The following is a 287874-nucleotide window of genomic DNA, read 5'->3' on the forward strand; positions in this document are numbered from 1 at the left end:
ATGCCGGGGAACTGAAAGCAACATCAGCCCTAACTCACTGTAGAGAGATGGGCTCAGGTCTAGGCTTTCTGTCTCCATCTGTTGGTAAGGGGACATGACACGCTTGTAGGGATTGCTCTGACAGGCCTAAAGGAAAGGCAAGTTTAAAATTTCACCTTCCTTAACCCCAATATTAGACAACTAGAAAAAATCTCTTTAAAAAAAGGTCACCTGAGCTATGACAAGGTGGTTTGGGAGTTAGAAGCTGACCGAGTTTCCGTTTCAGCACCAAAATGGATCCAAAAATCCAGATTCAGGTTCCATCGGCTGAAACCAAAACTCTCTGCCCTCCACCACACATTCATAAAGATTCTCTTTCCTCCACTTCAGGTAGAAGATCTAAATGAAGGTTTTTGTATCAATTTTGATATCCACCTTTTCTGCCAGGGCTCCTTTTTTCCAACACTTTTTTATTCCATTTTATGGAATCATCTGTTGCATGACGGATGACACACAGATGCACTCAAGGTAATGAGGCTCATTTTCAAAGCACATAGACTTGCATAATAACCTATGTAACTTTTTTAAGTCTACGCCTCGGAAATGAGCACCATAGTGCGTCTTAACGGCTCCCCGGTTTTGATTTTCACAGCCAACCTTTTGGGAAGGGGGGAATCTGTTCTTCTCAGACAAAGCGGTCTGTGCTTTTACAAGTTAGCAAACGCCAGTGCCTTCAGCCTAGCTTGTCAGCACTAGAAAAAAAATCTCTCAAAACTGTGCACGTTTCAACTTTTACAGTAGTACTGACTTCGGGTCAGGGATTTTTCCCTACACTTGAACACTCTGCAAGACTTGTCTCAGAGCCCCATCTACATCTCCAGCCCTGGTATCGAGGCTTGGTTAACATACTGCATAGAAGAATCCAGTACTCTCATTTTCAAAATACTGTTTGGAATGTCTCCTAATTACATACTAGACTGGAGTGAACTATCACCAAGAAATGGTAATCCAGAAATCAGGAGGTTACTTATTACTTCACTAACCCAACTGCAGAAACATACCGTATTTTTCGGACTATAAGACGCACCGGACCATAAGACGCACCTAGGTTTTAGAGGAGGGAAATAGGAAAAAAAAAATTCGGTCTATAAGACGCACTTTTTCCCTCCTCTAAAACCTAGGTGCTCCGGTGTGTCTTGTCCGAATCCCTCCCTCCAAGTTCGGGATTGCCCTCCCTAGGGTTACCTCCCCCTACCTCTCCCCTTACTCACGCGATCTTCCCTGGTGGTCTAGTGACGTCGGGGCAGGAAAGAGCCCCCTCTTTCCTGCCCAGCGCGCTGCTCTCCATCCTCCTGTACGCTGCCTGTGACGGTCTCGGCGAGATTCAAAATGGCCGCCAAGAATTGAAGTGACCACGCTCGGCAGCCATTTTGAATCTCGCCGAGACCGTCACAGGCAGCGTACAGGAGGATGGAGAGCAGCGTGCTGGGCAGGAAAGAGGGGGCTCTTTCCTGCCCCGACATCACTAGACCACCAGGGAAGATCGCGTGAGTAAGGGGAGAGGTGGTGACAGGGCCGGGGGGAGGGGAGGTAACCCTAAGAAGGGCGATCCCGAATTCGGAGGGAGGGCGGGTGGCCTGCTAAACTCTACCTTCGGACTATAAGACGCACCCCCCATTTTCCTCCCAAATTTGGGGGGGAAAAAAAGTGCGTCTTATAGTCCGAAAAATACGGTAATTTACAAATCCATCTATATGGCTGGATTTAGATTCTGGGTTCTAAACAGTGGAATTCAATTCCCAAGGACACAAGAAGCATTATAAACTATCTTCAGTTCAGAAAAAAACCCCCACCTTTTCAAGAAATATTATGGTTAATTATACGTGTTACTGATGTTCTAGACTGTTTTGTAATCATAAAATATTATTGTAATTTCTCCCATTAACTGTAAGCCACTGAAATCAAACTTGTTTTTGGATAATTGTGGGATATAAGAATGAATAAATAAATAAAGGACAAAGCTAGCTGCTCCTTTTTGTCCTTAAAAGCATTTAGCTGCTTAGATTGTGTGGCATTGGGTCAGAGTGGTAGCTTTGTAAGCTTCTCTCCCTGGTGTACTGGTGTGGGTGGGTTTGCTCTTGACCCAAGCCCACAGGTGTAGTGATAACCATAAACACTAACGACCAGTACATCTAAACTAAAATTTCTCTGCACCAAGGGTCTTGTGCAGAAATAACAGCATATTTCTCAGAGAGTACAGCATCGCCATTGTACACGACAAGGAGGCTGGGAAGGGGTGTTACTATAATTACCATTTAACAAACTGTTAGACCAGTTTCTGGCCAGTGTCTAGATAAGTTATGAAGCGGAAGGAATCCTGTCAACTAGTCTAACTATAGACCAGTGGCATCTATTCCGTTGTCTGTCTGCAGCATTATTTGGGATCTACCTAATGTGTTGCATTCCTCCCAAGTGAGATTCAGATCTGTACACAGTACAGAAACTGATTGGTTTGTTACTGGATAAGGCTAGATTTCTGCTTAGAGAGGGGAAACATGCTTTGGTACTGCAGTCTGATCTGGTAGATCGTACTGTTTTACTTCAAGCATTAGAGAATATTGGCATTACGGGGAATGTACTTAGGTGGTTTTCTTTTTTTCTAACAGATAGATGTTACAGGATTAAAATGAACCACCATACATTTTAATCCTGTAACGATACAAGACGTACGAGGAGAGACTTGCGGACCTGAACATGTATACGCTGGAGGAAAGGAGAAACAGGGGTGATATGATACAGACGTTCAGATATTTGAAAGGTATTAATCCGCAAATGAACCTTTTCCGGAGATGCGAAGGCGGTAGAACGAGAGGGCATGAAATGAGATTGAAGGGCGGCAGCCTCAAGAAAAATGTCAGGAAGTATTTTTTCACGGAGAGAGTAGTGGATGCTTGGAATGCCCTCCCGCGGGAGGTGGTGGAGATGAAAACGGTAACGGAATTCAAACATGCTTGGGATATGCATAAAGGAATCCTGTTCAGAAGGAATGGATCCTCAGGAGCTTAGCTGAGATTGGGTGGCAGAGCTGGTAGTGGGAGGAGGGGATAGTGCTTGGCAGACTTACACGGTCTGTGCCAGAGCCAGTGGTTGGGAGGCGGGGATAGTACTGGGCGGACTTATACAGTCTGTGCCCTGAAAAAGACAGGTACAAATCAAGGTAAGGTATACACAAAAAGTGGCACATATGAGTTTATCTTGTTGGGCAGACTGGATGGACCGTGCAGGTCTTTTTCTGCCGTCATCTACTATGTTACATCTTTCAGATAAATGGACCGATCCGTGTGGTGTGCCTCAGGGCTCTCCACTTTCCCCTGATTTACTTAATGTTATGTTAGTAAAACTGGTATGTTTCTGGGAAATGAGGGTTACCTAACATACATTATGCAGATGACATCACGGTCTTATAACCGGTTGGTTCAGATTTAAATGATGAGCTGGATACAAGTTGTATAGCTTCTATTCAATCTTGGATGACTAGGTATAAAGTTAAACACTGAAAAAAACAAATCGTTTACTAAAAGACACAAAAATGACAAATATTCCATAGTCTATTTGTTCAGCAAAGTATCTTCAGTTATTAAAATTTTGGGAGTATGGACAGACAATACTTTGTCTCTATGAACACAAATTAACCATCTTATTTAGAAATAGTTTTTTTTCATGAGAAAATTGCGCTTGATACAAAAATACTTTGAGATTGAAGAATTTGAGGGGGGTCTTTTACAAAGACATGGTAGCATTTTTAGCATAGGAATATAAAGGCGTCTCTAGTGTTTAGCATGAGCTAAAAATGCCATTACATTAGTTAAGGCTCAATTGTTAACACGATTACTGTAATATTTGTTACTTAGCTTGTTCTCACCAACGCTTGAAGATAATGCAAATTATTCAAAACACTGCTGCATGGCTTATTTTCTCTCTGGGAAAATATGATAGGATAACTCCTTGCTTTCTTAAATTGCACTGGTTACCAGTTGAAGCAAGAATCCCATTTAAATCTACTTGTTTTCTTTACAAAATTTTGCTAGGTCTGGCTCCAAGTTATTTATATCAACATGTAGTTTTTGCAGACTTCATAACTCCAGTTTGATTCACTATCCGTCAGTTAAAGAAGAAAAAAAAAAAGGATGAGTTTATTAGAAATGGTTTGGACATTTCAGTTTGCAAAAATTGTGGAAAGAAATTCTACAATTCTCAGTCTTATTTGCATTTCAGAGAGGTAACTAAAACTTGGTTATAGAGGAAATTTGTATTTTAGTATTTGTTTTTTTTTTTTTAATGTTTTTCCTGGGTTATTTCCTAGCTTCTTATCTGTCAGCCACTTACAACTACAAGGTTATAGCGGCATACGAGGCCATGTGTTGTATTGTGTTATGTTATGTTTTTGATGGAAGGAGAAACTTCTTTTTGAACAGTGGTATATATATATAGTGCTCTTGAAAGTCAAGTTAAATTCATATATAAATTTACATATTTATGAAGAAAATTTACCCCTGTCCAAAGGAATCCAGCTACGTTCTGACTGTGATGCTTATAGTGTGTACTGAATGTATTCTTGTACAGGTCCCTGTTTAGAATAAATTCTTTCCAGCCTATGTTTATAATTTAAAAAAAAACAAACCCAACCCACACAGCCTGGTGGTTAAGTGACTTCTTCTGGGAAAGAACAATCCCCAGTTGCTCCTGGCCAGCCATTTGGGAATTGGAAGTAGCAGAAGCAAGAGTGACTGAAGATTGCTGTTGCTCAGTGGTACCCAAAACCTGGATGCACCTCCGTCAGTAAGGTTTTCAGGATATCCACGGGGCCAAGAGGGGGGGGGATTCCCTGGGCCTGGCGCCACCAAGCTTGCTTCCAGGTCTGTCCTCTCCTGTATGCCGCTCAGGACCCAAATGATTACATTAATGCGATATATCATTAACGCAATCATTCCTGACACACAGGAGCAGGAGAGGACAGAGCAAGGGAGCAGCGCAGCAGTGACTCAAGACACAGAAAGGTTCAGTCCTGCCCCGGAACCTCCTGCGACAGTCTCAGCAACCATTTTGGATGAGGAACCTGTAAGGGCAAGAGCAACTAGGGATTTTTCTTGCCCAGAGGTAGCCACTTGACCACCAAGCCATTTAAAGCAACGGTAGGGTGGTGGGAAGGCAGATGGGGTTGGAGTTGGGTGGCTGGCCCTCGTCGGGGGAAGGGTAAGAAGGGGGATACTGTGGCACTGGCTGGCTCAGGACCACCCATGAAGTGCCATTTTTGATTGGCTTCTATTGGGGGAGTTTCATAAGAGAGTGCTTACAAGTCACAGTTCAGAAAGCTTTCTAAAAAGACTATATAATCAAATAGGAGCAGATAAACAAGAGTATATTCCAAGCACATGAGAAGGCAACTGAAGGTTCAGTCAAAATTAGTGATCTATATCCATTGCTGATAGAGAAGAAAAAAAAAATCCCCAACATGAGAGCAAAACTACTCAAAAGAACATTTATACTATTTCTAAGTTGAGGCTATTTGGGTATAAGAATGTAATGCCAAATCCGAAGGAGAATTCGGATCTAGAACAGGTTGAGGACTAAGGAAATTCTGACACAAGGATCAAATTTACTATTTTATTAAATGCTATTTGTATAGCACATTCCAGGACAAAAAGGAGACCGTCCTTGTATCCCAAAATTATTGGGACCCTTAAAGGAGGTCTCCTTCTAGAGAGTGAGCTGCTCACTTAATTTTACAACTGTACCAAATATTTAATACTATGAAAGCCATAAAAATGCTACCGGTAGTCAGACACCATATTAAAAAAAAGTCATGCCATCAAATCAGAGAGAGTTGGCCAAGAAAAAGTGAAACATTATTATTATATGAGTCACAGAAGCTCTCAAACACCAGTATGCATAAGTAGCCAAGAGTTACCAGGAGAAAGCAAAGCAGAAAGGCAGAGAAGCTGCAAGAGAAAACTACCACCACAATCTGGAATCGAGGCTACTTCCTCCTCAAGTCCAACCTCATGACACTGAAATATAAACAGTACAAATTGAAAGGGAATGGCCAGTAAGCTACTGGAGAGAATAACCTTATTTTGCAGAGGTGATGGCACCCTAAGCATATTGCCACAATCAACAAAATGCGATCACTTTCACAGCGGTGTTGCCAAATTCAAACACACTCAAGTTTAAGTCTCACTTTTATTGTTTCATAAAATAATACAAATACCCAGTAATTGCTAAGCATATAACAGGTGGCACTGACCCAGTACTGACCAGTTCACCTTAAACTAGGCTGTGGTTTATAACCAAATAGATTCCAAGGTCTGATCGGGAAAATAAAATGAACAATGGAAGTAAAGCAACACTCCTGGAAAGGTGCAGTAGCTTTTAAGCAAGGCCCCAAGAACACAGAAAGTGGGTCATAGCAGCTAAATTGTTTTGGCCGTAGTTATACAGATAACATACTGAAATCCACCAAAAACAAACATTCATTCAGTTGTAAGATAGGAAACTTAAGAGGGATTGAAGAGTCAGGAGCTTGTTTGGAAACCATCAGGTGAACTTAGGTTCTGCCCAGCCTGGTTTCAGGGGTGTGTCTTGGAAGTATTTAACTCCTTATGAGGCGGAGGCTGCCTGCCTAGAAGAGTACAAAGTGCAGACACAATGCCCTGGATCTATTGAGCTGGCAAGAAAGTCTGGTTACTTGTCAAGGAGCGGTATGGGAAAGGCACACACGCATTCTGTGCCTGGCAACTGGGAGATCTCCTTGGCAGTGTGGACTGGATAAACCAGATAGCAACAAATGATGGGCCAAAAAAAACAAATCCAAAAAAACCCTACAAATACACCAGAACAAAGCTGAAATCAAAATATACCTAACAGTACAGTAACTATTAAAAATCTCATATGAGGAAAAAGACCTCAAAAGTCTGCTGTGACACTTTTCTTATGACTAACGGAATCAAGCTTATGCTATCATTGGTCATTTAAAAATTTTTTTATTTTTAATCAGTGCACCAAAAAATGTTTATGAAAGCTTTCAAATCAGCATTTTATTTATTGCATTTGTATCCCACATTATCCCACCTCTTTGCAGGCTCAATGTGGCTTACAATTCATCATGGATACTGGAAGGAGAATATATATTTGGTTTTACAGAGGGTTTTGGGTTACATGGTAGTGAAATACATGATAGTGTTAACGCAAAAGACGATATAAGACATTTCTGGATGTATTAAAGATTATACAGTTAAACGTGCTGATCTTTGTGATAAATCTCTCTCTTCATGGTACCATATTTCAAAATAAGAAAACAAGAAATACATGCACTTAGCTTAAATATCAAAGTCCCAAAAACTTTGTTGAACAGTACACATATTAACATATTGTACGTAGCGGCAAAGGTGGGAAGGGTGTGGGGGTGTGTAACATGTGTTTCTTCAACAAAATATATTTAAATATAAATATCAAAGTCCCAACAGAGATCTCTTTTTCACTTATAAGCTTCTTCAGAGGAATCAAGTGCAAGCCACCATATCCATAACAAAAAATCTAAATCCCAATAAGTGCTGTTAGAAATTCAAAACTTGACTCTTGGCAATTTTTTTGCAAATAAAATGGCATAGACGCCAAGCTAAGTGCTTTTCTTATTTTGAAATATGTTACAATAAAGAGAATATGATGATTTGAAAGTTTTCATTAAAATATTTTGGCGCACATTACTTATTAAAACTAAGGCTTTTTTTTTTTTTTTTTAATGACCAATGATAGTAACGGAGTCAAGCTTATGCTGACACATTGCTGACAAAAGGAAAAAAGTGTCAGCAGACTTTCGAGGTCTCTTTTTCCTCCTTATATTATTAATGAGATTTTTAATAGTTACTGTAGTGTTAGGTATATTTTGATTTCAGCTTTCTTCTGATGTTTTCATACCAGGCTTTTTTGTGAAATTTTCCCTACTTTTGTTTTGGAGTGTACTTTCAAAAAACAAAAAAAACCCAAAACTAAATACATGAAGAGACAATATGGCTCCGTGGCTTTTCAGTAAGAAGCTTAGCAATTAATATACAAGAAAAGCTGAAAGATGGCCGTAAAAGCTACAGAAGCAAGTCAGAAGAGATTTCGCACCTATCGACCCACTGTTTGCCATAAAAAGCTAAAAAGCTACTCCTCATGGGAACAGCCTTCACAAACATTTGAATTTCTTCCAAAAGGCAGGCTGAGGAAGCAGGATGTTAAAACCCAGTTAGCACCTTATGCCATTGCAAACATCTGCTCCTGAATAAGGTTAATATACAAAGCACAGCAGAGAAGATTCTCCCCTGCATTTCTAGTTGGTATTGGTTAACATCAGTACCAGTGCAAGTTTTACAGTGGAGAAAGGAAACAGTGAGTTTCCTGTTCGGGCTCCCTAGGGGTATTTAAAAATATTCCCATGCTATTTCAGAGAGAGTGAAACACACACTGCCTCCTGCTCAGACACAGTGTGACAGCATCAACCCTTAAAGTACCATACAGTCAGTTTTTCACTCACTACAATTTTTTCTCTCTACAGAATGGAGCAATACATTAAAAAAAATAAAAAAATAATAAAAGCCAAGGACAACGTAATAGCCTAAACACCAAACCAACCAAACAAAAAACCACCACCCATTATAAAACTGAGGCACCAGTCTTCATGGTTAGCTACTGCCCATATCATGCATCTTTTATTAAAAAAAAATAAACCAGTCCAAATCCAATCACCTTAAAATATATATAAAAATGTCAAAACTGCACCTTTAAGAGCTACATTAAAGACTGTTTAAAAATGGGGTTTTCATGATTGTTGCAGTCGTCTAGATCTTGCCGACTCTAAGTGGAACTGACATTTCAGCCATCGTGATGTGGCTTTCTTACTCTGAAGAAAGCCACAGCACGATGGCTGAAACATCGACTCCACTCACTCAAGACCTGGACACCTGCAATAATCACGATGCCAGCAGCAAAGCCTAAGAGAACATGGCATTTTCATATATCGACCATAACTAGGCGTGCATCGAATGTTCATATTCGATTTGGCCCTACACACATTATTTGCATTCGGCCGAATGGCGATTTAAATTCAAATACGAATAATCTGGGGCTCTAGCTTGTTGAATCCTACTGAAATAAAACACTTGGACCTCGGATTTCACACCACTTCTTTTAATAATTTATGTTAAAGCTCAATGTCCATTATTCATATTCAGCCTAATAGTAAAATATATTATTCAGTACAACTATAACCATAACATACATTGCTATGTAACATTTTTCACAAACTGAGGGCAACAACTTGGAGTTTGGCAAAAATGAGCAAAACAGAAAAAAATGGGCCTTCATTTATTTCAGAATAAAATGTGTGCAAAGCACAACACGCTAAATAAACTTCCCTAAAACCGTTAAACACAACTAAAAGCACTCCAAAGTCCCTGACAATGAGTTTAAAGAACACGAAAAGTTATGCAACAACTGTCAAGTGTTAGGAAAAAGACAAATCACCAGTCTTAAAAAAAAAAAAAAAAAACATGTCAAGTTTTGTAACTTCACCATATCAGCAGATGGCCTGCAAAACTACAATAACGCAATTCAAGGAGGCTTATGATTATACACAGAGGGTCCCTAAATTTACACAAGAGGGTGGAAACAAAGCAGCCCTTACAACTCTTTTCACCTTATTAGGAAACTGGACTGCCCATTTCACTCTTATCTCCCACCATCTACTGCTGTTATAGAAGAAGGTTGAACATACTGGAACTGTAGACAGACTCCAGTTTACCAGATCAGAGTTTCCTTAAGAAGTTGTTATAAAGCTTTGAATGGAAGAAACCATCTTGTGGAGAGCAAACAGCGGTGGGGGCCCTTGGTTTATAGTAGTTAACCAGACCCATGAATAAACAATCTAGCCTATATAAGGAGGACCAAGCTTGTGAGACTCACTGACCCTTACTTAATTGAACTGCATTCATTTGCTGAAATAGCAAGTTCAAGAGCAAAAAAGTAGTTACACTTCTAAATTTTCTGTGTCTTTGAAAAAACAGATGCTCTCTTCTGAAAAGATAAGAGGGTGAACCTGATCATGCCTGTAGCCCAGCAGCAATGAAACTGGGAAATCTAGGTTTTCTTTTACCCAGACACTCAGTGTGCGACCTTGGTTAAATTACTTAACCTCACATCCAGATTAGGTCAAGGATTTGGTAACCTTAACCCTGTACAGAGATGGGCTGCCATAAATATTTCATGCATTCACTGTAGTTTTGCATAAAAACTTGGAAAACAGCTTTCTAACTGAAGAGTGGTATCACACTTCAGCAGTTAAATTTGGACATACCAAGTTCACTGTATCATACGTTTCACTCCCCCCCCCCCCTTAAGTTAAAGGTGATTTTCTTCAGTCTCCTTCACAGATTCTGACCTAGATTTCTGCATCACTTGCCTTTTGGTTTCATGGGTCACAGTGGCACAAGAATCTCTCATTTTTAACCCTAGCTTAAGTTTGTTTATTTGGATTTTGCTCACATCTGTTCAGTAGTAGATCAAGGTGAGTTACATCCAGGTACATTTGGGTAAGTTCCCCAACTGATTTCCATCCCTCTTTTTAAGAAGTTAAACAGTGTAATATCAGGGAAGCTCAGCCTACCCCACACGATGGAAATTCGGCTGGAATCAGAATGACTGGTCAGCAGTTCCACTGATAATCAAAGAGAAGACAAAGGCTTCTAATGCTAACTTTGACTTTGAAAAGCAGCAGCAAAGTTGCATATGGCACCCAGCGCGGCAGTGGAGAGAACGAGCACAGCAGCTTCGTGAGCGCGCACAGTGGGGTCTGGCTGTTGCTCGCCTGCCTCCACTACCGAGGCTCCTTTGTCTGGCTGCAGGCCCTTTAAACGCCTCCCCTCCCCCCGCTGGCAGACTGCTGCAGAAGAGCCCGCGGCAATTGGCAAACAAGCCTGTCCAGCCGCCATCTTGCTGCAGCTCCCCAGCCTGCTCTCTCCTGTTGTAGTTCCCCAAACCGAGCACCCCAGTACAGAAACAAGACCACCCCCCCTCCAAAAAAAGAGAGAGGCAGATCACTAGCATCCCTCCCATTACGAGCTCTTGAAAAAAAACCTGCTCGATGAGAAAAGGGAAAACAAGAAAAATCTCTCCCCCCCCCCCCCTCCACACAAAAAGGAGAGGAAGAAAAGGAAGAAACTGACAACATGGCGAATGGCGCAGCAGCCAGCTTTGATCAGCTGCCCTTGGGATCAGTTTAGGGGGTGATCAGATAACAAAAGAACCACCAAAAAGTGTCAACCTTGGCAGGTTTTATGTCATATTGAAAAAAATAAAACAGCAAGGCTGCCACTATTAAGCACATAATTTAAAAGTTAGTTTCAAAAATATCCCTTTAAAAAAAAAAACCTAGGGCTGCTGACCAATTTCAACAACGCCTTTTACACATTTTTTTTGCCAAACACCATTTTTCCTTCCAATTACTAGAAATAGTTTTTTTTTTCTTCACAGAAACCCCCTTTCCAAGTGCTTATTTAGGGTGCAGGCTGGTGTCTTCCTAGCACCCTCCCCACAAAAACAGCAAAGCTGGCAAGCAAGGGTTTCAGAAAGAAATAATCAGCATCAGTTTCAAAAAGAACTGTGTGTGCAAAGAAGTACTACAGCAAGACAAACATTAAAGGATTTTTGTCTGTGCTTGGCCAGAACAGTTTGTGGTGAAGGCCTTGGCTACATGTTTTTTCCCTTCACTGCAAGGGCAAAAGGATTTACTTACCAGCACGCCATTGTTGAAGTCTGAAGGTGACGTTGGTTTGATTACTTCTTGTTTTGTACATTAAAAAAAATATAGAATTGCTTTAGTAGTATTTCCCCAGCCTTATCTAAATGAAAAAAAAAATAATGTTAGGGCTTTGGTCTTTAGCTGTAGGGCATTAGTGGTGCATTAAGCTAAACTTTCCAAAGTGTTGCACAATTATCTTGATGTTGTAGGGTTAGCAGGATCATCTTGTCGAGGTTCTTCATCTACACTGAGAATCTTCCTCCTCTCCAAGGAAGCTCAGGGCTTATTTTCACAGATATCAATTATGAAAATGGTCTATAGTCCTCGTTTTCTAAAAAGATCTGCGCCTGGAACAATTGGCTTAAAAATTATATTATGTAAACATATAAAATAACTAAATTATAAATAGTTTGATTTTAAGCAGCTAGTTTCGACACGTTGCTTTGCCTGAGCAGATCACAAAGACAAGCATGCAGGAGCAGAAAAAAAAGGACAGCTTCAGTTACATTAAAATAATAAAAAACAGAACTACATAATTGATTGGGTACTTACAATGTCAAAGAAAAGGTTTTATCATAATAAGATTTCTTTCTAGCTTTTGCAAGAATTCACCATTTTTAAAATTGGTATTTAAATCACTGACTTGAAAGAACAAAGGAGTTAAGAAATGGCCAGGCAGTTTTAAGTGTTCACAAAATGATACTTTAAAATGTATTGTTCAGTAATAATACACACACACATATATATATATATATAGAAAGGAAAAAAACCAAAATAAAAAGCTATGTATTTACTTATTTGAATTCAAAATTGTCATTGCTGACATAAGGGTGTGCCCATGACCTAGTTACACAAGACAAAGATGGATTCCAAATCATAGGGAGCAAAAATCCGAATCTTTTAATAATCTTCCTTCTTCTTAAATCCTTAAAATGTTGGCAAACATTAATACACACTTAGCAGTCCTGAAATGGATGGTGGATTCAGACACAAAGTATCCCTTTTGGAACAAAGGAAAACCCTCAGTTGGCCACTAATCCCATTGCAGAAAAATGGCTGCCTGATCTGTTGGCCTCTCCTTAGCTGTCTGATGAAGGATGTTTTTAGATCAGCGTCTAATAACGCAAGCCAAATGGAAGCTTCGCGCTGATTGGCTGCCCAGACCTGGTGTTTTTCGGCGGCCAATAACTTCACCAGGGCAGAATCCCAACCAGAAAGCACAATGCGAGACAACAACACCAGGACGAGCCCTGAGCCAGGGAGCAGGAAGACGTTTAAAAAAAATATGCATCCCAAAATAAATAAAGACTAATTAATTACTACACCAAAACGGAAACTTAAACTAGGATTGGCTGATGCAACCTCAGGAATTTTAATAAAGCACACAAACAATTGCCTCCCTGTAGACAAGCTTTTATGTGTTTTGGTATTTATCGTTTCCCCCTTTAAAAAAAAAAAATTCCAACGTGCGGTGAAAAGCTATGCTGCTTAAAAAACATATGCAAATTCCTAGGAACCAAAACCGACAGAAAGCAACGCCTGGATGGACCTCAGCCCGAGGAGCCAAACTTGCACCAGCCCCCCCTAGGTCCATCTTGTTTAGAAACAGTTTCGGCTAAGGTAAACGCAGCTCGCAGATTCCACGATCAGCCTAGCGCGCCTGCTGGCAGCCATACACCAAAACAACGAGCAATTTTACACCGCCTGCCGAGCTGGAGGGAGGAGGCTCCCGACTGGTTTCCATTCCCCCAGCTCCAGAGGTGCCTGTCCCACTCTCCCCCACGCCCCTCCTCCCCGTGAGCTGGGCTGTTATTTCCGGCGCGGCTCGGGCGGTGTGGAATGTGCGTCGGGAATCACAGGCTAGGCCCGGGCTGCGTTCTATAGTGGTGTATTGTGGGATGCCTGAGAGCGAGCAGAAGCACACAGACAGTATGTGTTGGCTCGCAAAAAGGAGGCAGTAGCCTTTCAAACCATGTAATGCAGCCGGAGAAATGTAAAGAGGAGCTTGTCTTTCCGTGGGAAGAGACGATCCGCGACGGAACACAATGTCTTTCAAACCGGGAGAAAAAACCAGGCACCCCGAAGACCATGGCAAAAAGCAGCAGAGTTCAAGTGAGATTCGGTCCCTTTTCTCTCTCCTTATGCCTGTCGTCTCACTCCTTTACCGAGGGACCTAACCGGATTCCAGATTTCCAGATCCAGACCTTATTTGTTACTGAAATGTATTTTTTCTCCCTTTCTGTCGGTTGTTTTAATGTTTTCTCTTTGCTTCCCACTCCCCCCTACCCTCCCGACTTTGCTTGCAGGTTGGATCAACGGAATGGAGAACAGCAACCAAGCTAGTATTTCAGGCGAGAAGAGAAGTCACCACTGGAGAAGTTACAAGTTGATTATTGACCCAGCTCTGAAAAAAGGACAGCACAAAGTGTATCGCTACGATGGGCAAAATTTCAGCATGCTTGTAGGTGTTCCAGAAACAACAAACACATGCTGAGAAAGATAATGGGACTAGTTGCAGATCAGTAACTGTCCCAGAGAAATTCTAAAAAAAAGTTGTGGAGAGATGCAGTGCTGCTAAACTAATCGCACTGCCTAAAGCCTTTGGAAGTTAACTTCCACTTGACATGCTGCAGCAACCTGGACTCCCGCAAGTCGCTCATTCCAGAGAGCTTGTTGTGTATGAATGGCTCTGGAAATCAGATTGCATCCATCCCCCCTGTGACTGGCATTTTCTGCAGTTTGACATGTGTCCGTGTGTCAGAGCTCCAAATGCTTTCTCCACGCTCCCCTTCTGTCCCCACCCCTTTTGGCTTGATCGGTGTGAATTTTACTTTGTTGCCGCTTTGAGCATGCAGGATTTGGTTTGATGTTTGTTTTCTTTTAAATTAATGTTTAGTTCTGTCTTTCTTTAGAACTCGGGGATTCCTCCAGTGGATTGTGTCCTAGATCCCAGGATCGGAAGGATATGGACCAAAATCAAAGAGCTAGATCTGCCTGTCCCCAAATTCAAGGTACTGTTTTACCCTCGGAACAGATTAACATGTGTATCATTATTGAACAACAACAACAACAAAACACTGGCAGGCAACCAGAGTAAAGGTATATGTTCGAAAATAACGTTATCCACATTTAAAAGACAACTTCTGCACAATTTGTTTTTCAACAAACGTTTTAAACTTTGCTTTTGTTATTGCGCAGTTGTATCCTAGCAAAGATTAATATACAGTTAGAATATTATCAGGATACTTAAATCGATTATACTCATGTTCCGAATACATGTGTTTTTTTTGTTTTTTAAAAGTGATTTGTACTGGAACTCGACGACTATGCTTTAAATAGACTTGTCAACCTTCGTTACTGCAACAGTTTTGAGTGACTTAAAAAAGGAAAATGTAATTCAAGAATTGAGCCAGAAACTAAAACACAGTTTTTGAAATAGACCCCTCCCTCCTTGAAGACTGTAATTATTTTTTTGTACAAGGAAAGGTTTTGTTTTTAAATTGTGTTTTCTTGCCATCGGGTTCTTGCCCCCCCTCTACCCCCAGATCGACGAGTTCTACGTGGGGCCAGTCCCTCCCAAGCAAGTCACTTTTGCCAAGCTAAATGACAACATCCGCGAAAACTTCCTGGCGGACATGTGCAAGAAGCACGGCGAGGTGGAGGAGGTGGAGATCCTCTATAACCCCAAAAACAAGAAACACCTGGGGATCGCCAAAGTGATTTTTGCCACGGTGAAGGGGGCCCGGGAAGCGGTGCAGCATCTTCACAACACATCGGTCATGGGCAACATCATTCACGTGGAGCTGGACACGAAAGGTGCGTGGTGAAAATAGATTTTGCAAGAGAAAACAAAAAGGCAGTGTTTCCGTTCCACGATCTAGCCGATCTGATGCCTGGCATCAAGCAATTCAAATAGAAAACCATATTGAGCTGTGTGTGTATATGTGGTGTGAGTTATGTTGGCCCTGGACTTTGGGAGTCACGTGCGCTGGAGAGTGTTGTCTGTTGCTAGGAGACAGGAGCGCGAGGGCTGTGTTTTTTTACAAAACGCTGCTGTCCTGTCAAGTGTCAGGTTTGCTTACGTTGCCCCCGAGACCAAACTGGCCTCCTTGACACCTCTTTAGATCTCAAGCGTTTAAAGCAAAGGGGCTGGTGGTGCTGGGTTAAACTAAGTGCTTAGTTAGAGGTTCATGGTAAGGAGGCAGAGATTGCCTGGGAGCATTTAAATTTCTCCTGGGTTGCAGGGGATTTACCCATAACAAACTGCTTTCCCTTCACATTAGGAAGCTGGTGGAATTCCATTTTTTTTTTTAATTAGTAGAGGAGTGTGGTAGCCGTGTTAGTCCACTCTTAAGGTTATCAATAGAAATCAAACAAAATAAAACATGGAAAAGAAAATAAGATGATACCTTTTTTTATTGGACATAACTTAATACATTTCTTGATTAGCTTTCGAAGGTTGCCCTTCGTCGTCAGATCGGAAATAAGCAAATGTGCTAGCTGACAGTGTATATAAGTGAAAACATTCAAGCATTACTATGACAGTCTGACAGGGTGGGAGGATGGGGGTGGGTAGGAGGTATGCATGGGGACATCAAAGCATATCATTTATATTCTAACAGGATGGGTGTGGATAGGTGATAGGAAAGATATTCAACATAAAGGAATCTTTCACTTGCTTATCTTCCAATGTGGTATATATCATTCAGTGTAAAAAATGTAACCAAGGATGCTATATTGGAGAAACAGGCCAGATGCTTAAGACAAGATTCAATTTACATAGACATCACATGAACAATACTGGTGTCAGTAGGGCTCCCACCCCTGTTGGTCAGCATTTTACAGGACCAGGACACTGTACCAGTGACATCACAGTGAGAATCCTGAAAGGTAACTTTAAAACCATACAAGAACGTAAGACCTTTGAAGTCAGAATGATTGAATATTTTAACACCCAACAGAAAGGACTTAACAAGGATCTGGGGTTCCTAGCCCATTATAAACCATAAAGCTGTATGTCTCTATTGATCACCCCACCCCTCACCTATCCACACCCATCCTGTTAGAATATCAATGATATGCTTTGATGTCCCCATGCATACCTCCTACCCACCCCCATCCTCCCACCCTGTCAGACTGTCATAGTAATGCTTGAATGTTTTCACTTATATACACTGTCAGCTAGCACATTTGCTTATTTCCGATCTGAGGAAGAAGGGCAACCTTCGAAAGCTAATCAAGAAATGTATTAAGTTATGTCCAATAAAAAAAGGTATCATCTTATTTTCTTTTCCATGTTTTATTTTGTTTGATTTTTAAATTAGGAAACCTGTGATGAATGCAATGTGGCTAGTGATCTCTCTGACTCAAAGAAACAGTAATACTTTCACTTTTTTAAAAATCTGGACCCACTGCTAAACTTGTTGCAGTTTTAACTACTGCTATTTCTCTACACAAGCCTAATAAAAGTTAATTAGTTTATAGTGTATAAAGAAAGTAGCCATCAACTTCTGTTTAGTTTCTAACTTTATTTAGGTGTTTTGATGAGGTAGGCATGGGATGCTTAAAAACCAAAGGAAAAAAAGTGTGCAAAGACCTTCTCTTTTCATAAGTTGCCTAATTACAGTGTGCTTGTGTGAGTTGCTGTTGTGTTCTGGAAGGCTCTTTACAGAAGCTAAATTAATGAGATTTTAAAAAGTACTATTATGAAATAATATTTATGAATTACATGCTTTTTTTTTCTGTCCTTATGGGAGAAATGTGTTATGAACAGTAGGTTTCAGGATAGTCCTTGATTCAGAGAAATCATGGTGTGCCTTTATGCTATGGTTCTTGGTTATTAGTTCCTTATTACTGGGAGCTTTAGACCTTTTTTTGTTTGATTTTTGTTTTAGTATTTGCTTTTAAATGTTCTACCTGTAAAGTGTTTGTTTTTCCTCATATGCAAGTAAAGCAGGTGCACCTGCTTTTAGTATTTCGGGCTGGGCATTTTTGTTGAAAAACATAGTACAGTATTTAGAAATCTCTCAGACCTAACGGTGGCTGAAGGAGGACAAGGTCAGCAGTGGACCCAGATTTCAAAAAGAGAAAGTGTTACTGTTTCTTATAGTATCAATGCTACATTCTTCAAAGTATTACTACTACCGTGTTTCCCCGAAAATAAGACCTACCGGGGTTTTCCTGCAAATTTAAAATATAAGACATCCCCCCAAAAGTAAGACCTACCAAACTTTTTTTTTTTTAAGCAGGGCCACCGAGAGCCACCCGAGGTCGCCCCCCCCACCCGAGGTCGCCGGGCCCCCCCCTCCGTCGCTCCCGGAACTAACCTGAAGCTCCTTTCACCTTCGCAAGTTCGGATTCGAAGCAGCAGCGCAGCAGGGCAGACCTTTCCTTCCTTCCTTGTCCCGCCCTCGCCTGATGTTACGTTACGTCAGGTGAGGGAGGGACACGGAAGGAAGGAGAGGTCTGCCCTGCTGCGCTGCTGCTTCGAATCCGAATCCGAACTTGCGAAGGTGAAAGGAGCTTCAGGTTAGTTCCGGGAGCGACGGAGGGGGGGCCCGGCGACCTCGGGTGGGTGGGGGGGCGACCGATGTTTCCCAGAAAATAAGACATCCCCCCGAAAATAAGACCTAGTGCGTTTTGAGGAGGAAAAATAAATATAAGACAGTGTCTTATTTTCGGGGAAACACGGTAATACCAGTGCCCATTTCAGCTGCTTCCTAAAGTGTTGAGAAAATGAGTCATTTGTTATCAGTAAATCCATTGCAACTGTGGAGAAATTAAAATGTTCCTAGAATAGGTTAAATACACATTACCCATATTTCAAAACCCACCAGATGTGGAACATAATATCTGCATTAAATCAATTTTGCAGACAAAAACCATAGTTTTTATCATCCTCAGTCCATACTGTGTAACATGTCAGAATATTATATACCATACTGGGAAGACATTTCAAATATATCTTAATAGAATCACCCCAAAATTATCCATCCAGCATAGAATTAAAAAAAAAAACAACAACCCCCAAACAAACATGTATAAAGCTTAACACTTAGGGCCCTGTTCACTAAGGTGTGTTAGCATTTTTAGTGTGCGCGCAAACCATGTAGGCGCCTATAGGGATATTGAAGGGCGCATACATGGTTAACGTTAACTGGTTAACAGGGCCCTTAGCTTTCATAGGAGACTTCTTCCACAAGCTATTAGAGAGCTTGGGGGCAGGACCACAGCAAGGTTTGTTAGGCTTCTGCTACCCCTGAAGATATGAAAGATTGAATAACATGTACTTTGATGTTTGTATAGCTGATCATACTTTGCTCAGAGGTGTGAACTAACATCTGACAGTGGTTTGGAAGGTGGGACATCTACTCAGGCAAAAATGGTGGAAAATTTTTTTTCTTTTAATGTTTAACTCCCCCCCCCCCCCCACCCTAGGATTCCTGGATTGTGCATCCTGCTTATTTTAATTTTAGTATTTTTGATACGGCAGCTTCTTGTTCCTTTTTAAAGCTTTCTAATCAATCAGAACTGATCTCTGCTCAGCTATGGTATCTTGAGTCTTCATTTGCAGCTGTCCAGGGTTTTCAATTCCTTTTGTTTGTTTTTTTTTTTTGTTTTCTTTTTAATCCTTGCCTCAATCCTTCCTGTTTAATTCAGCTCGTCCATAGAGTCCAGCTGTTGCTAAGAATTCCAGTCCATGTTCATCCTTAATTTGGCCACTAGGTGTCACTGTTAAGCAATGGCAGCAATTCCCTTTGTCTAGGGACTGGTGTTCTACAGTACATTTAAATAATCAGTTACAGTGCTGTATTCTAAGGAGTTGATATTTGGTGCTTAAACCATGCTGAGCTGTGTAGTGTTGGGATAGTCCAGGGACAGAGTTCAGCACTGGTGATGAATATTGGCCATACCCACATAACTTCTGAGTACTTGCTGTGACCCGAATGTTCAATGCAAGTGCCTTAATATGGCCTAGCACTGAATTACCAGGTTCAATATCGACCTCTACATTTATATCTAAATTAAGATTCTTGGCTCTCCAAATAATTACCTGCTCCCCCCCCCCAACCCCTGCTCTGGTTGTCTGTGCCTGCCTGCTTTATTCAGTCTGGTGGTCTCCCCTTTTTCCATGCTGTCAGGGTCCCTTCACATCTGTCTCGTGCATGCTTGTGTTCTGCTTCCTCCTGTATCCACTCCAGTCCCCTCCTCCAGGTGTTCACCACTCACTCAGTGAAAAAGAATTGAACATCTCTCCCTGTATGGAAAATTCTAGTGTTCTATTACTTTATTACAGCCTGCTGGATATGTGAACGCTCATGTCCTATGTCTTATTTCTCTCCTTCATACAGAGGCACAGAATAAGATGTACAGTAAGGCCCATCTGTTATTCCCAGTTTTGTTCCTGTAGAATCCAGTTGTTTGCTTGGCTTGGAATTCCTTTTACATTTTTGGGTTTAGGTTTCTTCTGCACTTATCCCAAGCTTCCTTGAATTCTGTTGCTGTTTTTGTGTCTCGCTCTTTTTGTAGAGGAATTAAGTACAAGACCTACTACACATCCAGTTTCTCCTTTTTGGGCAGCCAGCTTTGGAACTCTATACCCAGACCAATCCGATTAATAAACGACTTCTTGCCCTTTAGAAAAAGGCTGAAAGCTCATCTCTTTAAGCAAGCCTACCCAAATGTCCCAATCTAATCTCGCCAACTTCCACCCCCAATTCTGTTCTGACTTAAATACCAACATTTCCCATCCTTCTCTTTCCATCTCTCCTTAATTTTATCCCTCCTTATCCTTTCTCCCAAATTACACTATCCTGTCTACTCTCTTTTATCCTAGTCATATATTATCTAGCTCAACTTATCATACACTACTAAGCCCAACTTTACATTGTTTTACTACTGTTTTATTAAAATTCTATTAACTTTGTATTTCAAATTACTATGTAAGCCGCATTGAGCCTGCATTATGTGGGAAAGCGCGGGGTACAAATGTAATAATAATAATAATAATGTATCCACCTTCCTTTCCAAGCAGAAATATTTTCTGGTTTTACTCCTGAGTCTTCCCCTTGTTGGAGTCTCCATACTATGTCTACTTGGTCTACAGCAGGGGTTATCAATACATTTTCATGTACTACCTCCATGGTATGCAAATCTATCTGATGCCTGTTCATTGTGGATGTCCTGAAGAGTGAGTTAAGAAGCCCCCACTAAAGGGTGCTTTCCTTTGACAAAGTTACTTCTTGTGCATTACTTATCCTTTTGTTTCTGTCATATTTACTCCCCCCCCCCCCGCCCCAATTCTTTTCTCTTTTCCATGTTTCTGTTCGTCTCATCACATAAAGATTTTAGTGCAGACTCTTTCACTTTTTAGTAATCGTTCTGTAGATACGTGCTTCTCAACCCTGTCTTGGAGGCAGACCTAACCAGTTTTCAGGATTACCTCATTGTAGGGGCAGACTGACCATTGAGACAATAGGGTAATGCCCGAGGGCTCACAGCAGCAAGGGGTCCACTGTGCCCTAACTTTCTTATCTAGTTGTTATTATCTCTCTATATAAAACGCACCTCCAATGAAGCCTCACTTTCCCAACGTTCTAAAAGTGAGGTGGCAGAGACCACTTTTTTGCTCCTTGAGTGTCTGCCCCGCCCATGCGTCAAACGTGATGACGTCGGGGGCGGAGCAGTGACACTCCTCCCTCAGTCGCTGTCCTCTCACTCTCAGCACTGTCTACCTGCCTTTCTCGGCACTCCAAACTTCACTTTAACACTGCTGCGCTGAAGGCATCCTGCTTTTCTCACTCACCCAAACACACTCTCTCTCTAACATCCGACCCATGAACAGCACGTTATGTTAAAGGAGGAGAGAAACTAAACACAGATGGTTCTGCCAGGTAAAGCAGAATTCCTTCATCACAGCATGCACAGTCACAGAATTTGGCCAGCATGTCAGGCATAATATTTACATCATTTAAATTTCTTATGTACTGCCTGCAAGCTCTTGAAACACTGTACATCACTCTCGCTCTCATACACTCTCTCGGTCTCACAGAGAGTCTGTGTATCGCACACATACTCTCTCACACACACTGTATCTGTGTAAAACACACTCTCTCTCACACTCACTGTGTCTTACATCTGCACTTGCACACACTCTCATTCTCACACACACACTCTCTCACAAACACACTCGCACCCACACTCACTCTGTCACACACACGCACTCACACATTCACTCTCTCTCTCTCACACAGTCACTCTCACAAACATACACACTCTCAGGAAAACCTTGCTAGCGCCCGTTTCATTTGTTTCAGAAACGGGCCTTCTTTACTAGTTTTTTTATATATCTTTATTTATGACCATGAAAAGTGTGAACAGTCAGTAAAACAGAACAAAAGTAGACCATCAATCTGAACAAGATTCATAGCTATGTACACAAAACAGTATTCACGAGTCCTGTTGGACAAACAAGAGAAATCTCTTCAGACTATTTTAAATGAATCGGGTCAATAGGCTGTCTGTATGACACGTTTCACGCTCCCCATCAGAACATTTTTGAATTATCTCCCACCAACAGTCAATCGACCTTGCAATCTCTACAACCATTATCGGCATGCATACTCCCCATGTAACTCCATCCACACAGACAAACAAACAACCACCCCTCCCCCTTTCTGCCTCAGATTACACTGGTGTTCTGAGTCACTTTTGATAGGTGGTTAGGGGCTCATGACCCTTTTTGCCAGAGGGTCCAGATGACAGTCAGTCAGTCAGTCAGTCCACCCCTGCCACAATGAAATATGTATGAGACATATTTGCATACGGTAGAGCTCCGTTGCATGCAAGTCTGTTTCATATGTATTCGTTCTAGTAATCCTGGAAACCTGACTGCCTAGGTGTGCCTCCAAGAGAGGGTTGAGAAGCCCTCCGTCCAGCATCTTCATCAGCTGAAGTCTCTCTGTGTATGGTGTGTAGTGCAGGCTATGTGCCATTTTGGTGGCCCTCCTTTGGATTATCTCTCCCGTCAATACTCATTTGTAGATGGGGCCTGCAGAATCTATAAAGCAGGTACAAACATTTACATGCTGGTTACTTACATAAATGTTTAGAATACTAATGAGTCTGGAAGGGTGCAAAGTTACACACGTAATTTAGAGACCATCTCTGGAACAAAAGCACCCATATGCCAGCTCTATGGCTTGCATTAGTGCCCATACAGAAGTGCATATGCACTTATCTACCCAGCTACACTAGTATTCGGTAAAAGAAAATGGGCACCTCTTTTTTTTTTTTTTTTTAATAGAATGTGTGCCAATTAGACGCCCTGTTACAGAATTACCTTTAGGATGTAAGATGGTGTCTCACCAGAGACCTTCGCAGTTTAGCAGGTAATGAGCATGCAGCTGCATTAAAGACTGTAATATTAAATAATAATATTACAGTCTTTAAATATTCCCATAGATTCATGTGGATGCACACATTCCTCCCAGATTCGTTGTGGCTGCCGTGATTAGAACAGAAGCAAATCCAGGTGCACAGGGAGGGAATGTACATTGTCTGGGTCATTCCTGTTCAAGTTTGACTGTAGTTAGGAGAGGATTTCCCCAAACGTACAGTGGTGGAAATAAGTATTTGATCCCTTGCTGATTTTGTAAGTTTGCCCACTGACAAAGACATGAGCAGCCCATAATTGAAGGGTAGGTTATTGGTAACAGTGAGAGATAGCACATCACAAATTAAATCCGGAAAATCACATTGTGGAAAGTATATGAATTTATTTGCATTCTGCAGAGGGAAATAAGTATTTGATCCCCCACCAACCAGTAAGAGATCTGGCCCCTACAGACCAGGTAGATGCTCCAAATCAACTCGTTACCTGCATGACAGACAGCTGTCGGCAATGGTCACCTGTATGAAAGACACCTGTCCACAGACTCAGTGAATCAGTCAGACTCTAACCTCTACAAAATGGCCAAGAGCAAGGAGCTGTCTAAGGATGTCAGGGACAAGATCATACACCTGCACAAGGCTGGAATGGGCTACAAAACCATCAGTAAGACGCTGGGCGAGAAGGAGACAACTGTTGGTGCCATAGTAAGAAAATGGAAGAAGTACAAAATGACTGTCAATCGACAAAGATCTGGGGCTCCACGCAAAATCTCACCTCGTGGGGTATCCTTGATCATGAGGAAGGTTAGAAAGCAGCCTACAACTACAAGGGGGGAACTTGTCAATGATCTCAAGGCAGCTGGGACCACTGTCACCACGAAAACCATTGGTAACACATTACGACATAACGGATTGCAATCCTGCAGTGCCCGCAAGGTCCCCCTGCTCCGGAAGGCACATGTGACGGCCCGTCTGAAGTTTGCCAGTGAACACCTGGATGATGCCGAGAGTGATTGGGAGAAGGTGCTGTGGTCAGATGAGACAAAAATTGAGCTCTTTGGCATGAACTCAACTCGCCGTGTTTGGAGGAAGAGAAATGCTGCCTATGACCCAAAGAACACCGTCCCCACTGTCAAGCATGGAGGTGGAAATGTTATGTTTTGGGGGTGTTTCTCTGCTAAGGGCACAGGACTACTTCACCGCATCAATGGGAGAATGGATGGGGCCATGTACCGTACAATTCTGAGTGACAACCTCCTTCCCTCCGCCAGGGCCTTAAAAATGGGTCGTGGCTGGGTCTTCCAGCACGACAATGACCCAAAACATACAGCCAAGGCAACAAAGGAGTGGCTCAGGAAGAAGCACATTAGGGTCATGGAGTGGCCTAGCCAGTCACCAGACCTTAATCCCATTGAAAACTTATGGAGGGAGCTGAAGCTGCGAGTTGCCAAGCGACAGCCCAGAACTCTTAATGATTTAGAGATGATCTGCAAAGAGGAGTGGACCAAAATTCCTCCTGACGTGTGCAAACCTCATCATCAACTACAGAAGACGTCTGACCGCTGTGCTTGCCAACAAGGGTTTTGCCACCAAGTATTAGGTCTTGTTTGCCAGAGGGATTAAATACTTATTTCCCTCTGCAGAATGCAAATAAATTCATATACTTTCCACAATGTGATTTTCCGGATTTAATTTGTGATGTGCTATCTCTCACTGTTACCAATAACCTACCCTTCAATTATGGGCTGCTCATGTCTTTGTCAGTGGGCAAACTTACAAAATCAGCAAGGGATCAAATACTTATTTCCACCACTGTAGACCAAATAGTTCTGGTCTTCGTTACTTAAAACTCTAGCTCAGCATTTCTGAGATGTTGAGAGCCTTCTGTAGAAGGCTTTTGGCCAGACCAACCTGGACAAAGCTGATCTTGTGGTGAGCGGAAGACCTAGCATCTCTTTTTAGTCTAGGGATGCACTTTTCCCTTTAATAAACCCGGAACAGGTTCAGAATATCTTCAGGTCAGGCAATCACATAAGGCCAGGAAGTAGCAAGCTGGATGTTTGCCGTCCGTGAGCTCAGGCATAGAAAGGATGTGATGTAGACTGGAGGGGCGATACTGCATTGGTCAGTAGAGTCGCTCCTAGGGAAGGGTCTGCTAGACTGCAAGGGCTCTTCTGTTTCACTGTGTAACCTAGATGGTATAGAGCAAGAAAGTAGATAGAGAACCAATGGAAAATTCCACTTTGAGCCTCGGAGGGTCCACTTGAGCTTTGGGAAGGGAAGGAACTTGGATTTATCTCAGGCCTTTCAGTAGTAACTCAGGTCAAGTGATATCCGGGTACAGTAGGTATTTCCTTATCCCTGCAGGACTGACAATCTAAGTTTTGTACCTGAGGCAGTGTAGAGTTAAGTCACTTGCCCAAAGTTTGAACCCTGGCTTCCCTGGTTCTCAGCCCGCTACTCCTCCACTCCCCATTTGTCGGTGTGCTGCCACTAGAACCCATTTCATGGAATTTAAGCTCACTCATAATGGATCCCCAGGTGGCCGTGCACAAATCTAGCAGAGTCTACATTTAAACTGCCTTTGTCTACTAGTTACACAAGACTGCAGTGAGGTAATGGATGTCTGCATTTTACTGGATGGAGCTTCTGTTTTCCACTTCCTGCAGTGCTGTGTAGTAAAATGCTGGACTTGTAGTGTTATGCATCAGACCAGTGTAGTGTAGGTTTGTTCTGTGGTGGTACAAACGATGAGAAACTGTGTTGCTGGTTCCAAAACTCTCTGAGCATAAACACCTGCCCTGGCTTACATGTAGGTGAGGGATAAACCTGCGTCTTCACTTCCAGCATGAATAACTGTGTCTGTCTGTATTGGAAAAGGCTGTTGATGGTGCTTGTCAGGCAGGGCCAGAAACATTATCAATTATCTGAATAGCTGCTCAGCAGTGCCAGAATTCATCAGCGGAGTTCCTCCCGTCCCATTTGCATTAATTACTATCAACACAGTTTGGAAGGGTTGATAAGAAACAGCTACTTGCATTTGTGAAACATGTGGCACATTTTGGCAGTCTTGGGGGGGCTTCATCGAGTGGGAACCGTGCTGTAAAATAACATTGTTGGAAACCATATGCCCCTTGGCACAGGCAGATTTTATGGTAAAAGGGAAGCCTCATGTCCCTGGAAAACCCTAGTGGAAGTAAAAGGTTTAGCCCAGAGTGTTCTATGCCAAAATCTCTTTGCAGGATTGGACACTGTGAGTTAAATTATGCTAAAAGAATGGGGCTTTCACAAGGAAAGTGGCAAAGGAAAACCTTGCAGAATAACTTTTTAACTTAGTTAAAATACAGTAAAGCCTATCTAGTAAATTTGGTTTCCTTCATTGTTCTACTTGAAATGGAGTCAGTTTGAGGCGACGGAGATCTGTTTCTTCCAGGAGGGTGCAACCAAAATATTTTTGTTTTGTTTAGTTTTTCCAGTCATTTATAGGTCTTCGTTATTGATTCCCCCCCCCCCCCCTCCAGAGGGCAGTACCATAACTAATGCTCAGTAATAAGACACCCGCTGTCATGCCAGCCCCATGGCTTTTGTAACTGTGCCAGGATTGGGTTTTGTTAGTATTGTAGAATGGAATTGGGGCATCCGGATGTTACAGAATAGGCATCAACGTCGCTACATTATGGCATCCACTCACAGAATTGCCACCATAGTGCACAGGGGCACTATTTATGACACAGAACCCCCCCCCCCCTGAAATGTCAGGCTTTTTCCTGTTTCAGGCAGAAAAATGACATGAAACGACATGTCATTAACGTTTCCCCTGTCATTTCAAACAAATGCATATCCTTAGTTCCCTGCTTGCTCCTGCTGTGAATAGAAGCTCAATTAGGACCTCTTTTATTAAACCACACTATTCCCGGCACGGCAATGCTGACGTTGCCATGAGGGAATTGCTAGCGCGGTTTGGTAAAAGAGGCTCTTAGACATTCCTCTCCTAGGCCACGGGTCATTTAGATTTTTCTCTTTTAGCTTCCCTGCACTACACAAAAGTACATCAGACTTGAGTCTTTATTACTGCTGCTGTAAATTTCTCTAGTAGTTTATATAACAACATAAGCGTTGCTGCACTGGGACAGACCGACGGTCCATGATGCCCAGTATCCTTTTTCCAACAGTGGCCAGTCCAGGTTACAAGTACCTGGCGAGATCCCAGAACAGTAAAACAGATTTTATGCTGCTTATCCTAGAAATAAGCAGTAGATTTTCCCAAGCCCATCTTGATAATGGCTTATGGACTTTTCTTTTAGGAAATGTTCCAAACCATTTTAAACTCTGCTAAGCTAACTGCTTTTATCACATTTTCTGGCAATGAACTCCAGAGCATAATTACACTTTGAGTGAAGAAATATTTTCTCTGGTTTGTTTTAACTTTACTACTTAGTAGCTTCTGTGTGTGCCCCCTAGTCCGAGTATTTTTGGAACGAGTAAACCTGCAATTCCACTCCACTCTATTTTATAGACCTCTATCTTATCTCTCCTCAGCTGTCTCTTCTCTAAGCTGAAGAGTCCTAGTTGCTTTAGCTTTCCCTCATAGGGAAGTCGTCCCATCCCCTTTATCATTTTTGTCGCCCTTGTCTTTACCTTTTCTCCTTCCACTATATCTTTTTTGAGATGTGGTGACCAGAGTAACACACAGTACTTGAGATGCGGTTGCACCATGGAACAATACAAAGGCATTATCTTTCAAATCATTTTTATTAAACATCATAAACATAACAGCATTTCACGTTTCAACAATCATTGAATACTTCCATTCCCTTTCCCAACTACCCCCCAGCCCCTCTGCATCTGTGCAGACTCTGTATACATCAGCTCTTCTCCCACTATTAACAAGTAAGCTTAAATGTTCAACAAATGTCCTCTTGCAGCAGGCGTTAAGGTCTGCCAGAATGGAGTCCATCGATACTGAAATTGCCGACCCTTGACTGATGTGAGATCATCCACTCCCAGTCTTTCCAGCCTCATCATAGAGAGCATCTGGGCCCTCCATTGATATAAAGTGGGATCTTTAGCTGACAACCATTCTAACAAAATGGTTTTTTTTTGCAATGATTGTAGATTTTGTTATGAATTTCTTGTAACCTTTTGGCACTGGGGTGCCCAAATAACAGCCTGGGGTCATAATGCCAACCTATCTTCCACATAGTTGACACCTGGCGGAGTAATTGTTTCTAAAAGTGTTGAATATTGGGACAGGGCCAGAACATGTGCCCCAAAGTGGCCCCCTGTGCGCCACACTTTGGACACTCACCAGCTGGAGACAGCCCCATATGAAAGGCTCTTCTAGGAGGAATGTAAAGTCTTAAGGCGAATTTATATTGCGCTTCCCAGTGTAAAGAGAACTCGGAAGATCTGCGCAGTGCAATAACATGCGTCTTGTATATTCCAGTGGATATTTTTATTCCCAACTCTATAGACCATAAGTTCGCGATATGTGCAAAATACGAAGGCATTATAACATTCTCATTTTTGTTTTCTATTCCTTTCCTAATAATTCCCAACATTCTGTTTACTTTCTTAGATGCCGCTGCACAACGAGCAGAGGGTTTCAGTGACGACACCTGGATCCTTTTCCTGGGCGGTGATTTTTAATGTGGAACCTTTCATCATAGTTTGGGTTCCTCTTTCCTACATGCATCACTTTGCAATTACTCACATTAAACATCATTTGCCATTTAGATTCCCAGTCTCGCAAGGTCCTCTTGCAATTTTTCACAGTCCTCTTGCGACTTGACTTAACTTTGAATAACTTTGTGTCATCAGCAAATGTAATTACCTCAGTAGTTATCCCCGTCTCTAGATCATTTATACAGTGGGGGAAATAAGTATTTGATCCCTTGCTGATTTTGTAAGTTTGCCCACTGACAAAGACATGAGCAGCCCATAATTGAAGGGTAGGTTATTGGTAACAGTGAGAGATAGCACATCACAAATTAAATCCGGAAAATCACATTGTGGAAAGTATATGAATTTATTTGCATTCTGCAGAGGGAAATAAGTATTTGATCCCCCACCAACCAGTAAGAGATCTGGCCCCTACAGACCAGGTAGATGCTCCAAATCAACTCGTTACCTGCATGACAGACAGCTGTCGGCAATGGTCACCTGTATGAAAGACACCTGTCCACAGACTCAGTGAATCAGTCAGACTCTAACCTCTACAAAATGGCCAAGAGCAAGGAGCTGTCTAAGGATGTCAGGGACAAGATCATACACCTGCACAAGGCTGGAATGGGCTACAAAACCATCAGTAAGACGCTGGGCGAGAAGGAGACAACTGTTGGTGCCATAGTAAGAAAATGGAAGAAGTACAAAATGACTGTCAATCGACAAAGATCTGGGGCTCCACGCAAAATCTCACCTCGTGGGGTATCCTTGATCATGAGGAAGGTTAGAAATCAGCCTACAACTACAAGGGGGGAACTTGTCAATGATCTCAAGGCAGCTGGGACCACTGTCACCACGAAAACCATTGGTAACACATTACGACATAACGGATTGCAATCCTGCAGTGCCCGCAAGGTCCCCCTGCTCCGGAAGGCACATGTGACGGCCCGTCTGAAGTTTGCCAGTGAACACCTGGATGATGCCGAGAGTGATTGGGAGAAGGTGCTGTGGTCAGATGAGACAAAAATTGAGCTCTTTGGCATGAACTCAACTCGCCGTGTTTGGAGGAAGAGAAATGCTGCCTATGACCCAAAGAACACCGTCCCCACTGTCAAGCATGGAGGTGGAAATGTTATGTTTTGGGGGTGTTTCTCTGCTAAGGGCACAGGACTACTTCACCGCATCAATGGGAGAATGGATGGGGCCATGTACCGTACAATTCTGAGTGACAACCTCCTTCCCTCCGCCAGGGCCTTAAAAATGGGTCGTGGCTGGGTCTTCCAGCACGACAATGACCCAAAACATACAGCCAAGGCAACAAAGGAGTGGCTCAGGAAGAAGCACATTAGGGTCATGGAGTGGCCTAGCCAGTCACCAGACCTTAATCCCATTGAAAACTTATGGAGGGAGCTGAAGATGCGAGTTGCCAAGCGACAGCCCAGAACTCTTAATGATTTAGAGATGATCTGCAAAGAGGAGTGGACCAAAATTCCTCCTGACATGTGTGCAAACCTCATCATCAACTACAGAAGACGTCTGACCGCTGTGCTTGCCAACAAGGGTTTTGCCACCAAGTATTAGGTCTTGTTTGCCAGAGGGATTAAATACTTATTTCCCTCTGCAGAATGCAAATAAATTCATATACTTTCCACAATGTGATTTTCCGGATTTAATTTGTGATGTGCTATCTCTCACTGTTACCAATAACCTACCCTTCAATTATGGGCTGCTCATGTCTTTGTCAGTGGGCAAACTTACAAAATCAGCAAGGGATCAAATACTTATTTCCCCCACTGTATATATGTTAAAAAGCAGTGGTCCTAGCACAGACCCCTGGAGAACCCCACTATCTACCCTTCTCCGTTGAGAAAACTGACCATTTAACCTCTAGTCTCTGGGTTTTTTTTTTAAAATCTTTTAATCAGCTTTTAATCCACAATAGGACATTACCTACTATCCCATGACTTTCTAAATTCTTCAGGAGTCCTTCATGGGGTACTTTGTCAAATGCCTTTTGAAAATCCCGATACAAAATATCGACTGGCTCACCTTTTACCCACATGTTTATTCACCCCGTCAAAGAAATGTAGATTGGTGAGGCAAGATTTCCCTTGACTAAATCCATGTTGGCTTTGGGGCTCATTTTCAAAAGATAAAAAAGCGTCCAAAAAGTGTCATAAAACACCATTTGGACATTTTTCTTTTCAAAAACATCCAAATCTGTATTTTCAAAACCTATTTTGCAGACATTTATCTATGCAATTCATCTGCAGTGCTTCCAAATCATAAGGGGGGGTGTTGGCGTTTCGAAAGTGGGATTAGGGCAGGCCTAACACTTGGACGTTTTAAAGCCATAATAGAACAAAACAAGCACGTCTAGGACTAAAACTAAGACGTTTTGGTCTAGACCTGTTTTCAGAAGGAATAAGGCACAAAAAGGTGCCCTAAATGACCAGATGACCACTGGTGGGAATCAGGGGTGACCCCCTCCCACCCCCCCAAAATGTGAATAAAAATATGGCTTACCAGCCTTTATGACAGCCTCAGATGTTAAAGTCAGGTCTATTAGAGCGGCATGTAGGTCCCTGGAGTAGTGTAGTGGTCAGTGAAGTGCACTATGGAGTGGGGGACTCGGGTCCCTATCTCCCTCTACCTGCCACACTTGTGGTGGAAACTGTGACCCCTCCCAAAGTCAATAAAACCTACTTGTACCCACGTATACCTCAACACTCATTCATTTATGCGGACGATGTGACCATCTACATCCCTTTCCGGTCAACACTAGCCGAAATCTCTGGACAAATAGGCGCCCGTTTTTCCATCATGGATTCCTGGGCAAAGGCGTTTTTGTTTTAAGCTTAATAAAGACAAAACACAATGTCTTATCCTTTCGTCCCAGTACTGTAAAGTTGTCCACAGAACACTCGTCGTTAAGGACTACAAACTTCCAATCTCCAATAGCCTGAGAATCCTAGGAGTTGTGCAGGATAACCACTTACGCCTGGACAATCAAGTGCAAGTCATCACGAAACGTATGTTCTATGCAATGTGGAGGCTGAAGCGTATCAGGCATTTCTTAACACGGGAGCTATTCCGTACCCTTGTTCACTGGCTGGTCCTGTCCCATATAGACTACTGCAGTGGGATCTATGACGGTTGCCGGGACTATATTCTTAAACGGCTTCAAACGGCTCAAAACACAGCCGCACGACTTATCCTGGGGAAATCACGCTTTTTTCCTGCTCAGCCGCTCCATTTTCAACTACACTGGCTCCCTATCAAGGACCGTATTACATTTCAAATCTGTTCACTTGCACACAAGATAATCTATGGAGAAGCCCCTGAATACATGCTTACTCTAATCGACCTGCCCTCTAGAAATGCCCAGAGCTCTGCAAGGACTTACCTCCATCTTCATTACCCCACCTGTAGGCATGTAAAATACAAGTCTCTTTATGTTTAAACTGTTTTATTAACGATTATCACAATACAAAGTAATTTAGAATATGCATAGAGCATTACTTGATATACAAAACAGCATTCTTGCAACATATTCAACTTTGCCAAACACTTTTCATCCCCATTTTCTCCCCCCTCCCCTCTGAACGATTCCTTAGCCCATGCTAACATTAGATGTTAAATGACTCATGTTCCTAATATCATACACTTTAATACTTCATTAGGTAAGATAGTGCTTATCACACAATATCAGAAAATTAAACATTAAAGCTCTAAAGCACTGCCAGGCTTTAGCCATATGCATCACACTCAACCCCTCCAACCCCCCACCCAATACCTCCTCCCCCTTGCAGGCAGAATCCGCTCTAGACTAATTTAATTTACTACTACATGCTACCCTTACTCTCCAGTATGCCGCTATTTATCAAGCATTAACAAGCAGACTACGTCCCCTTGGACTGAGCATTTGCAGGTATGGTGTCCAAATCTGTAGAAAACGCACTCTACGTTTAGGCGATTGTTTAGAATCCCTAGCCTCCCAAGAGGCCAGGAGATGCACCTGATTGCGCCAATGCCAATAAAAATATACAAGTCTCTTTATGCTTCGTCCTTCCCCTACATCAGCACACAATCCTGGAATGTCCTGCCACGACAGCTTAAGGAGCTTGTCGACCATCGGCAGTTCAAGAAGTCCTTAAAGACCTTCTTATTCACCAAGGCTTATTCCCCTGGCTACTCCACTGTTTAACCTCTACCACTTGTTGGCTCTTCACCCCTGTCCTTTGCCCGTGTCATCCCGTGTACCTTCCCCTCCTGTCACATTCTGTTTCTGTGCCATCTCTATATTGAATTGTATACTCTTGACTTAATGTAAGCCGCATTGCGCCTGCTTATGTGGGAAAATGTGGGGTAAAAATGCACCAAATAAAATAAATAAATAAATATAGATGACCCCTTCACCCATAAGGGCTACTGTCATGGTCTACAGTGGGAGGTAGTGGGTTTTGGAGGGCTCAGGGGACAAGGTAAGGGAGCAAAGGTGAGATGTGACCTGGGAGCATTTTTATGAAGTGCATAGTAGTGCCCTGTAGGGTGCCCCATTGCTCTCCTAGGATGTCTGAAGGACTAGTCTTCTAAAAATGCTGGCTCCTCCTACATCCCAATGGCATGAATTTCTACGTTTTGCAGTTTGTTTGTTTTTTGAAAATGGATTAAAAAACAAAATGTCCAAAGCACAAAACCTTGTTCGAAACAGTATTTTCTTTTTTCAAAAGATAGACGTTTTTCTTTTTCGAAAATGATCTTCTTTCCTATTCAGATATTGGACGCTTTGTGCAAAATGTCCAAAATCAGACTTAGACCTTAAGATGCCCCTCCACGTCTTATTAATCCATACCTTTTTGTATATGCTTTGCAATTTTGTTCTGTCCTGTTTTGCTAGAATCAACGTCAGGCGCACTGTACTATAATTTCCTGGATCACCTCTGGAACCCTTTTTTAAAAATTGGCGTTACATTGGCCACCCTCCGCTCTTCTGGTACCATGCTTGATTTTAAAGATAAATTACATGTTACTAACAGCAGCTCTGTGAGATTGGGGTTCAAGTGAGTATTCATTTCAGAGAACCTAAGGAAGGTATGTGTGTAGTAATGTGAGCTGCTGCTACCTGCCCTTTCAATCACCTGTGTGTCTTGTGCCCTCTGCAGGTGAGACCCGGATGCGCTTCTATGAGCTGCTTGTCAATGGGTTATATACTCCTCAGACCCTTCCTGTGGGCAGCGAGCTGGATGCTTCACCAACTGTAAATGAACTGCTGCAGGTACCTTTTCTCTTTCTGTGCTCTCAGGCTTTGAGTCATGGCCTCAGAAAGGACTCTTCCAGGCTGAAACTAGACAGAAAGGCTGGGACTAGCTCTCTGAGCTGAGTAAACGTCAGGATGAAATCAGGCTCCGTGGGATGGAGGCCAGGGCCCTAGAGTCCCACAAGCTGTCTGGTTCTGGCCTCTGTGGAAGAAGTCATTGTGGGGCTAGATTTGTATAATATTCATGGGCACTTTGGAACCACACGTGTTGCAGCCGTGTTTTGAAAGGGAAACTCCGCACAACATTTTCCTTTGAAAATTATCAGCTGCAAGTATCTGTTAAATGTTGCCTATGTATTTATCATGCTTGATATCTTGTTTCATCAAACAGCCTGAACGGCTTACAAAAATATTAAAAAAAAGAAAAAAGGTTTAAGTCATAAAAGAGCAGAACAATAAAAATAAAATAATAATAATATAAAGCAATTATTGTGCACTCGTTTGAATGAGAAACTAAAGGGGATAAAAGAGCATGCATACATTAAAAAGATTCAGTGCACATGTTCTGATTTATATACATCATTGGGAGGTACTTTTTAACCCTGCTAAAAGAATACATATGTAATACCGGCAAAGCCCCATTTTACATACTATAGAACTTGGAGATAGGAATTGAGAGGTCCAGGCTGGGATGTGGTTGGTTTCAGCATTTTTAGGACACGTTTTACTGACTCCCTTAATCCCCAGCTGAAATGAGCATTAAAAAAAAAAAAAAAACTCTGCCTGGCTCTGAACGGCTGTAAAACCGTTTAGGGGATATTTTTCTCCATAGAAGCATATTCCTCTGTGAGATGGGGCATACACCTGTCTCTCCCCCACCCTCCTGGCCCCTTGAAATCCCTGCATGGTGTGGATCTCCACATGAAATGGCAGCTTTCTAACATCACTCCTTATATATGTATTCAATCTACATGTGGAAATGCTCCTAAAATAAGGGCCTTAGCCAGGGATATGAGAGAAGAAATCTTCCTCAAGTTTTTGAGACACAGGCCTTTAGCAAGGGTGAAGAGAGGACCTGAAATAATGCTCCATATACAAGTTCATGAGTAATTCCCTCGGAGGTTTATATCCTCTGCCTTTTTAGAGTATTTTGGGTCACCTTTCTGAACAGATTGCTATGGAATAGTATCCAGTTTGGGGGGAGAAAACTGTTTCTTTGGTATCTATGTTCCCAAAGGATTATTTTCAGAAAGTTTAGAGGATAATTTTGTAATAGGCCACTTAACCTGTACAGCAAGTGTGCACATCAGTTACTTCGGTTTTCAAAGGGAAAGCACAGGTGCGCTTGCTTTGAAAATTGTGTCATTGAAACTACATGCATACATTTTATACCTGCTTTGAAGGGTACGCAGAATTTTCAAGAACATTTATGCACATTCTTTTGAAAATCCAAAATCGGTCCAAACTTTCCCTCAACTTCACTTCCAGGAATACCTCTGCTTATCTCTGGTAAAACTATACGCAAAACAGCATTCAGCATTGAATTCTTACTTTTAAATAAACAAATAAATAAATAACTGTATTTACTCTGGGCAATTTGATAACAAGCCATTTTCCTCATAAACCTCTGATTTTCTGCACATTGATGGCTTTTACATTCCTTTCTTAGGAGGCCTTTTACGAAGCGGCAGTAAGCCCAACGGAGGCTTACCGCTCGCTAAAAGGGAAGTACCTCTGGGCTACCGCAGCAGCCTGGTGGTAATTTCCTCCCCCAGCATGCACCACTTCCGGAGTTCAAGCGTTTCATGAGGTGTTTTGAAAAGAAAATAACAAGGACTACCCTTTGTTACAAATATCGAACATACCTGCATCATTCTAGTTTCATCAGCATACATCCAGTCTAAGAGACACCTGAAGAAAGCCCTTGTGGGTCAAAACACGGCTCGTGTCGAGTCCTGGATGTTTAATAAAGGTTCAAGTTTGTACATAACAGGAGCGTATCTGCGTGGGGCCACAGGGGCCTGGGCCCCCGCAGATTTTGCCCTGGACCCCCCTACCATCGACCCTCTCCCCCTCCCTCCTGCCCGCCACCAACCCGTCGCTGATCTTTGCTGGCGGGGGACTCCAAGCCCCCGCCAGCCGAAGTCCTCTCTTCCTTGCAGGATGCAAGTTGCAACGCTTCGCTTCCTGTTCTTCTGAGTCTGACGTCCTGCACGTACAACGTGCAGGACGTCAGACTCAGAATTTGGAACTCAGTCTGACGTCCTGCGCGTTGTACGTGCAGGACGTCAGGCTCAGAAGAACAGGAAGCATTGCAACTTGCAGCCTGCATGGAAGAGAGGACCTCGGCTGGCGGGGGGTTGGGGTCCCCCGCCAGCAAAGGTAAGTGACAGCAGCGGGGGAGGGTTGGCGGCGGCGGGAGGGGGTGAAGAGTGTCATTGGTGGCGAGGGGGGGGTCTGGCAGTGGCGGGGGGGGGGGTCAGGAAATGGCGGGGGGGGGGGATTGGTGGCACCGGGGGAGGGGGGGCTAAAATGTGCCCCCTCCCTCTGGCTCTGGCCCCCCCTACCGCCAGAGTCCAGATATGCCCCTGGTACATAATCTGTTGTTCCCACCCCCCTTTTTTTTCGTCGCCCTTGTTGTGACTTTTCTTTGTGGCTACAAGGGTTCCGGTTCCAACGTTAACGCAGGGCCATAAATGAAACAAATTGAAAGAAGGCCTTCTAACGGTCACGCAATAAAAATGGGCTTAGCATGCAGGAAAGTCCCCATTTCTTAGCGTAGCTTAGTAAAAGGACCCCTAAACTTGTTAGTCACCAAGGAAAACAATTCCTGATGTGAATTAATCTTTAACATTGATTTGATTTCTTTAATTTCATAGTAATTCTAACATGAAGTCCTATTTTCCTCACAGCCTTTGAAACTCATGGTCAAAGCTTGGGTCTTTGCCAGGAGGCAGCAAATAGTTTGCCACGCATATTTTGAATTTTTAAGAAATAAAGGGTACCATTTTGAGTAAACGTTTCGGAGCATTTAACTAACTTGCCTGAGGGTGGGGGATGTGACAGTGAAAGGTAGAGAGCCAAGTCTGAAGAATCTTGATTTTGCTCTGTTTGAGGCATCACTGGGTGACAGTTTGGAGGAAGAAAGCTATTGGAAGGGTCTGGTATTTTTGTGTGATTGTGCTTGCTAGTAGTGGACATGCTCTTTCAGTGCAACTTTTTTTTTTTCTTTCTTTTTTAAGATTAATTTTATTCTGATAGAATTTTAATGGACATATCCACCCTCTCTCCCTGCACCAGTGGTTATATCTATCAACCCACATCCTTTCCTTGTCTCTTCTGAAGTAAATCCTGTTGCTTTTTTAAAGATTAAAACAGTGAACCAGGATCTTGGATGAAATGGAATTTAGAGTGATTTCTGGATGTTCCTTGGACCTCGGTATTAACACACTTGGTCAGTTTGAACAGTTGGCATAAGCTTTCTCAGACACAGAATGAAGAAAAACACCTCAGTAAGGGAAGTCCAAAAATATTTTAGCACTGGAGGGGGACCCCCCCCACCTGGTTTTCTATCTATGTAGGATGAATGTGCCCCCACTCTTAGTCTGGAAATTATTTGGACACCGGGTTGTAGCACAGGAAGAAAAGCAAATGATGTGGGTCATTTGCTCTGTTTTCTTGAGAAATAAACTGCCTCCTGCACAAATTAGCCACAGTGGGCCCAATATTCAAAAGGATCAAACCAGGCAGCAGATACTCCTGCCTAGTTAACTCGCAGTTTGCTGGCCATCTGCGGATAGTCAGTGGCAGTTAACAGGGTGGTGCTGCTGAATATCGTCTCTAACCGCCTTGGCACAATCCAGGTAGTACTACAAAAATAACCCCAAAAACCCATAAGCTCCAAATAATCTAAATAAAAAAAGTTTCAGATTTTATGGAACAGTGTCATCATTTATGGCTCAGAACTGTGAAGCTTAGCCAATAATGGATGAGCCTCCACCATCCAATCTTTGCACTGCCTGTGGCCTATTGATGTCATAAAAACTTGTTGACAAAACCTTGCTGTCTCGGGGCTCTTTTACAAAGGCGCACTAGCGTTTTTAGGGGCCTTATTACTACGTATGCCCAATGCACTTCAATTTGGACTTACTGCCTGGCTACCTCGTGGCCCTTGCAGTAATTTCATTCTTGATGCGCGTCCGCTACGTGCACCGGAAAATAATTTTTATTTTCTGGTGTGAGGCAGAAACTGGACGGTGATTGTCATTCTACACGTGTAGATGATTACCACACGGTTAACACGTGAGACCTTACCGCTAAGTCAATGGCCGGTGGTAAGGTCTCAGACTCAAAATGGACGTGCGCCAATTTTTATTTTGCTGCACGTCCATTTTTGGCCAAAAAAAAAAGGCCTTTGTTGCAGGCGTGCTGAAAAATGGACCTGCGTGCGTTCAATACACATGTCTATACCAGCGCAGGTCATTTTTCGGCACACCTTAGTAAAAGGATCACTTAGCGCGCTAAAAATTAAGCATGCGCTAAATGCTAGAGACACCCATATATTCCTATGGGTGTGTCTAGTGAACGCTAATCATTAGCGCATGCTAAAAATGCTAGCACGCCTTGGTAAAAGACCCCCTTAGTTCATAATAAACAGTCCTGGTCACTATCAAAATTGCACAGAGTTCAATAATGGTAATAATATTAATTACCTTGAATGATCAATTGAAAGTTGACTGGTCCCACAGGAGGCGTAATTTGACATCTAATAAATTTCATAAGAGGCTTCTTATTTCCACTACTGGAAAATCACTAACTTGTTGTACTCTTATATCCTTGTGAAACTCATCAATGTAAAATACCTTCTAAAGAAATTCCAATAATGTAAAATAGAAATCAATCATGTTCCTTGAATCTCAATCCAGGCAGTGCCAGGGCGTCCCGAGGTTGGAGTCCGGGTGGACCCAGAAGTTATACAGCCACTGGTGATATTCAGTGCCTGGATAACCAGTGGGGCATGTAAAACCACTTAAATAGCAGTCCTGTTTTTGGCCACTCTGCTATGCGGGTACGACACTGAAACGTTAACTGTACCTGCATAACTTCTGGATGCTGCCAATGACCCAGATATTACCAGCAGGGCTGTCCCCAGGGTTATATGAGCGGTATGTATTTGCAGGGCGCAAGGGAGATGGGGACGCAGTAGGCGGAGGGGGTGGTGGTGGTGGTGGGGGCATGCTCCAACCTGCCCGGATATGGCCCAGCACCAACTACCTGGGTTTAATCTAGCCGGCAGCGATGAGCAGTTAAAAACACGCTCCCGCTGCAAGCTGAATATTGACAGGAATAATTTTATAATGCCCTCCCTACATCCTGCAGTCATTTCCTTTCAAAAGTTTTGGGACATCGGTGTCCATAGAGATATGACCAGATGTTTGCATGGATATTGTTATGGGCCAATGGATATCTTCTGAGACCAAAGATCAAGGAACTCGGACTCCAGCCAGGTTTTGCAATATTCAGGTAAAACAGAGCCTGACCTGTCTCCGTGCTGTTATCAAGAGCAGTTTTACTGAGTTTAGTGAAATAGTAAGCTTTTTGCCGTCCTACCTTAAACTGGCTTAGCTATCTGAATAGCAGCTGACTATTGCTGATAAACCATCAAATTTAGTGGAACACCCCAGCTTTGTCCTAGTGCTGTTGAAAATTCATGAACAGAGCCCAGGCAGGGCACTTCTCCAACTAGCGGCAGCCTCCTTGGCATCCTGGGCAGTGGAAGACCTGACTGGGTAATCAGTCCCAGATACTTCGTGTGGCGATGCCAGTGGGTCAGCCCCTCTTTTGTGCAATAAAAAACCCTCCAGTTTCACAGTATAAGCAAATCATTTTCATGTATTAATATTTTGCTTTATGACACCGTTGTAATAAGTAATAACGTGAAATAAATAAGAATTCTAACCTATGTTCACTGTGGCTTGGAGGAAAAAACTTTCAAAGCTCTCTTGCTTGTCAGCTTCAAAACGCACCTGGAACAAAATCCTAATGCTGAGCCACTCCGTCATAAGTCAGAAAAATCTTATTCTACTTTTATTATTTTTAATATAATTTTTCAAACTTAAACCTTATCTTCAATTTTATGAATTTTATGTAAGTATATATTAAAAAATATATCGAGGAAGGCAGCTTAACTTTCCATCGCCGACAGCTTTAACAGGGCACTGCTGTTTCGCGACCTGCTTCTTTGGGAGCCTCCAGGCTTCCGGCCAGTTCGATCAAAGTCTTGAAGGTTTGGCAATAAACAGTGGCAGCATTAAAGGAGCTGCAAAGCTCCTGAAGAAGCAGGTCGCAAAACAGCGGCTTAGCATCGGGATTTTGTTCCAGTTGCATTTTGAAGCCAACAAGCCAGCTTTTTGAAGTCGTTTCCTCCAAAGCCACAGTGAAATATATGTGATTGGTTGGACAGTTTAGAAGATAATTCTTGTTCCTTTATTTTTGTGTCCTGTGTTAAAAAAATCAATGTGTTTCTGGTCATGAAGGGATTTCTTAACAAAAGATCCGTTCTGAAAGGGGATTAGTTATTATACGGATTGTATTTCAGTTGCAATGTTTGAATGTGTCCCAGTTCATGAGTTTTTAACATTTTATATATGATATAGGGCCTCATTTTCAAAGCGCTTAGACATACCAGGTACCAAAGGTTACTATTATGGTACTTTGTAAATACTTTGAAAATGAGTCCCATAAAACAAGAAAACAAGCCATATAATGTAATGTAATGTAATAAATACACGTTCAAAGTTGCATACGTCCTGACTTCATTTGTTCAAGTCTGACTTGGAATTTTGTTTTTCTTTTTCTGTTTTCAACCAGTTGACTGATCCCTTGAAGCGAATAAAAGAGAGTACACTTTGCTCAGGGGGAGCCTCTGTTACCCCGAACAGTAGTACGCCTTATTCTCATGATACAGCTTACTCTAGTAGTCGGCAGGACACCCCGAATTCTTACAGCCAGTATACCCCCCAGTCTCAAGGAACCCCTCATACCCCACGCCTCGGGACCCCCTTTTCCCAAGATTCAAGCTATTCCAGTCGGCAGACAACACCAGTTTACCATTATGGACAGGAGTCTGGGTACAAGCCTAGGAGGCACGAAACAAAATTCACCGATGCTTACAATCGACGGCCCAGCCATCGCTATGTCCATAATTCATTGGTGTACAGAGGCTTGGAGCACACGTTTAGCCCCTATAAATCTCAATCGGAACCAGTACCATACGCTGTGACTCCTCCCCTGACCCATTCAAGTTCAAACTATAAATCAGCCTTCTCTCCTTACCAAGCACAAATGTATTCCCACTCGGAAGAGCAGACGTATCCACAGACTTCTAGAGACCTTGAATACAGGCGGCCCGCGCCTCCGTCGGAGCCGTTAGTAGAACACAGTGCTGTCAGTATTGATTTTGTACCGCTCAAGGAAAAGCAGGACAAGCCCCCTCTGCCAGATGCTGACTGCCCCAGTGAACAAAGTGGCCGAACTCCTGAACGGAGCGAAACACCTGGAACTCCCACCATGGAGTCTGAAATGCAGCACGACAGCTTGGACTCAAGGATAGAAATGCTCTTGAAAGAGCAGAGAACAAAGCTACCGTTCTTTAATGAACATGACTCGGACAATGAGGTGCGGATGGAGGGCAGCCCGATATCGTCCTCCTCCTCCCAGCTCTCTCCCATTCCACCGTTTACTTGCAACCTCCAACCCCATTTCAGAGGCATAACCCCCTCCTCCCGCCCTTCCAGCGCAGGCTTTGAGGACATTAGTCCCACCCCCTTGCCAGACTCTGACGATGACGAGCCAATACTTGGGACGGCATCTCTTGGTCAGAGTTCACGGACAGCGTCTGAGGCTGGTCTAACGCCCATTGACCAGCCCACTCAGCTAAGCAGGGCGTGCAATCCAGAGTGTACTACACAAGAACTGCCTCTAGGTGATCAGACGCCAACCTCTGAAAAAATGGATGAGGTAAGGACAGAATTCTTGAATGTCGCTAAAGCAGTTTGTACCTCTGTGTGTGTGTATGTATGCAGGGCTGCCGAGAGGGGGGGGCAGGGGGGACAAATTCCCTGGGCCCGGGCCTCCAAGGGGGGCCTGGCGCCGCGGTCCCCTCCACCCGCCCCCCTCCATCCACCACCGGGCCGGGCCCTCCTGAATTCAAACCATAGCGCCTCACCTGGACCTTGCTCCATGTGAAAGAAGCGCAGCAGCGGCAGTCTGCAGATCGCCTTTTTTCAGGCCTTCCCTCCCTGTGTCCCGCCCTCATCTGATGTATCTAACACGAGGGCGGGACACAGAGAGGGAACGCCCGAAGGGAGGCGATCTGCAGACTTGCCGCTGCTGCGCTTCTTTCACATGGAGCGTGGTCGAGGTGAGGCGCTATGATTTTAATTCAGGGGGGCCCGGCCCGGTGGTGGACGGAGGGGGCGGGGCCCGGCCCAGTCTCTCGGCAGCCCTGTGTGTATGTAAATATACTGATGTGTGTATGTCTATCTGTGTAAAAAGCAAAAGCAGGAAGAAACCTCTACGTCACAATAACAAGTCCAAACAGAGTAGAGGTATGACTTTGGATGGTGCTTTGTGTTCCAGTATGTAGACAAGTTTGTTTTTCTGCTGTTGCCAGATGCACCAGATGCATTCATCGGTTTTTTGATTCTTGACCCCTGATGCAGGTGGCTGCATCCATCAAAGCAAGGCCTGTGTCGGGTCCTTTCAGCTGGTGCTTTCAATAAAGGATACTTGTTTACTTTTATCTCCACAGCTGGTTATCATTGGTGTCATCTTTGCTCTGTTTGGACTTGTCTATCTGTGTAACCATATATAGCTACGTAAGCACACATAAATTATATGTAATTAAAGGGTTAAACTTTTTGACAGTCTAATTGTCTATTTTACAACTTTTTGTTTGAAACGTATTTGTGACTAATATTTGATTGGGCTTTATTTTACTGGTCCTGCTGGAAGTCCATACTATTTTCCGTGTTTGATTTTCTTCCCCAAGTTTGGGTTAAAAAAGGGTGACTTGGGAGCTGGTGAATTTTGAGGGTTCTTGAGACAGTGTTTATGGAGTGGCCTAGTGGTTAGAGTGGTGGACTTTGGTCCTGGGGAACTGGGTTTGATTCCCACTGCAGGCACAGGCAGCTCCTTGTGACTCTGGGCAAGTCACTTAACCCTCCATTGCCCCATGTAAGCCGCATTGAGCCTGCCATGAGTGGGAAAGCGCAGGGTACAAATGTAACAAAAATAAAATAGATACTATTGGAGATTCTACATGGAATGTTGCTACTATTGGAGATTCTAGATGGAATGTTGCTATTCCACTAGCAACATTCCATGTAGAAGGCTGCGCAGGCTTCTGTTTCTGTGAGTCTGACGTCCTGCACATACGTGCAGGACGTCAGACTCACAGAAGCAGAAGCCTGCGCGGCCACGTTGGTGATCTGCAAGGGCCAACTTCTACATGGAATGTTGCTAGTGGAATAGGCACAGGCAGCTCCTTGTGACTCTGGGCAAGTCACTTAACCCTCCATTGCCCCATGTAAGCCGCATTGAGCCTGCCATGAGTGGGAAAGTGCGGGGTACAAATGTAATAAAAATAAATAAATAAATAGCAGCATGACCAGGCCTGGAGCTGAATCTCACACAGTGTGGCTGGAACTTTGCCACTTACATAATCGGGGACTATATTGAGTACAGCGGAACCCTGATATAATACGCCATGTGTTTTTTTTTGCAAAAAAGGTACCGGTACTCAAATGCTAGGCCACCCTTCAGGAGTGGGGTGATCACTGAGGGACCTACCCCATAATAGCCAGGCCCCCTGCAACCAGTCACAGAATCTATTACAGGACAGAATTGGCGTGTAGACCTGAGCTCTATCATTAAAACTTGGGGGCCATGGGTCAATTTTAGCAGACAAAGGTGTCGGTACTCAGTACCCCCTCAAAAAAAGCCCTGAATGCGCCCCACAATAACACAAATCCACATATAACATGATCATGTCTTGGCTCCCTTTTTTTTTTTTTTTTTAAGCATACAGTTCCTTTTGCAAGACATGAATTTTTGGTTGAATTATGTTTATGTTCTCGACTCCGCTATAACGTGACCCAACATTTTATGGATCCCAGTCATAGCATTATATCGGAGTCCCACTTATACTGATTTTACTCTACACTTCAGTTTTTTGTTCTCAAGATTTTTTTCTGTTTTAAGCGGCGGCTAAGAAAGCAAATAGAATGTTAGGTATTATTAAGAAAGGAATGGAAAACAAAAATGAGGACGTTATAATTCCTTTGTATTGTTCTATGGTGTGATTACTTCTCAAATACTGTGTGCAATTCTGGTCACCACATCTCAAACAAGATATAGTGGAATTAGAAAAGGTACAGAGAAGGGCAATGAAAATGATAAAGGGGATGAGATGACTTCCCTATGAGGAAAAGCTAAAGTGGCTAGGGCTCTTCAGCTTGGGGAAAAGACGGCTGAGGGAAGATATGATAGAGGTCTATAAAATAATGAATGGAGTGGAACGGGTAGACGTGAATCGCTTGTTTACTGTTTCCAAAAATACTAGGACTAGGGGGCACGCAATGAAGCTACAAAGTAGTACATTAAAAAAATTAGGGAAAATGTTTCTTCACTCAATGTGTAATTAAACTCTGAAGTTCATTGCCAGAGAATGTAGTAAAAGCAATTAGCTTAGCGGGGTTTGAAAAAGGTTTGGCTAGCTTCCTAAAATAAAAGTCCATAAGCCATTATTAAGACGAACTTGGGGAAAATCCACTGCTTTTTTCTAGGATAAGCAGCATAAAATGTACTGTTTTGGGATCTTGGTAGATACTTGTAACCTGGATTGGCCGCTGTTGGAAACGGGATGCTGGGCTTGATGAACCTCTGTATCCCAGTATGGCAACACTTATGATCGTATGTTTTCTATATATTTTATGCTGTTTGGGACATTTGGGCTTTTTTTTTTTTGGGGGGGGGGGGGGGGGGGGGGGGGGGGTTCTAGAAATGCCCTGGTCTGAGTTGCTGCTGCATTGATAAACCATCGGTTTCAGTGTCTTGTCATCTCATGGAACAGGAAATACATTTATTTGTGAAAGAAGGATTTTTGGGAATAAGTAACTCCCTTCACTACTCCTACCGTGTTTCCCCGAAAATAAGACACTGTCTTATATTAAATTTTGCTCCCCAAGACCTGCTAGGTCTTATTTTCAGGGGAGGCCTTATTTTTCGGGGAAACATCGGGGTCACCCCCCCCACCCGAGATCGCCGGCTCCCCCCCTCGATCGGCGGCTCCCCCTGCCCTCAGTCGCTCCCGGAACTAACCTCTTAAATGCTTCCTTTCACCATTCGTCTTCGCACTCGCCGCAAGCAGCAGGGCAGGCCACTCCTTCCTTCCATGTCCCGCCCTCGCCTGACGTAATGTAACGTCAGGCGAGGGCGGGACACGGAAGGAAGGAGTGGCCAGCCCTGCTGCTTGTGGCGAGTGCGAAGGTGAAAGGAAGCGGTTAAGAGGTTAGTTCCGGGAGCGACTGAGGGCGGGGGGAGCCGCTGATCGAGGGGGGGAGCCGGCGATCTCGGGTGGGGGGGTGACCCTGATGTTTCCCCGAAAAATAAGGCCTCCCCTGCTAGGTCTTATTTTCGGGGGAGGCCTTATATTTTCAAATTGCAGCAAGACCTCTACTAGGTCTTACTTTCGGAGGATGTCCTATTTTCGGGGAAACACGGTAATTAGCAATATTTAAATGTGTTGTTTCAATTTGTGCACTTTATTGGACTGGATTGTGGTTAGTCCATTTTCTTCAGGAAGTTGAAAGACTGTAGCTCAGATTTCTTTAGGAGCCACTCTTCCTTTTCCTGGTCCCCGTCTTTCCCTTCCATTTTGATTCATGCATAACTCAGAAAATGTGTATTTTTCTTTGCTCAGGGGTATTTCAGGTGCTGTCTCTTACTCCTTTGGCTGGTAATGAGTCCCCTGGACTTGACTGTGGTGGTTGCTCCTGTGTTCTTCTTCCTGACTCTTCGTAGGTGTGTTTGTGCCTGTGGTATGGTCGTTGTCATTGCGTGGACTGGGCATGTGATGTATGGTGATTGACCCCTATATTTGGCCTAATTTAGTATCCACTCAATTGATTCATATCAATGTTTGAATTTCCCTCTGTCTCTTTGACTCGGTTTGCCTGTTGTAAGAAGTTTAATGCAGAGGCTACCAATTTATTGAACTCTTTATCTTCAGAAAATTAGATGCGAATCTACTTGTGTGTTTTTGTAAACTTTTAAGGGCTTATTTATTTATTAAGTATTTTTGCTAATGTAAGTTGGGTTTTGTTTTTAATTTATGTTTAATGTATGTAATTACTAGCTTGTTTTTGTTATATTTGATATCATATTCTTACTATATGTCATTATGTCTTCTCTCATGTTGTAAACTGTCCTGAGACAGTTGAGATGGTATAGAAAAAGTTTGTTTATTATTCTTATTAGGGCTTTACTGAATATTTGTATTCGATTCAGCCCCGAACAGTGCCATATTCTGCCGAATAGCGATTTAAGTTAGAATACAAATAACCTGGGGCTCTACTGTGCTAAATCCTACTGAAATATATATTTGATCTCTGATTTCATGTTGCTTCTTTTATTATTTGTTATGTTAAACTCAATGCCAATTATTCGTATTCGGCCAAACAATATAATATTTTCCATTATTTATATTCAGCCGAATATTAAAATATGCTATTCAGTATAGCTCTAATTCTTATTATATAGGGTTTTTTTTCTAAATAGTTGGCCGTTAGCCTATACAAAGTTCACTATTTAAAAAAATATGCTGTCCAATTATGTGTTTTTACTGGATTGTTCTGGAAGAGTAGTTTTGGGGAGGTTATGATTGATTAGAATTATCAAAATCTCAGAGCTGGGGGGGGGGGGGTGGTAGGGTAGTGCAAAGCTGGAGATTTGTCTAGGGCATTTAGGGGGGCAATTCAGTATAAAGCTGCCAAAACTTAGGTGCCAAAAGGCTGGCAAAATATTGGTCATTAAATACTATTCTATAATGGCATCTCTGCGGCTAGATTCCATTATAGCAACTAGCATAAGTCTGCATTTATGTACCAACATTTAGGCGCATGCATTTAGATCAGGTGCAAGTGATAATACCAATGCTTATGCGCATAACTTACACGCGACGCATATAGAGTAATGTAAATGCGGAACCTGCCCATGCCCTGCTCACATGTATGCCCCTCTTGCGGTTATGTGCTTAAAGCTAGATTCAGTAAATGGCACTTTAATTGCTGGAAAAAAAAATCGACGTAGAATTGTATTCTATAACGGGCATTCCGAGATTGGCTCCCTTTAGTTCCGGGATCCACGCTGTGCTTTGGGCACGAGGAGTTAGACTGAAACCAGGTGTAAATCCAGGCCCAACTGTTACACTGCGTGCGTTTTAAGGGAACACTCCAACCCGGCCGTGCCTCCTTTGCAGATCCACACGGAAACACTTAGGCACTTTTCTATAAATGGGCGTACAGGTGTGTTTTCCCGTGGATCTGCCATTGCTGCCTCTTTTCTGTGCTGAATAGCCATATATTGAATTATCCTTTTAGCACGTAGGCGCTAACTGACATATTCTATATATTGCGCCTAGCGTTCTGAGCTGAAATCTAAGCATATTCCATAACAACGCACGTAATGTAATTGGCTTAATACCCAGTAGAATTATATACGTGCAGGGATGTACGCCTCATTTTTGTTGGTGTAAATGGAGGCGCGTAGTCAAGTAGTTTTAGGCGCTGGGATATCAACTAAGTGTATTGTGCATACTGCGCCTAAATCTTATAGAATACGCTTTGGCTGAAATGTTTTCTCTGCGGATGTTTTAAAAGCTATATATAGAATCTGGCCCTAACTGGAATTATGCATACAGCTGTACATAACTGCGTACCTGTTTGTGTGCCTGACTGAGGTTCCCAGAATTTCACATCCGACCAAAGCTGTTAAAGATAACTGAACAGGTGATTGTATTCTTCTGAAGTTTAATTATGCTGTAATCACCACTGCCTGATTTTACTAACAAGACATTTAAAAAATGGGTACATAATGAGGGCTATTTCCAAAAGCTGTTTACCTGGGTAAATGGTTTATTTTGAAAGTGGCCTGTCCTCCCTGCAGGTAAGAGAATTCACCAGTGGTTCTTTGAGCGTTTGCGACTGTCCAGACATCGTTTCTTCCATGTCGACTGCTACTTTTGCTGCCCCCAAAAGCTGCCGCCCTAGGTGTCCACGTAGGTCACCTAAAGGCTATGTCAGCTCTGACTAGACCTGTTTTTTTTGCAAAGGCAATATGAGCTTTTGGAGAGCAGAGAGAAATAATGAGGAAATAGCACTGTGCATTTGGCCATGTAGTGCACTGAGGCCCAGATGATCAAAAGCAAACACGGGTGCTAGAGGCAATTGGCGCTTGACTAGCACCTGTGTTCCAGGATTAGAGACTGCTAGCATGTGTAACAGTGTGCTTGCTGGCTTTGAACACTAATAGCATGCAAATGCATGCTAAACAGGGACAGCTGTATTCCTCCCCAATGCTCAACAAGCAGCATGCCAAACTAGGGCGCTGCTACCGCTGTAAACCCCACAGCAGTTTGGAGGTGGTGTTAGGGTTTACAGAGAATTGGGGAAGAAAGGGGAGCCCTGTCCAGCGTGCGTCTGCATGCTAGGAGGCCCCTCCATTCCCTCCCCCGCCAGAAGAGCCCAACCCCCCATGTTCTCCAACAGAATAGAGAGGGCTGGATTTCCATCCCTCCCCTGGTGGTCTAGTAGTCTACTGACCCCCTCCAATCCCTCCGTCATACCTTCAATGACGGAAGAGGGAGTAGCACTCCTTCCTCCTTCCAGCGCTGCCTCCAAAATGGCTCCCTGCCCTGCCCAGCTCAGTGCATCCTTTCTCCCTTATATGGTAGGGAAGCCCTGCCCAGTGCATCCCGGGGGGGGGGGGGGGGTCGCTAGTCCACCAGGGGAGGGCTAGAGGTCCAGCCCTCTATTCTGTCAGAGAGGCGTGGGGGGGGGGGGTTGGGTTCTGTCAGGGAGGGGTGGGTTGGGCTGTTCTGGCAGGGAGGGGGGTGGGGGGGCTCTTCTTTGGAGGTCCACCAGACTTCCAGCTCCTTGAAATGTTTGACAGGTCTAGGCTTCTTTTGGATAGGCATAATGCTCCTGCAGAAGTGCCCCTATGATCAGAACTAATATCACACATGAATTTGCTTACTATTAGTTATGATCATAGGAGAGTTATTGCCCCGCGCTATTCAGGTGCTAATTTTAGAGAGCTGTTTGGAACAGTTCAGAGCTTTTGATCATCTGCATCTAAGAGGAGAAGGGAAAGATGCTGTTCTCAGCCCAAGGTAGCCATTATTTTGTTGTTGGGCTTGTTTCAGTGAATGCACATGTTGATTCTGTCAGCCCTGTCCCAAAGGATTTCCCAGTAGAATTATATAAGTTTCCATTGTCTCCTTTGGATGTTGTCACCTCTGATGGTGTGCTATCATAACTGTATTTCATGCAACGCTTGTGCTCTTGTTGCATATGAATAAGGGATACATTTCCAAAAGCTTGGTAAGAATTTAGATGCACAAAAAAGTAGTTATGAGTGTAATTCCACTGCATGCATTCAGTGTGGATGTTGAGCTGCTAATAAATATGCATGTAATTTCATCACACAAAAAAAGAGGCATTCCTTAGGGGGATTGGGAGGGACATATTAAATATTTCCACGTGTAACTTAAATTTTCAAAAGTTATGTGCATAAACAACTTTATACCTTATTTTGCATTGAGTAATTCGTGTATGTTTAGGGGGAAAGGTAACAAATATGGGCTACCTTCAAGATGTGTTATTTTACTGTTAACCCCAGTTATTAACTATGTCCCATTGCATAAAATGAGGCCTGTGCTAAAATATGAGTTAGTAGTAACATAACATGTCTTAACTTTCCCCCTTGGTGTTTAGAGTTTCAGTATGGGCTACTCTTAAGACGTGTTATTTTACCACTAACTCATTCTATTTTAGCACAGGCCTCATTATATGCAATGAGACTTAGTTACTAATAATTGGGGTTAACAGTAAAATAGCACATCTTAAAGGCAGCCCACGTTGATAATTTATTATTATTATTATTAGCATTTGTATAGCGCTACCAGACGCACGCAGCGCTGAACACGATACAAAGAGTCCCTGCCCAGAAGAACTTACAATCTAAATAATTTCCCCATTAATTAAAGTAAAAAGAAACTGCTCTAGAATTTGAAATCACTTCTATATGTAATAAAAGTGAGCCGAGTATAGAGAAATCAAGCCAATGTAACATCACTAATAACGTTGGCTCTTAGGCATTGGTTGAATAAGGCATTATGACATCACAATATCAGCTACTGGAGACTGATAACTTTCCCCTTGCTGTTTTACAGTTTCAGTGTGGGCTACCGTTACCAGTCTCCGGTAGCTGAAATTGTGATGTCATAATACCTTATTCAACCAATGCCTAAGAACCAACATTATTAGTGATGTTACTTACATTGGCTTGATTTCTCTGTACTCGGCTCACTTTTATTACATAGAGCAGTGATTTCAGGCTTGATTTCTCTGTACTCGGCTCACTTTTATGACATAGAGCAGTGATTTCAATTTCTTGAGCTGTTTCTTTTTACATTAAGGGGAAAGTTATCAACGTGGGCTACTGTTTAAGATGGGTATTTTACTGTTAACCCAGATTATTAGTAACTAGCTCTCATTGCATAAAATGGGACCTTTGCTAAAATAGCATGAGAGAATGGTAAAATGGCACATCTTGATGATTAGTCCACACTCATAACTATGTTTCTTAGTCATTTTAACAACCCAGTATTCAGAGTTGACTTGTGCGTGCAGCGTTCTCTGGATTCTATAAAGGTTGCCCAAATTTGGGTGTGATCCTGAGTTGCATGTGCTACTAAGTTAGTTAATGGAGCAACTGACAATAATCGGCTGCTAATAATATTAATTGTCATTAATTGGCACCAATTTGGATTTGTGCACACAATTGCCTATGCATGATTCTATAAAGAATTGCGCCTAAATCTTCTTGCATGCAACCCAAAAGGAGGCATGTCCATGGGAGGGGCATGGACAGGTCAGAGGCATTCCAGAAAGTTTTGTGCAGTATTACTGAATTTGGGGGTTGCACAACAAACTTGTGTACCAAGATATACACCAGGTTTCAGTTTGTGTCCAAAGGTGGGTGTGGAAATCCACACTAAGCACTCGGCCCAGCACCTATTACTGGATCTGGCTCCATATGTTTATTTGAAAATTGGGTCAAGGTTGAATGTCTTTGAAGTTATATATGTAACTCTTTTTTTTTTTCTTTCTATACATTTGCCCAATTGAAATTGGTCAATAGTGGCCTGGTTCCTTCTTTTTTTTATCTCTGTTGCAAGTGCTTGCTTATCATCTGTGCACCAAAAATGTGTTGCTGAGCTTTTGAAGGGAAAGATCTGGTTTGGAAGGAAGATGCTCATTAAAAATGTTTTTTTTTTTGTTTGTGTTTAAATTATGAAACATACCCATGGAAGCAGAGATGAGTCTATCAAGCCTACTGGAGCTGTTTGGGGTCTACATTAGTCCATGTTTGCCCAGAGCATGCTGAGGTTAGCAAATGCACCTTAGACTTCTGTGCATGGAATGCAGTGTCTTTACTATGAGGCACCATCTGTAGCATTCCGTTTGCACAGTGGTTTGAGGCTGTCTGCAACTTAGACCAGACTGTGTGAAACAAAAGGAGTGAGGGAAATCTTAGCTGGACCAGGTGTACCACCATGCTCCATATGTTAGAAATTAAGTGCTGGACTCTCATTCATGACGCTTGTGGCGTTGTTTATTTGCTCGTATTAAACCATCATTAATTTAGTCATAGGACAGTTTTGTCTTTTGAGAGACTGGTGTATAATTATATATAATTTATTTTTTAAATGATAACAGGGCATTAGAATAGTCCAGTGGGACTTAGAGCTAGCAATATATTTTTGAGGGAGAAAAGGAGATATTTCAGGTTCTGTGATTTTGTTACGAACAGATAATTGCTAAGGGAGAGTCATGTAGAATAAAAAAAAATCCAAGCTCTTGTTTTATAATAAACGTGAGTGTCGTAGAAGAAGGAAATATCAGATTTGTATAACTACACTTGGGGCTGTTATAATGCTGCAAGTTTTGTGAATATCTTATTGCAATCAAACCATTGTGGGTGTTATTGCTTATATATATATATATATATATATATATATATATATATATATATATATATATATATATACATTTTATATGTCTGTTGATTGTTACCTCTTGATTAATCAAGTGTGTCACCTTGGGAGTGTATTGCTTCTCTGCCCTGACTGTCTAGGGGTAATGTCCCTTGACTGAACAGAACGTCCAACTTGGCTTTCATCTTTCTGTGCTACAGATCCTGTCACTGTATTTATGTGATTTTTCAACATGGCATAAGATAATAACACGTTTTAGATACTCAGATATCATGCCGAAAGGTGTTTTTGCAAAAAGAAGCAACGTTATGGTTGGATGAATAACTGTTCCTATGTTTTATGAATTGTGCTGTTTTTTTTTCACTTGATCAAATTTCAGATAAGAAGGCCCTAAATTGAAATGTAACACTGTCCTAAAAGGATTCCAAAATAAATACTGTTCAGTTAATGCTTAGATCAGTTAGTAACACTCAGTGTTCTTTCTGCATCTCTAAGTCCTCCAGTCACCAGTCTGGTTCCTTCCTCTCGCCTACAGGAAAACTACCTCTAGCTTGGGCCCTGTGACTTGTCCCCCTAGTGACAGACATGGATGAGTTACCCTGGCAACCTTTCATTGCTCTCATACATTGATCTTCCTGTTGTCCCCCCCCCCCCCCCCCCCATTTTTCCTTCCTTCATCTCCCTTCTTTCATCTCCTCTTGCTCAAAGACCAAGGCTACCAAGTGCCAAGAGCCCTCTGCCATGAATCAACCATTGTTATGTTTGAGAAATATGTCTTCATTATATTGTATATGTTTACTGTTCAACAGTTCTTCAGTTTCTGGAGTTAGAATACTCACTATTTATGAATTGTGCCAACTCTTTTTAGGAGTAAAAAATCCCTCTTTTGCTGTTTTAGAAACAGCTTCCTTTTGATCAGATTAAAATAGTAGATTATTATTATTATTATTATTATTGTTACATTTGTACCCCACATTTTCCCACCTATTTGCAGGCTCAATGTGGCTTACAGAGTGTTGTTATGACAGAGTCATGACAGGATATTGGATACAATCAAAAGTAAGCAGAAGATGGATAAGGAGTTAGAGAAGATGGTGTTAGAATAATATAGTTTATGAGGTGATTTGTGTCTTTAAGGGGTCTTTTTGTAGGCTCTATTAAAGAGATGTGTCTTCAGAGATTTGCGAAAGTTGCTTAGATTATCCATAGCTTTTAGGGCTGGGGGTAACCCATTCCATATCTGTGTACTTCTGTAGGAGAATGATTAACCAGATCTTATTTGTCCTCTCAATTATATCTTCTTATGTCTATGCATGGAGTCGGTATCTCCAGAAGAATATAGATGGAGATGTAATCCGTGTGATGCTATCAAGATAGTGTAGAGTTTGGACCATGAGTCCTATGAGGATAATCTTAAGGACCTGGACATGTCGACTCTGGCAGGGAGAAAGGATATATGATATGGACAGCCAGATGCCTCTGAGGAGTATAATGCACAAAATTCAAGCCTTTTTTTTTATGGAAAGTAAGTTGTAAAGTGGTAAATTCATGGAACATCCTTCCTAATTGACATGGTAGGGCAAAATCGTTATTTTAACGAAATTGAATGCAAGATAACATGGGATAAGCATAGAATCTGTCCCCTTTTTCGCAAAATTGGGCTTCCAGAGACACTTCCCCCAAAATGGGAGAAAGCAGTTCTAGTATCTTTCAGCACAGAAACTTTAATACACTGAAATATAGCAGTACAGTTAGGGAATTACTCCTTTCAATCCGCCTCTCCCTTCTACTCTTCAGGTTACAGACACACAGAGCAAACAGATATGCTTCATACATGCATGTGTGTGGTAAGTTCTGCATGTTTTGCCCAACATGTATTTCCCCCTCGCTGCTGCCGTACCTCACTGCTGGGCTGGCTCTTAGTAATTCAGTTAGATGTGCGTTTCATTTTCTGTGTTATACTTTCTTTTTTAATGGTTGCAAATTGTGTAGTTTATGGTTGCTATGTGGATGGCCTTCTAGTGGTAAAGATGCGCAACGATACCTGTTGTCTTGGCACAGTGGCATCCTATGATTAAACTGTAAAAATGTATTCTTTCATATATATTGATAAAGACTTCTAATGGTTATTACACGTTTTATTTTGTTAATTCTTTTCAAACCATGAGCCATGTTCTGTATGCTTTCCCTGATTGCTGCTGTTGCTTTTTTGCTTTCTGTTTTGTTCAGCTTTTTTCTTATTTTGCTCTTTTTTTTTTTGTCTACATGTTTAGTTTTTGCTTCCTTTTTTTTTTTTACAATTTTATGCACCAGGTGACCTAGCTCTGTTCAGAAGATTATCAGTAATGAGGACATGAGGCCAAACATCATGCAACCAGTCTGCAATATTGTGGCAGGTTATGAAAATGGACCAACTAAATGGGGTTGATGGTGTTTATGTGCATCCGTTTTATGAGCTGAGGCACTTTGCTTATTCATTCAGCAGTTTGCAGAGTCATTTCAGTCTCTAGTTGTGTAATTGAGGATATAACTCTCTGAAGGTGGCAGCTTGCTGTTCTAGCAGTCTCGTTCTAGTGCTTCTCTGAGTTGGATTTTCTGCATTCAGACATGCTGCAGTGGTTCTCTTAGCATTGGATTCACTTGATAAATAGCATGGTCATAGTCTGATGGACCATTTATTTCTCTTTTGTGATCTCTGCATGGGAGGAAGATACCCCTAAACCCAAAATTTTCCTGAGGAATAAAATAAAAAATGAGTGGAGAAAGGTTTGGGTTGAAACTTTTATTTCTTCTAATTGCTAAGGAAATAAGTTGGTGTGTTCTTGCCCTGTGATGGGATTGGCATGTCTTGGTGTACATAAGTTTTTATTTATTTATTTGCTGCATTTATATCCCACATTTTCCCACCTATTTGCAGGCTCAATGTGGCCTACAATATAATACAACAACAACAATCACATTAATGGGATAAGGAAATCAGAATATAGATAACAAATAAGGCGCATGAGAATGTCATGGCTATCATATTAGCGGAATAACAATTTCAGCCTTATTGCAGTTAAGGTGCACGGAAAATTATGTATAACTAGTGAAAAAAGGCCCGTTTCTGACAAAAATGAAATGGGCGCTAGCAAGGTTTTCCTCGGCTCCCCTCCAGCCACCCATGTCCAGCGAACCTCCTCTCCCCCTGCCCCCCCTCCAGCCACCCATGTCCAGCGAACCTCCTCTCCCCCTGCGCCCACTGCAGCCACCCATGTCCAGCGAACCTCCTCTCTCCCCTGCCCCCCCTGCCACCCATGTCCAGCGACCCTCCTCTCTCCCCTGCCCCCCTCCAGCCATCCTCCTCTCTCCCCTGCCCCCCTCTAGCCACCCATGTCCAGCGACCCTCCTCTCCCCCTGCGCCCACTGCAGCCACCCATGTCCAGCGAACCTCCTCTCTCCCCTGCCACCCATGTCCAGCGACCCTCCTCTCTCCCCTGCCCCCCTCCAGCCATCCTCCTCTCTCCCCTGCCCCCCTCTAGCCACCCATGTCCAGCGACCCTCCTCTCCCCCTGCGCCCACTGCAGCCACCCATGTCCAGCGAACCTCCTCTCTCCCCCGCCCCCCCCTGCCACCCATGTCCAGTGACCCTCCTCTCTCCCCTGCCCCCCCTCCAGCCACCCACGTCCAGCGACCCTCCTCTGGACATGGATCAGCTGTGAGGCATGTTTTTTTCCCCCCCGGGTTCTGAAGTTGACATCATAATGGCTACGGTGATGTCAGCCTGATCTAGGGAGCCTAGCAGACCAACTCGGAATGAGCCACGGTCCCAGGCAGCAAGTCAGAATGTTGGAGGTGAGAATTATTATATAGGATGAGAAGTGGGTAAATAGATAAAACATAACATAATGATAACAGGACAAGATATTATGTTCAATAATTTGGGTGTAAGTTAGGATAAACAAATTTGAAAAGTTCCATTGTATCTGGTGAAGTTTAGGTGCCGGTTTTTTTATGGGGGATCTTTTTTGTATGTCTTGTTGGGCAGACTGGATGGACCGTGCAGGCCTTTTTCTGCCGTCATCTACTATGTTACTATGTTTTATTGAACAAATAAGTCTTCAGTTACTACATCAAATAGGTCTGTAGCTACATTCCAACCTGTGGAATGATTTTATTGTTATAGGTTTGGGGGGGGGGGGAGGAGGAGGATCAAGGAGCATTTTAATTTTATCAATTCAACATCCGCTACCCCAAAATCTCCTGGGGGGTGTCTGGTAAGGCTCCAGATTATAGGTAGAATCTAAGATAAAGGTAATCAAAGGCTGTGGAAATTAGAGAATGATGCGGGGATGGGGACAAACTTTGGGGTCCTTTTTACTAAGGTGCACTGAAAAATGGCCTGCGGTAGTGTAGATGCGTGTTTTGGGCACGCGCAGAATTATTTTTCAGTGCACCTACAAAAAATGCCTTTTTTTTAACCGAAAACGGACGTGCGGCAAAATGAAAATTGCCGCGGGTCCATTTTGGGCGTGAGACCTTACCACCAGCCATTGACCTAGCAGTAAAGAATCCAGGCGGTAATGACCTATGTGCGTCAAATGCCACTTGGCGTGCGTCCGTTATTTGCGCCTGAAAATAAAAAATATTTTTCGGACGCGTGCCAGAAGTGAAATTACCACAAGAGGCAAGCGGTAGTTGGGCGGTAACTCCGTTTTTGCGCGCATGGTGTGCTCGTAGAAACTTAACGCGGTTTAGTAAAAGGGCCCCTTTGTCCTTGTGTCATTCTTTAAAAGCTTGAGACTAGCTTTAAACAGACTGTTCCAACTCGATGGAACAGCATCTATAAAATGCTAGTATCAATATGTAAAAACTTAATACATCTTAGACAACTGGCAACTGAATTCAATGATTAAAATTGCAGAAGCTGCTTTAGGATTTAAATGAAGCACTGTTAAATGACATCATTTGTCTTGTCTGCTGATCAGACTCCTACCGTCTGCAACGTCCTGCTATCACGTGCCAAGATGCTCAAGCATCTTACTGTTACTGCAACAGATGCCTCCATTGTTGCTGGCATCAAGGAGCATTTCCAACACTTAATTGGCACTTATTTTCCTGTTCATCCACTACACACAGTGTTCGTTCTCTCTTTTTATTTTATTTATTGAAACAGTTGTGATATACCGCCAATAGGTATCGGGTGGTTTACAAATATTACAATTAAAAAAAAAAAAAGGTGAGGGCGGGCTGACGCGGAGGGGCATAATCGAACGGGGCACCCAAGTTTTCCTGAGGACATCCAAGCAGGACGTCCCCGCGAAGGGGCGGGAAACCCATATTATCGAAATAAGATGGGCGGTCATCTTTCGTTTCGATAATACGGTTGGGGATGCCCAAATCTCAACATTTAGGTTGACCTTAGAGATAGTTGTCCCCGATTTTCGGCAATAATGGAAACCGAGGAAAGCGACCAAATCCAAGCCATTTGGTCGTGGGAGGAGTCAGCGTTCGTAGTGCACTGGTCCCTCTCACATGCCAGGACATCAGCCGGGCACCCTAGGGGGCACTGCAGTGGACTTCAGAAAAAGCTCTCAGGTGCATAGCTCCCTTACCTTCGGTGCTGAGCCCCCCAACCCCCCCCCCCCCAAAAAAAAAAAACCCAATCCCTACAACTGTACACTACTACCATAGCCTTTATGGATGAAGGAGGGCACCTACAAGTGGGTACAGTGGGTTTGTGGTGGGTTTTGGAGGGCTCACATTTACCACCACAAGTGTAACAGGTAGGGGGGGCATGGGCCAGGGTCCGCCTGCCTGAAGTGCACTGCAGTACCCACTAAAACTGCTCCAGGGACCTGCATACTGCTTTCATGGAGCTGGGTATGATATTTGAGGCTGGCATAGAGGCTGGAAAAAAAATATATTTTTTTAGGGTGGGAGGAGGTTAGTGACCACTGGGGGAGTAAGAGGAGGTCATCCCTGATTCCCTCCGGTGGTCATCTGGTCAGTTCGGGTTGAGGACCCCCGCCAGCCAAGGTATTTGCTGCAGCAGTGGATGGGGAGCAGCAGGGCGGTGGGGGGGGGGGGGGTGATAGGCGGCAGACCAAAATGTGCTCCCTTCACCTCGGGCTCTAGCCCCCTTCCACTGCGAGGTCTGGCTACACCCCCGAGCTGAAGGCGACTTACATTCAGGTACACTAGATGTTTCCTTGTCCCCAGATACTTCATAGTCTGTTTGTACCTGAGGCAACGAAGGGTTAAGTGACTTCTCCAAGATCAGAAGGAGCCACAGTGGGATTTGAACTGGGCTTCCCTGGTTCTCAGGCTGCTGCTCTAACCCTTAGGCTACTCTTCCACATCAATATTTTTTAATTAACATAGTAGATGACAGTAGAAGACCTGCATGGTCCATCCAGTCTGCCCAACAAGACATACAAAAAAGATCCCCCATAAAAAAACCGGCACCTAAACTTCACCAGATACAATGGAACTTCAAATTTGTTGATCCTAACTTACACCCAAATTATTGAACATAATATCCTGTCCCGTTATCATTATGTATAATTGTAGCAGAGTCGTTAGAGGCAGCTCAGCATACAAAGTAATTATCCTAGCAGAGAAACGGAGCGTTCTAGAGGGGTAGAGGAATGACATTAGAAGATGGAATACAGCTTTAAGGGCAGTGGCGGGAAGTTGTGGTTCAAGAGAGGAAAGGCGTAATGCCGCTTTAAGATTATTGAGAAATGTAGTCCCAGAGATATACAGGACCTGAGCAGCCAGGTGAAGCTAAGGAGTATGTGGTTTGGATAGGGAGAAAGATCTCTTGGAGAGTGCATGAGACGGGCATCAGAGAGGCAGTAGCCCAACTGGTTAAAGCCCAGAAAAACCCAAAGGCTGCCTCCTAGGTGGGAATTTTTACGTAAGCAGGCTGGGTGAGTCTGCTGCTGGACAGTACTGTAGAAGTAGCGTTACAGAGAGTGTATTCCAGCACCTGTATGATATGGAAAGTCTTGGTGTGTGAGGAATGGAACCCAGTTGCTGTCAGTGCAGGACCACTGCAAGTGCCTGTCTGTACAGCTGTTCCAGATGCCAGACCACTGGCAGTAACCCTTAAGGAAATGGAAAGGGGATGAGATTTGATATACCACCTTTCTGTGGTTACAGTCAAAGCAGTTTGCATGCTACATACAAGTACTTATTTTGTACTTGGGGTAGTGGAGGGTTAAGTGACTTGCCCAAAGTCACAAGGAGCTGCAGTAGGAATTGAACCCAGTTCCCATGGTTTCCAGCCCACTGCACTAATCATTAGGCTACTCCTTCACTCCACACTAATATATAAAATACCAGGTGTGGATGGCCCAGTACTGCAGGGGACTTCAAGATGTGTTGCATTCAGTCCTGGGAGGATGGTAGAAATGGTTAAAAAGCTGCTGCTACAGTTCCCTCTGAGGTACTGGGAGACCACCAAAGCCTTTCTCTCCATCAGCTGTGCTCCAGCTGTTCTGCATTTTGAACTTTGTGGGTTGGCAGTTGCCCTGCACAATTTAAACTGTGGATCAGCTGGATCTTTCCTTGAGGGGGCAAATGTCACGATTCCCCTGGATACCTTATTTTTACCATAATGTTTGCTAACCAAGCAGTGCCGTCGAGGGTGTTTCTTGAAGTACTTCTTCAGCCCTCATTCCAGTGAAAATTCACAGAGCTTCCCGGGTACGCTGTCTGCAGAAGGGTGGCAGACACTGGAAGAAAATAAGGGGGGAAAAATGACGACAAAAATAAATATAAAATGAAACTGTAATCTATTGTATTATAATAAATAACATCAGATTAAAGACACTTTGAGGTGTATTTTCAAAGCACTTGGACTTGCAGAGTTTCATAGGGGCTCATTTTAGAAAGAGAAAAGCGTCTAAAATGTGGCACAAAGCCGAATTTGGATGTTTTTTTCCTCACAAAAACGTCCAAATCAGTATTTTCAAGATTTTTATCTATGCAATTTGTCTTCTGATTGTTCAGGAGCGTGTCAGAGGTGTTTCGGGGATGGGATTAGGGCGTTTCTAACACTTGGACATTTTACAGCCATAATGGAACAAAACAAAAACGTCTAGGGCTGAAACTTCAATGTTTTGGTCTACATTTGTTTTTACAACAAATAAGGCACAAAAAGGTGCCCTAAATGACCAGATGACCACTAGAGGGAATCAGGGATAATCCCCCCATACTCCTCCCACTCCCCAAAAAATGTAACTAAAAATAGCACTTACCAGCCTCTATGACAGCTTCAAATGTTATTGCCAGGTCTGTTAGAGCAGCATGCAGATCCCTGGCATAGTCTAGCAGTCGTTGCAATGCACTGTAGACAGGTGGACCCAGGCCCGTACCTTCCCTTAGCTGTGGAAACTGTGAGCCCTCCCAAACTCACCAGAAACCTACTGTACCCACATATAGGTACCCCCTTCACCCATCAGGGCTATTGTAGTTGTGTACAGTTGGTGGATTTTGGATGGCTCAGCAGACAATACAAGAGAGCAACGGTGAGGGTGTACCTGGGACCTTTTATTTGAAGTCCACTGCAGTGCCTCCTAGGGTGCCCCACTGCTCTATTGGGATGTCTGTGTGGCCAATCTACTAAGAATACTGGCTCCGCCTGCATCCCTATGGCTTGATTGTGTGTGTTTTTCACTTGGACATTTCTTTTTCCAAAAATAGACCAAAAGATAAACATTTGAGCACAAAACATTTAGAAAATAGTCTTTATTTGAAAAAAAAAAAAAAAAAAGCTGTTTTTCTGTTTTGAAAAGGGCTACATTCCCCACTTGAGTTTTGGACCTATGGAACTTTGCAAGTCTAAGTGCTTTGAAAATGAGCCCCATAATCTTCCAAAGTGGCCTAAAATTGCCCTGTATCTTATAACTCAGTAATACACTGCCTCTTACTGCTGCTGCATTCAGACTAAAGTTATGCCAACTTCCCAATAGCCCAAGCCCACGTGTTGGTAATGCTTAGCCTGCCAGCTGCCACAGAGTGAAGTATGGTGCATTGAAATATAGAGATATATTTAAATTTTTGCAATTTTAAAAATCTTGGTTTGTCTTAGTCTGATAAATACAGTAAATACAAGCTGATGCTTACAAGAGCACGCAGATATGGAATGCATTACCTACAGACCTGAAAGCAATCAAAGAAACAACCATGTTTCGAAAATCTCTGAAAACATTCTTCTACAACAAGGCCTACAATGAAAACCTATAACCTCACTAAATCCATTCAATTATGAACGCACCCCCTCTATAACTACCTTAACAACTCTCTTCCTTCTTCCCTCTCCCCTTCCTTAATCGCTACACATAACTAACTGTAACTGATATCCAGCTATGACAATGTTATCAAATCTATGTACTGTATTTTTCGGACTATAAGACGCACTTTTTTCCCCCCAAATTTGGGAGGAAAATGGGGGGTGCGTCTTATAGTCCGAAGGTAGAGATTTCCCTCCCTCCCTCCCTCAGTTCGGGATCGCCCTCCCCCCGGCCCTGTCACCACTTCTCCCTACTCACGCGATCTTCCCTGGTGGTCTAGTGACGTCCTCCTGTATGCAGCCTGACGGTCTCGGCGAGATTCAAAATGGCCGCCGAGACGTCAATTCTCGGGGGCCATTTTGAATCTCGCCGAGACCGTCAGGCAGCAATGCATACAGGAGGATGGAGAGCAGCGCGCTGGGCAGAAAAGAGGGGGCTCTTTCCTGCCCCGACGTCACTAGACCACCAGGGAAGATCGCGTGAGTAGGGAGAAGTGGTGACAGGGCCGGGGGGGAGGCGATCCCGAACTCGGAGGGAGGGATTCGGACAAGACGCACCGGAGCACCTAGGTTTCAGAGGAGGGAAAAAGCAAATTTTTTTTTCCTATTTCCCTCCTCTAAAACCTAGGTGCGTCTTATGGTCCGGTGCGTCTTATAGTCCGAAAAATACGGTAAGCCACATTGAGCCTGCAAATAGGTGGGGGAATGTGGGATACAAATGCAATAAATAAATAAAAATAAATAAATCATTAACCGTACATAAAATACAATTGCAGCAAAGTAATATATAATGAAAGTAGCGTTTGTTGGATGGATCAGCAACAGCACTGATGGCAGCCTGTAGTTCTGTCTTGTAGCCTCTAGATGTCAGCGGCATTGCCAGCAGTTTTTCCTGATTTCAAGTATTCCCTTGAATTCCCTCCCCAGCTGTGCTAATTGGCTTTCTTGTTCAATCAATTTTCCACCAGCAAGAAAAAAGCACCGATTGGGCTTTATTGCTGTCTGGCTGCTGAGAAGAGGGAGCATTTTGTCTAGAAAACTAGGGCTCCAGCCCTAACATCTAGGAGCCTAGGGAAAAATATTCTTGTAACTTTTTTGTGATTGCTATTCTAGGTATTTTCATTTTTGGAGGGTCCTTTTTAATGTTGCTTATTTTTATATATGTATATATTTTTTTGTTTGTTTTTTTCTTGGGCTTGCCACAGTGATGCATCAGTTTTTAGGTGCCCAGGAAAACCTCTTGTTTCCAGTATAGTTCTATTAGACAATTTGATTCTGTGGTAGAGCGCAGCTGGCTTTTGTGTTCTGTAGTGGTTTGTTTATTTTTGCATTGAATTGCTAATTATATGGTTTCTCCCATGGATGTGAAATCACTGGAAACTGAAAGCTGTGGGTATGGGGTTTTAGTAGAACACTATCAGGATGATATTCAGAAGGTTTCTGAGCACCCAACCTAAGCATCTGAGTTTTAAATACCTAAGGGTAATGACATTTTAGCTGAAATTATGCTCCTAAGCTTTCTATAGGTAGAAAATGTACTTAACTCGGGAATCAAAAACTGAAACACTTAGGGCCCTATTTACTAAACCGCACTGTAGGTGCGCAAACTTTTTAGCACGCACTAATGTTAGCGTGCCTACAGCGTGGCTTAGTAAACAGGGCCCTTAAGTTTAGGCCTGTTCACGAGTTCCCTTAATGTAGGTGCTTAAGTTAGACAGCTAGCCCTGGACATCAGCACTGATCTAACTTACCTGTCCTGCCCTGATAGTTGCCACTGTTTTACTAAATTTTAGGTGCTCTATTCAAAGAGGAAAAATTAATTAGACACCTAGGGCCCTGTTTACTAAGGTGCGCTAGCGTTTTTAGCACGTGCTAAAAATTAGCACACACTAATGCTAGAGACACCCATATATTCCTATGGGTGTCTCTAGCATTAGCGCACGCTAAAAATGTTAGCACACCTACATCACGACTTAATAAACAGGGCCCATAAAGTCTTTGAAAATCAACCTCTATACTCCTTCAAATGCTAGCCCTTGACAAATCATCCCCTAACAAAATAGCCCATAGAAAAAATGGCACATCACAAAAAAAGATGATAACCTACAAGTGAAATATTCGCTGATAAAGGCTCCTACCAGCACTGCATTGTATAAAGCATATATAAACAAAATTGTATAGCTACCAACTGGTATTCATGATCTGTTCTGCTGTTGAAGGAAACTATTCTTCCATCAACATGCTAATTAAAAAACAACAACAATATTGTCATCATTTTCATAGTCTTAACAACCTTATCCTGTTTGGCAAGGTAAGATTATTAGGAAAAAAAAATGCAGTGCCATATTCTGGGCAGCCTCATCGGGCCCTTTTGTCGGGGGGGGGGGGGGGGGGGGGGGCTAATTTGTCAAAGGCTATATTGTGGGTAGGCCATTTTGACAGTGAATGTTATGTCAGGGGCTTTTTTGTCGGGGCTATTTTGACCGGGTACCTTATTTTTCTATTAAAACAGTTCTTTATTTTCTGAATGTGATTCCTTTTGATCCTGCTAATGTAATATTTCATTTATCCACATTTTTCCATGAATGCTGTGCTCTAAGTGCATTACCAGAGGACCAAACGTTTTATATAACATTGGTCAGAAATAACAATCAGAAACCTTATCAAATATAATACAGTTTGAGAGAACAATAATAGACCCACTTGTTTCCCAGCTTTTTCAGACTCCACCTAATGCTCTGTGAGAACCGTCATCTCTGAGGGATTCTTGGGCAGCGCCTGGGGCTTTTCTGTACGAGAATGTTGGCAACATCATTTATCCACCGCCTTCAGAAAACAGATGTGCTTGTTATTAGAGTGAGAGTGTGTGTGGAGTGTGATCCCTGCTGGCAGGCCTTCTCTCTGTCTGCCTCCTCCGCCTTGTTTCAGTGGTTGAAAAAAAGAGGAAGTGCTTTTAGCAAGCAGGGAGAATTTCGCTTCCTTTCGTTTCTCTCTCATCTTTCACTCCCAAGTTTGTAGATGAGAACGAAAAGCATTTAGAGGGTAGTTTTTGTAAGAGGACACCTATGTGAGAAGTCCAGAAATGTACCTATTTATAAAGGCTGTCTTTTATAAAATAGGTTTCCAGAATCGGCACCAGTAGCGGCTTAGTGAAACTTTTGGAATTGAAAGTGGGCCTTGGGACCCTCTGTTCTACATGGGCTCATAATGTGGTTTCTGGCTGCCAAAGCCGACACCAGGGAAAATGGCCTGAGGCTGCTGTTGAATCTGGGGTAAATATTTTCACGTCCTTATGAGCCACCAGGGGTCCATAGATCACAGACTGGGAGCCAATAATGTAGCAGAAGGTTTTTTGGAAATCTGAAATAAAAGTTTTGAACATTTATCAACTTATCTGGGCTGATAAGTGCTAATGTGAATCTGCTAACAGAAGGTCAACAGAAGGTCAGGGGGTTTTGAATGTCGCTGCATTTAGAGGTCTCCTTTTAAAATTGGGATCTGCAAAATTCCTCATTAAAGCAAATGTGTTTAAAAAAATTAAGAAACAAAAAACATGAAAATTGTGAAAAACATGAAAACTAACTGAATTCGTCACGCCTATGCACATCCCTGCTTAGAACTGGGACAGTACTACTACTACTACTACTTAGCATTTCTATAGCGCTACAAGGGTTACGCAGCGCTGTACAAGTTAAAACATGGGGAAGGACAGTCCCTGCTCAAGAGAGCTTACAATCTAAAGGTAACAAGCTATGTAGTCAGTGTAGGTATCATGAATGGGGAAGGTGGTTAGGCGCCAAAAGCAAGGGAGAAGAGATGGGCTTTGAGTAAGGACTTGAAGATGGGCAGGAAGGGCGCATGGCGTATGGGCTCGGGGAGTCTGTTCCAGGCATAAGGTGATGCGAGGCAGAAGGGGCGGAGTCTGGAGTTAGCGGTGGTGGAGAAGGACAGCCAACTTTAACTGCTATTGAGAGGCATTTGGGGAATGGGGATATGTTTTGGGGAGGAGGGGTGTATCTTTAATTCCTACTGATCTAATACTGATTTTCCTTTGTGTGTGTGGTTTTTTTTTTCTGGGCAAAGAAAGAATAGAGTTTTAGCCCACCCTTCGTGGGAGCTGTCCAAAGCTTTTAAAGTCAGATGTTTTCAGTCTAGGATAGAATTTACACTTCTAGAGAGCAGAAGTCTCTGTACTACACCAATAACCAGAATCGTTTCAGGCTCTTCTCGCTCAGCCGGCATCCTCTGCCTGGCTCCTGAGTTGTTTGCAGGCAGATTTGTGACAGAGGCCCTGTGGAAATTAAGGCTGGCCTTGCTTAAGCCGTGGACTTGCCCTTTGAATCAGGGGAGTAGCCAGACACCCAATTTTGGGTGGGCCTGGGCCCAAGATGGGTGGGCAGAAGAACGCTGCCTTGTCCCACAAGTAATTTGGTCTCTCTCTCTCTCTTGCCTGCATGCCATATGTCTCTCAAACATCCCCCTCCCCGCATACCTTTTAAATAGCAGATTTTCACTGGCAACGAGCAGCAACTAATACACAGTGCTCATGTTGGCCCCACAGCCTTCCCTCTGATGTAACTTCCTGTTTCTGCAAAAGCAGGAATACATCAGAGGGAAGGCTGCAGGGCCGGTGCGAACAGTATGTATCAGTCGCTGCTTGTAGCAGGCAAAGATCTGCTATGTAAAAGGTATGCAGGAGGGACAGTTGGGAGTTTTCGGCTGGTGGGGCTTGGGAATCCCTGCCAGCCACATTAGAGATGTGCTGCTATTGGGTGGGCCTGAATCCAAAGTGGATGGGCCTGGGCCCACCCTTGGCTACGTCACTGCTTTGAATGACCACTGAGTGTCCTGTGAAACTACTGAATTAGTGGAATGGAAATTCACATTATTGTCAGCAGCTGGCAGTGTTACAGCACCAGGGTACAATCGAATGCTTTCCTGTGCACACCTGATAACAGTGTGCAGTTAAGTTCATTCTAGTAGTGCTGCATATCCATGCCTAAATGGCACACTGATGCTAGCAAAGGAGTGAAAACAGTCTGAGCATGCAAAGTGTTTGGTCGGTACTAATCGGAGCTTTATGACAGAGGGAGAAGGCCTGCCCAAAACCTCTCCCAGTGCAGTCCTGCCTTAAAAAGAAAGGCAAAGTTTTCTTTTAACTTAATGGGACCTAACTCCTGCCGCTGGCTTCGTGTCCCATACCAAGAGGAGGAAGAGCTGAGCTTCTAGAGCCAAATACAGGTCTAGTTTTCAGTTAATAGGCAAAATAATGATGCTCTTAGGGAAAGGTGTGCAAATATATCTTTAGTGTATATACTGCGTTGTTTCTAACAAACGCCCAGGCTAATATTAGAAACAGTGGGCTTTCTGAAGTCTAGGGTGGGCTGTTAATGGAGGCAGCTTTTCTGTCCTCCGCCCCTCCCTCCTCCCCGTGATGACCACCATTTCTCTCCTCCACCCTGCTCCCCCATGGTAACCAGCATTACTCTCCTCCACTCTCCACCCCCACAATGATCAGATTTCTTTTCTTACCTCTCATGGTTTTCTTTTTGTTACATTTGTACCCCGCGCTTTCCCACTCATGGCAGGCTCAATGCGGCTTACATGGGGCAATGGAGGGTTAAGTGACTTGCCCAGAGTCACAAGGAGCTGCCTGTGCCTATTCCACTAGCAACATTCCATGTAGAAGTCGGCCCTTGCAGATCACCAATGTGGCCGCGCAGGCTTCTGCTTCTGTGAGTCTGACGTCCTGCACATAGCTGCAGGACGTCAGACTCACAGAAACAGAAGCCTGCGCAGCCTTCTACATGGAATGTTGCTAGCAACATTCCATGTAGAATCTCCAATAGTAGCAACATTCCATGTAGAATCTCCAATAGTATCTATTTTATTTTTGTTACATTTGTACCCTGCGCTTTCCCACTCATGGCAGGCTCAATGCGGCTTACATGGGGCAATGGAGGGTTAAGTGACTTGCCCAAAGTCACAAGGAGTTGCCTGTGCCAGGAATCGAACTCAGTTCCTCAGTTCCCCAGGACCAAAGTCCACCACCCTAACCACTAGGCCACTCCTCCACTGTTGCTACTATTTGAGATTCTACATGGATCACCAATGTGGCCGCGCAGGCTTCTGCTTCTGTGAGTCAGACTCACAGAAACAGAAGCCTGCGCAGCCTTCTACATGGAATGTTGCTAGTGGAATAGCAACATTCCATGTAGAATCTCCAATAGTAGCAACATTCCATGTAGAAGTCGGCCCTTGCAGATCACCAATGTGGCCGCGCAGGCTTCTGCTTCTGTGAGTCTGACGTCCTGCAAGTACGTGCAGGACGTCAGATTCACAGAAACAGAAGCCTGCGCAGCCTTCTACATGGAATGTTGCTAGCAACATTCCATGTAGAATCTCCAATAGTATCTATTTTATTTTTGTTACATTTGTACCCCGCGCTTTCCCACTCATGGCAGGCTCAATGCGGCTTACATGGGGCAATGGAGGGTTAAGTGACTTGCCCAGAGTCACAAGGAGCTGCCTGTGCCTGAAGTGGGAATCCAACTCAGTTCCTCAGTTCCCCAGGACCAAAGTCCACCACCCTAACCATTAGGCCACTCCTCCACTGTTGCTACTATTTGAGATTCTACATGGAATGTTGCTATTCCACTAGCAATATTCCATGTAGTCGGCCCTTGCAGATCACCAATGTGGCCGCGCAGGCTTTTGCTTCTGTGAGTCTGATGTCCTGCATGTACGTGCAGGACGTCAGACTCACAGAAACAGAAGCCTGCGCAGCCTTCTACATGGAATTTTGCAAGTGGAATAGCAACATTCCATGTAGAATCTCCAATAGTAGCAACATTCCATGTAGAATCTCCAATAGTATCTATTTTATTTTTGTTACATTTGTACCCTGCGCTTTTCCACTCATGGCAGGCTCAATGCGGCTTACATGGGGCAATGGAGGGTTAAGTGACTTGCCCAGAGTCACAAGGGAGCTGCCTGTGCCTGAAGTGGGAATTGAACTGAGTTCCTCAGTTCCCCAGAATCAAAGTCCACTGCACTAACCACTAGGCTACTCCTCCACTATCAACATTCCATGTAGAAGTCGGCCCTTGCAGATCACCAATGTGGCCGCGCAGGCTTCTGCTTCTGTGAGTCTGACATCCTGCACGTACGTGCAGGACGTCAGATTCACAGAAACAGAAGCCTGCGCAGCCTTCTACATGGAATGTTGCTAGCAACATTCCATGTAGAATCTCCAATAGTATCTATTTTTTTTTTTTTGTTACATTTGTACCCTGCGCTTTCCCACTCACGGCAGGCTCAATGCGGCTTACATGGGGCAATGGAGGGTTAAGTGACTTGCCCAGAGTCACAGGGAGCTGCCTGTGCCTGAAGTGGGAATCGAACTCAGTTCCTCAGGACCAAAGTCCACCACCCTAACCACTAGGCCACTGGTTATGGCACTTGGCCAGTGTGGGACCTTGAGCACTTGCGCATGCTGAAGGCCCCGCACCGACCCAGCGCCAGAGCCCTCAGAAAAGATAAGAGCGATCCGAACATCGGTGGGGGGTGTGTGTGTGAAGGAGAGCAGTGCTGGTTACTGTGAATTCTAGGGGTGGGCTATTATTGGAAGAATCTAAATTTGGCTTTTTAAGACCAGATTTACAGGTTTTTCAATGCTGAAATAGAGGGGTGAGCTATTGTTAGAAACAGTATGGTATTTCGAAAGCCAGAACAGAAGCTGACTACACATACCCAGACCACCAGTTGAGCACTTTTTGCTGTTTGTCATTGCATGGCAAGGGAGGGAAAGAGGGTGTCAAGGACCCACAAGTCAGTGTTGTGCTTTCCAGCCAAGTAGTCCACTAGCTTGTGTCAGCCACAACTTCAGAAATCCATGTGCACCACCTACATGGTACACGCTTTCTGAACCAGGTGCTATGAGTGTGTCAAAAACTGAACTTTAGAGGTGAACAATCCATTTCTTTCTGGAATGCACCTTTGCTTCCAAAAACCAGCTTCACAGGGAGGGGAACTGTCCCCCCATCTCTGCTCCTTTCATAGCAAAGAAATCACAATACTAGCTAAATTGAGCAGCACCCAGGGAGGCGTTGCATCATATTTATTTATTTCATTTGTTTGGATCGAGCTTCCACTTTTTCCCCCATAGTAGCTCAAGGTGAGTTACATATGTATCTCCCTCTTCCTGGAAGGTTCCCAATCTAAATTGTACTTGAGGCAGTAGAGGGTTAAGTGACTTTCCCAAGATAAGTACATATAAGAACATAAGTGTTGCCATACTGGGACAGGCCAAAGGTCCATCAAGCCCAGCATCCTGTTTCCAACAGTGGCCAATGCAGGTCACAAGTACCTGGCAAGATACCAAAACAGTACAATACATTTTATGCTGCTTATCCCAGAAATAAGCAGTGGATTTTTCCCAAGTCCATTTTAATCATAGCTTTTAGACTTGTAGGAAGCTATCCAAACCTTTTTTAAACCCTGCTAAGCTAACTGCTTTTACCACATTCTCTGGCAACGAATTCCAGAGTTTAATTACACATTGAGTGAGGAAACATTTTTTTTCTGATTCATTTTAAATTTACTACTTTGTAGCTTCATTGCATGCCCCCTAGTCCTAGTATTTTTGGAAAGAGTAAACAAGCAATTCATGTCTACCCGTTCCACTCCACTGAGTATCACAGGGAGCAGCAGTGGGAGTTGAACTGGGCTTTCCTGGTCATCAGCCCAGTGCTCTAACCACTAGGCGTCTCCTCCATTTTCTGCCATGGAAGAATGTTGGAGTTTCCCATCTGCCCAGTTCAGCAGAGAAGTTCACTGCAGGGCAGTGTTGGACATATATCTGTTTCCACTGAGACCATTTTCTAGTAGATAGAAAATACGGAAGCAGCCCTTGGTTTATCTGGCCTTTTCTTTATAGATTGCTCATGTATGGGGTCTCCCTACTGACTAATTTCCAGAAAGCGGAACCAGTACGTGAGAGAGGAGGGGTTGCTTATATGGCGTTTTCTAGAATTTTCGGTTTGTCCCATTCAGCATCAGCAGTACCAGTGGCCACATGCTGGGATGCACCTATTATTGAAAGAATAATAATAGGTACATCCCGGCCTTGCTGCTTGGTAAGCCACGCGCAGGGACACTGGAGCCAGTGGACTCGATCAAGTGGCCACCATCTGTCTCTGCTCTCCTGTGGGATAGCCCAATAAAGACACAACACCTGAGCCTGGCACATCAGAGACCTTACAAAAACCACCACTGTGGCATTTCATTACCAAGCAGCTAGTCCTGGGAGGGAAGCTTTTCTCCCCAGCACTCTCTGCTGTTTCAACAAACCTTGTTTTCCTGACCCCGTTCTAATGCAGTAGTGTTAAGATCTTTATATTCTGCTGTAATGGATATTCATATTTATTCTTACCTTAAAAGATCTTCACTATCCATACTTAACGCTGTATGGGCCTGAGATCTGTAGTTTGTTTTCCAGTTGCATTCAGTAGCGAGCATGGATTTGTTGGGCAGACTGGATGGTCTTTATCTGCCGTCATTTACTATGTTACTATGTCTGGTAACCAAACTGTATCGTGCAGCTGGAGAAAAGAGCGAATGGGCACATTGGGGGACAGAGAATGAAGATGAATTCTTCTCAGTGGTCAGTTCCAGAGCTGCCACCCACTTCTAAGTGGTACAGACGTCTTCTGATCCCAAATATTATGTCAGATAGCTCACCGATCCCTTGCAATCTAGTCAGGTTATTTTTAAGCTCTAGCAGAGATACCGTTTTTCTGTGGGAAACATGAGGAACTGTCTCTTCTCTGTGATTAAGGGGGGCTAGGGATCTTTATATGCTTCTGGCATTGTTTCTTGTCTAGTTTATTCTTTATTCTGTGGGCCTCATTCATTTAACCAAGTACGATCATGAAGGCGGCTGATCCGATGCAGCCAGTTCTTTTCATTATAAACCCTTGTGTCCCCTCAATCTCTGAGCCTGAAATTTTAGATGTATTTCCTTTTCCTGGAAGTGTTTCTGTGTCTGGCACCCATCCATAGGCGCCCGGTATAAGAGGCTTGGGGAGGCTAAGCCTCCCCAGACGCAGCAGGAAAAGGGTTAGGCGTCCGGGGGGGGGGGGTTTGGGCGGGTGAACGGCGCCGTGAGTGTCCCCTTACCTCCCTTTCCCTTGCTTACTATCTGCCCCACGCCATCTTTAATTTACCTCCGTCCCAGCGTCAGCCGCGTCATTTCAAAGCCCGCCCTGCTGCCCGTCTCTTTTCTTCCCTCCCTTCGCAACTTGAGTTCATTCCGCAGAGTCTCGCCCTCGAGGAAATGATGTCAGAAAGTGGGACTCTGCAGAACGAATCACGTCGCGAAGGGAGGGAAGAATAGAGACGGGCAGCAGGGCGGGCTTTGAAATGACGCGGCCGACGCTGGGACGGAGGTAAATTTAAAGATGGCGCGGGGCAGATAGTAAGCAAGGGGAGGGAAAGGGGAGACCCACGGCGCCGCTCGCCCAGATGGATGGAGGCAGGGGAGAGGAGAATCACGCTGGGTATGGATGGAGGGGGGCAGGGGACAGAAGGGAATTGCTGGATATGCATGGAGGTCAGGGGAGAGGAGATTTGCTGGACGTAAATGGATGGAGGGGAGAGTAGAGTTGCTGGACATGGGTGGGTGGCTAGAGGGGAGAGGAGGGTTGCTGGACATGGGTGGATGGAGGAGAGGGCAGGGGAGAGAGAGGAGAGTTGCTGGACATGGGTGGCTAGAGGGGAGAAGAGTGTTGCTGGACATGGTTGGATGGAGGGCAGGGGAGAGATGAGGGTTGCTGGACATGGATGGAGGGAAGGGAAGACAGGAAGGAGATGCACATGAATGAAGGGGAGAAATTCTGGACATGCATGGAGGGGAGGGAAGACAGAGGAAGGAGATGCACATGGATGGAGGGGAAGGGAGAGAGAAGAAATGCTGGACATGGATGGAGGGGAGGGAACAGAGAGGAAGGAGATGAGATGAGGGAAAAGGGAGAAAACCTGCACATCGATGAAGAAAATAGGCAGAAGCTGGATCCACTGGACAGTCTGCAGAGGACCCGGCTTTTACTTATGGATGTAAGGCAAGAAATGAAGAAGAAAGGCGGAAAGTAAAGAAATAAATGGAAAGGAAGCCCTGGAAACGGAGTTAAGAGGACAGATAGCAGCAGAATTGGATACTTGGCCAGCATGATCAGAAAAACAAAGTCACCAGACAACAAAGGTAGAAAAGATCATTTTATTTTCATTATAGTGTTTGGAATATGTCCACTTTGAGAATCAGGTGCTCAACATTAAAAGTTTATATTTATTTATGGCATTTTATCCCACATTAAACACGAATTAGGGTGTTTTGTGGCTCAACGTGAGAATTGTGATGATATGATCCCGTTTCATATTGTTGACAGTCTGCATTTTCCGTTTGGGTGGTATATTGGTGTATTAGGTTCTGCCCAGTGTAATATTTATGGTACAGTAAGGTTCTGAGTGTGTTTTTGCACAAAGTTGTGCATAGTGTTTTGCAGTTGAGCGATTGTGGTTAGTATATGCTTTGAGCAACCACTTTATTCTTTGACATATGATACATAGCTAATATCTAAATGTAATAAAAGGTATTAATTGTGACTTTTATTTTTATTTATTTTTTTCTGTGTGTTATCAGACAATTATGGATTTAAGCTCCATCCCTGGCCCCACCCCTAACCACGCCCCCTTTAGCCTCCCCAAACAGTTGGGCCACCGACCGCCTATGCACCCATCATACATGAGGGCAGCAGACCAGCGAGTCGAGAGCAGAACCCTCCTGAAGTCTAGCCTCGGAGTGGTGCTCCACATTATTGCTGCAGACTTCCAGATATGCTGGCAGTGTATGAGATGGGGACAGGGGTGAGGGAAAGTTATATAATTTTTTTTCAGGAATTGCTTTATGTAGATGAAATGGCAGGACTGCTGCTGCTCTGCCTTTTCTCTGGACAGTATGATTTTCATTGATTCCTCACATCTGTGAAAGGCAGCACCTTGTGCAATTTTATTATTGTGTGTGTTTAGTTTTTTCTATTTTAGGGATGCTTTGTCTTTTTTTTTGTCCAGTGCTTTGTGTTTTTTTTTAATCTTTTCATCCAACACACCTGTTGCGTTGTTCATCCCCTCTTGATTTTCTGTTAACAGCAATCCACTCTAAATGGTAAGATGCAGGTCAGGATATGTAGGTTTACTGTTTCACCCTTCCAGGCAGAAAGATTCCCACCCTTTCACAGGTCTGCCATCTGGAGAAGGGCTGTTGCAATTCCATTGAACTCTAGTTTTAGCCTTGCTGTTGGGTCAGGGAGAGGGAGCTGTCTGCCATCCCCCTGAATTCTGTTTGTGTACCTCAGCTGGTGGAGGGTAGAGGGAGGAAGGAGGTCATCTAGGGACAGGATCATGTTTCCTGCACACAGGATGGTAGGGAGGGGGGTACCTTTGGTGGGATGGTGGTTACCTGCAAGAGAGAGATGACATGGCATCAGTTTTGGTCACTTATAATGCCACCAGGAATGCTTGGGAGGTAGGGAGAGGATACAGAGGAGTGGAAATATTTCCTAAGTGATAGTAACTTGCTTCCTACAAACCCGTCTTGCACTCTTAAGACGTCAGTCTTGCTTAGCCTGTAAGGGTTTCCCAGCAGTCTGAGTAGCAGCATTCCCTTCACCAAAGCCTGACATTCATCACCGGTTCTTTCTGACATGTTCAGATTTGTGGCTGCAGGTGTTTCCTGGGTCCTTTGTTTTGTAGCGCTTGCTGTTTGATGTAGGCCCGGATTTAGACACAGATAATGAAAAAAGTTGGACAAAATAGTCCGGCGCAGTATAAGATTTCTTTTATTCAGATCAGCCTTATGCGGCCACATTTTGGCATTGCGCCTGCATCAGGGACATAAACAAGTGTCCAGTAACCTTTATCAGCTTATCTTCAAGGAAAAACATGGCTGACAGACGATGTCCAATTATGATCGTTTAGACATAGAATAATATCATACCACAGGATGATAAAGCTCAAATCTTGAAGGCTCCAAATATTTGGGCCAGAGAGGCGCCACCTCCTGCCTTCTTTTGGCTCATGCACACCTAACACTTAAAAAGATGTGCTATGGTCCTCTTCTGCCTTCCCAGTCTTTGAGATCTCTGACACCCTCTGCCAGTGGCATAGCCAAGCACCCACTTTGGGCTCAGGCCCACCTAGTAGCAGCACGCCTATAATGTGGCTGGCAGGGATCCCCAAGCCCCACCAGCCAAAAACTCCCAACAACTGTCCCTCCTGCATACAGTACCTTGTAAATAGCAGATCTTCACCTACAGCGAGCAGCAACTGATACATAGTGCTCGCACTAGCCCCACAGCCTTTCCTCTGATGTATTCCCTCCTGTGTGGAAACAGGAAGTTGCATCAGACGGAAGGCTCTGGGGCCAACATGAGCAGTGTGTATTCACAGCCAGATTTTTGTGAAAATCTGCTATTTAAAAAGTATGCAGGGGAGGGGATATGTTTGAGAACCATACGGCATGCAGGTGAGAGAGGGAGAGACCAAATCACTTGTGGGACAAGGTGGAGTTCTTCTGCCCACCCATCTTGGGCCCAGGCCCACCCAAAATTGGGTGTCTGGCTACGCCAGTGGCGTTCCTGGGGGGGGGGGGGGGGTCGGTGGGTGTGGTCCACCCCGGGTGCACGCCGCTGGGGGGGGTGCCGCACGCCTGTCTGCTCTGCTCGTTCCGTGCTCCCTCTGCCCCGGAACAGGTTACTGCGGGGCGGGGGGGGGGAGGTGGCCTTTGGCGGGAGGGGGGGGTTGCACTGCACCCGGGGTGGGGCGCATCGGCGATCCACCCCGGGTGTCAGCCACCCTAGGAACGCCACTGGGCTACGCCCCTGCCCTCTGCTCTCAGGATCCTCCAGAATCTTAAATCCAGCCCTGTCTATAGGACTCCTCTTTACCTCTTCAAATTTGTGTTAGCCCAACAAAAGAATTTTCCAAAGAAGATCCCTGCACATGAGTTTGGAGATGGCTTGGGTTCACTTTTTTGCTGACCTGCTATACTCAATTGTTACCATGGATCAAGCAAAGGTATGACGGCTCACGTGGAATCCAGTTTTCCCCAGAATTATTATGTCTACTGCAGCGCTGCCCTGGAGAACAGAGGACCGCATCATTGACTGTGGAGTAGATTTCATGCCTCAAATCTCATGGTCTGGCTATTCTCTTATTTCTTGTGTGAAAGTAGTTGTTGAAGTGAGACACGACACTTGCCGTCCGCAGCTGCATCCGTTTACGGCGCTACAGTGGTTTAGAGGAACGTTACACTTTGAGTGAAAGGCTCTGATTTGAAATGCAGAAAAGCCTTGCTTGGTGGAACTCGTGGTGCAAATGAAGCACAGAAGAAGTTGAACAACGTCTGACAGAGCCTGTGGTGCTTTGGCTGCTGCACGCATGGAAGGTTGTTTTCGTGTTCTGTTACATTAATTTACACGGCAGCATTCTCTGAACATCCCCGGCACAGCTCATAACAGAATGAAAGCAGATTGTTTTATTGCTGTAACTGGGGAGGGGGGATGGGTGAGCTGGTTTGGACATAATCCAAGCTGCTCAGGGAGGAAGGAGGAAAATAAAGACTATGAATTTTCTTAGCAGCAGCCTGTTCGACTTGACTTGCTGAAATCCCAGCCAACCTTAATCCTGCTTCAATTCCCAGTTTCACCCAGTTAAGGTTTGCAGTTGTAGCACATGCTGAGAACAGTACGTTTTGTTCTGGAACCAGTCCAGTCGGAACCCAGCATTGACCCAAATTTCCCCTTCTCCAGACATTTATATTAACCTCTGTTGTGCAAGCTTGGATGCTGCTTTTCTGGGTAATAGATACAGCTTAAAAAAATGTTATATATTTATTTTCAAATAAAACTAACACAGGTGATACCGAATTAAGAACTTACAGTTTTGAGACACAAGCTGGATGTTTGGAAGTTGGTACTGGTGCCCACAAGGAGTGTCTCAGAATTGCGCGCAGAGCAGTGACGAGACTCGGCTGTCACGCGGGGTCTTTAGTGCTCAATATATGGCAGGGTTGAGAAGATGAAGTTACACTGTCCTTCTGTGAGTCATGGCCCACCTCTAAAGTAGCCGCTTAGTACTGATAGAGGTTGGGGAATAGATAATTTAGAACAAATCTAGTTCTTGAGGCCATAGATCAATCTGCTTTTCATGATTTTCATGAACGCGCATGCACTAACTCCGTTGTAACCAAATAGAACTCATTCACCATGGAAAGCCAGAATGTAGACTTGTTTGTTATCCTTGAGGAGTGAACTTGGGGGCTGCTGATTTTAGGAGAATGGCGCAGGGTTACAGAATTTTTTGCCTCAAGGTCTCCAGTTCAAATTCAGTACAGGTTGAAAAGGTGCCAAAAGCTATTGACATGAAATTTTTTTTTTTGGGGGGGGGGGGCTTGGGTGGGAGGACAATTCCATAACCAGGAGCCTCTAATTATGTGCCCCGATTCAGTGTGATAGGAGCCCATTCTGTAATGATACCTGGACGCTCAGATGTTAATACAGAATACTGGCCTAACTTGGTATCGGCACACCCATACTTAAGTATGATGACCAAACTAATAAAGAAAGACGAACGTGGTTCATAGAGCTATTTTTTTTTATTAAAATGGAAACGCCATGTATCTCAAAAAAAGCAAGGACTCAACTTGGGCCATGTTTCGACGCTAATGCCAGGAGTCCATAGCCTCTCTGATAGATCTAGTTGAGTAAACCATGATATGTTTACATATGATTCCGATAAAATGATTATTAACAGAAACTTAAAATGAATTAATAATGTTTGCTGCAATTTGAAGCTAGTTTCCAGAGATTCCTGAAGTTATCAATGCAAACCGTCTGGAAAAAAACATAGACCTGATGATGTAACTGTGGCACATAACTTTTTAATGTATTTATAAATGACCTAGAGATGGGAATAACTAGTGAGGTAATTAAATTCGCCGATGACACAAAATTATTCAGGGTCGTCAAGTCGCAGGAGGAATGTGAACGATTACAGGAGGACCTTGCGAGACTGGGAGAATGGGCGTGCAAGTGGCAGATGAAGTTCAATGTTGACAAGTGCAAAGTGATGCATGTGGGTAAGAGGAACCCGAATTATAGCTACGTCTTGCAAGGTTCCGCGTTAGGAGTTACGGATCAAGAAAGGGATCTGGGTGTCGTCGTCGATGATACGCTGAAACCTTCTGCTCAGTGTGCTGCTGCGGCTAGGAAAGCGAATAGAATGTTGGGTGTTATTAGGAAGGGTATGGAGTCCAGGTGTGCGGATGTTATAATGCCGTTGTATCGCTCCATGGTGCGACCGCACCTGGAGTATTGTGTTCAGTACTGGTCTCCGTATCTCAAAAAAGATATAGTAGAATTGGAAAAGGTACAGCGAAGGGCGACGAAAATGATAGTGGGGATGGGACGACTTTCCTATGAAGAGAGGCTGAGAAGGCTAGGGCTTTCAGCTTGGAGAAGAGACGGCTGAGGGGAGATATGATAGAAGTGTATAAAATAATGAGTGGAATGGATCGGGTGGATGTGAAGCGACTGTTCACGCTATCCAAAAATACTAGGACTAGAGGGCATGAGTTGAAGCTACAGTGTGGTAAATTTAAAACGAATCGGAGAAAATTTTTCTTCACCCAACGTGTAATTAGACTCTGGAATTCGTTGCCGGAGAACGTGGTACGGGCGGTTAGCTTGACGGAGTTTAAAAAGGGGTTAGATAGATTCCTAAAGGACAAGTCCATAGACCGCTATTAAATGGACTTGGAAAAATTCCACATTTTTAGGTATAACTTGTCTGGAATGTTTTTACGTTTGGGGAGCGTGCCAGGTGCCCTTGACCTGGATTGGCCACTGTCGGTGACAGGATGCTGGGCTAGATGGACCTTTGGTCTTTCCCAGTATGGCACTACTTATGTACTTATGTACTTATGTAAGTAACTTGTATAACTGGGAGCCCTGCCCACATGTATGGCCCTCTTACATATGTGCGTGTCCTTATAGAGCAGTGCTTAATGTACTTGTACAAGGGGCACGTAACCATGGGTGCCTAGTAATAGAGTTGCCCTTTGATGGCCTACGACACTGTTTCACAGGGAATACAGTGAAGATGACACAAGGAAATGGTCTTGAGACGATGTAAAAATCCAAGTTTATTATATAACTCAATATGCACAGAAAAGTCCAAATGGATCAAAGAGACTCAACACTCTGTTTTGGCCAATCGGCCTGCCTCAGGAGTCTTTTGTATTCTTAAGGAAATTCTGTGTAAGAAAACTGTGTCTGCCAATATGTTTTCAGATAAACACTTGTGTCTGGAACTCAATGACACTACATGGTGAGGAATTAGCAATAAAGAGTCGCCTCTTCAAAATGTAAAACATTCCCTTCCAGATCAGCAGTAGCTATTTTAGAAACTGATTTACTAAGTCCCTTTTCCTATTCTGTGTCTGTGGGCAAAGAAACTTCAGTAAATCAGTCTCGGAAGTCAGCAGTCTCCCTTCCCAAAGTATGCTATTAGCACCACCTTGACAGGTGAAGCAGAGGCAATTGCCTCTTTGTTTCACATATCATCATGACCTGGGTCCCCTCCAGTCCTTCCCCCTCTCATACCTTCCCCAGTTTCACCCAGTCTCTGTTTCTCTTTGTCTCTCTCATACCCCCCCTCTCAGCCTTCACTCAATTTCTCTCTCTCTCTTTCTCTCTCTCATGCCCCCCCCCTCTAGCCTTCACCCAATCTCTGTCTGTCTGTCTCTCTCTCATGCCCCCAACCTTCATCCAATCTCTGCCTCTCTCTGTCATGCCCCCCAACCTTCATCCAATCTCTGCTTTTCTCTCTCTTTCTCATGCCCCCCAACCTTCATCCAATCTCTGCTTCTCTCTCTCTCTTTCTCATGCCCCCAACCTTCATTCAGTCTCGTTCTGTCTCTCATGCCCCCCCAACCTTCATCCAATCTCTGCTTCTCTCTCTTTCTCTCTCATGCCCCCAACCTTCATCCAGTCTGTCTCTCTCTCTCTTTCATGCCCCTCAACCTTCATCCAATTTCTGTCTCTTTCTCTCTCATGCCCCCCCCCCCCCCAGCCACCTAGTCTGTCTCTCTCTCATACTCGCTCCTGCAAGCCTTCACCCAGTTTCTCTTTTGTACACCTCCTTCCATCATGTACACAGTCACCTCTTTCTGCACTCCTCCCACATCCACAGGCAAAATGCCCCTGTCTTCCCCCCACCACCACACACATACAGTCAGCCTGGCCTCTTTACCCCTCCCCAATACACAGCCTGTCCCACCTCCTCTCTGTTTCCAAAATGCATGGTGGCACCTTCCCCCAATGAACACATCCAGTCTGTTCATTTCTCTAACCCCTCACATTCAGTTGTCACTATCACCTCTTTCTGACCCACTCCCCAACAGACACACACGCATGCACGCACGCAATGCCCTAACTATTACTGAGGACCCTCTGTGCTGTGCAAAATATAAAGATACCAGATGTCAGGGATAGTGTTGGGAGCAGGGTGCAACCAAATCAATTGTCTGTGACTCCTTGGCCAGAGGGGGCTCCAAGCCCTGCCTGAACCCAAAGAAGGCATAGTCTGGTACATAGCTTTGGGATCTCCTCCCAGATTTCTGCCGTGGACCTCAGCCATGTCCGATACCAGCTTCGGCAGTTGTACATTCCATAAACTGACATTTTCTAATCACTAAATAAGAAATAACTTTATTTATTAGGATTTATTTGCCGCCTCTTTGTTCTACCTTTGTTATGTGTTCTTTTTTAATTTTATTTTATTGGTCCCATCTCTGGTTTCTATTTTTCTCTGTCTTGCTAGGATTTTCTGTTCATGACATTACTTCTCTCTCCAAATCCTATCCTGCCCCCACGTACAGCATCTCACATTTCCTGCCCAACATCTCCATTCTGTATCCCTACCCCCACCTTGTTCAGCATCACCCCTCTGTGTCCAACATCACCCTTTCCCTGACCCTATGCTCCCCTCATGTTCAGCATTTCCCTTCTGTGTCCGTATCCTGCTCTCACATTCCACATCTCACATCCACCTACTCAACATCTCCATTCTGTATCTCTACCTCCCTTATTCAGCATCACTCCTCTGTGTTCCTATCCCATCATGTCCAACATCTCCCTTTTCCCTGACCCTATGCTCCCCCATGTCCAGCATTTCCATTCTGTGTTCCTACCCCTCCTCCAAGTTCAATATTAGTCCTCTGTGTCCCTACCATTTCTATGTCCAGCACTGACCCTCTAGGTCCCTGTCCCTATGGTCCCCCATGCCCACTAACTCCCTTTTGTGTCCCTATCCCTCTCTGTGTCCAGCTTCTTCGTAATCTCTACCCTCCCTGCCCAGCATTTTTCCTATTCTCCTAACATGGCCCAGCATCTTTTCTATTCTCCGAGGACATGCAGTCTGCTTGTTCTCACATGTGGGTCGACGTCCACGTCAGCCCAGGAATCGGACGGCATTTTGTAAGCAAAATATAAAAAAAGTTTTGCCAGAGTCTTCTGGCGCACGTGCAGGGACTGATTTCCCGCCCGTCACGTGAGCGCGTTCTCTCGGTTTTCTTTTCTCCGCGTTGAGGTGCGGTAGTTTTTTTTCTGCGCTCCTCTCAGGCCGAGGAAAGAGTCTTCAAGTTTTCGCTTTTTTTCAAATTTTTTCTTTATTTTATTATTATTGTCATTAAAAAAAAAAAAAAAAAGAAAGAAAAAAGTTCTAGTAGCGTAGTTTTAGTTTTGTCCCCTTCAAGTTTCCTTTTTTTTTTTTTGTCACGGCTGGGTTATTCCCTTATTTTTGTGCCCTTTTTCTTTTATCAGGCACAATCGCGTCTTTTGATTTCGCCGAAGCCGTTTTTCCTTCCATGTCATCAGAGACACCCAGCGGCTTCAAACATTGTACTCGGTGTGTGGAGTGGAGGAGTGGCCTAGTGGTTAGGGTGGTGGACTTTGGTCCTGAGGAACTGAGTTTGATTCCCGGCACAGGCAGCTCCTTGTGACTCTGGGCAAGTCACTTAACCCTCCATTGCCTGTCGCAGTGAGCCTGCCATGAGTGGGAAAGCGTGGGGTACAAATGTAACAAAAAAAAACAAAACAAAAAACTGGACCATCTCAGGTACCGATATCCACGCCTGGTGTATCCAGTGCCTTGGGCCCGACCATAGCCCAGCTGCTTGCAGTCTGTGTCTTCGTAAGAAGAAACAGACCCAAGTGTCTCGAGAAGCCAAACGAGAAAAGATTTTTGGGGCTCAGTCCGGTCCTTTGTTGGCAGCATCGACATTGAGGGAAGCATCAACGTCGGGAGTGGAGGTAATGGCTGCTGAAAGACCAATTCGCGCTGGGAGCAGTGAGGCATTGAGTTGGTCTCCACTTGCCTCGAGGCCTCCTGTTATGCAGGCCCCCCGGGACCGACCTTCATCAGACCCGGCCCCGAGGAGACATAAGGATTCCACGTCCTCCTCATTGGTATCGAGGAGTCTCGATGACAGGCGTCGAGCGAAGGCGAAGAAGCATCGTCTTTCTCCTTCGACACATGGTGCCGGGAGCTCCGGGGCGTCGAGGGAATCGGCACCCGAGAAGCGTCGACACCGAGAGGATTGCTCCCCCTCTATTCAGGAGGTGCCGATGCGTCGGTCTTCTGACAGCCCAGTACCTGCTCCCGAGCCTTGACAAATTCTGCCACCGGCTCCTTTACTGACCCACAGCCTTGTCTGATGGCGGCTCTCGACGAGCGCATCAGGGCCCTGTTTCCAGAGCTTCTGGAAAGATTGCTGCAACAGTCTGCTTCGGTGTGGGGGGTGCTTGCACCTTCTGTACCGTCTGCTGCAGCGGCATCTGGCCCTTCGCCTGTAGTAAGGTCCCCGACCTCGGTGCCGCCTGCCACCCAGGTTGACTCCCCTTCGACGTCGGTGAAGGAAGCTTCACCGTAGTCCATGAGGGCATCGACTTCTCGGCGTCGAGGCAGGTTCAGTTTCAGACTGCTCTGAGGGATGTCTTGTCCGATACTGAAGATGAGCATTCATGGGAGGAGGAGGAAGATCCCAGGTATTTTTCTTCTGACAAGTCCTATGGGATTCCTCTGAACCTTCCCCTCCACCAGAAAGGAGACTTTCTCCACCGGAGAGTCTATCCTTTACCTCCTTTGTCCGGGAAATGGTTGCGGCTATTCCCTTCCCTATGGAGGTTGAGGATGAGCCCAGGGCTGAAATGCTCAAGGTCCTGGATTATCCTTCTTCGCCTAGAGATGCTGCAACGGCTCCTTTGCATAATGTACTGAAGGAAGTCCTTATGTGAAACTGGTCGTTCCCTCTGTCTAATCCCGTGATCCTGAAAAAAGCTGAATCCCAATATCGGATCCACGGTGCACCTGCTTTGATGAGGTCTCAGCTACCTCACAATTCCATGGTGGTGGACTCCGCCCTCAAAAGAGCCAAGAGTACTAGGGACTATATCTTGGCACCCCCAGGCAGGGAATCTAGAACCTTGGACTCTTTTGGGAGGAAGACGTATCAGGCCACTATGCTCGCTGCCAAGATCCAGACTTACCCAGCTCTTCACGAGCGTCCACTTGCGGAACTCAGTGAGGCAACTGTCCAGCTTGGTTGATGCACTCTCTCCGGAGCAGGCCAAGCCCTTTCGCCAGGTGGTCAGACAGCAGAAGGCATATTGAAAATTCCTGGCCAGGGGTACGTTCGACACTTTTGATCGCTGCCCAAGGTATAGTGATGCGCAGACTCTCGTGGCTGCGTGTCTCTGACCTGGATCATTCAGTCCAGCAGCAGATGGCGGATGTTCCTTGCCGGGGGGGGGGGGGGGGGACAACCTTTTTGGTAAGAAAGTAGAGGATCTAGTTGACCAGATCAAGAAGCATAATGATGCTATGGATTCTCTCTCCCGCCGGGCGTCTTCTGCTAATATCTCCTCATCCAGAAAGTTTTTTGGAGGGAAGAGGAGTGCTCCCTATTCCTATGTTAGGCTTAGGTACACTCCTGCTTCTTGGCAGCCTGCCCAGGCTCAGTCCCAGCGCGCTCGTTCTCGTCAACAGCGCGCGCCTAAGGTCACTGCGGCTCCCCAGCAAAACCAAGGGATGGGCTTTTGACTGGCTCCAGTTCAGCTTAGCCTCAGTAAATGTGTCCGTACCGGACGTCGGTTGGGGGAAGGTTAATGTTTTTTCACCAAAGGTGGCCTCTTATAACCTCTGACCGGTGGGTTCTTCAAATTGTCCGGTTAGGTTACACCCTCAATTTGGAATCCAAGCCTCCAAATTGCCCACCGGGAGCTCAGTCCTACAGCTCCCAGCACAAGCAGGTACGTGCAGAGGAACTCTCTGGCCTTCTACAGGTCTAAGCGGTCAAACCCATTCCACCAGGGGAAGAAGGGCTGGGATTCTATTCCAGGTACTTCCTTGTGCAAAAGAAAACAGGGGGGATGTGTCCCATCCTAGACCTAAGGGCCCTGAACAAATTTCTTATCCGAGAAAAGTTCAGGATGTTTCCCTGGGCACCCTTCTTCCCATGATTCAGGAATACGATTGACTATGCTCTCTGGACTTAAAGGGTGCTTATACACCTATCTTGATACTTCCAGCTCACAGGAAGTATCTTCTATTTCGGCTGGGAACACAGCACTTTCAGTACCGTGTACTGCCTTTTGGCCTGGCGTCTGCGCCCAGAGTGTTTACAAAATGCCTAGCTGTAGTCGCAGCGTCTCTACGCAGACTGGGAGTGCATGTGTTTCCTTATCTTGATGATTGGCTGGTGAAGAGCACCTTGAAGGAAGGTGCTCTGGAGTTCATGCGAATGACTATTCAGGTGCTGGAGCTACTGGGGTTCATCATAAATTATCCCAAGTCCCATCTCACCCCATTCCAAAAATTGGAATTCATTGGAGCTCTGCTGAACACTCAGACAGCTCGGGCTTATCTCCCCGAGACGAGGGCGGACAAATTTCTGTCCCTGTTGTCCATGGTTCAAGCGTCTCAGAAGGTCACGGCTCGGCAGATGTTGAGACTTCTGGGGCACATGGCCTCCACAGTTCATGTAACGTCCATGGCACGTCTACATATGAGATCAGCTCAATGGACCCTAGCTTCCCAGTGGTTTCAAGCTGTGGGGGATCTAGAGGATGTAATCCAGCTGTCCACCGACTTTCGGAATTCTCTTCAGTGGTGGGCGATTCAATCCAATTTGACTTTGGGGCGACCATTCCAAGTTCCTCAGCCATGAAAAGTGCTGACAATGGATGCATCTCTCCTGGGTTGGGGAGCTCATGTAGATGGGCTCCACACTCAGGGAGCCTGGTCCTTTCAGGAAAAAGTTCTGCAGATCAACCTCCTGGAATTAAGAGCGATCTGAAACGCTCTAAAGGCTTTCAGAGTTCGGCTGTCCAACCAAATCATTTTAATTCAGACAGACAATCAGGTTGCCATGTATTACACCAACAAGCAGGGAGGCACCAGATCTCGCCCTCTGTGTCAGAAAGCCGTCCAGATGTGGTTTTGGGCTCGCCGTCACAGCATGTTTCTCCAAGCCATTTATCTGGCAGGCGTAAACAACAGTCTGGCCAACAGGTTGAGCAGTATATGCAACCTCACGAGTGGTCACTGAACATGGGGATTGTCCGCAAGATCTTCTGAGTGTGGGGCACCCCCTCGGTGGAGCTTTTTGCCACTCAGATCAATCACAAGGTCCTGTTCCAGGCTTCAGGCCCACGACAGACTAGCATCAGATGCCTTTCTCCTGCATTGGGGGACAGGCCTTCTCTATGCGTATCCTCCCATACCTCTAGTAGGGAAGACTGCTGAAACTCAAGCAAGACTGTGGAACCATGATCCTGATTGCACCCTTCTGGCTGCGTCAGATTTGGTTCCCTCTTCTTCTGGAGTTGTCTTCCGAGTAACCGTGGAGATTGAAATGTTTTCCAACCCTCATCACCTTCTCACAGCCTGGATGTTGAGAGCTTAGAATTCGCCTCCTTGGGTTTTTCAGAGGGTATCTCCCGAGTCTTGCTTGCTTCCAGAAAAGATTCCACAAAGAGGTGTTACTCTTTCAAATGGAGGAGGTTTGCCGTCTGGTGTGACAGCAAGGCCCTAGATCCTTGCTTTTGTCCTACACAGACCCTGCTTGAATACCTTCTACACTTATCAGAGTCTGGCCTGAAAACCAACGCAGTAAGGGTTCATCTTAGTGCGATTAGTACCTATCATTGCCGTGTAGAGGGTAAGCCTATCTCTGGACAGCCTTTAGTTGTTCGCTTCATGAGAGGTTTGCTTTTGTCAGAGCCCCCTGTCAAACCTCCACCAGTGTCATGGGATCTCAACGTTCTCACCCAGCTGATGAAAGCTCCTTTTGAGCCACTGAATACCTGCCATCTGCAGTACTTAACCTGGAAGGTCAGTTTCTTGGTGGCTGTTACTTCAGCTCGTAGGGTCAGTGATCTTCAGGCCTTGGTAGTACATGCACCTTATATCAAATTTCATCACAACAGAGTAGTCCTCTGCATGCACCCTAAGTTCCTGCCAAAGGTGGTGTCGGACAGGAAGTTCAATCTGAACCAGTCAATTGTCTTGCCAACATTCTTTCCCCGTCCTCATACCCGCACTGGTGAAAGCAGTTTGCATACCTTGGACTGCAAGAGAGCATTGGATTGGCCTTTTATGTGGAGCGGACAAAGCCTTTTAGACAGTCTGCCCAGTTGTTTGTTTCTTTCGATCCCAACAGGAGGGGAGTTGCCATCGGAAAATGCACTATCTCAAATTGGCTAGCAGATTGCATTTCCTTCACTTATGCCCAAGCTGGGCTGACTCTGGAGGGCCATATCACGGCTCATAATGTTAGAGCCATGGCTGCGTCAGTGGCTCACTTAAAGTCAGCCTCCATTGAAGAGATTTGCAAGGCTGCAACGTGGTCATCATTCCACACATTCACATCTCACTACCTGACACGACAGTCTGTTTAGGCAGTCAGTGCTGCAGAATCTGTTCGGGGTTTAGAATCTAACTCCACCCCCCTAGACCCATTTTTGTTCTGTTTCAGGCTGCACTCTCAGTTAGTTATTTATGATTTCAGGTCAATCTATGTTATGTCCTCGCCCTTGCGAGGCCCAGTTGACCAGTGTTCATTGTTTTGAGTGAGCCTGGTTGCTAGGGATACTCCAGATGTGAGAACAAGCAGCCTGCTTGTCCTCGGAGAAAGTGAAGATACTTACCTGTAGCAGGTATTCTCCGAGGACAGCAGGCTGATTTTTCTCACAAACCCGCCCACCTCCCCTTTGGAGTTATTTGCTTCTCTTTATGCTTTTTGATTTAACTGAGGGAATGCGCTCACGCGATGGGTGGGAAATCAGTCCGCGCACGCGTGCCAGAAGACTCTTTTAAATATTTTGCTAGCAAAATGCCGTCCGATTCCTGGGCCGATGCGGATGTCAACCCACATGTGAGAACAATCAGCCTGCTGTCCTTGGAGAATACCTGCTACAGGTAAGTATCTTCACTTTCTTCCTACATGGTACACTATCTCTGTCTCCATTCCACCGAGTCAACAGCATCTCCCCCAGGACAGCATCTCTTTCTTTCCCCTCCCTCCCTCCCCTCTCCTATTCCCTCCAGTACCCAGTACAGCATGTGCCCCTACCCCTGTGAGTCCAGCACCGCTCTCCATCTCCCACAAACCACAGTCCCACATCTCTCCCCTCTCTCTCTCTGGGTCCCCTGTGGGTAGTTTGGCATCTCTCCATCTCTGCTCAGTCACCCCTGAGTAACTTGGCATCTCCCCTCCCTAGTCCCCCTAGTACTTCATCGTCCCCTCTCCCTGCAGGTCCAGGTTTTCTTTTGCCCATCTAGCATCTCTTCTGACCCCCCCCCCCTTTGAGTCCAGCAGCTCTCTTGACCCTCCCCTCCATGAGTCCAGTAGCTCCCTTTCCCTCCTCCCACCCAGCGCCACTGTGCTTCAAACCTGTCTCCTTCCTGTAGCAGCGATCAACGTACGCTGTCTGCAGCCAACCCTGGAACCTTTCCTCTACCGCATCCAGCCTCTATTTAAATAGGAAATTGCAGCTGGGGGGAGGGGGGATGACATCCAGAGGAAAGGTTCCAGGGCCAGTTGATCACTTCCGCAGCAAGGAGACAGGTTTGAAGTCCTGTGGGGTATGTGAAGAAGCGGCAGGGGTATTTGGACCTGCGGGGGGGGGGGGGGTGTCAGGAGAGCTACTGACTCGCACTGGGGGAAGGAGGGAGAGAGAAATGCTGCACCACGATGAAAGGAAAGAAAAAAAAAGAAGTATCTGCAAATCACACAAAAAAAATTGAGACAGGGTCACAGCCTGCAAACCTTGGGCACCAGAGCTGAATATTTAGTCACCATGGCGACCTGGCGCATGGGGTTTGTCAAGCTCTGAGTTAGTCCAATAAAAAGGTATCGCCTTATTTTCATTTTTGAAAATTATTTATTAATTTATAATGTGGTGATTGGAATATGTCACTCTGAGATCCTGGATAAGGGTTATTAGGGTGGCCCTGGGAATAACTTAGCCAGACAAGGTATATAATTGTGAAAGTAAATGTATTCACCTGAGCCCTGGAACCTGTTATCTCGCAGGCCAGGAATCTCAGATGCAAGTTTCTCAGGTTTAATAGCAGTGTTGAGTAGGCCTCTGGCTAGCAGGCCAAGCAGTCTATGGCTGGTGGGGGCGGTGGCCCAGCTCATCCCAGCCCCGCCCTAAACATAGCCTGTAAGTTCTTCTGAGACGCAGGTCTCCAGCCAGGTTTGCAAATCTTAACAAAGTTGGCTTACCTCAGCCAGGTCACAGCAGCTAAACTCTCTCAGTAAAGGCATAAAACTTGGGGTTCAGTTCTTCCTTCCCTGAGCTTCCCTACCCTCAGCTTTGCTCTGTCTTTTAAACTCCCAGGTATTGGCTCCGCCCTCTCTGAGCTCACTTCCTCTGGGGCCAGGATCTGTGCTCTTAAGGTGGCCAAGGCTAGTTAGAGACAGACTTTTTTCTTAAGGGTGAGGAGCAGTGTTCTATAAACCCCGTCACAGTCACTTTTTGAAATTTGCCTCTGCTCTATTTATATTTTACATAGTACAGAGGGTTATGTGTCATGGTTTATCAGGTGGTACACTGTATGCAGAGTTTGGCTTCTTGGGGATTTAGTTTAATTGTTGACTACATACAGTGGTGGAAATAAGTATTTGATCCCTTGCTGATTTTGTAAGTTTGCCCACTGACAAAGACATGAGCAGCCCATAATTGAAGGGTAGGTTATTGGTAACAGTGAGAGATAGCACATCACAAATTAAATCCGGAAAATCACATTGTGGAAAGTATATGAATTTATTTGCATTCTGCAGAGGGAAATAAGTATTTGATCCCCCACCAACCAGTAAGAGATCTGGCCCCTACAGACCAGGTAGATGCTCCAAATCAACTCGTTACCTGCATGACAGACAGCTGTCGGCAATGGTCACCTGTATGAAAGACACCTGTCCACAGACTCAGTGAATCAGTCAGACTCTAACCTCTACAAAATGGCCAAGAGCAAGGAGCTGTCTAAGGATGTCAGGGACAAGATCATACACCTGCACAAGGCTGGAATGGGCTACAAAACCATCAGTAAGACGCTGGGCGAGAAGGAGACAACTGTTGGTGCCATAGTAAGAAAATGGAAGAAGTACAAAATGACTGTCAATCGACAAAGATCTGGGGCTCCACGCAAAATCTCACCTCGTGGGGTATCCTTGATCATGAGGAAGGTTAGAAATCAGCCTACAACTACAAGGGGGGAACTTGTCAATGATCTCAAGGCAGCTGGGACCACTGTCACCACGAAAACCATTGGTAACACATTACGACATAACGGATTGCAATCCTGCAGTGCCCGCAAGGTCCCCCTGCTCCGGAAGGCACATGTGACGGCCCGTCTGAAGTTTGCCAGTGAACACCTGGATGATGCCGAGAGTGATTGGGAGAAGGTGCTGTGGTCAGATGAGACAAAAATTGAGCTCTTTGGCATGAACTCAACTCGCCGTGTTTGGAGGAAGAGAAATGCTGCCTATGACCCAAAGAACACCGTCCCCACTGTCAAGCATGGAGGTGGAAATGTTATGTTTTGGGGGTGTTTCTCTGCTAAGGGCACAGGACTACTTCACCGCATCAATGGGAGAATGGATGGGGCCATGTACCGTACAATTCTGAGTGACAACCTCCTTCCCTCCGCCAGGGCCTTAAAAATGGGTCGTGGCTGGGTCTTCCAGCACGACAATGACCCAAAACATACAGCCAAGGCAACAAAGGAGTGGCTCAGGAAGAAGCACATTAGGGTCATGGAGTGGCCTAGCCAGTCACCAGACCTTAATCCCATTGAAAACTTATGGAGGGAGCTGAAGCTGCGAGTTGCCAAGCGACAGCCCAGGACTCTTAATGATTTAGAGATGATCTGCAAAGAGGAGTGGACCAAAATTCCTCCTGACATGTGTGCAAACCTCATCATCAACTACAGAAGACGTCTGACCGCTGTGCTTGCCAACAAGGGTTTTGCCACCAAGTATTAGGTCTTGTTTGCCAGAGGGATTAAATACTTATTTCCCTCTGCAGAATGCAAATAAATTCATATACTTTCCACAATGTGATTTTCCGGATTTAATTTGTGATGTGCTATCTCTCACTGTTACCAATAACCTACCCTTCAATTATGGGCTGCTCATGTCTTTGTCAGTGGGCAAACTTACAAAATCAGCAAGGGATCAAATACTTATTTCCACCACTGTAGTTCTACTTGTTTTATACTGGGTGAGGGTCTATTAGCATTGAAAGTCTTTGTAGGATTGATCTGTACTAATCCAGGGGTCAATGCAGAAAGGCTTGCAGTAGAGCCACGTGTGGGTTCTGAGCGCATGGCTTTTATGTGAGCATAATACCATGCAGAAAGCTAAATAAATGCAGATTTTATGCGCAGAAAACTTGCAACTAATAGGAAGGGGTGTGTGCCAGAGACATGCACACAAAGGTTTTGTGGTAAGTGTGGCTTTCGTGTGCATGAGCAAATGAAACTGAAAGTATGAACAGCAGTATCAGCATCTGTTTTCTGTATATAAATATGAGCCTCACAGAAACTTATGGGCAGGAAATTTTTGTGAGGCTCATATTTAGGCACAGAAGAACAGGCGCCATTGTGTGTTTTCACTTTTTATTTTTACTTGAACATGTACAGTGGTGGAAATAAGTATTTGATCCCTTGCTGATTTTGTAAGTTTGCCCACTGACAAAGACATGAGCAGCCCATAATTGAAGGGTAGGTTATTGGTAACAGTGAGAGATAGCACATCACAAATTAAATCCGGAAAATCACATTGTGGAAAGTATATGAATTTATTTGCATTCTGCAGAGGGAAATAAGTATTTAATCCCTCTGGCAAACAAGACCTAATACTTGGTGGCAAAACCCTTGTTGGCAAGCACAGCGGTCAGACGTCTTCTGTAGTTGATGATGAGGTTTGCACACATGTCAGGAGGAATTTTGGTCCACTCCTCTTTGCAGATCATCTCTAAATCATTAAGAGTTCTGGGCTGTCGCTTGGCAACTCGCAGCTTCAGCTCCCTCCATAAGTTTTCAATGGGATTAAGGTCTGGTGACTGGCTAGGCCACTCCATGACCCTAATGTGCTTCTTCCTGAGCCACTCCTTTGTTGCCTTGGCTGTATGTTTTGGGTCATTGTCGTGCTGGAAGACCCAGCCACGACCCATTTTTAAGGCCCTGGCGGAGGGAAGGAGGTTGTCACTCAGAATTGTACGGTACATGGCCCCATCCATTCTCCCATTGATGCGGTGAAGTAGTCCTGTGCCCTTAGCAGAGAAACACCCCCAAAACATAACATTTCCACCTCCATGCTTGACAGTGGGGACGGTGTTCTTTGGGTCATAGGCAGCATTTCTCTTCCTCCAAACACGGCGAGTTGAGTTCATGCCAAAGAGCTCAATTTTTGTCTCATCTGACCACAGCACCTTCTCCCAATCACTCTCGGCATCATCCAGGTGTTCACTGGCAAACTTCAGACGGGCCGTCACATGTGCCTTCCGGAGCAGGGGGACCTTGCGGGCACTGTAGGATTGCAATCCGTTATGTCGTAATGTGTTACCAATGGTTTTCGTGGTGACAGTGGTCCCAGCTGCCTTGAGATCATTGACAAGTTCCCCCCTTGTAGTTGTAGGCTGATTTCTAACCTTCCTCATGATCAAGGATACCCCACGAGGTGAGATTTTGCGTGGAGCCCCAGATCTTTGTCGATTGACAGTCATTTTGTACTTCTTCCATTTTCTTACTATGGCACCAACAGTTGTCTCCTTCTCGCCCAGCGTCTTACTGATGGTTTTGTAGCCCATTCCAGCCTTGTGCAGGTGTATGATCTTGTCCCTGACATCCTTAGACAGCTCCTTGCTCTTGGCCATTTTGTAGAGGTTAGAGTCTGACTGATTCACTGAGTCTGTGGACAGGTGTCTTTCATACAGGTGACCATTGCCGACAGCTGTCTGTCATGCAGGTAACGAGTTGATTTGGAGCATCTACCTGGTCTGTAGGGGCCAGATCTCTTACTGGTTGGTGGGGGATCAAATACTTATTTCCCTCTGCAGAATGCAAATAAATTCATATACTTTCCACAATGTGATTTTCCGGATTTAATTTGTGATGTGCTATCTCTCACTGTTACCATTAACCTACCCTTCAATTATGGGCTGCTCATGTCTTTGTCAGTGGGCAAACTTACAAAATCAGCAAGGGATCAAATACTTATTTCCACCACTGTACACATGTCTGTTACCTCTCATTTATCTTTGAAACTTCTAGACGCTTTCTTCTGGTTGCAAAGGAAGACATAACTGGCAGTTAAAGTTTCAAAAACTGGTATGAAATCCTCTCCACCAACCCTTCTGTGCTGCTCCATGCTTGACGAAAAGTTTCTTGTGTTATGTCAGAAGTCACTATTTCCTCTTCTGCATTGCACAAAATACTTTAAATGCACTCATTACCATTCATTTTAACGGTGTGCAGCCACGTCTTCTGCACGAGTTCCACTCGTGCACCGCAGGGGCGTAGCCAGACACCCAATTTTGGGTGGGCCTGGGCCCAAGATGGGTGAGCAGAAGAACCTCGCCCCGTCCCACAGGTGATTTGGTCTCTCCTTCTCTCGCCTGCATGCCATATGGTCTCTCAAACATCCCCCCTCTCCCGTATACCTTTTAAATAGCAGATTTTCACCAGCAGCGAGCAGCAACTAATACACACTGCTCATGTTGGCCCCACACCCTTCCCTCTGATGCAACTTCCTGTTTCCACCTAGGCAGAAATACATCAGAGGGAAGGGTGTGGGGCCGGTGCGAGCAGCATGTATGTCACTGCTCACTGCTGGCGAAGTTCTGCTACTTACAAGGTATGCAGGAGGGACACTTGTTGGGAGTTTTTGGCTGGTGGGGCTTGGGGATCCCTGCCAGCCACATCATAGGTATGCTGCTACTGGGTGGGCCTGAACCCAAAGTGGGTGGGCCTGGGCCCACCCAAGCCCACCCTTGGCTAAGCCACTGGTGCACCGAATAATGTTGGCGTATACCTCGCAGTGACCGTGTGGCTAATCTCACAGTAGCTTTCTGTATCGGCCCCCCCCCCCCCCCTAGTTTCTTTAGTTTTTTTCAATAGGTGTATTGTTGTTTTAGTACCCACTACAATGTTTATGGTGCTGCCTTTTCCTAGGTAGGCCCTCGTGTGATTCCTGGAAGTTACTGCTATTATGGTATGACAGAATTTCTGTGTAGGGAGGTTGGAGAGGAGTCTGTGACCCTTGTTGCCTGGGGTCCCAGATCACTGTCAGTCCTCCCCTTTCCCTGACCATAATGGGAGAACTACATAGGTCAGGGGGACGAAAAAGAGCAGGTACTATTCCCCTAGAGAAAAAAAAGCAGATTCCATCTTTGTAGGGTTGAACTTTAATTTGTTACTAATAATCCAATCCACCAGTACGTTAAGGTTGCGATTTGTCACTGACAGTCTGAGAGTCATATTGGTCAAAAGCAATGATCAGCACTACCTCTTGATCTAATAAAGATATTTTCAAACTGTAAGTCCAGGTGTTAGCAGTAGGGTCGCAAGTGGGGCAAGAAAAATATTAAAAAGCATAGGGGCCAGGTCAGAGTTATTCAGATAAGAGCAGTATTCAGTGCCATTAATAGCTGCACCGAGTATTGCTGGTCTCTGGATAAATCCCGGCTCTGCCTCTGGACTGCCTCTTCACTATCCTGATAGTGATTTTCAGGAACGTTATGGGGATAATGCTGCCAAAAATCCACGGATGGCCCCTGTCAACGGCATTTATCCAGGTAGTAGATGCTTCTACCAGTAACTGCTTTTAAATAACAGGGTCCATGATGGCCAGAGTACTTAATCCAACACCTTTCAAGAGCACATAATTTACTTGGATCGAGGCTTGGTGGCTTTGTGTTTCTGTGCACTGTTATAGTTCTGAGGCTGACAGCGCTAATGGTGGTGGTGGAGAAGCTTTTTAACGTAATACTGAGTTATGATCAGGGCCGGTCTTGGGGGGGGGGGGGGGGGGGAGGGTAACAGGGCACTTGCCCTGGGACCCCATTCTACAGGGGGCCCTAGACCTGACCAAATCTGGAGGAGGTAGAGCCTACTGCTGAGTTTTGGAACTCCCTTCCAAATTTCTGCCCTGGGCCCCAGCATGGTTAACACTGGCCCTGGTTATGACGGACGTATCTACAAATGCTGTGTCTTCCTGTTTTTCTGTTAATTACTATTCATAGGTCTGACTGCTGATTTAGTCACATTTTTCTTCCTTGTTGCAGGTTCATCCCTCATCAGGGGAGGACATGGAGATCTCTGATGATGAAATGCCAACTGCTCCCATCACAAGCGAAGAGTGTGCTAAGTCAATAGTGGTGAATTCCCCGGTCACCGGTTCTGCTGTGTTGGCTTCTGTAATTCCCATTCCACCCCCAGGATACCCTCCTCTTCCCCCACCACCTCCACCACAGCCAGGATTTCCGCTGCCCCCTCCTCTCCCTCCTCCACCTCCTCCAACTCACCCAGCAGTTACTGTTCCCCCTCCTCCGCTTCCTGCGCCACCCGGGGTCCCTCCTCCTCACATTTTGCATCCATTGCCACCATACCATCCAGGCATGTTTCCCGTGAGACAGGTAGACATGATGAACGCGTTGGGCCACCACTGGGGTAGCATGCCAATGTCCTTTCAGATGCAAACTCAGATGCTGAGTCGCCTGATGCAAGGTCAGAGTTCATACCACTACCCTCCTTTCATAGGAAGCGGGATGCAGTTTGTAAATCTCTCTCCTTACCGCCCTTTTTCTATGGTCGCAAATCTTCCCCATGGACAGCAGTGGCCACCATTCCCTATGTTTGACCCCTCGGTTCCACCACCAGGCTACGAACCTAAAAAAGAGGACCCACACAAGGCCACTGTAGACGGAGTACTGTTGGTGATCGTGAAAGAGCTGAAAGCAATCATGAAGAGGGATCTGAATCGGAAAATGGTGGAAGTGGTCGCTTTCCGGGCTTTTGATGACTGGTGGGCCAAGAAAGAACGTTTAGCAAAGGTAAGAAGCCCTCAAATGATTTATTTTCTGGTGACCTGTTTGATAATGGGATTCAGGTGACAGTTCATTTCTTAACCTTTTATTAATCATCATGTTAAAAAAAAAAAGGAGCAGATCTAATTGAGGGCAATATTCAGACCGCAGGAGTTAGCTGGACTGCCTCCTTCTGTCAGCGGCAAACCCGGAAAATTCAGTTCTGGCCTATATCCAGCAACCGGCATTGAATTTCCAGGGGAATTTTTTTTTTTTTTAAATTTACTGTTATACCAGTGTTCCCAAACCTAGTCCTGGAGGCACCCCAGCCAGTCAGGTTTTCAGGATATCCACAATGAATATTCATGAGAGAGATTTGCATGCACTGCCTTCACTGCATGCAAATGTCTCTCAAGACTATTCATTGTGGATATCTTGAAAACCTGACTGGCTGGGGTGCCTCCAGGACCAGGTTTGTGAACCACTGGGTTATGCCGATATTCATTGGCTGACCAGCTAAGTTATAGTGGCCAAAGATAGACCTTGTGTTCGTGTGGGTCTATCTGGCTGCTAAACTTAGCTGGCCAGCCATTGAATATTGGCGCTAACCGGCTGTGTTGTGCGACATAGCCGGTGACTGGGGTAGCCGCTAAGCGCTAATATTCAGCTGAGATAGCCAGCTATCTTGCAGTGAATATTATTTCTTTATTTATTAGTAGCATTTGCATCCCACATTTTCCCACCAATTTGCAGGCTCAATGTGGCTTACATTTGCAGTAATAGCGGTTGCCATTTCCGGTTAGCAGAATTACAAATGGTGTTACATTAAGGTGCATACATACATGGTAACATACATGGTACATAGCATATATATACCATGTGCATACGTACATAGTAAAGAAGGATACATTAAGGTGTTGCATGAAGGTTGCGTTGGTTGTAACATACGTTTGGTCATCGACTGTAGAGAGACCCTATTCGACATAGGTTTAAGGTGGTAGTGCTTGATCATTACTGGTGCTTAGCCGGCTTAAGGAGCTGTTCCTGGCCGGTTACATAGCACCAAAGATCAGGTGGGTTGTTCTGACTTAGTAAAACCATTCTAGTAGAGACCCAGTTAGAGGCATGTTTACTAAACAGCATTGAGGCCCTGTCATAACTGTTGGGTGCGTGTTTCCCCACACACGTGTTTCCTAAGGTGCCTATTGAGGTGTTATTAGTTGAACCCCCGTTAACTGCACAATTGGCATTTAAAATGTGCTATCTACAGTACAGTGACTGCAGTGTGCGGCTCCCTCTCAGTCTCCGCCCGTTCCCTTCCTAGTCCCTGCCCCAGCCCATCGTAAATAGTTTGCACTGGACTGTTACTGCACAGGCTGTTTTAATGCATGCCTGACGTTAGTGTGTTTTAAATCCATTCTGCTTACCGACCGACCGTAGTAAACCTGCCCCTAATTCAGTAAATCCAGTTAGAAACAAAGGCTTGCCATTTTCATTTTTATTGCAGTGTTCGGTAGTCCACAGACTTACATTTCTGAAGATTGGAATGCTAAAATTAGTGACCATTTATGATTCTAATTTTGTTTCTTAAAGCTTCATGTCCAGGGCTGGAAAAATCCTGGGAACCAGATTACCTGAGTACCTAAAATTTGGCAACTGGTGCCAAAAATTCAGCGAAAACAAAGTTAATCACAAGGAAACAAACAAAAAAAACCCCAACAAATTTAAACGGCTAAACTGAAAAAAAGAGTGAAAAGGAAGAAAAAAAAAACCTATCTCTGGCTCCTACCATTTTTTCCCCTAAAGATCTCCCTGTGCTTGTTGGCATGGCAGCTTTTAAGTTGGCTCTTTTGAAATGTATTGCTCTAGGTGCCATCTGGGATGTGAAAAGTAGATATTTCCACAGCGGTAGGTACATTCACATTTGCAGCTTGACAGAACCCTACAAGCACTGAAGATAGGTCTGCGTTCAGGTTGTTACTTGCTAAATGGCGAACCTCACCTAAGCCTGCCTCTTTCGGTCCATCACTGAGAACACTGACACCATGCAGCTGGAAAAGAAGCTTTTCTGTATAAACAGGAGAGGAGGAGGAGCCAGTCCGGATATGGTCAAAATTATAAAAGCCAATATTTCAGCCCTGTGGTCAGTGTTTTGTTTTTGGAGGGGGTGGGGGTTGTACACACTTGCCACAACATATAAATAATTCATGTATATTTAGGGCCCTGTTTACTAAGCCGCGTTATAGACGCGTTAACATTTTTAACGCGCATTAACCATGTACGAGCGTTAGCTGTGGATGTGCCTATAATATCCATATAGGCGCCTACACGGTTAGTGCGCATGCTAATTGTAGGCGCATTAAAAATGCTAACGCGCCTTAGTAAACAGGGCTCTTAGTGTCACCTCCGAAAAAGTTTAATTAAAAAAGTTAAATACTTATTTCTTTGAACTGACTTATGAATGTTAACTTTTATTGCTTGTCTGGAACCTGTTTACTGTGGGGGTTTTTTGACATTAAGGGGGTTGTTTACTAAAGCTTAGCTCGAGTTATCTGCAGCAGGGCCCATTTTATTCCTATGGGCTTTGCTGCAGATAACTCGAGCTAAGCTTTAGTAAACAACCTCCTAATTCTGTTTGTTTGATGTTTTATTTGTATTTATGATGTATGTTATTTTTGTATTCCACCCAGAAGAAAATATAAGACAGCCGTTTTTCTGCCCTAAATTAAACCTCGTAGTTCTACGGACAGGGCTGAATATCTTCAGCTGTCTGTATAGTTAAGTGGAAAATCCTTGCTTTACCCCAGCACTATCCCGTGTGCCAGACAGTCTGCAAGAGTTTCCAGTGGCGATATCTGTATAGTTCAGCTGAAAATTGATGGATTGGGAGATCATGTATTTTGCTTTCACTGCTAAATGTATATAACCCTTTGAATATTGGCCAATATTTTATAGATTTGATTATTCAGAAAATAAAAACACTTTCATATTGTTATAACCAACAGATAAAAACGACAAAGATAGCATTGGCCCATTAAGAATCATTTTTCTGATAAGAGTTAAAATCCTTGACTTACACCACTAGTACTTGTGGCCAAGTCTGCCCACGATGCAGGCAGGTGTGCAAATGACAAAGTAGTTTTTAATATCGGTAAAACTTCTTCCCTTCTCAGATTTCTGAGGTTTTGCTTTCACCACCAAGCCTACTAAGTCAGTAGAAGCCCTTTTCTTTCAGTCTGGTAGCTTCCAGCTCTTTGCTGATATTTTTCGCAGTTAAGATGTTGGGGTTTTTTTTGTTGTTGCCCCATTTGCATAAGCAAATCAGAGCAGTGGGCCAGCCAGAGTAGGCAAATCCTTATCCTGCCTGGAATCCCCCCTCCCCTCCATCGCCACTCCAGGTACACTGCAGATAATTTGTTCTCTCACCTCCTTTTTAAAATTTTTTTTGAAGTCTTTATTGAATGTTGAGAAACATAACAAGGGGCAAACTAACATACAACAGGAAGCTTGATCAAATACAGTAAATAATGGAGGGAACCCCCCCCCCCCCCCCCCCAATAACAGAGAAATCCTGCCTCAACTGAAAGAGGTTCTCAAGTAATGAAGCACAAAGGCAAATACACACTTCCAACAGTTGTAACAGTTTTCCAAAATAAAATTATCCCCCACCACAGGTCAGAACCCCCCCTCCCCCCTCCCCCAAAGAGTTCTCTCACCTCCTTTACTCCATCCCCTCTGATTTGCAGAAGTGCTTCAGGGAACCTTCACTCCATTTCCTCTGATTTGCAAAAGTGCTTCGGGGAACCTTCGCTGTCTCTCCCCATCCCCATGTCTGCTTCCTCTCAAGCAGTGAGGATGAATGTATTTCTAAAGAATTTGCTCATACAATACAATTATGCTAAAAGTGGATTAATATGACTGTAGGCTCTGTGCAGTTTATCTCCCTCTGCACGCCTTTGTTTAAAGTTGAAAGTGCTCCAGCCCAGCCAGTGTCAAGAGAGAGAAGGCTGGGCTCAGCGGGCGAAAAAGCGTCCAACGGGAGCAATGAGAGCAGGTGGGCCGGGGCCCATCCACTTAGAGCTCAGGCCCACCCAACAGCAGCACATATTTAGTGCTTGCTAGTGGGGATCCCAAGCTCCGTCAGCTGAAGACCTCCCCCTGATAGTGCTGAAAACATTGCTCTCCACTTCAGCAGTCTAAGCTTCCTAAGCTGCTGATACTGGCCTCATCTCATTGGGGAGGGGGGGGGGGGAGAACACTTGGTGCCCACCCACTTCTTGACTAGGCCCACCCAAATTCTGCTGTCTGGCTACGTCCCTGAGTGAGAGAAATTGGGAAGGTGTTTATATGTATCAGCCAATATCCCCTATATTCCAGGAGGGGGTAACATTCAGAGAGGATCATAAGAGATTTACACCAACTGTCAAAATACAGTCAGTGGATTGTATCTAGATGGGCCTTTTTTTTAGATGTACACGATCTTCTAAAACCCTATGAACCCCCTCTACCACTTTGATCTTCTTAGCAGGCCCTCTTGTGCTGCCAAGTACCGGTAAACAATCATTTGGGGTGTTGGGCCCTGAACTGTGGAATGGTTTTTACCCAAATGCATTGTTCTGGAACATTGAAAAACTTCTGAAAGCGTGGTTTTACAAAAGACGCTTTTCAAGATGTCTCAGAAACAATTTCGGACTGGCTTTGGAGACTGATATAAGGGCTTGTTAAAGAAATTAGGGGGGGGGGGAAGGTGGAATTTGCTCTGTTCTGTGTAGTAATTATGGGGCCCTTTTACCAAGCTGCACTAAAAAGTGGCCAACGCTGTTGTCAGCGAGTGGGTTTTTCTGTGCGCTGTGGCCATTTTTAGCGTGGCGGTAAAATGGCCGCATTTCCATATGTTTCTTTAATGACCACGCTTCAATTTCCCAATTAGCCTGTGGCCATTACCGCGGGAGCCCTTACGGACACCTATTTTGTTGGCGCCAAGGACTCCTGCACTAACCCTGTGGTATTCGTACAGCATGCAGCAACGTGCCCGCGCTACCCAATTAGCACAGGGCACGCCTACTCTCTGCCCGTAGTCACGCCTTCCGTGCTGAAAAAAAAAAAATTTCAGCACAGGATTAGTGCCCGCTGAAGGGTACACTACCGCGGGATGCCTCGGCGCGTCTCACAACAGTGCTTTTTGTTGCACGGTAGGTAGTGTCTACCGCAGCTTAGCAAAAGGGCTCCCCATATTTTTAATTGTAATTCACCTTGAGCTGCTTTGGTGAGGTGAGCATTCAAATTTGTAAAGTTGCAACTCGAACCACCATAGCAGATAGGCCATTTCAGTTTTTATCTGTTGTCATGTGCTGTGCTACCCGGAAAGGCCCAGTTTGTTTCTACCCGAAATAAGAAGTGGTAGTGCCGGGGTTAATTTTCTAACAGACACAGATATCTCTTTATAAAATTAGCTGCCCAAATCGGTCCTGGTAGCGCACAAATTGTCACACAAAAAGGTACCGCTGTTCCAAAGAAAGTGTAAGGGTGTTTGTCTGTCAACCACACTTGCACACGCCACTAAAGCTGTATCCTTCAATTTTACTTAATGTAGATAACGGACCATCAGTAATGATTCTCGATCACCATGAGATTTTCATCTGGTTGGTAAAATCGATCACTATATATCTTCATCAGTCCATATTTTTAACGTTAATCCTTCCTTCAATATAAATGTTTTTATTACTTTTTATAATTTTTTTACTTTATTAAGAGAAGGAGAGTTTGTTTCTTTCAGCACCAGGCTGGGGCTGTTCACATGAAATTGCACAGTCAAGGCCTGTTCCTAGACCATTGGGGATTTGGTTCAGAACCTGAGCCCCCTGGTGGAGGAAGAGGAGAGGCTCATTCAGACTCATTCTGGATGCCTCAATTCCACATGGAGGCCTTTCAGTCCGTGATTGCTTCCATTTTTCCTCAGTGAGTTGTTGGCATTGCTTGACCTGGCAAAGGCTTTGTTCCACATTCGCATCAGGCCAGCTTGACTCAAGCACTTCCTTCGATTCTGCATCCTGAGCAGTCATTTTCAGTTCAGAACTCCTCGCACCTTTTTCCCATGTGATGGTAGTCATAGTGGCTCAGCTGCGTAAGCAAGGGATCCAGGGCACCCCTATCTCTGATTGGCTGATGAGAGCTGACTTGGAACCTGAGTCCAGGAGGGTCATGGCCCAAATGATCCAATTCCTTGTGGGGTGGGTCATTAATTACGCCAAGAGTCATCTGGCACCAACCCAGCACCTGGAGTATTTTGGTGTCCTCTTCGATACCAGTTGGGGAGGTGGTGATCTTCACAGAGGAGTGAATGCTCAAGTTACAGGCCCAGAAGTGCAGGATGTGAGCCCTGGAACTCCTGAGGGTTTGTGGGATTATTTTCAACTCCTGGGCTCCATGCCTGCAACACGAGGTGGTTCCATGGGCAAGGACCCACAAGAGACTGTGTCAAGCAGCCCTTCTTTCCGACTGGTCTCTGCAGTTGCAGGAGTATGAGATGCGTTTCCCTCTAGGGAGTTTTCTCTGTCGAAGCCTGGCCTGGTGAGACAGCCTGGGGCATCTGCTCCAGGACTTCTCTTGGATTCCACCCCTAAGTGGCTGATAGTGACCACCAATGCCAGCCTTTGGGGCTGGGTAGAACATTGCTTGAGTCGGGTAGCGCAAGGGTGCACTTCCAAGCCACAGCCATCTTGGCCAATTAACCAACTGGAGAAGAATGGCATTCATCTGGTCCTACTATACTTCCTACCCCTAGTGAAAGGGAAGGAAGTTCGAGTGATATCAGACAGTGCCATACATCAAGCAAGGAGAAGCCAAAATGGATTTTCTCAGTCAAAATGTGTTGGATCCTGAAGAATAGGAGCTGAGTGCACATGCATTTCAACTCCTGGTAGATTGGTGGGGTCAGCTGACCTTTTCATCTAATGGCTTCATGACTAAATTCAAAGACTCTGCAGTTTTTCAGTTTCAGGAGGGAACCAAGGCTGGCAGGCATAGACACTTGGGTGCATCCATTTCCCAGGCAGGAACCCCTGTACATCTTCTCTCATTAGCTACTGATTGAACATATTCTACATAGGTTGTGCACCATCTATGCTTGGTACTTTTCCATGCAGATCTGGTGTGTCTGGTGGAGGGAACCCACTACCTCTCCCCTGAGATCAAGGCATGTTTCGGCAGGGACCAGCAGAGATGAAGGATCTCAATCTCTTTTGACTCACAGCCTGGCCCTTGAGAGAATGGGTCTGAAGGAGCCTCTCTTCTTCTTCCAACGAGAAGAGCTCAGGTTTTGAACCAAACCCAATAGTATAGACTGGTCTAGCAGGACTCAAGGAAAAATATTTAACAGGTGTGAATAAATTTCACAATTCATACCTGTAGTCCTGAGGGAATGGTCTGCAGCTCTTCCAGTCCTACATTCTGGCTTCACTGTTGTTACCTTTTTACCCATAGGTGTGCCAGGGGACTTTACAGTCTTATTTATTTATTTAGATTTTGCTCACACCTTTTTCAGTAGTAGTTCAAGGTGAGTTACATTCAGGTACTCTGGATATTTCTCTGTCCCAGGAGGGCTCACAATCTTAAGTTTGTACCTGAGGCAATGGAGGGTTAAGTGACTTGCCCAAGGAGCAGCAGTGAGATTTGAACCGGCCACCTCTGGATTGCAAGACCGGTGCTCTAACCACTAGGCCACTCCTCCACTCAGCAACATTCCATGTAGAATCTTCAATATTTATGTATTTTTTTAGATTTTGCTCACACCTTTTTCAGTAGTAGCTCAAGGTGAGTTACATTCAGGTACTCTGTGTTTACAAGAATCAAAACAACTAATGGGTAAAAAAAAAAAAAAATTACCAAAATGTCCTTTCAGTAGGAGTCACCCCAACTTCTTAATGAAAAGGACCATCAGTTAAAATGCTTTAATGGTATAGAGGCCAAATATCGCAACACTGGAAACATTCAGAAGGGGGACACCATTTAATCCTATTGAGCCGTTTGTCCCAAATGTACTTATAAAAAGCAATATTCTAGCTTTAAATAATATCACCACAACAATATCCCAAAGTTATCCAGAAATGAAAAATGATAAAACAGATGCAGATATACTGTTCCATGGCTCTGGTGTACTCAAACTATTCCACAAATTTTCAGTTCAAAATTCCTGGATGTGGTCCACGTTTTGAAGAACCTTCTGCTTCAGGGGGAATTAAGCAACTTGTTTTCTTGTTTAGTCTAGCTCTGGTTCCCAGCTCTTCTAAAACTTTAGCGTCGTTAAAGCGTGAGTAGCACAACCATTGCCTACTAACACTTGGGGAAAAAAAAACAGAGAGTCACATGACCTGCATCACCAATCAAAATATCAGAAAAACTTTATTGATGCTGTCACAACAAAGACATCCATTCTGTTTCAGAATTTCTACTGACAAGATGCATTGCTTTGAGATGGTAAATCCAATCCTGTTCACGATACAGCAAGTAGCAGTCTCTTCCTGGTCCTTGTTGCAGCCATTTTGCCTCATGCAGTGAGGAGCCGTTCTTTTTTAAATTATGGGGGTAATATTCAGTGGCAGCAATCAGTGTTTTAATTTAAGTACAAGCTGCAGCATTTCAATTAATTATGCATATTCATTGCATTCTACATGTAAAGGACAACTTGACATGTGTTTATGTTTAGAATACTAGTATTTACAGGTGCATATATGGCAGCATGCTTAAATTATTTTAGATTTAGATTTTTGCTCACACCTTTTCCAGTAGTAGCTCAAGGTGAGTTACATTCAGGTACACTGGATATTTCTCTGTCCCAGGAGGGCTCACAATCTAAGTTTGTACCTGAGGCAATGGAGGGTTAATTGACTTGCCCAAGATCACAAGGAGCAGCAGTGGGATTTGAACTGGCCACCTCTGGATTCTAGATTCTCAAATAGTAGCAACATTCCAGAATCTCAAAAAGTGGCAACATTCCATGTAGAATCTTCAATAGCAGCAACATTCCATATATTTATTTAGATTTTGCTCACGCCTTTTCCAGTAGTAGCTGAAGGTGAGTTACATTCAGGTACACTGGATATTTCTCTGTCCCAGGAGGGCTCACAATCTAAGTTTGTACCTGAGGTAATGGAGGGTTAATTGACTTGCCCAAGATCACAAGGAGCAGCAGCGGGATTTGAACCGGCCACCTATGGATTGCAAGACGGGTGCTCTAACAACTAGGCCACTCCTCCACTTTCCATAGCATGTATTTGCCAAGGGGGGTGTACAAGAGGGATGGTGCATGGCATTGTTTGCTCGTGACACCTGCTTAGCTTGTTGCCTCCCGTCCCTGGGAGAGGCCAAGGGAAAGACTATCACACACAAGAGACAACTGTTATTTAATTGGCAAAAGCTTTTGGGAAGAGGCTCACAGTATTCTCCCAATTAGAGACGTTCACCCGAGCTCTTCAGCCCTCTATTTTGCTTCTGTTCCTTTTATTTGAATATCGTGTAACGTTTTGTTCCACATAAATTTGCAGTTCAGTTATCGTTCTTGTGAGGCAAATAAGCAATAACTGGAAACATATACTGATTAGTTATATATTATTGTATTAGTTCAAGGCTAAGCAAAAATGATATTAAGATTCCAACATTGTCCCCCTGCAGGATGGGCTTATCACATACTCGGCTTCGTGTTCTTGTCCCAGACATCTGTTCAGAATATGTTCATCACATACACAAACCACAAGCTGCCTAAGCTGTTCTTTTCTATTTTCTGCTTACATTCTTAACCCTTGATACTCCTCTCTGGATAGGGAACATTCTCATAAATGTTCTCCGGGTCTTCAGTAGGACAGAGGCGGGGCTCCCATTTCTGCACGTCCCTGTCGCACTTAAGCTTGCACACTTACATCAACACTTTGACTGACCTTAGTTGAGCCCCTAAATTTTAGGCTTGTTGATAGCTGGGTTTGCTAGTATTCTGTAACGAAATTTAGGTGCCTACTTTCTGTTATAGATAAAGCTTCTACCAGGTGTCCCCCAGGCACCGGATCGAAGGCAGCTAGTTATAGAATTGCCACCTGAATACACAAATTGGCTGCTGCCACTGTAAAAGGATTAATTTAGGCCTAAACTAAACAGTCGACCACTATAGAGATAATTTGTATCACTCTCCCCTTCACTGTGCGTATAGTTCCTAGGTGGTTAGACGTATTTTCAACCCAGCACTATCCATGAATAACTGCATGTGAAAATTGAGCAAAGTCTTGGCATCAACCACTGGTAACATCTGCTGAGACCTTTGGTCTGGAGCTGGTTAATGATCTCTCCATGGTTCCATGGTTCACTGGTGTCTAGGTTGCGATGTGACCTGGATAGGATACATCCTTCACTTGAGATGAGCCGTTAGGTGAGGTTAGGATGACCCAGTTCCTGGAAGCCTAGAATCAGATTATGTGTGTGTGTGAGAGAGAGAGAGCTTAGAGTATGGGTCTATGGTACATTGACCTTTTTGCGTTTGCTGTTTTACAGGCCTCACTCACGCCAGTGAAGTCTGGAGAAAGTAAAGATGAGGACAGACCAAAGCCAAAAGACCCAATAACATCGAGTCTTTTAGAGAACTGGAACAAGGGGGAGGGGCTGGGCTATGAAGGCATCGGCTTGGGCATCGGTTTGAGAGGAGCTATCCGACTACCATCGTTCAAGGTGAGGTTCTGGAGAGGTTTTCACAGTCATAGCTTTGTAAACCTGAAATGTAGACTGCCTGACCCCATTTTCATATCTCATACTCGTACAAGAGAGAGCAGATAAAAGTGACGGGGCAGAAATAGGTACCTACTGTAGAGAGCTTACAATATTGATTTGATGTGATTTTCTGGTCTCTCTATTTCAGGTAAAAAGAAAAGAACCTCCAGAAACCACCTGTTCAGGAGACCAGAAGCGAATCCGACCCTCTGTGTCTGTCGACGATGAGGATGAAGGTTTGAGAATTGTGTTGAAGTTGTAAATGAAGTGACGTGCAGTTATCACATGGGCGGAGCTGGTGTCTCCATGAGTTTCACAAGTTTCTTACTGGGTCACTTGTTACTTTTCAGCAGAGTTGGAGAGGGACCGAGACATCTCGGATGTGACCTCCGACACGTCTAAGAATGAAGCAGATGCACCCATCATCCGGAGACGGCCGGCCAAACCCCTAGAACTGGGCAGCGAGGGTGAGGAAGAGGAGGAGACCTCTGAGAAAGAGGAAGAAGAGGATTCGTCCTCGGAAAAAGAGGAGGAAGAGGAGGAGAGCTCCGTGAAAGCATCAGACAAGGTAGGTCTGTGGTGGGCCAGCAGCTTTCTTTGGAAATGTCTCTTTGAGCCCTTGCAGGTTGTGGCAGCAGAAACGTAAGAATAAGGGCCTGGAAGTCATTTGCCTTTTTTTATACTGAGTCTCATGGAAACAGACACTGCTTATTGATTTGATTTCAGTGATAAGTGGTTTCCACTCTGGGGTCAATAATCAGGGAATGCAATGGGCCATTTTTATTTAAACTCTGGCACTGGTGTATATTCGAAGCACTGAATATGTATATAGAAGACCAGATTCTATAAATGAGGCCGAAAATTCGGCACATAGCGCTAAAGGGCACTTCAGGATGAACATTCCTTATAGAAATAGCATTGGTGCTCAGCTTTAGGCTTAAGGACTTAACGCTAGCTGAACATATAAATCCTGGCTCGCAAAGTGGGCACAGACCCTCGCTATTATTTGACACTGTGAATGCTTCTGACCCGCCCGTGTCCCTCTCGTGGCCATGCCCCGTTTTGAGTGACACGTAATCTAATTTAGGTGCCCATTGTTATAGAATAACTCGTAGCTAGGTTAGTGCCCAAATCATAATTAGTGTCAATAAAGTATGATTGGAGCCCATTTAGCTAATTATTTTTGGGTGCCCAAATTTGGATGATCTTCATAGACTCCAAGGGATAATGGGGTCACTGCTCCAACTGATCAGCAGGCCTAAACTAAACGGTTAAGTTATCCAGTTGGTGGCTGAATATCGTCACTGTCTGAGTAGTCATTGTACCTCAAACCCAGCTTATATGATTCAGATAGTACTGGTCATTCAGTGAGATTTTCAACCCCTAAAATGTACAGATAGTGGAGTTACATAAGAACATAAGCACCGCCATACTAGGAAAAGACCAATGGTCCATCAAGCCCAGCATCCTGTCTCCGACAGCGGCCAATCCAGGCTTCAAGAACCCGGCAAATCCGGCCACTGGTGAAATACGTTCACCAATGGCCAGTGAACATATAACTTGGTTTGAATATCAGTCCTTCTGTTTTTATTTGGGTTTTGCATTTATATTTATATTTTATACTAGTAAAAAAGGCCCGTTTCTGGCACGAATGAAACGGGCGCTAGCAAGGTTTTCCTGGGAGTGTGTATGTTTGAGAGACGGCTACCACACTCCTCTACTTATGTTTGAGAGAGAGAGAGCCAGAGCGAATGTGCGGGTGTGTGACAGAGTGAGACTGTCTGTGTGACAGTGTGTGTGTGAGAATGAGAGTGTGTGACAGGGCCCCCTCCCCTGTTCCTAGTGCCACTCACCCCGTTCCCTCCCCTCCTTTTCCTCCTCCTTCCCACACTTTGGGTTCCTTAAGGCTTTCAAAAGTCTATGTACCCCCGTGGCCCTAACGCCCAGTATCCGGATACCCCACCACTTTCCTCCTCACCCCTCCCCCAAGATGTAACACTTTCACGTCCTTCATTTTTTTAAAAAAGTGTCCTATCTACCCTGTGTACAAATGCCCTGCATTCAGATTGTGTTCCTTTCGTAAATTTTCATTTCTTTCATTCATTCAGAACTTGCCCCCCCCCCCCCCCCCCCCCCCCCCCGAACACTTTTGGTTCCTTCAGTCTTTTAAAACTCTCCTATGTACCTACCCTGTGTGCTAATGGCCAGCATTGAGATTGTTTTCCTGTCCCAAATTTGCATGTCTTTCAGTCATTCACAACTCCCCCCCCCCCCCCCCCCCTTCTCCAGTTTAACACTTTCGTTTCCTTCAGTCTTTTAAAACTCTCCTATCTACCCTGTGTCCTAATGGCCAGCATTGAGATTGTTTTCCTGTCCCAAATTTGCATGTCTTTCAGTCATTCACAACTCCCCCCCCCCCCCTTCTCCAGTTTAACACTTTCGTTTCCTTCAGTCTTTTAAAACTCTCCTATCTACCCTGTGTCCTAATGGCCAGCACTCAGATTGTTTTGCTTTGCCAAATTGTCTGTCACTGATTTCACTGAGGTCAGTGCGTGCCTGCCTAGCAGACCACTTCCGGCAGGCAGGGTCCCAGGCACAATCCTGTTGGAGGTGAGAATTATTATATAGGATACGCTCCCTTGGATAGAAATTTTGCCTTCTGAACAGCTAGAATTTCCCCTGCAGGCTGCAGCTGGTACTGACACATGCAGTATTGAAACTGGTGCTAGGAGGAAGCCACTCCTCTGATACAATCGACTTCCCTGTCAGAAAGGTGCCACCATTATGAAACATATTTCCATAGTAGTAAAACACATGCACAGTGCTGTACAGATGCACTTAAGAGTCAGTCCCTGTTCTGTGGAGCTTAGCGACTTGAACAGAGGAAGTTACAGAATGCTCAGACTCAGGCAGGGGATTGTGTTAACCAAGTAACGGTTTCTGCTTTCTAAAGTCTGTGCAGGGAAAGCAGGCGAGTGGGCAATTCTTGCTCTGCCTTCTTTTGTGCCTTATTACAGTAGGAATAATGCACAGGCTAAGCCACCGGTCTGTTAGCATTAAGACCTGGCAAAAGCGTTTGTCTTCCTTCTTTATGAGTATGTGTTTGGCATTAAAGGAAGAAGATGCTGATGATGAAGAGGAGGAGGAGGAGGAGGAGGAAGAGGAAGATGAGGATGCAGATGTTGAAATCAGTGAAAAGGAAGGCGAGCCAGACTCAGAAGAAGGTAAATTTTAATGAGAGGTGGATTGGTGACATTTAATTTTATATTTATATAATTTTGTATGTCTGCCAAATGACAACCAAGATGGTTTGAAGTAAAAAATCAACTGACCAGCACTGGTGATTCTCTTTCCATTTTGCAAAACCAGTTTGATATGTGCAACTGTAAATCTATACAAATAGATAGAGCTCTAGAAGAGACTTAATTAGGAAAATTCCACCCTTGCATGAGATCATGGCTTCAATTCAGTTACTTTACCGATGGAAAGCACAGTAACATTTGTTTACGAGTTCTATGAAATTAACCTTTTTTTTTTTAAAGAAATCTGATCCAGTCATATAAATAACTGGTATAATGCCTATGTCATGCAGATGACCTAGGTTTTATTCCCAGGTAAGGTCATCCATTCCTCAGATTGGCCTGGGATGCACAGGGAGATTTACTCCTTATCCAACAGAGCCACCTAGTGACCAAACCTTATCCGACAGTGCCACCTAGTGGCCAAACCTAGAGTCCACAATTGCTGGAAGACACCTTAGTTGTTATAAGCCAAAGACTGTTGTAGTAATGACTAGGCTAAGGCCCAGATGCACAAAACCTAACGAGCCCACAACTTGCGTTTTAAACTGGTTCCAGCCAGTTTAAAACTCAAGTAGTTTACCCCGGGCATGCACTAAGGGCATTTTCCCTACCACGGTAGCAGGCAACGAAAACGGAATGCAAATGTTTGAAAAGCTATTATAATGAGCTGCAGTACCGTTGCAGCCCATTATAATCAGATGCACTACCGTTTTTCCGATTCCCTTACCGTAGGAACCCTAACGAGATGTCTGACCTCTTGTTAGGGCTCCTGTGAGGGAATCGGAAAGGAAAAGGGCCCCCAAACAAGGTAAAAAAGAAAAAAAAAAAAGCAGGGAGCGCATGTGAGGGGCATCCTTTAAGGACATACTCTCCCTGCGCTTGTGAGAGAAGTCTTTTTTTTTTCTCGCAGTTTTTTGTTCTGCCGGCGCTCGTGTTTTTTTTCCCCCTTCTATTGAGAGTCTTCGCCGCACCACTTACCCCTCCACAGCGAAATTTTTATATTTTCCTGGTTGCCGGAGAATCGGGACGTCCCTTTAGATTAGGCTCCTCTTCCTGGTCTCTTCAGCCAATCAGAGCGCGTTTTGCTGACAACAGCCAGCTAAGCCCGCTTTGATTGGCTGAAGAGACCAGGAAGAGGAGCCTAATCTAAAGGGACGTCCCGATTCTCCGACTCAGGTACCGAAGGACTAGAGAATGCAAGTGAGCTACAATGAGTAGCTCATTTGCATTCCCTATCGTTGATGCATTCCCGTTCCCTACCGATTCGCTATGGAATCGGTAGGGAACGGGAATTACCAATGTCTTTAATGCATCTGGGCCTAAGTGAGAAGGAAGAGGAGATAGGAAGAAATTTCTGTGTATTTATGACATCACACTAAGGGGTCCTTTTACAAAGGCCCCCTAACAGTGGTCAGTTTCCGTAGAGATGGCATGAGACGTGGCCTGTTCTAAAGAGACTCCATTTTCAAAGCAAAACGAACTTAACTACAATGGAATTACTTAGGTGCTGAGACTAGTTCCTTCGTGTTGTCCTCTCTTAGTCTTCATATCCTGCCCTTGATCACAGGATAAAGAGGGAGAGGGGGGGGCCAAGGACCTCTGAGTCTTTGATTATTGGGAAATTCTAAACTTGAATGACAGGCACTCATTTTCACATTAATTTTTTTCACCCATAGGATTTGAATTATACAATGGTTGGAATTATCCACATTTCTGAAAACTAATTTGATTGGCAGTTGAAACAAATAATCATTTATGATCTCTTCCCCCCACCCCAATTTATTATAATTTTTTTTTTTTTTAGATAAATACGTTTTTGCGCATAGCTGAATGCAGCTCCTGGGAGAAGAAGTAAATTATGTTAGAAAACTTAGAGGAAGAGCTAGGAATGAGACCAAAAACACCAGGGCTAAGAAACAAACAAGTTTAATATTCTGCATATTCTGTGTATTATTTCTGCTTTTGTGGAGGAGTAGCCTAGTGGTTAGTGCAGTGGACTTTGATCCTGGTGAACTGGGTTCGATTCCCACTGCAGTTGCTTGTGACTCTGGGAAAATCGCTCAACCCTCCATTGCCCCAGGTACAAAATAAGTACCTGTATATAATATGTAAACTGCTTTGATTGTAACCACAGAAAGGCGGTATATCAAGTTCCATCCCCTTTTGTGTTACAGAGGATTAAATGTAATGATATGTAATGATTTGTGATGATGCTTCTCTTCTGCAGAAGATGTAGCCAGCATGGCTTCTTCAAAAGCTGAAGGGGAATCGTCTGAAGAAAGTGAGGAGTCTTCGGAGTATGAGTCGAGCTCGGAATCCGAGGAGGAAGAGGAGGAGCTGGAGGAGGAGGAAGAAGAGGAAATCAAAGATGGACCCATGCTGACCACTTACACAGAGATGGAACCCATTGTCCTGGAGAAGGCAGACGAAGACCAAGAGATAATTCTAGAAATGATCCGGGTGGGGCCAGAGGACCTGGAGGAGAGTGAGTTGAAGGCAGAGGAACTGAGCAGAGGAGAAAGAGAGCTGAATGAAGAGCAGGCAGAGATGGACCAGAAGCAGGAGGAACCTCTTTCTTCTGAAATTCTCCTTCACCCCTTAGAAGATCAAGAATCAACGACGGCTCTCTCACTTGGAGAACAGCCAGGTAGCACATGCTAATTTTTAATCAGAATTTTCTCATCCATGGGGACTAGACAAGCTTATAATATCAGAAACTTTGGCTAAACACATGTTATAGAGCTGGCCCAGTGACCAGTGCCACGTTCTTTGTACTGCTGGGTTTGATTGGAAGTTCAGGCCTTCTGTTTTCCAGTGCCAACTGAGTGAGGCTTGGGATCCTGCAGGGGTTGTACTCACAGCCCCTGGAGATAAGGGAGTCACAGCTAGTCTGGCAGTACTGACACCTCCTGGCCAGATTTAGGGCTCACGGATGCAGGGCTCAGGCAAGAACCTTGGTGCATGAACCCCCAGCCAAGGATTGTCACCTGCAGTGAATGAACAAAAGTAAGTTTGAAGGGGATAAACAAACAAAAAAAAAGAGAATGGTGAAATCCCTAGGTAGTTGTGAATGAAACCTTATGGTTCCAGATCCCAGAGGGGGTATACAATAGGGGGAGGGGAAATCCTTGGAGAGTTATGAATGAAGCCTCTTGGTTCAGATTCCAGTGTTGGTTTCAGTTGAACTGGAAGCAGCCCCCTCCACAACTCCTACAGCAGTAGAGGCCAACCGAACCTGAATGTGCTGCTGAAATTCGCCTCTCTGTTTCGGTTGAAACTGAAACAGGCCCATCTTGGCTCCCTGGACAGCACCCAGTCCCTTTCCTGGGACCAGACAGAGTACCCCTTCCCCTCCCAGGCCTATCTTAAACCCTGGTGGTCTAGTGACCTAACTGGGGCAGGAGTGATCCCCAGTCACTTCTGCCCCTGCCTTCTCCGCTATCAAAATGCCTGCCACTTTGATGGCAGAGTTGACGGGGCAGCATTGACTAGGGCTCACTCCTGCCCCAACTAAGCCATTAGACCACCATGGCTTCTAAGGTAGGCCTGGGGAGGGCCTAGGGGTGGTGGGAGGGCAGCATGTTTGGTTGGTGGGTGTGTGGGGGAGGTGGCAGAGAGTGGGCTACACTTTTGGTTAGGGGAGGGGAAGTTTGGTTTCAGCTGTAAATACACCAACATTTTTGGCCAAAACCGAAATATGGTTGAATCCGACTAGATGTTGGATTGTTGTAAGCACGCTACAACAGAAGTTTGGACATAGTTGCAGAAATGGCTGGGTTTTGTTCCTGTATATAATGAAACACATGGGCAGCCATTTCAAGAAGGAAATGCCACAGATGAACAAAAGTGCAGATATCATTCCCATTTGACCTTTGGCTGACAGTTTGACCTATGCTGGGAGGGGATTGTTTAGGAACGATAGGGGAAGAAATTGGCTCATTCACAGAGTGGTTGGTTTCCCTGGCGGTGGTATGTTATGTTATATTACACAGGACTCCTATTCCGCAAATACTATAACAGTTCTACGCGGATTACACAAATTCAAGAAGACTGGATAAAACAAACATTCCAGGAATTACAATACATCTGCCAAACACAATCTAATTTCCTAACAATACATATTTACGAAATAAATATGTTTTCAAGATTTTCCTAAACACTAAATATTCAGAAAGTAATTGAATCTGAAATGGTAGCAAGTTCCACACCAAAGCTGCTTAGTACTTAAGAGAGAAATTAAACATCTCGCATGATTCAGGCCTCTTTACCGATGGAAAGCACAGTAACATTTGTTCACGAGTTCTATGAAAATAACCTTTTTGAAGAAATGTGATTGAGCCGTAAATAATCAGGAGCATCACCGCTCATAATTAAAAAAAAAAATAATAGTACACAATCGCCTTGACAGAGAACACCTAACAATGCAAACGTGACAGTGGAATTTAACCCTTTGGTTGTCTGTATTGAAATGCTGTTTTAACAAAAGTGCCTCTTTGATCTGAATAATTACAATCAGTCACTGTTGGTCAAATTAAAAAAAATATATTTACAATGAAACTAAATACGAAAACCAGGGGTTCATCTTACTGACAAGAATAATGCTAATTTGTGGCCAAGGTCTCACTGTGTCTTCCAAAGAAGAACACTCATTTGACATTGAGCTTAGCTTAGCTGAAGGATTATATCCCTCCATCAAGTAAGCAAAATTGTAGACATAATTGTGACGAGCTCTGTCCTGTAAAACATGGGAGATGGCTTATGAGTGTGTTTTGTACCCCAGTTGTACTGATAATTAAAACAGTGCTGCAATGGATTGTGTTTTTCAGAGGAGGAGTCTGAGCCGTGTGTGGTGCTACAGTTGGAGGTGCAGGAGGTCCTAGAGCCGGAGACCCCAGATGCAGAAACTCCCCTCCCTTCAGCACCCTTTGAGGCAACTGTGCTACCCCTGGCCACTGAAAGCAGCTATTTTGGTAAATCCGATGAGAGTGACTTGGCACTTCAAAGCAAATTGTTGTCAACGGTGGCCAGTGGGGAAGAGAGTCTCCCTAGGACTCCTGGGAGGGAGATAACTGCACATTTGGATTCTCTCATTGTGGTTCCTCCGGTCCCTCCAGTGCCACCTTCTCCACCTCCTCTTCCACCATCTCCTGGGAAGGAGGAACTCTCCATCCCTCCACACAGTTTTCCAGAGCAATTGGTCACAGCCAGGACGCCGATTGAAGATGAACTCCCAAGGACACCAGGCCGGGACATCCTAGCCAAATCCTCAGGAATTCTGGCAAAGTCACAGAGTACAGAAACAGTTCCAGCCACACCAGGAAGTGATGCCCCTCTTACCGGAAACAGTCTGACCCTCAGTTCCCCTCACATTCCTGAGAGTCCCTTTTCATACCTGTCTCAGTCTCCTGGGGTTAATAACGGTGTTCCACGGACTCCAGGAAGAGATTTCAACTTCACCCCTACATTTCCAGAGCCCAGTGTTGCCCTTCCTTGCTTTACATCTGGTAAGAAACCATCGATTGATGAGCTGGATGAGAACATGTTTAAAGAACCCCCCCGTGCTTCCATTGTGATAAGTGTAAATACCGTCCCCTCTCCTTTTCCCTCTGTAAGTCCTCCAGAGGCAGATTTCCATAAAGAGTTTAGATTACCTCCAGATAACGTTGAATCCTCTGTGGCTTCAGAATATGTAGCAGAACCCAGAATGATGTCAAGTGAGGAAAGCGAGCCAGAAGTGAAACATGATTTACCCTCTCCTGAATCACTGCCTCCACCCCCACCATCCCCTCCACCATCTCCCCCACCTCCTCCACCTCCGCCTCCTGCTCCCACCCCAAAGAGGAAACCTGGGAGGCCTAGGCGGTCTCCTCCTTCAGTTCTGTCCTTGGATATCTACTCTAGCAGAAATGCCGAACCTTCTCCTGTTTCCATTGCCTTGACGGAGAATGCTGTGAGCCAAGAGTTTTATGATGACCAGCTTGACGATTTGTGCAGAGTGAAAGGTCTTGAAACAGTTCCCCTAGACTTTAGGAACGATGGCTACTCGGACAAATTGACTTATGAAGCTCTGGTAGAGAAGCTTCCACTTAAGGAACTAGAAAACCAGCGGCCTGAGGATATACGAGAAGAGTATTTTGTTAAACCTAAAAGGCAGTGGGCTAGAAGACCCAAAAAAAGACATGAGGAGATCTCAACAATTCCTTCACCCGAGCATCAACCTCACAAGCCTCACTTCAAGCCCCGCTCAGAGTTTGAGGAAATGACCATTTTGTATGACATTTGGAATGGGGGAATAGATGAAGAGGACATCAAATTTATGTGTATTACCTATGACCGACTGTTACAGCAGGACAATGGCATGGACTGGCTGAATGACACCCTTTGGGTGTACCATCCTCATATCCTTTTGGGGCATTGTGTCATGAGTGAGAGCAAGATACAGGGTTATCTTTAGGGAGGTACAACCTGTGTACTTGTCTAGGGCACCTTGAGGGGCATAACCAACCACAGTGCCCTGGGGGGGCCATCCTACCCCAGTTATGGAGGATGCTGCCAGCAGGTATTTTGATACATTCATGTCAATTTCTGGGGAAAATAATATATCTTATTGATAACTTATAGAGGAAGGTTTATGCTTTGCTCTGGCCATCCCTCAGCTAGGAAAGTTTCCCTTTAAAGTTGTAAACCCAGTGAGGAGACTGTAGTACTCAGAAGTCCACACTTACCACTCAGTTTCCCATGGTGTTTTGTTCTGCTCTTGGCATGCTTTCCTAAAAAGGGATCCATTCACATCCAACAAGTCTCGTGAAAAGAAGATTTGCATTGACCCCTAAGTACATGAGGAATGAAACAGAGTTAGGGGAGAGCAGTGGGGTGACCCAACCTCAGCTTACAGTTGTCCAGATGTTAACAGTTAATGCAATTAGTGTTGATAATTGCAGCTGTATGTGGGTCACGGGTACAGCGGTAACATAGAAACCTAAAACATGACGGCAGGTAAAGAACATACGGCCCATCCAGGCCTCCCACTCAGTTCTACAATCCCTTCCTCTCCCTCAGAGATCCTCTGTGCTTGTCCTTTGCTTTCTTGAATTCCAATATGGTCCTTGTTGCCACCGTGTTCCCCCTATAAAGGGAAGAATTGGGCAGCTGTAGGCATTAGTTTGCCACTTGGAAGGGTAGAATCTTTTGGGGTACTTGGTACTGAATATGAAGAGGGGATGACTGATTAGGTAGGTGATGTAGGCAGGGCACGTAACAGCATTGCCCCTTCCATTGTGGGCATGGTGAGAGGATGGGGCTGAGGTTTTTTTTTATAAAGGGAGTGTCATGGAGTCAGATAAGGACTGAGATGCACTAAAGACTAAATGGTGGAGGCAAGGGTAAAAACGATGTATTTATTTCTAGCTCAATAAGCACTTTCTATAAGCAGTGTTAAGTGATATACATTTAGTCATTGTACAGAGCCATGAAAACCTGTGTCTGTTTCCTTAAAAGACATTATGGCGGTACAATATTAAACCTATTCCCTCTGTCCCCTCAGTTTTCTTCTTTTATTGATGTCATCGTAGGTTCTATTTACCCGTCTATGAGCCAACAAGAGAGGTCGGTGTACCTGAGCTTTGCAAACCTCAAAGACCTTTCCTTCATTGTTCTCGCTGGTCCTTTAAAAAAAAAAAATATGTCACAACCTAGAACTAATCTGTAGCTACTGGTCTGCTACTCTCCTATTTAAAAGTAGATTTGGATAACTTCCTAAGAATTTGGTTTGTAACAGTAAAGCGTTTGACGGGTCCTGGGGCAGTGTCGCAGACAGCCAATCCAACAAAGAGAATCTGGCGTGAAAGTGAAACCCAGCTGGACCCAGCATAGTGTGGGGCGGCAGGGGAGTTATTTTCAAAAAGGAAGCTGAGATGTACAGATTTGTCTTGGCTCACAGTAGGCTACGTTGCTGTCACATTAGAACAGTCCCCATGATAATTTTTGGGTTGGTGGTTTTCACCTTTGGATCTTTACGGGCTTTGACTAAGTCTGGTTTTGCTGGTAAACAACGTACGCAAATCAGCTTGGTTCATTGACTGGATAGGTGCAGGTCGATATCATTCATTTGTTTATTTTTATTTGGCATAGTGCCTATATTGGTATATTGTGAATAGCTTGCAAACTGGATCATCTTGGCTTTTTCAAGAGCTGGATTTAAAAATGACAGCAATAGAGACATTGTCCCATCCCAACCCCGCCTTCATTGCATTCATGCTTTGCTTCCCATACAGAACTGAAACAAGTGCTTAAAAAAAAGTTTATTCTCTTTGATCGAAACCAAACTGGCCATAAGTTTCAATCTGACCCTTGGAAGACTGACGCATTCATCTGGTGGTCCAACTTTTCAGACTGTCTTCGTAGCTGGAAAGTCCACCACCGGTGCTTTGTGCCTAATGTTCAAAGGTAAAATACATGTGGGCTGTGGTGGGTATAAAATACTCGCTGGCCTTTTGCACTTTTGTTTTTTTTTGTGTGAGTAAAAATGTTCTATGGAAAATCACATCTGTAGATCTGAATCTATAAACTACATGTGTTATTTTCCATCCCCCTCCCCCCAAACATGCCACTGGGAATGCATCCTCCGAATTTGACCTAAAGTAGGCACACCGTGGCTTTTTAAAGGAAAATACGTTTCAGGCATCCAATTTTTCTGAGTAAAGTGCTTAGAAATTTGCCCTCATAATTTATCACAGTTGGAAAATGGATTACATTTTTATTGGGGCATAAAGTGGGAAAGAAAGAATGATCCAGATTAACCAATTTAGAATCTAAGGTTGGGTAAAGCCCTGACCTGTAGCCTTAATAGTCTCCACCACATCTAATGATTTAGGTGACTATAAACCAAATTTTCTGAGCTATAAAATACTTGTAATAAGAAAAATGGAAATGAGGAGGGGGGGGGGGGGGGGGTCATTCTTTCGCTGTGTCTGGTGGCTCCACAGTGGTGATCCAGTACATATTCTTTGGTTCTTCTAGTGAATTCCCCCACAGCCCTGACCTGTTGGTACTGTGTAATTGAAAGTAGTTGCTTCAACATAGTAGATGATGGCAGAAAAAGATCTGCATGGTCCATCTAGTCTGCCCAAGATAAACTCATATCTTGAATTTCTACCTGTCTTTTTCAGAGCACAGACCGTATAAGTCTGCCCAGCAGTATTTTCCGCCTCCCAACCACCAGTCCCGTCTCCCATCACCGGCTCTGGTACAGACCATATAAGTCTGCCCTCCCCTATCCTAGCCTCCCAACCACCACCCCCTCTTCCCCCCCCCCTGCTCCGCCACCCAATTTCAGCTAAGCTTCTGAGGATCCATTCCTGCTGCACAGGATTCCTTTATGCATATCCCACGCATGTTTGAATTCAGTTACCGTTTTCATCTCCACCACCTCCCGCAGGAGGGCATTCCAAGCATCCACCACCCTCTCCGTGAAAAAATACTTCCTGCCATCTTTTTTGAGTCTGCCCCCCCTTCAATCTCATTTCATGTCCTCTCGTTCTACCGCCTTCCCATCTCCGGAAAAGATTTGTTTGCGGATTAATACCTTTCAAGTATTTGAACGTCTGTATCATATCACCCCTGTTCCTCAAATCAGACATTGCATCATAAAATAGTCCTATGACTTTCTACAACCATCCTTTTCTTCTAGGCCTGCTACTCTATAGATGGTCTTAGATTAAGGGCATAGAGAGTGGCTACATTGAGGATTTTTGGTTTTGCTCAGCTCTTGACTGCAACCTTCTGCTCTTTGAAAGGAAAGCAGAGGGAGCGGCAGGTGCATAAAATCAGAGACCTACAGAGAGAACTTCCTCTATCTTTCCATTAGCTTGTGTGTCAGACAAGCAAGAGCTGGTGTGGAGGGCCAGCACAAGTTTCTAAAAAGAGAAATTGCTCTAAAATATCCCTGCTTTATTTTCCTGGGGGTTACTTCTGACAGAAAGGGGTCGAGAGAGAAGGCTACTGTGACGAGGGGCCATTTTTAAGAAGAGATTATAGTATTTTTTAAAAGATATTTGCCACTTTCTTTGCAATTAAATGATTTGTAAGAAGAATTGGATTTGAAATATTGAGTGACTTTTTTTGGGGTGAGATCATCACTGCTGCAATGTCCTTTTCTTTCACCTTTTCATTAGAGTTGTGCACTGCAAACCCTTCAGCTAATGGAAGGGTTCTGTCGCATTCTGCTTGTTCTCTCTGACACTGTACTTTTCGCTGCCTGTGGATTGTTCCTTAATCACTTCTCACCAACCAGTGTTTTATCCCCCAAGAAGAAGAAAAGAGAGGATGGCTTGCGGGAGCATATTACAGGCTGTGCCCGCAGCGAAGGATATTATAAAATCGATAAGAAAGACAAACTTGAATACCTCGTCAATACTCGTGCGTTCACGGACGAGCCTCCGATCGATACGCAGGTATGTAATATCATGCTGGAGAATGCCTTATGGCAGTGGTGATCCGTGATCATCGCACACACGCAACCTATAAAGATGCAGGCTAAAATATGTGCTGATGGTTCTTTGAGTGAGTATGTGGCTTTTGGGTCCTATAATTTTGACTTGGCTGCATCTGCTCTTTGCTGCCCCGAGAGACTCCTGCCTTAGGTGACCACCTAGGTACGCCTGATGTTTTGGGCCCATCTTTGACAGGACCACATGCACTGGAATAAAACCAGGACTAGATCAGCCAATTCTGCAAAAAATTAAGCAGAGGCGTGGCCTAATGGTTAGAACCCAGAAAGCCTGGTTCATATCCCTCTGCAGCTCCTTTTGATCATGAGCAAGTCGCTGAAGCCTCCATTGCTTCTGCTACAAATGTACTGTAAGTCCTTCAAGGATAGGAATATACCTTCTGCACCTGAATGTAAGTCACCTTGAGTACAACTGAAAAAGGTGTGACCTGAATTATTAATAACTAGTAAAAAAGCCCCGTTTCTGATGCAAATGAAACGGGGGGCTAGCAATATTTTCTTCTGTGTGCATGTGGAAGTGTGTGTGTCCCTGCCCTCTGGCCTCTCTCCCCTCCCCCCTCTGAGTCCTTCACTGTTACAGAGCCAGCGATTTGATTTCGTGCTCTGCTGTTTTCCTTCACTGACTGTGTTACAGAGAGGGCGGGGCAGACACTCATAGGGAAACCGGATATCTCGCCCCCTTCACACTTCCGGCTGGAGGCTTCATAGAACGTTGGTGTTGCTTTTTATATAGAGAGATATTAAAATAATCTATGTCTTGCCTTTCAAATATCAGCTAGATAATGTTCATAATAAAAACAAATAATTAAAAATGAAACAACAATAAAAATAATCTATATCATAACAAGGAGGCTGATATTTAACTTTTTTAGTTATTTTGAATTTATTGAATAGATGTTTTTTTCTTTTAGGTTTTCTTTTTCTTGCAAGGTTATGGGGTCCTTTTACTAAGGTGCACTAACAGATTTAGCACACGCTAAATGCCATGCAACCCGTAAGTATACAGTGGACTGTATGGCATTTAGTGTGCACTAATTGTTAGCATGCGCTAAATCTGTTAGTAAAAGGACCCCTCTACCTTTAGAAGATATTGATTTAAATTGGGTTGGATGTTGGGGTGGAACTCTCAGTCTTATGGATCTTTGCACTGGTTATCTTTCTGTTTATGATTTTGATTATTATTTTGTAAACCATTTTGAATCAATTTGTTCAGCAAGGTGGTATTAAAAGCCTAATTAATTCATAATACCCCACAAGGTTTGTTATGCTTAACGTTGACCTGGGTATATGAGGCATTGTCCTTCATATTTCCTCCGCAGGGAATGAGTATCCCAGCCCAACCTCATGCTTCCACGCGGGCCGGTTCAGAGAGAAGATCTGAGCAGCGCCGGCTTCTCTCTTCATTCACAGGGAGCTGTGACAGTGATCTGCTCAAATTCAACCAGCTGAAGGTCAGTGTTCGCCTCAGAGTGGCGGTGTATGGAAGCCTTTCTCTTCGTCCAAAGAAGAGACTTGTGGAAATGAGACTTGTATGTTTATGTGTGTGAGATGCAGATTTATTTATTTATTACATTTGTATCCCGCACAATTTCCGCTCATTGCAAGCTCTGGGCGGCTTACATAGTAATAAATCACAAAATCATGAAGTTAACAATGATTTAAAGTATTATATAACAATAAAACGTAATTAGACTAAGGTAGGTTGTAAGGAGAGGAGAGAGTGAGGCAGGGAAGAAGAGGGGAGAGAAGCATGGAAAAGGGGGAAGAAGGGAGGGGGAGTGGGAAAGGGTGTAGGGACGAAGAAAGGGAAAAGAAAAGTAGGGAAATGGTAACCTGAAATAGACTCAAGTTCAACGTGGCTTACAAACAAACAATGAAGTGATTAAAACATGATAACGTACAGAATATAACACAAATTACAATAACTTCAAGAAGCAAATTAATACATGTGCAGTGAGTAACCAGGGATTTAGACTATCTCAAGGGCAAACAAATAATTAAGGACGGATAGGTGAGAGCAGGGCCTTTTTTGAGGGGGTACTTGGGGGTACTGAGTACTGGCACGTTTTCCATTGCTAAAATTGACCTTTGGACCCCAAGTTTTAATGAATTTGCTCAGGCCCTACACACCAATTCTGCCTTGTCATAGATTCTGTGACTGGTTGCAGAGGGCTGGCTATTGTGGGGAGGGTCCCCCAGTGATCACCCCACCCCGAAGGGTGGCCTGGCATTTGAGTACTGGCACCTTTTTTGCTAGAAAAAACGCACTGGGTGAGAGCATAATTAGGCAGGACTAGATGGGGAATCAGATTAAGAAAAGTGTGTGGATAAAATTCAAATAGAGTTCTTTGTATTCAGAAAGGCCAGACTGAAGAAATGTGTTTTTAGAAGACTTCTAAAAGTTAGATTGTAACATTGTTCTAAACCTGACTGCTTCTAGGGTTTCAGGGAATTCAATTTGTAAAGATGCTAATTGCCTGTCTTTACAGAAAACTGAGCATAGCTTTTAACTATTCCTGATAATATGGCTAAGAGGTTGTTTTTAGAAGGAACTTGAGCTACAGAACAGCTTGTTATTTTCTCACATAAGCTGTTATAAAATTATCTGGGGGGGGGAGATAATAGGCACATTAAAGTAGGTGCAGATGTAAACAAATTATAGCAGCTGTTTTATGCGATCGTTCTGGGGGCAGAGAGTAAGCGGAGCAGGGTCAGGATTGCTAGTTATACACAAGTTTTATGTAATACATTCTTATGCACAGCTCCGACCTGTGCACCAGATGGAGCGGTATATCAAATACGAAGAAACATAAACACATACCTCGGAGCATGTGTAATGTTTACCTGCTTTCCCTGAGATAATATTTTTTATCTGTTTATTGGATGAACAAACAAAACCAATAAACTTTATAGCAAAATGAGGCAGTATGTGATTGCTGTTGCACACGCTGCCTCTCCAGCAGAACAATGTCAAATGTATAACAAGATCCTATTTCAGTATCTGCTATTTTCCACCACTATGTGCCCCTGCCCCTCCTTGCTACAATTTATGCTTTAACTGTGTCTTATAAAGAGGGAAGAACCACCATCAGCCCAATAATTCTAGGATGTAATACGGGAATGCGACAAAACTGGGCGGTTTAAGCCTGTAAACTGTATTATTTATTGAAGTGTATTTCTCTAGTTTGGCCAGCAGGTGGTGCATGTTTATGTTTAAAGCTGTTACAGAGAAACGATGTGGCCAGCTACTTTAAAAATTTGCTGTTCTGGGCTCTGATTGGCCCAGGAGCTCAAATTCAGCCAGGATGTACTAGCTTTTTCCCCAGTCTTAGATTGGGAGGGAAGAGAAAAGGATCTCTTCACTGAGACTCTGTGAGCAGTTATGTTCTATAACCTGTGAGCAGCTATATTTCCTGTACTCTCCAGGTACTATTCAGGTAGTGAACAAATGCTTAGATAGTTTTATAATTGATCCATATTCAGTTACCTGTTATTGTGTGCTATTTTTGTTCCGTTTTTATGGTTCACTGTTCAATATTTTTATGACAATAAACGTTTTTTTAGTTTATTGCCTCTGCTTGTCTGGACTGACTAAGAATCCTGGTGGTTTGTGTGTTGGGTCTGTGCTTTTTAGGAACTGTGGGACCACTGGGAGTGTGGCCACAGCAACCTAGAAATCGCCAGAGAACACCTTGAGAGTGGGAGACTCACCTAGAGGCAGTTGGGATCCAGTCAGTAGGAGAAGGGTGCTAGTGTAGAGCATAAGTGGCAGGTGCATGAGGACCTGAACTGTGCTGGGGTTAGCCCCTCTAAGTGGCCGCAAGGTTAGCCCCAGGTGGGTGCTAGGCGTTTCATGATAGGGAATATTGCTGGTTTAAGATTTTACTGTGAGCTGTAGGTAAAAGTGTATTCACAATAGTTCCCTGGGGCTAATTAATGAAAACGCATAGGTGAATGTGGTGCCTCTAAAATAGGTGCAGCCTTTCTGCTTTGACAGCCTAGGTGGCATCTTTTAAAAACCTGACCCTTTGGAGCATATTGGATTGCTGTTTGTTTGTCTGGTGCTTCTGCGGCCGTCCGACACTCCAGACGGATTTATTTGCCTGTGCTAGTATTTTGCACCAGGTTTTTTTAAACCTTTGCTTGGAAAGTGGTATTGTGACCCCTGAAGCAGGTGGTTTTACCACCGAAACATGGATCGTGTCTGTGCTTTGAATAAAGGACTCTTTACCTCACCCCGTTGGCTGGTTGTGTTTTGTGGCATCCTCTACTCTTGCTTTGGACTTTGGATTACACGTAGAGGTTTCTTCTTGTCTGTGTTTGTGGCTTCCCTTTAGAGTAATGTCATATGGCGCATCCATAGTAAAACAGACATGGATATCATTTGCCTCCTATTGAAACATTTAGGACTGAATTCTGTATACGGTACTGAAAAATTGGCACCGATAAAAAAATTAGCAGTAAGCGCTATTCAACGTTTGGCACCAGGATCTTTACCCAGTTTTGGGCACAAGGATTTACACCAACTAAAACCTGGTGTAAATTCTCGCACCTAAATTAGACACTGATCCCCCTTATTCAGTAAAACTGCACACAAATTCCAGGAACACCTCTGATCCACCCATGCTTCTCCTAAGCCACATCCCCTTTTGAGATCCACGCATAATTCCGGTGCCTAAAGATGTATGCACAAATTTAAATTAATGCCAATTAGCGCTGATAATGCCCAATTATCGCACTAATTGGCTCATTTCTCAAATTGCATATGCAAATAGAGTGCAGGCCCATATTTGCATGTTCAGTTTTGAGCGCCATATGTAGAATTAGGGTGTATATCCCTCTCTTACATATCTAAAGCAGATCACCATGTCCAAGAACAATTGATGTGTGTCCTGGCAGCTTGCGTCACACCTTTAGTGCTGTCGCTGCTGGCTTTCTGTTTTCATAAAAGTAAAAATGACATTGAACTGCTGCAAAACGACCATGAACAGATTTGAAATTAGAAAGGAGTTGATCTGTCATGTTTTTTCTTTTTAAATTAATGGTAAGGACGTTTAACCCTTTGGTGTATAATATTGGTCAACTGTCATTGATAGGCGATAAGCGTGTGTATAGGGTACTAGCACAGACCATCGCTTTTTTCGTGGTGCTGTCGCTTCCGCACCTGATCTTGCTCTTCGCGCGTCTTTTATTTCTATCCTATTTTATTACTTATATTTTTGTCTTTATTTGGAGTGGAATGGATCGGGTGGATGTGAAGCGACTGTTCACGCTATCCAAAAATACTAGGACTAGAGGGCATGAGTTGAAGCTACAGTGTGGTAAATTTAAAACGAATCGGAGAAAATTTTTCTTCACCCAACGTGTAATTAGACTCTGGAATTCGTTGCCGGAGAACGTGGTACGGGCGGTTAGCTTGACGGAGTTTAAAAAGGGGTTAGATAGATTCCTAAAGGACAAGTCCATAGACCGCTATTAAATGGACTTGGAAAAATTCCGCATTTTTAGGTATAACTTGTCTGGAATGTTTTTACGTTTGGGGAGCGTGCCAGGTGCCCTTGACCTGGATTGGCCACTGTCGGTGACAGGATGCTGGGCTAGATGGACCTTTGGTCTTTCCCAGTATGGCACTACTTATGTACTTATGTACTTATCTTTACTGTATAGTCATGTGACACCTGTGCCACATAGCCACACCCTTGTCATCTTAGCCCCTCCCACTGTATAAGTGGGCAGAGCATTTGAGCTTAAGAAGAGACCTTGTGGCTGAGATAGACACGGTAGACCGGTCCATCAAGCCCAGTCTGGAGTACATGGAAGAACCAGGCAGATCCTAAAGGACCGATCCATCACTCCCAGTTGCTCACTAAATAAGTAAGAGATGATGATCCTAAATTCTACTTGTCTAGGATTAATTAATGCATCTGTCTTCCCCCCCCCCCCCAAAAAAAAAATTCTCTATACTTTTATAAAAATGCAGCTGTGACCACATTCTCCAGAAACAAGTGCCACAGCTTAATTGTGCATTGACTGAGAAAATACTTTGTTTTTAATTCTGCTGCTAATATATTTAATGGAATGCACCCCCCAGCCCCAAAGTCCTAGCAGCATTTGAGAGGATAAACCAGTCCCTATTAATTTGTTTCACAGCACTCATGATTTTTCAAGACGATTATAAATGCTGAGGTCGATATTCAGTGTTTAAAGCATGCAGGAGAGGCTTCTGTTCACTTAAACCACACTGAGCGGGTCATCCGCCGATATTCATTGGCACTTAACTGGATAGTGCTGCCAAATATTAGCTCTGACCACCTGACACAATCAGGGAGTGCCAGTGCGGTCCGTGGGCAGAGTCAAAGCAGAACCACAGGATATGCGGGCACCAGCAGTATTCAGTGCCAGTGCTCTCACACCTAACTGGGGAGATAGGACCACATGAAAAGCAGTCCTGTCCCCAATTTTTTACCTGCAGGTACTGGCACTTAATATCGGCTGTCGCCTGCATATCTTGTGGGTTTCTCCGATGATCCGGATATTCAGTTCCGGTACCTGAGATTGAAATATCTGAATATCTGATTCTAATTTTGCTGGTCGTGATCAGAGTTTAATGAAACGCAAAACGTTAAGGGCATAGTTATCAATGTGGACTACTGGTAAGATTTTATTTAACCACTAACATACGCTATTTTGCAACAAGTCCCATTTAATTAGTGAGAGTTAGTTACTAATAATTGGAGTTAACAGTAAAGTAACATTTCTTAATAGTAGCCTACACTGATAACTTTCCCCTTTAATTAAAGAAATGTCTCTAAAAATTGAAATCACTTCTATATGTAATAAAAGTGAGCCAAGTATAGGAAAGTCAAGCCATTGTGACATCACTGATGAGGCCGGCTCTTAGGCATTGGTGGAATGAGGCATTATGACATCACAATACCAGAGACTGATAACTTTCCCTCTTGGTGTTTAGAGTTTCAATATGGGTTACCATTAAGACGTGTTATTTTACCACTAACTTGTGCTGTTTCAACATAGGTCCCTATTTATTCAATGAGACCTTGTTACTAATAACTGGGGTTAATAGCAAAATAACGTGTGTTAGCAGTAACCCATGTTGGTAAATATGTCCCTAATAATGGTATTTACTGGGAAGCAACACATCTGCTTGTTAGGATGGACAGTTTGTTCCCGCAAGGTTTTTTGGAAATGTTTTCTAGCAGTGCCACATCACTTAGATCCTGCACACCTACTTAAAATGTTTTTTTTTTTTTTTTTTACATCTGGTTTCAGTTCCGGAAGAAGAAGCTGAAGTTCTGTAAGAGCCAAATTCATGACTGGGGCCTGTTTGCTATGGAACCCATTGCAGCCGATGAGATGGTGATTGAATATGTGGGTCAGAATATCCGGCAGGTAATGTCTACCCTCTGATTATGCCATTGATAAGCAAAGCTCTGATACAGTTACACTCAGCTGAGCATTTCCACTGAGACGCAGCACCACACATACAGCAAAAGCAGCTCATTTCAGAGCTAGCTTGATGGCTCACTGACAGTGCTGGGTGTTGCCATGTGGAGATGGGGAAGTAGTAGAATTAGAGGATATGTTCAAACATGCGTGGGATAAACACAAAGGAATCCTGTTTTGAAGGAATGGATCCGTGGAATTTTAGCGGAGATTAGGTGGCGACGTCGGTAATTGGGAAACAAAACCGGTGCTGGGCAGACTTCTACGGTCTACGCCCTGATCGTGACTGAATAGATAGGGATGGGCTGGAGGGTAAATTTTAAGGGGCTTTGACGTTAGCTTCAGAACTTAGTACAAGAAGAGTGCTGGGCAGACTTCTATGGTCTGTGCCCTAAGAATGGCAAGGACAAATCAAACTCAGATATACATATAAAGTATCACATACCATATAAAATGAGTTTATCTTTTTGGACAGACTGGATGGACCGTACAGATCCTTATCTGCTGTCATGTACTATGTTACTCTTTGGGGTTCTACATGGAATGTTGATACTAATTGGGATTCTGGAATCTTGTAACTCTTTAGGATTCCAGAATCTTCAGAACTTAGTACAAGAAGAGTGCTGGGTAGACTTCTACAGTCCGTGCCCTGAGAAAGGCAAGGACAAATCAAACTCGGGTATACATATAAAGTATCACATACCGTGTAAAATGAGTTTATCTTGTTGGGCAGACTGGATGGACCATACAGGTCTTTATCTGCCATCATTTACTATGTATATGAACTGATGTTTCAGGATGGTCGACTTAGGAGTAAGGTCAGGAAGTACTTTTTTACAGAGAGGTTGGAGGATGCCTGAATGCCCTCCCGTGTGAGGTGTGGAGACAAAAACAGCGACAGAATTCCCTGGATGGAAAGAGGGTGGCACCAAAAGAAAACTTAGCAGTGCCTAGATGCCAACTCCAGTAATTGGAAAGGAAGACCAGTGCTGGGCTGATTTCTACTGTCTGCATCCTGATTATGGAAAGGCAGATCAGGCTAGGCTGGATTGGGCTTCATGGCAACTCCAGCATTTGGGAAGAAAGGCTAGTGCCAGGCAGACTTTTCCAGGGCACAGACTGTAGACTAGTTAGGACAGATCAAGAACAAGTATGTATATTTTTTAAGCAACGCATTTTTTATTGATGACTTTGCAATATAATAACAGCCAGACATATATGACAATAATGCACAGTTCAGAGCTTAGGATGTGGAGGCATGATATGAAAATTCATCATCAAACAGTTAACAATGTTATCCCATCCCATCCCTACATTGAAAATCGCACCCCTTGCCCTTTGTACAAGTATACATATTTTATATTATTTTTTTATTTTTGTTATATTTGTACCCCACGCTTTCCCACTCATGGCAGGCTCAATATCACATTCATATCATATGCCCCTGATGGCGAACCTATGACACGCGTGTCAGCACTGACACGCGTAGCCATTTTCGATGACATGCGGCGCCGCCGCAGTGTGGTCCGCCCTCCCTCCTTGCTCCCGGAAACTAACCTTAAAGCCTCCTTTCACGTCGCAGCAGCAGGACAGGCCACTCCTACCTTCCGTGTCCCGCCCTCGCCTGACGTAACGTCCGCGAGGGCGGAGCACAGAATGAAGGAGAAGAGGTCTGCCCTGCTGCTGCTTGCTGCGACGTGAAAGGAGGCTTTAAGGTTAGTTTCGGGCCCTGTAGCAGGTGGAGGGGGGCCCCGGCGACCTCGGGTGGGCAGCGATCTCGGGTAGGGGGGGCCCGGGGGCGGTCCTAGTAGCAGTGATTTTTCTTGAAGTGACACACCACCCGAGTTATGCTCGGTTTTTTGGCGAATTTTGACACACCAAGCTCAAAAGGTTGCCCATCACTGTCATATGCTATAAGTGTAACTCGGGGGGGGGGGGGAGGGGAGGGGAGGGGAAGACACCTTAAGGTTGATTAGTGAGTAAAATGTTGTCAGTTTGTATGTTGTGTAGCTCTGGCCACCTTGTCAGGCAGACTGGATGGACTGTGCGGGTCATTATCTGCTGTCATTTGTACTGTACACCGTCTTGGGTGGATCTCTTCATAAATGTGGTTAATTAATAAATACTATATGTTAATAACATAAGAGTAGCCATACTGGGTTAGACCAATGGTCCATCTAGCCCGGTATCTTGTTTTCCAAACAGTGGCCAAGCCAGGTCACAAGTATCTGGCAGAAACCCAATTAGCAGCAGCATTCCGTGCTACCAACCCGGGGCAAGCAGTTGCTTCCCCACGTCTGTCTTAATAGCAGACTATGGACTTTTCCTCCAGGAATTTGTCCAAACCTTTTTTTATTTTATTTAGTCATTTATTTATTACATTTGTATCCCACATTTTCCCGCATAGCAGTAGGCTCAATGTGGCTTACAGGTTCCGGAGAGGAGAGTACCAACTCCAGGAATATATACAGAGTGGAAAATAGACTTAACAGTAGGTGCAAGGAAGCTGATAAGATTCCGGAAAAGAGAATACAACTCTGGGACGAATATATAGTAGCATATAGAGAAAAGTAATCCCAATGAGGGTGATAAGTCTCCGGGGATGGGACTACAGCTTCTAGTGAGCAATACAGAGTAGGATAAGGGTAGAAGTACACTTAATTATAACTAACATAGTAAATGACAGCAGATAAAGACCTGTACGGGTCCATCCAGTCTGCCCAACAAGATAAACTCATTTTACAAGGTATGCGATACTTTATATGTATACCTGAGTTTGATTTGTCCTTGCCATTCTCAAGGCACAGACCACAGAAGTCTGCCCAGCACTGTTCTTGTACTAAAAATTCTGAAGCTAATGTCAAAGCCCCTTTAAAATTTACACTCTAACCTACCCCGTCTATGCCCTGATCATGACTGAATAGATAGGGATGGGCTAGAGTGGTAAAATTCGTACAGTTTGAAGTAATAGGATTATGTGGAAGAGGTATTGTTCATTTCTTAGATCGAAAGATGTGATGCATTGTTCATGAATTAGTTCAGGTCTGCTGGGTAGGCTTTCCGGAAGAGGTGAGTCTTGAGGTCTTTTTAAACCCAGATATGCTAACTGCGGTTACCACATCCTCCAGCAACGAGTTCCAGAGCTTAACTCTTCATTGAGTGAAAAAATATTTTCTCCTATTTGTTGTAAAAGTATTTCCATGTAACTTCCTCAAATGTACCCTAGTCTTTGTACTTTTGGAACAAGTAAAAAATCAATTTACTTCTACACCACTCAGGATTTTGTAGACCTCAATCATATCTCCCCTCATCTGTCTTTTCCAAGCCGAAGAGCCCTAACCTCTTTAGCCTTTTCTCATACGAGAGGAGTTCCATCCCCTTTATCATTTTGGTCGCTTTTCTTTGAACCTTTTCTAATTCCGCTATATCTTTTTTTGAGATACAGTGACCAGAACTGTACGCAATACTGAAGGTGCTGTTGCACCCTGGAGGGGTACAAAGGCATTTTAGTATTTTCGGCCTTATTTACCATCCCTTTCCTAATAATTCCTAGCATCCTGTTTGCTTTTTTGGCCGCCACCACACACTGAGCAGAAGATTTCAGCGTATTATCTACAACAATACCTAGATCTTTTTCTTGAATGCTGACCCCCAAGGTGTGTACCCTAGCATCAGGTAATTATAATTCGGATTATTCTTTCCAGTATGCATCACCTTGCGTTTGTCCATATTAAATTTTATGTGTCATTTGGATGCCCAATCTTCCAATTTCCTAAGGTCTTCCCTGCAATGTTTCACAGACCGCTCGTGTTTTAACAACCTTGAGTAGTTTTGTATCATCTGCAAATGTAATTATCTTACTTGTTGTTCCAATTTCCATATCATTTATAAATATGTTAAATAGCACCGGTCCCAATACAGATCCCTGCGGCACTCCACAGTTCACCCTCTTCCATTGAGAGAAATGACCATTTAACCCTACTGTCTGTTTTCTGTCCAATAACCACTTCCTAATCCACACCAGAAACTTGCCTCCTATCCCATGACTCTTTAATCTTCTCAGGAGTCTCTCATGGGGAACTTTATCAGAAGCTTTCTGAAAGTCTAGATACACTACATCAACCAGCTCACCTTTATCCATATGCTTATTCACACTTTCAAAGAAATGAAGCAGATTGGTGAGGCAAGACTTCCCTTGGCTGAACCCATGCTGACTGTCCCATTAAACCATGTTTCAGATTTGTAAGTGTATTGAAATGGAAAAATTATAAATAAACAATATAAAAAACAAAAAAAAAACCCAAGACATGTTTGTCTATGTGTTCTGTAATTTAATTTTTTTAGTAGTTTTAACTATTTTGCCCGGCACTGACGTCAGGCTTACCAGTCTGTAATTTCCCGGATCACCCCTGGAACCCTTTTGAAAAATTGGCGTCACATTGGCCACCCCTTCTACGGACGATTTTAACGACAGGTTACATATGAGTAACAGCAGCAATTTAATGCTTGAGATCTTTGAGTACCCTTGGATGTACTTCATCCGGACCAGGTGATTTACTATTCTTTAATTTGTCATGTTTTCCACTGCTCAGCCTGACCAGAGATGAGGGGAGGGAGTTTTGTCCATTGTATGGTGGCAGCACAGTGGCTGGACTTATGGCCCGTAATTGCTGGGTTTTTGAAAAAGAGATGTTGAGCAAGACATCGAGGGAATTATTTGAAATATCTAGCCTATTAGTGGTAAGGAGATAATTGTGTAACTAGGTCCATCTATTTAAGACAAACAAAACTGGAGTCACATCCACAAAAGAAGTGTGAACTAATCCATAAAATGTGAATGGAAACAAACTTTAAAGTGCAAGAAAGGCGGAAAAGACCTCAGAAACAATGTCTGCGGACTTGAGAGAATATCTGTTACTCAATGACACAACAGACAAAATATATAGTCATTGGCCAAAAACCTCCAGCAACACTGTGCAAACAATTTATGTGTAAATATCTTGAAAAACTTTACCAAACAAAACACTACTTTCAAAAAAATAGTCATGACTGAAACCAGGGGCGTAGCTACGTGGGGCCACGGGGCCTGGGCCCCTGTAGATTTGGCCCTGGACCCCCCTGCCGATGACCCTCTCGACCCCCCCTCCCGCCGCCAACCCGCCGTCGCCGTCTGCTACCTTTGCTGGCGGGGGACCCCAACCCCCGCCAGCCGAGGTCCTCTTCTTCCTTCGTTCTGTTTCCGAGTCTGATGTCAGACTCAGAAACAGAACGAAGGAAGAAGAGGACCTCGGCTGGCGGGGGTTGGGGTCCCCCGCCAGCAAAGGTAGCAGACGGTGACGGCAGGGGAGGGTTGGCGGCAGGAGGGGGGTCGGGAGGGTTGTCGCCAGGGGGGGGCAAAGTTGTTGGTGGTGGTGGCGGCAGGGGGGGAGGGTCGGCAATGGGGGAGGGTCGGTGGCGTCGGGGGGGGGGGGGCTAAAATGTGCCCCCTCACCTTGGGTTCTGGACCCCCCTCCCGCTGAAGTCTGGCTATGACCTTGACTGAAACCAAATTATGTTCAAAAATTGCACTTAGCTTTGTTTTAATCCCGGCGGGGTCTTGTTTCAGTTGATGCCTCGTCAGAGGAAATACCGTGCTGGAACATAATCTGTAAAAATATTTCAGTCATGCACTTTAAACATATGATACAAATGTCCAGAACATTGAAGAAACTGCTTACTGGCTCAGGCATTGTTTGCTACTAGCAGTGCTGTGAGCTCCAAATTCAAAATGGCGTTGCAATAAAAAAAAAATGTCGTCAGTCTGCTGGCCAGTAGAAAACACAAACACCAAATGTTGTAGAAAGGCCACCCATTCAATGTTACTGTTTAAGCCATAGGGGTCATAGGATCTCAGCCTATGAATCCAGCGTTGTTCACATTGCAGCAGTGCCCTGTCACGATCACCTCCTCAAACATTTTTTTGTACTTGATCAGTGACAGAACAATGCAATTGATCAAAAACTGATTTAAAGCGCTAAAATGTGCCACAAGAGGAGCCCCCCCCCCCCACACACACTCTTTTTATTGGCGTAGAGAAGTAGCCTAATGTTAGTGCAGCGGACTTTGATCCTGGGGTACTGGGTTCAGTTCCAATACCTGTACATAATATGTAAACTGTTTTGATTGTAACCACAGAAAGGTGGTATATCAAGTCCCATTTCCTTTCTCCTTCCCTTCCTCAAAATGCATGAACGATGTTCATTAATGTGGGTGGACAGTTTTCTGATCGTCTTACCAACGTAAATCTTATTGCAGGGACATCCGAGCGTATGAACTACTAGTAAAAAAAGGCCCGTATTGGTATGAAATGGGCGCTAGCAAGGTTATCCCTCTCCCTCCCTCGCTCTCTCCCTCTGTCCCCTCCCACGGCCCCCTTTCTTCCCTTCCGATTTCCAGGCCCTCCCTCTCTCTCTCTCTTTCCCTCTCCCTCCCTCCCTCCCTCTCCTTCCCTCTGTCCCTCCCCTGAGTTCCAGTCCCCCCTCCTCTCTGTCTCACAGACACGTCCTTGCGATGCCTCCACTCACGGCCCTCCCCTCCCTGACACTGGCCCCGCCCATCCCCCTACGTGTGATTTTTTGAAAATTAATTTATTTCCAGTCATGACTATGTAGAATGTTTTGAAAGTAGAGTTTGTTTGGTCAAGTGTTTGAATATATTTACACATAACTTGTTTGCACAGTGTTGCTGGAGGATTTTGGCTCTCACCTACATGCGCCACTTAAAGAAGACTGTAAATTATACGCGTTCCTGCTGCATTTTGGGTTCCCCACTTACACCAGCTCTAGGGTTGTTGTAACCGCAAGTGCTTAAATTTAGGTGCGCAAATACCGGATTACCTAGCATTTCATAATGGAACTTAGGAGCCTAGATTGTGTTATAGAACAGGCTTCTACCGCGTGGCCTCAAAGTGCTTAAATGGAGGGAAAAAAACTTTTAAAGTGCCAATAAGTAGGAAAAGTCCCTCAGAAACAAATGTCAGTGGACGTGAGAAAATATCTGCTACTCAACGGGATGGGAGTGATTGTGTCTGATGACCGTAAGTTGGCCATACAGGTAGAAGGCAATGGTCAAAGCTTGAAGAATGCTCGGGTGCATAAGGAGAGGGATGACCAGCAGGAAAAAAAGAGGTGATAGTGCCTTTATATAAGTCTCTGGTGAGGCCCCATTTAGAGTACTGTGTGCAATTCTGGAGACCGCACCTACGGAAAGATATAAACAGGATGGAGTCGGTCCAGAGGACGGCTACTAAATTGGTAGGCGGTCTGTGTCATTAAACATGTAGGGACAGGCTCATGAACCTCAGCATGTATACGCTGAAAGAGAGGCAGGAGAGAAGGGGATATGATAGAGACATTTAAATACCTCAGTGGCATCAATGTACAGAAGGTGAGCCTTTTCAAATGAAGGAAAACCCTGGAATGAGAGGACATAGGAAGAAGTTAAGAGGAAACACGCTTTGAAAGTACGCGAAGTCGGGTACTCCGTTCTGTGGATAAATCTCTCTTATCTGTCCCCTTCTCCGCTACTGCTAATTCCAGACTCTGTTCCTTTTATCTTGCTGCACCTCACGCCTGGAATAGACTTCCCGAGCTTGTACGTCTAGCCCCGTCTTTGGCCGTTTTCAAATCCAGGCTAAAAGCCCACCTCTTTAACTCTGCTTTTGACTCCTAACCACTACTCACTTGCCCTGTACCCTTTTATCTCCACCTCTTTAATTCTCTTACCTCTTAGTTGTTCTGTCTGTTTGCCTGTCCTATTTAGACTGTGAGCTCTTTGAGCAGGGACTGTCTTTTCATGTATGGTGTACAGCGCTGCGTATGCCTTGTAGCGCTATAGAAGTGATAAGTAGTAGTAATGTAGAAGCCTGCCCTTGCAGATCAGCAACGCGGCCGCGCAGGCTTCTGTTTCTGTGAGTCTGCAAGGGCAGGCTTCTACATGGAATGTTGCTAGTGGAGGAGTAGCCTAGTGGTTAGTGCAGTGGAACATGGGATGTTGTTACTATTTGAGATTCTGGAATGTTGCAATTCCGCTAGCAACATTCCATTTTTAGATTGTGAGCTCTTTGAGCAGGGACTGTCTTTTCATGTATGGTGTACAGCGCTGCGTATGCCTTGTAGCGCTATAGAAGTGATAAGTAGTAGTAATGTAGAAGCCTGCCCTTGCAGATCAGCAACGCGGCCGCGCAGGCTTCTGTTTCTGTGAGTCTGCAAGGGCAGGCTTCTACATGGAATGTTGCTAGTGGAGGAGTAGCCTAGTGGTTAGTGCAGTGGAACATGGGATGTTGTTACTATTTGAGATTCTGGAATGTTGCAATTCCGCTAGCAACATTCCATTTTTAGATTGTGAGCTCTTTGAGCAGGGACTGTCTTTTCATGTATGGTGTACAGCGCTGCGTATGCCTTGTAGCGCTATAGAAGTGATAAGTAGTAGTAGTTAGGAGGAATCTAAGAAAATACTCCTTCACGGAAAGGGTGGTGGATGCGTGGAATGGCCTTCCAGTGGAGGTTGTGGAAATGAAGACTGTGTCAGAGTTTAAAAAAGCGTGGAACAGGGAGGTGGGATCCCTTAGGAAAAGGAGGAGTTAGGGTTACTGAGAAAGGGCAGACTTTATCTGTGTCATATGTTTCTAACTGCTCGTGTAGATCTTGGCTGGACATTTCGTCTCACTCCCACAGCTTCTGAGAAGAGAGAGATTGAACTGATAAAGAGGGAGGAGCCTCTTGCAGGCATGAAAAATTCCAGTCTGTTTGTCTTGGTGTTTATCACATTTCTATGCAGGAGACAATATCAGCCTCAGGTGTTTTTTTTTTAATCACATTGAAAGTACTCAAATGAATGATCGCAGTCCAGTCAAAAGTATATTGTATTTAGCTTGCAGGTTCTATTTGTTTTGCTTTGTTTTGTTAGTGTGATTTAATTTGTATTGTGTTCTTTGTTTTTATTTATGTGTGTTTTAGAATTGCAGATAGTGTAGGATGATTAATCAGTTTATTTGAACTGACTGATCAGAATTGCAGATTCATACAATATGGAGCTGCTAGAAATATCCCCATTTTCCTGGCTCTTTTATGTGCATTAGGCAGAGAGGAGACTTTTAGAGTAATTTGGTAACAGGGTGTCTAGGGTAATAGGACAGGAAAGCACCTATTGTTTCCTATGCATCTTGATAAAATATTGCCAAAATCTTGCAAAGTTCGCACCTGGAATAGATTATAGGCGCTGACAATTGTCAGCTCATCAACAGGCCTAAGTGTTGCTGTGTAAAGTATATATACCTCGTTATATCACAATATCACTTTGTATTCATTCATACTATGTATTTGTTCAAACCTTAACCGGCTAACGCCGTTAACGGTTATATGTAAGCCACATTGAACCTGCAAAAGGTGGGAAAATGTGGGATACAAATATAACAAATAATAATGATATATTATACAGTACGTGTGTAAAAAAGGTGGTTCCATCCATTCTATTCCCAAACTCTTCTCCTGAGTCTGTCCTACATGCTGGCTTGGACTATACTTCCTTCTAGGCATGACTTAATTTTATAAAAAGGCCTTTTACTGGTATTAAACAACATTTTATGGGTGAAAAAGGTTTATAAAGTTACTCTCTTAGGAGCATTGGATTAGCAGAGGCATGTTTAAAAAATAGACTCATTCACTTAATTGCAGAAAAGCATCCTGGGAACCAAAACTGCCCCCAAAAAAGTGACAATTTTGTGCCTAAGCAAATTCTCCCCTTTTTCTGTAGGTCATCGCAGACATGAGAGAGAAGCGCTATGAAGAGGAAGGAATTGGCAGCAGTTACATGTTCAGGGTTGATCACGACACCATCATCGATGCCACAAAATGTGGCAATTTTGCCCGGTTTATTAACCACAGCTGCAATGTGAGTATTTTTGTTGGCTTCCACCTTTTCGCTGTTGTAGAATTTAACTATTAAGTCATGAGGTGAGCATGTAATGAATCCCGTGGGTGAGAATCCCTCTGACGGTGTTCTCAGCGTGGCCACAGACGAGTGCAGAGTTGAAGTTAACTCACATTAGACATTTGGCAGATATATCTGTATCAGGGGCGTAGCTAGGTGGGGCCACGGGGGGGCATGGGCCCCTGCAGATTTAGCCCTGGCCCCCCTGCTTGCACCCCCCTGCCACATTCAACCCCCCGCAGCCGTCAGGTACCTTTGCTGGTGGGGGTCCCCTAACCCCCGCCAGCCGAAGTCCTCTTCAGCTCCGGCGCGTTGCTGATCTGGATTCTGTTTATTTGATGGCCTTTATAGTATTCTGGGAGCCTGCTTTGAGTGAAACCACACGGAGAAAAGCCGTCACTATTCAGTCTGGTTGGTAGTTGACAGTATATATAAGTGAAACATCAAAGCATTTCAGTGGCAGTCTAATTCAATTTTACAATTCCTTCAATACATACCATCCTACAATCAGATTCAAGATTGACTACTCCCCAGAAAAAATCAATTTTTTAGACACCACGGTCTCAATCAGCGATGGCTATATACAAACATCTATATACAAGAAAGCCACAGACAGATGCAGCTACCTCCACAGCTCCAGCTTCCACCCTTCACATACAAAAAGATCCATTATTTGTAGCCAAGCCACAAGATACCACCATATCTGCTCTGACCCAGGGGACAGAGACAGACACCTTGAAATCCTGACTGAATCCTTCGAACAGAAAGGCTACAACCCCAAAATAATCTCCAAGAATATTGCCTCCTCCCTCAAAACACCCAGGGAAAATCTGCTACAGTACAAAGAAAAAAAAGCCACAGACAGAATCCCCCTTATAGTGACATACAAGCCAGAGCTGGAAAAATTAAGAAAAATTGTAAAAGATCTGCAGCCTCTACTCCAGGAGGATGAATTACTGAAAGTGATATTCCCATCCCCACCAGTGCTGGCCTTCCCGCAGCCACCCAACTTAAAACACAAGCTAATTAGAAGTAAGCTCCCAACACAGACTCTTTTTTGAGTCTGGCACACATCCTTGCAATATATCCAGCTGCAAACTATGCCAAAACATTTCACAGGACCCCACAGACATTCACAAAGGAAAAATATTCAAGATAAAGCAATCCTTTACATGCTCATCTTCCAATGTGATATACATCATTCAGTGTAAAAAATGTGACGAAGGGTGCTATATTGGAGAAACAAGCCAGATGCTAAAGACAAGATTTAATTTACATAGACATCATATGAAAAATGCCAGTGCCAGCCAGAATGTCACGCCTGTGGGGCGGCACTTTACAAAACCAGAACACTGTACCAGTGATTTCATAGTAAGAATCCTGAAAGGTAACTTTAAAACAATACAGGAACGTAAGAGCTTTGGAGTCAGAATGATTAAATATTTTGACCCCCACCAGACAGGACTTAACAAAGATCTGGGTTTTCTAGCCCATTACAAACCATAAAAATGTACTGCTTTGTTTGTCACCCTCCTGTCTCCATGCATTTCTCCCTGTCTCTCACCTATCCACCCCCTTCCTGTTAGACTGCCACTGAAATGCTTTGATGTTACACTTATATATACTGTCATCTACCAAGGTTTGCTTATTTCCGATCTGATGAAGAAGGGCAACCTTTGAAAGCTAATCAAGAAATGTATTAAGTTATGTCCAATAAAAAAGGTATCATCTTATTTTCTTTTCCATGTTTTATTTTGTTTTATTTCTATTGATTACCTTTAAAAGTGGACTAACATGGCTACTTTTATATTTTAGAAAGTTACCTCATCTCTGTATTTTTTTTGTCTTTCTTCAATAATGCCGGAAGGTAGCAGACTGACGGAATCTGTTTCCTTTTAACAGCCCAACTGCTACGCTAAAGTGGTTACTGTGGAATCACAGAAGAAGATTGTCATTTACTCCAAGCAACAGATCAATGTGAATGAGGAGATCACTTATGACTACAAGTTTCCAATCGAGGACGTAAAAATCCCGTGTCTGTGCGGTGCTGAGAACTGCAGGGGAACACTGAATTAGGCGGCTCCCCTGAGAGAGAGCACTTTTCAGCTGTGTCGCCTGGACTATGGAAATCATATGTGCTCCCACTTTGCCAAAAAAAAAAAAATTTATATATATATTTGTATATATGTCGCACTTCAGATGGGCTCACATGTACAAACGCACATACTGCATTAGGACTGTTTACAAGTTGGGTGCTTTTTCTCTTATTAATGTTATTGGAAAGAACCCTAAAATGATGACCACTCTTGTGGCACCCGTACATGCAACACTAACCCCTCTGGTCAGTCCTCAAGTGGGACATGGTACTTCACCTTCCTTCTCTGGAAATGCTGCTACCTTGTGTTTTTGTTTTGTTTTTTTGGTCCCCCTCCCTGTCCCTTTTCCACCCGTTGCCATAACTGTGAAGTGAGGACTGAAAAACTCCAGGAGCTTTCCTAGGCAGGTCCTTATTATGGTGCAAAAAAAGCTGCCTTCATGTGCAGTTTTTTTTATTTGCGTTTTCTCGGTGTGCAAAGACTATGCCTGGTCAGACCTGCTTTTCAGACACATTGCTTGTTTTTTGTGTGTGTGTGTGTGTGTGTGTTTGTTTGTTTTCTTGGGGTGGGGGCAATGGCTACTTTGTTTTTCCCACTATTATTTTTCTCCTTCCACAAAGGAAATCAATTTTAAGTAGGGCTATATATATATATTTGTCTTTTTCAGATGCCGCCGAGCATGCAGACAAGCGATTTTAAGCCTGGGTCCTCGTTTGTAAAGTGACATTTCTTTTCAGAAAGAAACATGTTTCTATAGCCACAGAAAAAGTGGTTTATAGGCCACCATAGCTGAGATAAAGCTTTATTTGCATGCATTGTTTATTATCCACGGTGTCCAACATACACTACTACACCTTCTTGTATTGGTGATACTCGACTTTGTTTAACAATATCTGGGATCCAAGGTCTGCTCTTTTTAATACAGTTATGTGTCCACTTTTCTGTCAGAATCTTCCAGATATTCCTTTAATGATTAAGACACAACAGTTGTAAAACTCCTACCCCTGCATATGACTGTTCTGTGATTTCTAGTCCTTATCTGCTCAGCTTCCCATTTAGAATCTTATATATATATATATATATATATATATATATATATATATATATATATATATATATATATACACACACATATACACACATACACTGAACATACACTGTTATGTCCAGGGCTGGTGAAAGCCAGTAACATTTGGGTAGGAAAGTCCACACCGTCTGAGCCTCTGCTGCCCTTTTTACTGCAGCGTCATGTTTGTGTAATTATCAGGTGATTGGTACCAGCAAACTGAGCAGATCTGGACCGGACTTTGGAGCTTAGCTAGAAGTGGACCACGCAAAGGTTTCACTTTTCACACAGCAGCTAAACGAGCACTTGAAATTGTAGTGGTAAAGTGCAGGTAGACTTTAGAGGGATGGCCAATGTTTTGTGTTTGCTCCTAAAAGATCTATGACCGTCTTTAGCTGTCAAGAGAACATTTTTGTCTTAGGGTTGTTGGTCTTTTGTTTGTTTGTTTTTTTAACCTACCTACCTGTAATTTAAAGCCAGTGCGTTTTCGGTTTCAGATGGGAAGGGCACATGCATTTAGTTGTGAAAGCTTCTTTCCCCATTTAGCATAAAGATTTCACATTAAGTATTTCTTTCTTGAATCGATGAATAATAGATGATGCTTCAAATGGCCAAGTCAAAGTTGTTCACTCTTTCTTCGGGACTGAACTCCAGCTTTAAACCCTCACTACAGACCTATAGAATAAAGTGAACAACTTGTGTGGTATCACCAAGGGATCTTTGCTGGTCACTACATCTGTATCACACAGCTTCTGGTAGAAACATATTTTTATACCTTTTTGTAGCAATGAGCAGGAGAGAGTGTGTTTTCTCTTCTTTCTTCAGTGCAATGTGCACCTCTTGAGAGGTGTGATGCTTAAAGTGTTACTAAGGTTGACTAGTTCTTAATTGTCTTAGAATGCATTTCCTGTCTAACTCTTTTGGCAGGTAACATTAACTCTTCAAGAGACAAGAAGTAAAGTGCTAGCAAGGATCTCCACCAGTTCTCTGAAGTATTTTGCTTAGGGTGAGATGTACTAAAGGTTTTTCCTCATCCTCTGGCTCTAGAATAAGTGATCTGGTATTGGATCTGCTCTTCAAGGATTTCTCTTTTCCTTTCGTTGCCTCTCTTTAACATCTGCAGCTTAGCTGCTCACACTTTTGAAGCTTAGTGTCTAGTGTTTGAGACTGCAAACATATCGCAAAACTAGAACTGACCTTCAAAAACAACCTGAGCTGAAGGTTTCTGTCTGGTACCGATGTGAGTCCCCTAACTGTACAGGCCAAATCTAAAAGAAAAAAAAAATACCTTTTATAAACACACTACATACACTATTGCAGTGCAGGGCCACAGAGGAAAGAGAGGCAGACAATGTATTTTGGGTCCCTACAACAGTTTAAAATCTCCCAGTTAACTAACCTTCCCCTCTCCCCCCCTGTGCACCTCTCATTGGCCTTTTTACAGAGATGTTGGAAATTTTGAATTCTCAGAGTAGATGACACTTCCCATCTTTCAACAAGTGCTGCTCAGGCAAGCTTCAGAAGTATTCATGCCCTTCATGAGCAGATCTGAACATCCACTCCAAGAGGCTTGATATCGTTACTAATCAGCTCCATGGCCCAACTGGCACTGAAAGTTTGCTTTCATAAAAATGTTTTTGTTTAACTAGCAAGAACTTATTTTGGGGTGAGTGGGGAGGGTGTAAAGGAGGCTGTAAAGATTAAAGGCTTGATGGAAATTTTTATTCCCCTTTAATCACAACATCCTTTCACGTGATGGACCAGGGAACAAGGCAGAAGAATCTGTGGAGCATCATTGTAGCAGCTGGATTGCTTTGAATTGAAGTGTTTTTCCTGAAGGCACTTTTAATATTCTGGAAGCGCAGGTTGAGATTGCTGGGTTTTTTTTTTTTTTTTTTTTGGGGGGGGGGGGGTTTCTTTGTCTCACAAGGGTACATAAGCTAATTTCTGTTATATTTTGGAATACATTAGGTAGCTGCCCATATTTTGCCCCCACATCCTTGATGTTTTCCTTCCACATCTTGCCACGTCTGTTTGCATCATTTCAAAATCCATTCTCAGATTCCAGGACTGTTAGGTCCCCGTAGCAAGTACAGGACTTTTGGAAGACGGGGCGGAGTACTCACCCAGCAAATATTTATATATTGTACAAAGCGTTTATTTCTACCAGAGCTAAAATGAAAATTCATTTTTAAAATAAACAACATTTTAAACTCTGTTAGAGTACAACAGTTTTCAGTTCTAGGGTATGATCTTTTTAAGATCATTACTGTGCATTTTGTGTATAAAAATAAAATTTAAAAAAAAAAAAAGGGTTTTGAAGTAAGAAAAAATGCATTTTCTGTAAATAGACAGGCAAATCTTTCTCAACATTGTTTCTTGTAGAAACACCTTGAATTTTTTTTTTTTGTCAATTACTTTGTACTTCAAAAAGGATGTAAATAATTTATTAAAGTGAATATTGTAATTTTGTGATTTCTTTTTAAAAAGATAACAGCTCAAACTCAATGGCTAGAAGAACAGAGCATTGGGATGGAGCTGGCTGTGGTTTTCAGCTTGTGTCAAGCTTTTGTATCATGTAAATTCTGTATAAATAACCTTTTTTGGGGATTTTTTTTTTGTCAGTTGCGTAGATGAAATTGGAAGCATTAAAGAAATAACGTTTGCGTAGGGGGAAATGCCAGACCTTTGGCTTTTTTTCCTTTTCTTTTTTTCATTTGCCAGTCTGAAACTTAATTTGTAAAATCTATTTATTACAAATGAGGAAATGTGTACAGTCTATTAATAAGAAACCTACAATCTATTTAACTGGATTTCTAATATCTTTCAGAATTTCCTCCTTGGCACTGTAGTAATTTTTGGAAAGGATTAGAAAAGGCAGGGAGTCACTCTAAAGAAAGCGATGGGGTGCTGGTGATATCGCACCCTTTCTGTTGTGTGCTGTTTCACGGTCAGTATCCAATAGTTCTCATTTACAGGGTGAGTTTGGAGGGGGTGCTCCTTTAAGAAGAAGGGGTGTGAGCTGGTTTGCAATAAAAGCGAAATGCGCTTATTTCCTTGTGTTCTTTTTTTGATATAGAACCTGCTTTTTGGAGACTTAAAAGTGTCCTGTTTTTTCGTTTTTGAGTCAGTTTATAAATTTAAGAGATGTTTTTTATGCACATAGGAGCCATCTTCACAATGTATCTTGTTTTGGAAAAAAAAAGTGTTTCCTTGTGGATGTGTCTTGCTGTACATATTTGTTCATATTTTTGTGAATTCAATACTATGTACCATTGTATTATAGTAACTTTTATAAAGCATACCATAAAGATACTGACTTTTCATACAGATGAACTGTTTATTATTATTATTATTATTATTATTATTATTTGTAGTTTATTGGGAGACACCTGTTCTGCAAAGTAAACAGTGTTATCCCATCAATAATTGTGGGATGCCTTTTTAACAAGTAATGGCTAAATATTCAGCCACCATAGTTGGCATTTAATGAAACACTAGCCTCAGTAGTTGAAGTTAGTCCTGAGCAGCGAGCACCACTGTTACCTGGATAGCAGATGTATTGAGGGAGCTGTCCAGATGAAGACACAGCAGAACACAGCTGCCCTAACTTCATCCAAGTAGCTAGAGGACAGTAGTGACCTGCACGGGAACTGAGTTCACAGGAATCCCACAGAATCTGTGGGTTTCCTGCGGGGATGGAAGCAGTTCTGTGAGGTTCCCGTGGGGATGGGAGCAGTTCCTGTAGAAGTGTAGGCTGCGCCTGCTCCAGCTTCTCACCTACCAAGTTCTTTTGAGTGCCTCCTCCTCCTCCTCCTCTTCCTCCTCCTTGCTTTAACAATGCAGATGCAGAAAGTCTTCCATTCTCTCTGCTCCTGGGTTGATGTGCAGGCCTCAGCTCTGACACAGGCATAGACATCAGAGGTCACCTGACCTACTCTCACGTGCATGTGGCGACCTCTGAGCACACGGTGCCAGCGAATCAGAGGCGAGTCTTACACGTGCACACCAGCGTGTTCCAAGTTCCATTCCTTCCTTGCCTGAAGGTGCTGCAGCTCGAACCCAGAGAGAAACAGTGAATCAGAATTATTGTTTAGGTGCCATTAAATTCTTGCAGGGCTGTCGAGGACTGCTTCGATTCCAGCAGGGATAGCTTAGATTTCTGTCCCCGTGCAACTCTCTAGTGGACAGCCAGCTGAATATCGCCATTTCAGGATAAATTCCAGTACTGCGTTGGCAGTTTCTGGCGAGTGTTACAGTGCTCTGTAAGGATATTCAGTAGCACTATACAGAGAGTGCTATGGAATATCAACGGACAGCAGCGGCTAAGGTAAATGTCTGGATAACAGCTGCTGTCATCCAGATGTTTGCCTTTTTGAATATCAGGTTCAAGGTTTTTTTTGTTTTTTGTTTTTGTTTTTTTAATAACGTACATTAAAAAGATGCTGGTTGGTGGTGGTGGGGAGAATGGGAGAAAAAGCTGGAATCCCATTTTACAGAGACAGCTGTCACAAGGTTGCTAGTGTTGCATTATGCTAAGACTCTTGGCATCTAATGCTATTTTCTCATCTGTCCACGTAGTAGCATAGTAAATGATGGTAGATCTAGGCTGCCCAGTAAGGTAGCTAGAATTGTACCTATCGCTCCATTCATAGCATAGTAACATAGTAGATGACGGCAGAAAAAGACCTGCATGGTCCATCCAGCCTGCCCAACAACATAAACTCATGTGCTACTTTTTGTGTATACCTGACCTTTATTTCTATCTGCAATTTTCAGGGCACAGACCGCAGAAGTCTGCCCAGCACTAGCCCCGCCTCCCAACACCGGCTCTGCGAATTGGCGAAAGCCTGGGACAAGCAGAGAGAATCCCTAGCTGAAAAAGCTAAAGGCAGAGAAGAAGATCAAATAGGATGTATAACAGTACAACAGATAACAAAAAAAAAAAAAATGGCCTGGTTAGATCAAGGGTCAGATTCTAGGTCTCTTGTTTGCTCTGAGCAAAGGCCTCCTTTGAAAGAGATCACCAGAAAAAAAAAGAATGAACACAAGATACACCATTCTCTGCCTTTTTTGATGCGTGAAGTCTTTTGTTTAGGTTTGATTCTTTCCTCTTGATATATAGGGAACCTCTTATGTTTATCTCGCACCTTTTTGAATTCAGTCACTGTTTTTGTCCCCACTACCTCCACTGGGGGACATTCCAGACATCCATCACCCTTTCTGTGAAGATGATTTTCCTAGTGTCACTTTTAAGTCCTGCAGCTTACTTTCGTGTTCTCTAGTGCTATAGCTTTCCTGTCTTTGAAAACGATTTGTTGGTTCATTAATATCTTTCAAGTATTTAAATATCTTTTTATCATATCTCCCCTGACCCTTCTCTCCTATAGAGTAGATATATTCAGGTCTTCAAGTACCTTCTCACAACTTTGGTGCAAACCCCGTATCATTTTGGTTGCTTTCCTCAGAAGTGCTTCAAGTGTTGGTTTATATTCTTAGGGCTTCTTTTACTAAGCCGCACTAACATTTCCCGGTGTGGCAAATGAGAGGAAGCCCATTAAATTCCTATGGGCTTTCCTCTTAGTAAAAGAAGGCCATATTGACTTCTAAAACTGAACACATTACTCACTGATGACTTTTCCAGGGGTATTATCACCTTCCCTAGCATTCTGGCTTTTGAACACCACCGTCTTGCATTGTTTTCACCATCTCATCCTTGAACACTATCACCCTGAGTGAGATCCCTCTCCCGATCTTTGCATATTTATTTTTGTTACATTTGTACCCTGCACTTTCCCACTCATGGCAGGCTCAATGCTGCTTACATGGGGCAATGGAAGGTTAAGTGACTTGCCCAGAGTCACAAGGAGCTGCCTGTGCCTGAAGTGGGAATTGAACTCAGTTCCTCAGGACCAAAGTCCACCACTCACTCTAACCACTAGGCCACTCCTCCACTGTTGCTACTATTTGAGATTCTACATGGAATGTTGCTATTCCACTAGCAACATTCCATGTAGAAGTCGGCCCTTGCAGATCACCAATGTGGCCGCGCAGGCTTCTACATGGAATGTTGCTAGTGGAATAGCAACATTCCATGTAGAATCTCCAATAGTATCTATTTTATTTTTGTTACATTTGTACCCAGCGCTTTCCCACTCATGGCAAGCTCAATGCGGCTTACATGGGGCAATGGAGGGTTAAGTGATTTGCCCAGAGTCTCAAGGAGCTGCCTGTGCCTGAAGTGGGAATCGAACTCAGTTCCCCAGGACCAAGGTCCACCACCCTAACCACTAGGCCACTCCTCAGTCTCTCTCCTCCTATCATCTGCAGCTCCTTTGGATTTCTGCATTCAGAATTCATCACTGTGCATTTCCTCACATTAAAGTTTAACTGCCAAGCATTAGCCCATGCTTCCAATTTTTGTAGATCACTTCTCATGTTGTTCACTTTTTGTGCAAATCTTGGAGTTGTCTGCAAAAAGGCAAACTTTTCCTTAACTGCTTGGCAGTTTTGCTCATACAGACATCGGTTCCAGGACCAATCCCTAAGGCACTCCACTACTCCCCTTTCTTCTGAGCAAATTTCATTCGCCACCATCCTCTGTCATCTGTCAGTCAACCAATTTCTGATCCAGTTCACCACCTTGGGACCAGAAATTAATTGACTGACAGGCAGCAGAGGATGGAGCTGAATGCAACTCACTCGGAAGAAAGAAAGGCGAGTAGTGGAGTTCCTCAGGTCTTAGGCCTTGGACTGGTTTTCTTTCAATGTCTGTGAATAATCTTGCTGAAGGGCTAGAAGGAAAAGTTTGTCTTTTGTGGATGACACAAAGATTTGCAATAGTGTGAACAACGTCGATGCGAGATACAAAAATTTGAAGCATGGGCTAATTCTTGACTTACCAGAGACTGATGACAAAAAAATGTTAAATTCCCCAGCTGCTAGGTAAAATAAGCAGAATCTTTCACGCACAGCTTGAGTTTAAGACGCCAATGCACAAAAGTCCCCATAAAAGAAAAACATTGCCTTTAGCTCCTCGGTAAAAGTTAATGAGATTGAAATAGCGAGTGATGATCAAAGGAAATTCATGCAAATGAGCTGCTCGCTATTACAGCAAGCAGCTCAGTAGGGAAAGTGCCAGTGCATGTGTAGAACAGCCATTCACTAAGCAGCGCATGCATAGGCCAGTCGCTAAGTGTGGATGCTATGTGCATGCCCAGATTAGTGTGTGCTGTGGATGCGCCTTTACTGTGTTCCACTGCTACACACGGCTTTCATAAACGCATATCAAACATATAAATGACAAGTGACCGACTCGCCTACAAATGCGCAGTAGTGACTTCCCTCTCTGTCCCGCCCTCGCGTCAAGACGTGATGACGTCAGAGGACGGAACAGAGAGGGAAACGGAGTCGGACTGTCGGACGCTGCTGGGTGGACACCAACCTCCACCCTCCCCCCCATCTCCGCCGCCGCTCCCGCCCCCCTCCGTATCGGGCCCCTTGCACTGACCTGACAGCGCCTCTCACCTCCGTGTGGAAGCGCTGCAGGCAGCAGCAGATCGCTCTGCTGCTGCCTGCAGCGCTTCCACACGGAGGTGAGAAGCGCTGTCAGGTCAGTGCAGGGGGCCCGGCACGGAGGGGGGAGGGAGCGGCGGCGAGGAGGGTAGCTGGAAATCTCGCCTGTTTTAACGGGCTTAACAGCTAGTAAGCAATAAACCACCCGGGGCGTGAAAGTTTCTTCACGTGGGGTTCCACGTCATCACATCCTGGGAAGGGGGGGGTTATTGTTTATATATGCGTGTATGAAAGCGGTGTGTAGCTTTTTTTTCAAAACTGCGAGTCCCATGAGTGCACTTCCACAACGTACTTTTTGGTTCCATGACAACTTCACAGCACTGTTACGGGCGAGACACCCGTGCAAATACTATTTAAATATTAACAGCAGACTGCACCGAGAAGCCACTATCATGCTATGACAGCTCTTGTCCTCCTGTAAAAATGTGTTCATTAAAGGGAGGTCCTCCTTTCAGTGCATTGCTTGGAATGCTTGTTTTAAAACTAATCAGCTCGTTGTAATACATTTACTTACGCTTCTGTTTGGCTGCTACTGCGAAAGGTAAAAACCACACAGAACCCCTCTGTGTATTACTCGCGGAATAATTGGATTGAACCAGTCAAAATCGGATGTTGCTAGCACAATAAGCTTTTGTATTGGGGCCTAATTCCTGTGTTGCCAGGCTTTTTAAAAGTTTTGATACCTCTCCCTCATCACACCCACCATTACGCAGGTGAAGAATGTTGGGATGCATCTATGCTGCTTCTCATGCAACCCAACCCAGGTATCACATGGACATACGTAAAGTAAAGATACAGAATGGACAATTTTCAGTTAAATCAGTTTTATTAAGCAGTAGAGAAAATGCCAAAGAATGCCAATAAGAATTTGTCTCCAGTACCAACATTTTGCTTCTTTAATTAGCCTCACAACAGAGACGATAATAATGCTAACATGTCTGAATAAACATTTACAAATTTTTTTTTAATTTTCCATGCACCTACTGTAGCTCATGCTACAAAGTCAAAATGGTAACATTACAACATTTGTTTCATACAATACTAACAGCAAACAAGTTTACATGTACTGTGCTTTAACTGCAAAAATTAACGCATGGTAAGTGCAAAGGCCGTGTGCAAACCGTTGAGGGCATGCCAGCATGTCCCCAGAAGTTACCACATGGACAAGTTCTACACCCTTTCATTATGTGTTCACAATTAGTACAGGTGCACTTACTGTCATCGATGTTGGAGGCAGTTCACCTGTGCTAATTGCACAAGTGACAGGTCAAGGTGCTAAGTGCAAGCTGTTCATGTTCATTCTCCACCTGTAACCCGCCCAGTTCCCTCTCAGGTAGTTAGCGCACAAATGATCACACTTATGTCAGTGTTGTAACAGTTACCATGCTTAATTTGTGAGCTAATTGCTTGGTGTGCTTTAGTAAACAGCAGTGGCGTAGCTACATGGGGCCTGGGCCCCTGTAGATTTGGCCCTGGCCCCCTGCCCTACGATCCCCTTCAACACCCCTCCCGCCACCAACTCTCCCCCGCCATCGCCGCCCGCCCCGTCGCCGCAAATGATACCTTTTTTGAAGAGAGACTTCCTTCCGCGCTCAAGTAGCGCCTTTCTTCAACGAAGTTCTGGCGATCAGCTGTGCCGGCGTCGAAACAGCTGATTGCCGGAACTTCGTTGAAGAAAGGCGCTACTCGAGCGCGGAAGGAAGTCTCTCTTCAAAAAAGGTATCATTTGCGGCGACGGCGGGGGAGAGTTGGTGGCGGGAGGGGGGTTGAAGGGGATCGTGGGCAGGCCGGCAGGGGGGGTCCGATGTGGTGGCAGTGGTGGCGGCTCGGGGGGGGGGGGGGCGGCTAAACAGTGCCCTCCCACCTCAGGCTCTGGCCCCCCCTCCTGGCGAGGTCTGGCTACGCCCATGGTAAACAGGTCCCTTAATATTCCCCAAAGCAGCATGAAGGCTCTTATCATTAAACAGTGCTTTGCCAGGAGACATAGTGTGATGGTTAGAGCAGCAGGCTGAGAACCAGAGAGGCTGGATTCAAAACCCAGCACTACTCCTTGCAGTCTTCGACAAGTCACTTAACCCTCCATTGCTTCCTACTGTACCAGAATGTAACTCACCTTGAACTACAACTGAGAAAGGGCATGAGATAAATCCAAAACCCGTTTCATTTCCTTTATCAATAAACATACTGTTACCAATACCAAACAGACATGAAACTGTTGCTATATAAGCAGAAATTCTAATCAGAGTACAAAAACTGAAATCCAAAAAGCAACTCTCCACACACAAGGTAGTGGTGATCCTGTCTCTGTTTTACAAATAAGAATTGGACATAAACTTGGTGCTTTTTGATCCTATGATTCTACTGTAGATAATAATGTAAATTAAAGTGAGCTCATCCATGCATTATCAGAAATAGGTCTAACCCTACAAACGCAGCTTTCTAACATACAAGGAGAGAGAGATTCTGGTCTGAGTTTGCTAAGTTTCCGTTAGTCTATTTTGTTAAGGTACACATCTACAAATTGGAGAGAGGAGATTTGTATCAACTAATCAGATTGAGATTTTTCGAATATACTCTTAGCAATGAGATTTTGACGGTAATAATGTTCCTTGATGAAATCCCGTGGAGGGATTTATCTGTTGGCTTTAAGGCCCTGACTAGGAGAAAAGCCTTAGTTCAGGGCTTCCATAAGCGGTCATGAAGACTCCACATCTAGCCACAGTTTGAAGATATCCACAATGAAAATGCTTGAGATATCTCTGTACATATTGGAGATCCAAAAGATGCAAAGTTTGCTTCCTACTCATTCATTATGGCTATTCTAAAAACCTGATGGACTGTGGGGTCCCAGGAGAGGTTCGGAAAGCTCTGCCTTCATATGGCAAGCTCAAGACATCCTTATCTTGGACTCTTTCTGTGAACTGTCTGTTTTCTAGTTTAGTTTATTTCTTGTAATAGAGCTTTCTATCTAGCCTGCTTTCTATCTGTGGCCCTTGATACTTTGGAATTGCTTTAGGTTAATATAGTGGCCTCTGATCCTACATTTCAAGGTGCCAATTGGGCTTGATGTCAGGTAAATTCAGGAGTTACCAAGACAGATTTTTAAAACATCCTCTTCCCCCACACTCACTGCATAAATTTTGTTCAGTGGATCTGTCGGTTGGAACAGTGAAGTTATTCACCTAGAGCAGATGTTCTCTGAGGACAGCAGGCCAAGTATTCTCACATCTGGGTGATGTCATCCGACGAAGCCTGGTGCGAATGCTGCCTAGTGCATACAGAAAGTAAAAATTTCTAGCAGCATCCCACTGCACATGTGCGGATGCCTTCCTGCCCAATGTGTGAGGGCAAGTTCCTCAATAGAATAATATAGCTGAAGAAATATAACTTCTAGGGGAGGCGGGAGGGTACGTGAGAATACTTGGCCTGCTGTCCTTGGAGAACACCTGCTACAGGTAAGTAACTTTGCTTTCTCCAAGGACAAGCAGGCCATTAGTGTTCTCACATGTGGGAATCCCTAGCTACCAGGCTCACTGAAAACAACAATGTTAGGACAATAGGGACTCGAAACATCAAGGCATTGAAGTCAATCAGCTTTAAACAATATACAGGCTAGTTATGAACGTGCAGCCTGGAACAGAACAAAACTGGGCCTAGAAAGCTGGAGTTGGATTCTAGACACCAAACAAATTTTGCAGAACCGTCTGACTGAACAGGCAAATATATCAGGTATTCTGTTCAAGGCAATAGTGAGATGTGAATGTGTAGACCAAAGACCACAACGTAGTCTAGCAAATCTCCTCGATGGAGGCTGACCTCAAGTAGCCATGGCTCTGACATTATGAGCCTTGACATGACCCTCTAGAGTCAGACAAACCTGGGCATAAGTGAAAGAGATGCAATTTACTAGCTAATTGGAAAAAGTGCATTTGCCGATGGCAACACCCATCCTGTTTGGGTCCAAGGAAACAAAAAGCGGGGTGGATTGTCTACGGGCTTTAGTCTGCTCCAAATAGAAGGCTAATGCTCCTTGCAGTCCAAGGTATGCAGTACACGTTTGGCAGGATGGGCATGTGGTTTGGGGAAAAATGTTGGCAAGAACAACTGAACAACTGATTGGTTAAGGTGGCACTCTGACACTACCTTAGGGAAGAGCTTAGGGTGTGTGCGAAGAACTCACTTTGTAATGAAACTTAGTGTAATGTGGATCAACTACTACGGCCTGAAGCTCGCAACTCTGCGAGTTGAAGTGACCACCACCAAAAACATGACTTTCCATGTCAAATACTTCAGATGACAGAAATCAAATGGCTCAAAAGGAACTCTCATCAGCTGGGTTAGAACAACATTGAGATCTCATGACACAATAGGAGGTTTGACTGGGGACTTTATCAACATCAAACCTCCCGTGAATCGAACAACTAGAGTCTGCACAGAGATGATCTTACCCACTACCCGAAAATGGTAAGCTATGAGAGAAGTGCAGGAGGTATTCAAGTAGTTTTTGTGTAGGGCAAGAGAAAGAGGATCTAGGGCCTTGCCCACACTAGACAGCAAACCTTCTCCATTTAAAAGAATAACACTGCTTAGTAGTATCTTTCCTGGAAGTAAACAGGATTTTAGAAATGCCCTCAGGCAGATTCAAAGATTGAAATTCTATGCTGTCAACATCCAGGCTGTGAGGGCCAGTGACTGGAGGTTGGGATGTAGAAGGGACTCCTCGTTCAGAGTTACGAGGGTCAGAAAACACTCCAATCTCCATGGCTCCTTGAGGACAACTCAAAAAAGAGGAAACCAGATCTATCTTGGCCAGAATGGTGTGATTAGGATCACTGTTCCCTAATCTTGCCTGAGTTTCAGAAAAATCTTCTTTATGAGAGGTATTGGAGGATATGCATACAGAAGACATTCCCCCTAATGAAAGAGGAAGGCATCTGATGCTAATCTGCCATGTGATCTGAGCTTGGAACAGAACTGAGGGACCTTGTTGAGATAAGTGGTGAAAAGATCCAATGAGGGGGAGCCCCATTCTTAAAAGACCTTTTAGACTATGCCCATATTGAGAGACCACTTGTGAGGTTGCATTACCCTGCTCAGTCTGTCCGCCAGGCTGTTGTCCTTGTCAGCCAGGTACATTGCTTGTAGTGCCATCCCATGAAGGGGGGGGGGGGGGGGCTACTGACTCCTGACAAAAGGGTAAGATCTCATATGCCCCTGCTTGTTCACATAATACATTGCAACCTGATTGTCGGTTTGGATGAGAACAATTTGATTCTGTAGCCGATCTTTGAAAGCCTTTAGAGCAAACCAAATAGCCCTTAGCTCCAGGAGGTTGATGTAGAGATCTGTCTCCTGAGCAGACTACACCCCTTGGCTGTGAAGCCCATTCACATGAGTTCCTCCCATCCCGCTGGATGCATCCATTGCCAACACCTTTTGAGAAACTGGAATTTGGAATGCAAGTCTCACAGTCAAATTGGGCTGAATTGTCCACCAAAGGAGGGATTGAACCAGCTTTGGAGGTGCTCGGATGACATATGCTAAGTTCCCGGTGGCTTGAGACCACTGGAAAGCCAGAGCCCATTGGGCACCTCTCAAATGGAGGATAGCCATGGGAGTGACATAGGCCATGTGGCCTAACAATCTCAACATCTGCCAAGCTGTGACATGTTTGCTGCTACACCTGTGAGATGACTGCTATCAAGGTATCTGCTCTCACTGGGGGCAGAAATGCCTGAGTTCACACCGTATTGAGCAGGGATCCTAAGTATTCCAATCCCTGAGTTGGGAGAAGATGGGACCTAGGGTAGTTTATGAGAAACCCTAGGAGCTCCAGGACCTGAATAGTTCTCCGCATTGGCTCTTGCTCTCCTTCGAGAGATGTGTTCTTGACCAACCAATCATCCAGGTAGGGGAATACATAAACTCCCAGTTTGCATAGCAATGCTGCGACTACTGCTAAATTTTTGGTGAAGACCCTGAGAGCGGATGTGAGACCAAAATACAGAATATGGTACTGACAGTGGTGTTTCCCTACTCAAAATCTGAGATACCTCCTGTGGATGGGAAGTATTGAAATGTGAGTATAGGCATCTTTCAAGTCCAGAGAGCATAGTTAATCTTGTTCCTGGATCATGGGGAGAAGGGTGCCAAGGGAAATCATCCTGAACTTTTCTTTGACCAGGAATTTGTTTAGGGCCCTTAGGTCCGGGATGGCCCAAAATTCCCCTGTCTTTTTGGGCACAAGGAAGTACCTGGAATAGGATTTCTTCCCTTCTTCCCTGGGTGGCATGGGTTCAACCACATTGGCCTGTAGAAGGGCAGAGATTTCCTGTAAAATTACCTGATTGTGCTGAGAGCTGATGTATGATGCTCTTGGTGGGCAATTTGGTGGTTTCTGATGCCAATGAAGTGCGTAATCAAGTCAGACTATTTGAAGAACGTACTGGTCGGTAGATATAAGGGGCCACCTTCGATAAAAACTCAGCCTCCCTCCCACCAGTAGGCCAGCCGGGACAGCTACTTGGATGGCAGCTATGCTTTCCTGGAGCCAGTCAAAAGCTCATCCCTTTCTTTGACTGGGGAGCCAGCTGGGTCTTCTGTGGATGATTTGGTCGGGAGCATTAGGACTGGGGCTGCTGAGTAGAGTGGGAAGGTGGTGGAAACCTACATCTTTGAGAGTAACAGGTTCACTGCCTAGGCTCAATCACCTAGTAGAGGAGCACAAAGCTGGAGGCTGATGAGAGAGGGACTGAATAGTATGTTTCTTGATGAGGTCTGTGACCTGCTTCATCTTGTCACCCCCAAAATTATCTCCTTGGCATAGTACATCTGCTAATCTTTCCTGAACCACTGATTCAATGCTAGAGACATACAGCCATGATAGTTTGCGCATCTCCACACCCATAGCGGAGAGTCTGGACACAATATCAAAGGTGTCATAAGCACCCCTGTCCAGATATTTCCTGCACTTCAGTTGCTCGTTGGCCAACTAATGAAGTTCTGCAGCTTGCTTCTGAGGGAGTGAGTCTGCGAGTGAACACACTGTGCACCAAAGACTTCAAGTACATGCTGATGTAGAGCTGGTAGGACTGGATGCAGTTAATGAACATTGAGGCCTGATAAACCTTTCTCCCAAATGAATCCAGAGTCTGAGCCTCTCTACCTGGGGGAACCAAGGCATAAGTCCTGAAACTTCTGGCTTGTTTGAGAATGGACTCAAGCACCAGAGAGTGTTGAGACAATTACACCCTCTCAAATCTGAGAAACCTCTAGATACAATACCGCATATCCATCTTTTTCGGTACAATATGCAACGAGTGTGGAGATTCCCAATTCTTCATCAGTACATCTTTAAGGATAGGGTGTAATGGAACTATGACCCCTTCCTTATGAAGGGGTTCATAGTTCAGGACAGATAACATCTCAGGTAGAGATTTATGCCTCTCTTGAAGAGGGAGAGGTCAGAAGGAACTCCATATGACTCCTCCAACAAGAAGTAATGTGGATTTTCATCTGACTCCCATGAGTGGTCCAAGTCAGACTCCTCGCAATAATCCAGATGGGCAGAATGAGTCTGTGCCTGTCCCAGCTCAGTGGAACCATGTCCATGCCCTGGAGAGTGCTGAGGTACAGCCCTACTCTCAAGAGTTTGGGGAGCTTTTCCCCTGATGTAGAGAGCAGTACCGCATGGATCGATGTTGATGACACTTGTTGAGGCATCAGCATTGAAGACCACTCCATAGGCAGACTAAGGGCCTCAGGAAGTTGAGAATGAGCCACAGCTGGTGCAAGCAGCCTCAATAACTGAGTGGTGTACAGCTGAAACATCTATGCCAGCTCCTTCCTCAGTATGGCCCAGTAACACTCATCAAGGGCAGGCATTGGCAAAGGCTGGGGAGCTGGTTTGAAAACAGCCTGAGAAAGAGCCAGTGTCGAACTGGAAGTGGGAACCTGGCTGTTCGAAGACTGGTGCACTCGCACTTCCACCAAGGAGGGATAGCTATCCTCTTGGTGCTGGCACTTCTTGGGTATCGGCAATGCTGAAGCGCTGGCAACCCAGAACCATGGTTCAAAGGGGGACTGATGCTTGTGCTTCTTTGGTTTCCCTTGATGCCCAGCATCTCGTCCCTCATCACCAAAGAGGACAACATAGAACGTGTAGAACCTGTATGTGTCCTCAGTCGGGATGTACCAAATATGAATAATGCATTCAGGGCACTAGGGGGCTGAATGTTCAGTACAACCCTAGCTCAGTGTCAGGTCCGATGCTGACCAGTCCCAGGGCCTACTATCAGTGCCCAATGTTGAGGGAGGTAAAGACCTCCTTGATGCCAGTAACTTCCCAGTGGTAGATGAAGTCTGGGCAGCCACTGAAGTGGATGCTTCTGGTGCCAATGTCTATGTCAATGGACCAGCCTTCGAGGAGCCAATAAGTTTTTCCTGCTGGACCTGTGACCTCAGCTTTTGAAGCCACTGGGGGTCTTCTTAGACATCAAGAAAAGAATCGCTGCTAAATTAAATTCATCAGTCTTGAGCATCAAAAAGAGGCAAGGCTCAAATCGAGGTTGGTGCTCAGGCCTAAAAGGTGCCTACAGGCCATGTGAAAAAGAAAGAAAACTTGAAAACTTAAAAAGCTGAAAATCTAATAAAACAAAGGGAAAGGTACTGAAAATAAAAACTATAAAGAAAGGATGGGAAGGCACTGAAAAAATATCAATTAATATGTACCAGTGGTATAGCCACAAGAGGACTTGGGGGTAAAGCCCCCCACCCTCATTTCTGTCTTAAGACCTCCCCCCAACAATAGTGGCCAGCCAGGTGTTTTTTTGCTTCCTCAGGCTTCTGGCTCCCTGCTCCCTGTCCCCACGGTCAGGCAGCTGAGCTCTCTCTCCCTTCCTTCAGGTCCAGCCATCTGCATGATCTCTCCTCCCTGTTTCCAGCAGTGAGCCGCGGTGCGGGGCAGCACTGAAAGCAGCTGCTTCTTGCTGCCCCGGTCCATTTGCTGCTTCATCCCGACTTTTCAACTTCCTGTGAGTGGGATGAAGCAGCAAGACAGCCTGGGTCAGTCGGAAGACACTGTCTTCAGTGCTGGCTGCGTGGCTCACTAGCTGCCCCAAGGAGGTTAGACTGAGAACAGGAGCATGATGTAAAAAAAAGCTGAAGCCATGGAGGTTAAGCTCTCTTTCTGCTCCCCCGTGTAGTTGTCATATCGATTCCCCGTACAAACAAAACAAAGCAAACAAGCCTATGAGCTGCTTCATCCACAATCTCGTTCTTTATTGTTGGTACCTGTCAGACTTGTGAGTTCTTGTACCAAGTAGATCGCTGCTGAGCCCGGTACTCGGACCAGGTTCTGCTTGGCGGCTGGACAACCCCATGTTTCTCCTGCGCTGACCGCCGTTCCCCAGATGTTGAGCCCCTAGGTGTGGGCGGCCTGCAGGACTTACGGGACTGAGCTGGAAGCGGGGTTATGAATGTATCGGCCAGGCAGGCAACAGGTCAAGAGAGTAATCCAGGTACAAGAGGCAGTCAGTAGGCAGGTGGCAGGCAAGAGAGTAATCCAGGTACAGGCAAGTCAGTAGGAAGGCGGCAGGCAAGAGAGTAATCCAGGTACAGGCGAAAGTCAGTAGGCAGGCGGCAGGCAAGAGAGTAATCCAGGTACAGACGAAAGTCAGTAGACGGTTGGTAGGCAGAAGGGTAATCCAGCTTACAGGCAAAGTCAGCAAAGAGGGACCAGTAGATAAGAAGCAGACTACAGAGTTAGAAACACCTACCAAAGTAGAAGCCGAAGCATGGAGTCCAGGGAGAGCTCAGCTAATAAAGTGCTGGCATCTGACATCAGCAGGGAGAAGGGGCACAGCCATAGAACAAGAGCAGGGGAAGGAGGAACCGGAAGACCAATGGGAGAGAAGCAAGGAAACCCAGGCAGAGGAAGAGCAGACCCAGGTACACGGAAGCAAAGCAATTAAGAAGCCTGCAACCACCGCTCTCTGAATAAACCCAGAGAGGACTACACACACATGGCTCAGGCAGTGCCAGTCAAGTGTGCGTGTCGACGGGACCCCGCACATCCCAAGGACACCGCTTGCGTTGAGGTAGGGGACATGACAGTACCATTTTTATTTGATTCCACTTATATTTTCAAACATGCTGGCTTGTGCAGCATATGGTCGTACCAGAGGAAGTATAATAATAGAATAACTTTTCATAGATTAGTAATTTGCTATAAATTGTAATCAGTGTGTCATTTGGAGGGGCTGGTTATAGGGATACCGGTACCCTACTACGTGTTGTATTCGTGTTATGAGAATCAGGTACTCAACGTTCAGAGTTTCTACTTATGTATTTTGCTTATTTATGCTCAGGGCCGGCCCTAGGGTTTCTAGCGCCCTCCTGCAGTCTATTAGTCGGCGCCCCTACCCATCCAGAGGCGGGATCACTATGGCTCCGCCCCCACAGTAGACACACCCCTTTTACCAGCCATGGCATCATTGAAAATATTACACCAGTATAGAAGAAAAATAACTTAGCACACAGACCAGGAATTAGGAGAACATAGTCTTGCCAACTCTGAAAAACAATGTGTTATCAAAATTTCAGAATCTAACAAACAGATCCCTATTCAGACACTTGGCCTTGCAGTCACGCATGTAGAACAGAGATAGCCCCTCTTCAAATTCTTCAAAAATTAACCTGAAATCCTAAGAAGTTAGACTCTACATGCAGCACAATAGCCTTCCCATCGAGCACAGCTTAGGATCTAGCTAGGACAGACTTAATCTGCATTAACTAACATATTCTACAATCTGAGTTGGACAGACTAACAGGAGTTACTGAAGTGGAAATGAGAGCTAGGTGATGGTTAGGAATTGAACGCAGGTATCTAGCCCTCCTGTCCTGTGAGTTGCTGTGTTGGGGGTGGGGATGGAAAAGGGTGGGTCAGGTGCAGCACAAAACAGCAGTCTCTGACAAAACAAGGGTCCAGGCTCTGCTGTGCTGTCTCTGTCTGAGCCCTCTCTGGGCAGAGGACAGAGGTTAGCTGAGCTCCCACAAGTTATTTCAGAGGCAGTGACGTCCTCTGACAAACACAAGGAGGGTATTTCTCTGCTTGGGAGGGGGGAGGGGACGGGACAGAGAGCTGACAGCTTTGGAGCCAGACTGAGATGAGCAGCAGAGATTAGATACTCAGAAGAGGTTGATTGCTTGCAAAGTGACGCCCTTGAAGGCATGCACCCTCCTGCAGTGCTTACCCTGCTTACCGGGTTTGACCGGCCCTGTTTATGCTGTTTATATCCCACATTAAACATGAATTAGGTTGAAACCTAGGAGCATTTAAAATCTATTATTCCTGTACCTAGATCAAAAGAGAAATATGGTTTGTGGGAACTTGGTCTTTTTTTTGGATTGTGGAATGCAGATGACATCACCCAGATGCAAGAATATTAATGGCCTGCTTGTCTTTGGAGAAAAAAATGTATCTATTTTTCTCAGGATTAAGATGAAGTCAGAGGAACACTGGGAATATAGTTTGATATATCCAGGTAAGTTGAACAATGCGATTGTTTGACCCAACTCATCCAGATAACTTTAAGCAGTTACACGATTCAGCCTACCCAGTGGAACTTAACCCGGTTACAGCTGCTGACCAGGGTTTAATTACCTGTTGAGTGAAGAAACATTTTCTCAGATTTGTTTAAAATCTACTACTTAGTAGCTTCATTGCATGCCCCATAGTCCTTGTATTTTTGGAAAGAGTAAACAAGCAATTTTTGTCTACCCGTTCAACTCCACTCAGTATTTTATAGACTAGTGGTTTTCAACCCAGCCCTCAGGCTACAGGGGAACAACCCAGAGGAGTACTGCCATTGTGTAATACAGGTGGCCACCGCCAATGTGCATCCAAGATGGTTCCTGAAAATGTGCCAAGGTGGTTCCTGCCATTGTGCAACATAGCTGAATGTCACCACTGTGCAATACCAAAGGGTATAGTTAGTATAGAGACTTCTGAGATATACCTCAGCTCCACAGAACAGCTGCCTTTTTTTAAACAGGAGCTTAAGCCAAAGAAGGCATTTCAACAAAACTCAAGGCATTAAACTGTGTCAGGAGAACAAGCCCAGGAAGGCACCCCCACCTCAAGTGGAATACAGCTGAGAAGCTGATTCAGAAGAACTAGCCAAATAGGCAAACCCAAACTCAACTGAGTCTCAGTATAAAACTGGCTCAGGAGCAGAAAACCCCAAAAGGATGGTTAAAGCTAGTTCTAAACCAGGTCAGGAGCAGGGCTGTTAGCCCGTCATCTATCCACTTGAGAAACAGAGGAAATCCTGAACATTCTATGCTGTATAATACCCCTGAGAGGCAAGTCATAAGAACTATTTTTTCCTCTGTCTTCATCTGCTGGTACAAGGACACAACCCATTGGTCTGGACTGGTCTGATAGGATGCTAGGGAAGATTGCCTATTTTAGATAGATCATAGAAATGGGAATTGAGGCATCCAGGTCAGGACATTTAAAATTCCCGCGATAGCCTTTTCTACAATGTATGCAGGAGTGCAAGAATATATGCTGGCTTGTGCCACATGAGCTTCCATGTTACAAGGATACACGCTGAAAAGCGCCAATGGCAGTTACTCCGCAACTTACACATCTATGGTGGAATTTCATGTGTACACATTGGAACTTACACATGTGTGTCAGTCATTTTTCAAACCTACATACGTGACCACTGCTAATTAAGTACAGAATTCACCATATATTTGCTTCTGAGAGGGAAATGAATAACAGGGAATTAACAGGGTAACTCCCCTTAGCCGTCCTAGAAAGGGCTGGTGAAAACAAGCACTTTTTCAAACCCTATACATGCATCTGAGCAGGTGTAAATTTGGACATGTGAATTTTCCCACCTACATGCAGATTCCCTTTGTGAAATAGGGAACACACGTAAAGACTTTAGTCCTGCCCAAATCACACTTCCTTGATGTTTACATGTTTAAAAAGCAGCTTTCTGAAACTGGGTTTCACACACATATGTGATATACCAGGAACACAGCCATGGGTAGGCCTGGGCCGGGGTGGACTCCTCCACTTTTTTCTCAGGCTCACCCAGCAGCCCTATTTCTGTACCTAGTGGCGATCCCCAAGTACTGCTAACTGAAGAAATATGGGGCACTTTGAGCTGGTCTCACAGCCCCAAGACCTGAGCATGTTCACAGTGCCAGTGTTACCAACTGAAAGTGCTGTCATTGATTGCTGCACTGTTGTGACTCGGTGCTGGCTCCACATTTCTTCAGTTGGTGGGGTTTGGGGATACCCAGCTGCTAAGTTATGTTTAATTTTAATTTTGGCTAGGGATCAGTGAAGGGAGGGAAAAGAAAATGTGGTGTCTAGTGGTCACCCATGTAAAACATTGGCCCTTCCTTCCCCAAAAAAATTGTTTCTGGCTATGCCACTGTGATACATACATTGAAACGCTTATATTTACACCTGTAAATCACGAATAAGGCTTCTAAAATAAGGTCCATAATGTGTAGGCATCTCTGGGTTACAATTTGGTCAGGGCAGGCGTGGAGTTGTAACGTACTTGTGCATTTTACAGATTCCATACATTTGTGCAGGAGAATTTGCATACTACTGGGAATAGGTCTGGGGGCCCAAGCACTTACGTTACTCTCACAACTTTCCCCCACTCTACACACACATAAAATGCAGCAAATTAGATTTACTAGTAATGGTTATGAGGCGCGTGGTTTCTTTGATGTCAGCACTACATTAAGGACCTGACGTAGTGAGGTTTCCTCTGACAGCCTGGTCATCTTCTAACACTTGGTAAAGAGCGTTGAAGTTTCCAGCACCAAATCCCTGGAGCAGAAACAGAACAAAGATATCAAAGTGATGACAGACAAGAGCCTGCAAAGTATCTAAGTCATGGGATGCAGCTTGGATAAGTTAAGAACTTTACTTGTGTTAACCCATCTCTGAAAGAAACAAGATACTACTTTACAATACATTTATCTCCTAATATACCACATTTTACAGAAGCATCAAACCTTTTTACAGTAAAAAGCACAAGGCTCAAATCGAGATCGGTGCTCAGGCCTAAAAGGGGTTACAGGTTACACGAAAAAGAAAGAAAATTGAAAAGCCGAAAATCTAATAAAATAAAGGAAAAGGTACGGAAAATAAAAACCACGAAGAAATGAGAGAAATTAAGGAAAAACCTATATGGGAAGGCACTGAAAAAATATCTGTTAATATTCACCAGTGGTGTAGCTACAAGGGGCCTCGGGGGCCCAGGCCCCCATTTCTGTCTCAGGCCCCCCCTCAACAATAGTGGCCAGCCAGGTAGTTTTTTGCTTCCTCAGGCTCCCAGCTCCCTGCCCCTGCGGTCAGGCAGCTGAGCACTTCCTTCCTTCTTTCGGGTCCGGCCAGCTACATGATCTCTCCTCCCTGTTTCCAGCAGTTAGCCGTGGTGCGGGGCAGCACTGAAGGCAGCTGCTTCCAGCTGCCCTGGTCTGTTTGCTGCTTCAACCCGCCTTTTCAACTTCCTGTGAGTGGGATGAAGCCGCGAGACAGACTGGGGCAGCCGGAAGCAGCTGTCTTCAGCTCTGGCTGCACGGTTCACGTTCCTGTTCTCAATCTATCCAAGGAGGTTAGATTGAGAACAGGAGCATGATGTCAAAAAGCTGAAGCCATGGAGGTTAATCTCTGTTTCTGCTCCCCCACGCAGTCATCATATCGCTTCCCCATACCCTCAAAACAACGGACTAAAATAACTAACATTTCATATCCTAAAATTATTGTATATTAACATGTTCCAGAATGTAACTGAAATACAATTCATCAAGCAAAAATGTCTTCCAAAAATAACTGGAAGTTAGACACACACACAGTGCACCATATATACTTGATTCTTTTCCATAGAAGCAACATAGGAAAACCTCTAGTATTTAAGTATCTCTGGTCCAGTATCAGCTGATGAAACATTCTATTCTGGAATGGAGAAGAGTCTAAGAACCCCCCCACCCCCCCACCCCCCCCCACCCCCCCCCCCAAGATCTGATCCTCAGCTGTTTTTTTTCAGTAGCAGCTCAAAGTGAGTTATAGTCATGTACAGTAGTATATATTAGTAGCTGCCATTTCCTGAATCACAGCAGCAGTACACCAAGTCTCACGGAGTCAGAGTCAAATGTTACCCCATTCTAAGTATAAAACTTAAATAACACCATCCAGACAGGGCTGGTGCAGGAGTATTAGGTGCCCTAGGAGGTGAACATTCAGTCTTGTGTTCCCTCTCAATTAACTTTGATAATCCTAGTAACCTTGCAATCACTCCCCCCCCCCCTCCTAAAATATTAATAATTGAACTCAGGAACAATGATCATCCCAACATCATAATCATCCTATAAAAGCATTTGGACATCATATCTATTCTTCCTGCAGGTACAAAGTATGTGCTAATGATTCTTTGAGTTTTTGTGGCTATTGAGATCTATTGTTTTCTTTGACAGCAGCTGCTCTTTGCTGCCCCCCAGAGGCTGCTGCCCTGAGTGACTGCCTAGTTTGCCTAGAGGTACGGCCTGCCCTGCGCCCAGAGCTACCACTGCCAATTCTCTCCACTCTTCCCTCTAGTCAAAGCGAGTTGAGCATCTTACCTGCTGCGTCCTCCTCTGCCGGTTTCCCTCTGTTTTCAGAATCACATGGGGGCCCTATTTGTGGGAGTTTTAAAATGTATTTATATTACAGTGGAGGAACCTGATGGGCTGGTTTGCCTAGGGCCCACTGAAGAGTTAATCCTGCCCTGTAGCGAACAGATCAATTATTCCTGTCCTTCAAGTGAAGAACTGACCTGGTGGTTATGTCGCTGGATGACTTCCAGAAACACAGTTGGTCTGTCTTGTACTGGTTTGGTGAAAATCTGTAGCAGGTAGCCCTTCTCATCATAATCCACCAAAATGTTCAGCTCCTTGGGAAGTAGGGAAAACATTCTTTTAAAGGGCGACTAAAGGTCTATAAACAGAAATAAACTGTCTTATGTCTCACTTTACAGGTATAAAGCCAGTAATTATCCTCCAGTATTTTTATGTTTCCAGCTCCGTTGGAGAGCAAATCCAAGAAGACAGGAGGAGCCTCCACAGAGAGTCAAAGCAAAACAGCAAAAGTAGAGGCTGACCAATGCGCAAACCAATTGGGAGATAATATCAAAAAACCAGTTTATTCAGAATATTCATATCAAGGACCCAACACGGTCCGTGTTTCGGCGCCAAAGCACCTGCCTCAGGGGTCACAAACAACTTTCTCTGAGAAGAAGCTGATTGGCTTGAATAATTCCTTTATGTATGCACGTGGTTATAAAAACAAGTTAATCCACAGAGAGAACAAAAGACCAGCCAACCGATCAGCAAACACCATGTGACAGGTTTCTTCTTAGAGAAAGTTGTTTGTGACCCCTGAGGCAGGCACTTTGGCGCCGAAACACGGACCGTGGCGGGTCCTTGATATGAATATTCTGAATAAACTGTTTTTTGATATTATCTCCCTATTGGTTTGCGCGTCAGTCTCTACTTTTGCTGTTTTGCTCCAGCTCTGTTGGAACCAGAGCTGGAATCCAGTACCGGTATTTCCCCATATTTTATATGCTCCCCCAAAGCATCTGGTCTGGTCACTGCTGGGACAACCCTCAGTGCGGTTTCATCTGCCAGGGTTCTTTCCAGAACTCTTAAAATCACAGACCTTGAAACTGGACACTAGATGTCACTCTAAAGCAATGACCAAGCACTTGGGTTCCTTCTAGAACTTTGCAATCACAGACCTGACTCCGGATACTAGATGTCACTCTAAAGCAAGGGTTTTCAACCCAGTCCTCAGGGCACGGCACACCCAGCCAATTCAATGGGGATAGCCTGAAAACCCTGTCTGGCTGGGTGTGCCTCGAGGACTGGGTTGAAAATCCCTGCTCTAAAGAAACGACCGGTACTCTCTCCCCCCCCCCCCCCCCCAGAAAGCCCAATGCCGGAATGAAGCTGGGGACCTTTCACACGGTCTCCAGCCAGTAAAATTTTCATGATATATTGTCATGATATCATTTCAGTACAGATGCACAATTGTATTTGCCAACTCACCCCACTGTGAGGAAGCAGTGGCGTAGGAAGGGGGGGATGGGGGGCGGTCTGCCCCGGGTGCATGCTGCTGGGGGGTGTCGGCTCCACGCTGGTGCACTGCCCTCTCTGCCCCAGAACAGGTTACTTCCTGTTCCGGGACAGAGAGAGCACTGAACCAGCGCGGAGCCGACACACCCCAGCAACATGCAGTCGGGGCGGATCGGCCCTCCCACCCGTCCCTCGCCGCAGGTATGCGCTCCAGGGGAGGGGGTGCGCTCCAGCGGGAGGAGGGTGCGCTCCATCGGGAGGAGGGTGCGCCGTGCTGCACCCGGGGGGGGTGTGCGCAGCGGCGACCCGCCCCGGGTGTCAGCTCCCCTCGCTACGGCTCTGTGAGGAAGATCCCCCTATTAGCAGGCAGACACCATATACCCACCACCTTTCACCTCCATTAACATAAATAGCATCACTCTTAGAAATCTTAACAGGTCCTCAATAGATTGCTGCCAAGTTACAGTGAATTGGTGAGTGCTCAACTCTTTAAAACTGACCTCAATTTTGTTGAGATCCTCCTTAATCTGAATCTTGGCTGTTTTCAGCTTCTCTCTCAACATCCTGTAGTACTTGGGTGAGACTGCCATGAACTCCATGCCCCGCTCTTTAAGGTTTGTGATCTACAAAAAAAAAAGCCACTCAGTCCCACAAGCATTCTTCAGTGAATCCCAGCTTTTGCCTTATTCATGTTCAGCAACATGCCTGATCTCCTGGAGATTTTATCAACATAGCATGTGCCAAGCACAGATAAGTAATGATAAAAACCGTGCTGGTTGCTGCTGCCAAGCAGGCTGGTCCAGTTCTTACATTGAAATCCACAGATAAAATTATGTGTTTTGTCATGCTAGTCCATAAGTACATAAGTACATACTGGGATGGACCAACGGTCCATCAAGCCCAGCATCCTCTTTCTAACAGTGGCCAATCCAGGTCACAAATACACTGCTTATCCCAGAAATAGTGGATTTTCCCCAATGTAATAATGGTCTTTGGATTTTTCCTTTAGGAAGTGGTCCAAACCTTTTTTAAACTCTGCTAAGCTAACTGCCTTTACCACATTCTCTGGCAACGAATTCCAGAGTTTAATTACACGAGTGAAGAAAATTTTTCTTCGATTCGTTTTAAATTTACTACTTTGTAGCTTCATTGCATGCCCCCTAGTCCTAGTCCTAGAATTTTTGGAAAGTGTAAACAGAGGCTTCATGTCTACCCATTTCCACTCCACTCATTATTTTATATATCTCCCCTCAGCCGCCTTTTCTCCAAGTTGAAGAGCCCTAGCCGCTTTAGCCTTTCCTCATAGGGAAGTCGTCCCATTCCATTTATCATTTTCGTCGCCCTTCTCTGCACCTTTTCTAATTCCACTATATCTTTTTTGAGATGCGGCGACCAGAATTGAACACAATATTCGAGGTGTGGTCGCACCATGGAGCGATACAAAGGCATTATAACATCCTCATTTTTGTTTTCCATTCCTTTCCTAATAATACCTAACATTCTAACAGTCAACTTTAAAGGTAATAATTCAAAATAAAACACAAGAAAGGAAAATAAGATATATCCAATGGTTGGGCTGGCCCTTCATCCAACGACCTCTGCTGCAGAGACCTGCCTAATCTCCCTTCTAGTGAGGTGAGTAGAATTTCTTACCTGCTGCGTCCTCCTCCGCCAGTTTTCCTCTGTTGTCAGAACCACAGAGTGAGTGTGTGTGTGTGGGGGGGGGGGGGGGGGGGGGGATGGGCTGGTTGGACTAACAATACATTTTTTGACAACCTTTCAAAGGCAGAACCACCACCTTCAGGGTCAGATATGAGCAAAAGATGACAATATCAAAATACATGTAAGTGAGACATTTAAAAGCATTCCAGTGACAGCAAAGACAAGGCAAGAATCAGTTCACAGAGGCATCGCACCACACACATAGATCAAGGCGACGCTTCTGGGGGTCAGCATTTTTCAGAACCTGGACACTGCTATGACCTTATGATCAGAAAACTAAGAGGTAACTTTAAAACAATGCAAGAACATAAGACATTTGAAGTTAAGATGATGAAATCCACCAGACAAGACAACAAGGGTCTGGGTTTGATATCACAGTATAATCCTTAAAATTATACTGCTTTCTGATTACCCATCCCCTCTCTCTGTTTCTCGCTCCTCTCCCCTCCCCCCACACCTTTCCCTTGAGGCTGTCATTGGAATGCTTCTCATTTCTCACTTTGTGCATACATCTTTTGATATTCCCATCTTTTGCTCATATCTGACCTGAATTTTAATCCATGAAATACTGTAACAGTACACTCGAGGCTCTGAAAATGAATGGAGCCAAAACAAAAGACTAGGAATGGAGGAGAAGAGGCCAGCAATATTTACTGGTTAAAGTGAGATAAAACTACAGAAACTGAGAGGGGGAGGGGGTGTGTGGAATAACAAATGCAAAAGCTATAACATAGAAGCAATCCACAAAAATAACTAAGAAATACCCACAAGTGAAAAATAAAGTTAAAGGAAGGAAAAGCCTCAAAAAGATGCTCAAACCCTGCTGGGTTACAAAGAGTGGTAAGATCTAAACAGATCAGGTCTTCATCATTGGCAAAAAACCTTCCAAGAGCTCGATGTCCGATGCTGGGTAGTGCTCAAAAGATTACCGTATTTTTCGGACTATAAGACGCACCGGACCATAAGACGCACCTAGGTTTTAGAGGAGGGAAATAGGAAAAAAAAATTTTTCTTTTTCCCTCCTCTAAAACCTAGGTGCTCCGGTGTGTCTTGTCCGAATCCCTCCCTCCAAGTTCGGGATCGCCCTCAGGGTTACCTCCACCCCGGCCCTGTCACCACCTCTCCCCTTACTCATGCGATCTTCCCTGGTGGTCTAGTGATGTCGGGGCAGGAAAGAGCCCCCTCTTTCCTGCCCAGCGTGCTGCTCTCCATCCTCCTGTATGCATTGCTGCCTGACGGTCTCGGTGAGATTCAAAATGGCCGCCGAGAATTGAAGTCTCGGTGGCCATTTTGAATCGCGCCGAGACCGTCAGGCTGCATACAGGAGGATGGAGAGCAGCGCCCCGACGTCACTAGACCACCAGGGAAGATCGCGTGAGTAAGGGGAGAAGTGGTGACAAGGCCGGAGGGAGGGAGGGCGGGCGGCCTGCCAGCCAGCCAGCCAGCCAGCCAGCCAAATCTCTACCTTCGGACTATAAGACGCACCCCCCATTTTGCTCTCAAATTTGGGGGGGGAAAAAGTGCGTCTTATAGTCCGAAAAATACGGTAGTTTTAATATTTTTTATAAGAATTAATAGAAGAGCAACTTATCTTAGAGCTCTAAAGCACAACTTCAGTTGGATGTCAGAAAAATTATGACTTGCCCCGGGGCCAACGGTGGCCAGCGTTTCGTAAAAACTGCGTCAGGGTCCAGATGGCAAGTATGTTAAACAAAAGCGCATCCAACGAGTCATCCAAGGCATACAAGAGAGATAAAAGCCAGAGATCAACTGGGATATATGGGATTGCGCCAGGAATGAAATTAGGCAACGCTACATTGGTGTAATGATACTTTTTCTCTGTTTCTATTTTTAAAAGATACTTTAATGGAGAGATATTCTGAGGGCACCCCCCCCCCCCCCCCCAAGGATCAAGTACTCCTTACTTCCTTATGCGCTGGTGAGACTGTGAGAGAGAAGCTGATGTTTAAACACTTACAGCACTAATTATGTCAGAAGTGTTCAGTCCAACGTGCTGAATGCCTGGACCTCCGTAATAATCGACATATTCCTAAAGAAACATAGACTTAATCCATTACCACAGCAGAAAACAGCATTTATAATACAATGTCGCACCAAACTTTTATCCAGGCCACTGTGAAATTTAAAATAAATGACATTCTGGGGCTGTAGGTTTTTGTATAGGAAGTCAGAAAACAGAAAGAAACTTCCGGGAGAAGTAAGTGAACATCTCTTACAGCAGCAGTGTCAGTAAATGTTTTTTACATACAGTAACTTAAGGGGCAGAAGTGGTCCTTGTAGAGGTTAAAATAGGGTGGAGCCGGTGGGGGGAGGCGGGGCTGGTGGTTGGAAGGCAGGGATAGTGCTGGGCAGACTTATATGGTCTGTGCCAGAGTCGGTGGTTGGGAGGCGGGGCTGGTGGTTGGGAGGTGGGGATAGTGCTGGGCAGACTTATACGGTCTGTGCCAGAGCCGGTGGTTGGGAGGCGGGGCTGGTGGTTGGGAGGCGGGGATAGTGCTGGGCAGACTTATACGGTCTGTGCCAGAGCCGGTGGTTGGGAGGCGGGGCTGGTGGTTGGGAGGCGGGGATAGTGCTGGGCAGACTTATATGGTCTGTGCCAGAGCCGGTGGTGGGAGGCAGGGATAGTGCTGGGCAGACTTATACGGTCTGTGCCCTGAAGAGCACAGGTACAAATCAAAGTAGGGTATACACAAAAAGCAGCTAATATGAGTTATCTTGTTGGGCAGACTGGATGGACCGTGCAGGTCTTTTTTCTGCCATCATCTACTACGTTACGATTCTATGGAGCTTTGGAAGGCTAAGTGCTTTGAAAATATGCCTGGCACTGCGTTACTATCCTTGGGGTGGTGAATGTTTGTTTCTCAGTCTCAATCCACAATCATTGGGTCAGCAAACCAGTTGCAGGTCATGCCACTTTTTATCTAGAGTATATATATTTGACAAATTGAACCTCTTGCTCTTAGTAGGGGTGGGCAACAATGAAAACATTTAATCAGAATTAATCGTGGTATTAAACATTTTAATCACATGATTAATTGCACCTGTGGGCTGGAAGGTTTGGTACTAGTAAATCCCCACTACATGGAAATCTTTTAAACCTGCTGAATACACACATTTCCTTCCCACATCACATTGCTCCCTCTCCCCTCCATACGGGTACCACCTACCTTTCTGCTATCCTGCTGCATCCTTCCCCTGTACATACACCCAAATTTCTCCCTCCTGCTGCTAAACCTGTTACCCCTGACACACAGACACCAATTTCTCTCCCTGCCTGCTGCTGTTGACCTCCGCACCAGCACACAGGTCCAGCATCTCCCCCCCCCCCCCCCCCCCCCCCCCCCCCCGCATTTACCTTAATATTTTTCTGGCTCTTCTTAGGGTCCCTGGCAGCAATTCCCACATGCTATTTATAACTGATGCCAATACCATTCTGAACTAAACATGACCAAGACTGAGCTTCTTATCTTTCCCCCTAAACCCACCTCTCCTCTTCCCTCATGCTCTATCTCTGCGGATAACACTCTTATCCTCCCTGTCTCATCAGCTGGTAACCTCGGGGTCATCTTTGACTCCTCTCTCTCTTTGCACATATCCAACAGACTGCTAAAACCTGTTGTTTCTTTCTCTATAATATCACCAAAATCCATTCCTTCCTTTCTATGCATACTACCAAAACCCTTATCCACACTCTTATCACCTCTTGCTTAGACTACTGCAACTTGCTGCTCACAGGTCTCCCACTAAGCCATCTCTCTCCCCTTCAATCTGTTCAAAATTCTGCTGTATGGCTTATAATGCACCAGTCTCGCTATGCTCATATTAGCCCTCTCCTCAAGTCACTTCATTGGCTCCCTATCCATTTCCGCATACAGTTCAAACTCCTCTTATTGACTTACAAGTGCATTCGCTTTGCAGCTCCTCAATACCTCTCCACTCTTATCTCTCCCTACACCCCTCCCCGGGAACTCTGTTCATTGGATAAATCTCTCTTATCTGTAACCTTCTCCTCCACTGCCAACTGCAGACTCAGTTCCTTTTATCTTGCTTCACTATACGCCTGGAATAGACTTACTGAGTCAGTACATCAAGCTCCAGCTCTAGCCATCTTCAAATCTAAGCTAAAAGCCCACCTTTTTTAGGCTGATTTTAACTCCTAACCCCTATTTACTTGTTCAGTACCCATGTCTGTTTTATCATTCCCACCTTAAGCATTTCCCTTATTTGTCCTGATTAGATTGTAAGCTCTGTGGAGCAGGGACTATCTCTTCATGTTCAAGTGTACAGCGCTGTGTAAGTCTAGTAGTGTTATAGAAATAAGTAGTAGTAGTAGCCTTCCCTCTGCTACATTATGCAAAGGTGAAACAGGATAGGCAGAGGAGAGAAAGCCAGTGGCGTACCAAGGGGGGGGGGGGGGCGGTGGGGGCAGTCCGCCCCGGGTGCACGCCACTGGGGGGGGTGCGGAGCGCCAGTCAGCGTCATTCGTTTCCATGTTCCCTCTGCACTGGAACAGGAAGTAACCTGTTCTGGGGCAGAGGGAGCATGGAAACGAACGACGCTGACCGGCGCGCGGTACCCCCGCCAGCGGCGTGCACCCAGGGGGGAGGGGGTTCTTTTGCCTGGGTGGGGTGGTCGTGCTGCACAGGGGGGCGCTGCACCCGGGGGGGGCGGGGCACATCGGCGATCCGCCCCGGGTGTCAGCGCCCCTAGGAACGCCACTGGAGAAAGCAATGCTGGACAACAGAGGGGAGTTAAAATTTTGATTAGGATTAAAAAATGTAATTCTTGTTAAAATTTAAAAAAATTAATCGAATGAATAGTGCACTAAATGCCCTCCCCTAACTCTTAGATATTAAACTTTAAATTAATATTAAAATTTTGTGTCACTTCAGTAACAATAACACAAGTTCCCTCCAGTGCAAGGCACATTATGCAAAACCCTGCAAAAAGACAGACTACAGAAAGCCTGCTATACCATAAGAACACTGACAGGACTCAACCAACATCAAGTCTATCTACTACTGAACTGGGACCTAGAACATCAACACACCTACTATTTAGAAAAGAGAACAAGATGGACTGCTATACACGGTGTCCAGAAAAAACGGATCCCCAACGTTTTTCCAATTAACCCAAAAACAAATCTACTACTATTAAAACATAATACGAATACTGGCAGGTGTTGCTGCAGGATGCTGTAAAAACTGAATGATCCCAGTTTTCAAAATGACGTCATTCAGGAAGTGAACATTAAGATCCGTTTTAAATTAGGGGTTCTTTTACTAAGGCGCGCTGACAGATTTAGCACCTGCTAAATGATAAGACACCCATAGGAATACAATGAGCATCTTATCATTTAGCGTGCACTTATCATTAGCGCATAATAAATCAGTTAATGCGCCTTAAAAGAAGGATCCCTTAAATTTATATGCAAGTTTTAAAAATTTTGCAATAAAATAAGGAACAAGGCGCAAAATGTTTGCTAAGGAAGTTTTCTAATAAACCCCCCCTGTTTACTAAGCTGCTGGATAGCAATGCCGACACAGCCTGTTCAAAGTAAATGGGCTGTGTCGGCATTAGCACGTGGCTTAGTAAACTGGGGGGAAAGGTTGGACTAATGTACTTTCAAAGGTCATACAAAATGTTTAAACAATTGCAAAGTATTTTGAAACTATGTAAGGGGTTCTGTTTTTTTTTTTTTTCTGGACACTGTGTAGATCCCTATACTTTCCTTTTCCTTGAGTGACCCAACCCCACCCAGAAGAACAGCAGCATTGAAGCTCCCCACCCTTCTTGTAGTCACAGAAAACCACAATATTACAAAGATCAGAAATGAATGAGCTGACTTTTGCAAACCAGCTAAGGCAAAAGTCTCCTGCTTCCTCACAAGGACAGCAAGCTTGGTGGCCTGCAACAGAACAAATCTCTACAAGGATAAAGAAAAGGAGCTTGGTGGCTCCCTACACAACAATCTCCTCCCTCCCCCCTCCAAAAAAAAGATGATGACCCAAAGCTCAATGATCCACATATAACACCCCCACTCAAAAGAATTGTGAGAGCTTAGTGGCCCCAAAGCAGCTGCCAAGGGCTGAATGGCACAAAAAAAACCCCTCCCAATCAACATAATAAGAACACATTCATCGCCTTTCTTCAGATTTTAGTGTAAGTCTATATAATTTATTTCATTGTCATGTGATGTACTCTCACGGGCTTACAAAATGGAGGTGAGAGCTATAGGTAGGGAAACAGAGGGACCTACAAATGTTTAGTTGGGATCTATCATGCTTAAGTGCAATGAGATATGGTCTTATTGTATGTAGGCATGTCCTAGGCAGATATGTACATGTTCCCTTTATAAATGGGTTTCACTTATATGCATTTCTGCCACACAAGGTAGGTGCTCTGTTATAAAATGATCCGCTTTGGAGTAATTTCAAAGCCATTTCAGTGGGTTAAACAGTATTTTACAAGCAAAAATGGCCTTTTCTAACATTGCTGAAAATATGTGTGCTTAAACATATGCAAATCCAAAGGTAAAGGAAAATCCCCTACGTATAATCCAAAAGAAATCCAAAAAGTAGAGATGGACCAAGAGATCTTTACAGCCAAATACAAATTAGATCTTGTATACTTGTGGTGCTGAATTTTATTTATTTTTGTTACATTTGTACCCCGCACTTTCCCACTCAGGGCAGGCTCAATGCGGCTTACATGGGGCAATGGAGGGTTAAGTGACTTGCCCAGAGTCACAAGGAACTGCCTGTGCCTGAAGTGGGAATTGAACTCAGTTCCTCAGGACCAAAGTCCACCACCCTAACCACTAGGCCACTCCTCCACTAAAGATGAGTGCAATTCGTATTTGGCTGTGAAGATCTCTTGGTCCACCTCTACTGCTTAAACTTACACACATACACCCTTTATATGCATAAATTAATCCAAGCTGGGTGGAGGCAGTCCTGGGAGGGTGGGGCTTGCACTTATGCACATACACTATAATTTGTCAGGAAACGGGGCTCAAACCCACTTTCAGAGATACCTCTAATAGTTCTTATAGCAATTATAATGAGCCCCCTGAGTTCACAATAAATATAACATGTTGTTTGTAATTGTAAAATCATGCTCTATTATTAAAATAGGACTGTTTGTTTATGGTTATTGTTCAAATGATCTTCGTTACGTTAACTGGTGTGTTGGTAGCTGCTTTATCATATTTTATTTTACAGTTTTAAGATATTTTATGGACATATATTGCCATGACTTTATAACATTGCCTCCCTTATGTGTAGCGTAGGATCCACCATCCTCAACATTCTAACTGAAACACAACAGTAGGAGACTGAAGGTGGACATCCGGTACCATTGGTCTTCACTGTGCTTTTTTAATAACACAGTGCGACACCCTGTTCTTTCCTTAAATTGCTGGGGGTAAGGGGTACCTGGACCTGCGATATTCTCTTGCCCGGGGCAGGTTCGTTGATTGGCATCTTGATGGTCTCTTCATAGTTGGCCAACACAGTGGAGCGAAGGGAACTGAACTCTGTGTGAACCTGCTTGTCATCCACAGACCAGAAGCGATGGAAGAGGAGGTTCTTCTGATACCTGATGAAAGCAACCAGGTGGATTTAATGCACTGGGATCACACACTCCTGAGTCTGTGCAGTACATCACTGCTTTTCTGAATGCCTTTCCAATACTTTCTGCCTATGAGATTCATCATAAAAACAAGGTATTGTGGTTTTTGTGTTTGTCCATGTGAACATGGAAAAATATTAATTATAGTTGATACCTTGTTATTGGATTAACGGAATACTGTCCATCAAAGCCCATGGAAGGGAGTATAGCTTTGAAATGCTAATCACTGATATATGGAATTAATCTAATAAAAAGCATACCCCCTGATATTCAAAACCTTTTAACCGTCCAGAAACAGCACCTGGCCTGTTAAATAGCACTTAACTGGCTATATGGCAGTGGGGGATAGCCGGTTATCCCCTGCTGAATATTCCCAGTTAGCACCTAGAAGATATCTAGCTATATTGCGTGATATAGCCGGTTATCCCTGAATATTCAATTCATATCTGCCTATTCTAAGCGGCTAGATTGGAACACTTAAATAGCTGGTATATCCTTAGCCAGTTTTAAGTTAACTGGCTATTTTCAAATATTGACCTAGCTGGCAAAGTCGCCAAGAGACAGAGCCAAGCCTGGGGCCGGGCCGCTGCCCCCCACTTGGGACACAGACACAGCCGCCGTGGCCACCCCTCCACTTGGGACAAAGTCACAGCTGCCACTGTGCCCTCCACTCAGAATGCAGCCACCGCCCCCTAACTCGGAACGCAGCCACCACTGCCCCCTGCCTCCCTACCTTCCTGCGTCAGTGCGTCTGCTCCTCCCTGGCCTCCAAGGGGGGCCCGGCACCAGGATCTGTCTCTCTTCTCTCCTGTGTGCTGGGACTGAGTTATTGCATTAACGCAGTCACCCAGGTCCTGACAGGAGCAGGACAGAGCCAGACCCTGGTGCCGGGCCTCCCTTGGAGGCCTGACCCAGGAAACTTTGCCCTTCTGCCCCCCCTCTCGGCGGCTCTGCTAGCCGGTTAACTGTAAACTGGCTTATAATAAACCAGATATTCAATTCCGGTCACCGGAAATGGCCTGGCATTGAATATCTGGGCTGACCACTGATGGTGGGAGTTAGCCGTACTCCCTCCCGTGGTCTGAACATCTTAGTGACCCTATTTCTAATAAAAACAATCACTTGTACCTTGGTCACTTTTTGACTCTACTGAAATGACTTTGCAAATTTGCTCAATTGCTGGCCTTTGCAGATTGTGGCTCAAAATCTTTGAAAACCAGTGAACATCTCATCTCTTGGGTAGCTTTAGCCCCCATAAGCTCAGACCCTCTAGGGTTTCAGTGCATTTTAATTTTGCAGTGGTAATCAGGTAAAATGAAACCTTGAGTCTCTCCTCTCCATGAAAATGTTTTCCTAATTCTTTCCAGGCCCTCTTGTTGTACCTTCCAGTCTTTAAGACACACAGTTGATTGAGCCTCAAGACATATGATCAACACCACCCATAGCTGTGTATGCCAGGAAGGACACCTAGAAGGTGTTAGAAATGTATTGGTAAGTTAGAGGCCCTTTTAGTAAAGGGTGTTAAGCTCTTAACGCTCAGCTAGCACATGCAAATAGGCCACTGCAAAAATGCAAACCTGGATATCCTGAAAGCCTGATTGGCTGGGGAGCCTCCAGGACCAGGTTCGGGAACCACAGCATTAAATTGTTTTGTGGTATTTTGTCTGTTTGCATGCAGTAATCCGTGTGTTGCCAATTAAAAAAAACATTTTTCAGAGGTTGGTGACATGGGCAGAGATTGGGCATTCCTGCTTTGTTCAGCTAGCGCATTATAATTAACGTTTGCTAACTGAATAACGTGGAGTTAATGCAAGAGTACTTAGTGCCTCCTAAATAGGAGGAGGTAAGGGCTCCCATGATAATTTATTGCAGGTTCTGCACACTAAGGGAGCATAAGCCCACAACCTGCAAAAAAAAAAGATAAATGATCAAGGGAGGGGGGAATGGATGTGGGGAGGGGAGATGGGAATGTTTTGTTACTTTACTTCTAGGCTTGGGGGTTATAAGAGTCCAGACCCCCTTATGCCTGAATTTTTTGTATTAGATTATAGATGAGTTGGGAAGGTGGGAGATGGGGGAAATTCTTGATTGTTATCTAAGATTGTTGAATAGGTTCTTTGCTCTATCCTACATCTTTTTGTGCTTTAGGTGGTATGGAGGGACATTTTTGATATGATGTCTAAGTCCGACTTTGGATGTTTTGCACAAGACGTCCAAAATCCGAATAGGAAAGAAGGTCATTTTAGAACAAAACGTCCAACGGTATTTTCGAAAAAAAAAAAAAAGATAGGCGTTTTTCTTAACGCCTATCTTTTTTTTTTTTTTTCGAAAATACCGTTGGACGTTTTGTTTTTTTGGTCCATTTTTGAAAAAAAAAAAAAAAAAGAGTAAGTGCACAATGCAGAGATTCATGCCATTGGGATGTAGGAGGAGCCACATTTTTAGTAGACTGGTCCCCCGAACATCCCAGGAGAGCAATGGGACACCCTACAGGGCACTTCTGTGTGCACTTCATAAAAATGCTCACAGATGCCCATCTCACTTTTCCTCCATTATTTTGACCTATGAGCCCTCCAAAACCTACCCAAAACACACTATCCCCCTCTGTACACCACTACTATAGGTCTTAGGGTTGAAGAGGGTACCTATATGTGGGTACAGTAGGTTTTGGTGACTTTGGGAGGGGTCACAGTTTCCACTACAAGTGTGACAGGTAGAGGGAGATAGGGACCCAAGTCCCCCACTCTATAGTGCACTGCACTGACCACTACACTTCTCCAGGGACCTGCATGCTGCTCTATAGACCTGACTTTAACATCTGAGACTGTCATAGAGGCTGGTAAGTCATATTTTTATTTACATTTTTGAGGGGTGGGAGGGGGAGGGTCAGTGACCACTGAGGGGGTATTGGGGGGGTCACCTCTAATTCCCTCCAGTGGTCATCTGGTCATTTAGGGTACCTTTTTTGCCCTATTAATTCTGAAAACAGGTCTAGACCAAAACGTCTTGGTTTTAAGTCCTGGACGTTTTTGTTTTGTTCTATTATGGCTGTAAAATGTTCAAGTGTTAGGCCTGCCCTAAGCCTGCCCTAATCCTGCCTTTGAAATGCCCCGCACGCCCCCTTGTGACGCACTGCAGATGAATTGCATAGATAAACGTCTGCAAAATAGGTTTTGAAAAGACTGATTTGGACGTTTTGAGAAGAAAATCAACCAAATGGTGCTTTATTACATTTTTTGGATGTTTATCTCTTTCGAAAACGAGCCCTATAGTTTCTATGGGTAGGGTGTGGAAGTGGGTAAGCGGAGCTTTATGAGGGGTAAAGAAGGAATTGTACTGTACTTCTATTGTTCATCACGTACGTACTTAAACCTCCATTACCCCAATTGTAGAGGACTTAAATACAAATCCATACAGCTTTTCCTACCTCTGCACGCAATTATGGAATGAACTACCCAATATCATAAAAACAACGCATGACTTGACAACCTTCCAGAAATTACTGAAGACGAACCTGTTCAAAGAGACCTACAAAAAGAATCCTCCAAAATAACTTGACTCTTAACTACACCAGAACCAGCCAATATTGATTTCTTTTAATTTGTTTACCTTATCACATTACCATATTGAATATTACATCCTATCCTACTCTACTTATATTTTATGTATTATCTATTTACCCTAATTTTATTTTCTGTTACTCTTCGTACCTTAATTGTAACAATTTTACTGAACTACTCATTCTGTTAATAATGATCGCCATTGCGACATTATGTAAGCCACATTGAGCCTGCAAATAGGTGGGTTAATGTGGGATACAAATGCAGCAAATAAATAAATAATTTAAGGAAAAATTTTCTTTCATCATTGTTTGACTGTTCATTATGTTTGATTATCAATAAAACTGTTTAAACGTTTTTTTAAAAAGGCCTAAAAAGTGCCACATAGCGTGCAGGAAAGTCCTACATTAGAATGTGCCAAGTCCAGATTTTACCACACTTTAATAAAAGGGCCTCTTAATTCCCGGGGCAAAACCAAAAACTTTGGTAAATTGCAAATGCTTAGCGCAAGGGCATTCGACACATAGTAAATGGCATGTTTCTCTCCTCCTTTACTGTCCCAGCCATCCCCCAGTTCAGAAGATCCCCTTCTTTTCGCCATACAATTAATCTGTTAGCGCAATGCAGTTTGTGGCACATGCGGGTCTTTTCCAAGGTCTCAGGTTCTTACCATTCTACGACTGGAAGCATTTCATCATCAGCCTGGTTGCCCACTACATGATCGATGAAATTCAACTTGCTACAGGGTCTGAAAAGCAGAAAATACAGAGCAGGTAAATGTATAAATGACAAAATATTTCAGACAGACTATCTGAATAACTCTACAACTAGCTTCCGCCTGAAAAAGCAGCAGCCACAATGAAAATATTGGGTGATATGGATCAGAACATGGAAGAAAAGAGAATGTATGTTCAGGCAGTATGTGAATAGATTTTCTCAACTCACCAATCCAGAGGCCAGTGCTGTGAATTTGCATTAGAATCTGTTCTTAATGGATATCAGATTCTTTTCTTTTTTTTTTAATGTTTAAATCTTTTTATTAGCAGAAACATAACAACAATACGATAAGGAGTACAAATGCAGTAAATCCTACCATTAATCTAAAATCACTAGACAGTTTTAGTTTTTCTCCCCTTCCCCCTCCCTCCTCCCTACTACCCAACTAACATCCCTTATCAATTCTATATTTACCATGCATAATTGATGATAACGAAACAAATATACTGCGAAACAGATAAGACTGCAACTTCGTCATAGTTGGCACATTTTGTGAAAGTTACTCTACTGGGGTTAGTCATCCAAAGATTCTTTTCTTTTAAGATTGCTTCCTTAGAATCCCAGTGTTACATCAGATAATAAGCAAATCAGTTTTGGTACACTATTATTTACCAAATATTAGGCTTTATTTGTCTAGCACGTTCATCAGTGATGCCTTGCTGAATAGAGCAAAGTTACTCAGCTGTAGCAGTAGCAGGGTGAGGATAGCAGGCCAAGTATCATCACAGCTGAGTGACATCATCTGACGGAGCCCGGTGCAAATGCTGACTAGCGAGATTAATGTAGAAATTTCTAGCAGCATCCCACCACGCATGAGTTGGTGCCTTCCTGCCTGACACACGAGCACAGGTCCCTCAGTCATATAAAATAGCTAAAGAATACAACTGCAAGGGGAGGTGTGAGGGTATGTGAGAATAATCAGCCCACTGTCCTCGGAGAAAACCTGCTACAGGCATGTATCTTCATTTTCTCAGAGGACAAGCAAGCTGATAATTCTCACCAATGGGGTATCCCTAGCCCCCAGGCTCACTCAAAACATGACATGGATGTCTTTGGTTTTGAAAACCAATGAAAATCAGAAACGTCCATGTCTAGGGATGTCCAAATCTAGGGACGGTGAAATTGTGTTATTTCATAAACTGTCTGGCTCTATTTGAAAGTAGGCTCTGGAGCAAGGGCTATCTTTGGTGGCCTTTGTCACCAAAAATAAAAATGCTCAGGACTAATGGGCTCCACATCCTGTAGTGTCACCACACAAACAAAAGCCCATCTGATTTAAACAGTTTCTACTAGTGGAAGGAGTGTTCCTGAGGTGATGGCCACAATTTGAATAATTTTACTTGCAATTAAGAAGACAGGTTGCCTGGGACTTCTGCTACCTCCCGCCTCCTAATGTAACTTCCAGTTTCCTTGTAGGTGGGATGCAGCAGGCAGCCTGTGTTAATCATTACCGGCCACAGTCACTGCACTTGAGCGACAATACCGGCCCTGCCGCCTCTCTGACACTGACTAGCGCCTAATTTACAAATGTTTGCTCCCCATGATGTCAAAACCTGGCTACGCCTGTCGAAAATGCCCCTCCTGTGTGTGGTGTTTTCTCCCCTGACCTAACCTCACCTTAGGGCACCTACCCACATATGTGGATAGAGGTATGTGCGTGTTTTTACTTGTGGAAAGAGTGCACAGTTCCAAGTAGTCCTTTAACTCAGTTACATAACCTCGTGCACAAAGAAATGGATTTTGAAAATTGCTTTCCCTTTGCATAAGTTCAGAAATAAAGGTGTTACAATGAAAGGCAAATCATACAAATTGCTTTCATCACTCTCCAATACTTGTGCAACTTACACTGTAGAAGTATTAGATCAGGTAGAGAATGGGAGTGAGGATGGTTAGGGGTCTAGTTTCTTGAAGGCAAATTTAGAAGCATTGCACAGACCAAGTCTACAGAGCCTCATGCCATCTCCATCTTCATTGCAGGCTTCTATTTGCATCCAGCTCCCCCCCCCCCCCCCCCCCAAAAAAAGGGTTCTTGCATCCTTTATGGTCCTATCTTCACCACAGTGCAACACTCGGAATCAAAAGGGCAGGATACAGAGACCGGCACTGCCACACAGTCACTTCCTGCCCTGAAAACGGAGTCCTCACTGTCATAATGGAGAGCTGTTACACAAATTCCACATCTTCTCATTAAGCTAGTATTAATTAGTTTGCTATTTTTTTTCTAATTTAACACTTACTACTACTACTACTTATCATTTCTATAACGCTACCGGACATACGCAGTGCTTCACATTTGAACATGGAGAGACAGTCCCTGCTCAATAGAGCTTACAATCTAATTATGACAGACAGACAGGACAAGTAAGGGATAAGGGTTAGGACAGACAGGACATATCAGGGATAGGGGACAGTTGAAGGGTTAGGTTTAGGTTTAGGAGTCAAAAACAGCATCGAAGAGGTGGGTTTTTAGCCTAGATTTGCGCATATCCAGCAAATAGCCAAGACCTGTCGCTTCTTCCTCTATAACATTAGCAAAATTCGCCCTTTCCTCTCTGAGCACACCACCCGAACTCTCATCCACTCTCTCGTTACCTCTCGCCTTGACTACTGCAACCTGCTTCTCACTGGTCTCCCACTTAGCCACCTATCCCCCCTTCAGTCCGTTCAGAACTCTGCTGCACGTCTTATCTTCTGCCTGAACCGATACACTCATATCACCCCTCTCCTCAAGTCACTTCATTGGCTTCCGATCAGGTACTGCATTCAATTCAAGCTTCTGCTACTAACCTACAAATGTACTCGATCTGCAGCCCCTCCTTACCTCTCAACCCTCATCTCCCCTTACGTTCCTACCCGTAACCTCCGCTCTCAAGACAAATCCCTCCTTTCAGTACCCTTCTCCACCACCGCCAACTCCAGGCTCCGCCCTTTCTGCCTCGCCTCACCCCACGCGTGGAACAAACTCCCCGAGCCCATACGCCAGGCCCCCTCCCTGCCCATCTTCAAATCCCTGCTTAAAGCCCACCTCTTCAATGTCGCCTTCGGCACCTAACCTCTACACCTCTACCCAGGAAATCTTCACTGCCCCAACTTGACATTTCGTTCTTTAGATTGTAAGCTCCTTTGAGCAGGGACCGTCCTTCTTTGTGCATTTTGTACAGCACTGCGTAACCCTAGTAGCGCTCTAGAAATGTTAAGTAGTAGTAGTAGTAAGATGGCCAGAGATAAGGCTTGGCGTACCGGCTCAGGAAGTTTATTCCAGGCATACGGTGCAGCAAGATAGAAGGAACGGAGCCTGGAGTTAAAAGAGTTACATTGCAATTAAGGCAGAGAAAGAAGGGCTCTAAACAATTCAAAATGTTTACTTACAGCTTAGGTAATAGTGGGTCCTTGAAGAGCGGAGCCTCATAACCTGGCAAGAAAAGCCCCTTGTAATCTGCTTTTTCCACTAATGTATGTGTTGTGTCTCCATACTAGGAAATAAATTAAAACACTGTTGTCATATGTGAGAGAGCATGATAGATTACAAGTGTACATATATTAAACACAACTCCTGCATATTCATAGTAACATAGTAACATAGTAGATGACGGCAGAAAAAGACCTGCACGGTCCATCAAGTCTGCCCAACAAGATAAGGTTTATTTTCAAGCAACAGGGTAAAGAAACACGGGTTAACTTCATTTTCAGCAATACCTAGCATGTAAGCTCTGTCTATGCATGGACAGACGCTCTTTCCACTATCTTCAGCAATTAGTTCAAAACTCAAGCAGGAAGATCTAGACCAGGTCAGAATCTCCTCAGTCAGGTTGGGAGGCACAAATTCATGCAGGGAGATGGAACTCCTGGTTCAGGCTCCACCGTGTAACCAGTGGCGTAGCCAGACAGCCAATTTTGGGTGGGCCTGAGCACAAAGTGGGTGGGCACAAAATTTTCTCTCTTCCCTCCCCCATTGTCCAGCATTTTCCCTTTCTCTTCCCTACCATCCACTGTCTATCTTCTCTCCCTGGATCCATCTTCCCTCTTTCTCCCCTCCCTCACTTGTGCATCTCTCCTTTCCTCTCCTCTTCTCCACCTTCATGTCCAACTTTTCTCCCTCTCCCTGTCTTGAGCCCCTGGTTTGACATCTCTCTCTGCCCCCCACCACCACCATCATCATCTCTCCATCCTTCCTTTCCCTCATGCCATGTTCAACATTTCCCCTCTCACCTCTCCCTTCCACTTCCATGTCCAAAATGTTTTTTTTCTCTCCCTCTCCCCATCCCACCCATATCCAACAATTCTCATTTTCTTTCCCCTTGCAGCATCTCTCCGTCCCTCCCCAGCTCTACCCTGTCTCACTCCCTCATCCCAACAGTGCTCCTGTCTCTCCCTGACCCCCCACCCACACACCACCACCACCACACACACACACGTTTTTCCCACCCTTTCCCCAGCGACAGTCTGGCACCTGGCTGCAGGCCTTCTTTCCCCTCCCCTTCGGGCAGCGCCGCAGTCTATCCCTACAGCTGAGCAAAGCTGCACCGCACCGGGTCCGTCTCCGTCCTGCCGCTACTTCTGCCCTCCGGCTCCGTTGTGATCTTTGTTTGCTCTTCTGCAGTGGTTCCGGATCCGCGCGCTCCCAGGCCTGTCTGTATGCTGCCTGCGACTGCTTCCTCTGCGCTGGCCCCGCCTACTCTTCTGAAGAGGCGGGGCCCAGCGCAGAGGAAGCAGTCGCAGGCAGCATACACAGACAGCCCTGGGAGCGCACAGATCCGGAACCGCTGCAGATAAGCAAACAAAGATCACGGAGCCAGAGGGCAGAAGTAGCGGCAGGACGGAGACGAATCCGGTGCGCTGCAGCTTTGCTCAGCTGTAGCGATAGACAGCGGCGCTGCCCGAAGGGGAGGGAGGGAGGGGAAAGAAGGCCTGCGTGCCGGCAGGGGATCAATTCTTTTGTCGTCGCTTTGCATCGTCGCTGGGTGGGCCTGAGCCCAAAGTGGGTGGGCCCAGGCCCACCCAGGCCCACCTGTGGCTACGCCCCTGCGTGTAACTCACAGACCTCAGGAACCTAGTTTGAATTTCTGAGAACCAAATTGGATCATCTAGGTCTAGACTCCAGGATCCCCTGCATTTCATTTGAGCCAGCATGTGGGTCAAGGGCAGAGGTCCAGATCCCTGAACCAGCTGTTCAAGGCCAGCCAGAGTTTTCTTGCCTTGACAGGGTGATTCTGTTACAGTCTATGAAGGACATAGTCAGGAGGGTGACACTCTTCTAATGACAGAATAGCATTATAGGTAGGTGATTTTCTTTCTATGAAGGTAAGACCTTCAGGCTTTTGGACTGTGATGGTGGCGTGATGCTAGAGTCCTGGTGCCCTCTTTCCTTTCCCATTTTACCTTTCCTCCTCTTTAGTTTCTAATGACCCTCATGCTTTTCTTCCCTTTGTCTTTTTAGCTTTTACAACTGTTGTTTGATTGTTGCCTACTTCTCCCCTCTTTCCTTTCCTTATTGGAGTTCTTTTCTCATCCTACTATACTTATTTATTCATGACATTTATACCCCACATTAGCCCGAAATAGACTCAAGTTCAATGCGGCTTACAAGCAAACAATAAAGTGAATAAAACATAATAATGTACAGAATATAACACAAATTACAATAACTTCAAGAAGCAAATGAATACATGTGCAGCAAGTAACCAGGGATTTAGACTATCTCAAGGGCAAACAAATAATTAAGGATGGATAGGTGAGAGCAGGGCTTTTTTTGAGGGGGTACTTGAGGGTACTGAGTATTGGCACCTTTTCTGTTGTCTGCTAAAATTGACCTTTGGACCCCAAGTTTTAATGAATTTGCTCAGGCCCTACACACCAATTCTGCCTTGTCATAGATTCTGTGACTGGTTGCAGAGGGCTGGCTATTGTGGGGAGGGTCCCTCAGTGATCACCCCACCCCAAAGGGTGGCCTGGCATTTGAGTACTGGCACCTTTTTTGCTAGAAAAAACGCACTGGGTGAGAGCATAATTAGGTAGGACTAGATGGGGAATCAGATTAAGAAAAGTGTGTGGATAAAATTCAAATAGAGTTCTTTGTATTCAGAAAGGCCAGACTGAAGAAATGTGTTTTTAGAAGACTTCTAAAAGTTAGGTAATCGTCTGTAGATTTGATTGATTTAGGAAGAGAATTCCAAACTTTGGTGCCTGCAGTGGCATAGGAAGGGGGGGGGGGCGGGAGGGGCGGTCTGCCCCGGGTGCACGTGCTCGGGGGGTGCTGGCCCCGCTGGTTCCCTGCTCTCTCTGCCCCGGAACAGGTTACCTCCTGTTTCGGGGCAGAGAGAGCAGGGAACCAGCGGGGCCGACACAGGTCCGAGTGACGTGCATTCGGGGCGGATCGGCCCTCACGCAGGTAAGAATGCGGTCCGGGGGGGGTTGCGGTCCGGGGGGGGGGGGGTGTGCCGTGCTGCACCCGGGGGGTGGGGGTTACGCAGCGGCAACCCGCCCTGGGTGCCATTAGCCCTCGCTACGGCACTGGGTGCCTGGATAGGAGAAATTAGCAGAGTGAATTGATTTATATATCACATTCTTACAGATAGGGAAATATAAGACAAGATATTCTCTACATGATGAAACAGCATTACGAGGGGGTAATTCAATAAGATTATTCATATATACCCTACCGATCCAACTTAAATGCCTAATCTCTGCAACACAACCAAACTAAAGCACGTAATGGACATAACACAACTCTTCCGTTCTCCGATTCCCTAATGTGGCTATGCCACATGAACTTGATCTTACCACCACATCACCCTGTATTTGTTCACACCGGAGCCTGCAAAGGCCTCTCCAGTACTATGTAAGCCACATTGAGCCCACAAATAGGTGGGAAAATGTGGGATTCAAATGTAACAAATAAATAAATAAAATATATGATGGGGCAGACCTCGACGTGGGAGGGGGGGTGTCCAGAGCCCAATGTGGGGGGACACATTTTGGCCCGTCTCCCTGCCACTCCACCCCACGCCGCCGCCACCGCCGCCACCTCAAATACCTTGCCTGGCGGGGGTTGGGGACCCCCACCAGCTGAAGCATTTGTCCAGTGCTGGTTCCTGCTGCATTGCCTGCCCTGCTCTTCCCCTCACATCACGCGCACACTTGTTTTCATGAAATTAAGAATGCGTGAAGTATTGCGCATGCTCAGTTTCACCAGGGCTGCCGAGAGACTGGGCCAGGCCCGGGACAAGGCTGCCCCCCGGGGCCCCTCCTCCACCGGGCCCTCTCTCCACCCCCGGGCCCTCTGCACTGACCTTAAGCGCCTCACCTTCGAAAGCACAGCAACAAGCAGCGGCAGACCACTCCTTCCTTCCGTGTCCCGCCCTCGCGGAAGTTGCATCAGGCGAGGGCGGGACATGGAAGGAAGGAACAGTGGTGTACCAAGGAGGGGCGGTGGGTGCGGTCCGCCCCATGGGGTGCCGTGCGCCTGTCCACTACGTTCGTTCTGTGCTCCCTCTGCCCCGGAACAGATTACTTCCTGTTCCGGGGCAGAGGGAGCATGGAAACGAACGAAGCGGACAGGCGCGCGGCACCCCCCCAGCAGCGTACACCTGGGGGGTTCCTTTCGCCGGGGGGGGGGGGGGTTGCGCTGCACCCGGGGGCGGGGCACATCGGCAATCCGCCCCGGGTGTCAGCCCCCCTAGGAACGCAACTGGGAAGGAGTGGTCTGCAGCTGCTTGCTGTGCTTTCAAAGGTGAGGCGCTTAAGTTCAATGCCAGGGAGCGACGGAGGGCGGGCGGGCTGGACTGCGGCGGCGGTGCCGGGCCCCCCCCAGAGGCCCGGGCCCGGGGAATTTTGTCCCCCCTGTCCCCCCCTCTCGGCGGCCCTCAGTTTCACTAAAACGAGCATGCAGGTGTTGTGAGGGGAAGGGCAGGGTAGGCAATACGGCAGAGAGCAGGAGACCAGCACTGGACAAACGCTTCAGCTGGCCGGGGTTGGGAACCCTTGCCAGCCAAACCAAGGGCCCCAGAGCCAATTTTGGGGGCCCAGAACCCCCTGTGGCCCCTTGTAGCTATGCCACTGCTATATACTATAGTTTTTAATTGTAAACTGCTTAGCTCTGTGTGGCAGTTTAGGCAATATAGCAAATGCAGTAATGATCCTTGCAAAGAGGGTGAGCTGTGACATGTCAGAACTCTTTTTGCCTTAAACATTTGGAAAACAATAAAATGAAAACTTGCTTAAAGAAATGCTACACAGAACTATTAGGAGGTAATTCTAGAGATAAGACGCTAGCATTTATGCACCAAATATACACATAGATGATTAGAACACAGGCATATAAGTGCACTTATGCATGTAAATGCATTCTGAAAATATGCACATATCTTCCATAGCGTGTACTTTACAAGTGGGCATACACATGGCAGCGTCCAGGCAGAGCATAGGCAAGACTCACACTTACACGTGTAACTTATAGCATACTATAAGTTACATACACATCTCAGGCATTTAGGTATAAGTGCTCATCCCGAAAATATAGATACATATATACCGGGTTATGCTTGGATTCTATCCAGGAAATTATAGTATAAGTGCCCTATAGGTGCCCACTAGGCCTCTAAATATAGGTGAATTGCCCTCCACATATATCAGACTCTAACATGACCTCTTGATATTTCTTTACCGTTTGAACCACTGCAAGTTTCACTTTCCCGTACTTGTCTTCCTCTATCCAGGGTTCTTTTATGATCACTGCTCCCCGTTCTCTGGCTTTCTGTGCAACAGAAAATTATACAGATTGCTATTAGGATGGAATAATGTCTGGAGACGCCTATCTTTCATTTAGTTGTTCAAAGTCTTCTCTTACCTATTCTGTATTACAGCAATATTATATACTTGGGTTGCCAGAAAAACTACATTAAGAAGATTCAAACACCGAAAATACTGCAGCTTGCTTGATCTTTTCAGCTCACAGGTATGAAGGAGTGACTCCTCCGCTGGTGAACAGTGTTGCCAGGTGGAAAATTTTTTTCCCACCCAATCCGGCATAAAAACCGCCCAAAACCCGCCCAAACTCAAACCCCGCCCCTGACACCCCCACCCCCGCGTCATCACCCCCGCCCCCGCCGTCATCACCCCCGCCGTCACCGGCCCCGCCTCCCCCGTCATCGGCCCCGCCTCCCCCGTCATCGGCCCCGCCTCCCCGTCACTAACCCCGCCCAAAACGTCACTAACCCCGCCCAAACACGTCACTAACCCCGCCCCCCGTGGCCGAAAAAGCCGCCCAAAAAACCGCCCTGAAGCCCAAAAAGCAGCCCAAAAAACCGCAACCCGCCGCGGGCAAAAGTTTCCCGCGGCGGGTTGCGGAAAACCGCCCAATTGGGCGGGAAAACCGCCCATCTGGCAACCCTGCTGGTGAACTTGCATTGGCTCCTCATTGAGGCTTGGATTAATTCCAAAGCTTATGGTCTTTAGAATCAATATTTGTATTGCCATTTTAACAAATACAGTCAAGATAAACATATCAGTGAAACAATGTCATTATTCCAAGTGATTGTGGAGAGCCTATACACTTAAGACCCTTCACAAGATTATTGATATAAAAATATCATGATACAACCAAATCGACTTCCAAGCTCTACTGTCCCCTCCCACCCCCATTCCTCCCTACCCATTATATGGTCCTATGGTGTTATAAATTCAAATTCAAATCATTAAGAATGAGACTATGTGCTTGAGATGGAAGATGCTGAACATATACAACCCAAATTGCCCCAAAATACTTATTATGTTTAGCTGTTAAACAAGCAACTTGGGCTTCCATTACCATTAAAGTATAAAAAAAACACTCTTCCAGTGCCTAAAGGTAGGTAAATGATCCAACACCCACTGCTGAAGTATAAATTTCTTGCCAGTTATACATGCTTTATCAACTAATATCCATTCGACTATAGTATGAAGACCACAATGACCCATTTTACCAAAAATGATAGCCAACAGAGACGGGATAATGATTTTCCCTATTAATGTTTCTCGAAAACTTAGAGGCCTTTTTACAGAGCAGCGGTAAGCCCAATGCAGGCATACCGCTTGCTCTTCCGGGACTACAGCCAGCCCAACGTGGCTGCTGGCGGCAGTCCCATCCCAAATGCACACTATTTCTGAGGGAAAAAGAAAACCCACAGAAATGGCTTGTGTGGTGGTAATCGGGCATCGCCGCGTCCTGCCCATTTACAGTTGGGTTAGCGTGGGAGCCCTTATCGCCACCTCAATGGGTGGCGGTAAGGGCTCCCTGCTGCATGGCCATGCGGTAAGAGCTCTCTTACCGCATGGCCATGTGCGTCTGGGGTCTTTTTACTCGTTGCGGTAAAAAGGGCTCAGGCAAGCAGGAAAACAGCTCCCACCGCTAGTGCAGGGCCCTAGGACCCCTTAGTATTCTAGTCCAATAGCACTGCACCAATGAACAAAGCCAAAACACATGAGATAATGTATGTTCATGGGCACCACATTTAGAGCACTGAGAAGAAACTGCACATCTGGCATAGAATGCTTGTTTCTGTGAAAAATATGATCTAACTAGTAAAACATGCCCGTTTCTTGCGGCAATGAAACGGGCGCTAGCGCGGTTTCCGTCCGGACCTCCCCCCCTCCGTACTGACCCTGTCGGCTTTCGTCCGCCATTGTTGTGGACCTCGGCACGCCACCGTCAATGTGCTGACATTGCTGCGCCTGGACCTCCCCCCCTCCCTACTCACCCTGTCGGCTTTCGTCCGCCACTGTTGCAGAGCTCGGCACGTCGCCAACGTCAATCTGCTGACATAGCTCTGCCCTCGACGTCATCACGTTTGACGCGAGGGCGGGGCCCCAACACAGTGTTTTCGGTGGCTTCACCACCACGAAGGCTTCGAACCGGAAGGAAGTGCCCAGAGGACCTGACAGTGACGTCAGTGTCCTCAGAACGTTGAGGGTGAGTTTTATTATATAGGATAAGTTTGCAGAACTGACTTTCCCTATGAGTTGCATTAAGAATCATTAATAGGATTTGCTGTATAGATACAAACAAGTCATCTAAACTGTTAGCACTAATTCTTAGCACATGCTAAAAATGCAAATGCACCTCTAGTGAGCCTTAGTGAACAGGGCCCGTTGTCTTTGAGATTCTCTAACACTTCTTTTTCCAAGCCCTAAAGGACTGAAATATAGAGCTATTTTTCTTTCAGATTTATTGATCAGACTCCTCTTATTTGGAATGAGCTTCTTTTAAGTATTAGAGTAATACAAAGTTACCCTTTATTTAAACTTCGTGCCTTCTGTCTCGCTGCACCCTACGCCTGGAATAAACTTCCTGAGCCCCTACGTCTTGCCCCATCCTTGGCCACCTTTAAATCTAGACTGAAAGCCCACCTCTTTAACATTGTTTTTGACTCGTAACCACTTTTAACCACTCGCCTCCACCTACCCTCCTCTCCTCCTTCCTGTACACATTAATTGATTTGATTTGCTTACTTTATTTTTTGTCTATTAGATTGTAAGCTCTTTGAGCAGGGACTGTCTTTCTTCTATGTTTGTGCAGCGCTGCGTACGCCTTGCAGCACTATAGAAATGCTAAATAGTAGTAGTAGTAGTAGGTCAAAAATTTACATCAGGTGTGACTGTTGTTCAAAAATATCATCCTGGGAGCCCAGGCCAGATATATTCCATGTATTAATATCCTGTAATGTTAATGTCATAACAAGACTATGTAAGCCACATTGAGCCTGCAAATAGGTGGAAAAATGTAGGATACAAATGCAATAAATAAATAAATAAATAAATAAAATAAATATTAAAAAAAGGCAGAAGGAAGGCAAAATGACAACAGACATGGCTAAAAAAATAAGGTGAAGGAGGCTATTAGAATTAAAAGAATACCCTTCAGAAAATGGAAGAAAGATCCAACTGAAGATAATAGGAAAAAGAATAAGTGAAATACAGAGTGCTGATACGGAAGGCAAAGAGAGACTTTGGGAAAAAAAAAAAACCTTGCCTTGGAGGTAAAAACACATAATAAAAACTTGTTTAGGTACATTCAAAACAAGAAGCTGATAAGTGGAGGAGTGGCCTGGTGGTTAGGGTGGTGGACTTTGGTCCTGGGGAACTGAGGAACTGAGTTCGATTCCCACTTCAGGCACAGGCAGCTCCTTGTGACTCTGGGCAAGTCACTTAACCCTCCATTGCCCCATGTAAGCCGCATTGAGCCTGCCATGAGTGGGAAAGCGCGGGATACAAATGTAACAAAAATAAAATAGATACTATTGGAGATTCTACATGGAATGTTGCTACTATTGAGATTCTGTTGCTACTATTGGAGATTCTACATGGAATGTTGCTACTATTGGAGATTCTACATGGAATGTTGCTATTCCACTAGCAACATTCCATGTAGAAGGCTGCGCAGGCTTCTGTTTCTGTGAGTCTGACGTCCTGCACCTACGTGCAGGACGTCAGACAAGCAGAAGCCTACGCGGCCACATTGGTGATCCATGTAGAATCTCAAATAGTAGCAACAGTGGAGGAGTGGCCTAGTAGTATACCATGCCATACCTTGTATTATTGTTCGAATATTTTTACTGCTCTAATTGCCTATTGCTCATTTTTGATCTATTCTTACTGAACACCGCCTTGAGTGAAGTCCTTCAAAAAGGCGGTAAATAAATCCGAATAAATAAATAAATTTAGTTGTGGGCAGATACGCCAAGTAAAACCTAGTGTAAATGCCGACGCTTAAATTAGGCCTCAGACTGGTGTATTTATTCTATAACAACACGCATAGTTTTTCATAATGCCCATTCCAAACCCATGGCCATGCCTCCTTTTCAACTATGAGACGTAGAATTTATGTGTAGCCCATTATAGAATATGCCTAGAGAGTTCTGCACATAAATTCTAATTAATGCCAGTGTCCCTAATTGCTTGTTAATAGGCAATTACCAGTGTTGATTGGCTTGTTAACCCATTAGGTTATGCGCATCGTTATTTATTTCCGCATGGAAATCTTGGCGCAGTATATAGAATCTGGGGGTTAATGTGAGCAAATGCAAAATGATGCATGTAGTGAAGAGGAACCCAAACTATAGCTACATGACGCAAAGTTCCACATTAGGTGTCACCACCCAGGAAAAGGATCTAGGCGTCATCGTTGATGATACATTGAAACCCTCTGTTCAGTGTACAGCAGTGGCTAAGAAAGCAAGTATAATGTTAGGAATTATTAGAAAAAGACTGGAGAATAAAACAGAGAATATTATAATGCTTTTGTATTGCTCCACGGTACGTTCACACATCGAATATTGTGTGCAATTCTGGTCCCTGCATCTCAAAAAAGATACAGCGGAGGAGTAGCCAAATGGTTAGTGCAACAGGCTTTGATCTTGGCAACCTGGATTCCATTCCTCCTGCAGCTCCTTGTGACCTTGGTCAAGTCACTTAACCCTCCATTGGCTCGGGTATAAAACTTAAATTGCGAGCCCTCCAGGGACAGAAAAAGTACCTGCATATAATGTATATGGCGCTGCGCATGCCTAGTAACGCTATAGAAATGATTAGTAGTAGTAGGAATTAGATAAGGTACAGAGAAAGGCAATGAAAATGATAATGGACGACTTCCCTGTGAGGAAATACTAAAGAAGTTAATAAGGCTCTTTAGCTTGGAGAAAAGTCAGGTGAAGGCAGATATTACTGAGGTCATTCAAAATCCTGAGTGGAGTAGAATGGGTAGACATGAATCGCTTGTTTATTCTTTCTAAAAATACAAGACCTAGGGGGCATGCAATGAAGCTACTATGCGGTTTTCTTTGGACCTAGTTGCAAAAGTATATTATTGTGAAATGAGAGTTTTAACTTTCTCAGTGGCAAGAGTTCAGATGTGGAGCGCATTTTCAGGTCAGACAGGTTTATGTGCTGGTGTGTTGCAATTTAAGAAACTGCTGAAGATTTACCCCCTGTCTCACTTTGAATGGGTTGTGTCGGCATTGCTGAGCAGCAACTGCTATCGCAGTTTAGTAAACGGGGGGGGGGGGGGGGGGGGGGCAAGTTTTTGTGGAATTCTTTCTGTAATAATGGTTATGCTCAGGCTGGGATGGTTGGAGTAGCACTCTTATATTGTGAATTGTAAGATATTCATGTTGTTGTGATTTGATAATTTTAATTTGTGTTTGTTGATTTGGAAACTGCTTAGGTTGTAGGCAGTATATAAATTTTTAAAAATAAAATAAGTAAATAAATATAAAACAAATTGGAGAAAATATTTGCTCACTCAATGTGTAAATAAACGCTGGAATTCGTTGCCAGAGAATGTGATAAAAGCAGTTAGCTTAGCAGGGTTTAAGAAAGGTTTGGCCAAGTTCCTAAAAGAAAAGTGTACGAACCATTATTGAGATGGATTTGGGAAAATCCACTGCTTATTCCTGGGATATGTAGTATAAAATCGGTTTTACTCTTTTGGTATATTGCCAGGTACTTTTGACCTAATTGGCCACTGTTTATGTGGTTTATGTACTCATGTAATATTTATGTAAGCTTAATTAGTTTTAGGGCTTAATTTTCCAGATTGTACTGTGGCTCCAACTGTGTACTTATTAGTGGTTTGGCCTGTGTTCTAGGAAGATAGCCAATGGACTCTGGGACCAATGCAGAAAGCTAGCGTGGGCAAAAGCATGTTTGCATGCAATTTCATGGCCAAACAGAAGATAGTATTGTGTGAATATATCCGCACAGGACACTGGCACACAGCATATTAAAACTAATGGTAATGAGGCCATTAGCTATTTGGTACCAATAGAGAGAAGAAGACTTTAATGGGGTCTTTTACTAAAGCTTAGTTCAAGTTATCTGTAGCAGGGCCCATAGAAATGAAATGGGCTCTGTTGCAGATAACTCGAGCTAAGCTTTAGTAAAAGACCCCCTAAGGCAACAATGATGGAACTTGAACCCAGGTCTGAGGAAGGGTTAATTCATTGTTCTGCAATAGTATCTGAGAGGATATAATGTCACTTTTAAATCTTTTGCTGCAAGTAGAACAGTACTGCAACTTTTAAGACAGAATGAGGGAGGTGACAGTTCTGGGCACAGGTCTAAGCAGCAAAAAAATTGCATCCGGCAGGCTTATCCTGATTAGCACAAGTTCTGAGTGCTTCAAATTTACATAAGATTAGCTTAGTACATCGGTGGGCAAAACGTTCTCATTAGTTTCGCATTAGAAGCCATGCACTCAGCCACTGGCACCCTGGCTCTGAGCCCATCGACTTCTGTTCTGTTGTAGGGTCTGACCTCCTCTTCCCCACATCCACTTCCTGTTTTTCTTACATAGACTCTCAGAGGTACTCTTTCCTTCAAATTTAATTTCCACCAAACCTTGTGGGCTGGATTGAAAGCTCTGCTAAGCAGAGACTATTTCTTATGGGTTTCTTTACAGTGAAGTGTATGCCTAGTAGCGTTATTTGAATGCCTAATAGCACTACTGAGGTGTTCACAGTGCTATACAGATACATATGAGATAGTCCCTGTTTCACAGAGCTTACAATTTTTGTTACATTTGTACCCCACGCTTTCCCACTCATGGCAGGCTCAATGCGGCTTACAGGCAATGGAGGGTTAAGTGACTTGCCCAGAGTCACAAGAAGCTGCCTGTGCCTGAAGTGGGAATCGAACTCAGTTCCTCAGGACCAAAGTCCACCACCCTAACCACTAGGCCACTCCTCCACTCCCAGTCCAGAGAAGACAAAGGTGTCTATTCATTTCCATATGCCAGATCCTAATACATAGGCAGAGCATCTCCAAGAAACTGCGACCAATAAAAGTAAAAAAACTAGATTGGGGAGGGTCTGGGATTTGAAAGTCAGATTATTTTCAGCTGAGACCGTGGGCCTATCAGTATCTTATCTACTGCTCATTATTGTGATTTTAAACCATCAGAGCGAAACTAAGGTGAAATACTACATGTAATGATCAGTTTATTTTTATCAAAGCATTTTCTAGAAGTTGTTGCTTCCTGCATTGAGTCGCTCAAACCCACCAAACTCTAAAAGTCCTGTCTAGTTGCATAAAGTATATGTAACATTATGAAATATTCAGCAGGGTAAATTTGCCTGAATTCTCACTTCTGTTCCTTAGAAGTTCATTTGGTGTCACTGTGTTCTCACTGCTGGCTGTGGTAGTAAGGAGAGATCAGCCAGCCAATAGGAGAAAGGTGCAGCACTATTCCTGAGGCCCATTCTAAATGTGGCCTTTTCTTGAACTTTGTACATATTGTACCTGCTAGAAATGGCTCCAGCTAGTCCAAGGAAGAGTCCAGTCGGGGGCATAGCCACGGGTGGACCCAGGTGGGCCTGGGCCCCATCAAGTTTGGGCTCAGGCCCACCTAGGGTTACCATATGGCTCCAGAAAAAGCCCCCTCTTTCCTGCCCCGAGCTCTGTCCTTGCCCTGCATCCTGTTGCTGTGACGGTCTCGGGATTCAAAATGGCCGCCGAGAGTTGAAGTCTCGCGAGGCCTCTTCAACTCTCAGCGGCCATTTTGAATCCCGAGACCGTCACAGCAACAGGATGCAGGGCAAGGGCAGCGCTCCGGCATATGCGTAGTTTGACTGTTTCATTTGGGGGGGGGCAAAGAATGGGCGAAGCATATTAGTATATCATTTGCATATATACATATGCAAATGAATATGCTAATATGGAGGAAGGAATTGAAATTTACATGCAAAATATCACAGATGCACATTTCAAAAAGCTGACACATTTCAATTAATAAATTATGAATAAAATACTTTTATCTACCTTTGTTGTCTGATCATTTAGTTTTTCTATTCGCTTTGGTCCCAGTGTCTTCTGTTTTATGCAGTGTCTTCTTTCCAGTAGGCTTCCCTCTGCTCCCCACCCTCCCAGTCCCATCCATCTCTTGCTCCTTCCCTCTGCTCCCCACCCCTCCCAGTCCCATCCATCTTCTGTTCCTTCCCTCTGCTCACCATCCCTCCGTCCCATCCATCTTCTGCTCCTTCCCTCTGCTGTGCCTGACCTCTCCCAATCCCATCCATCTCCTGGTCCATCCCTCTGCTCCCCACCCCTCCCAGTCCCATCCATCTTCCCTCTGCTCCCCACCCCTCCCAGTCCCATCCATCTCTTGCCCCTTCCCTCTGCTCCCCACCCCTCCCAGTACCATCCATCTTCCCTCTGCTCCCCACCCCTCCCAGTTCCATCCATCTTCCTTCTACTGCCCCCCCCGTGAGGTCCAAGATCGTGACTCCGTTTACCCCCTCTCTTCCTCTCTCCCTCCCTCCCTCCAGCGCAGGCAACAGTCTTCAGCTTTTTCAGCGTTCCTGGCAGCGGTAGCGATGTACACGCTGCCTTCGGTCTGCCCCGGAAGCCTTCTCTTCAAGTTCCTGTTCCCACCTATGCGGGAACAGGAACTTGAAGAGAAGGCTTCGGGGCAGAGCCAAAGGCAGCGTGTACAACGCTACCGCTGCCAGGAACGCTGAAAAAGCTGAAGACTGTTGCCTGCGCCGGAGGGAGGGAGGGAGGAAGAGAATAAAGTGGTTGCTCAAAGCATATACTAACCACAATCGCTCAACTGCAAAACACTATGCACAAATTTGTGCAAAAACACACTCATAACCTTACCAAACCATGACAGCACTAATTCCAAGGACAGGACGAGCTACAACCTTATGTGTGGAAAGGCAGGACTATAATTACATGGGCTCTAAAACACCAGTACACAACCTAGTGAAACAAAAAAGGCTGCAAATACTACAAGCTAGCAGAATACTGCACCTTGTTCACACATGAAAAACACATGACACAATAGTGTAGCGCTCTAGAAATGTTAAATAGTAGTAGTAATATGAAGGCAAATTTCTGAACTGGAAAGTTACCTCAAGAAGTCAGACTCAGCATGCAGCAATACTAGAAAAATTGAAACTTACATGCAAAATATCACAGATACACATTTCCAAAAACTGACATATTCCAATTAATAAATTCTGAATTAAAAAAATGTTTTCTACCTTTGTTGTCTGATCATTTAGTTTTTCTATTCGCTTTGGTCCCAGTGTCTTCTGTTTTATGCAGTGTCTTCTTTCCATTTGATATTTTTTCTCTCACCATGTCCACCATCCTCCTGTGTCCTTATGTTCTCTCCCCCTGCCCTCCCCTCTCCTCATCCATGTCCAGCAATTTCCTCTCTCCCCTCCATCCATCCATCCATGTCCTGATGTCCAGCAATTTCCTGTCTCCCCTCCCCTCCAGCGATCCGTTCTCTCCCCACCCCCGCCCTCCTCTTCATGTCCAGCGATCTGTTCTCTCCCTCTTCCTCCCCCTGCCGTGATGGGCAGCAATTCTCCCTGCCCTCCCTCAGCTCCCCTCTCCCTCCCCCTGCCCTCCCATCCCATCCATGGCCAGCGATTCTCCCTCCCATCCCATCCCATCCATGACCAGCCATTCTCCCTGCCCTCCCTCAGCCCCCCAACAACCCTCCGAGTCCTCTCCGTTCCCCCTCCCCTCCCATCCATGGCCAGTGATTCTCCCTGCCCCCCCTCTCAGCTCCCCAACAGCCCTCTGAGTCCTCTCCGTTCCCCCCTCCCCTCCCATCCATGGCCAGCGATTCTCCCTGCTCTCTCTCAGCTCCCCAACAGCCCTCCGAGTACTCTCCGTTCCCCCCTCCCCTCCCATCCATGGCCAGTGATTCTCCCTGCCCTCCCTCAGCTCCCCAACAGCCCTCCGAGTCCTTTCCGTTTCCCCCTCCCCTCCCATCCATGGCCAGCGATTCTCCCTGCCCTCCCTCAGCTCCCCAACAGCCCTCCGAGTCTCTGTTCCCCCTCCCCTCCCATCCATGGCCAGTGATTCTCCCTGTCCTCCCTCAGCTCCCCAACAGCCCTCCGAGTCCTCTCCGTTCCCCCCTCCCCTCCCATCCATGGCCAGCGATTCTCCCTGCCCTCCCTCAGCTCCCCAAACAGCCGTCCGAGTCCTCTCTGTTCCCCCCTCCCCTCCCATCCATGGCCAGTGATTCTCCCTGCCCTCCCTCAGCTCCCCAACAGCCGTCCGAGTCCTCTCTGTTCCCCCCTCCCCTCCCATCCATGGCCAGTGATTCTCCCAGCCCTCCCTCAGCTCCCCAAGAGCCCTCCAAGTCCTTTCCGTTCCCCCCTCCCCTCCCATCCATGGCCAGCGATTCTCCCTGCCCTCCCTCAGCTCCCCAACAGCCCTCCAAGTCCTCTCTGTTCCCCCCTCCCCTCCCATCCATGGCCAGTGATTCTCCCTGTCCTCCCTCAGCTCCCCAACAGCCCTCCGAGTCCTCTCCGTTCCCCCCTCCCATCCCATCCATGGCCAGCGATTCTCCCTGCCCTCCCTCAGCTCCCCAAACAGCCGTCCGAGTCCTCTCTGTTCCCCCCTCCCCTCCCATCCATGGCCAGTGATTCTCCCAGCCCTCCCTCAGCTCCCCAACAGCCCTCCGAGTCCTTTCCGTTCCCCCCTCCCCTCCCATCCATGGTCAGCGATTCTCCCTGCCCTCCCTCAGCTCCCCAACAGCCCTCCGAGTCCTCTCTGTTCCCCCCTCCCCTCCCATCCATGGCCAGTGATTCTCCCTGCCCTCCCTCAGCTCCCCAACAGCCCTCCGAGTCCTCTCCGTTCCCCCCTCCCATCCATGGCCAGCGATTCTCTCTGCCCTCCCTCAGCTCCCCAACAGCCCTCCGAGTCCTTTCCGTTCCCCCCTCCGCTCCCATCCATGGTCAGCGATTCTCCCTGCCCTCCCTCCGCTCCCCAACAGCCTGAGTCCTCTCCATCCACCCCCCCCCCCGCGTGCACACGAGTGTGTTGAACCTGTCCTTTTTCTTTCAGTAGCAGCGAGCGATGTGAAGGAACTGCAAGTTCGCCAGCTTCAAGTTCTCCCTTCCCTGTCTTCACACAGTGTCGGACCCGCCTTCGCATAAAGGCGGGACCGACACTGTGTGAAGAGGAAAGGGAGAACTTGAAGCAGTGTCTTGACGTCGCTCGCTGCTACTGAAAAGAAAAATGACAGGTTCAACGCTCTTGCGGGGGGGGGGGGGGGGGATGGAACGGAGGGGGGAACGGAATGGAGGAGGAGGAGCGGAGGAGGGCTGCCGGTCGGGCTGAGGGAGGGAAGGAGGCGCGCCACACAGGGCCTCGTAGAGCGTGAGGCCCTGTCACCCGCACCGCCCTAAGACCGGCTCGACTCGGGGTGTACCATTCCTAGGTGGGCCCTGGGCTTAAGTGGGTGGGCCTGGGCCCACCCAGGCCCACCCGTGGCTACGCCCCTAGTTACTACATGATCAGTGAAGACAAAGTGTACTGTACATAAATCATTTAAAGGACAGTAGAGTTTGGTTCAGACAGAAAGAGTGGGTGTGTTGTGAATTATGAAGTATAAGTGTGATACAGCTTGTTGCAGCCTCCCTAGATAAACCCGGGTCCTGTCCTTGGTCCCAAATCAACAAATTTGATGTGGGCCCCTTCCACCCAGCTTCCAGGGCCTACATCAGGCAGCCGCCTAGATGTGTAGACAAGGGGGTTACATATGTGTCAATTCTCTTCTTAAACACCCTCTGATTTTCCACTGGCCTGATGTAGGAATCTCATGCTGCTGTTATAAATATTGGGAAATTCTTTCATTTCATATGTGACAAGATGAAACCATTGTTTAAGGGGCCAGAAATAAAATAAAGTGAAAGCAGAGTACAAAGACCTACATGGAAGCAGTTATATGTAGAAATGAAGCGACTTGATTTACCTGCACAATGAAATCACAGTCCTCTACTTCAAAGGCCACATCTTTCACGCCATCTCCATGTTTCACCAAGTGTTCTCCAAATTCTACAAAACAGGACGAAAGATTGACATGCGACAACTGGCTGATTCAGCCCTACAATACCACTGCTTCTATCGACTTCTACTGAACAAAGAATGAGTGAACCCAGGCCAGGTCTCTCATTCAGATTCAGAACTGGTGCAAGAGTATTAGGCACCCTAGACAAACCTTCTACCTTGTGCCCCCCTTCATTAACTCTCTGGCCCCTAGGCTCCCTCCTAAGAGTATCCTTCCTAGAAAATCCCGTAAAAATGCATAACTGGACATTATCCCCCTGCTGCTTTAAAAAACTGACTGTAGCATGTTTTTTCAGTGGTACCTGGATAAGGGCAGTGAATATTCAAGCATAAAACAGCTGATGGAAGGTATCTGGGTGAAGGGCTGCCGAGAGAATGAACCAGGCCTGGGGCAGGGCTGCCACCACTGGGCCCGGAGCAGAGACGCCGCCCCCAGATCACTGCCGCCCCCCACAATCATAGTCGCTGTCCCCCAGATCGCTGCCCCCCCCCCCCCCACAATCACTGCCGCTGCCCCTCCCCGGATCACTACCACAATTGAAATACCTTGTTGGCTGGTTGGGATCCTGAGGCCTCACCAGCATGAGACGTCTTCCTCCAGCATTGCTCTTCTGCCAATTGCCTGCCCCGCAGCTGCTTTTTCTTTCAGGGCATGCTCGGTTTCAAAACTGAGTATGTGCACCTGAGAGGAAAAGCAGCTGCTCAGCTGGGCAGAACAGCAGTGCTGGAGGTGCTCCTCCGGGTCCTCCTCAGCCTCCAAGGGGGGCCTGGCCGCAGTTCCGGAGTTCTCTCTCCTGCTCTTGTCGGGACAAGATCACCCTTGGAGGTCTGGGCCTGGGGAATTTTGCCCCCCCCCCTGGTGGCCCTGTCTGGGTGTCCCTGATATTCAGCCTGATACTCAGATAAGTGTCCAGGCAAGTTAGATCTGAATCATTCCTCTGGTTGTTCACTGGGAAATTAAGATGGTGATTTGCAGTTTCATTCTCAGCACTGGATTTAGCATGTAGTTAGCATGCGAATTAGCGTATGCTTTTAGGCCAGTAACTGTTACATGCTGGTATGACAGCACATGTTCATTTGTGTGCTAACTATCTGCTGTGCTAGGGGGCAAGAACTGAGCATGGACTGCGCATTGCAGCTGGTGCATATAGTACTTTACCATAGCTCGGGTGCACTTACTGCCTCATCATCAGGTCTGGTCAAGAACTTTTCTATGTGTTAGAACACAACAACTAGTGCACAGCCTGTTAGCCTGTGCATTTAACATGTGGTAGCACAAAATAATTACCGCATTTAAGCAAAAGTGTCCTTAACCTTTAAATGCATGAGGACAATTCAGTGGTGTTTTAGTGAATTGGCAAGTCTAGTAAGTTTTGCCCACTATTTATTTATTTATTTGTTGCATTTGTATCCCTCATTTTCCCACCTATTTGCAGGCTCAATGTGGCTCACACTATGCCGAAATGGTGATCGCCATTTCCGGAATGAGAAATACAAAGTATTATTATATTTGAAGTACAGAAAATGATAAAAATAAGTTATAAGTAAGTGCCAGAGCCGATGGTGGGAGGCAGGGCTGGTGGTTGGGAGGTGGGGATAGTGCTGGGCATACGGTCTGTGTCAGAGCCGGTGGTGGGAGGCGGGGCTGGTGGTTGGGAGGCAGGGATAGTGCTGGACAGACTTATACGGTCTGTGCCAGAGCCGGTGGTGGGAGGCGGGGCTGGTGGTTGGGAGGCAGGGATAGTGCTGGGCAGACTTATACGGTCTGTGCCCTGAAGAGCACAGGTACAAATCAAAGTAGGGTATACACAAAAAGCAGCAAATATGAGTTATCTTGTTGGGCAAACTGGATGGACCGTGCAGGTCTTTTTCTGCCGTCATCTACTATGTACGTTATGTTAGATATACAGTTCATTTCAGGCATTAGAGATCAAGGGTGATGCATAACAATCATTGGTGACAAGGTGATTTAGGTAAACAGGTTAAAAAAGAGTTCAGATAACTTGGTCTGGTCGGGTTTTGATATCAGGTCACTTATGAAGGAACATTATAATAAGTATGAAGCTCTTGGTAAGTCTACACTGAGAATCTAAGGAGCCTGGATCGCTGAGAGGTTGCTCCTACCTTACCCTCCTCAGTCTAATCCCGTTTGCTGGTACAACTCCAGAGACATGTAGGAAGCAATATTTCTACAGTATTATAAGCTTTTCTTCTAGTACCAGTTTTCATTTCGTGCAGGCAGGGAGGGCTGTGAACCAGTGGCATAGTCAGAGAGCCAATTTTTGGTGGACCTCAGCTCAAAGTGGGTGGGCACTAAATTTTCCCTTTGCCCCTGCCCTCCCCCCAAACTCCACCTCCTCCCCCCCCCCCCCCCCCAGTAACTTCCAACTCAGAATATAAAAACTTTAGCTTATCAGGATCCCCAAGCCCTGTCAGTGAGTGGAGGAGTGGCCTAGTGGATAGGGTGGTGGACTTTGGTCCTGAGGAACTGAGTTTGATTCCTGGCACAGGCAACTCCTTGTGACTTTGGGCAAGTCACTTAACCCTCCATTGCCCCATGTAAGCTGCATTGAACCTGCCATGAGTGGGAAAGTGTGGGGTACAAATTTAACAAAAAAAAAGCCCTGTCAGCTGAAGACTTCTTCCAAGGGCTGCCAGAACTTCCTTTCACCAAGTTTGGCAATCGGCAGTAGTGTTCCTGAGCCACTGGCACTCATGCATGCTCAGTTGCCGCAATGGCGTAGCTACAGGTGGGCCTGGGTGCCCACCCAAAATTGTGGCAGTCTTGCTGTGCGTGGTGGAAATCCCCTAAACCCATCAGCTAAAGATTTCCTCCTCAGGCAGCCAATGCTCTTCTAAACGCTTCTGCACATGCTCAGTTTTCACCCATGCGGAAGCACTGAGCATGTACGGACTACTGACAGCAGTGTTAGATCAAGTCAAGTGCTGCCAGCTGCTGTTTGGAAGAGCACTGGCTGCCCGAGGAGGAGGAAATCTTCAGCTGGTGCAGTTTGGGGATCCCCACTATCTCAGGTATGTAATATTTTGTGTTTGAGGGTATGGGGAGAGAAGAGCGGAGGGGGGCCAGGAGGCACTGAATTCCGTGCCCATCCATTTGGGTTCAGGCCCACCCAAAATTGGCTGTCTAGCTATACCCCTGAGTTGTCAGCAGCTTAAGGATTCTGCTGACTGCCAAGCTTGGTAGAAGGGAATTCTGGCCACCTTTGGAGGAGGTCCTGAGGTGGCGGGGCTTGGGGATCTCCACGAGCTACAGCAAGGTCAGGGCCAATGTTAAACGCGTTGGGACCCAGGACAACAAAATAAGGAGGGAGCCTCCCCGTCCCCCCCTCCCCACCTACCATTATTACCATACACTGACAGACCCCGACCAAATACAGAACAAAGGATCACAAATTAGAAAGAAAACCATGTAGACAAAAATTGAAACTGTTAAGTTTAAGTTAAATTCGGATGTACTGCAACAATGAAGAAATGAAAACAGAAATGCATTTCTTTTTCTACCAAACACAATACGAAGACATCTGCTATTGCACATTTCCCAAAGCTAATACATTCCACTTAATAAGTTCAAAACAATCTGCTTGTTACTACCTTTGTTGTCAGGACACTTATTTTCCCATCATGTTGGTCCCAGTTTTGTTTTTCTGTTTTCCTGTCTGTCTTTCTGCTAATTCTCTTTCTAGTGGATGCTGCCAATTGTCTTTTCTCCTTTCTCCTCCTGTCTTTTTCCATTCCCTCATTACACCTGTCTCTGACATATTGTGATCTTTCCTTTTCAGCTGTTTTTTCCTTTTTTTCTTTTCACTCTTTCTCGTCCTTCATTTCACTTTTCACCTACCTATCAACTTACCATCTAATTCTCTCACTCCTTCCCCAGCCTTCTATTTCCTTCCATCTTTTATCTATTTCCCACTACCACATTTCTACCCTCTGTGCTTACTATCCTCCTCTCACTCATCTCCTTGCCATCCACCCTCCCCGGCTCTCTTGCATGGTTCCACCATTCCCAGCATCTTCCACCACCCTTGTAGCCCAGCATTTGCTCCTTCTTTCTCCCCTCCCCATATCTGACATGACCCTGTCCTTCTCCTTCTCACTGTACCCCTTTGCATCTTTCTGTTCCTTGTCTTTTTCCTTCTATTCCACCCCTGTGATCTAGCATTTCTCCTTCTCTGTTTCATCCCTCCCTCCCATTGTCCAGCATTTCTCACTCATTCCCCTTTGCCCATGTATCTAACATATCTCTCTTTCTTCCCTCCCCCTTCCTATGCAGCATTTTTCCCTCCCTGCCCTCCACTCTCATGGGAAACATCCTCTCTTTTTCATCCTCTCACTCCCATTGCTCACTATCTATCTCTCTCCCTTGCACCCAGGTACAAACTTTCTCCCTCTCCCTTCCCTCACTCCCCCCTCCCTTCCTCTCTCCACAATCGTTCTCCCCCTCCCCTCTGCCCAAGATAATCAGCATTGCTTCCTATTCATCTCCCCCTCCCTCCCATTTTCCAGTACGTCTTTCTCCCTCCCACCCACCCCCAGTCTATCTTACAGGTATCTAACCAGCAACCTTCCCTATTGCCTTGTTCTGCCCAGGTAGAAACAGGAAGTTGTGTCGCGGGGGCAGGAGCAGCAGAGGGAAGGCTTCTAGGTCAGCCGGAGGCAGCATATGGGAATCACTGCCGTTGCCAGAGACCCGATTATGAAAGATGATGCATTTTCTACTAGTGCTATTTCACTTTCTGCATGCAGAGTTGTGAACACTGGAAGAGATGGCTTTGTTGAGTTCATCTATCTATTTTATTGTACTTACTTTGGTTTCCAGGATTGAGAGCGGAAACAAAGACAAATATTATCTGAAACACAAACAATAAATATAGCTTATGGCATGCATTCCAAATAACCAGCTTGTGGACTGTATGTAGTCCTTTTCAGTTTAAGCTCACCGCTCTTGCTTTCAATATTTTCTCAAGGACAGTCTTTCTCTTGTGTTTAAAGGGTTAGTGTAGCATTGTACTGTCAGAGCGACACTAGGCTAGGTTGGTATAGTCAGACTCATTGTGGATGTAGGATCCCAAGCAAGTAAAAAGGAGTCCTGTTGCCAAATCTGTGAGTGGAGTTTGGGGATTCTGAGGAGACAGAGGGGGGAATAGGTGATGGTGATGGTGGTGGCCAGAAGCTTGAGTCACATTCTGATCACAGATCAAGATTGGGTGACGATGGAGTGAGCAGGAGGTAAAAAGGGGTACCTATACTTCATTTGTTTTTAAAAGGCAAGTGGAAGAGGGGCTGGGGGGTCTGGACTGTTGCCATTTTTTTACATGAAACAAAACAAAAGAAAATGGCAGAGAGCTCTACATGACATGCAATTAATCTTTTTCTCTAGCACAGACCTAGTTACAGAGGCCATCTCACTCAGGGCATCCAATGACTTCAGTTTCCAGATATTTTTGGGGGGAGAGGGGATATTTTTGGATTTTGCTCATGCTTTTTCAGTCGTAGTCCAAAACAAGTTACGTTCAGGGTTTTAGACAAAGTCTTTAACTGAGGCAATGGAAGGTAAAGTAACTTACTCAAGATCACGAGAAGCAGCAGTGAGACAAATGGGCTTCCCTGGTTCTCAAGCCTGTTGCATTAACCACTAGGCTTCTTGTCCACTCCAACAGAATGTATGAAAACCTCAAAAAAGAAGAGGGCTGAACCTATTTGCTTCTAAGTGTCCACTGATTCTTTAAAAATTGGCTGCTCAATCTTTAGCAGCACATGTCCAGGTAGCAGGTGTTGCTAACCGGGTAAGTACTTCAGACTGGGGACATGCCTGAATTTTCAGATGCTTTATATGGATAATGGTGCTGAAAATCTTTGCACACTGCTCCAATGCTATCTGGATAGCACCAGAATAGTCCAGGGGTAGAGCCTGGAGTTACCTTGAGGCCAGCAATACACAGCATCGGTACACAGATAACCATCTGGATAACACAGAACAGCAAGAAAAGCTGCCCTCCATTATTCGGATGGTTATCCAGGCACCAGCGCTCAATATTGCCATTATCTAGATAATCACAGCTCTGTCCATTATACCCAGATCTTCAGTGCTGCTGTACGGTGCTGCCAGCACTGAATATTTGGATTTAACTTCAGATGCTGCGGTGTTTAAATTAATATTAACCTCTGGAATCTGGATATTGACCTGTGGGACAACTCACAGATCAGCTTTGCAACCACTGCTCCCTCCTGCTTGTGACCTTACCCTGAATATCGGACAATTACAGAGCAGTTCCACAATCATTGCTCCCTCCAGCTCAGGACCTTACCTTGCCCTGTTTCACCACATGCGATGCCATGTCTCTGCTGTTGGTCTCCAGGCCTTTGTAGGCCAACGGTATGAACCCCATCTTGTCGCAATAATATGAAGCCGCCTTTGAAGGGAGAGGAACACATTATAAATATTGAAATACCATTAATGCAAAACAAAAGTCAAAGCTGATCCAAAGATTCTCCCATGCTTCTCTCTGCTTTGTTATCTCATGTGTCCCTATGCAATATTACCCCTTATCTCCCCATTTCATATCACTCCACTTTATCTCACATATTTCTCCCCCATATAACCCCAGGCATCCTTGCATCACATTACCCAGTTCCTTCAAAAGCCTCTGTTCTTAGCATTAAGTTTGCTTAAAACTCACCTCTTCAATGCTGCTTTCGGCACCTAACCTTTCGAGAAATATAGTATGCCCTATCAGATCGACTCTACACTTGTCTTTTAGATTGTACGCTTGTCTCTAGATTTACACCTGTCTTTTAGATTGTAAGCTCCTTGAGCAGGGACTGTCCTTCCATGTTAAATTGTACAGCGCTGCGTAACCCTAGTAGCGCTTTAGAAATGTTAAGCAGTAGTAGTAGTAGCATTAAGTTTGACACAAATGATTTGCAGTAGTTTCAGCTTTTCTCATATTTGTGGCTTTATAACATAAGAACCAGCCATTGATTAATCTGAAAGTCATATCTTTTGAGCAGATGGCTTTTTGAATCAGAGAAACTTGCTTCCTATTATCTTCTAAATAGCTTATTTTATATCAATTATCTATAATTTTCATTATTAAATTATTTAAAAATTCTTTCAAGACAACTGTTGCAAAGTAAAAATGCCTACATGATTTTTTTTTAAATCTGTGATATCTCAGGATTTTTACCCTATTAAAACTTCTAAATTTACCATGGGAAATAGTAAGTACTCTGTTCAAGCCATGAAGCTAAGTGACCAGGGAATAGCACTGCATATGTAGAATTAGTTTTGCCTTTTTTTTTATTCTGGCACTGTTCAACAAGAACCCAAAAATGAAAGGCAGTTTTTGTCAGTGTTGAACTGAAATGTGGCAATAAGACAATACAGTTGCACAGGAACAAAAATAGCTGGCTAGAATGATCTAGAAGAGAGCAGTGGGTTTTGGAATGTCCTGTAGGCAGACCTAACTGGGCTGGTTTTATATTTATGTTTATTAGTAACTTTCTGTACTGCCTTTGGAGGAGCATCAGAGCAGTTTACAATAAAAATATAGTAGATCAAATACAGTGGCATAGTAGATAATACAGTAACCAGGATCTGTACTATAGAGAAAAGTAGGAGGAAGAAAGACAGAAAAAACAAAGCCAGTATGATCCACTGTGCAAAGCAGTCTCACCCCCTTCAGCAAAAGCCTGGGATTAAAATAACTGTTATGAAAGAATAATCCATGCATTTATCTTTGTAGAATCCCAACATAGAAGAAAACTTGCAACCTACCTGTTTGGCATTGCCAACCCAGAAGGTAATGGAATGGAAACTGACAAATCTGCCTCTTTCAGGCTAAACGGTAGGAAAAAATATATTCAAATGCTGCATTGTTCAGAAAAAAACCCATATATTACACAGACACGTATGATCTTTATTTATATAACCATCTTTACCAAGGGCAATCCAAGAGTGATGGTAAATGTTATATTGTCTATGGGTTTCAATCTCATAATTGCACTCAAAATATCTACAACAAGGATTTAAACTCTATACTAAATTTCTTCAATTAAGCTCAGCATGGTCTTTCTTTCGTTTTTTTTTTCTCACTTCCAAAATTGTGTATCAAAACACCAAAGCGAAGAGGCGGTTGTACTCTCCTAGGGGATTCCCGGTGAGTTAGCAGCCCAATTTATGCAAAGAAAGCCAGCACATGAACCTGGGCTTCCAGACACCGATTATATATTGCAGGGGAAACTGTTATTACAATACACTAAACACACAGCCCTATTTATTTATAATGATCAATACGAAAAGAAATCACGACCACTGAAATATTTTGTCGACTGTATTCGCTAATAGCTTGAAACAACATTTTCTCAGCTCTGTATTACTGAGTAAATAACTTCTCCAGCAGATGACCCCAGACACTGCTTAAACAAGAACAACTCATGGAAATTGCACTTTTCTGCGGCACATGGTGTCCTTAAAAAAAAAAAAAGACTTCTCTTTGCAACTGCATGTTTTTCATTTCTAAAATAAATTAATACAGTTTTTCCTAGCTCTGGAGCACTAACACCTCGTCAGAACCAAGATAAGCAGGTGAAAGGCTGACACTGCTCAGAAATTAGTGGTATAGCCAGAAATGAATTTTTGAGGGGCCAGTGGTTAATATGGGGAGGCACTAGGCAATGAGCACCTCGTTTCTTCAGTCTCCCCTTGCTTTCCCTTTCCTATTCCCTCCGTCATCCCCTGCCACCCGGCAAAACTACAATTAAAAAATGCCTAAGCCGGCAGGGATCCTTCAACACTGCCTGCTGAAGAAATCCAGAGCCCCTGAGTCAGCAGTGCAGTGTAATAAAGAAGCCGCAGCACTTTCATCGCCAGCGCCACCAGGGACATGTACAGTGGCAGGCAGGCAGGCTAATCGAGCCTAAACTGATCTCACACGATCGGCATCAGGAAGTGTCCCCACTGGCCGTGCCAGCTACAGTAGCTCAAAGTGCTGCTGCCGCTGTCTGTCAGCTTCTTTACTACAACGCACAGGTGACTTGGGAAGTTGGGATCGACTCCGGATTTCTTCATCTAGCTGAATTTGGGGATCCCCGCTAGCTACAGCAATGGTATTACCTGGGGGGGGAGGGGGGAGGCTGATAATCCAGACCCACCTGTGACTACGTGAGTCAGAGATTTCAAAATGTGGTGTAAATAGTCAGCTTAGTTTTCATCCCTTGTAGGGAGTATTAGATTGCAAAAAGCTAGTCAAGAAATGTATTGTTAATCAAATAAAAAGGTATCACTTCATATGATCATTTCATATATTAAGCTTTATTTCCTTGCATTCATGTGGACTAATTATGTAACCATTCTACTTCATCTAACATGGACACAGAGAAAAACGTAACTGTTCTAACTGCTGCCTTTTGGGGAAAATATGTGCTTTTTGGACATGACCATTATAAAATGCCACAGTCTTGAGTGCTGAGGCTCTGGAACCCATCTACTCATAGACCATAGAGGAACTGAGTAAAGACTTGAAGATTCTCTCAGCAGCCGGAAACCTCAGTATGTAAAAGAGCCCCTTCTCAGTTTATTTCTGCCTCAGATCAAATGTAGGTACTGAGCTTTTGCCTGCCATGCATCCCTCTTGAAGCTTTGGCTGACTCTGCCATCGGACTGTGGACACAGAACTGTTTGGACCAGGACCAGGACCAGACTGACAGGATTACACTTCTTCTGTTGTTGTTGTTGTTGTGTTGGGTTTTTTTTTTAAATACAGGAGTGTATGAAAAGAAAAATATCCAGGATATTCCAAAAAGGCAGAACTTGATTGACAATAGTTTCATACAGACAAAAACCTATGTATTAAAGTATGAAGTCTGCAGTGTCAAATTTACCTGACATTCCCCTTTTGTAATCTTTTATAGTTTGGAAATGTATTCACACTTCCATGTTTTCACTTACAAGGTTTACACTTACAAGGTAAGCAATACCTGTGCAAGCCTTAAATTCAAATTTCTAGATAAGGTCCCTACTTTTGCTGTAAAATGCTTGCTTTACTGGAAAAAAAAAAGAATAGATCTGTAAGTCTCACTTACCTTTTCTCCTTTGTCTGGGTAAGAAGTCTAGAAAATATGTTTAAAAAAAGTATTAAAATATTAAGATCCAGTTTTCTTAAAAGAAAAACAATGGGGGGGAGGGGGGAATACATTTGATATACTGACTTTTCTGTGTTACAACCAAAGTGATTTACACATTATAATGCATAAAATTAATTTTCCAGCAAATAATTTAAATGTACTAGGTAGAAACATCCTCAGAAATAGACTCAGAAAAACCCTTGAAAAAAGGAATATTTTGTAAACTTACCATTGTATAGCAAAAGAAGTTTGGCACCTCTGCAGGACCTTGGTCTGAGATTCCTATATAGTCCTGTAACTGGGTTCAGCTCCACCTCCACCCATACGCCCATCACCTTTGCAATTTGAGGATCTGTCTCATCCTTATTGTGGATCTGTAAGTAATTCAGACTCTGGATGCAGATGTTTAAGGCTCAGAAATACATAGATTATGTAATCAGGAACTGTATTTAATAGAGAGCACAGAGTAAAATCAGATGCTATTGGTGGTTTTAAAAAAATTCTGATACATACTGTTCTCGGATCTTGCTAGGTACTTGTGACCTGGATTGGCCACTGTTGAAACAGGAAATTGGGCTTGATGGACCTTTGGTCTGTCCCAGTATGGCAATGCTTATGTTCAGGCATTTAGGTATATTGAGTTATATATTAAAAGCATACATTCTTGGAAATCAGCAAATGTGATGATGTTCAATGATGTTAAAACTCAAATTTTGTGCTTATCAATACTTGACTTCTGTGATTGTCCAGCAATCTTGTCATTTGAAGAATTGGTGAGTCCTATTGTACATGAAGCAAAAAGACTAGGAGTGATTTTGGATACCTCTCTTTCATTTAAACCTCAGTTAAGGGCAGTGTTAAAGATGATCTTTTTAAAGATTAGGATGGTATCCAAATTAAGACATTTGTTAAGTCAGGAAAATTTCCATACTGTGATGCAAAGCTTGGTGATGCCTCATTTTAATTATTGCAAAATATTGTATAATTGCCACAAACTTGATTGAGAGCCTTGCACAGAACGCAGCTGCCTGGATTATTCAAGGTGGTTCAGGTTTTGTCCATATTACTTCAATATTACAGGACCTTCACTGGTTACTGATTGTTTGGCATATCAAATTTAAAGTGTTGCTTCTAAATGCACCTGTAAGTATTGCAATGAGTTTGAAGATTTATCGACCCTCATGGGAGTTGCACTCTCAAGGAAAATGTTTATTAGCTATTCCATCTTTTCCACCAAATCCGTTCAGTTGAAGATCATTCTAAGATGTTCTGTACTGGAGGTCCTGTCTTGTGGAACACTCTTCCATTAAATCTGAGGCAAATATCATCAGTTATTTCCTTTAGAAACAGCTAAAACTTTTTTTTTTAATTTCAGCAAGAATGTGTCTTGAGCTGATCTGTTAAATTTTGTGTTTGTAATTTACCTTTTTTTAAGGTTTTAAGAAATATGTTGGTTGTATGTCTTACAGTTTATGCGTATTTCTTGTAACCTGCTTAGATTTTATAGATAATGTGGGATAGAAATGTGGTTATACAAATAAATAAAAATAAATACGTAGCTCTTTTTCATGGCCCAGATGACGTTTGTGTAGAGTTTTTCTGAAAAACATGGGGGGGGGGGGGGGGGTTGCTGAAATATCTTTCTTTGATTTATTACCTCCGTACTGCATCACTGATACGTTCTGATAGTTAGCAAAGCTTTATGCACACCTACATGTATGAATGTGTATGTGAATATGTGAAGCTAATAGGCACCCTCATCCTACTCTCCTCAGGAGGAGGGAAACTGGCAGAGCCAGCAGCAGTGCACAGTCACAGGGTGGCGGTGGGGGGGGGGGGGAATAATGAGTAAGAGGCAGGGAAGGGAAGCTCATGGTTCCTCTAGGCTAACTTGGACTCCAGAAGGAAGCAGCTGGGATCAGGTTTCAAGGAGTGACGGGGGCAGGGGCAGAGAGAAAGAGCGATGGGACATAAGTGGGTTGAGGAGAAGAGGGATGATGCTGTATGATGGGGAAGGGAAAAAAGAGAGAGACATGAGAATTGGGGAGAGACAGGCTATGCTGAATGGAGGGGGAACGAGAGAGACAGGGTAATGCTGGATGCTGGCAGAAAGAAGGGCGATGTTAGATGGGGAAGAAAGAGGTGATTTTGGATGGTGGAGACTCAGAGAGATAGAGGGGATCCTGGATGGCAGGGCTGGGAGGGAGGGAGAATGAGAGAGAGAGAAAGATCGTGGATGGCTATACAGCTGGGAAGGGGGCAGACGTTGGCTGTCTGACATACTCATGGAGATTACCTTGAAACAGCGTTTTTACGCGAAACATGGATCCTTGTCGGTAAACATCTGGTCTCTAGCATTAAGAACCTAATGAAAGCTAAGTACTATCTTGAAAATACGCTATGAATGTAGCAGATATTTTGATAATTGAAATATTTAAAATGAAAAAAACATAAAAGCAAAAAAATATATATTGAAAAATATAAAGAGATATACCCAAGGATTGATGAGGATTGCGTTACTACCCTTTATAGCACATGCTTGGCTCATTTACATAGTAACATAGTAGATGACGGCAGAAAAAGACCTGCACGGTCCATCTAGTCTACCCAACAAGATAACTCATATGTGCTACTTTTTGTGTATACCCTACTTTGATTTGTACCTGTGCTCTTCAGGGCACAGACCGTATAAGTCTGCCCAGCACTATCCCCGCCTCTCAACCACCAGCCCCGCCTCCCAACCACCGGCTCTGGCACAGACCGTATAAGTCTGCCCAGCACTATCCCCGCCTCCCAACCACCAGCCCCGCCACCGGCTCTGGCACAGACCGTATAAGTCTGCCCAGCACTATCCCCGCCTCCCAACCACCAGTCCCGTCTCCCACCACATATAGTAAACCTCTGAAGTTATCTCCACCTGCTGGCAGAGGGACATAATATACAAGTCTCTGGATTGATCTGTGGGATGCTATGGAAACAATCCTACCAGCTCTACACGAGCATCTTCATGCGGAACTTGGTGTGAAGTATAGTGGAGTTTGGACACTGTCTCCAGGAGATGGCTGTGGAACTCCATGGGCTACTAGTCAGCAGGAGTGCTGAAAGCACTGGGCCCAGGCAACCTATGATGTGGTGTCCAGAGTCTCTGCCTTAGGTATAGCATGAGCAGACTCACCTCGATGCATGTCTCAGACCTAGAGCCAGCAGTTTAGGAGAAATTAGTGGACAGTGATAACCCTTATGGAACAGAGTGGAGGTGGTCAATGACCCTGTGAAGTTCCTCTCGCAGCCCACTCCTTCTGCAGACTCCACAACTTTCAAAGGCATAGGTACACTCTTCTGGCTCACCCTTCCCAGCAAATTCCAGGGTTCCCGCTCCTATTCTCGGCAGCAGCAAACCTAGACGACCCAGCAAGTTCCCCAGTCAAAGCAAAGGATGAACCTTTGACCAACTCCAGCATAGCATAGGCGAAGTAAAGTGATCGTCCTAGACAGTCTACTGGAAAAAAGGGGGCTGTAAGTTTAGCCAAACTAGGGGAAAAGTACGCTGATCTGATAGATCCTACTATGATCCTATTACACAAACTGACCTGGGAATAACTATGAGGGGAATAATCGAATGGTGCCAGCGAAATAGATTGCCGGCGATCTATTTTGGCGCCGCCGCAAACAGCTGGCCAAACCATATTATCGAAAAAGATGGCCGGCCATCTTTTCTTTCAATAATACGGTTTGGCCCGGCCAAATGCCAGAGTTCGCTGGGTTTGAGATGGCCGATTTTGTTTTTCAGCGATAATGGAAAAAAATGCCGGCGATCTCAAACCTGGCGAAATCCAAGGCAGTTGGTCATGGGAGGAGCCAGCATTTGTAGTGCACTGGTCCCCCTGACATGCCAGGACACCAACTGGGCACCCTAAGGGGCACTTCTAAAAATAAAAAAAAATATACAAATACCTCCCAGGTGCATAGCTCCCTTACCTTGGGTGCTGAGCCCCACAAATCCCCTCCAAAACCCACTCCCCACAGCTCTACACCACTACCATAGCCCTTATGGGTGAAGGAGGGCACCTACATGTGGGTACAGTGGGTTTTGGGGGGGGGGGTTGGAGGGCTCAACACTTACCACCACAAGTGTAACGTAGGGGGGTGGTGGGCCTGGGTCCGCCTGCCTGAAGTCCACTGCAACCAACAAAAACTGTTCCAGGGACCTGAATACTGCTGTCAGGGAGTTGGGTATGACATTTGAGGCTGGCATACAGGCTGGCAAAAAAGGTTTTTATTTTTATTTTATTTAGTGTGGGAGGGGGTTGGTGACCACTGGGGGAGTACAGGGAGGTCATCCCCCATTCCCTCTGGTGGTCAGTTGGGGCACCTTTTTGAGGCTTGGTCGTGAAAATAAAAGGACCAAGTAAAATCGGCGAAATACTGATTAACGCCACTTTTTTTCCATTATGCGCTGAAGCCGGCCATCTGGTAGCCACACCCATGCCCACCCATGTCCCGCCTTCGCTACACCGCTGACACGCCCCCTTGAACTTTCGCCGGCTCGGCAACGGGAAAGCGGCGATGGTGTCAAAAAAGTAGCTTTCGATTATACCGATTTCACCGCTTTTGAGAGATTGCCGGCCATCTCCTGATTTATGTTGGAAAATGGCCGGCGATCATTTTCGAAAATAAGTCCGTATGTGAATGTGAATGGATTGAAGTAGAGTGTTTGTTAAACTGTTAGATTGCAAGCTCCCTTCTATATGAATAAATTTTGGTGCTTAATGATTATCTGGATTTTATTATTGATGTCATACTTGCTCAGGGTTGTGAGTACCTTTAGAGGTGTGCTAACAATAAATTATTCATGATAGCAGCATTCATTCCAGAAAACTCATCATATTTTGTGACTGTGACCTTATGTTTCTCAGATACCTGAACAGAAGATATTCCATAAAGGGCTTCAGCGGTGTCCTTCAAGAAAGATTTACCAGGGCACTGTCAGTGAATATCCTCTGTGCATTGGCACATTTCCAACTTAGGTACCAAATATTGCTGTGGGTTATCATGAGGATATGCCAGGTAGTCAGGGATTTTTACCCTGGCATACAAATTCTCATTCCAGACCCCCACATTTATTACTTGCTTTAGTTGGTAAACATTGTCAGGTCAAATGTAATGCAAACTCAATATGAATGCAAGGTCCATACGATTTAAGGATTTGGACGTCCCTGATGGTATTTTCGAAACGAAAGATGGACGTCCATCTCGTTTTGAAAAAAATACGGGTTTCCCCGCCCCTGGATCGGGATGTTTTGTGAGGACATCCAAATCAAAACTTGGATGTCCCTTTCGAAAATACCCCTCGGGGCTCATTTTCGAAAGAGAAAAATATCTAAAAAGTGGCATAAAGCAGCATTTGGACATTTTTCTCACAAAAATGTCCAAATCAGTAATTTTGAAACCTGTTTTTCTGATATTTTTCTATGCTGTTCTTCTGCAGTGCATCCAGATCTCAAGGGGACATGTTGGGGACGTGTTAAGGGTGAGATGTGGGTGTTCCTAAGACTTAAACGTTTTTCAGCCATAATAGAACAAAACAAAACCATCCAGGACTAAAACTAAGACTTTTTGAGCGAGACCTGTTTTTATAACGAATAAGCTACAAAAGGATGCCCTAAATAGCCAGATGACCACTAGAGGAAATCAGGGGTGACCCCCATTACCCCTCCAATTGTCACTGACCCCCTCCCACCCCCAAAAATGTGAATAAAAATATGACTTACCAGACTCTAAGACAGCCTCAGATGTTTAAGTCAGGTCTTTTAGAGCAAAATGCAGATCCCTTGAGTAGTGTAATGGTCAGTGCAGTGCACTATGGAGTGGGGGACTAAGGTCCCTATTTCCCTCTACCTGTCACACGTGGTAGAGACTGTGACCCCTCCCAAAGTCTTCAAAACCCTACTGTACCCACATATAGGTACCCCCTTCACTCTTAAGGGCTATTGTAGTGATGTACAGTGCGGAGCAGTGGGTTTTGGGTAGGTTTTGGAGGGTTCAGGGGACAAGACAAGGAAGCAAAAGTGAGGTATGTACCTGGGAGTATTTTTATGAAGGGCACAGAAGTGTCCTTTAGGGTACCCCATTGCTCTCCTGGGATGTCTGGGGAACCAGTCTACTAAAAATGCTGACTTCTCCTAAATCCCAGTGGTATGAATCTCTCTGTTTTGCACTTATTTGCTTTTTTTTGTTTTTGTTTTTTTTTAATGGACCAAAAAACAAATCATCCAAAGCAAAAAACCTTGTTCAAAACAGTATTTAAAAAAAAAAAAGAGAGAGAGAGACATTTTTCATTTTCAAAAATTACCTTTTTTCCTATTCGGAGTCTGGATGTTTTGTGCAAAACGTCGAAAGCTGGACTTAGATGTCATATCGAAAATGCTCCTCCACATTGATCTGAAGCAGAGTTTGTTTTTTGTATACATTTTGTTTCCACAGTGTAATATCCGAGGTTAGACAAGAGGTTAATTTAGTATTCCATATATGTTTTTTTATAATGACACTCCTACATTTTATGAGTCACAATATGGGTTTGAAGTACTGTTGGTTCTTCTGTATTGTTTTTATTTTCAAATTCGCTCCTGCATTCTACTTAGTATGTTTTTGACTTGAAGAAAAGCTCCATTCAGGCTTTGTTGAGAAGCTAGCTTCCAGCTTGTTTTATGTTCCTTAGGTTCAAGTTTTCGATATGCACAATGCTCACCATTTATTTGGAGAGCTTGTTACAGAAAAGAATTCTTTCTCTTTCTATGTTTATTGGTGAGAGAGTATCTTGGACATGTTGAGCAAGGACTTATGATATGTTTGACAGTCTCTGTGTTAGTTTTTTATGTTATTTTGGTTGTCTTTTTTACATTTTTTTGTTTACTCATGCCTATTATGTGCATTGTTTGATTAACATTATGGTTTTGATGTTTATCATTGATTTATTTTATTTCACCAGAATTTCATCAAATTCCAAGTGCATATTAGTCTTTTTAAAGGTTTGTGACTGTTTATCTTACATAGTAACATCCAGTCTGCCCAACAAGATAAACTCATTTTACATGGTATGTGATACTTTATACCTGAGTTTGATTTGTCCTTGCCATTTTCTGGGCACAGACTGTAGACGTCTGCCCAGCACTGCTCTTGTCGAAACACCTTAAAATTTACACTCCAGCCCATCCATATCTATTCAGTCACGATCAGGGCGTAGACCGTAGAAGTCCGGCCAGCACCGGTTTCACTTCCCAATTACCAGTATCGCCACTTAATCTCCGCTAAGTTTTCGTGGATCCATTCCTTCTAAACAGGATTCCTTTGTGTTTATCCCATGCACGTTTGAATTCCATTACCGTTTTCATCTCCACCACCTCCCGCGGGAGGGCATTCCACATATCCACCACCCTCTCCATGAAAAAATACTTCCTGACATTACTCCTGAGTCTGCCCCCTTCAACCTCAATTCATGTCCTCTAGTTCTACCGCCTTCCCATCTCCGAAAAAGGTTTGTTTGCAGATTAACACCTTTCAAATATTTGAATGTCTGTATCATGTCACCCCTGTTTCTCCTTTCCTCCAAGGTATACATGTTCAGGTTGGCAAGTCTCTCCTCGTAAGGTTTGCAATGCAAATCCCATACCATTTTTGTAGCTTTTCTTTGCACCGCTTCCAGTCTTTTTACATCTTTAGCAAGATACGGCCTCCAAAACTGAACACAATACTCTAAGTGGGGACTCACCAACAAGTGGTAGAGGGGAATCAACACCTCCTTTCTTCTGCTGGTTACACCCCTCTCTATGCAGCCTAACATCCTTCTGGCCACGGCAGTCGCCTTTGTCGCATTGTTTCTTCACCTTTAGATCCTCAGACACCAACAACCCAAGGTCTCTCTCCTGAGTCGAGCTTACTAATCTCTCCCCTCCTATCCAGTATCTCTCTTTTGTGTTTCTGCACCCCAAGTGCATCACTCTACACTTCTTGACATTAAATTTTAACTATCGTATACCTCTTAGAAATCGTTGTTTTGCTCTAAAGTTCTTTTTTTATATTTTTTTGTATGCTGTGAAAAATATTTTTTATTATTATTTTTTAATTTTTATATACAAAATTAGAGTGAAATTGTGATCATCAAATAATGATTAGATAAGTGCTCAGTAACACACATGTTGCATAGGCTGGACCACTGAATTGCAACACATTGAACCTCACATCATTGCACTTCAGCCCTCCCTCACTCCATACTACTGATTTATTAATAGATGTTTTGGTAACTATACCATATAGTAGCTATGACTTGCTTAAATGGGTACTTAGCTTGGGGCTGAATCTGTAGTTTTTTTCTGTTAGGTCGCTGTTGAGTGTTCTTCAGTGGACTGCCATCACTGCATTAGTGTAAATCCAACTTAAAGTGAAGGTGAATCCGTTAAAATTAAATGGAACTGTTAACCAGCTGATCGATCTCTCATCCCTCTTGTTCTCAACACAGCTTGTGTTTCGCTCTTATCACGTCATCAGGAGAACGTAATCAGATCAAACCGGAATCATGCTCGCTTGATAGACACAGTCTGAAATATATTTTAAACATAAAAATCAACTATTCCACTCTATGTGTCCAAAGCTATAGTAAATATCACTAAATTCTTATAGTCGTTCAATCCTCTTCTTTTGATATTTTGAAAGTTACACTCAGTATAATAAATCTGAGGCATACCCAAAAGGTGGACCATCAGTCTTAACCGTGTACCAACCGATAGAAGAATGCTGACGCATGCGCCCTATATAAGTAAGGAGTAAAAGATGACATATATCCTCCATCATTCATGCAACCACTCAGTTTCCTGGTTCAGGCCACTAGGGGTCATGGTATCCCATTGAAAGATAAATCTTTGTTCTGTATGTTTTAATCTCCAGGCTATATTCCCTCCATGTGGTGTCATAATCTGTTTCAACGCTGTGTATCTCAAATCTGCGATGTTATGATGCCGCTCAACCCAATGATTTACCAAAGGGGCTTCCTTCTTCAACATTCTTAGATTACTGATGTGCTCAGCTATACGTTGTTTTACTTTTCTTGTCGTATAACCAATATACCACAATCCGCAGGGGCACATAATACCATATACCACTTGGGTGGATTGACAATCTGTATCTGATGTTAAATGAAAAAAAAATGACCAGTTCTTGGATGAATCACTCTGTTCATCTCCCATACATATCTACAGTAGACACATCTAGAGCGTGGTTTATGGCCACCTCCTGTTCTCTCCGTGAGACTTCCATCACTTGTAGAGCGTAATCTCAACATCTCTCCCATATTCTTGGCTCTAGTATTAGCAAATAAAGAAAATTCTTTGAAGTCTATTAGGGATAACATGGGCCAATGCTTTCTAATAATGCGCTGCACTGATGCTGTTCTGTGAGAGTAGGGTAATACGCAGGTGAACTTATCCGGCTTAGTCGTTAAAGAGATATTTTTGGGAGTCAAAAGCCATTGGGGATGAGTGTTCGATGCCCTCTTTCTTGCTGTCTTTAATATTTTAGGAGGATACCCACGTACCCTGAACCTGTGATACGTTCGTTCAGCCTCCATATCAAAATTGTTCTTAGTATCACATAACTTCCTAACTCTTAACAATTGTCCCATAGGGATCCCCGTTTTAACTGATGTGGGATGAAAGCTGTTGAAGTGTAATATTGTGTTAGTGTCTGTCACGCTTCACACAAAACACTGGATAGTGAGCCCTTGGGCTACTGCCGAGGATGGCAGCAGCAGGAGGAACACCCACCGGAACAGAAGCCACAGCAGAGAACAGGAAGATAGTCCACAAACCCAGCAGAACCAGGGCCAGGCAAATAAAGTCAAGGTCCAGCTCCAGGCACAGGTTCCAAGGCAGATGGTAAGCAAAGTCCGAGTCCAGGTCCAGACAAAGGTTCAAAGGCCAGCGGCAAGTAAAGTCCGAGTCCAGGTCCAGGCAAAGGTTCAAAGGCAGGCAGCAAGCAAAGTCAAAGTCCAGGTCCAGGCACTAGGTTCAAAGGCAGAAACTGAAAGTAGCAAAAGCACAGCAACAAACAACCACAGAAGACACACCTCTGAGGACCTCTGTTGCAAGGCAAACTAGAAACACTTCCAGGTGGTTAATAAAGGCCAACAGCCAGGGAGTTCACCAGGTACGGAAACAGCTTAGTTCCAAAAAGTCTGGAGATCAACTGGCAGGCTAGAAAATCCGGACCAGCATACTTCTGGAACCGGGAAAACCATCAACAGACAGCCCATTGCGACCACCAGGGGGCAAGATGAATGAGAGCATGATACCGGGGCAGAGTCATAACAGTGTTGGTAGGTTTTCGATATATTCTTGTATCAAATTTGTCCTCCTTCAAGGAAATGTTTATATCCAAATAGTTGACAGTAGATCCACCTATTATGGGTTCAAAAGTAATGTTCACGTCACAAGTGTCAAGATATGCTAAGAATTCTTTCAACCTGTCCAGACTAAAAAACATCATCGATGAACCTCTTCCATATTTTGATATATTGACTAAACCTGCTGCCATAAATGTACAAACGCTCGAAATTAGCCATATATAGACAGGCTATTTTCACAGCATACAAAAAATATATAAAAAAAAGAACTTTAGAGCAAAACAACGTTTTCTAAGAGGTATACGATAGAGTAATATGAAACCAGAACATTGTGTTACCCCGTGATTTTTACAGATTAAATTTTAACTGCCAGAACCTCCACCATTCTTTGTTTATTCATTCTGGTATTTTAATTATTTTTATTTGTACACCTTTTATTCTGTTTTAAATAACTAAAAACTATCTTTTAATGAATGTCATTTAGACTTCTTAAGTATATATAGAGGGGCATAATCGAAAGGAACGCCCAAGTTTTTTTGAGGACGTCCTCACAAAACATCCCAATGGAGGGGTGGGGAAACCCGTATTATCGAAACAAGATGGACGTCCATCTTTTGTTTCGATAATACGGTCATGGACGCCTAAATCTTGAAATTTTGGTCGTCCTTAGAGATGGTCATCCCTAGATTTGGTCGTTTCTGATTTTTGGCGATAATGGAAACCAAGGACGCCCATCTCAGAAATGACAAAATGCAAGCCCTTTGGTCATGGGAGGAGCCAGAATTTGTAGTGCACTGGTCCCCCTGACATGCCAGGACACCAACCGGGCACCATAGGGGGCACTGCAGTGGACTTCATAAAATGCTCCCAGGAACATAGCTCCCTTACCTTGTTTGCTGAGCCCCCCCCAACCCCCCTAAAACCCACTACCCACAACTGTACACCACTACCATAACCCTTACAGGTGAAGGGGGCACCTAGATGTGGGTACAATGGGTTTGTGGTGGGTTTTGGAGGGTTCGCAGTTTCCTCCACAAACGTAACAGGTAGTGGGATGGGCCTGGGTCCGCCTGCCTGAAGTGCACTGCACCCACTAAAACTGCTCCAGGGACCTGCATACTGCTGTGATGGGCCTGAGTATAACATGTGAGGCTGGCAAAAAATATTTTTATAGATGTTTTTTGAGGGTGGGAGGGGGTTAGTGACCACTGGGGGAGTAAGGGGAGGTCATCCCCGATTCTCTCTGGTGGTCATCTGGTCATTTCGGCCACTTTTTTGTGCCTTGGTCGTATGAAAAACACGACCAGGTAAAGTCGTCCAAGTGCTCGTCAGGGACGCCCTTTTTTTTCCATTATGGGTCGAGGATGTCCATGTGTTAGGCACACCCAAGTCCCCTGCCTTCATTACGCCTCTGATACGCCCCCTTGAACTTTGGCAGTCCCTGCGACGGAGTGCAGTTGGGGATGTCCAAAATCGGCTTTCAATTATACCGATTTGGACGACCTTGTGAGAAGGACGCCCATCTTCCGATTTGTGTCGAAAGATGGGTGTCCTTCTCTTTTGAAAATGAGCCCAATAACGTTGCTACAGGTATTTTGGTGATTTGCATAAGCTCTAGTACTGGGCATTGCACAGATTAACTATCTTCCACAGTGGCCTCATTGTACACATGTTTGTTCATCTCCCCTTTTTTTTGGATGCACATTCTGTTAGCTGGTATAATTAATTCTTTTTGAATAATTTTATTCCTTTTTATTTTAGACTACATTTGTTTGTTATTAGCTGTAATATCATTGAGAGACATATCACTGCAATTTCAGGTATGATGCTTTGTTTTTATACACCATTGACTTTTTATTGTATTCTTGTGAATGTGTTTTTAATTTTATTTGTAATGTTCGTTTCATTTTATTAATATTATTTTATATATGGATATTACATTATGTTCAGTATTTATTATTGTTAGGTCCATTTGATATCATTGATATTTTATGTACATTGGCTGTTCTTGATATTGATATAAGATTTAATGTTTGTATATGTTTTTGGACCCCTGACGGAGGCTTTAGAATCGAAACACGGTCTGTGTCGGGTCGTTTTCATTTAATAAAGATCTGCTGACAACCATCATTTGCTTCGCTGCTTTGTGCAGTATGTTTTGATTTACCTACACATCTGCTATAGTGGAGAAAAGTAAAGAATTGTTATGCAGGGCACCCTGCTCTCAAAAACTGTAATCACTTACGGCTGACAATTTCTTTGTGATAAAATCACAAGAATTTCCTTCTGTATTTAAAATGGAAGCAGCTTCTGAAAAATGGAGAGAGTTGTTAGTTTCTATCAAGGGATCTGAATTAACAATGGGGCCTTCCCCATCTGACTCTATACTGCCTGCATTTGAGTCAACAATACCAGTTTGGGCAACTTTCCCTGACTCTGCAGGCAAAATACATGGTTGCATACTTCTTTCTTCTGAATGGCTAGGAACAGGGAGTTCAATGACAGCATTTTCCCCAGTAGGGAGAGAACCTGCATCTCTCTTGGGCTCAGCATCCTTTTCAGAACCCCCCCCCCCCTTATTGGACACATAAATAGCATCAGTTGTGCTTGTCAAATAGCCAAGCCCCTGCTCTAAGCAATTATCTGTTTGCTGAGCAGACAGTGAACTAAGCAACTGTTTCCTCTCTGATTCTAATGTGGATGTCTGGAGTGGTTCGGTTTCTAAACAGGAACTCGCCTCCCTGTTCACAATTATAGAAGGAACTGGCTCAGTTGTGTCACATCCTGGAAAAGTAGCTGCACTTTGTACCACTTTTAAAAATTATGATTTATTTATAATTTCAAATAAAACAAGTTAAACGCTTAAGAAAAATGGAACATAACAATAATATAAAAAAATAACATTTCACATAATAACAAAAACATTCCTTCTTAAATCACTTTAAAAGGGGGGGGGGGGGAGTGGTGAAAAGAAAAGGAGATCAAAAGAAATAAGAACCATAAATATAATATTAATCCCACCCATACAATTTTAATTTAGCTTGCTTAGGACATTCTGCTTGTGATCTTCTTCAGATCCAAGAAATATCTTAATTGCTTAGGTTGAAAAAATGTATACTTTGTTCCCATAAACTTTACAAGACATTTATAAGGAAAGGATAGTAAAAAGGAGGCTTCCAAAGATGATACTTCTTGACGTAAAGCTAAAAAGGCCTTCCTACGATCCTGAGTATGTTTGGTTACATCTGGATAAATCCACAGAAAAGAATCTGAGACTTTCTGAAATGTAGTCTCAGAACAGCATTCAGATCCTGCTCAAACACACAAGATGCAATCGTCATCCATTCAGAGTTTTCATTCAGAGGTGACTCTAATAATGCTGACACATTCAAATCTTCTAAAGGAGCCTCTTGTGCCACTTGCATCAAAGTCTCACTCGGGGCCTCCTGCAGATTTAACAGAAATATAAAAATATTTGTTCAGAGGAACTACAGGGCGGTAAGTCTGATTTCTGTGGTAAGCAAATTAATGGAAATGCTTTTAAAACAGAGAATAGAAAAGTTTTTGGAATCCAATGAATTACAGGACCCAAGGTAACATGTTTTTACTAGAGGCAAGTCTTCTCAGACAAATGTGATTAATTTCTTTGACTGAGTGACCAGCAGTGGTGTAGCAAGGGGGGGGGGGGGCAGGGGGGCGGCCCGCCCCGGGTGTCAGCTCAAGGGGGGTGCTCCCTGCCAGCTCCCCACCCCGGGTGCAGCACGATGACACCCCCACCTCGGCGCATCAACACCCCCAGACCCAGTGCCTACCCTCAGCTCCGTCCAACCAGCTCCCGCACCCTACCTTTAAAGAAATCTCGGAAGCCATGGTGAGGCAAGGCGCAGCGCCTCGCACCTGCATGTAAAAGAAGTGTGGATCGTCTCATCGGGCCTTCCCTCACTCTGTCTGTCCCGCCCTCCGCTGACGTAACTTCCTATTTCCGCAAGGGCGGGACAGACAGAGTGAGGGAAGGCCCGATGAGATCATCCACACTTCTTTTACATGCAGGCACGAGGTGCTGCGCCTTGCCTCACCACGGCTTCTGAGATTTCTTTAAAGGTAGGGTGCGGGAGCTGGTTGGACGGAGTTGAGGAGGGTAGGCACTGGGTCGGGGGGGGGTGTGTTGATGTGCCGAGGGGGGGGAATGTCATCGTGCTGCACCCGGGGGGGAGGGGTGCAACAGCGAACCGCCCCGGATGGCAGCCCCCCTTGCTACGCCACTGGTGACCAGAGAGTTGAATTGAGGGAGAGCGCGAGATGTGGTATATTTAGATTTTAGCAAAGCCTTTGACATGGTTCTGCATAGACAACTAATAAATAAACTGAATGCCCTTGGTATGGGCCCCGAAAGGACTGACTGGCTTAGGAACTGGCTGAGTAGAAGGTGATAGATGGGTAGCAGTAAATGGAGCTTATTCTGAGGAAAAGGAAGTTACCAGTGGTGTGCCACAAGATTTGGTTTTTGGGCTTGTTCTTTTGAATGTTTTTGTAAGTAATATTGCTGAACAACTGTCTGGTAAAGTTTACCTCTTTGCGGATGATACCAAAATCTGCAATATGGTAGACGCCCCTGATAGTGTGGATAACATGAGGAAGGACTTAACGAAGCTAGAGGAATGGTCTAGAATTCGGCAGCTTAGATTTAATGCTAAAAAATGCAGGGTCATGCATTTGGGCTGCAAAACCCTGAGGGAACAGTACACTTTAGGGGATGAAGAAGTTTTGTGCACATCACAAAAGAGGAGTGCACTTGGGTGTGATCGTATGTGATGACCCTTAAGGTGGCCAAACAGGTAGAAAAGGCAATGGCGAAAGCTAGAAGGATGCTTGGTTGTATAGGGAGAGTAATGGCCAGTAGGAAAAAGGAGGTGATGATGCTCCCGTATAAGACTCTGGTGAAACCTCATTTAGAATATTGTGTCAATTCTGGACACCTCACCTTCAAAAAGATATAAACAGGATGGAGTCGGTCCAGAGAGCAGCAACTAAAATGGTCAGTGGTCTTCGTCATAAAGCATATGGGACAGATATAAAGATCTCAATATGTGCACTTTGGAAGAAAGGCAGGAGAGGGGAGATATGATCGAGACATTTAAATACTTAAGCAACATAAATTTACAAGGGGTGAGTCTCTTTCAATTGAAAGGAAGCTCTGGAATGACGGAGCATAGGATGAAGGTGAAAGGGGATAGAAGGAACCTGAGGAAATATTTCTTCATGAAAAGGTGGTGAATTCGTGGAACGACCTCCCAGTGGAAATGGTGGAGGCGAAAACAGCATCTGAATTCAAGACAGTTTGGAGCAAATACATTGGATCTCTATGGGAGTGATAGGGGAAGTAGATGGCATGGATGGGCAGACTGGGTAGGCCGTATGTCTTTATTTGCCTACATGTTTTCTCTGTTTCTCTGTTTCTAGGTGTAAATTTCAAAAACTGACATATTACAAACAGTACATTACAAATTAATTATAAATGTTAAGAAATGGAAAATAAGATGATAGCTTTCTATTGCACTTTTTTCAGTTAGCTTTCAGAGGCCACCACCACCTTCTTCTGGTTAGGACAGTATACCATATTTAGGGGTCATTTTACTAAAGTGTGCTAACAAATTTAGTGCACGCTAAATGCTAAGAAGCCCATTTTATATCTAAGGGCTTAGAATTTAGCGCACACTAGTTAGCACACGCTCAATCCATTAGCGCACCTTAGTAAAAGGACCCCTTAATTAGTAATGTTGTATTTGGAATAGGTCAGGTTTTGCAATTTACACCTGCTCTCTTTATATTTTGCTTGGTATAGGGGGACACGTGCTGTTTTTTCTCTGGTGATGTATTGCATGCAAAGTCTGGCTTCTTGGGAGTTCAGTTTAATTTTTGTCTACATATTTCTATTTTTAGTTATTTGGTGAGGATCTACCTGCCTCGCAGTCAATATTCCGTTCTGAGACAACCCTCACTGGGCTCTTATCGAGCACCTATGGCCTACAACCTGAAGCTCACACAGCAACAGCGCACTGAGAAGCAGAGAGCCTTGCTGTGCCTTTCTGACAACATGAAGATCTCCAAATAACTGGGACTGCAGAATGCTGGATACTTGAGCCCCTACCAGGGCCAGATACCGATGTCATTACCACATAAACCTTCAGAGGGAAGGCCGCATTCTCTACAGAAGTGGTTATGTCACTGTGTGACGGAGCCGAACCGGAGGGTGGATACCAAAGTTAGAAGAGTCTTTTAACGCATGTGCGGGTATTTCTGCCTGAAGTACCCACTTCTTCAAAATTACCTTAATTCAAGAGTTTGACCTAGTTGCTGAATTTTTGACATGTCAGATAAAAAGCCCGGCTGTAATACTGCTCTAAATGCAGCCATAAAATGCCATCAGCGGATACTCACAAAGCTTATATAAGATGTATGGGACCCTCTTGTCCAGTACATGACTGCCTGGCTTGTGGTAAAATGCCGGAAAGAATATTTGAAGCGGGGGAGTCGGAGAAACTAAACGAATTCTCTGTAACCTTGGAGGATGTAATGGGTCAGTTCAGCAAGCTGAAGAGTAGTAAATCACCGGGACCTGATGGTATTCATCCCAGAGTATTAATAGAACTAAAAAATGAACTTGCGGAGCTACTGTTAGAAATATGCAATCTGTCCCTAAAATCGAGTGTAGTACCGGAAGACTGGAGGGTAGCCAATGTTACTCCGATTTTTAAGAAGGGTTCCAGAGGAGATCCGGGAAATTATAGACCGGTGAGTCTGACGTCGGTGCCGGGCAAGATGGTGGAGGCTATTATTAAGAATAAAATTGCAGAGCATATACAAAAACATGGACTGATGAGACAAAGTCAGCACGGATTTAGTGAAGGGAAGTCTTGCCTCACCAATCTAATGCATTTTTTTGAGGGGGTAAGCAAACATGTGGACAATGGGGAGCCGGTTGATATTGTATATCTGGATTTTCAGAAGGCGTTTGACAAAGTGCCGCACGAAAGACTCCTGAAGAAATTGCAGAGTCATGGAATCGGAGGTAGGGTAGTATTATGGATTAAGAACTGGTTGAAAGATAGGAAGCAGAGAGTAGGATTGCGTGGCCAGTATTCTCAGTGGAGGAGGGTAGTTAGTGGGGTCCCGCAGGGGTCTGTGCTGGGTCCGTTGCTTTTTAATGTATTTATAAATGACCTAGAGATGGGAATAACTAGTGAGGTAATTAAATTCGCCGATGACACAAAATTATTCAGGGTCGTCAAGTCGCAGGAGGAATGTGAACGATTACAGGAGGACATTGCGAGACTGGGAGATTGGGCGTGCAAGTGGCAGATGAAGTTCAATGTTGACAAGTGCAAAGTGATGCATGTGGGTAAGAGGAACCCGAATTATAGCTACGTCTTGCAAGGTTCCGCGTTAGGAGTTACGGATCAAGAAAGGGATCTGGGTGTCGTCGTCGATGATACGCTGAAACCTTCTGCTCAGTGTGCTGCTGCGGCTAGGAAAGCGAATAGAATGTTGGGTGTTATTAGGAAGGGTATGGAGTCCAGGTGTGCAGATGTTATAATGCCGTTGTATCGCTCCATGGTGCGACCGCACCTGGAGTATTGTGTTCAGTACTGGTCTCCGTATCTCAAAAAAGATATAGTAGAATTGGAAAAGGTACAGCGAAGGGCGACCAAAATGATAGTGGGGATGGGACGACTTTCCTATGAAGAGAGGCTGAGAAGGCTAGGGCTTTTTAGCTTGGAGAAGAGACGGCTGAGGGGAGATATGATAGAAGTGTATAAAATAATTAGTGGAATGGATCGGGTGGATGTGAAGCGACTGTTCACGCTATCCAAAAATACTAGGACTAGAGGGCATGAGTTGAAGCTACAGTGTGGTAAATTTAAAACGAATCAGAGAAAATTTTTCTTCACCCAACGTGTAATTAGACTCTGGAATTCGTTGCCGGAGAACGTGGTACGGGCGGTTAGCTTGACGGAGTTTAAAAAGGGGTTAGATAGATTCCTAAAGGACAAGTCCATAGACCGCTATTAAATGGACTTGGAAAAATTCCGCATTTTTAGGTATAACTTGTCTGGAATGTTTTTACGTTTGGGGAGCGTGCCAGGTGCCCTTGACCTGGATTGGCCACTGTCGGTGACAGGATGCTGGGCTAGATGGACCTTTGGTCTTTCCCAGTATGGCACTACTTATGTACTTATGTACTTATGTCCTCATGAGCGAGAAAAATAAGAAGATTAGAGCTACAGGATTACCTGCATGAAGGCAGCAAAAACCACCAAAGCCTGTCCCTGGTTCCATCTGAAAGAACAGTACTTATGCCTCTAGAGAGCATTATGGAAAGCTTCCAAGTACTAATAAAGCTCACTCTTTGCAGCAATCTGTTGCCTTTTCTGCTCGCAAGCACTTTCAGTCATCACAGCCACGTTCAGCTGCAACACACGGCACTGACAGGCATAGCAGGCACAGCTCCCCTGTGCAGGTGTTGTCACTGATGTGGCGCCGATGTCACAGTGATGAGGAGCTTCTGAAGGCCCCAAATACTGTGTCATCAGTGCCAAATAAGGAAAGGGGCAGTCCTGTTGCTAAGCAGTGCAGATCAGACACGTCCCCTACATCTCCATTTGCACATTTGGAGGTGAAGGCTGCTGACAGTGCTAAGCCAGCTGAGAGTGCTTCTGCAAGGAGACTGTGGTCCAGCCCAGTGCCATTCAAGAGAACATGAAAGTGCTCCTGTTTCCTTTCCAGGCACAGTGACATATCATAAAGGCGTCATGGTCAGCACTGTCCTACTCCTTCTTTACCACCATTATCTTCACATAGCAAATCACGTTAGATACTCAACTTCTCACCCTCCTGCTGATCTACAAGAACTCTGGAGATTCCTGCATGAGAAGTTAGGTTCCTCATCCTCTAACTGTCCTTCTTTTCACAGAACTCTATCACCACAACAAAGGTTTCCCCTGCTTGCGGAAGTTCTGTTGGATTCGGATTGTCCATTATCATCTAGTAGATGGGAATCTCTGAGTCCTAGATGTTCTTCTCGTGCTCACTCTTCTAGAGGATGTCCAGGAATACCACTGGATCCTTCTCCTCCTGAACCAATTAAAACTTCATTACTGAAGGATACATCTTATTCCAAAGTCTGCAAAAGATTTCTAAAGATCTGGATGTTGTGGCACAAATCAGACCTGACCTGAGGGCAAAGCATCTAGGGATGTTCCAGTACCTTGACACACCTAAAGAGATCATTGCTGTTCCCCTCCATTGAGTTCTACTTGAGCAGCATCAGGAGATATGGGCTACGCCATATACTACTACTTGTATTTCAAAAAACATAGAGATACATTTTCAAAAAAAGCCATCTAAGCCCCCCCCCCCCAAAACCCCTCCTACTCATAGTCATATATTATCTAGCTCAACTTATCATACACTACTAAGCCCAACTTTACATTGTTTTCTATGTTTTATTAAAATTCTATTAACTTTGTATTTCAAATTACTATGTAAGCCGCATTGAGCCTGCATTATGTGGGAAAGCGCGGGGTACAAATGTAATAATAATAACATCCAAAAATAATGCCCATCTCACAGCCATAATTAAACTGGAAAAATGTCTGGATTTCCTGTTCACTTATGGTTGTTAGATGGACATTTTTGCACTGAAAACATCCAAAATGAATAGTTATTTTCTAAAGTGAAACGTCTAGTTTTTGAATGACAAAAAACCAGGAACATGAACGTCTGCCTGGCATCATTTTCAAAAATATGGCCATACACATGCCCCTGCAGAACAGAAGAGTAGCCTAGTGGTTAGTGCAGTGGACTGTAAACCAAAGGACACAGGTTCAAAACTATAACTCTTTTTCTGTGAATCTGATCCCTCAAGGACCTGAAAAATACTTACTGTACCTGAATGTACAGCACTGCTTTACATGAAGATGTTCACGAAAAGGTTGTGGATGCCCCCTGCATGGGGGATAATCTATTTGGTGAAACGTTCAAGGAAATAATCAATCTCATTAAAGACAACTGTAATACTTTAACCACTCAAATGAAGAATGACAGTACGTCTTCCATGAAATATATCAACTATCAAAACAGAAAATCCCATTACAATTACAAGAAATACCAACCTTATAATAGGTCTTACTCCTCCAACAGACAGCCGCATCAATTGAGATAACCTCCTCAGTCTAAGACATCTAGAGATCATAAGACACCCACTCAGCAGCAGCCCAGCAAAACTTCCCCACCTTTTGACAATCCTTCAGAGACAGATCTTCCAATAGGGGAAAGATTGGCAACGTTTCTTCCCCAATGGAATATTATCATGTCAGACAAATGGATCCAAAATCATAAAAGATGGCTATTGGCTCAATTTTGCAGTCTCACCCATTGCTCAAAATAACCCCTATTTTCTGAATTTCAGCTGTGCATTTCATCAAACTTCAGGAGAAAGTAGAAAATCTTCTCCAAGCAAGAGTGATAGAAGAACTTCCCCATCCTGCCAAGACTTGGGTTTCTACTCCAAATATTTCCTAATTCCCAAGAAAACAGGAGGCCTACGGCCAATTCTGGACCTTCCTGCACTCAATCAGTACATAAGAAAGGAAAACTTTTGCATGAATTCCTTAGCTACCATATAGCTCCTCATTCCCATGCACAGCTGGTTGACTTTGAAGCTTATCTGCACATGATTTACCCTAAAGGCAGAAAATATTTGAGATTTGGACTGCATGGCAGACCTTTTCAATATAGAATCCTTCCTTCTGGCCTATTGTCAGCACTCAGAGTTTTCATAAAGGTAGTAGTAGCAGTGGGAGTGTACCTTTCTGGATGACTGGCTAATTTCAGCTCCATCACCCCAGGAAGTATCTTCAGTACTTCAAGAGGCAATAACAGTTCTCGACAAAGTGGGATTTCTGATAAATTACCAAAAATCCAATCTTGTTCCAACACAGTTATTACAGTTCTTAGGATGGTCATTCAAACTTCAAATGCAATCACTCTGCTGTCACAGGAGTCAGCAACTAGAATTCAGACCATTGTGTCCATACTTCTGGAGAGATGAGTAGCCACAGCAAGACATCTCATGATTTTTTTAGGGCACATGGCAGCAACAGTTTAGGTGGTATTGATTGCCCGTCTACACATGAGATATCTTCAATGGCATCAACATATCTAGCCTCTGTCAGTTCAGATCTCTGTAACTTGCTGTCTAAAGATTTCCTCATTATGGTGGCACCACCTCGAGAATTTAACAAGAGGAAGATTCTTTCATCCACCTTCTCTGATCATAACTCTTATCACTGTTGTGTCAAAGACTGGTTAGGGAACACACATAAACAAATACCAAACTCAAGGAATCTAGGCAGCTTCAGAATAAGCTCTCCATATCAATCTTTTGAAACTGAGAGCAATCAGATACACTCTACAGACGTCTGCACATCCCCTACACAACCACATTGTATTGGTTCAGATCAATAATCAAGTTCAATGTTTTAGGTCAACAAGCAGGGCAGAAAAGAATCCAAACAATTAAGTCTGGAGACTCTGCAGATCTGGGAACTACCTCAAAAGATGAATACCTTTCTTATTACATACCTTCTGGGAGCTCAACATGAAATGGTGGACAGGTTAAGCCCATAGCTTCAACCTCATGAATGGTCCTTAAAGAACATGATTTTGCACAGCTTTTTCATGAAGCAGGGGACTCCATCAGTAGACTTGTTCACTTGTCCAGCCAATGCCAAATATCATTTTTGCTCAAAGCTCCCAGCACCAAACAGGATAGGTTTGGACACTTTTGCAATAACATGGGAATGTCGGTTTCTCTATGCTTTCCCAACATTTCTGTTAGTGGCCAGAACCATTCAGAAGATTTTGAAAGACAAACCAAAGATCATCCTTGTAGCTGTAGAGTGGCCTCACTAGTCATGATACCCATGCTTTCAAAAGTTTTCGATTCAGCCTCCAAATTGTCTTCCTCAAGATATTGACTTGATCACACAATACACCAGATTGCTTCTGCATCCAAACCTTGCTTCTTCAGCTCTTATAGTCTGGCACCTTTAACATAGTGGACCCAGGATTTTTTATTCTCTTCAGAGGTTCTCAATGTGCTGTTGGCAGTCAGAAAAGATTCAACAAGGACAGCCTATCACCTGAAATGGACATGTTTTTCTCACTGGTGCTCAGTACAACATCATGACCCCTACCATTGTCACTTGTCTGTTATCTTGGGTTATTTGTTACATCTTTCCAATTCAGGCCTTTCAGTGTCCTCAGTAAGGGCTCATTTGGTTGTCTTAGCAGTTTTTCATGATTTCATGAATAAACAGTCCATAGCAAGAAAGCCAATAGTAAAGCATTATACATTGTTATAGCAGTTGAGTAGATAAAGAAAATATGACTGTTATCTGAAGCTGGAGGAGGAGGAGAGCTGATGCCTCATAGGAAAGATGACAAGATAGCATGTCCAAAGGTGGAGTACGTCAAAGTTGCAGCATTGATGCAATAATATTTAGTGACGGTATGCAATAATGCCCAAGTAGCTGCTCTGCAAATGTCCAGCACTGAAGCTCTTTGAAGATGAGCTTTTGTACTAGCCATAGCTCTCAAGCAATGAACTGTAATATGAAGAATTTGTGAACTCTCATAAAGTCCTGACTGTTCATAACATAAAGAAATACAAGCAGCTATCCAGTGTAACAGGGTACATTTCATGACTGGTTGTGGTTGATGTACTGCATGTAGAGAAAGAAATAGTTGAGATGGTCAACCTGGAGATGCTGTACGCTGTAAATAGATGCGAAGACTCTTGCACAATCCAAAGTATGCATCTGGCTTTGTGCAGGAGTGGTATGCAGAGAAGGGCACAGCATGGGAGGACAATAGACACTGGTTCAAGTGAAATGAAGACACAGCCTTTGGAAGGAATTTCAGCTTAACATTAGTATTAACACTGGCATTTATATTCTACCATATACCTCTTGGTTCAATGCGGAGCACACTAAAAGAAGCTGGACATTTCCAGGAAATACAAAACAATTTTAAATAAAATAAAATTTTAGAAAACCCAAATGATCTTATTAATCATTACTATCTAGAACAAATTTCTTAAATATATAGGTTTTTGCAGGCTTACGTTACTGATTATAATTACTAACAGAGAATAGCAAGTCTTGAATATGTTTATCTAAATGAGCTGCCTGGAATGAAAAGAGAATATCAAATGCTCAGGGGCTCATTTTCAAAGCACATAAAGGGAGGAAGCGCGAGAACATTCAATACCAGATTAAGGACCCAAGATACCACTGGTGGTTGGACAGGAGGATGTCGATGCAAAAGGCCCCTCATAAAACGTTTTGCAATGGGATGCCTAATGAGGCCATCATCTATTGGATCATGAAAAATAGAAAGGGCAGCTAAATGAACTTTCACTGAAGTATATGATAAGCCAGTATTTGCTAAATGTAATAAATCAAGCACTTGAGAAATACCATAAGAAACAGGGTTCCTTCGATGTGATTCACACCACAATGAGAAATGTTGCCATTTATAGGCATATGATTGTTTTGTTGATTCCTCCTGAGCTGCAAGAAGGACCTGTAACACATCTGACGAAAAAAACAGCATCAGTCAATGGGATGGGCTGATGAGCCACGTTGCAAGGTCGAGATGGAGGAGTTGACCTTGATCTGGTATTTTTGGTAAGCAAATTGGCGGATGAGATGTCATAGTAAGTAATACTGGGAACCACATTTGTCATGGCCAATACCGGGCAAGTAGTATCCTGTATACGGAATCTCTTTTTGCTTTCTGCAAAGTTTTTGGTATAAGAAGTATTGGAGGATAGACATAAAGAAGACCCTGATTCCAACTTATAAGGAAGGCATCAGGTGCTTCATTGTTCTGACTGTGCCACCTTGAGCAATACCTATGACATTTCACATTTAGTGGGGATGCGAAGAGATCTATGGAAGATATCCCCATGTCTTGAAAAGGTGTTGAATAATTGTGTTTCTGACTGACCATTCGTGCTGTTGTAGCTTCCTGCTCAAGGAATCTGAAAGAGTGTTTAGTCTGCCTGGGAGATATGATGCTGTTATGGTCGATCTGAGATTTAGTACCAGAGAACACAGCTACACCACCTTCCTGCATAGTAAATGGAATCCATTGCGACCTTGCTTGTTGACAAAATACATGGCAACTGGATTGTCTGTTTGGACATGGATGATTTGATGGTGCAAACTGATCTGAAACGCAGAAATGGCGAGACGAATCACCTGCAGTTCCAACAGATTGATACTGAAGTCTTGTTCCTTCAGTGACTAAGTGCCCTGAGTAGTATGATGTCCCAGATGGGCTCCCCAGCCTTGTTTGGAGGTGTCTGTCACAAGATGAACCGTTGGGTTTGGAGTATGAAATGGAGCACCCACTTGAATATTGTCTGGGATTGTCCACCACTGCAGGGAATGTCTGAGGTGACAACTGAGAGAGATTCTTGTTGTCAATGGTTGGGAGTACTGAGACTAGTGGTCCCACAGGTACCACTGCAGTGGACACATTTTGAGTCTGGCCACCAGAGGCAATATATAGACTGTGGCAGCCATGTGACCTAAAAAGGTGAGTAAGACTCTGGCTGTCGTAGTATGAACCTGGTGGAGATAGTGGACCAGAGAGAAGAAGACCTGTATCCTGGGAATTGGTAATTTTGCCAAAGTCAATGGTGTGATGATTTGAGCTCCTATATACTCTAGTTGTTGCACTGGGCAACAACTGACTTTTCATAGTTTATGAGAAATCTGAGATCGTTGAGTAGATGGATTGTCTTCTGCAATGCTTGGAAGGCAGACTGTAGATTTGAGCCCACAATTAACTAATCATCTAAATATGGGAATAATATTAGTCCTTACTGATGAAAGTAAGCTACTACTGTTATGATGCATTTTGTGAATACACTGAGTGCCAAAGTCAGACCGAACAACAGTACTCTGTATTGGCAATGAACCCTGTTTAAGACAAATCAGAGAAACTGCCTCAATGATGGATAGATCGGAATGTGGAAATAGGCATCTTGCAAATCCTGTGAAATTAGCCAGTCTCCTTCATGAAGAAATGTAAGTATGACAGCCAAGGTGGTCATCCAAAATTTTTCTTTCTTGAGAAATCTGTCGAGTTGTCTGAGATTCAGTATTGACTGAAAACCACCAGTCTTTTTTGGTATGAGGAAATACCTTGAATAAAAGTTGGTGTTCCATTGGGACGGAGGAACCACTTTGATCGCCTAAACTACTAACAGTCTGGAGACCTCCAACTACAGAAGATGCAAGTGTGGAATGGAAGTCACAACAAGACAGATGTATGACTGGTGGAAGATGAAGGAAATTTAGCCGATAACCATTTTTTATGATCTGAAGCACCCAAGTATGTCTTGTAATAGCCCCCAAGCTTTGAAGAAATATTGAAGACATAAAACAACAGGAAGATGAGGATGAGGTGGCTTGTTTTAGAAGATTGTGAAGTTATTGGTAACTGCAGAGTTTCTGCCAATTTTAACAAAAATGGGGTAAGATTAATCTTCTTGTGGTAATTGAACTTCTTTTTGCTTAGGCAAAGCATCAGTAGGAGGGTGGTCACGAGAGCGTTTGCTTGACAATGCCTGACACACTGGGGATGGTGATCTGGTAAGCTGACACAAGTGAGCAGGGTAGAGACACCACAGGATGGAACATCTGGTTCTTGAGAAACTGAGGTCGAGACCAACCATGTTCCTTGCTGATGGGGCAGAACTGTGTGAATGTCCAGAGTCATGCTGTGTTGGCACTGCACCTGTAAGCACTGGTTGTGCAGGTTGCTACTGGGTAGCTGAACGAGCAGAGAACAGTTGGTTAGAGGGTTGGAGTTTCTGTTGCTGATGTTGGAGCAACTGAGTTAATAAGTTCAATATTTAACTAGAAACATTATCTGGATAAACAGTATCATGCGTGTGTCCAGACTGTACAGGAAGACTGGGTGGTGAATTAGAGCAGCAATGAGACAGAGAGGAATTTGCTGGAATATGTGGCCCTAGAGGATGCCCGGCAGGAAGAGGAGTGCTGTCATCGAGAGTGAATATGGTGCCGATGTTGACACCTTGAGCAAGACCGACTTCGAGAGCGACTATGAGAGGTAAGTATTGAAATCTTAGAAGATATGATGGACCTGCTGCATTTCGGTTCTGGCGAGTCCAACCTGGTGTTCAGCTTCATACAGCTTTTGGTCTGTTTGCCAGTGATGTCATCCTGAGTTATCTGGACGTGTAGACGTGTGCGGAACGACATCGGCAGTAGATATGGTGCCAAATGTGACCTGCATGACAGGATCCTCAATCCCAAGCGGTGTGTGAGGGACAACAGGGTCTGTTACATTTGCGACCACCTCAGCACTGGAAGTCTTAGAACGGTGTTGTGATAGGTGTGGGAATGCTTTTTCTTAGAAGAGCTAGATTGAGCAGACTGGTCTGTCAAAGACATTTATTGTATATAGTCTTTTAATTTGAATGAACGAATTTCCAGTGTTTTGGGAGATATTCTTTTGCAGTCCAGGCACTTCTCAACAGTGTTGCTGTCCAAGACAACACAGACACTCCCCATGAGGATCTGTCAAGGACATTTTACGAATGCAGGACATACAGCGCTTGAACCCCGGTTTCTGAGACATTGGAAAAATTAGCACCGTGAAGTTAAATTCACTAATGACGAGTAAATATAGAAAAGAAAATAGAAAAGAAAAGCACATAAAATTAATCAAAATTAATTATGGAACTAGAGGAATAAATCCTGAAGGGACTTGAAGGCTCAGCGGGTCTTGTCAGTACCATGGATTAAACAAAACTGAGGGAAGTAGAGGGCATGTTGCACAGTAAGTACAGTAGCAGATAATACCTGGAATACAGGGACATGCACAGAAAGCTCTTGGCCGGGTCAGTACCATCACTGTGATGTCACTTCAGTTGTGTGGCTATATGATCTTACTGCCAATAAAGAAAGTTGTATATTCCAGTTTTGACTGCTGCTGTTCTGCTTTTCCATGGTGTCACTTTCTGTGGAGAAATATATCTGAGGAGCACTGAAGTCCCACATCCTTTGACCTGCAGTGCCATATTTGCTACCACATGGAAGCTTTTTTTCCCTGAGAGGGAGCAGCAACAATTGTTTGGAGGGTTCCTGGGGAAGTGGAGTGTTCTCCGAAATGGAACTCTGTAGAACCCAACTGCTCCATGGGAACACATCATCTATTATATGTCAGATAAGTGAATGAGTAACTTAATTATTAATTGTGGAAGCATTTTGAGTTGAATACTGCAGTCCACAATTTTTAATGTTTGTTCACATTGCACATTATGGGCCAAATTCTATTTTTGGTGCTGAAAAAAATCAGCGCTGATCGAAAACGAGCCTAAGTGTATTTTCTCTAAACTGTGCTTAAAGTTAGGCACGGTTTACAGAATACATGTAGCAGCATCCATGCAAGTAAAATTAGGCGCAGTCATTTAAACCAATGAAAAGCTGGTGTAAATGCCCATGCCAAACTTTAAGCATAGAATAGGTTATTCTATAACACTGCGGGTAAATTTTAGGAATGTCTACGACCCGCCCATGCTCCTCTCATAGTCACGCCCCCTTTTGAGATCTGCACGGTTAAATTTACATGGACTATTTTATAGAATTTGCTTAGTGAGCGGTGAATATAAATTCTAATTAGTGCCAATTAGTGCTGATAATTACTTGCTAACATCCAATTATTGGTACTGATTGGCTTGTAACCAATTGAGTTGCACGCACAAATCAGAATACACACAGATTTTTCGCATGCAACTCAAGTCACACTATATAGAATTTGGGAGTATATTTATCACACAAGGAGCCCTGAGATGGTGTGAAGCCACTTAGACCTTCAAGATTAAGGGTCTGAGGTAAAGTGAATATTGATCATTGTGGCTTTTACTATTTCTGTCCACGATGACTCATATTACACACTATCTATCTATCTATCTATCTATCTAATTTTTAAGAAAACAAATAACAAAAAATTCTTAAACTACATTGTTTTTCACATTCCCAATACTGTTACCTTGGGAAATTTGTTACAAGACACAATTATACAAAGCACTGGTAAACTGTACGTTAATTTAAATTATTTTGGAGTTGTTATATATGGGCCCTGTTTACTAAGCCGTGCTAGAGGCGTTTTAGCATTTTTAGTGCTCGCTAAGTATTAGAGCGCGCTAACCGTGTAGATGCCCGTAAAATTCCTATGGGCATCTACATAGCGTGCACTGATTTTTAGCATGTGCTAAAAAAGCTAGCACACCTTAGTAAATAGGACCCTATATTTTGTTCTCATGTTCACAAGCCTAACAAAATGGGGAAAAAAATAAAATTCAGTAGCAACCCCTGAATCTGTCTCTCCTTGCAAGATTTAGCATCTGATGTGCACTGCAGCAAGAATAAAGACTGAATTTCCAGATCAAACTCATTGAAATAAGTTACTTGACAAATGGTTGCTGTAAAACATGGTAAAGATACAGAACTTCCTACTCATTTCTCACAGTGGGGGTCATTTAATAACTGTTAGCATGTGCTAACAGCATTAGTGTACACTATGCTGAGGAATGGATCCTCAGGAGCTTAACCGAGATTGGATAGCAGAGCCGGTAGTGGGAGGCGGGGCTGGAGGTTGGGAGGCGGGGATAGTGCGGGGCAGACTTTTACGGTCTGTGCCAGAGCCAGTGGTGGGAGGCGGGACTGGAGGTTGGGAGGCAGGGATAGCGCTGGGTAGACTTATATGGTCTGTGCCAGAGCCGGTGGTGGGAGGCGGGGATAGTGCTGGGCAGACTTATACGGTCTGTGCCAGAGCCGGTGGTTGGAGACAGGGATAGTGCTGGGCAGACTTATACGGTCTGTGCCAGAGCCAGCGGTGGGAGACAGGGCTGGTGGTTGGGAGGTGAGGATAGTGCTGGGCAGACTTATACGGTCTGTGCCAGAGCCGGTGGTTGGGAGGAGGGGCTGGTGGTTGGGAGGCGGGGATAGTGCTGGGCAGACTTATACGGTCTGTGCCCTGAAGAGCATAGGTACAAATCAAAGTAGGGTATACACAAAAAGTAGCACACATGAGTTGTCTTGTTGGGCAGACTGGATGGACCGTGCAGGTCTTTTTCTGCCGTCATCTACTATGTTACTATGTTACTATCTGCCACAGAAACCATTTTATTCCATAGGCTCTGGGGCAGAAGGCACATACTAATGCTTTTATCTATGGCAGATAGAATAATTACCTACAAAATTCCAGCAATAAAGTATACAGCGCACGAAACAAAGTGTCAAAAACACTTCATCAGGGAAGGAAAAAGCCTCAGACCCCACACCATTCCAGGGGCAAGGTTTTTCCAACTGGAATGTACTCGTTCACGAGCTTTCTCCAATTCATTGATTTAGTTATGGAAGAGGCTGCCTCTTGCTGTGAGATCTATTAATGATCTCCTAAGTTTCCTGTAAGCCTGTAAAAATGAATTTGCTTTAAAGAGAATTGATGGACTGATTTAATAGTTAAATTTTCAGATTGATTTAATTGCTTTTATGTATGTGTATTGTGTTTTTATTATGAATGTAAATTATGTAATCCATCCTGGGCATAGTCGACAGGATGGGCTATAAAATTGAATAAATAAATAAAAATAATTCAAAGATATGCCCATCACAGGTTCAAAAAGCCTACTGAATTCAATTTTAATAAAGATTTAAAAAAAAAATCACATGAAGTGAAAAATGTGAAAAACAAAATGAAATATATTTTCAAAAAACAGCACTTAGCTTCAAAAGCTTCTTGAAACAATTGTCAGGGTCCCACCAACAATGTCCAGCATTTCACAACTTGTTGCTTCAGGGATTCAGGACTGCCACATCTGCAAATGATCGCAAAACAGAAAAAGTTACTTTACAAAAAAATTTCAAAAAGAGAAGAATGCTGGGTATACTCGCCTTTGCTTTTCTATATGGTTGAAACAGAACGCAAACTTTCCCAAGGATAGCCACTGACAATAAAAAAAGATATCCTCAAAGTGAAGCTTGTGATATCATTTTCCCATGATGCTAGGCCATTTAGCAAAACATGTTCTTTAACATCCTTTGAAGACCATGTTTTGGGAAAAGGGTTGTCATTTGGAGTGGAGGAGTGGCCTAGTGGTTAGGGCAGTGGACTTTGGTCCTGAGGAACTGAGTTGGATTCCCACTTCAGGCACAGGCAGCTCCTCGTGACTCTGGGCAAGTCACTTAACCCTCCATTGCCCCATGTAAGCCACATTGAGCCTGCCATGAGTAGGAAAGCGCAGGGTACAAATGTAACAAAAAAAAAAAATTTGTTTCCACTCAAAATATACATTTTTTTCAAGCATGTGTTCATTTGGAAAAGCTTTTTTTTTTTTTCCGTACATCACAGCTTAAACTCTTTTTTTCTTTGCATAAGTCTGCAGATGATGGTCCCATGTCTATTGTCCGGAAGAAGTCCAAATGGATTCCTCTAGGACCTTTGGATCAAGTTCTAGGCATCTTGAAATATCTAATTGCAGTAAAGAGGAATGGGATGTTTTGAATATGCTAGAAATAATTGTGAGATAGTAATCAGCAGTGGACAAGGGGGGGTGCTATTGTTGTGCTTAATATGCATGATTATGAGATGGAGGCGATAAGACAGCTGATTATGACTACTGATGATACTGAACTGCTTACAGATCCTGTTCCAATTTTGCAGAAAGAAATTAGAGGACTGATACAATCTAGGCTGGATGCTGGTTTTGATTGTGCCCTGTCTTTGTATTCTGGTGATTATTTATTGGCATAAATTCATAAGACTGTAGTCAACCCTCCTGGGAGATTAACGGTATCCAGCAAGGGATTGTTGTTGAACCATTGTCTGTTTATGTTGATTTTTTTTTTTAGACCTTTTGTCCAGATTGGGTTTTCATACATTCCAGATTCCTCTGATTTTATAAAGAGATTAACAACTTTTGCAGATCTTGGATATATTGATTATATGGCTACCCCTGACGTTTAGTCTTTGCCCAGGATGAAGCTTTGTTGGTGCTTGCCAGTATTTTTAGAACAAAGACAGACTGTGTTCACTGTGCTTACCAAATTTATATTGGACGTTGCAGCTTTAACTGTCACATTTCAGGAAGGGTGAGCCCTTGGACCACAGCCAGGTTGGTGCTACCTGGTCAACCCGAGGGTTAGCTGGGCCCCGACTGGCAGCAGGCAAGTCACCTGGACAGGGACACAAGGCAGATAGAACTAGGCATGAGGCTCAGCTAGACCTGAAGACAGGCAAGGTAGGCTGGATTGGAGATGGGCAAGGCTGCAACTTACTAGACCAAGCGACCCATTGCAAAGGCCCTGAAGGAGAGCTGGGCTTTCCTACAGTATACTCATGCCTTTGGTGTCATCCCCAAGCGATTGCTGGCCCTTTAAACCTTCTAGGGAGGATGGTATCACAGTAGGATGGCTTGTGAGAGCAGCAGAGTCTGACCCTGGCGGCCTTTCCTTGGGAGAGGTGAGTCGGCTCAAGTCACGGAGGTGGCTGTGACAGTACCCTCTCCTCAAAGCACCCCTCCTCCTTGGTCCAGGGTTGGGTCTGCAATGTAACCTTCTCAGGAGCAATGTAGTGGACTGTCGGCTTTCCTGGAATCAGGGGTGTTCTGGACCTTGTTCCCAAGGTCCGGTTCTTCAGGCACAGTACAAGATGTAGGAGTTTGAGTTCAAAAATTATTAGACACTGGTTGATGAACCCTTTACAGTCTTTGGGATTCCCAGTGTATCTAGGTAAAGCCATGAGCTGAATACCTCGAGTTATGGAAGCAGCTGCTGGGGCTGGGTCTGGACCTGAAGGGGCCAGAGCCTGGTGTGCCGTCAATGACTGGTAGTGGTCCATGTGAGCAGATAAGTCTTGGACCAAGTCAGCGAGCTGCTGGACCTGGAGAGTCAATTGTGGAGCAACTGCAAGATGGGTGACTCACTGGAGCTCATGGCCTGTCTGTCGCGTTTCAGGAAGGATGAGTCCTTGGGCCACAGTTGGGTTGGTGCTAACCCGAGAGTTAGCTGGGCCCCAACTGGTGGCAGGCCACCCAGACAGGGACACAAGGCAGACAGAACTAGGCATCAGACCCAGCTAGGACTGAAGACAAGGCTCGGCTAGAACTGGAGACTGACAAGGAGCTGGACTGGAGACAGGCGAGGCTGCTACATACTAGACCAAGCAACCCATTGCAAAGGCCCTGAAGGAGAGCCTGGGCCTTCCTAAAATACACCCAGGCCTGTGGAGTCATCCCCAAGCGATCTGGCAGTTTCCCGCTGCTGGTCCTTTAAACCTTGGGCCGCTGCGCATGCACATGCCTAGGGAGGCCAGCAGCGAGGCAGGACAGTGTGCAAGTGCTGCGGGCCTGACTCCGGTGCCCCTCCACAGGAGACATGAGTCAGCTCAAGTCACGGCAGTGGCCGTGACATTAACATTGAAGATTTTTTGTTTGCTTGTTTTAGTCAGTGGCTTTTCCAACAAATTTTTGGAGCCAGAATGTCACTTTTGGTGGCCAATCTTTTCATGCTGTCTTAGCTATGGGTATGATTCATAGATGATATTTTTCTTTTATAGCATAGCACTAAGGATGAACTTTCCTTTTTTTTTTGCACATGGCTCAATGGTGGTCATCCCAGTATACATTTTACAATGACTTGCCATTCCCAAGAATTTTATTTTTTGTATGTGCTATTTAGAAAAGATGTGACAACTTTTTCTACCAATGTGTTTAAGAACAGTATTGATCTTAGTATCTTTTTGGAATATTCTAGTTGTTACCCACCTGTGTTAAGGAACAGTCTTCTGTTTTCTCAATTCCATAGATATCAAAGAATCTGTTCAGAATTGGATGACTATAGAACACAAGCTGAAATATTGCGATGGAGATTTCTTGACAGAGAGAATCCCCTGAAGGTTGTGAAAAATGCATATAACAGGGCAAAGTTTTGTAATAGATTTACTTTTTGTGACGCTGAATGAAACATAGTACCAGAGCAAATGTCAGCAGATAAAGACCTGACATCCAATCTGTCCAACAAGGTGACTACAATTGTATCTGGTACTTTGCACATGCTCCACTTCTTTATAATTAAACAATGGCATACTTAATCTCTACTTCTTCCTACCAATTCTGGGACACAGACCATAGAAGTCTGCCGAGTACAGGTCCTACTTTCCAACTACTGGAGTTGCCATCGAAGCCCACTTCAGCCTCGATCCTGATCTGTCGTTTGCCATTTACAGGACCCAGACTGTAGAAGTCTGCCCAGCATTGGCATTATTTCCCGACCTCTGAAGCTGCCATCAAAGCTCACTCCAGTTATAAGGTCATTTAAGTTTTGCTTTAATTGGATTCCATCCTTTTTCCATATAGAGATCCTCTGTGTTTATCCCACACATTCTCAAATTCTGTCACAGTTTTTATCTTCACAACCTCCCCCAAGAGGGCACTGCAAGCATGCGCCACCCTTTGTGTGAAAAGTGTTTTCTGACATGGCTTCTAAATCTCCCATCCTGCAACCTCAACTCATGACCTCTAGTTCTACTGCTTCCCCGTCTCTGAAAAAGATTAGTTTGCATATTAATAACTTTTAAGTATTTAAACATCTGTATCATGTCCCCCATTCCTCTTTTCCTCTTGAATATACATACTGAGGTCTTCAAGTCTCATGTGTCTTTTAGCACAGGCCCCATATAATTTTTGTCGCCTTTCTTAGAACCGCCTCAAGTCTTTTGAAGTCCTTAGCAAGATATAGCCTCCAAAACTGAACACAATACTCCAAATGGGTTCTCACCATTGACTTGTACTGGGGCATTAACACCTCTTTCTTCTACTGGATATGCTTCTCTATGCAGCCTAGCATCCTCCTGGTTATGACCACCACCTTTTCACATTGTTTTGTTGCCTTAATATCCTTTGACACTATCACCCCAAGGTTTCTCTCCCAGTCTGTGCTTATCAGCCTCTCACCCCCTAGCAAATATAGCTCTTTTGGGTTTCGACACCCCATGTGCATCACTCTATGTTTCTTTGCATGACATTAGACCATTCTTCTATTCTTTTTAGATCACTTATGTTGTCCACTCCCTCCGGGGTGTCCATTCTGTTACAAATCTTCGTGTCATCCACAAAAAGGCAAACTTTTTCTTCTAACCATTCAGCAATATCACTCACAAATATATTGAATAGAATTGGCCCCAATACAGATCCTGGAGGCACTCAACTACTCACTTTTCTTTGCGCTGAGTGAATTCCATTCACCACCACCCTCTGTCATCTGTCAATCAACCAGTTTCTAATCCAGTTCACTACTTTGGGTCCTAACTTTAGCATGTTCAATTTACTATGAGGAACCATGTCAAAGGCTTTGCCAAAATCCAAATAGATCACATCCAGTGTATGCCCTCAATTCAGTTCTCTGCTCACTCAATCAAAGAAATCAGATTCGTTTGATATGATTTTCCCTTGACAAAACCATCTGCCTTGTATCTTTTAAGCCACTGGCTTCCAGGAATTTTATTATCCTTTCCTAGAGCAACACCTCCATTATTTTTCCAACCACTTAAGTGAGGCTTACCAGCCTGTAGTTTCCTACATCTTCTCTGTCACCATTTTTGTGGAGAGGGACCACATCTGCTGTTCTCCAATCCCATGGAACCTCCTTTGTCTTCAAGGGTCTATTACACAAATCTTTAAGAGGGGCAACCAGAAGTGCTTTGAGCTGCTAAATGAATCAGCCCTATAGTCAGAATTTGAACCTGCACAAGGAGACCCCAATGGATTTTAGTACATCATCTTAATCACTCTGCTATGACTACCAAATAAATAGGAACATCACGACTGCTAATATCAGCAAATATGGAAGGCTCTAGTGTGAGTTCTCCATTGATTGAAGAGATGAAGTTGCCCCATGGAAGTTCTGATTGGTTCAAGAATAGAGATTCAGGCAGTGAGACCAGAGTACAGCAGAAGGCATTTCAGTTCACCGTTATGCAATTTCACCCTTGCGTAAATTGATTAATTTAAGAAGCTTAGTCTCTTAATGAAAAAAATGTATGTTTTTTTTCCACGTTTCTCAGTAGTCTCTTGGGGTGTTTTGCTATTACTAAATGAATATTGGATTTCTCACTGCCCCTGCAGAATGACAAACATCTGTTTGCCAGGAAAGTCACGAATGTTAAAAAAAAAAAGATACCTTCCATTCCTTTATACTGCTGTTGCTTATTGTAAACTGCTCTGTTGAACCTGGAACAAGACAGTATATTAAGGGACTCATTTTTGAAACAGAAAAATGTCCACAACACAGCACAAAGCAGCAGATGGACTTTTTATCACAAAAAACGTCCAAATTACTATTTTCAAAACTCATTTTAAGGCATTTTTCCATGGGCGTATTTTGACTGTTTCATTTGGGGAGGGGGCAGAAAGGGTGGGGCTTGACACATTAGCATATTAATTTGCATATATACATCTCATACATATTGATTATGGTTATTAAAACACACACAAATTTGCTGATGACACAAAGTTATTCAAAGTCGTTAACTCGTGACAGGATTGTGAAAAATTACAGAAGGACCTTACGAGACTGGAAGACTGGGCGTTTAAATGGCAGATGACTTTTAATGTGAGCAAGTGCAAGGTGATGCATGTGGGAAAAAAGAAACCGAATTATAGCTACGTCATGCAAGGTTCCACGTTAGGAGTTACGGACCAAGAAAGGGATCAGGGTGTCGTCGTCGATAATACACTGAAATCTTCTGCTCAGTGTGCTGCTGCGGCTCGGAAAGTGAATAGAATGTTGGGTATTATTAGGAAAGGTATGGAAAACAGGTATGAGGATGTTATAATGCCGTTGTATCGCTCCATGGTGCGACCGCACCTTGAGTATTGTGTTCAATTCTGGTTGCCGCATCTCAAGAAAGATATAGTGGAACTGGAAAAAGTGCAGCGAAGGGTGACTAAAATGATAGCGGGGATGGGATGACTTCCTTATGAAGAAAGACTAAGGAGGGCTAGGGCTTTTTAGTTTGGAGAAGAGACGGCTGAGGGGAGACATGATAGAGGTATATAAAATAATGAGTGGAGTGACACAGGTGGATGTGAAGCATCTGTTCACGCTTTCCAAAAATACTAGGACTAGGGGGCATGCGATTAAACTACAGTGTAGTAAATTTTAAACAAATCGGAGAAAATTTTTCTTTACCCAACGCGTAATTAAACTCTGGAATTCGTTGCCGGAGAACGTGGTGAAGGCGGTTAGCTTGGCAGAGTTTAAAAAGGGGTTAGACGGTTTCCTAAAGGACAAGTCCATAAAATGCCACTAAATGGACTTGGGAAAAATCCACAATTCCAGGAATAACATGTATAGAATGTTTGTACGTTTGGGAAGCTTGCCAGGTGCCATTGGTCTGGATTGGCCGCTGTCGTGGATAGGATGCTGGGCTCGATGGACCCTTGGTCTTTTCCCAGTGTGGCATTACTTATGTACACACACAAGACTAAAACATAGAATATGAAGCCAGCATATCAAAACAGTGAAGATTGTTTTTCAAATATTTTTATTAACACTTATTCATAAAAAATACAATATCCAACAACACATAAGTCCAAAAAGAATATTCCCCACAAAGAAAACTAACAAGTCATACCTGCACTCTTAGTTACAATCAGTGCGTTTTTTTCTAGTGAAAAAGATGCCGGTACTCAAATGCCAGGCCACCCTTCAGGGGTGGGGTGATCATTGAGGGACCCACCCCACAGTAGCCAGGCCCCCTGCAACCAGTCACAGAATCTATGACAAGGCAGAATTGGTGTGTAGGGCCTGAGCTCTTTCATTAAAACTTGGAGGGCCCTAGGTCAATTTTAGCAGACAATGGAAAAGGTGCCAGTACTCAGTACCCCCAAGTACCCCCTCAAAAAAAGTCCTGGGTACAATGTAAAAAACATACCAAAGGTTAAAACCCCCCTCCACTGCAACCCCACCCAAACCCTCCCCCCAATAAAAACAGCTATGGTGAAAGTGGTCAAGAAACATTAATGGCCTTGTCTACTAAGCTGTGCTAGAGATACGCTAGTGTTTTTAGCTCCTGCTAAGCATTAGCGCGTGCTAGCCATGTTGATGCCTATATTTCCATAGGTGTCTACATGGATAGTGTGTGCGCTAATTTTTAGCACATGCTAAAAATGCTAGTGCACCTTAGTAAACAGGGCCCTAAAACAAAAAGCTCTACGTTCTTGGCATTCAACATAAGGGTCTCAGACTCAGGTAAAATACAAGTGATTACGCCACAGCGCTTTGAGGTGAGACATCCTGTAAAGAAAGTCCACTTTAGCTAAGACTTGCAAGCGGGATGGCAGAGCTGCAGTGACGATATGGAAAACTAAATGAGTATATTTCCCCGGAAGCTCCTGCGGCTTGATATGTAAAAGAGCACAACCCATAGACTTCTGGAGAGGCAACCCAATGATATCAGGTATCAAAGTAAATACCAGGTCCCAAAAGCTCATAACCAATGGACAACTCCACCAGATGTGAGCAAAGGTACCCGTACTACCACAGGCCTGCCAACAGGCATCCAAAACTGTATCATACATTTTATGAAGGCGAACAGGAGTGAAATACCATTGATAAAGCATTTTATAACCACTCTCTACTAAATTGCTTGCTAAAGAAATCTTAATATAGTGCTTAAAAATGGCATCCCAAACCTTACTATTATAAGTAGTGCCTAACAATCCCTCCCATATAGAAATATATTTAATAGGTGGGGCGGTTTGCTGTATTAAAGCACAATAAAACCAACAGACACAACTTCACCCACTACTCCCATTAATAGCCCACTCTAGGAGGGTCTCAGCTTGTCCCAATTCCTGAAGTGCCCGTCTATGAATAAAAATCAGATACCTACCTATAGGGGGCCTAGTCTAAATTCCTCAACCAGCTCAGAAAAAGCCACCAATTTCCCATCTTCCACCAGATGACCCAATTGGGATAGTCCCTAAGCCACCCAAGTCCAACATCGTGGTCCTGGGCACCAAAGGGGAAACTCGCCACCACCAAAGGGTAGCACGAAAGTAAACCTGATCTCTCAAAAAATGTGCCCGAGCCCAAATCCAGGAGTCCAGAGTAAGTTGCAAATAAAGGCTCGCAGCACTAGACACTAATCGCAACTCCCCCAATGTAAGCTGAACATTTAAGGCCAGGGAATACAGGGTCGGTTCTATTCATACCCAGCTTTTATGACTATCTCTGTGCCAAACTAAAAACGATTTTAGTTGTGTGGCTTGATAACATTTAAAATGCGGAACTGCCATCTCCCCCAACTTTTTGGGCAGGTACATCACCAAACTCTGCACTCTCGGGGGCTTATGTCTCCCAATATTGGACAAACTGAAGATCCTTGGAATTACTACTGACACCAACCTAACCCTGGAGAGCCAAGCCTCTGCCACCACGAAGAAAATGTTCCATGCAATGTGGAAACTCAAGTGAATCAAACAATTCTTCCTAAGGGAAACTTTCCGTAACATAATTCAAACAATGGTACTATCACATGTTGACTACTGTAACGCCATATATGCAGGATGCAAAGAACAGATCTTAAGGAAACTCCAGACTGCGCAGAACACGGCAGCTAGACTCATTTTCGGAAAGACAAGATTCGAAAGTGCTAAACCCCTACATGAAATACTGCACTGGCTACCAATCAAGGAACGAATAGCCTTCAAAATTTGCACTCTGGTCCACAAAATAATCCATGGCCTGGCCCCAACCTACATGACCGAACTTATCGACTTACCAACTAGAAACATCATCGAATCATCAAGAACGTTTCTAAACCTGCATTACCCAAACTGTAAAGGACTAAAATACAAATCAACATATGCATCCAGCTTTTCCTACATTTGCACCCAGCTCTGGAACGCATTACCTAGAAACATTAGAACTGTGAACACCCATCTAAAATTCCGAAAAGACCTCAAGACTCACCTCTTCCAGAAAGCCTACCCAGGAGACCCGAACTAATTCATGAACAATGCATCACATCTTTCGATCTAAGAAATGAACAATACCCCTTTCACATAATCCTATTACTTCAAACTGTACAAATTTTACCACTCCAGTTATAATTAAGTGTATTTCTACCCTTATCCTACTCTGTATTGCTCACTAGAAGCTGTAGTCCCATCCCCTGAGACTTATCAGCCTCATTGGGATCACTTCTCTCTATATGCTACTATATATTCGTCCCAGAGTTGTATTCTCTTTTCCGGAACCTTATCAGCTTCCTTGCATCTACTGCTACTCTATTTTCCACTCTGTATATATTCCCGGAGTTGGTACTCTCTTCTCCGGAACCTGTAAGCTACATTGAGCCTACTGCTATGTGGGAAAATGTGGGATACAAATGTAATAAATAAATAAATAAATATATATATACATTGAAAACCCTGTGGGTAAGGGAGTGAAAAAATCTATCTGGTAAGGGCATACGAAGAGCCATAAAAAGATAGAGCAACTGAGGAAGCACCATCATTTTCACACCATGAACCCAGCCCAACCAAAACAAATGCAAATTCTCCCAACACTCCAAGTCAGATCAATTAACCCAAAGAAGCGGAGGGTAATTTGCCTCATACAGTGAGCCCATGAGAACTGTAAGATTGATCCCCAAGTATCGCAAAACAGAAGAAGCCCAGCGAATGGGGAACTGGCTTTTCAACCAAGAACACTCCTGAGATCCCACAAATATATTCAAAATTTCCAACTTAGTCATGTTGATCTTAAAACCTGATACCGCACCATAATTAGTAAAGACAGAGAGCACGTTCGAGAGGGAAGTGCACGGATTAGTGAGGGTCAATAGGGCATCATCTGCAAAGAGCAACAGCTTGGTCTGAATCCCTCCACATCTAATGCCCTGAATATCTCTATGCTGGCGTATTTGTTGGGCCAAAGGTTCCATTGCCAGGGCAAACAGGAGCAGCAAGACAGCACAACCCTGATGGGTCCCCGACAGAGTTCAAAATGTTCTGCATACCCCCCATTAATCTGTAGACAACCTAAAGGCTTACTATAAATAGATTGTATCCAATCTAAGAAGTAGTGAACCATCCCCACCCTTGACAGGGTGTCCAGCACATATGGCCAGGACATCCTGTCAAAGGCTTTTCTGCATTAATCCCCAGCAACAAGGACTGATCGCCAGCCTCATTAGCAGAGCAGATCAAATGTAGCACATGCCTAATACTGTCAAAGATCTGCCGCCCCTCAATAAACCCAGTTTGATCATCACACACCAATTTACTCATATGGGCTTGCAATCTATGAGCTAGAATCTTGGTGAATATCTTGTAGTCTGAGTCCAAAAGGGAAATTGGCCTATAAGATCCCACGCATAGAGGGATCTTTACCAGGTTTCAAATTAAGAGTGACTCCTACTAAACGCCAAGAAAGAGGTAATCCCCTCCTCTCTTGCAGACCATTAAATACCTCTCTCAAGGTAATGCTTGAAACATTTGTAAAAGTGATTGGTATGGTAAAATAGTAATATAGTAGATGGCGGCAGATAAAGACCTGTACAGTCCATCCAGTCTGCCCAAAAATATAAACTCATTACATATAGTATGAAGTGTTGCATCATATACATACCTGTTCTTGATTTATCCTTGCCATTTTTACAGCATAGACTGTAGAAGTCTGCCCGGCACTGGCCTTGTTCTAAAATTTCTGAAGTTGTTGTCAAAGCACCCGAAAAGCTAAACTCTGGCCCATCCAAATCTACTCAGCCTCCATCAGGACACAGACCGTAGTAGTCAGCCCAGCACCACTTTTCCTCCTAATCTCCCCTAGCTTCTTTGGATCCGATCCTTCTGAACAGGATTCCTTTGTGTTTGTCCCACGCATTTTTGAATTCCATTACCATTTTCACAGTGTGTTTTTTCCAGCAAAAAAGGTGCCAGTACTCCAATGCTAGGCCACCCTTCAGGGGTGGGGTGATCAATGAAGGACCCACCCCACATCAGCCAGGGTCTCTACAACCAGTCACAGAATCTACGACAAGGCAGAATTGGTGTGTAGAGCCTAAGCTCTTCCATTAAAACTTGGGGTCCATGGGTCAATTTTAGCAGACAATGGAAAAGGTGCCGGTACTCAGTACCCCCAAGTACCCCCTCAAAAAAAGCCCTGCATTTTCATCTCCACCGCCTCCCGTAGGAGGGTATTCCAGGTATCTACCATCCTCTCAGTGAAAAAATACTTCCTGACATTATTCCTGAGTCTGCCCCTTTTCAATTTCAATTCCAATTCATGCTTTCTAATTCTACCATCTTCCTGACTTTGGAAAAGGTTTGTTTGCAAATTAATACTTTTCTAATATTTGAATGTCTGTATCATATCATCCCTGTTTTTCCTTTCCTCCAGTGTATACATGTTTAGGTCAGCAAGTCTCTCCATGTATGTCTTGCTCCCTAAACCCCATACCATTTTTGTCGCTTTTCTCTGAACCACTTAGCAAGATAAGGCCTCCAAAACTGAACATAGTACTCCAAGTGGGGACTCATCAACAACTTGCTCAGGAGCATCTACACTTCCTTTCTTCTTCAGGTTATGCCCCTCTCTATGTAGCCTAGCATCCTTCTGGCTATGGCCACCGTCTTGTTGCACTGTTTCGTTACCTTGAGATCTTCAGACACCATCACCCCATGGTCCCTCTCTTGAGCCGAGCTTACCAATCTCTCCCCCCCTATCCTGTACATCTCTTTTGTATTTCTGCACCCCAAGTGCATCACTCTGCACTTCTTGGCATTAAATTTTAACTACTAGACCCTCGACCATTCTTCTAACATTTGGAGATCCCTTCGGTTTCTACTCCCTCCAGGGTATCCACTCTGTTGGCTATCCTTGTGTCATCTGCAAAAAGGCAAACTTTTCCTTCTAACCTTTCAGCAATATCTTGCACAAAAATATTAAACAGAATCGGCTCCAGCACAGACCCCTAAGGCACTCCACAACTCACCTTCCTTTCCTCCAAGCGGATTCCATTTACCACCACCCTCTGCTGCCTCTCAATCAATCAGTTTCTAATCCAGTTCACCACTTTGGGTCCTAAGTTCACAGAAAGGCAGTATATAAAGTCCCTTTTCCTTTCCCTCTCAGCTTATTTATGAGTCTTCTGTGAGGGACTGTATCAAAGGCTTTACTGAAATCCAAGTAGATTACATCTATCACACGTCCTTCATCCAGTTCTTTGGTCACCCAGTCAAAGAAATCAATCAGATTCATTTGGCAGGATTTTCCTTTGGTAAAGCCATGTTGTCTCGGATCTTGTAACCTGTTGGCTTCTAGAAAGTCCACTATCCTTTCCTTTAGCAGTGATTCCATTATTTTTCCTACCACCGATGTGAGGCTTACCGGCCTATCTCCACATTTGTAAAGAGAGACTACATCCACTTGTCTCCAATCCCTCGGTACCTCTCCCATCTCTAAATAAATCCTTAAGAGGTCCCGCCAGGACTTCTCTGAGCCTCTCAGTACCCTGGGATATATCCCATCTAGTCCCATAATTGTCTACTTTCTGAGCCATTTATAAATGTTTTCTGCCATAGAAAAGGTGATTACGACAAAATGAGAAAAATGGTGAAAAAAAGACTGAAAGGAGCAGCTCGCAGAGTAAAAAACTTGCATCAGGCGTGGATGCTGTTTAAAAACACCATCCTGGAGGTTCAGGACAAATATATTCCACGTATTAGAAAAAAGGGAAAAAAGACTAAACGTCAGCCGGCGTGGCTAAACAGTAAGATAAAGGAAATCATTAGAGCCAAAAAAACAATCCTTCAGAAAGTGGAGAAGAGAACCAACTGAAAGTAACAGGATAGATCATAAGGAATGCCAAGCCAAATGCAAAGCGGAGATAAGGAGGGCAAAAAAGGACTTTGAGAAGAAATTAGCGTTGGAAGCAAAAATACATAGTAAAAATTTTTTTAGATACATTAAAAGCAGGAAACCGGCCAAAGAGTCGGTTGGGCCACTGGACGAAAATGGTGTTAAAGGGGCGATCAAGGAGGACAAAGCCGTAGCGGAGAAATTAAATGAATTCTTTGCTTCGGTCTTCACCGAGGAGGATTTGGGGGGGACACCGGTGCCGGAAAGAATATTTGAAGCGGGGGAGTCGGAGAAACTAAACAAATTCTCTGTAACCTTGGAGGATGTAATGGGTCAGTTCAGCAAGCTGAAGAGTAGTAAATCACCGGGTCCTGATGGTATTCATCCCAGAGTATTAATAGAACTAAAAAATGAACTTGCGGAGCTACTGTTAGAAATATGCAATCTGTCCCTAAAATCGAGTGTAGTACCGGAAGACTGGAGGGTAGCCAATGTTACTCCGATTTTTAAGAAGGGTTCCAGAGGAGATCCGGGAAATTATAGACCGGTGAGTCTGACGTCGGTGCCGGGCAAGATGGTGGAGGCTATTATTAAGAATAAAATTGCAGAGCATATACAAAAACATGGACTGATGAGACAAAGTCAGCACGGATTTAGTGAAGGGAAGTCTTGCCTCACCAATCTAATGCATTTTTTTGAGGGGGTAAGCAAACATGTGGACAATGGGGAGCCGGTTGATATTGTATATCTGGATTTTCAGAAGGCGTTTGACAAAGTGCCGCACGAAAGACTCCTGAAGAAATTGCAGAGTCATGGAATCGGAGGTAGGGTATTATTATGGATTAAGAACTGGTTGAAAGATAGGAAGCAGAGAGTAGGATTGCGTGGCCAGTATTCTCAGTGGAGGAGGGTAGTTAGTGGGGTCCCGCAGGGGTCTGTGCTGGGTCCGTTGCTTTTTAATGTATTTATAAATGACCTAGAGATGGGAATAACTAGTGAGGTAATTAAATTCGCCGATGACACAAAATTATTCAGGGTCGTCAAGTCGCAGGAGGAATGTGAACGATTACAGGAGGACCTTGCGAGACTGGGAGAATGGGCGTGCAAGTGGCAGATGAAGTTCAATGTTGACAAGTGCAAAGTGATGCATGTGGGTAAGAGGAACCCGAATTATAGCTACGTCTTGCAAGGTTCCGCGTTAGGAGTTACGGATCAAGAAAGGGATCTGGGTGTCGTCGTCGATGATACGCTGAAACCTTCTGCTCAGTGTGCTGCTGCGGCTAGGAAAGCGAATAGAATGTTGGGTGTTATTAGGAAGGGTATGGAGTCCAGGTGTGCGGATGTTATAATGCCGTTGTATCGCTCCATGGTGCGACCGCACCTGGAGTATTGTGTTCAGTACTGGTCTCCGTATCTCAAAAAGATATAGTAGAATTGGAAAAGGTACAGCGAAGGGCGACGAAAATGATAGTGGGGATGGGACGACTTTCCTATGAAGAGAGGCTGAGAAGGCTAGGGCTTTTCAGCTTGGAGAAGAGACGGCTGAGGGGAGATATGATAGAAGTGTATAAAATAATGAGTGGAATGGATCGGGTGGATGTGAAGCGACTGTTCACGCTATCCAAAAATACTAGGACTAGAGGGCATGAGTTGAAGCTACAGTGTGGTAAATTTAAAACAAATCGGAGAAAATTTTTCTTCACCCAACGTGTAATTAGACTCTGGAATTCGTTGCCGGAGAACGTGGTACGGGCGGTTAGCTTGACGGAGTTTAAAAAGGGGTTAGATAGATTCCTAAAGGACAAGTCCATAGACCGCTATTAAATGGACTTGGAAAAATTCCGCATTTTTAGGTATAACTTGTCTGGAATGTTTTTACGTTTGGGGAGCGTGCCAGGTGCCCTTGACCTGGATTGGCCACTGTCGGTGACAGGATGCTGGGCTAGATGGACCTTTGGTCTTTCCCAGTATGGCACTACTTATGTACTTATGTACTTATCTACTCCATTCCTAGATAATACTCTGCCACCGACCGTGGTCCTTCTCCAGGATTTTCTTCCATGAACACTGAAGAGAAGTATTTGTTTAGCACGTTCGCTTTATCCTCATTGCTCTCCACATAGCTATTCTCAGTATCTTTCAGTCTTGCAATTCCATTTCTATTTTTTTCTCCTTTCCCCAATATATCTAAAAAAGGTCTTATCACCTCTCTTTAGCCATTTTTTCTTCCGCCCACACTTTCGCTAAACGTATTTCCCTCTTCACTTCTTTGAGCTTAATATGGTAATCCTTTCCATGATCTTCTCATTGTTCTTTTTTTATTTCTTGAATGAAGCCTCTTTTGCCCTTATTTTGTCAGCCACTTGTTTGGAGAACTATATAAGCTTCCTGTTTCTCTTGTTTTTGTTTACTTTCGTTGCGTAAAGATCGGTTGCCATGTTTGTAGCAGTTTTCAGCTTGGACCACTGCACTTCCACTTCTCTATTTCCTACCCCTGCTGTCAGCTCCTACTTCAAGCATTCCCCCATTTTACCAAAAACAGTACATCTGAAATCCAGTACTTTTTGTGCATCCGCACTCCGCTTTTGCTCTTACATCAAACCATATCATGTGATGGTCACTATTATCTAGTTAGGCACCCACACAGACATTGGAAACACTTCCTCCATTTGTAAGCACTAGATCCAGCGCTGACCCTTCCCTCGTAGGTTCTGTCACTAGTTGTCTGAGCAAGACACTCTGACAGGAATCCACTATCTATCTACTTCTTTCCGATTCTGCCGACAGGACGTTCCAATCCACATCAGGCAAGTTGAAATCTCCCAACAATAGCACCTCCCCTTTCATACCAAGCTTATGAGTATCTTCTATCAGGTCCTTGTCCAGCTTCTCCATTTGTGCTGGAGGTCTGTAGATAACACCCCCATTCCAGAATCTGTTTCCCTCCCCACTGTTGATCAAGGTTTTTGCCCCTTCCCCATCTCCTCATCAGAGTTCTTGCATCTCCTCTCCTTGGTGGAGATGAAAACGGTAACGGAATTCAAACATGCGTGGGACAGGCATAAAGGAATCCTGTGCAGAAGGAATGGATCCACAGAAGCTTAGCTGAAATTGGGTGGCAGGAGGAAGAGGGGTTGGTGGTTGAGATGCTAGGATGGGGGAGGGCAGACTTATACGGGGTCTGTGCCGGAGCCAGTGATGGGAGGCGGGACTGGTGGTTGGGAGGCGGGAAATACTGCTGGACAGACTTATACGGTCTGTGCCCTGAAAAAGACAGGTACAAATCAAGGTAAGGTATACACATATGAGTTTATCGTGGGCAGACTAGATGGACCGTGCAGGTCTTTTTCTGCCGTCATCTACTATGTTACTATGTTTCTCCTCTGTGAGCTGGCATTTTTCCCTTATCTCCCCTCCCCATGATGTCTCATCTTTTTTTACCCTTCTCCGCCTCCCCCCCCCCAAACCCACGGGTATGCATCTCTCTCTCTCTCTCTCCTTCCAGCCCCATGGGGCCTGGTATTGCCCTGCTGCTGCCACCACACGGGAGTACTCCAATTTCCTGGGCCACCGGCAGCCTCAGCAACAAAAGCAATAAGCACACTGCTTTAGGCCTGCCCTGGAAGCCCTTCTCCCGCATATGCAGGGACAGGAAATTATAAGAGAGAGAAGGGCTTCCAGGGCAGGCCAAAACAGTGTGCTTATTGCTTTTGTTGCTGAGGCTGCCGGTGGCCCAGGAAATTGGAAGACTACAGTGCGGGGGAAGCGATACTGAGTCCCGCAGGGCTGGAAGGAGAGAGAGATATGCTGCAGCTGCATCACTCGAGTCAGGAGGATGCTAGGCAGGAAAATGGGGTGACAACCCAAGGGCTTTCCATTCAGGTTGACAGCTTATTTGGGGGGGAAGTAATGCCTTCCCTTGCCCCCCAAACTACAGTCATGCATTTTTCTATGCAGTTCTTCTAAATCTCAAGAGGGCATGTCAGAGGCATGTTTTGAGTGGGACTAGGGAGGGCTTATGATATGGATGTTTTTCTGTGATAATGGAACATTGCAAAAATGCCCAGGGCAAAAAAAAATAGGACATTTTTGGCTAGACCTGTTTTAATAACGATTAAGTTCCAAAAAGGTGCCCAAACTGACCAGATGACCACTGAAGTGATAAAGTCATGACTCCCACCCCCCTTAATCCACAACCCCAAGCTCGTATCCCACTCTAACTGGTACACTTGTGGTGGAAAGTGTGAGTGCCCCAAAAATCACCAAAGACCTACTGAACCACATATAGGTGACACCTGCAGGGATAAGGGCTATTATAGTGGAGTACAGTTGGATACAGTGCATTTTTTTTTTTTGCTATTCCTGGAGGACTCACCATACAATATAAAGGGGTTAATGATGTATACCTGGGAACTTTTATGTGTTCACTTCAGTACCCTCTAAGCTGCCTCACTGCTCTGCTGGGATGTCTGTGTGGCCAGTCTTGTAAGACTGCTGGTACCTAGACATCAAAAGGGATTGTCTTTGTGTGTGTTTCCCTTGGATGTTTATTTGTATGAAAATGGTCCTTAAAGAAAGAAGCACTGAGCACAAAAAAGTATAAAATAGGGCAATTTTCGAACCAAAAAAGAGACGTTTTTCTGGTTCAAAAATGACCATGTTTGGCACTGGATTTTTGGATGTTTTATGCAAAACATCCAAAACCTGATTTGGACGTTGTATCAAAAATGCCTCTCCACATGTCCTAATAAGGCTAAATCATACTAGTACTGATCTCTATCTAGCAGTCCTGATGAAACGGCATTCAGAAATGATGTTCTGAAAATCTTCAATTTCTGCCATTTCTCTTTACGATAAAGAGGGTGGAACCTTAAATTAATTAATTTAGGGGCCCTTTTACTCAGCCACGTTAAGTACTAATGTGTGCTTAACACGGCCCAAATGAACTCATGTGGGAAGCAGTAAAGCATCCTGCATTAGCTTTGCCATTAGCGAGCGGTAATTGTGCATTAGTTATTTTACTTCGTTTTTTGGCTGGGGGTGCGTCACGGGCAGAGAGTGGGCATGGAAGAACAAACTGGCTAGCGCGCTTACATTACTGCGCACCTCTGTTTATGTGTGCTTAACACAAAGCCCTTGGCACCTCCTAAATAGCAGGCAGTTAAGTGCACCAGGGTTACTTATTTTTCAGTTGCCACACATTAATGCTCACATTAGTGCATGGCCTGAAAAAAAGAAGGAAAATGGCAATTTCATGGCCATGGTAATCAATAGAAATCAAACAAAATAAAACATGGAAAAGAAAATAAGATGATACCTTTTTTATTGGACATAACTTAATACATTTCTTGATTAGCTTTCGAAGGTTGCCCTTCTTCGTCAGCTCGGAAATAAGCAAATGTGCTAGCTGACAGTGTATATAAGTGAAAACATTCAAGCATTACTATGACAGTCTGACAGGGTGGGAGGATGGGGGTGGGTAGGAGGTATGCATGGGGACATCAAAGCATTTCAGAGATAGTCTAACAGGATGGGGGTGGATAGTCCTGTTAGACTATCTCTGAAATGCTTTGATGTTCCCATGCATACCTCCTACCCATCTCTGCACCTTTTCTAATTCCACTATATCTTTTTTGAGATGCAACGACCAGAATTGAACACAATATTCGAGGTGCGGTCACACCATGGAGCGATACAAAGGCATTATAACATCCTCATTTTTGTTTTCCACTCCTTTCCTAATAATACCTAACATTCTATTTGCTTTCGTAGCCGCAGTAGCACACTGAGCAGAAGGTTTCAACGTATCATCAACGACGACACCTAGATCCCTTTCTTGGTCCATGACTCCTAATGTGGAACCTTGTATGACATAGCTATAATTCGGGTTCCTCTTTCCCAATGCATCACTTTGCACTTGCTCACATTAAACGTCATCTGCCATTTAGACACCCAGTCTCCCAGTCTCATAAGATCCGCTTGTAATTTTTCACAATCCTCCCACGATTTAACGACTTTGAATAACTTTGTGTCATCAGCAAATTTAATTACCTCACTAGTTACTCCCATCTCTAGGTCATTTATAAATATGTTAAAAAGCAGCGGTCCCAGCACAGAGCCTTGGGGAACCCCACTAACTACCCTTCCTCTGGAAGATCTGTTTTCATGTTGTTATTCAAAGGAATGCTATCCCTGCCAATCTTCCCTTTAATTTTTGATAGGCTGTGTGGAAAAAAAATGTATTCAGATTTGTGCGCTAGGAGTTGATTGTACCTCGGCAAATATAATGCAAATGTTTAAAAAAAACTTGCTATACAGCATATTCCAAACAGGTGATCTAAGCAGTTTAAAACTTAAAATAACCTAAAATGAAATGATAGAAAAGAACGCCATCATTGGTAGGACAGAAGACCAACATCTAGACAGGCTCAAACCAAAATAAGTAAATTAAGGCCAACTAAAGCATCCCAAGCCAAGCCCCAGATAAACGACTCACTGGGGAATATACTGAAAGGCCAAAGAGTTATTTAAGTAATCGTTTTAATTAAATTCATTCTACATTAAGTTCTTTTAGCATATCATTTGTTTTAAATAATTAGAAAACATCGGCTGTTCAGATCAGGCAGATGTTAATAGCTCAGTTTCCCTGTGCTGCACCTAATTAAGGGGCCCTTTCACTACAGTGTGGCAAAATCTGGGCTTAACGTGTATTAACATGGGACATTCCAACACACTAAAATCAGCCTAGATTTAGTGCAGCACTTTTTCCAAGGCATTTTTTTTTTTAATTTGCAGGTTGTAGACAATGTTCCCATTAACATGGGAGCCCTTACTGCCTCCTATTTAGGAGGCACTAACTGGTTCCACATTAACTCTGCATTATCCCGTTAACATGTACTACACGTGGAGGGGCATAATCGAACTGGGACAACCATCTCTAAGGGCGTCCATCTCTAAGGACGTCCCGGCAAAGGGGCGGGGAAACCACTATTATCGAAACAAAATGGGCTTCCATCTTTCGTTTCGATAATACAGTCGGGGACACCAAACTCTCAGCATTTAGGTCGACCTTAGAGATGGTCGACCTAAATGTTGAGATGGTCGACCTTAGAGATGGTCATCCCCGGTTTTCGGCGATAATGGAAACCAAGGATGCCCATCTCAAAAACGACCAAATCCAAGCCCTTTGGTCGTGGGAGGAGCCAGCATTCATAGTGCACTGGTCCTCCTCACATGCCAGGACACCAACCGGGCACCCTAGGGGGCACTGCAGTGGACTTCACAAATTGCTCCCAGGTGCATAGCTCCCTTACCTTCAGTGCTGAGCCCCCCAAAACCCACTCCCCACAACTGTACAACACTACCATAGCCCTAAGGGGTGAAGGGGGGCACCTACATGTGGGTACAGTGGGTTTCGGGTGGGTTTTGGAGGGCTCACATTTACCACCACAAGTGGTAACAGATAGGGGGGTGGGCCCTGGTCCGCCTGCCTGAACTGCACTGCATCCAATAAAACTGCTCCAGGGACCTGCATACTGCTGTCATGGAGCTGGGTATGACATTTGAAACTGGCATAGAGGCTGGCAAAAAAAAAAAATTTAAATTTTTTTTGTTTAGGGTGGGAGGGAGTTGGTGACCACTAGGGGAGTAAGGGGAGGTCATCCCCGATTCCCTCCGGTGGTCATCTGGGCAACTTTTTGAGGCTTGGTCGTGAAAAAAAATGGACCAAGTAAAGTCGACCAAATGCTCGTCAGGGACACCCTTCTTTTTTCCATTATTGGCACGCCCCAGTCCAGCCTTTGCTACGCCTCCGACACGCCCCCGTGAACTTTGGTCGTCCCCGCGACGGACTACAGTTGAGGACGCCCAAAATCGGCTTTCGATTATGCCAATTTGTGCGACCCTGGGAGAAGGACGCCCATCTCCCGATTTGTGTCGGAAGATGGGCGCCCTTCTCTTTCGAAAATGCCCCTGATAATGTAGTAGCCAAATAACCCAGGAATGTCCACTCTCTGCCCCCTCTGAAAAATATTTTTTCAAAATCAGTACTGCGCAGGTTAGCATGCATAAACAGGCAAAATACCACAAAACACTTTAATGCATTTCTATGGGAGTCTGTTAATGTCCATTTGTAAAAGGGCCCCTAAAATTTACTGCAGACACAGGAACCAGCTCTATAGGTGCTGAGCATCCCCAATATTGAGCAAGTTCTTTTATTGTGTTCAAAGAACGGTAATTTGCATTGTGTTTGGTAACCACCATGGCCCAGGATTGAATGTCTGTGTTTAACGCCGGTTTTGAACAGCAAAAGTGCTGCTCGTTGCCGGCTGAACATCGGGGGGTTTGAGACTAGAATTAGAGAGAGAAGGATTTCTAAATTGCAGTTACGCTGATGACATTAATGTTCTAATTCCTCTGCATTCTTCATTGTATGTCGAGACACCCACAGAAACAGAAGCCTGCGCGGCCGCATTGCTGATCTGCAAGGGCAGGCTTCTACATGGAATGTTGCTAGTGGAGGAGTAGCCTAGTGGTTAGTGCAGAGGACTTTGATCCTGGGGAACTGAGTTCAATTCCCACTACAGCTCCTTGTGACTCTGGGCAAGTCCCTTAACCCTCCATTGCCCCAGGTACAAATAAGTACCTGTATATACAACATAAAAAGCTTTGAATGTAGTTGCAAGAACCACAGAAAGGTGGTATATCAAGTCTCCCTTCCCTTTCACTTTGAATGGGCTGCATCACATTTACATGCAGAAATCGCTAGTGCGGTTTAGTAAAAGAGACCCTAAATGATAAGATGACCATGGGAAAATAATGGTGCTGTTATCATTTAGTGCATGCTAATCATTAGCATGCGCTAAATCCATTAGCGCATGTTAGTAAATGACCCCTATATGTATAATCATTTACAACTTACTAGTCCTACTAGATCACATAGAGAAAGTATTTGTAATCCATTTGGTTTCCCTTCTCTAAAAGGTACAAAAAAATGATTATTTCTGAACTTTTATTCTCTCTTCAGGCTGCTAGATTGGAGAAATATATTCAGTGCTTTTTGGATTTCTTAAAATTATATAGAATTTAGGCGGAATATTAAAACTATTCTTTTTGAAGATTTGTTTTGAATAGTGAACAGCATTAATAATTATAACTATATTTTTATGTTTTCATGATCATAGAAGGTTATTGTATTTCCTAGTTGTTTTATAATGCGAATCCTTTTAGTTTGTGATCCGCTTAGAACTGCTAAGGTGTTAGCAGAATACAAATTTCGATGTTATGTTATTTCCACCACTGCTGTCTGAAGCCAGGAATAGCAGCTGGTAGTAATCGGAACAGACTGTATCCCAAACTGGACATATAAAACCATTACAACCTAGAATCAAAGTGGGTTGGTGCATGTTCGCTTTCTGATTAAACACTATACAGTGCAATTATATTATCTCTCAAACCTGAATTTTGAATAAAAGGGATGAACATGACTATCAAGTGTACTGTGAAAGTAGGCCTGTTGGATTTCCATGATTAGCTCCCATTAAGATATAGTCCTGATGTTTTGTTCATAAGGAAATCCACAAGCAATAGGCCAAATCTTCACACAGCAGGGTCTCTCATACAAACTACAAACAAGAGTCTGAAAGATTTAAGAGGCACACTTCAAGACTGATATTTGTGAGCATTGCTGGGGCTGTTATGTAGTTTGTTCATAAGGAGAGCATGTGTAGTAGTGAAGATATCTACCTGTACCAGAAATGGTTTTCAAGGGCGATGATGCAGAGGAACTGAAAGACATCTTGGTGAATCTGGATGACGTACTGAGCCAAACTGACAAACTACACCTGAACCAGATGGTAAAGCACCTGAACCAGATGGTATACACCCTAGAATACTAAAAGAACTCAACAATCGTCTATAGTACTTGAAGACTGAAAGGTAGCCAATTAACACTGATTTTTAAAAAGGGTTCCAGGGGTAATCTGGGAAATTACAGACTAGTATGCATGACGTAGACAAACATGGTTTAATGGGACAGAGTCGACAAGGATTCAGCCAAGGGAAGTCTTGCCTCACCAATTTGCTTCGTTTCTTTGAAGAAGTGAATAAATGTGGATAACGGTGAGCCGGTTGATGTAATGTATCTAAATTTTCAGAAAGCTTTTGACAGTCCCTCATGAAAGACTCCTAGAAAATTAAAAAGTCATGGGATAGGAGGCAACGTTCTATTGTGGATTAGGAATTGATTATTGGACAGAAAACAGAGGGCAGGGTTAAAAGGCCATTTTTCTCAGTGGCAGATAGTGAATAGTGGAATGCCCTAGGGATCTGTACTGGGACTGATACTATTTAACATATTTATAAATGATCTAGAAATGGGAATGACGAATGAGGTGATTAAATGCATATGACACAAAACTATTCAAAGTTATTAATAGACATACAGACTGTGAAAAATTGCAAGAAGATCTTAGGAAATTGGAAGACTGGGAAATTAAATTTTATGTGGACAAATGCAAAGTGATGCACATTGGGAAAAATAATCCAAAGCATAGTTATCTGATGTTAGATTGTACCTTAGAAGTCAGCACCCAAGAAAAAGATCTAGGTGTCAACGTGGACAATATGCTGAAATCTTTTGCCCAGTGTGCAGCGGTGGCAGCCAAAAAAGCAAACAATGCTAGGAATTATTAGGAAAGGGATAAAAATAAGACAAAGAATGTTATAATGCCTCTGTATTGCTCCATGGTATGACTTCACCTTCAATATTGTGTGAATTCTGGTCACTGTATCTCAAAAAAGAGGGGCATTTTTGATATGGCATCTAAATCTGACTTTGAACGTTTTGCAGAAAACATCCAAAAATCCAGTAGCAAACATGGCAATTTTCAAATCTGAAAAACATCTATCCTTTTTTCTCAAAAATGGCCATTTGCTAGACATTGTTGTGTTCAGTGCATCTATATTTTTGGACCATTTTTGTAAAAAAAAAAAAAAGTCCAAGTGAAAAATGCACAAAATCAAGTCATTGGGATGTAAGAAGAGCCAGCATACTTAGTAAACTGGCCACACAGACATCCCAGCAGAGCTGTGAGGCACCCTAAGTCACATAAAACATCCCAGGTACAAGTCTCACTGTTACCTCTTTATATTGTATGATGAGACCTCCAAAACCCACCAAAAATCTACTGTACCCAACTGAACACCACCACTACAATAGCCCTTATGCCTGCAAGTGTCACCTATGTTATTTATTTGAATTTTGTTCACACCTATATGTATTTACAATAGGTTTTGGAGGGCTCACACTTTCCACCATAAGTGTGACACTTAGAGTGGGTTATTGGCCTGGGTCTCCTTCTCTACAGTGCACTGCACCAACCACTAGGCTACTCCAGAGACCTGCTTGCATCTCTAACAAGACTGGCTATCAGGGGCGTAGCTACGGGTGGGCCTGGGTGGGCCCAGGCCCACCCAATTTCAGCTCAGGCCCGCCCGGCCGCCCGCCCACCCAAGCGCACACACATTGCAGCAGAAACAGTACCCGCTCTGGCTCATCTGATCGCTCCAGACTCGCAGCGGCGAACTGGCGCAGGCGGCGCCAGTAAAAGCATAAAGCAGCCAGGCTCTTCGACTCCGTCCGTCCTTCGCTTCCCTGCCTTCTCAGCGCGACCCGCCTTCCTCTGATGTCATTTCCTTTCGGGTGGGTGGGACGCGCTGAGAGGGCAGGGAAGCGAAGGACGGACGGAGTCGAAGAGCCTGGCTGCTTTATGCTTTTACTGGCCGCCCGCACCAGTTCGCCGCTGCGACTAGAGAAGGAGGGAAGGAACTGGAAGCCATTTAGAAAATCTTTTTCTACTCCCCCGCGCAGCCGTCGCCTTCACTCAAATCACAGGAAGCAAACCTGTAAGCTGCTGCCTGCGTCCACGTTGTCGTTCTAACTTCTTTATTGTTGGTGAGCAGAGGGAAGAATGGGATTGGGAGGGGTGGTGAGTACAGAGTATGGGGAATGGGGGACTAATGAAGTGGGTGAAAGATGGGGGGAGGAATTTAGGAGACTGGGTAAGGGAGAGACAGAGGGGGGACTAGGAGTGCTGGAAAGGGAATGAGAGGGAGATGGTCAAAGGGGAGAGAGGAGCATCGATGGCCATGGATGGGAGGACAGGGCCCAGGGAGAGAGGAGAAATTGCTGGACATGGAGGGGAGGGCAGGGGAGAGAGGAGGGTTGCTGGACATGGGTGGGTGGAGGAGATGGGATGGACGTGAAGGAAGGAGATGCACATGGATGGAGGGGAGAAAGAAGAAATTCTGGACATGGATGGAGGGGAGGGAAGACAGAGAAAGGAGATGCACATGGATGGAGTGGAAGGGAGAGAGAAGAAATGCTGACATGGATGAAGAGGGGGGAAGAGAGAGGAAGGAGATGATATGATGGGGAAAAGAAGAGAGGAGAAAAACTGCACATGGATGGAGAAATATGCAGAAGCTGGATCACTGGACAGTCAAGTCTGCGGAGGACCAGAAATGAAGAAGAAAGGAGGAAAGGAAAGAAATAAATGGAAAGGAAGCCCTGGAAATGGAGTTAAGAGGACTTATAGCAGCAGAATCGGATACTGGGCCAGCATGATCAGAAAAACAAAGTCACCAGACAACAAAGGTAGAAAAAAAATCATTTTATTTTCATTATAGTGTTTGGAATATGTCCACTTTGAGAATCAGGTGCTCAACATTAAAAGTTTATATTTATTTACTTATTTATGGCATTTTATCCCACATTAAACATGAATTAGATTGGCACCTGGGATCATTTAATTTTATTTCCTGGAGAGAGTAATGCATTGCCTCCACCCCCAGGCTCTCTCCCCGGCTATAGCCAGCTCTGCAATTTTGAGGGGAGGTGGACTGGGCGGGGGGGCGCAGAGGTGGACCAGGGAGAGAGCCTGTTGTTAAACATTTACCAGCACACCACTGTCTAGTGCCCACCCATCCAACCTGTTGGCCCACCCAAAAATTGACTTCTGGCTACGCCACTGCTGGCTATAACATCTGAAGCCTGGTATGTACTGTTTCTTTTACATCTTTGTGAGGTTGAAGGGAGTCAGTGACCACTGGGGAAGTAAAGGGGGTCATGCCTTAATCTCTCCAGTGGTCATTTGAGGCACCTTTTTGTGGCTTAGTCGTTATAAAAAAACAGGTATAGCCCAAAATAGGTTTTAGCCCTGGATGTTCTTGCTTTGTTCCATTATGGCAGAAAAACGTTCAAGTGTTAGGAACGCCCAAATCCCACTTCCAACGCACCCACAGCATGCCCCCTTGTGATTTGGATAGAAAAATATCTTTAAAATGGGTTTTACAAATAGTAATTTAGACGTTTTGGGGGGAAAACATCCAAACGCCGCTTTGTGCCCGGTTTTGGACTTTTTTCTGTTTTGAAAATGAGCCCCATAGCAGAATTAGAAAAGGTTCAAAGAAGAGTGATCAAAATGTTTAAGGGGATAGAACTCCTCTCATATGAGGAAAGGCTTAAGAGGTTAGGGCTTTTCAACCTGGAAAAAAAAGATGGCTAAATGGGGATATGAGCGAGGTCTACAAAATCCTGATAGGGGCCACTTTCACCATGGACTCTGCTGGCAATGCGCTTCAGCATTTGGACGACCTGCGGGGGTGGGGGCTAGCAAATGCAAGATTTGGGCATGGGCTGGGGGGATGGTAAAGGAGGGAGAGTGCAACTTATGGCGGCCCCTACCATTGGGCATTTTTGCTGGGCTCGTTCAATGGTAGCTATGCTCCTGGTTCCAGAGGCATAGATATGGGTGGGCCCCAGTGAACCTGGGCCCATCCAGTTTGAGCTCAGGCCCACCTAGCAGCAGTGCACCTTTATAGGGTCAGCACTCAGGCATCCTCCTCATGGGTCTCTGGCAGCAGCAGTGCTTCTCATATGCTGTCTGCAAATAATCTGGATGCCTTCTCTCTGCCACATTCCAACCCCTATGATACAACTTCCTGTTTCCGGGGGCAGTTGAGAGGGAGAGAAAAATACTGGACAATGGAAGGTAGGGATTGATGGATGGATGGGAAGCAATGCTGAATCCTGGGGCAGAGAGAAAGAGGAGAGAGAGATGGTGGACAGTGGGAGCAAGAGAGGGAGGGAAGAGAGAGGGGAAAATGTTGAACCTGGAGTGCAAGGGAAGGAGACAGAGATGGTGAGCAATGGGAGAGAACAAGGAGGGAAGAGAGAGGGAGAGATGTTGCGGAGTATGGGGGAGGGGAGGGGAGGGGAGGGGAGGGGAGGAGAGATGTTGCACAGGAAGGAGGAAAAAAGAAAGATATTGGATCCAGGGACAAAAGGGAATGAGGGAGAGACGCTGGTCAATGGGAGGGAGAAAAGAGAGAGGGAGAAATGCTGGATCATGGGTGGTGGAGCAGGAAGAAGTAGAGAGGGACAAGAAAATGCTGGGGGTGGAGTAAGAGGGACAGGGTCATATCAGGATATGAGGGTGGGTAAGGCAGAAAGAGGGAGCAGATGTTGGATTACAAGGGTGGTGGGAGATGCTGGGAATGATGGAACCGTGTGGGAGAGGCTAAGGGGGGAAGTGGCAAGGAGATGAGTGAGAGGAGGATAGTGAATGCAGAGGGTAGAAATGTGGTAAAGGGGACTCGGGAGTAGATGAAAGACTGAAGGGAACAGAAAGCTGGGGAAGGAGTGAGATGGGAAATTGGTGAGCTAGAGGGTGAGAGAAGGAGATGGAAAGTTAATAGGTGAAAAGTCAAAAAGAAGGGTGAGAAAAAGGATGAAATTTGAGTGGACAGAGGCATAAAAGAAAAAATGAAGGAAGCTGAAAAAGAAAGATCAATATGTCAGAGACAGGTGTAGTGAGGGAATAGAACAAGACAGGAGGAGACAGGAGAGCGGAGAAAAGATAATTGGCAGCAGCCACTGGAAGGAGAATTAGCAGAAGACAAACAGGAAAACAGAAAAGGGAAACTGGGACCAACAGGATGGAAAAATAAACTGTCCAGACAACAAAGGTAGAAAAAAGCATTTTGTTTTGAACTTATTAACTGGAGTATGTACTTTAGGAAATGTGCATAGCAGATGTCTTTTTATTTTGTTTGGTAGAAAATAAATGCATTTCTGTTTTATTTCTCCAGTGCTGCAGTACTTGCTAAATTTAATTTCTGTATTTGTTGAGGGTCTGTCAGTGTATGGTTATAATGACAGGCGGGGAGATTGGAGGGGGGGCATGGAGGAAAGGGGATCAGGGGGCCCCGCAATTATTTTCTGCCTTGGGCCCCATCCTGTCTAACATCGGCTCTGACCCTTGCTGTAGCTGGTGGAGATCCCCAAGCCCCGCCAGCTGAAAACTTCCTCTGAAGGAGACCAGAACTCCCTTCTATCAAGATTGGCAGTCAGCTGTCAACAACTTTCCCGCTTTCCCGTCGCCGCACCGGCGACAGTTCAAGGGGGCGTGTCGGCGACGAAGCGAAGGCGGGACATGGGCGTGGCTACCAGATGGCCGGCTTTCACGGATAATGGGGAAAAAAAGCAGCATTAAGCAGTATTTCGCCAGATTTACTTGGTCCTTTAATTTTCACGGCCAAGCCTCAAAAAGGTGCCTCAAAGGACCAGATGACCACCAGAGGGAATGGGGGATGACCTCCCCATACTCCCCCAGTGGTCACCAACCCCCTCCCACTCTAAAAAAAATAAAAATAAAACACTTTTTTGCCAGCTTGTATGCCAGCCTCAAATGTCATACCCAGCTCCCTGACAGCAGTATGCAGGTCCCTGGCGCCTTCTGTCTCGCTGCACCCTACGCCTGGAATAAACTTCCTGAGCCCCTACGTCTTGCCCCATCCTTGGCCACCTTTAAATCTAGACTGAAAGCCCACCTCTTTAACATTGCTTTTGACTCGTAACCACTTGTAACCTCCTCTCCTCCTTCCTGTACACATTAATTGATTTGATTTGCTTTATTTTTTTTGTCTACTAGATTGTAAGCTCTTTGAGCAGGGACTGTCTTTCTTCTATGTTTGTGCAGCGCTGCGTACGCCTTGTAGTGCTATAGAAATGCTAAATAGTAGTAGTAGTAACAACTGCGTATGCATGGGGTGCCAGCATCAGTGACTCAGGGATGCTGCTGCTCACTACCAAGCTTGGTAAAAGGAACTTATGACCACCTTCAAAGGAAGTCTTCCACTTGCGGGGCTTGGGGATCCTCATAAGCTAAAGTATTTATATTCTGAGTTGGAAGGCATGGGGGGGGGGGGGTAGTTGGAGAATGAGTAGAGGGCAGGGGCAGCGAGAAATTTTGTGCCCACCCACTTTGGGTTCTGGCTCATCCAAAATTGGCTGTCTGGCTATACCACTGAGGTGTGCTAAGCTTAAGCATAATTTTATATTCATTTTAGTACACCTTTTTGTGAGTTAAACATTACTTAGGAGTTTAATATCTTTGTAAAGCACAAAGAGGTGTCCTAAAATTATGGCAGCTCTATACAAATTCCACTTAAGAAAATAATAACATATGTTCTTAAATCCAGACACTAAAAGGCTAATATGACTGTTCTTCAGCCAAAATGTTCCCAAAATAAATGTTATGAAACTTTGCAGTAAAATGATGCTTAAAACTGTTGATTGGCTTTAGTTTTCAAGATATGCTACTGCGTCAGAATACACAACCTTTGACTTGTGAATGGTGGAGGATATGAGTTAGAAAGGGCTAAAATAGATTTATGACCGCATCTATGAATAAATCTATGACTGGATTTGGGCAGTATTTGCTTCTTATGTGTAATCTTTTTATTAAGATCCAAAGACATTCACTGATACAGAACTAGAAAAACAATATACCATCAAACAGCAATATTTGCTTTTTAAGCAAAACAATGAATGATGCAATCTGAATGTGATATTGAATCATACATGATATGAGTTGCATTGTGTTATTTGTAGAAGTCATGGATGACGCAACTATAACTTAGCTTACATCACTCAGCTTAACAATTGCCGTATATCAGCTCTAGAGATCACATGGAAGGGCATTTTCAAAAGAACACCCAAGTCAGAATTGGGATGTCCTGCTCATAATGTCCAAAACATCCCATCTATCTCACAGCCATTTTCGTACAGGAAAAACATCAGGATTTCCTGTTCTGGTACTGAAAACGTCCAAAACGAACAGCCATTTTCCAAAATGAAATGTCCAAAAATACGAATGCCAAAATAGCAGGCATAAAAATGCCTGCATAATTTGTACAAAAATGGCCACACAAGCATCCCTGCGGAGGAAAGGGGCAGCCTGGTGGTCAGTGCGATGGACTGTAAACAAAAGCACCCAGGTACAAACCCCATCTTAATTCTATTATATTTTATTGTGAGTCCTCCAGGAACAGAAAAAAACCCCAACTGTCCCTGGAGGTACATCATGCTTGCAAGTGTCTTGTGTACAATTCTGGAGACTACACCTTTAAAAAGATATAAACAGGACGGAGTTGGTCCAGAAAATGGCTACTGAAATGGTCAGTGGTCTTCATCATAAAGCATATGGGGACACAATTAAAGATCTCAATATGTATTCTTTAGAAGAAAGACAGGAGAGGGGAGATATGATATAGACATTTAAATACCTATGCAGTATTAATGCACAAGATGCGAGTTTCTTTCAATTGAATGGAAGCTCTGGAACAAGGTGGCATAGGATGAAGGTGAAAGGGGATAGACTCAGAAGTAAGAACATAAGAACATAAGCACCGCCCTACTGGGAAAAGACCAAGGGTCCATCAAGCCCAGCATCCTGTCTCCGACAATGGCCAATCCAGGCCTCAAGAACCTGGCAAAAACCGAAAAACAAAATAAAAATTTAAATTAATAATGTTCAATGGACTTTTTCTTCAGGAATCTGTCCAGACCCCCTTTAAACTCAGCAAGGCCAACTGCTGTCATTACATTCTCCGGCAACGAGTTCCAGAGTCTAACTATGCACTGAGTAAAGAAAATCTTTCTCCTATTTGTTTTAAATCTACCACATTCTAGCTTCATCTTATATTCCCTGGTTCTATTATTGTTAGAAAATGTAAACAAACGCTTCACGTCTGTCCGCTCCATTCCACTCATTATCTTGTAGACTTCTATCATATCACCCCTCAGCCGCCTCTTCTCCAAGCTGAAGAGCCCTAACCGTCTTAGCCTTTCCTGATAGGGAAGTCCTACCATCCCTTTTACCATTTTGTCGCCCTTCTCTGCACCGTCTCCAAGTAATCTGAGAAAATGATTCTTCACTGAAAGGCTGGTGAATTTGTGAAATGGCCTCCTGGTGGAAGTGGTGGAGATGAAAAGAGTATCTGAATTCAAGAAAGCTTGAGACAAGTATGTAGGATCTCTAAGGGAGTAATAGGCAGAGTAGCTGGCATGGATGGGCAGACTAGATAGGCTATATGGTCTTTATCTGCTTACACTTTTCTATGTTGTTTCTATAAATTCAGGTACAGTAGGGATTTCTGTTTTCCAGGAGGGCTCACATATTTGTACAAAAATAAAAGTTAATGTGGGAGTTGCACCTGGGTCCCCTTGTTCAAAGTCTACTGCACTGGCCACTAGGCTACTCCTTACACTCGCTTCCTGCTCTATTACAAATGGCCATAATATCTGAAGCAGTCATAGATAATAGTATCCACTGTCGCTTTCACTTCTTAGGGGGTGGGCGGGGGTCAGTAACTACTGGGAGATGGAAGGGTCATGCCTTCATCTCTCCAGTGGTCAGCTGGTCAATCAGGGCAGCTTTTAGTACCCTGGATGTGATTGAAAAAGATCTAGATTAAAAACACCCCTTTTTTTGTCTTGGATGTTTCTTCCCGTTCCATTATCACTGAAAGACATCCTAATTTTGGGCCCTCCCTAGTCCCGCCCAAAGCACACTTCCAACAAGTCTCCTTGCTATTTGGATGAACTACAGTGTAAAACATTCAAATTCTGCCTTTCAAAAATCATGATTTGGATGTTTTCGGCATGGATGGTTTTTTTTGGCCATTTGAGATGTCCATTTACATCTGCAAATGAGTGCCCTAGTGTCATGCTGTCTTACTTGTCAGTGTTTGATTTTGAAAAGGACACATTTCTGTTTAGCCAAAGAGGTGCCATGTACTTTTTTTGAACAGTACAGCTAACTTCTGTATTTATGGTGAAGTGATTTTTACATCATAAAAGTGGAGTACAATCACCTGTGCTTAAGAAAGTCTACCACCTGTATTCTGGCTGCAAAAAATTGAGCTGGGCCTCGTACATATGCTGCAACACCTGTGCAACAAATCTTCACCAATGGTTGAACAGGAAAAGGAAATCTGTGTCTTTTGTAGTGCCAATCATTTGGAGAGAGCCGACAGATCATATCAGCAATTGCTACTTCTGCAATTCAGTTGGAAAAAGTCTGTCAAAGAAGCGTCTGTTCACGCTTTCCAAAAATACTAGGACTAGGGGGCATGCGATGAAACTACAGTGTAGTAAATTGAAAACAAATAGGAGAAAAATTTTCTTCAGCCAACGCATAATTAAACTCCAGAATTTGTTGCCGGAGAACGTAGTAAAGGCGGTTAGCTTGGCAGAGTTTAAAAAGGGGTTGGACGGTTTCCTAAAGGACAAGTCCATAGACCACTACTAAATGGAATTGGGAAAAACCCACAATTTCGGGAGTAACTTGTATAAAATGTTTGTACGTTTGGGTAGCTTGCCAGGTGCCCTTGACCTGGATTGGCCACTGTCGGGGACAGGATGCTGGGCTCAATGGACCTTTGGTCTTTTCCCAGTATGGCATTACTTATGTACTTATGTACTAAAGAAAAAAAGTGGACTTAGCAGTATCCAAACATTCCATCAGCTATATGCCAAGTACTCCCTAGAGAAGGACTGCTGGTTCCTGATGCACTAGCATCATTCTCACTTGAATACAACAAGGAAGAGAAAGGGGATGAAACTTTTGGTTCTGACCCATCAACGTTACATAATCCAGATTTCCTCCCATCCTAATTTGAACCACACCTCATAATACAAGGTGAACTGAATGACTTTGTCAGGGATTTGGAACTACTTACAAGTAAGACAGAGTGGTTAGGTTCCAGATTACAGCAGTCGAATCTCCTGGCAGGTGATGTTAGGGTTTCTATGTTCTGTGACTGTCAAAAGAATCTTGTCCCATTCTTCTTCATGGAAGGTGATCTTGTAGCCTGCAACATCAATGGTCTAATGGCAGCTCTCAACATCACTCATTATCCAGAAGAGTGAAGACTGTTCATTGAGTCATCAAAGATGAGTCTTAAATCTGTTTTGCTGCATAATGGCAAATGTTTTGCTATGAATTCCATAAGTACATAAGTATTGTCATATTGGGAAAGACCAAAGGTCCATCAAGCCCAGCATCCAGTTTCCAACAGTGGCCAATCCAGGTCACAAATACCTGGCAAGATCCCCAAAAAGTACAAAACATTTTATACTGCTTATCCCAGAAATAGTGGATTTTCTCCAAGTCCATTTAATAATGGTCTATGGACTTTTCCTTTAGGAAGCTGTCCAAACCTTTTTTAAACTCCGCTAAGCTAACTGCCTTTACCACATTCACTGGCAACAAATTCCAGAGTTTAATTACACGTTGAGTGAAGAAACATTTTCTCCGATTCATTTAAAATTTACTACATTGTAGCTTCATCGCATGCCCCCCTAGTCCTAGTATTTTTGGAAAGCGTGAACAGACGCTTCACATTTACCCGTTCAACTCCACTCATTATTTTATAGACCTCTATCATATCTCCCCTCAGCCGCCTTTTCTCCAAGCTGAAGAGCCCTAACCGCTTTAGCCTTTCCTCATAGGGAAGTTGTCCCATCCCCTTTATCATTTTCGTCGCCCTTCTCTGCACCTTTTCTAATTCCACTACAGTGGTGGAAATAAGTATTTGATCCCTTGCTGATTTTGTAAGTTTGCCCACTGACAAAGACATGAGCAGCCCATAATTGAAGGGTAGGTTATTGGTAACAGTGAGAGATAGCACATCACAAATTAAATCCGGAAAATCACATTGTGGAAAGTATATGAATTTATTTGCATTCTGCAGAGGGAAATAAGTATTTAATCCCTCTGGCAAACAAGACCTAATACTTGGTGGCAAAACCCTTGTTGGCAAGCACAGCGGTCAGACGTCTTCTGTAGTTGATGATGAGGTTTGCACACATGTCAGGAGGAATTTTGGTCCACTCCTCTTTGCAGATCATCTCTAAATCATTAAGAGTTCTGGGCTGTCGCTTGGCAACTCGCAGCTTCAGCTCCCTCCATAAGTTTTCAATGGGATTAAGGTCTGGTGACTGGCTAGGCCACTCCATGACCCTAATGTGCTTCTTCCTGAGCCACTCCTTTGTTGCCTTGGCTGTATGTTTTGGGTCATTGTCGTGCTGGAAGACCCAGCCACGACCCATTTTTAAGGCCCTGGCGGAGGGAAGGAGGTTGTCACTCAGAATTGTACGGTACATGGCCCCATCCATTCTCCCATTGATGCGGTGAAGTAGTCCTGTGCCCTTAGCAGAGAAACACCCCCAAAACATAACATTTCCACCTCCATGCTTGACAGTGGGGACGGTGTTCTTTGGGTCATAGGCAGCATTTCTCTTCCTCCAAACACGGCGAGTTGAGTTCATGCCAAAGAGCTCAATTTTTGTCTCATCTGACCACAGCACCTTCTCCCAATCACTCTCGGCATCATCCAGGTGTTCACTGGCAAACTTCAGACGGGCCGTCACATGTGCCTTCCGGAGCAGGGGGACCTTGCGGGCACTGCAGGATTGCAATCCGTTATGTCGTAATGTGTTACCAATGGTTTTCGTGGTGACAGTGGTCCCAGCTGCCTTGAGATCATTGACAAGTTCCCCCCTTGTAGTTGTAGGCTGATTTCTAACCTTCCTCATGATCAAGGATACCCCACGAGGTGAGATTTTGCGTGGAGCCCCAGATCTTTGTCGATTGACAGTCATTTTGTACTTCTTCCATTTTCTTACTATGGCACCAACAGTTGTCTCCTTCTCACCCAGCGTCTTACTGATGGTTTTGTAGCCCATTCCAGCCTTGTGCAGGTGTATGATCTTGTCCCTGACATCCTTAGACAGCTCCTTGCTCTTGGCCATTTTGTAGAGGTTAGAGTCTGACTGATTCACTGAGTCTGTGGACAGGTGTCTTTCATACAGGTGACCATTGCCGACAGCTGTCTGTCATGCAGGTAACGAGTTGATTTGGAGCATCTACTTGGTCTGTAGGGGCCAGATCTCTTACTGGTTGGTGGGGGATCAAATACTTATTTCCCTCTGCAGAATGCAAATAAATTCATATACTTTCCACAATGTGATTTTCCGGATTTAATTTGTGATGTGCTATCTCTCACTGTTACCAATAACCTACCCTTCAATTATGGGCTGCTCATGTCTTTGTCAGTGGGCAAACTTACAAAATCAGCAAGGGATCAAATACTTATTTCCACCACTGTATATCTTTTTTGAGATGCGGTTGGTCATGCATTTTATATGAAGGAAACTCTGACAAAAAGAAACAACTCTTAAGGAACATAAACTATGACCAGCAGCATCAGTAGCAGCTTTGTGGCAATTTGAAAGTTGCTGCTCTCTTGCTTGGTCAGCAGACTGGATACACAAAGTATTGCCATTTTCTCTGTGAATGGGATAGTCATACAAGAGCTTCCCAGTACATCAAGAGAGAATGGCCATCCAGACAATCATTGGAGCCTGGGAGGAAAAAGGTTCAGCAGCCACCGCTTATTGAATCACAGATTTTGTTAGCATCCTACACATCAAGCCGGGTCTAATAAAAGAACTTTGTCAAGGCCACAGACAAGACAAAGGCAGCTTTCAAGTACCTCCATCATGGAAAATTTCTAAGGGTAAGAGAAGCTAAGATACAGGAAGGTGTCTTTTTTGATCCTCAGATTCACCAACTCATTTAAGATGATGCATTTGATCACGCACGGCATGGCAAGAAAAGACGGCATGGAAAGCCTTCCAGTTGGCAACGCATTTTCTTGGAAATAACAAGGCAGACAACTACAATCAGTTGGTAGAAAACCTCCTTAAAGCATCCAAAAGCCTTGACTGCAGCATGTACCTAAAGATACATTTTTTGCACTCTCATCTAGATTATTTTCTAGCCAACTGTGGAGCAGTGAGCAACGAGCATTGTGAGCAATTTCACTAGGACATTGCAGGAATGGAGCAATGCTATCAAGGCAAATGGAATCCATCAATGCTTGCAGATTATTTCTGCACAAGAGATGCTCCATTTCATGAATACAAGAGACAAGCCAAGAAGTACTGAGTAGACACTGAATAAGAATTATAATGTACATATATACATAACAGATTTTTGCCTTTTCTTTCAGAGTAAATGTTATTTATATAACCCTTTGGCTGATTTTTTAAAAAAGTTTTACATAAAGAGGACAGGTAAAGCAACCATACACAGATGAAAAGACCTAGGTTTACAATTTTTTAAATTAAAACTATAGGGGTTGATATTTGAAGTGATTTCGCCAGGCAGGAGAGGCCCTTACGTGGTTAAATTGCTTGTGTGAGGCAATCTGCTGATATATATATATTTTTTTGTTACATTTGTACCCCGCGCTTTCCCACTCATGGCAGGCTCAATGTGGCAATGGAGGGTTGTGACTTGCCCAGAGTCACAAGGAGCTGCCTGTGCTGGGAATCAAACTCAGTTCCTCAGGACCAAAGTCCACCATCCTAACCACTAGGCCACTCCTCCACTCCACTCCACTCCACTCCACTTCAGTAGCACTTACATAGTATCATAGTAAATGATGGCAGATAAAGACCTGAACAGTCCATCCAGTCTGCCCAACAAGATAAAGTCATTTTACATGGTATATGACACTTTATATGTATACCCTAGTTTGATTTCTCAGGGCACAGACCGTAGAAGTCTGCCCAGCACTGTTCTTGTACTAAAAGTTCTGAAGCTAACATCGAAGCCCCTTAAATTTACACTCCAGCCCATCCATATCTATTCAGTTATGATCAGGGCGTAGACCATAGAAGTCTGCCCAGCACTGGTTTTGCTTTCCAATTACTGACATTATCACCCAATCTCGCTAAGATTCCTTAGATCCATTCCTTTTAAACAGGATTCCGTTGTGTTTATCCCACGCATGTTTGAATTCCATTGCCATTTTCATCTCCACCACCTCCCACAGGAGGGCATTCCACGTATCTACCACCCTTTCCGTGAATTACTCCCGAGTCTGCCCCCCTTCAACTTCAATTCATGTCCTCTAGTTCTACCACCTTCCCATCTCCGGAAAAGGTTTGTTTGCGGATTAATACCTTTCGAATATTTGAACGTCTGCATCATGTCACCTCTGTTTGTCTTTCTTCCAAGGTATACATGTTCAGGACGGCAAGTCTGTCCTCGTACGGTTTGCCATGCAAATCCCATACCATTTTTGTAGCTTTTCTTTGCACCGCTTCCAGTCTTTTTACATCTTTAGCAACATACGGCCTCCACTTAATTTGTTAGTGCCGCTGAATATTGGCACTAACCACTAGAGCCATAGCTGGTGGGTGGTCTGGGGGTAGAGTCAGCACTTATCCTTTTCTCTGTCTTATATTCAGCCTATTTCCATGTCAAATTCAAAGCAGATTACATCAAGAGATCTTCATTCAAACGAAGAAAAAATGCAAAAAGATTCAGCTTCCAATTAATTATTCAACCAGCTAGAGAACAAATACATTTTTAAAGCTTTCCAAAATAGAAAGTAGGGAGGAATATGTCTAATCTGGATGGGAATATCATTCCAAATTTTGACACCTTGGAAAGAAAAAGAATACTGAAACTGAGATTTTAACTGAATGCTTTTCATTGTAGGATAACCCAATTTTAATGTAGACTGAAAACAAAAATTAGCTAAATGCTGGGTCATCCCCCTACAACCCTGGCCATGTAGAATTCTGTAAATCAACGATGCTAATTTAAATTTAATACACTGCTCTAATGGTAACCAATGCAACTGGTACAAAAGGAACTTGATTCTCTCATATTTCCTCATCTTAAAAATTAGCCTCACAGGCTGCACTCAATGTCTCTGTTTAAGCGAAATCTCACTATAAAGAGCATTACAGTAGTCTAACTGTGGTAATAGAACTGCCTGAGCTATAATTGTAAAACTCTCAGAACTCAAGAGCGTATAGCCAGGAGTTGACGTAACTGAAAGAAAAAACATTTACAGAAATCAGTGAAGAGTGTATAGTCCAGAGTTGACGTAAGCCAAGGAATGCTAGCCACCAGACAATAATTTTCTACTAAACTTTCCTCAGCGTTCAAGGATTTCAGAATGGGAGTAAGCAGAATATTTGCAAGATCTGCAAGATAAGATCTAGCTGATGATCATAAATGCCTGATCTCTGCAACACAACAAAACTAAAGTACGTAATGGACATAACACAACTCTTCCGTTGTACGATTCCCTAATGTGGCTAAGCCACATGAACTTAATCTGCAAACGAACCTTTTCCGGAGATGGGAAGGTGGTAGAACGAGAGGACATGAAATGAGATTGAAGGGGGGCAGACTCAAGAAAAATGTCAGGAAGTATTTTTTCACGGAGAGAGTAGTGGATGCTTGGAGAATTCCTTTATTAAATAAAACGGAAAAAACCAATATTCAAGACATTACATCATGCCGTTGTAAAACCAGCCCCACTACACTTTTATACAAAAAATACAAACCCGATAAAACCCGTCCCCCCCCCAAATCCCCCCCACACCATACATTCAAATCAACTTCAAGCGTACATGCTTCCACCAAACCCCAAAATTAAGTACCCCCCCTCCACCTTTTCCCAGCGTGCCAATTCCTGGACGGCTCGGACAACGTCCCAGGAAACCTGCTCAGCCGACCTGCACTCCTGGCGCATAGACACCCCGCATCGGGCCACCCACAGGCAGTACCTGATAATAACTGATATGAGGAAGGCGGTACCTGGCTCCAGCCGCCCCGTCCCCTGCTGCCTCCCGTACACCCAGTCTGCATAGGTGTAGGACGTGAAGCTGGGGATGGCCAACAAGGCGGCCACTCTTCCACAAACTGCTCTGGAGAATGGACACTCCATAAGGAAGTGGTCCATCGTCTCCAGCTGACCAGCACACTCCCCCCTCGGGCAGTTTCGGTCCTGCATGCTTCGGTGCATATTTGCCCTAACATATAATTTACCGTGAAGGGACAGCCAGGCAATGTCCCTGTACTTGTTCGGGAGTCGTCTAGATGAAATAAAGCCCAGGCCCTGCCTCAGCACGGGCCCTGGAGCATCCCTAAGAGTCAGGGGAGATGAGAAATGCTGGGAGCGAACCCGCTCCACCCAGCTCTCCCTCTGCCCCGCCCTTATTTCCTCCCATGTAATGTCCCACAACCGGACCAGCTTTACTAAGGATTTGTAGTAGCCTACCCCCTCTGGGAAACCCTTCCGCAACCTCCCCACCTTCCCCCCTCCCCACCAAGGGCCCCAAAATCCCTCCCACCACTGCACAACACTTTGTGCCCACCCTGGGGCCTCCGGCCCTCCCCCCCCGCCCAAGGTTAAACTGGATGAACAGGGAGGAGAATAGCAAGACAGGGTTTACCATCCCCACCCCCCCTTCCTCCCGCGACCGGTAAGTAATATTGCGTTTTACCGGGTTCATCCTGTTGCCCCACAAAAGTTGAAAAAACACGCTGTACAATGAAGTGAAACAGCATTCCGGCAAAAGGCAGATGTAACTCAAGAAGAGAAACATGGGGACTATCTGGGTCTTCAACAACCGGACCCTGTCTGCCATGGACATCCGCCACCCCTTCCAACGATCCACCTTTTCCCTTGCCTCTGATATCTTTTGCTCCCAACTCTCCCGCCCGTAATCCCCCCCCCCAAAATACACTCCCAACACCCACATTCTTTCAATCCCTGCAGGAAACCCGCCCCCTAGGTTAAATCGCCGTTCCTCTGGACCCACCCACAAGCTAGTACACTTACCCAGGTTTACCCGTGACCCCGATGCCTTGGAATATTCTTCAAGGGTCTCCCGCAGCATCCTCCCCTCCCTCTGGTCTGCCACCCAAACGGTGACATCGTCTGCATAAGCGATGACTCTCAATACGTTCCCTTTGCCAACCTCTACCCCTCTGAGCCCTCCCTCCCCCCCTCCTCCTAGCCTCCGCACCAGGGGATCTATGGCAAAAGCGTACAGCAGGGGGCTCAATGGGCACCCCTGCCGTACCCCTGCCGTGACCCCCACCTCCGCTCCCCTCCATCCATTCACCAGGGGAAAAAATCGCGCCCCAGCATACAACAGTTGCAGTTGTGCGATCCACTCCCCCGGGAAGCCATAGTGATCCAGGACCTTCCACAAGAACTCCCACTGCACTCGGTCGAAAGCCTTGTCCTGGTCCAAGGCCACGACCAACCTACCATCTCCCACCCGGCTATGTTCCAAGCCCTCCCTCACCCAGGCTACTGCCTCCAGCACCCCCCTTCCTGGGACCCCACACCTCTGCGGGACTGCTAGCACTTCACCGGAGACCTTCCTCATGCGAGCTTGAAGCATGTGGGCGAAGATCTTCCGGTCGCTGTTCAATAGTGCTATTGGTCGCCAGTTCGCCACGTCTTGAGGGTCCTTGCCTTTGCTAAGGAGGACCAATGCTGATCCTCCCATAGACTCCGGCAAGGATCCTCCTGTTCGTGCCTCCTCCCAGAGTTCCAGCAAGAGCGGCGCCAGCTGGTCCCTGAACCGTTGGTAAAACTCCGCCGGAAGTCCATCCGGCCCCGGCGCTGTTCTGCGCCGCAAGGCCCCAATGGCCTCCTCCACCTCACCCAGCGTCCACGGCTGTGTTAAGACCTGAAGATGGGGCCCCCAGTTACCCACCCCCGGGGTCCCCTCAATATATCTTCCCATGGCCTCTGTCCCCAACTGTAGGTCCGAGAAAACCCGCCCAAAATGCGTCCCCACCACCCGCAAAATACCTTCCCTGGATTCTTGGAGCACCCCCCCCCCCCCCTCATCCCTAAACCCCACCACCACCCTCCTCTCCCTTCGTTCCTTGCAGCAGTCATACGGGTCCGGACCAAGCAGCTTCCCGAAGTCCCGCTCGTAGACGAGGGAAGAGTAGCGGTTGTACTGTACTCTTTCAACCTCCTGCTGCAGTACCTCAATATCCTCCCTCCTCCCCCCCCGGGAAATTAGATTATCCCGTCGCTTTCTCAGGGCGATCCCCAACCGGGTGGCCTCCCTTCCCTCCCGCCTTGCCTGACGGAGAAAGAACCCTCTGGTGCGGTGTTTCAGTACTTCCCACCAGTCCCTGAGGGAAGGGAAGACACCCTGAATGGACACCTGGTCTGCTAGGAATTCCAGGTACTCCTGGTGCAACACCCCCTCCTTCAACCATTTGAGATTCAATCTCCACAACCCTTTCCCTAGCTTGCACGCCCCCCCTCCCCCCAACTCTATCATCACCATCCTGTGGACAGAGAAATCTACTTCCACCACCCTAGGTGCCTGCCTACATGCCCCTTCCCGAACTATAAACCGGTCAATTCTGCTCCTACAGGTGCCCCGTGAAAAGGTGAAACCCTGATTCCCACCACCAAGTGCAATATGTACATCCACCAGCCCTGCTCCTTTCATAATCCCCGCTAGTCGAACCCCATCATAACGTACTTGTGGTGTCCGCCCCCCACTATCCTCTTTCCGTAAGATAGTGTTGAAGTCTCCTCCCCACACCAACTGCCTTGAAGTGTATAGGTAAGGCTTAATTTTGTTGAACAATGCAGACCTTCCCTGTTTGCTTTGCGGTCCATACACATTAATCACCCGCAAGGCCACCCCCCGCAATATTACGTCCAACACCAAACACCTACCAATACCCAGCTCCACCACCCTCTGAATCTCTACTTTATTGGTTTTAAAGAGGATGCCTATCCCCCCATACCTCTCCCCGGCCAGACCCCAGATAGAGGGTCCCCATCTCCAGGCCCTCTTTGCCCGCCGGATGTCCTCCAGCGTCTGCAACCGGGTCTCCTGGAGGAGGAAACAGTCCGCCTCCACAGCAGAGAGGCCATCAAATGCCAAGCTTCTTGCCCTCTGGGAGGCGACACTAGCCACATTAAGTGTGGCGAACACCAATAGCAGTCCCGCCATCAGTCCTCGCTACCACACCCCCCGCCTTCCTGGCTGCCTTCCCTTCTCTCCACACCATCATCCATGGTCCCTTCCCCTCCACCCTCTTCTTCCTCCTCCGCCCAATCCCGGACCCCTAGCTTAAACATCCCTTCCCCCACCCTTGCTTTCTTCCTCCCTATCTTCTTTTTGTCTTCACCCACCTCCCTCCCTCCCTGGGGATCATCAACCGACCTGCCCCCCTCCTCTCCTCCCTCTTCCACCCCTACTACCTCCTCTTCTTCCACCCTTCCCATCAATCCCGCCTCCGACCCTTCCTCCCTCCCCTCACGGGCCTGCATTACTACATCCTTTCTTACCTTCCTTTCCTCTCCCGCCCTCCCTGCATCAGCTGTCACCTCCCCCGATCCACCCACCTCCCCCCCTACCCTTCCCCCCTCTTTGTCCCTCAAAACCCTCCCCCCCCGTTTCTCTTTCCTCTTACCCGCTGTTCCCCTCACTCCTTCTCCCCTACCTCCCAACCCGTCCTGCCGGCTACCCCCATCCTCTACCTCCTCACCAGCCAGTTCCTCAACCCCTCCCTCCTCTTCCAAACCCCTGAATCTATTCCCTACTTCTATCCCCATTCCCACCCCCCTTCCCCCCTTTCCTCTTCGCTGTTTCTTGGACACCCGCGTCCAGCCCTCATCCTCCCCTTCCTGCCGCTTCCGACCCTCCCCCAAGCCCCCCCCCCTCTACCTGTCCCTGTCCTTCCCTGGACCCTTTCCCCCCCGCCCCGGGAACCTGATCATGGTCTGCTTCCCCTGCCCCCTCCCCCTGACCTGAACCATCCCTATCTATCTCCTCCTCACCCCCATTATGGGAGGCCCAAGGGCAGGCTCGAAATGCATGCCCCAGACCCCCACACAGGTTGCACCGAATAGACATACAGGACTCCGTGAGATGCTCCTTAGACCCGCACTTTCCACACTGCACAACCGGGCATGACATACTAAAATGTCTAAACGACCCGCACTTGTGACACTGCCGTGGCTGCCCCTTATAAAAGCAGAGAATCCGATCCCTGCCGATGAACGCCGAGGAGGGAATGTGCTGGGTGACATGCCCTGCCTGCCTCAGCCTAACCTGCGCACCCCAACCTCCAGCCCACACCCTACTGGGGTCCGGGAGTTTGGACAAGGGGGTACGCAATTCTGCGTACCGTTGTAGCCAGAAGGCCAGGTCCGCCCCTGATAGAGACTCATTTCGAACTAGAAGGGTTACCTGCACCAGGTCGGGTCTGCTAATCGGTACGGCCCGGTAGTTCTTCCAGTCCCCTCTCCCCCGTACCCCTTCGTATCTCTCCCAGAAGACCTCCATGCCTCGCTGGGTTAGAAAGCTGATATCGTATTCTGGTATATTCACCGGATGAATACAGGCATAGAGGTCCTCTGGGAGGAATCCTAGACCAAGGACCAATCTCAGGACTGCATCCCTGCTTGGCATCCCCCCCTCCCCCACCCATTTCAATTGTACCACATTCCTCCTTTTGGGAACCTGGCCTCCCCCCCACCCCCCTCCCCATCCTTCCTCGCTGCCCCCTACCCCCCTAGTTCCCCTGCGCCCGCCTCCTCCACCCACCACCGCCGCAAAGGACGGCCCCCCCCCCCCCCCACCGTCCCCCCCCTTCTCCAGCGCGGGGACCCCCCCCGCTCCTGATGCATCATATCCTCCTTCTCTAGCCTTCCCCGTTTCTCAGCCTCCCTCCCTATCCCTCCCCACAACATGCCTTGTACCCCTTCAACCAGCAAACCTTGGTCCCCTGCACCCCTCACCCCCCGAGCACTCGTATCCCCTGCAGTCACAGTGTCCATCAGTTCAATGCCTCCTGCAACAGAAACCCTGCCTGTCTCCCCATCGATTTGGTCCGTATGAACTTTGAGAGCAGGTTCCCCTATATAACCGGTCCCCTCCCGGTGCCCCTGCCCCCCTCCCGTCAAATCAACCCCTCCCCCCAGAACCAACCACCCCGCTGCCTGGCCGGAATCAGAATCCCTAGTACCACCAGTTACGTTTACTTCTGGTGCGCATGGCAAGGCAAGTACCCCTCCCTCCCGCCCAAAACCTGCTCTCTGGACCGGGTCCCTTTTTCCTCCAACGTTCTGCTTCGTCGGATCCTCCAGCCCCGCTGTTTCGCCAAGCGGATGAGGCTTCCCACACTCCAGAAGTGCCTGCCCTCTCACACATGGGGAATCTTCTGGCGCTGCAGCTATTTCACCTGCCAGCATTTGTAGCTGTTCTGCAGTCTTTCCTGCTCCCACAGCCCGATTGGCTGGAGCCTCTGCTGCCAGGCCGGTTTGTTGCAAACACTCCTGATCCTCCTGTGCTTTCTTCATTGAGAACCCCTCCTTTTCACCTGCTGTTTGTCCAGCTGCAGCACTCTCTGTCACCAGGTTTTCCTCTGCTAAAACCTCAGCATTCTCAGTCTTTGGCAGTGCTGCAGCCTGCCTGGCCGTGACCTCCAGCCCCTCAGTGCTGCATGGGCGGGGCCTCCCCAGCTGCAATGGAGTCAGTGTTTGTTTGCTGCTCTCAACTCCTGCTGCAGGCAATGGGCACAAAACCTGTGGCTGCAACTGCCTCTGCTGACCTCTTGCTTCTTGCTCAAGTAAGTTTTTCAGTTCTGCTTCCACCATCACTGGTGTAGAAAAGAGTCTCTCTCCTGAACTTCCAGCCCCTGTTTCTACAAGATGAAAAGTCTTTCCAACCTCAGGTTCCTTTAACGAGGATGCCTCTCCAGCCCCACCTCCAGTCCTGCTTGCTCCAGAAGCTGCCAGAGACTGACTAGCAAGGTACTGCATATACTGTAATGTGTTTTGGGTACTGGGCCCAGGAAGCTCCTCTGGCCCCTGGGTGTTCTGGGGTCCAAGGTCTGAGCTCCTACTCTCCTTCTCTGTTTGCTGTTGTGACTGTTTGAAGGTTGTCAGGGCCTTTCCCCCCAAGGCCATTCTTTCTCTGTTGATGTAAACTTCTCTCAGAGGGTTCCCAGGGCCCTTTTTCAATGCCCCCAGCAAATGTTCTTTCTTTTGAAGAAGCTTGAGCAAACGGGTTACCTCCTTTGTATAAGTCTTGCGGTGCTCCACTGGGGCTAGTTTGCACAGGGCTTTTGCCATTTTAACCCGTTTCCCCAACTCTACCACCTCTTTTTCTGTGCTTTTTATCTTTCTCACCATTTGAATCAGGCCACTGGTCGGGTCCTCTGGATCCTGACTATAGTTTGTGAAATCTTCCTCCTCTGAGGAGACACTGTCCTCCTCCTCTGACACCGGTAGGGCCTCCCGGCAGATCTCCATTACCTCTGCTCTCTCCTCTCTCTCCTCCGATCTGCTGTTCTCTGGGGCCTCCCCCAGCTCTCTCCCCCCCTCACCTGCTAGATGGCATGCCACTGTGAGGGGGGTACCGGTCTGGGTTCCTCCCGTGGAAGCCTGCACTCTTCGATCCACAGGGCTCCTTTCCCTCCTCTCTGGAGCCCTGCCAGAGAGGGAACTACTTCTCCTGGCCTTCTGATCCCTGGCCCCAGGAGACCCCCTGGCCTGGGGCTTTCCTGAGGACCGCTCCCCAGGGACCTTCCTCATTTCTGGGGAAGGAGCTAGGCCTCACTCCCTTCCCCCTGGAAGCCTGCAGAGCCTCTGGCAGCACTTCCTCCTCCTTCCAAGTCTCAACAGCAACTAACTTGGAATGCCCTCCCGCGGGAGGTGGTGGAAATTAAAACGGTAACGAAATTCAAACATGCGTGGGATAAGCATAAAGGAATCCTGTGCCAAAGGAATGGATCCTCAGGAGCTTAGTCAAGATCGGGAGGCGGGGCTGGTGTTTGGGAGGCGGGGATAGGGCTGGGCAGACTTATACGGTCTGTGCCAGAGCCGGTGGTGGGAAGCGGGACTGGTGGTTGGGAGGCGGGGATAGTGCTGGGCAGACTTATACGGTCTGTGCCTGTGCCAGAGCCAGTGGTTGGGAGGTGGGGCTGGTGGTTGGGAGGCAGGGATAGTGCTGGGCAGACTTATACGGTCTGTGCCAGAGCCGGTGGTGGGAGGCAGGGATAATGCTGGGCAGACTTATACGGTCTGTGCCAGAACCGGTGGTGGGAGACGGGGCTGGTGGTTGGGAGGCGGGGATAGTGCTGGGTAGACTTATACGGTCTGTGCCAGAGCCGGTGGTGGGAGGCAGGGATAATGCTGGGCAGACTTATACGGTCTGTGCCAGAGCCGGTGGTGGGAGACGGGGCTGGTGGTTGGGAGGCTGGGATAGTGCTGGGCAGACTTATACGGTCTGTGCCCTGAAGAGCACAGGTACAAATCAAAGTAGGGTATACACAAAAAGCTGCAAATATGAGTTATCTTGTTGGGCAGACTGGATGGACCGTGCAGGTCTTTTTCTGCCGTCATCTACTATGTTACTATCCTGCTTATAATCCAACGAGAAAAACGCCCAAGTTCCGACCTAAATCGGGAGATGGACGTTTATCTCACAAAAACGAATAAAGCGGTATAATCGAAAGCCGATTTTGGACGTTTTCAACTGCACTTCGTCGCGGATGCGGACAAAGTTGATGGGGGCGTGTCAGAGGTGTGGCGAAGGCGGAACTGGGGCGTGGTTATCTGCCGAACAGAGATGGGCGCAGTTCACCGATAATGGGAAAAAAGTATGCGTTTTTAGCTAGAATTTAGGACACTTTTCCTGGACCCTGTTTTTTCACGAATAAGGCCCCAAAAAGTGCCCTAAATGACCAGATGACCACTGGAGGGAATCGGGGATGACCTCCCCTGACTCCCCCAGTGGTCACTAACCCCCTCCCACCACAAAAAATGAAGTTTCACAACTTTTTATTTTCACCCTCAAATGTCATACCCAGCTCCCTGACAGCAGTATGCAGGTCACTGGAGCAGTTGTTAGGGGGTGCAGTGGACTTCAGGCAGGTGGACCCAGGCCCATCCCCCCTACCTGTTACAATTGTGCTGCTTAATGCTTATTAGTCGTCCAACCCCCCCAAACCCACTGTACCCACATGTAGGTGCCCCCCTTCACCCCTTAGGGCTATAGTAATGGTGTAAACTTGTGGGCAGTGGGTTTTGAGGGGGATTTGGGGGGCTCAACACACAAGGGAAGGGTGCTATGCACCTGGGAGCTCTTTTACCTTTTTTTTGTTTTTGTAAAAGTGCCCCCTAGGGT

The 287874-nt window shown here is 44.6% G+C and overlaps 2 protein-coding genes and 1 long non-coding RNA gene across 5 annotated transcripts; 2 read left to right on the plus strand and 1 right to left on the minus strand.

Moving 5' to 3' along the window:
- The first annotated feature begins 13349 nt into the window (after positions 1 to 13349).
- SETD1B (SET domain containing 1B, histone lysine methyltransferase) lies at positions 13350 to 140615 on the plus strand. 3 transcript variants are annotated; one of them, XM_030219359.1, is made up of 18 exons: positions 13350 to 13435; positions 14122 to 14276; positions 14728 to 14826; positions 15361 to 15631; positions 34036 to 34148; positions 41001 to 42149; positions 94717 to 95484; positions 105994 to 106167; positions 106355 to 106442; positions 106557 to 106774; positions 109322 to 109430; positions 111736 to 112155; positions 114335 to 115906; positions 119793 to 119959; positions 121335 to 121466; positions 127306 to 127425; positions 137272 to 137409; positions 139351 to 140615. In XM_030219359.1, the coding sequence occupies exons 2-18, from the start codon at positions 14136 to 14138 to the stop codon at positions 139522 to 139524; spliced, it is 5853 nt and encodes a 1950-aa protein (XP_030075219.1). In that variant the 5' UTR covers positions 13350 to 13435; positions 14122 to 14135; the 3' UTR covers positions 139525 to 140615. The 3 variants fall into 3 exon arrangements, with proteins under 3 accessions (XP_030075219.1, XP_030075217.1, XP_030075218.1); XM_030219357.1 differs by lacking the exon at positions 13350 to 13435 and adding an exon at positions 13724 to 13927; XM_030219358.1 differs by lacking the exon at positions 13350 to 13435 and adding an exon at positions 13724 to 13927 and having other exon boundaries at positions 106560 to 106774.
- A 21344-nt stretch (positions 140616 to 161959) lies between these two features.
- Positions 161960 to 207725, minus strand: LOC115479965 (4-hydroxyphenylpyruvate dioxygenase-like). Its single transcript, XM_030218318.1, has 12 exons — positions 207691 to 207725; positions 206222 to 206326; positions 204721 to 204763; positions 199798 to 199880; positions 187711 to 187800; positions 182418 to 182521; positions 178942 to 179019; positions 174516 to 174678; positions 169037 to 169108; positions 165837 to 165959; positions 164037 to 164153; positions 161960 to 162049 (listed from the first exon to the last, which is right to left on the minus strand). The coding sequence occupies exons 2-12, from the start codon at positions 206300 to 206302 to the stop codon at positions 161960 to 161962; spliced, it is 1044 nt and encodes a 347-aa protein (XP_030074178.1). The 5' UTR covers positions 206303 to 206326; positions 207691 to 207725.
- Positions 207726 to 285271: 77546 nt separating this feature from the next.
- Positions 285272 to 285497, plus strand: LOC115479796. The gene is made up of 2 exons (XR_003943757.1): positions 285272 to 285313; positions 285404 to 285497. It is a non-coding gene; the product is annotated as an uncharacterized LOC115479796 (long non-coding RNA).
- Positions 285498 to 287874: the final 2377 nt, after the last annotated feature.

Source organism: Microcaecilia unicolor, chromosome 11 (assembly GCF_901765095.1).
Source record: "Microcaecilia unicolor chromosome 11, aMicUni1.1, whole genome shotgun sequence".
NCBI lineage: Eukaryota > Metazoa > Chordata > Amphibia > Gymnophiona > Siphonopidae > Microcaecilia > Microcaecilia unicolor.

What these genes read in the sequence shown, in the direction of transcription:
- SETD1B (XM_030219357.1), top strand. Translation starts at nt 13,861, where the DNA reads ATGTCTTTCAAACCGGGAGAAAAAACCAGGCACCCCGAAGACCATGGC. An exon ending in CGAGCCAGACTCAGAAGAAG is followed by an intron (nt 109,431 to 111,735) that starts GTAAATTTTAAT and finishes TCTCTTCTGCAG; the next exon opens with AAGATGTAGCCAGCATGGCT. An exon ending in CTCACTTGGAGAACAGCCAG is followed by an intron (nt 112,156 to 114,334) that starts GTAGCACATGCT and finishes TGTGTTTTTCAG; the next exon opens with AGGAGGAGTCTGAGCCGTGT.
- LOC115479965 (XM_030218318.1), bottom strand. Translation starts at nt 206,302, where the DNA reads ATGGGGTTCATACCGTTGGCCTACAAAGGCCTGGAGACCAACAGCAGA. An exon ending in GACCCACTATTACCTAAGCT is followed by an intron (nt 179,020 to 182,417) that starts GTAAGTAAACAT and finishes TCTGCTTTTCAG; the next exon opens with ACCCTGTAGCAAGTTGAATT. An exon ending in TCCAGCGACATAACCACCAG is followed by an intron (nt 162,050 to 164,036) that starts GTCAGTTCTTCA and finishes TTTCTGCTCCAG; the next exon opens with GGATTTGGTGCTGGAAACTT.